This window comes from Astatotilapia calliptera, chromosome 12, assembly GCF_964374335.1.
Source record: "Astatotilapia calliptera chromosome 12, fAstCal68.1, whole genome shotgun sequence".
Classification (NCBI taxonomy): Eukaryota; Metazoa; Chordata; class Actinopteri; order Cichliformes; family Cichlidae; genus Astatotilapia; species Astatotilapia calliptera.
This window is the reverse complement of record NC_137433.1, coordinates 7,543,192-7,770,064: the sequence shown is the minus strand read 5'-3', so window position 1 is coordinate 7,770,064 and position 226,873 is coordinate 7,543,192. Positions and strand designations below refer to the sequence as shown.

At 40.3% G+C, this 226,873-nt stretch overlaps 6 protein-coding genes and 2 long non-coding RNA genes across 12 annotated transcripts; 6 read left to right on the top strand and 2 right to left on the bottom strand.

Moving 5' to 3' along the window:
- Positions 1-23,410: 23,410 nt before the first annotated feature.
- LOC113027354 (ATP-dependent RNA helicase DDX54-like) lies at positions 23,411-27,621 on the top strand. Its single transcript, XM_026176971.2, has 5 exons — positions 23,411-23,745; positions 23,836-23,949; positions 24,039-24,149; positions 24,265-24,356; positions 24,512-27,621. Exons 1-4 carry the CDS (start codon positions 23,552-23,554, stop codon positions 24,275-24,277), a joined length of 432 nt encoding a protein of 143 aa, XP_026032756.2. The 5' UTR covers positions 23,411-23,551; the 3' UTR covers positions 24,278-24,356; positions 24,512-27,621.
- Positions 25,495-28,271, bottom strand: LOC145432295 (uncharacterized). Its single transcript, XR_013912578.1, has 2 exons — positions 25,992-28,271; positions 25,495-25,833 (listed from the first exon to the last, which is right to left on the bottom strand). It is a non-coding gene; the product is annotated as an uncharacterized LOC145432295 (long non-coding RNA).
- A 25,095-nt stretch (positions 28,272-53,366) lies between these two features.
- Positions 53,367-55,065, top strand: LOC113033634 (ATP-dependent RNA helicase DDX54-like). Of its 2 annotated transcripts, XM_080309045.1 has the most exons (5): positions 53,371-53,696; positions 53,787-53,900; positions 53,990-54,100; positions 54,224-54,315; positions 54,471-55,065. In XM_080309045.1, the coding sequence occupies exons 1-4, from the start codon at positions 53,503-53,505 to the stop codon at positions 54,234-54,236; spliced, it is 432 nt and encodes a 143-aa protein (XP_080165171.1). In that variant the 5' UTR covers positions 53,371-53,502; the 3' UTR covers positions 54,237-54,315; positions 54,471-55,065. The 2 variants fall into 2 exon arrangements, with proteins under 2 accessions (XP_080165170.1, XP_080165171.1); XM_080309044.1 differs by having other exon boundaries at positions 53,367-53,696; positions 53,990-54,315.
- Positions 55,066-72,465: 17,400 nt separating this feature from the next.
- LOC145432359 (dynein axonemal heavy chain 5-like) lies at positions 72,466-77,744 on the top strand. The gene is made up of 10 exons (XM_080309141.1): positions 72,466-72,474; positions 72,777-73,015; positions 74,048-74,195; positions 74,315-74,407; positions 74,675-74,874; positions 75,020-75,173; positions 75,684-75,847; positions 76,071-76,227; positions 76,447-76,659; positions 77,718-77,744. Exons 1-10 carry the CDS (start codon positions 72,466-72,468, stop codon positions 77,742-77,744), a joined length of 1,404 nt encoding a protein of 467 aa, XP_080165267.1.
- A 568-nt stretch (positions 77,745-78,312) lies between these two features.
- Positions 78,313-86,125, top strand: LOC145432294 (dynein axonemal heavy chain 5-like). Of its 2 annotated transcripts, XM_080309043.1 has the most exons (12): positions 78,313-78,468; positions 79,298-79,485; positions 80,629-80,823; positions 81,101-81,235; positions 81,335-81,442; positions 82,022-82,175; positions 82,496-82,642; positions 83,665-83,906; positions 84,060-84,236; positions 84,535-84,739; positions 84,982-85,124; positions 86,043-86,125. In XM_080309043.1, exons 1-12 carry the CDS (start codon positions 78,384-78,386, stop codon positions 86,055-86,057), a joined length of 1,794 nt encoding a protein of 597 aa, XP_080165169.1. In that variant the 5' UTR covers positions 78,313-78,383; the 3' UTR covers positions 86,058-86,125. The 2 variants fall into 2 exon arrangements, with proteins under 2 accessions (XP_080165169.1, XP_080165168.1); XM_080309042.1 differs by lacking the exon at positions 86,043-86,125 and having other exon boundaries at positions 84,982-85,566.
- A 1,521-nt stretch (positions 86,126-87,646) lies between these two features.
- Positions 87,647-90,677, top strand: LOC113029680 (uncharacterized). 3 transcript variants are annotated; one of them, XR_013912684.1, is made up of 7 exons: positions 87,648-88,142; positions 88,241-88,393; positions 88,509-88,724; positions 89,198-89,357; positions 89,609-89,717; positions 89,823-89,944; positions 90,087-90,677. It is a non-coding gene; the product is annotated as an uncharacterized LOC113029680 (long non-coding RNA). The 3 variants fall into 3 exon arrangements; XR_013912685.1 differs by having other exon boundaries at positions 87,647-88,142; positions 88,241-88,724; positions 89,203-89,357; XR_013912683.1 differs by having other exon boundaries at positions 88,241-88,724.
- Positions 90,678-92,499: 1,822 nt separating this feature from the next.
- On the bottom strand, positions 92,500-224,701 carry LOC113021508 (dynein axonemal heavy chain 5-like). The gene is made up of 67 exons (XM_080309140.1): positions 224,495-224,701; positions 222,611-222,691; positions 221,558-221,648; positions 221,101-221,246; positions 220,707-220,884; positions 220,243-220,482; positions 219,931-220,127; positions 219,698-219,791; positions 219,084-219,226; positions 218,792-218,868; positions 218,586-218,710; positions 218,264-218,484; positions 217,858-218,109; positions 217,658-217,720; positions 217,117-217,355; positions 215,937-216,084; positions 215,725-215,817; positions 215,258-215,457; positions 214,959-215,112; positions 214,285-214,448; positions 213,905-214,061; positions 213,473-213,685; positions 211,687-211,911; positions 210,528-210,700; positions 209,233-209,303; positions 208,721-208,828; positions 207,703-207,890; positions 206,376-206,570; positions 205,982-206,098; positions 205,775-205,882; positions 205,042-205,195; positions 204,575-204,721; positions 203,311-203,552; positions 202,981-203,157; positions 202,478-202,682; positions 202,093-202,235; positions 199,848-199,982; positions 199,041-199,163; positions 198,719-198,932; positions 198,153-198,376; positions 197,508-197,706; positions 197,245-197,417; positions 196,777-196,907; positions 194,923-195,076; positions 185,520-185,787; positions 185,191-185,314; positions 183,264-183,371; positions 182,976-183,090; positions 182,169-182,345; positions 179,903-180,106; positions 179,246-179,425; positions 176,646-176,783; positions 174,839-174,974; positions 174,235-174,432; positions 172,640-172,754; positions 172,456-172,535; positions 169,758-169,918; positions 166,273-166,422; positions 164,897-165,142; positions 164,522-164,741; positions 163,313-163,518; positions 162,876-163,079; positions 96,452-96,532; positions 95,285-95,377; positions 94,402-94,559; positions 93,919-93,976; positions 92,500-92,988 (listed from the first exon to the last, which is right to left on the bottom strand). The coding sequence occupies exons 1-63, from the start codon at positions 224,699-224,701 to the stop codon at positions 96,518-96,520; spliced, it is 10,134 nt and encodes a 3,377-aa protein (XP_080165266.1). The 3' UTR covers positions 92,500-92,988; positions 93,919-93,976; positions 94,402-94,559; positions 95,285-95,377; positions 96,452-96,517.
- On the top strand, positions 98,688-140,510 carry LOC145432343 (dynein axonemal heavy chain 5-like). The gene is made up of 31 exons (XM_080309107.1): positions 98,688-98,765; positions 99,450-99,572; positions 99,681-99,894; positions 100,237-100,460; positions 100,907-101,105; positions 101,196-101,368; positions 101,706-101,836; positions 103,537-103,690; positions 112,826-113,093; positions 113,299-113,422; positions 115,242-115,349; positions 115,523-115,637; positions 116,268-116,444; positions 118,498-118,701; positions 119,180-119,359; positions 121,822-121,959; positions 123,631-123,766; positions 124,173-124,354; positions 125,563-125,697; positions 126,981-127,136; positions 128,618-128,800; positions 130,567-130,671; positions 130,918-131,056; positions 131,535-131,649; positions 131,970-132,160; positions 133,453-133,574; positions 136,916-137,065; positions 138,196-138,441; positions 138,597-138,816; positions 139,818-140,023; positions 140,257-140,510. The coding sequence occupies exons 1-31, from the start codon at positions 98,688-98,690 to the stop codon at positions 140,470-140,472; spliced, it is 5,112 nt and encodes a 1,703-aa protein (XP_080165233.1). The 3' UTR covers positions 140,473-140,510.
- Positions 224,702-226,873: the final 2,172 nt, after the last annotated feature.

The window sequence follows — 226,873 nt, the reverse complement described above, 5'->3', positions numbered from 1 at the left end:
CATAAATACAGGTCTGAGACGTAAGTGGTGCAATATTGATAGAGCTCACATGACTCCGTCCTGTTCGTATCCCAGAAATCCACCAGGATTTTAGTGCCTCATATACTGCACAGGTCATTGGCACACCTGAGATTCAGGACGACATGCTAAGCAGTGCTGTGTCACCATCAATAATACACCATATTAATGCAAGGTACAATTACAGCTGGGCTCCGCCACATTTTATTTTAACAGAGGAAATAAAATATGCAGCGCTAGCTGAGTTGGTTGAAATTCAGTTGCTACTTTAAGAGAATTTCATACAAGAATAATTGAAGATAAAATAGGTTATTAAAGCTGTCATCATTGCTTCAGTGCCATATTCTCTCTGCTGTAACTCCGATTTGAAGAGGGCTTGTTTAGGCAACAACTCAGAGCACTATACGATCACTGCCGATCACTTAGGTGATTTGTTATAAATGTGAAAACAGCTATGCAGGTTTAATGCAAGGAAGTCTTTACTCAGTGTTTGGCATGGGTCCTAAATGAAGGAGGGGTAGTCTGTCAGTCACTGCATTCCTCACCTGCATGGGAAACTTCCCAAACTGGAAGTTATCAGAAACATTGGAGACAATACTGAATCCACCAGAGACAGCTGGGACAGGTCCTAGTCATTACCATACAGAAAAGAACGGATTTATTTCAGTTCAGTTCAAATTAATAAGGTGAAGAAAAAACAGAGACTGCATCTTATGTGTTTTCTATTCTATTCTAGTAGTTTTAGAATCCAATAACTACACAAACAATCATGGCAGTGAGGTGTGGAGGGCCAGGAGTGACAAAATGAATGAATTAAATATGCCATTAATTATTGAATTAAATGTTTCATTATTTAATTAAATGCCCATTCACTTCACTAGTGTTTGTAGTTGTTGTTGAGAAATGCCCACTGAAAGAATGGCCACCAGGGCAAGTGCCTGTAATCGGATTACAGTAACTCGTTACTTGTAACGCATTACTGCCCATCTCTGTTGAGAACAAATAATGTAAATGAATAATAGTGTTCAAATTGTTCGTTAAAACTCTGCATATCTCAGAAAAACTAAAAAAAAATCAGCTTTCTTCACTCACTTCTTTACAATGCAGCCATTACAGTCTTCTTTGATTGGTCGCTGCAGGATTGCCATTCTTCTCATGTTTAGTTTTTTTTCCTATCAGTGCTTTAATTCTATGAAATAAATTTTTCAAAGTCACTTTTTGCTTTCACTAGCTTGTTTTTAGTGTCCCACTTTTGGATCTTCTGAACTCACTCTGATTAAAGTTGTCATTGTACTAATGTTATTCATGTGCAGCTGACTTCACAGCTGTGTGTGGGGTTTTTTTTTGCTTTTTTGCAACTTTTTGTGATATCTAAATGTTTAACCTGTTCAATAACATTATTACTATTCAGTGATTATTATATATGATTATCACTTGGCTACGTGAACATACATAAATCTGTTCAATCTCAGCGACACAAGCATGTCTTCATGCGCACACACAGTTTCTACTCCCATTCATTCAGGTTTATATTTACAACTTTTACAGGACGAATGGACAGCCATCACTTTAAGGAAAAACAAAGAGAGAGAGAGAGAGATTATAAGTTCAGGGCAGGTCAGTTTTTATAGAAATGCATAGATGTGTGTTGTACTTCCATCTGGCTTATTACTTTCTAATGCAGGGGAAAGACATTGGCAAAGAAACACCTACTACATAAATAGTTTGATTTGAAGTTGCTCTTTTGAGTCCTCTCTATTGACTCTGACATCCTGCTGTTAACAGTTTCATGGTATTGCTTTGTTTGCTTTAAACAAACCTCACAGGGTGGTAGAATATGTCTGCGGTGCAGAGGTCCTTGGATCGCCTCTCTGTTGTCTTTGTTGACAGCAATGAAGGTGGTGAAAGAACTGCTCACTCCTGATTGGACACTGAGCTGCACCACCTTCTCCTTCACTCCTCCATCTTGCTGTCCTCTGAGCTCTCTCTCCTTCATCTCCAGGGAACGAATCAGAGTGCAAGCACCCAACCTGTGGACTGTTAATCTGCAGACAAGGAAGAAAACATTTACAGTTCTAATGTTTCCTATTTTTGCTACATTAGTGCATCACTGACTTTTCTGTTTTTCTGTGCTGAGGGTGCATTCTTTTTATATTAGAATTAGTAGAGTTACAGAGGGTATATAGAGTGTGAACATAAAATAAGAGCTTGATTAGGCTGTAGAAACGGATGAAAATCCAGTAAAGTGAAGAGTGTGTGTGTGTGTGTGTGTGTGTGTGTGTGTGTGTGTCTGGCAGGAAGTGAAGCAGGAAGTCTGAATATAGCTTGTGAGCTTGTGAGAGACGTTTCAAAAGGAAAACAGAGGAATTAGAGAGTGAAAGTGCTAAGAAATAGTAATGAAAATGATATTAAATAAATGTCTTAGTGTGTTAATACAGGTGCCCATGGACTTGGCTCAACCTCAGATGAGTACAGCGGCAAAATGATAGATTAACATAATTGGAACGAAAAACAGGCCAGGCTTTGGCTGAAATTTTACAGCTTCACCTCTCATCCTGCCCTTATCCTGAGAAGAAGCTTAAAGGACAGTCAATCTCCTGATGAAGACAGAAAACAGACAGAACAACACCGTAGATTTGAAGAATTAACAGCAGGCAGAAGACAGTACAACTGACCTAAAACACTGAAGGGTCCAGCAGCATGTATGTTAATGGAACATGTGCTCTGAATTACAAGCTGGAAAGAGTACCAGTGACATGACTGTGTGAAAGCACTGCATTGGACTGTCTGAGTTCATATTTGCCATGCTGGGAGTTAACCGCCAAGAAAAGACTGAAAAGATGAAGAGAGAATGAACAGAGAAGAAGAAACGGCTGATTTGGGCCTGTGTTTGATTTGGGAGGCCACACAGGAAGCTGTGAGAAGAGGGGACGAGGACCGGTGAGAGGTGAAGGCTGGACGTGTTCAAGTGAAAGTATAGGAAAATTGGGTTGAAAATTGAGGCTGAACTTGTGGGGTTTAGAAATGTCCAGAGCATCGCAACAGAAAGGTGAATTTAAAAAAAGAGAGAGAGCGGGATGAAGAAATAAATAAACTAATAATACATAAATGAATAGAAAAATCTTTTGTATATGGCGCGGTGCTGTGGGCACCTAAGTCTTTGATAGTGTAGAATTTTCAAGTCAATACCATGGTTGCATCTACTGAAAATCTCTGTGAAGCTTAAATCTCAATGACCTTGACTTCAAGGTCAGAGGTCAACTTTTCTGAAAATCAGAGGAGTTTCACATTCATAACACAGGTATGTCTACTAGGAGGCTGAAGGGTAGCTCTATATATTTATAAATAATCAAAAACAACAATTATTACGCAATTTATTTCCAATTTGTATGGAATTTATTTCTGTAAAGGTGGTGTTTTAGGTCTGATTGAAGGACTGATGTGATGGTAAGGTGTCCACTGCTGCGCTTTGAAGATTGGTAGGCTTTTTTTTTAAAATTTTCACAAGAATTGCTACTTCCCCTAGAGTTTTGGCCACTCCAACAATCAGAAGATTTCCCTATGAGCAAGCATTTAGCGACAGTGGGAAGGAAAAACTCCCTTTAAAAAGGAAGAAACCTTCAACAGAGCCAGGCTCAGGAAGGGACAGCCCTCTGCCACGACTGGTTGGGGTGGGGGGAGTGAAAATTTAAAAAAAAGAAGCCAAAGTGATCATTTTTGGAGCAGCTTAATTAATTTTTGCATTGTAATTTGCTGTTAATGTCATTTTCCAACCCCAGTTTGTATTTTTATCACTTTTGTCCAGGGTGGAAGATGCCATGCTGGAGACTGATTCAGTATGGTCTTTCAATGTTGATACATGGGAACCTTTTAGAGAGGCCAGGGCTGAAAAAGGGATGCCGGAGAACCTGAGAGGGTGTTATCCGCTGGTGTGCATCCAAGGCCAACATCTGTTTAATTAGGCTGACAAATAAGCGTCGGCCCGCTTCTGGTCCTCGTCTAAACATCATTAGCTGTTCAAGGTCATCCAGACGTGTAAGTATTATGTATCTTGTCTCCAGGGATTCATGTCCTGTCCCTGGAACAGAGCCTTTATATTGTTCTTCCGTCTTAAATGTCCAGCGCTGTTGCTTGTATTTGTCTCCAATGAAATAGTTTTCAGTGTACACGCCAGAGTCTAGCACATGATCTGGTGGCTGACCCTGAGTCTCTATGATGAATTTCAGATAATCATAGTCATTCTCCGAAGGGTAGAGTGGCAGCCCTGTAGCAAGCTCCACAGCCACCAGCCCCAGAGACCACATGTCACTTGCTTCATTGTAAGGAAGGCCAAGCATAACCTCAGGTGCACAGTAACCAACCGTCCCCACAAAGTCACCAGGTATCACTGCAGACGCAGGACATGCGAGGCCAAAGTCTATAAGTTTGACTTTGATGGGAGACTCATGGCGGTTTACAACCATGATGTTTCCAGGTTTGAGGTCAGCGTGCACTATTCCCACAGAACTCAGGTGGGACAGAGCATTTGTGATTTGACCTAAAATTGGCCTGACTTCGCTTATGGGGAGACCCTGTTTATTGCGGTCCCCTATGTAGTCCCACAGGCATTGATCAAGGAGTTCAAATTTCAGGCAAACCCGCTGTCCGTCGTGGAAAAAGCCGTTCCATTGAACAATGTTGGCGGCATCTGGATCCAACCTTCGCAGCTGCTCCAAGATGAAAATTTCCACATGTGCCTGTTGCAGAATATCAGGGTCGCTCTTGTTGACTTTAATGGCAACAGCTTGGTTGGTTGTTGTGTCGCGACATTTGGCTACAATACCAAAGCCCCCTTCTCCGAGGAAAGCCTCTACCTTGTAGTGCTTTCCCAAAATGCTCCCTTTAACTAATTCAAGCTCATCTGAGCTGAATGATGGACTGGCTGATGTGTGGACGAATACTTGCTGAGAAAATTCAACCGAGTTTTGAAAACTGCAGTTGATTTTCTGTGATCTCTTGCTTTCCAAGTTTGAAGGGTGCTGAAAGACCACAGGGTTTTGTGATATTTCAGCACTCATGTCAATGCACAGGGAACTCTTAGGGCTGAAAAAGGGATGCCGGAGAACCTCCGAGGGTGTTATCCGCTGGTGTGCATCCAAGGCCAACATCTGTTTAATTAAGCTGACAAATAAGCGTTGGCCAGCTTCTGGTCCTCGTCTAAACATTATTATTTGTTCAAGGTCATCCAGACGCGTCAGTTTTATGCATCTTGTCTCCAGGGACTCATATCCTGTCTCATACTGAAATTGTAGGTCAGTCTTAAATGTCCAGCGCTGTTGCTTGTCTTTGTCTTCAATGAAATAGTCTTCAGTGTAGACGCCAGAGTCTAGAACATGATCTGGTGGCTGACCCTGAGTCTCTATGATGAATTTCAAAACATCATAGTCTTCATTTCCAGGGTAGAGTGGCAGTCCTGTAGCAAGCTCCACAGCTACCAGCCCCAGAGACCACATGTCAATTGCTTCATTGTAAGGAAGGCCAAGCATAACCTCAGGTGCACAATAACCAACCGTCCCCACACGGTCACCAGGCATCACTGCAGACGCAGGACATGCGAGGCCAAAGTCTATAAGTTTGACTTTGATGGGAGACTCATGGCGGTTTACAACCATGATGTTTCCAGGTTTGAGGTCAGCGTGCACCATTCCCACAGAACCCAGGTGGGACAGAGCATTTGTCAGTTGACCTAAAATTGGCCTGACTTCGCTTATGGGGAGACAGTGGTTTTTCCGGTCCCCTATGTAGTCCCTCAGGCATTGATCAAGGAGTTCAAATTTCAGGCAAACCCGCTCTCCGTCGTGAAAAAAGCCGTTCCATTGAACAATGTTGGCGGCATCTGAATCCAACCTTCGCAGCTGCTCCAGGATGAAAATTTCCAATTTCGCCTGTTGCAGAATATCAGGGCGGCTCTTGTTCACTTTAATAGCCACAGCTCGGTTAGTCATGGTATCACGACATTTGGCTACAATACCAAAGCCCCCTTCTCCGAGGAAAGCCTCTACCTTGTAGTGCTTTCCCAAAATGCTCCCTTTAACTAATCCAAGCTCATTTGAGCTGAAGGATGGGTGAGCTGACATGGTGAAATGTGTCGGCTTGGTCGGTGAATTGCTAAGTAAAATTCTCTCAAAACTCTCCAAAAAGGGTTTGCTTGCTGTCAGGTCAAGGTCCGTTGAGCATTAAAGTTTAACAGAGCAAAGCTCCTACTTAAGGGTTTTTTCTCTCAGCAAGATGATGACATAACAAAGGATCTATGTCATCATCTTGTGATGTCACAAGATGTCACCTTTTTTCACAAGATGCATTCCATTTGGATCAAAGGCATTCTATTTTTTCAGTTGAAACACTAAAAAAAAACAATGTTTCAACAGGCCAGGCTGCATTTTCTGCTGCGACATCTCAACAGGAGATAATAAGATAAAGACAAGGAAGACTGGTGATCTATCCATATCAGCAACATCGGCAGGTTTCTAGTGCAGGAAGTAATAAATTCAGCCCTCGTGTTTGCACTACAGGTTGCTTTCATGAGTATTTCTGTTTTTGTGGTGGGGGAATTTTTCCTCGTTCCAACGATGTAAACAAAAACATTAATTGTGCTTTCCGCAATGACTAGTAATCATTTTGTCCTACTGTTCATTTACAGAACAGGAAAGGTTTTGTTTGGTTATGATTGTTTTGCAAGAAATGCTTCAATCACAGTGGGGTAGTCTTGATTAAAATGTTATATGAGAACTGTGGCACCATGTGTGACCAGATATTGGCATGTAGTCGTCGCCAGACTGTCATCAAAAGTGTGAAGTTTGGGACAGACTGGACAAAATACATTTTTAGAGATGAAAATCTTATGTCCAGTGATAAATGATCAAAATTCCACCACAAACATGGCTTTGACGAAGATGTCCCTTTCTGAAGTAACCCCAAAAAGTTCCTGAAGTAACCAAATGGAATTTAACCAGTGACCTCTCACTTTGCAGGCGAATGTGTAAACCAGCGATGCCTGGAAAACACTAAAACTGTGCCAAAATGTCATTTTACATTCAAAATGGCGGACTTCCAGACTTCCTCTTTGGATTGGGTTCACTGAATCTGTGTGTAATAAATGTCATACACGTATTTCAAGCTGTAAATAAGTTGTTAGAAGTTCTTTAAAATTTCTTAAGTGGTGCTGTAGATCCATTTCCGCAGTGCCAGTCACTTTTTAAAAAAAAGTACATTTTGACCTGATGTGAAGAATGCAAAAAAATGTCATTAGTTTGGAAGCATGTTTGGTATATGATATACTTGCCTGACTAATAATAATTTATTATTACTATTACTACTGTTGTTGTTGTTGTACAATGGAGCCTTTCCCCTGTGAATGACCAGCTCCCAGCTAAAATGTGTATTTTGTGCCATTTATAAGGTCAGTGCTTTATCATACCTTAAACTGTGCAGGGTAAAAGCCTCAGTTGCTGGGAAAAGCACAGGTGTATTAGAGTTTTTCTGAATTGCTAAAACACTAAACCCCATTGTAAAAACTAAACTGTCAACTATGAAAACTCTTTCATCAAATCAGTCCCACTGTTGCCAAAATCTTAAACACTATTCAAAGCTCAGTCTCCCATTTAGCAAAACTCTAAACACAAAACACACTTAGCAGTGTGGTGCACCTGTTGTCGTGTGAAGGCTGTGTGCAGTAGTGATGTCTCCTGTGTGTCGAAGCTTTGAAGCGTGTGTCGGGTAATCTCGTGGTAGTTTTGTAAAGCGCGTATCGAGGCTTGCTTTGATTACGTATGCAGTGATGTTCGAGGCCTCGCGGGCAGTCCGTACCACGTGACTGATTCAGGAACTGGCTCGCCGGTTTGCACCAGATTCTAAATAAATTGGGCAGCAAAACACAGCTGATTCCCCGTCACATTGTGTTGTGGAATTGGATTACGTCCCAGTTACATACTTACTTGAACATTTCTCCTTCGATGGAACCAGCAAGGAAGAGAATATTTGTCTGACAACATTTAATCTCATCTCTCCTAATAAAGTATGCACACAGTAATAAATATCACAAATGATAAGTACCATAATATAAATCAACAACACCACAGATCTTATAATCTGATTTCTGTCTTTTAGTTTATTACAGTTTTTTCTGAATGCCTAAGCACATTTTTTGTAACTATTGGCTAATTTTGCAAAACTCTTCACACAAATAAGAAAACCTGTCACCCAATAATCAAAACATTGTAGTTCTCTTGCAAAAGCAAACACAGCTAGATTAACTCTTCACACCTTCGTAAAAATGGTGTTTCCGTGTCAAACAGTACACACAAGCCATCATCTACTAAGCACACAATGCGCCAACTGCACACTGATGGTATGAATACAAAACACATCTGGCTTTTGCTTTCTCTGTGCACAAGGTAGGCTATGTCAGTTTGAGCTCATACTTCTGTCATAGATCCATAAGCATAGAGGGATCCAAACTTCAAGTACTGGTGTACTTGAAACACATCAAAACAAACACAAGTGTTCATTTCCAAGTATAGGATTATTTGCAATCGCCATAATGACTATATGGGTTACTTGGTCTGCAGTGAACATGCTTCCTCTGCCCCCAGCATCTGGTCATCTAGCAATTCTGTAAAGTAACAATTTCAGTATTTTTACATCAATGGTATTGGTGTGTTTCTCATTGGCATATGGCAGTGCTACAAATCTTTGTGCGAAGTGACTGTACTAACCGATTCTCATTTCAAGATGTCCTTATGGTACTTGCTACAGTGTAGCGGCTCGAGTTAGGCTGGACCCGTTGGCCAGCTACCCTCAGGGTCATTCCACGGTTGATTACATGGTTGATTACATGGTCCACTATTGTCATCAGCAATTCTATTTCTTACTCTTCCTACCCTTCCTCTCCCCCCTCCTCATCTTCCTCTCCCCCCTCCTCGTCTTCCTCTTGCTCCTCCTTGTCCTTGTCATCCTCTTCATCCTACTTCTTCACCTCCACGTCCTCTTCCTCGGCCTCCTCTACTTCTCACTCTTTCTGCTCCCTCCATTGTACTCCCCACACACAGCTTACCTGTATTATAGTGCTTAGGCTGATTGCAAAGTGAACTAATTATCTAAAAAAGTTTTCACATGTGAAAGTGTGCCAGACAGTTGGCAAATTAGTGTTAATGATAGCCATACATGTGTATACTTTTGCTAGGAGTGTGTTGGAAATTTGGTAATTGAGTGTTGTGCAGTGAATTGTGCCTACCGTTTTGCAAAGTGTGTGTTACAAAATTGCAAACTGAGTGCAAAGCAGTTTATGTGCTTTTAGTTTTGCAAACTCAGTGAGTGGTTTTGCTATAAGTCTGAATAGTTTTAGAGATTGTGCTACAGGAATCACAGTTAGGGTTTAAGCATTCAGAAAAAACTGTAAGTTTAGAGGTTTACACATCACATCATTATAATCATTGAGCCTGTCTGACTTTAATCGTCCACTTGATGGCGCAGTAGAGCCAATGAATCGTCACAATGCTTCGAACCATGAGTCGACCAGTTGGATGGAAAGCTTCAGTTCATCACAAGGCTTCATCTCACCATCACTAATGAAAGCTCTTATAATTTGGCTGCTATTAGAGACCATTGATTTAGTCTCTCTTTGGTTACTACGTGGATCTTTTTTCAGACAAATTAATGAAAAAAAATATAATAAATGGAAAAACAGAGTACAAATGTGGACAGTTAACTGGATATTACAGCGCGATTTCAGTGCATAAATACATAAATACAGGTCTGAGACATAAGTGGTGCAATATTGATAGAGCTCACATGACTCCGTCCTGTTCGTATCCCAGAAATCCACCAGGATTTTAGTGCCTCATATACTGCACAGGTCATTGGCACACCTGAGATTCAGGACGACATGCTAAGCAGTGCTGTGTCACCATCAATAATACACCATATTAATGCAAGGTACAATTACAGCTGGGCTCCGCCACATTTTATTTTAACAGAGGAAATAAAATATGCAGAGCTAGCTGAGTTGGTTGAAATTCAGTTGCTACTTTAAGAGAATTTCATACAAGAATAATTGAAGATAAAATAGGTTATTAAAGCTGTCATCATTGCTTCAGTGCCATATTCTCTCTGCTGTAACTCCGATTTGAAGAGGGCTTGTTTAGGCAACAACTCAGAGCACTATACGATCACTGCCGGTCACTTAGGTGATTTGTTATAAATGTGAAAACAGCTATGCAGGTTTAATGCAAGGAAGTCTTTACTCAGTGTTTGGCATGGGTCCTAAATGAAGGAGGGGTAGTCTGTCAGTCACTGCATTCCTCACCTGCATGGGAAACTTCCCAAACTGGAAGTTATCAGAAACATTGGAGACAATACTGAATCCACCAGAGACAGCTGGGACAGGTCCTAGTCATTACCATACAGAAAAGAACGGATTTATTTCAGTTCAGTTCAAATTAATAAGGTGAAGAAAAAACAGAGACTGCATCTTATGTGTTTTCTATTCTATTCTAGTAGTTTTAGAATCCAATAACTACACAAACAATCATGGCAGTGAGGTGTGGAGGGCCAGGAGTGACAAAATGAATGAATTAAATATGCCATTAATTATTGAATTAAATGTTTCATTATTTAATTAAATGCCCATTCACTTCACTAGTGTTTGTAGTTGTTGTTGAGAAATGCCCACTGAAAGAATGGCCACCAGGGCAAGTGCCTGTAATCGGATTACAGTAACTCGTTACTTGTAACGCATTACTGCCCATCTCTGTTGAGAACAAACAATGTAAATGAATAATAGTGTTCAAATTGTTCGTTAAAACTCTGCATATCTCAGAAAAACTAAAAAAAAATCAGCTTTCTTCACTCACTTCTTTACAATGCAGCCATTACAGTCTTCTTTGATTGGTCGCTGCAGGATTGCCATTCTTCTCATGTTTAGTTTTTTTTCCTATCAGTGCTTTAATTCTATGAAATAAATTTTTCAAAGTCACTTTTTGCTTTCACTAGCTTGTTTTTAGTGTCCCACTTTTGGATCTTCTGAACTCACTCTGATTAAAGTTGTCATTGTACTAATGTTATTCATGTGCAGCTGACTTCACAGCTGTGTGTGGGGTTTTTTTTTGCTTTTTTGCAACTTTTTGTGATATCTAAATGTTTAACCTGTTCAATAACATTATTACTATTCAGTGATTATTATATATGATTATCACTTGGCTACGTGAACATACATAAATCTGTTCAATCTCAGCGACACAAGCATGTCTTCATGCGCACACACAGTTTCTACTCCCATTCATTCAGGTTTATATTTACAACTTTTACAGGACGAATGGACAGCCATCACTTTAAGGAAAAACAAAGAGAGAGAGAGAGAGATTATAAGTTCAGGGCAGGTCAGTTTTTATAGAAATGCATAGATGTGTGTTGTACTTCCATCTGGCTTATTACTTTCTAATGCAGGGGAAAGACATTGGCAAAGAAACACCTACTACATAAATAGTTTGATTTGAAGTTGCTCTTTTGAGTCCTCTCTATTGACTCTGACATCCTGCTGTTAACAGTTTCATGGTATTGCTTTGTTTGCTTTAAACAAACCTCACAGGGTGGTAGAATATGTCTGCGGTGCAGAGGTCCTTGGATCGCCTCTCTGTTGTCTTTGTTGACAGCAATGAAGGTGGTGAAAGAACTGCTCACTCCTGATTGGACACTGAGCTGCACCACCTTCTCCTTCACTCCTCCATCTTGCTGTCCTCTGAGCTCTCTCTCCTTCATCTCCAGGGAACGAATCAGAGTGCAAGCACCCAACCTGTGGACTGTTAATCTGCAGACAAGGAAGAAAACATTTACAGTTCTAATGTTTCCTATTTTTGCTACATTAGTACATCACTGACTTTTCTGTTTTTCTGTACTGAGGGTGCATTCTTTTTATATTAGAGTTAGTAGAGTTACAGAGGGTATATAGAGTGTGAACATAAAATAAGAGCTTGATTAGGCTGTAGAAACGGATGAAAATCCAGTAAAGTGAAGAGTGTGTGTGTGTGTGTGTGTGTCTGGCAGGAAGTGAAGCAGGAAGTCTGAATATAGCTTGTGAGCTTGTGAGAGACGTTTCAAAAGGAAAACAGAGGAATTAGAGAGTGAAAGTGCTAAGAAATAGTAATGAAAATGATATTAAATAAATGTCTTAGTGTGTTAATACAGGTGCCCATGGACTTGGCTCAACCTCAGATGAGTACAGCGGCAAAATGATAGATTAACATAATTGGAACGACAAACAGGCCAGGCTTTGGCTGAAATTTTACAGCTTCACCTCTCATCCTGCCCTTATCCTGAGAAGAAGCTTAAAGGACAGTCAATCTCCTGATGAAGACAGAAAACAGACAGAACAACACCGTAGATTTGAAGAATTAACAGCAGGCAGAAGACAGTACAACTGACCTAAAACACTGAAGGGTCCAGCAGCATGTATGTTAATGGAACATGTGCTCTGAATTACAAGCTGGAAAGAGTACCAGTGACATGACTGTGTGAAAGCACTGCATTGGACTGTCTGAGTTCATATTTGCCATGCTGGGAGTTAACCGCCAAGAAAAGACTGAAAAGATGAAGAGAGAATGAACAGAGAAGAAGAAACGGCTGATTTGGGCCTGTGTTTGATTTGGGAGGCCACACAGGAAGCTGTGAGAAGAGGGGACGAGGACCGGTGAGAGGTGAAGGCTGGACGTGTTCAAGTGAAAGTATAGGAAAATTGGGTTGAAAATTGAGGCTGAACTTGTGGGGTTTAGAAATGTCCAGAGCATCGCAACAGAAAGGTGAATTTAAAAAAAGAGAGAGAGCGGGATGAAGAAATAAATAAACTAATAATACATAAATGAATAGAAAAATCTTTTGTATATGGCGCGGTGCTGTGGGCACCTAAGTCTTTGATAGTGTAGAATTTTCAAGTCAATACCATGGTTGCATCTACTGAAAATCTCTGTGAAGCTTAAATCTCAATGACCTTGACTTCAAGGTCAGAGGTCAACTTTTCTGAAAATCAGAGGAGTTTCACATTCATAACACAGGTATGTCTACTAGGAGGCTGAAGGGTAGCTCTATATATTTATAAACAATCAAAAACAACAATTATTACGCAATTTATTTCCAATTTGTATGGAATTTATTTCTGTAAAGGTGGTGTTTTAGGTCTGATTGAAGGACTGATGTGATGGTAAGGTGTCCACTGCTGCGCTTTGAAGATTGGTAGGCTTTTTTTTTTAAATTTTCACAAGAATTGCTACTTCCCCTAGAGTTTTGGCCACTCCAACAATCAGAAGATTTCCCTATGAGCAAGCATTTAGCGACAGTGGGAAGGAAAAACTCCCTTTAAAAAGGAAGAAACCTTCAACAGAGCCAGGCTCAGGAAGGGACAGCCCTCTGCCACGACTGGTTGGGGTGGGGGGAGTGAAAATTTAAAAAAAAGAAGCCAAAGTGATCATTTTTGGAGCAGCTTAATTAATTTTTGCATTGTAATTTGCTGTTAATGTCATTTTCCAACCCCAGTTTGTATTTTTATCACTTTTGTCCAGGGTGGAAGATGCCATGCTGGAGACTGATTCAGTATGGTCTTTCAATGTTGATACATGGGAACCTTTTAGAGAGGCCAGGGCTGAAAAAGGGATGCCGGAGAACCTGAGAGGGTGTTATCCGCTGGTGTGCATCCAAGGCCAACATCTGTTTAATTAGGCTGACAAATAAGCGTTGGCCAGCTTCTGGTCCTCGTCTAAACATCATTAGCTGTTCAAGGTCATCCAGACGTGTAAGTATTATGTATCTTGTTTCCAGGGATTCATGTCCTGTCCCTGGAACAGAGTCTTTATATTGTTCTTCCGTCTTAAATGTCCAGCGCTGTTGCTTGTATTTGTCTCCAATGAAATAGTTTTCAGTGTACACGCCAGAGTCTAGCACATGATCTGGTGGCTGACCCTGAGTCTCTATGATGAATTTCAGATAATCATAGTCATTCTCCGAAGGGTAGAGTGGCACCCCTGTAGCAAGCTCCACAGCCACCAGCCCCAGAGACCACATGTCACTTGCTTCATTGTAAGGAAGGCCAAGCATAACCTCAGGTGCACAGTAACCAACCGTCCCCACAAAGTCACCAGGTATCACTGCAGACGCAGGACATGCGAGGCCAAAGTCTATAAGTTTGACTTTGATAGGAGACTCATGGCGGTTTACAACCATGATGTTTCCAGGTTTGAGGTCAGCGTGCACTATTCCCACAGAACTCAGGTGGGACAGAGCATTTGTGATTTGACCTAAAATTGGCCTGACTTCGCTTATGGGGAGACCCTGTTTATTCCGGTCCCCTATGTAGTCCCACAGGCATTGATCAAGGAGTTCAAATTTCAGGCAAACCCGCTGTCCGTCGTGGAAAAAGCCGTTCCATTGAACAATGTTGGCGGCATCTGGATCCAACCTTCGCAGCTGCTCCAAGATGAAAATTTCCACATGTGCCTGTTGCAGAATATCAGGGTCGCTCTTGTTGACTTTAATGGCAACAGCTTGGTTGGTTGTTGTGTCGCGACATTTGGCTACAATACCAAAGCCCCCTTCTCCGAGGAAAGCCTCTACCTTGTAGTGCTTTCCCAAAATGCTCCCTTTAACTAATTCAAGCTCATCTGAGCTGAATGATGGACTGGCTGATGTGTGGACGAATACTTGCTGAGAAAATTCAACCGAGTTTTGAAAACTGCAGTTGATTTTCTGTGATCTCTTGCTTTCCAAGTTTGAAGGGTGCTGAAAGACCACAGGGTTTTGTGATATTTCAGCACTCATGTCAATGCACAGGGAACTCTTAGGGCTGAAAAAGGGATGCCGGAGAACCTCCGAGGGTGTTATCCGCTGGTGTGCATCCAAGGCCAACATCTGTTTAATTAAGCTGACAAATAAGCGTTGGCCAGCTTCTGGTCCTCGTCTAAACATTATTATTTGTTCAAGGTCATCCAGACGCGTCAGTTTTATGCATCTTGTCTCCAGGGACTCATATCCTGTCTCATACTGAAATTGTAGGTCAGTCTTAAATGTCCAGCGCTGTTGCTTGTCTTTGTCTTCAATGAAATAGTCTTCAGTGTAGACGCCAGAGTCTAGAACATGATCTGGTGGCTGACCCTGAGTCTCTATGATGAATTTCAAAACATCATAGTCTTCATTTCCAGGGTAGAGTGGCAGTCCTGTAGCAAGCTCCACAGCTACCAGCCCCAGAGACCACATGTCAATTGCTTCATTGTAAGGAAGGCCAAGCATAACCTCAGGTGCACAATAACCAACCGTCCCCACACGGTCACCAGGCATCACTGCAGACGCAGGACATGCGAGGCCAAAGTCTATAAGTTTGACTTTGATGGGAGACTCATGGCGGTTTACAACCATGATGTTTCCAGGTTTGAGGTCAGCGTGCACCATTCCCACAGAACCCAGGTGGGACAGAGCATTTGTCAGTTGACCTAAAATTGGCCTGACTTCGCTTATGGGGAGACAGTGGTTTTTCCGGTCCCATATGTAGTCCCTCAGGCATTGATCAAGGAGTTCAAATTTCAGGCAAACCCGCTCTCCGTCGTGAAAAAAGCCGTTCCATTGAACAATGTTGGCGGCATCTGAATCCAACCTTCGCAGCTGCTCCAGGATGAAAATTTCCAATTTCGCCTGTTGCAGAATATCAGGGCGGCTCTTGTTCACTTTAATAGCCACAGCTCGGTTAGTCATGGTATCACGACATTTGGCTACAATACCAAAGCCCCCTTCTCCAAGGAAAGCCTCTACCTTGTAGTGCTTTCCCAAAATGCTCCCTTTAACTAATCCAAGCTCATTTGAGCTGAAGGATGGGTGAGTTGACATGGTGAAATGTGTCGGCTTGGTCGGTGAATTGCTAAGTAAAATTCTCTCAAAACTCTCCAAAAAGGGTTTGCTTGCTGTCAGGTCAAGGTCCGTTGAGCATTAAAGTTTAACAGAGCAAAGCTCCTACTTAAGGGTTTTTTCTCTCAGCAAGATGATGACATAACAAAGGATCTATGTCATCATCTTGTGATGTCACAAGATGTCACCTTTTTTCACAAGATGCATTCCATTTGGATCAAAGGCATTCTATTTTTTCAGTTGAAACACTAAAAAAAAACAATGTTTCAACAGGCCAGGCTGCATTTTCTGCTGCGACATCTCAACAGGAGATAATAAGATAAAGACAAGGAAGACTGGTGATCTATCCATATCAGCAACATCGGCAGGTTTCTAGTGCAGGAAGTAATAAATTCAGCCCTCGTGTTTGCACTACAGGTTGCTTTCATGAGTATTTCTGTTTTTGTGGTGGGGGGATTTTTCCTCGTTCCAACGATGTAAACAAAAACATTAATTGTGCTTTCCGCAATGACTAGTAATCATTTTGTCCTACTGTTCATTTACAGAACAGGAAAGGTTTTGTTTGGTTATGATTGTTTTGCAAGAAATGCTTCAATCACAGTGGGGTAGTCTTGATTAAAATGTTATATGAGAACTGTGGCACCATGTGTGACCAGATATTGGCATGTAGTCGTCGCCAGACTGTCATCAAAAGTGTGAAGTTTGGGACAGACTGGACAAAATACATTTTTAGAGATGAAAATCTTATGTCCAGTGATAAATGATCAAAATTCCACCACAAACATGGCTTTGACGAAGATGTCCCTTTCTGAAGTAACCCCAAAAAGTTCCTGAAGTAACCAAATGGAATTTAACCAGTGACCTCTCACTTTGCAGGCGAATGTGTAAACCAGCGATGCCTGGAAAACACTAAAACTGTGCCAAAATGTCATTTTACATTCAAAATGGCGGACTTCCAGACTTCCTCTTTGGATTGGGTTCACTGAATCTGTGTGTAATAAATGTCATACACGTATTTCAAGCTGTAAATAAGTTGTTAGAAGTTCTTTAAAATTTCTTAAGTGGTGCTGTAGATCCATTTCCGCAGTGCCAGTCACTTTTTAAAAAAAAGTACATTTTGACCTGATGTGAAGAATGCAAAAAAATGTCATTAGTTTGGAAGCATGTTTGGTATATGATATACTTGCCTGACTAATAATAATTTATTATTACTATTACTACTGTTGTTGTTGTTGTACAATGGAGCCTTTCCCCTGTGAATGACCAGCTCCCAGCTAAAATGTGTATTTTGTGCCATTTATAAGGTCAGTGCTTTATCATACCTTAAACTGTGCAGGGTAAAAGCCTCAGTTGCTGGGAAAAGCACAGGTGTATTAGAGTTTTTCTGAATTGCTAAAACACTAAACCCCATTGTAAAAACTAAACTGTCAACTATGAAAACTCTTTCATCAAATCAGTCCCACTGTTGCCAAAATCTTAAACACTATTCAAAGCTCAGTCTCCCATTTAGCAAAACTCTAAACACAAAACACACTTAGCAGTGTGGTGCACCTGTTGTCGTGTGAAGGCTGTGTGCAGTAGTGATGTCTCCTGTGTGTCGAAGCTTTGAAGCGTGTGTCGGGTAATCTCGTGGTAGTTTTGTAAAGCGCGTATCGAGGCTTGCTTTGATTACGTATGCAGTGATGTTCGAGGCCTCGCGGGCAGTCCGTACCACGTGACTGATTCAGGAACTGGCTCGCCGGTTTGCACCAGATTCTAAATAAATTGGGCAGCAAAACACAGCTGATTCCCCGTCACATTGTGTTGTGGAATTGGATTACGTCCCAGTTACATACTTACTTGAACATTTCTCCTTCGATGGAACCAGCAAGGAAGAGAATATTTGTCTGACAACATTTAATCTCATCTCTCCTAATAAAGTATGCACACAGTAATAAATATCACAAATGATAAGTACCATAATATAAATCAACAACACCACAGATCTTATAATCTGATTTCTGTCTTTTAGTTTATTACAGTTTTTTCTGAATGCCTAAGCACATTTTTTGTAACTATTGGCTAATTTTGCAAAACTCTTCACACAAATAAGAAAACCTGTCACCCAATTATCAAAACATTGTAGTTCTCTTGCAAAAGCAAACACAGCTAGATTAACTCTTCACACCTTCGTAAAAATGGTGTTTCCGTATCAAACAGTACACACAAGCCATCATCTACTAAGCACACAATGCGCCAACTGCACACTGATGGTATGAATACAAAACACATCTGGCTTTTGCTTTCTCTGTGCACAAGGTAGGCTATGTCAGTTTGAGCTCATACTTCTGTCATAGATCCATAAGCATAGAGGGATCCAAACTTCAAGTACTGGTGTACTTGAAACACATCAAAACAAACACAAGTGTTCATTTCCAAGTATAGGATTATTTGCAATCGCCATAATGACTATATGGGTTACTTGGTCTGCAGTGAACATGCTTCCTCTGCCCCCAGCATCTGGTCATCTAGCAATTCTGTAAAGTAACAATTTCAGTATTTTTACATCAATGGTATTGGTGTGTTTCTCATTGGCATATGGCAGTGCTACAAATCTTTGTGCGAAGTGACTGTACTAACCGATTCTCATTTCAAGATGTCCTTATGGTACTTGCTACAGTGTAGCGGCTCGAGTTAGGCTGGACCCGTTGGCCAGCTACCCTCAGGGTCATTCCACGGTTGATTACATGGTTGATTACATGGTCCACTATTGTCATCAGCAATTCTATTTCTTACTCTTCCTACCCTTCCTCTCCCCCCTCCTCATCTTCCTCTCCCCCCTCCTCGTCTTCCTCTTGCTCCTCCTTGTCCTTGTCGTCCTCTTCATCCTACTTCTTCACCTCCACGTCCTCTTCCTCGGCCTCCTCTACTTCTCACTCTTTCTGCTCCCTCCATTGTACTCCGCACACACAGCTTACCTGTATTATAGTGCTTAGGCTGATTGCAAAGTGAACTAATTATCTAAAAAAGTTTTCACATGTGAAAGTGTGCCAGACAGTTGGCAAATTAGTGTTAATGATAGCCATACATGTGTATACTTTTGCTAGGAGTGTGTTGGAAATTTGGTAATTGAGTGTTGTGCAGTGAATTGTGCCTACCGTTTTGCAAAGTGTGTGTTACAAAATTGCAAACTGCAAAGCAGTTTATGTGCTTTTAGTTTTGCAAACTCAGTGAGTGGTTTTGCTATAAGTCTGAATAGTTTTAGAGATTGTGCTACAGGAATCACAGTTAGGGTTTAAGCATTCAGAAAAAACTGTAGTTTTTGAACGCTCAAAATAAGCGTCACACTTGCGGAAGCCGATATACCCGCCGAAACGCCGTGCATTTATCGAGACTTTCAACCCCAGGTAGGCTAATTATCAATCTTCGGATCCACATTATGTCAGCAGCTCCATCGTGAACTATGTTAAAAACAAACACCGCTCACGCCTCACAGATGACAGCTTACAGTCCTGCGTAAAGATGAAAGTGACTTCATACAGCTCCGATTTGCAGACGCTGTGCGCAGAGATTCAGGAGCAGAAGTCCCATTGTAAACATATCACGGCAGACCCAACGATGTTTCCATGAACACGCTTTACAGCTTCTCTTTATTGACCACTTTTCACACACGGTTGCTGTATGCATACAGCCGGTGTTAAAGCTCACAGCCCGACACATACCAACACAACAGCATAGAGAGCACAGACGTTAAGGCGCCGAGGCGTGATCGCGGGTGCCGCTCAGGTGCGTCCGCCTCCCCTGCAGCGGCGCTGCAGACCACGCCCCGCCACACACATTAACCAGGTAAAATACATATTGTCAGGGTTCCTGGGTCGGTGACCCAGTGTTTTCAGTTTTGTTCATGTTCATATATATATATATAGCATATAGTAAACAATGAATCTGTAAACGACAGCTGTTGACATTTTTTAAAAATGAATGAAAAAGCATATTTAAATAATCAACATACATGATTTAAATATAAACACACACGTGACAAGAGACAGAACGTGTAGAAGATATATGCAGAAAGAGCTTTCAGTGGTCAGCTGATAACATGATATCTAAAAAATACATAGCTCATTTTCCTGTCTGTTAGTTGGACATGCTAACCTGTTAACAAGCTCCTATATTCACCCATACAGTTTGTAGATCATTTTGCTAAAATAGGTAAAATCTCCACTCTTTCAGGGCACTAATAGGCTAAAGGCATATTACAAAAGGTCATTCATGTATTCACAGATTCTCTGTAGTTATTCTGCTGCTCATTCACCTGTAAAAACCACACCAATCATTATTTCAACAGCCTTTTTATTTTGGAACAAAAGCATTTGACGATATGACTTACAGGACGTTACCAAATTCATGAAGCTATATTTGTGAGTTTATTTATCAATATCAGTTTAATGTAAACAGACTGATGTAGTAATAGACAGTAAAATGTTGGTGCGTGTGTAATATATGAGCGTTTATGTTTCTCTACATGGGTAAAAGTACTCCATGTCGCCCTCTGGTGGTAGCAACCAACTATGAAAAGAATGGATGTTGGATCTTAACTAAATGATAAAAAGTTTTATTACTTTGTATTACTTTCTTTAGTTTGGTAAAATTTACAGTTTTAATCCCGTAAGAAAATAAATCACTATCATAGAGAGGGATATTAGTAATTCGTTTGTTAATAACACTTTGTTTGTGTTTGCTAATGTTTCGACAGGAAAATGGTTTTCTACAAAGTTGTTTCATGTACAGAGTAACACACACACACACACACACACACACACACACACACACACACACACACACACACACGTATGACTTTGCCGGTTTCAGCTGAAACAATTTCAGTGTTTCAAACCATGTTCCAGGATTTTTCCTTCACCATTTATGAGGTTTCAAGAAGAAGATAAATGACAGATATGAATGTTTGAAAAAGTTATAGATGAAAAGATGAAAAATACTCAAAGGATAAATTCAATTGGTTTATTGTTTTATGAATAAGTTGAAAAAGAAAAAGTTAAACAAGTAAATAATGAAACAAGGTAAAATGAAGTAAGAACAAAACGTCAACAAGTAAATAATGAAACAAGGTAAAATGAAGTAAGAACAAAACGTCAACAAGTAAATAATGAAACAAGGTAAAATGAAGTAAGAACAAAACGTTAACAAGTAAATAATGAAACAAGGTAAAATGAAGTAAGAACAAAACGTTAAGTAAATAATGAAACAAGGTAAAATGAAGTAAGAACAAAACGTTAAGTAAATAATGAAACAAGGTAAAATGAAGTAAGAACAAAACGTTAAGTAAATAATGAAACAAGGTAGAGGAGAGAAAACCCCAACAATCCCCTCTGAGCACGCACTAGGCGACAGTGGGGAGGAAAAACTGCCTTTAAACGGGCAGAAACCTCCGGCAGAACCAGGCTCAGGAGGGGACAGTCAACTGCCGGGACTGGTTGGGGAGGTGAACAGAGGTGGAGCAAGACGAGGCTACACCTGCTGAGGAAGCAGTAGAGTTCCTCCTCCAGGGCCAGCGGAAGCGTTTGTTCTTCTTTTTCATGCAGTTTTCTACAAGAGCTTTTTTTTCCAGGATGAGGGTTCTCAACTCATCGATGGTTTCTTTGTTTTGTTTCTCAAGCTTCTTGCACGTTTTCTCCACCTCTTCCAACGTTGCTTGTTTTTCTTCAAGCTTTTCCCTGAGCTCTTTGGATGTTTCCTCCTGCATTATCTTGTCCTTGTGCATGTCTGCGTTTCTTTGTTGTACTTCTTTGTACATGTCTTGTAGCTCCTCATTTCTTTTGTGGATATCTTGGAGCGTACGCTGCAGGTCGTCATGTATGTTGTCTTGTTCTTGCTTTTGCGCCTGCATTTCAGTGTGTTTGCGCTTCAAGTTGTTGTATTCCAACAATATCCCCTTAGTGAGCTCGGAGTTGTTTCTCGCCATTTGCTCCATCCTTTTCTGCATGTGCGAGCATTGTTTGTCCAGTTTTTCTTTTTCCCCTTCTAGTTGCTTTTTCTCGTGAAGAAGGTCTTTATTTTGGCGCAGAGTATCATCCACCTTCTCTTTCAGCATTCTGTATTTTTCCTCCGTGACTTTGAGTTTGTGCTCCATGTCTCTTTGCTTTTTCTCCTGTTCTTCCTTCTGTTGGAGGATTTCTTCATTTTTTTTCACAGCTTCATCGAAGTTTGTTTGGAGCAGCCGATTCATTTGGTCCATATATTGGAGATCCCATTCTGTCTTCTCAACAGTAGCTTTGCTGTCTTTAAGCTGGTTGGACATCTCCTTTAGTTCCACGCTCTTTTGCTTGTTTTCCTTAATTAGGAAGACAACCTGCTCTCGGGCTTGTCCAAACTTGATTCCCCAACCCTCATTAATAATATTTATGTCGGGCTGGCGTTTTTGTCTTTCTTCCAGGTTCTTATTTTGCGCTTCCATCTGTCTACACTTCTCCTCCAGTTGAAGTTTCTCTTCTTCAATCTGTTGAATTTTATTCTGGAGATGGTAGTTTTCCTTCTTACTGTCATGTAATGCCCTTTGGACGGCTAAGAGGTCATTTGGGGAAATTGGCCGGCCACGACAGGAAGGAGAAGCGGCGTAATCTTTTTGCCTTGGTTGGTGTCTTGTTGGATACATGTTGAAGGTTGTACACGACAACTCTGAAAAGGTTTCCAAAAGTTTCTGTGGTGAACGTGTGAAGGCTGCAAACACAAATGCTGCGAAGACACGAACTAAAAAACTGCTGTGTGTCACCCCTGTTTAAGGAAAAACTTCAAAGGATCGTGTAGTGACATCATAACTCCGTGAGCCAATGAGATTGTCATGTGACATTTTGGAATGGGGATATTTTTTTTTAAACCGTTTTCAAATTTAACTTAATATTTGACTGTTTCTTAACTGACCTGTTTAGCTGATTAAGAAATGAATTGAAACGAGCATCACTAACGTTATATAACAGACAACAGAAAAAAAACAGTTTTTTTTCTAAGTAATAGAGGTATAATACATTTTTTAAATTTTTTTTTAAATTATCCTACTTTTTATAAGAGGGAACATTATTTAAAGAATATGTATTTAATTGGAAAACTCTCTATTCGTCTAAAGGCTATAACAAGAAAGGTGAGCTTCCTGCTCAAAAATGAAATGACCAAAATAAATGGAGCATTTCTCTGCAATTACAAACTCTGTGTAAACAATCTTGGTTTCAAAATAAGGCTAATGCTGGTGAGATGTCATCACAGGTGTAAATATTACTGCAGATGTTACTATGTCAAAGTTTCACAACTGTCTTATGTTTATTTATGTAGGCAAGACCTACTTTTCACTTTTTTGCTTTGCTATATGTTCTTGAGTGTATTAGTTTGCCAGCAGCACGAACATGTACTAGTGTCAATAATAATAGTACGGTGGATTAGAAAACCTGCTCACAAGTTGAATAAACATCCAGGATTGTTTCATCATTTTCATTCAAAACCAATATTTGAGTCAAAATGAGAAAGTTGTTTGTGCTGTCTGATGAAGAAGAAGCAAAATAAAGTGCAGTTTTGATGTAGATGATGTTGTATACAAACTAGAAGAGGAAGATAGTAGGATCTCTGTATCATGCTTTGTCACTTTGTACCATGTAATTCTTTCTATTTCCACCAGGGGGTGTTTTCAGAGGTGGTAGGTGGTAAAAGAAGAGGTCAGCAGGAAGATGGCGAAGAGCGACCAAAGACCAAGAAAAAGAGGCAGTCAGGCAAAGATGAAGAGTATTATATCCCTTACAGACCTAAAGACTTTGACTCTGAGAGAGGGTGAGGCATTAAACTGTTGCATCTGTTTCTTTAAAAAATGTGAATGGCTTTGTGTTTTATGCTGTTTTGTCCTGTGTTATGCGTCGACAGGTTGAGTCTCGGTGGAGAGGGCAGTGCTTTTGAACAGCAGGCCTCTTCAGCTGTCCTTGATCTCATGGGAGATGAAGGCGATCGCCTTAACCAGCAGAAGAAAATGATGAAATGGTACAAATTTCCCTATGTTTGACTCAGTATCCACCAAATGGTCATTTCAAACTATAATTTAAAGTCTTTTTTCCCCCTTCTTTTTTTAGGGACCGTAAGAGGAAGCGTTTTGTGAGAGAAACGGGAAAAGAAGACCAGAAGAAGAAGATCAAAACAGACAGCGGTCAGGTTATCAGTAACAAGAAGAACAGGAAGAACTTGTATCCTTCCAACAAAAAGCTTCTCTGTGTGCTGCTCTCAATGACCCTCTTCTCTACTCCTATGACAATATTAAGCTGTACTGTGAAGATGTTGTATCACTTGACAACATGTCAGTTATGAGGAGTGAAGGAAAAAATACAAGATTGATGATACAGGATCTGGATCAGATGGAGAAACAGGCGGAGGAGGCAGGAAGCCAGCAAGAGGTAGGAAGGCATCAAAATGAATAGCACAAACATGTTAAATATAGAACATCAGCCACCATGTTTTAACTCAACTCTAAAGGTAAATACTTCAAGTCCCTCTTCCAGCCTTGCGAGCTATAACCTCCAACCTCTTTGTTGTGTCGTGCCTCTCCCAGGTCGTGGCCGTGGCCGACGAGGTCCAAACGTACAGAGCTCCGGTGACCACAAAGCACGCTCGGAGCTGAAAACAAAGGATCAGATCATGAAGCAGCGCAAGAAAAAGCAGAAGCACCAGTTCCTGCAGGGCGGGGGGATGAGGAAGCTCCGCTCCAAGAACAAAAAGTTAAAAGTTAAAAAGTCAGGTTTTGGAAGGGGTGGCCATAAGAAAGGCAAGCTGAGGAAGAAACTGGGAGGAGGACAGAGGGTTGATGGTGTGGAGGACATCACGAGGAACTGGGTGATAAGCGTCAGAATCATCTGAGAACATCACCAAAGATTTTCCTGGCGCTTTGTGTGACTGTAGATTAAGGAGAAAATCATTTGTGAATCTTTACACTGCAGAAATGCACGTCACTTCTTCCTTGATGGCCTGCTGAACTCTGCGTTTGCCACAGAGTTATGTTTAATTATGATCCACTAACCTGGATTTACTACTTGTAAGCAAGGCTGGACTGGGACAAAAAATCGGCCCGGGCATTTTGACTAGAGACCGGCCCACCAGGATAAAGATTGAAAATGTGACGTCATTCAGGGATAACCGCAAAGGATTCTGGGAACTTGTGGCAAGAGGTACTAGCGCACGCAGGCTTTCAATTGAACTCACTTACACAGCGATAAAAAGAAACCCAAAAAATGGCAAGAAGCTGTTGTATTATTAACTTCAATAGCCGGTCGCATGACAGCCACGGGAAGCCGATGGGTAAAGAGATCGTTTTTTTTTTTTTATCGGATTACGTCGTTGAAGAGAAATTTTTTAAGCCATGTTTCCGAAGTAAGAGCCGACGGATGGTCTGGATATACCAAATATAACGTCTCAGAACACTCCAGCTCACATGTTAGTCTGCTCCAAGCATTCCCACAAAGGTCAGAGTTTTTTAGTAGTTAATACGTCATTTTTCTTAACATAATTGGTGATATAGGTTACAAGCAAGTCTGGCGCTGAACAGAAATTGTCGCGCTATGCTCCTTTATTTATTGTGCATAAATAGTAAATTGTCCTGACACAATATTGTGTTTCGCTTCTGTTATTACCATGGTACATTGACAAAAACATATACTTTTATTCACAGGATAAAACAGTTGTTTTGTATCACTTATTGTCCATTGCGATTACAACATACAATATTATTGTCACTGCTACATTTCTGTAATGCTACTGTAACCGGTTTCTGCTTCATCCCGCTGCAACAGTTCGGCCCAAACAGACTCCTCGACTCTGCGTTGTGTAGTGTTTTTAAAAAGACAAGGAGTCTCTGATCGATCGTTGCCACTTTATTTCCTGAATGGAAACAACGGTGTATTATCAGTGCACAAGCTCGCCATACACCACTCCGCACAGCACACTCTCGTATGGCTACGGCAGACTGGCAGCGATTACTGCAGCAATATTACAATTTCTAATATACAATAAAATAACAGCAACAACAAATTATGTACCTGAATGGAAACAACGGTGTATTATCAGTGCACAGGCTCGCCACACACCACTCCGCACAGCACACTACGGCAGAACATCTCATTAGCATTCCGCTTTAGCATACAGTTTCACACATTACAGTTTTTTACAGACGCTAGGACACATTTCTCAATACTTAGGTCACTTTTGCAAAACTCTTCACACAATTCTCCTAACTGACCCTCAGCTTGGCAAAGCAGTTCATTCCACATTCAAAATGCACTACAACTACCAAAACACTTCATTCAGGTCTCAAATAAAAACATTCCTCCAGAACACTAGCAAAGGTTGACAGCCGACAAACACACTTTGTCACCCACAAAACAATGACCTAAAAAACACTAACAACATGTAGCATTACACAGTGTTTTCCTGTGTAAAACAAGGACACATCTCTGTTTATAATTTCAATATATGTTACTGGAATGAATCAGACATCATGTATTTATGTTTATGTATTTTTATTTTTTTGCACTAAGTAATCCCAAAATACAAGAATTCGTATACACACCATCCACTGATACACATACAATAGTAATGCTAATCTACTCGGTCTTCTCCATTTGGCCATCTCATCCACATCACATCTTATGTCATCTTGGGCAACACACCTAGGCACCTATGGCTACGGCAGACTGGCAGCGATTACTGCAGCCAGCCTCACCTAACCAGCCACACTGAGAGCGGGGGGGCGCTGTTTCCCCATTACACTGATATTTGTGGCAAGTGGAATAATACCACAAACACTGTTACACTACCAGAAATTATTTCCACTACTAATTAATTACCGTTGAGCTCAAAGGTCCTATTAATAAACTGTTAATGAATGTGTATTTATGAAGACGATTTGTGAGACTGGTAAACTTATGATACGTACAATAGTCTTTCGTCCTACACGGTGCATTTCAAGGTCCTGCACCCATCCGTCGGTAAACTGTACCTGGGCTTGTTGCAGTGACCTGAAGTTACTAAACTTCATGAGTGTGTGCACTCACTCCAAGAACCGTGTAATTATAAATCTGAGCGTGGTGAAAATGGGCAGCACACTGACGTCTTTTGTCCACTCTGTGTGCTCGTAAGGGTCTGACCCTTTCACTCCTTTGATTTTTTCCTCGTATCTTTTCTTTGTCTTTTCGTCGAGTCTATCTTTGTACGAACCGGCATTGTTCTCCTTTTGTTTTGTACATTCCTTTTTTGTGCGGCAAAGAAAAAAAAAGAAGGTATTGGAACCGGAGAATGAACGTTTTGCGGTGCTGCAAATGCTTGCATTTGATGCGGTACTTGGATTGTTTTGCCACGAGTTCCCGGCATGCAATGCGCGAAAATCACGTGATTGCTAAACAAGGGGGAGGGTGCATCCAGCCTCTTCGGCTGTAATTGGTCCAGCCCAGAGTCGATCATGACCAATTGGCCAATCCAACACCTTTCATTATATATACCCTTCCTAAAAATTAAAAATTAAAAAAAATAAATAAAAAAATATCCATCGGCCCATAAAAACAAAAAATTGCCAGCGGCCCACCGGGCAAATGCCCGGTATGCCCGATGGCCAGTCCAGCTATGCTTGTAAGCATGTTGGCAGTCTAATAAAAGTGTTTTGGAGTACTGAAATATGTCTTATCAAAATGGTAAAATACAGATATTAAATATTGTGTGCTTAATTTGCAGTTAGTTTCAAAAATCGTCTCGCCCATCTTTTCTTAAAATAAGAGGTGCTCTATAAAAATGACATTAAATTCTGTAAACGTGCTCTATTTGCAATTATTTATCATTACTGTTGTCCAAGTGGTCTCATTTCAAAGTTGAAAGCGAGCATCGGAACGGGCAAGAAAGGCGACTTTTAATTGACTTTGAATGTGTTGTGGTTACTGATATCAGATGGGCTGGGTTGAGAAACTGGCTTAGAATTCCTCTTGCCTTCAGCATGGCCACGCCCCTCTGACTTCTGCAATCAACAAGGCATTTTTACCCAGGGAAATGTTTATTTCGCTTTTCAGTTTGGACTGTTCTCTGTAAATTCCTGAGAAAATTTGAGAAGATCAGGAGTGTCTGAAAAACGTAAAACAGCCCATCTGTCACCAACAGCAATGCTGCCTTCAAAGTCACTTAAATCACCCTTTTTTTTTTCTGGCATGTGATTGGCTGATTAGATATTTGCATTCACAAGCAGCTGAATAGGTTAGTGCAGGGGTCAGCAACCTGCGGCTCTTTAGTCCTTTTAGTGCGGCTCTGCGTGGTTTGGGAAAATAAATTATTTTTTTAAGTAATTAGCTGAAGTGTATTTTATTTATGTTAGTTCTTTTTTAACTTGTAGTTCTAAATTGGAAGATTACTGTGATATTGAAATATAAATATAAAATTATATTCTATTACAGTTTTTTCTGAATGCCTAAGCACATTTTTTGTAACTATTGGCTAATTTTGCAAAACTCTTCACACAAATAAGAAAACCTGTCACCCAATAATCAAAACATTGTAGTTCTCTTGCAAAAGCAAACACAGCTAGATTAACTCTTCACACCTTCGTAAAAATGGTGTTTCCGTATCAAACAGTACACACAAGCCATCATCTACTAAGCACACAATGCGCCAACTGCACACTGATGGTATGAATACAAAACACATCTGGCGTTTGCTTTCTCTGTGCACAAGGTAGGCTATGTCAGTTTGAGCTCATACTTCTGTCATAGATCCATAAGCATAGAGGGATCCAAACTTCAAGTACTGGTGTACTTGAAACACATCAAAACAAACACAAGTGTTCATTTCCAAGTATAGGATTATTTGCAATCGCCATAATGACTATATGGGTTACTTGGTCTGCAGTGAACATGCTTCCTCTGCCCCCAGCATCTGGTCATCTAGCAATTCTGTAAAGTAACAATTTCAGTATTTTTACATCAATGGTATTGGTGTGTTTCTCATTGGCATATGGCAGTGCTACAAATCTTTGTGCGAAGTGACTGTACTAACCGATTCTCATTTCAAGATGTCCTTATGGTACTTGCTACAGTGTAGCGGCTCGAGTTAGGCTGGACCCGTTGGCCAGCTACCCTCAGGGTCATTCCACGGTTGATTACATGGTTGATTACATGGTCCACTATTGTCATCAGCAATTCTATTTCTTACTCTTCCTACCCTTCCTCTCCCCCCTCCTCATCTTCCTCTCCCCCCTCCTCGTCTTCCTCTTGCTCCTCCTTGTCCTTGTCATCCTCTTCATCCTACTTCTTCACCTCCACGTCCTCTTCCTCGGCCTCCTCTACTTCTCACTCTTTCTGCTCCCTCCATCGTACTCCCCACACACAGCTTACCTGTATTATAGTGCTTAGGCTGATTGCAAAGTGAACTAATTATCTAAAAAAGTTTTCACATGTGAAAGTGTGCCAGACAGTTGGCAAATTAGTGTTAATGATAGCCATACATGTGTATACTTTTGCTAGGAGTGTGTTGGAAATTTGGTAATTGAGTGTTGTGCAGTGAATTGTGCCTACCGTTTTGCAAAGTGTGTGTTACAAAATTGCAAACTGAGTGCAAAGCAGTTTATGTGCTTTTAGTTTTGCAAACTCAGTGAGTGGTTTTGCTATAAGTCTGAATAGTTTTAGAGATTGTGCTACAGGAATCACAGTTAGGGTTTAAGCATTCAGAAAAAACTGTAAGTTTAGAGGTTTACACATCACATCATTATAATCATTGAGCCTGTCTGACTTTAATCGTCCACTTGATGGCGCAGTAGAGCCAATGAATCGTCACAATGCTTCGAACCATGAGTCGACCAGTTGGATGGAAAGCTTCAGTTCATCACAAGGCTTCATCTCACCATCACTAATGAAAGCTCTTATAATTTGGCTGCTATTAGAGACCATTGATTTAGTCTCTCTTTGGTTACTACGTGGATCTTTTTTCAGACAAATTAATGAAAAAAAATATAATAAATGGAAAAACAGAGTACAAATGTGGACAGTTAACTGGATATTACAGCGCGATTTCAGTGCATAAATACATAAATACAGGTCTGAGACGTAAGTGGTGCAATATTGATAGAGCTCACATGACTCCGTCCTGTTCGTATCCCAGAAATCCACCAGGATTTTAGTGCCTCATATACTGCACAGGTCATTGGCACACCTGAGATTCAGGACGACATGCTAAGCAGTGCTGTGTCACCATCAATAATACACCATATTAATGCAAGGTACAATTACAGCTGGGCTCCGCCACATTTTATTTTAACAGAGGAAATAAAATATGCAGCGCTAGCTGAGTTGGTTGAAATTCAGTTGCTACTTTAAGAGAATTTCATACAAGAATAATTGAAGATAAAATAGGTTATTAAAGCTGTCATCATTGCTTCAGTGCCATATTCTCTCTGCTGTAACTCCGATTTGAAGAGGGCTTGTTTAGGCAACAACTCAGAGCACTATACGATCACTGCCGGTCACTTAGGTGATTTGTTATAAATGTGAAAACAGCTATGCAGGTTTAATGCAAGGAAGTCTTTACTCAGTGTTTGGCATGGGTCCTAAATGAAGGAGGGGTAGTCTGTCAGTCACTGCATTCCTCACCTGCATGGGAAACTTCCCAAACTGGAAGTTATCAGAAACATTGGAGACAATACTGAATCCACCAGAGACAGCTGGGACAGATCCTAGTCATTACCATACAGAAAAGAACGGATTTATTTCAGTTCAGTTCAAATTAATAAGGTGAAGAAAAAACAGAGACTGCATCTTATGTGTTTTCTATTCTATTCTAGTAGTTTTAGAATCCAATAACTACACAAACAATCATGGCAGTGAGGTGTGGAGGGCCAGGAGTGACAAAATGAATGAATTAAATATGCCATTAATTATTGAATTAAATGTTTCATTATTTAATTAAATGCCCATTCACTTCACTAGTGTTTGTAGTTGTTGTTGAGAAATGCCCACTGAAAGAATGGCCACCAGGGCAAGTGCCTGTAATCGGATTACAGTAACTCGTTACTTGTAACGCATTACTGCCCATCTCTGTTGAGAACAAATAATGTAAATGAATAATAGTGTTCAAATTGTTCGTTAAAACTCTGCATATCTCAGAAAAACTAAAAAAAAAATCAGCTTTCTTCACTCACTTCTTTACAATGCAGCCATTACAGTCTTCTTTGATTGGTCGCTGCAGGATTGCCATTCTTCTCATGTTTAGTTTTTTTTCCTATCAGTGCTTTAATTCTATGAAATAAATTTTTCAAAGTCACTTTTTGCTTTCACTAGCTTGTTTTTAGTGTCCCACTTTTGGATCTTCTGAACTCACTCTGATTAAAGTTGTCATTGTACTAATGTTATTCATGTGCAGCTGACTTCACAGCTGTGTGTGGGTTTTTTTTTTTGCTTTTTTGCAACTTTTTGTGATATCTAAATGTTTAACCTGTTCAATAACATTATTACTATTCAGTGATTATTATATATGATTATCACTTGGCTACGTGAACATACATAAATCTGTTCAATCTCAGCGACACAAGCATGTCTTCATGCGCACACACAGTTTCTACTCCCATTCATTCAGGTTTATATTTACAACTTTTACAGGACGAATGGACAGCCATCACTTTAAGGAAAAACAAAGAGAGAGAGAGAGAGATTATAAGTTCAGGGCAGGTCAGTTTTTATAGAAATGCATAGATGTGTGTTGTACTTCCATCTGGCTTATTACTTTCTAATGCAGGGGAAAGACATTGGCAAAGAAACACCTACTACATAAATAGTTTGATTTGAAGTTGCTCTTTTGAGTCCTCTCTATTGACTCTGACATCCTGCTGTTAACAGTTTCATGGTATTGCTTTGTTTGCTTTAAACAAACCTCACAGGGTGGTAGAATATGTCTGCGGTGCAGAGGTCCTTGGATCGCCTCTCTGTTGTCTTTGTTGACAGCAATGAAGGTGGTGAAAGAACTGCTCACTCCTGATTGGACACTGAGCTGCACCACCTTCTCCTTCACTCCTCCATCTTGCTGTCCTCTGAGCTCTCTCTCCTTCATCTCCAGGGAACGAATCAGAGTGCAAGCACCCAACCTGTGGACTGTTAATCTGCAGACAAGGAAGAAAACATTTACAGTTCTAATGTTTCCTATTTTTGCTACATTAGTACATCACTGACTTTTCTGTTTTTCTGTACTGAGGGTGCATTCTTTTTATATTAGAATTAGTAGAGTTACAGAGGGTATATAGAGTGTGAACATAAAATAAGAGCTTGATTAGGCTGTAGAAACGGATGAAAATCCAGTAAAGTGAAGAGTGTGTGTGTGTGTGTGTGTGTGTGTGTCTGGCAGGAAGTGAAGCAGGAAGTCTGAATATAGCTTGTGAGCTTGTGAGAGACGTTTCAAAAGGAAAACAGAGGAATTAGAGAGTGAAAGTGCTAAGAAATAGTAATGAAAATGATATTAAATAAATGTCTTAGTGTGTTAATACAGGTGCCCATGGACTTGGCTCAACCTCAGATGAGTACAGCAGCAAAATGATAGATTAACATAATTGGAACGACAAACAGGCCAGGCTTTGGCTGAAATTTTACAGCTTCACCTCTCATCCTGCCCTTATCCTGAGAAGAAGCTTAAAGGACAGTCAATCTCCTGATGAAGACAGAAAACAGACAGAACAACACCGTAGATTTGAAGAATTAACAGCAGGCAGAAGACAGTACAACTGACCTAAAACACTGAAGGGTCCAGCAGCATGTATGTTAATGGAACATGTGCTCTGAATTACAAGCTGGAAAGAGTACCAGTGACATGACTGTGTGAAAGCACTGCATTGGACTGTCTGAGTTCATATTTGCCATGCTGGGAGTTAACCGCCAAGAAAAGACTGAAAAGATGAAGAGAGAATGAACAGAGAAGAAGAAACGGCTGATTTGGGCCTGTGTTTGATTTGGGAGGCCACACAGGAAGCTGTGAGAAGAGGGGACGAGGACCGGTGAGAGGTGAAGGCTGGACGTGTTCAAGTGAAAGTATAGGAAAATTGGGTTGAAAATTGAGGCTGAACTTGTGGGGTTTAGAAATGTCCAGAGCATCGCAACAGAAAAGTGAATTAAAAAAAAGAGAGAGAGCGGGATGAAGAAATAAATAAACTAATAATACATAAATGAATAGAAAAATCTTTTGTATATGGCGCGGTGCTGTGGGCACCTAAGTCTTTGATAGTGTAGAATTTTCAAGTCAATACCATGGTTGCATCTACTGAAAATCTCTGTGAAGCTTAAATCTCAATGACCTTGACTTCAAGGTCAGAGGTCAACTTTTCTGAAAATCAGAGGAGTTTCACATTCATAACACAGGTATGTCTACTAGGAGGCTGAAGGGTAGCTCTATATATTTATAAACAATCAAAAACAACAATTATTACGCAATTTATTTCCAATTTGTATGGAATTTATTTCTGTAAAGGTGGTGTTTTAGGTCTGATTGAAGGACTGATGTGATGGTAAGGTGTCCACTGCTGCGCTTTGAAGATTGGTAGGCTTTTTTTTTTAAATTTTCACAAGAATTGCTACTTCCCCTAGAGTTTTGGCCACTCCAACAATCAGAAGATTTCCCTATGAGCAAGCATTTAGCGACAGTGGGAAGGAAAAACTCCCTTTAAAAAGGAAGAAACCTTCAACAGAGCCAGGCTCAGGAAGGGACAGCCCTCTGCCACGACTGGTTGGGGTGGGGGGAGTGAAAATTTTAAAAAAAGAAGCCAAAGTGATCATTTTTGGAGCAGCTTAATTAATTTTTGCATTGTAATTTGCTGTTAATGTCATTTTCCAACCCCAGTTTGTATTTTTATCACTTTTGTCCAGGGTGGAAGATGCCATGCTGGAGACTGATTCAGTATGGTCTTTCAATGTTGATACATGGGAACCTTTTAGAGAGGCCAGGGCTGAAAAAGGGATGCCGGAGAACCTGAGAGGGTGTTATCCGCTGGTGTGCATCCAAGGCCAACATCTGTTTAATTAGGCTGACAAATAAGCGTTGGCCAGCTTCTGGTCCTCGTCTAAACATCATTAGCTGTTCAAGGTCATCCAGACGTGTAAGTATTATGTATCTTGTTTCCAGGGATTCATGTCCTGTCCCTGGAACAGAGTCTTTATATTGTTCTTCCGTCTTAAATGTCCAGCGCTGTTGCTTGTATTTGTCTCCAATGAAATAGTTTTCAGTGTACACGCCAGAGTCTAGCACATGATCTGGTGGCTGACCCTGAGTCTCTATGATGAATTTCAGATAATCATAGTCATTCTCCGAAGGGTAGAGTGGCACCCCTGTAGCAAGCTCCACAGCCACCAGCCCCAGAGACCACATGTCACTTGCTTCATTGTAAGGAAGGCCAAGCATAACCTCAGGTGCACAGTAACCAACCGTCCCCACAAAGTCACCAGGTATCACTGCAGACGCAGGACATGCGAGGCCAAAGTCTATAAGTTTGACTTTGATAGGAGACTCATGGCGGTTTACAACCATGATGTTTCCAGGTTTGAGGTCAGCGTGCACTATTCCCACAGAACTCAGGTGGGACAGAGCATTTGTGATTTGACCTAAAATTGGCCTGACTTCGCTTATGGGGAGACCCTGTTTATTCCGGTCCCCTATGTAGTCCCACAGGCATTGATCAAGGAGTTCAAATTTCAGGCAAACCCGCTGTCCGTCGTGGAAAAAGCCGTTCCATTGAACAATGTTGGCGGCATCTGGATCCAACCTTCGCAGCTGCTCCAAGATGAAAATTTCCACATGTGCCTGTTGCAGAATATCAGGGTCGCTCTTGTTGACTTTAATGGCAACAGCTTGGTTGGTTGTTGTGTCGCGACATTTGGCTACAATACCAAAGCCCCCTTCTCCGAGGAAAGCCTCTACCTTGTAGTGCTTTCCCAAAATGCTCCCTTTAACTAATTCAAGCTCATCTGAGCTGAATGATGGACTGGCTGATGTGTGGACGAATACTTGCTGAGAAAATTCAACCGAGTTTTGAAAACTGCAGTTGATTTTCTGTGATCTCTTGCTTTCCAAGTTTGAAGGGTGCTGAAAGACCACAGGGTTTTGTGATATTTCAGCACTCATGTCAATGCACAGGGAACTCTTAGGGCTGAAAAAGGGATGCCGGAGAACCTCCGAGGGTGTTATCCGCTGGTGTGCATCCAAGGCCAACATCTGTTTAATTAAGCCGACAAATAAGCGTTGGCCAGCTTCTGGTCCTCGTCTAAACATTATTATTTGTTCAAGGTCATCCAGACGCGTCAGTTTTATGCATCTTGTCTCCAGGGACTCATATCCTGTCTCATACTGAAATTGTTGGTCAGTCTTAAATGTCCAGCGCTGTTGCTTATCTTTGTCTTCAATGAAATAGTCTTCAGTGTAGACGCCAGAGTCTAGAACATGATCTGGTGGCTGACCCTGAGTCTCTATGATGAATTTCAAAACATCATAGTCTTCATTTCCAGGGTAGAGTGGCAGCCCTGTAGCAAGCTCCACAGCTACCAGCCCCAGAGACCACATGTCAATTGCTTCATTGTAAGGAAGGCCAAGCATAACCTCAGGTGCACAATAACCAACCGTCCCTACACGGTCACCAGGCATCACTGCAGACGCAGGACATGCGAGGCCAAAGTCTATAAGTTTGACTTTGATGGGAGACTCATGGCGGTTTACAACCATGATGTTTCCAGGTTTGAGGTCAGCGTGCACCATTCCCACAGAACTCAGGTGGGACAGAGCATTTGTGATTTGACCTAAAATTGGCCTGACTTCGCTTATGGGGAGACAGTGGTTTTTCCGGTCCCATATGTAGTCCCTCAGGCATTGATCAAGGAGTTCAAATTTCAGGCAAACCCGCTCTCCGTCGTGAAAAAAGCCGTCCCATTGAACAATGTTGGCGGCATCTGAATCCAACCTTCGCAGCTGCTCCAGGATGAAAATTTCCAATTTCGCCTGTTGCAGAATATCAGGGCGGCTCTTGTTCACTTTAATAGCCACAGCTCGGTTAGTCATGGTATCACGACATTTGGCTACAATACCAAAGCCCCCTTCTCCGAGGAAAGCCTCTACCTTGTAGTGCTTTCCCAAAATGCTCCCTTTAACTAATCCAAGCTCATTTGAGCTGAAGGATGGGTGAGCTGACATGGTGAAATGTGTCGGCTTGGTCGGTGAATTGCTAAGTAAAATTCTCTCAAAACTCTCCAAAAAGGGTTTGCTTGCTGTCAGGTCAAGGTCCGTTGAGCATTAAAGTTTAACAGAGCAAAGCTCCTACTTAAGGGTTTTTTCTCTCAGCAAGATGATGACATAACAAAGGATCTATGTCATCATCTTGTGATGTCACAAGATGTCACCTTTTTTCACAAGATGCATTCCATTTGGATCAAAGGCATTCTATTTTTTCAGTTGAAACACTAAAAAAAAACAATGTTTCAACAGGCCAGGCTGCATTTTCTGCTGCGACATCTCAACAGGAGATAATAAGATAAAGACAAGGAAGACTGGTGATCTATCCATATCAGCAACATCGGCAGGTTTCTAGTGCAGGAAGTAATAAATTCAGCCCTCGTGTTTGCACTACAGGTTGCTTTCATGAGTATTTCTGTTTTTGTGGTGGGGGAATTTTTCCTCGTTCCAACGATGTAAACAAAAACATTAATTGTGCTTTCCGCAATGACTAGTAATCATTTTGTCCTACTGTTCATTTACAGAACAGGAAAGGTTTTGTTTGGTTATGATTGTTTTGCAAGAAATGCTTCAATCACAGTGGGGTAGTCTTGATTAAAATGTTATGTGAGAACTGTGGCACCATGTGTGACCAGATATTGGCATGTAGTCGTCGCCAGACTGTCATCAAAAGTGTGAAGTTTGGGACAGACTGGACAAAATACATTTTTAGAGATGAAAATCTTATGTCCAGTGATAAATGATCAAAATTCCACCACAAACATGGCTTTGACAAAGATGTCCCTTTCTGAAGTAACCCCAAAAAGTTCCTGAAGTAACCAAATGGAATTTAACCAGTGACCTCTCACTTTGCAGGCGAATGTGTAAACCAGCGATGCCTGGAAAACACTAAAACTGTGCCAAAATGTCATTTTACATTCAAAATGGCGGACTTCCAGACTTCCTCTTTGGATTGGGTTCACTGAATCTGTGTGTAATAAATGTCATACACGTATTTCAAGCTGTAAATAAGTTGTTAGAAGTTCTTTAAAATTTCTTAAGTGGTGCTGTAGATCCATTTCCGCAGTGCCAGTCACTTTTTAAAAAAAAGTACATTTTGACCTGATGTGAAGAATGCAAAAAAATGTCATTAGTTTGGAAGCATGTTTGGTATATGATATACTTGCCTGACTAATAATAATTTATTATTACTATTACTACTGTTGTTGTTGTTGTACAATGGAGCCTTTCCCCTGTGAATGACCAGCTCCCAGCTAAAATGTGTATTTTGTGCCATTTATAAGGTCAGTGCTTTATCATACCTTAAACTGTGCAGGGTAAAAGCCTCAGTTGCTGGGAAAAGCACAGGTGTATTAGAGTTTTTCTGAATTGCTAAAACACTAAACCCCATTGTAAAAACTAAACTGTCAACTATGAAAACTCTTTCATCAAATCAGTCCCACTGTTGCCAAAATCTTAAACACTATTCAAAGCTCAGTCTCCCATTTAGCAAAACTCTAAACACAAAACACACTTAGCAGTGTGGTGCACCTGTTGTCGTGTGAAGGCTGTGTGCAGTAGTGATGTCTCCTGTGTGTCGAAGCTTTGAAGCGTGTGTCGGGTAATCTCGTGGTAGTTTTGTAAAGCGCGTATCGAGGCTTGCTTTGATTACGTATGCAGTGATGTTCGAGGCCTCGCGGGCAGTCCGTACCACGTGACTGATTCAGGAACTGGCTCGCCGGTTTGCACCAGATTCTAAATAAATTGGGCAGCAAAACACAGCTGATTCCCCGTCACATTGTGTTGTGGAATTGGATTACGTCCCAGTTACATACTTACTTGAACATTTCTCCTTCGATGGAACCAGCAAGGAAGAGAATATTTGTCTGACAACATTTAATCTCATCTCTCCTAATAAAGTATGCACACAGTAATAAATATCACAAATGATAAGTACCATAATATAAATCAACAACACCACAGATCTTATAATCTGATTTCTGTCTTTTAGTTTATTACAGTTTTTTCTGAATGCCTAAGCACATTTTTTGTAACTATTGGCTAATTTTGCAAAACTCTTCACACAAATAAGAAAACCTGTCACCCAATTATCAAAACATTGTAGTTCTCTTGCAAAAGCAAACACAGCTAGATTAACTCTTCACACCTTCGTAAAAATGGTGTTTCCGTATCAAACAGTACACACAAGCCATCATCTACTAAGCACACAATGCGCCAACTGCACACTGATGGTATGAATACAAAACACATCTGGCTTTTGCTTTCTCTGTGCACAAGGTAGGCTATGTCAGTTTGAGCTCATACTTCTGTCATAGATCCATAAGCATAGAGGGATCCAAACTTCAAGTACTGGTGTACTTGAAACACATCAAAACAAACACAAGTGTTCATTTCCAAGTATAGGATTATTTGCAATCGCCATAATGACTATATGGGTTACTTGGTCTGCAGTGAACATGCTTCCTCTGCCCCCAGCATCTGGTCATCTAGCAATTCTGTAAAGTAACAATTTCAGTATTTTTACATCAATGGTATTGGTGTGTTTCTCATTGGCATATGGCAGTGCTACAAATCTTTGTGCGAAGTGACTGTACTAACCGATTCTCATTTCAAGATGTCCTTATGGTACTTGCTACAGTGTAGCGGCTCGAGTTAGGCTGGACCCGTTGGCCAGCTACCCTCAGGGTCATTCCACGGTTGATTACATGGTTGATTACATGGTCCACTATTGTCATCAGCAATTCTATTTCTTACTCTTCCTACCCTTCCTCTCCCCCCTCCTCATCTTCCTCTCCCCCCTCCTCGTCTTCCTCTTGCTCCTCCTTGTCCTTGTCATCCTCTTCATCCTACTTCTTCACCTCCACGTCCTCTTCCTCGGCCTCCTCTACTTCTCACTCTTTCTGCTCCCTCCATTGTACTCCGCACACACAGCTTACCTGTATTATAGTGCTTAGGCTGATTGCAAAGTGAACTAATTATCTAAAAAAGTTTTCACATGTGAAAGTGTGCCAGACAGTTGGCAAATTAGTGTTAATGATAGCCATACATGTGTATACTTTTGCTAGGAGTGTGTTGGAAATTTGGTAATTGAGTGTTGTGCAGTGAATTGTGCCTACCGTTTTGCAAAGTGTGTGTTACAAAATTGCAAACTGAGTGCAAAGCAGTTTATGTGCTTTTAGTTTTGCAAACTCAGTGAGTGGTTTTGCTATAAGTCTGAATAGTTTTAGAGATTGTGCTACAGGAATCACAGTTAGGGTTTAAGCATTCAGAAAAAACTGTAAGTTTAGAGGTTTACACATCACATCATTATAATCATTGAGCCTGTCTGACTTTAATCGTCCACTTGATGGCGCAGTAGAGCCAATGAATCGTCACAATGCTTCGAACCATGAGTCGACCAGTTGGATGGAAAGCTTCAGTTCATCACAAGGCTTCATCTCACCATCACTAATGAAAGCTCTTATAATTTGGCTGCTATTAGAGACCATTGATTTAGTCTCTCTTTGGTTACTACGTGGATCTTTTTTCAGACAAATTAATGAAAAAAAATATAATAAATGGAAAAACAGAGTACAAATGTGGACAGTTAACTGGATATTACAGCGCGATTTCAGTGCATAAATACATAAATACAGGTCTGAGACGTAAGTGGTGCAATATTGATAGAGCTCACATGACTCCGTCCTGTTCGTATCCCAGAAATCCACCAGGATTTTAGTGCCTCATATACTGCACAGGTCATTGGCACACCTGAGATTCAGGACGACATGCTAAGCAGTGCTGTGTCACCATCAATAATACACCATATTAATGCAAGGTACAATTACAGCTGGGCTCCGCCACATTTTATTTTAACAGAGGAAATAAAATATGCAGAGCTAGCTGAGTTGGTTGAAATTCAGTTGCTACTTTAAGAGAATTTCATACAAGAATAATTGAAGATAAAATAGGTTATTAAAGCTGTCATCATTGCTTCAGTGCCATATTCTCTCTGCTGTAACTCCGATTTGAAGAGGGCTTGTTTAGGCAACAACTCAGAGCACTATACGATCACTGCCGGTCACTTAGGTGATTTGTTATAAATGTGAAAACAGCTATGCAGGTTTAATGCAAGGAAGTCTTTACTCAGTGTTTGGCATGGGTCCTAAATGAAGGAGGGGTAGTCTGTCAGTCACTGCATTCCTCACCTGCATGGGAAACTTCCCAAACTGGAAGTTATCAGAAACATTGGAGACAATACTGAATCCACCAGAGACAGCTGGGACAGGTCCTAGTCATTACCATACAGAAAAGAACGGATTTATTTCAGTTCAGTTCAAATTAATAAGGTGAAGAAAAAACAGAGACTGCATCTTATGTGTTTTCTATTCTATTCTAGTAGTTTTAGAATCCAATAACTACACAAACAATCATGGCAGTGAGGTGTGGAGGGCCAGGAGTGACAAAATGAATGAATTAAATATGCCATTAATTATTGAATTAAATGTTTCATTATTTAATTAAATGCCCATTCACTTCACTAGTGTTTGTAGTTGTTGTTGAGAAATGCCCACTGAAAGAATGGCCACCAGGGCAAGTGCCTGTAATCGGATTACAGTAACTCGTTACTTGTAACGCATTACTGCCCATCTCTGTTGAGAACAAATAATGTAAATGAATAATAGTGTTCAAATTGTTCGTTAAAACTCTGCATATCTCAGAAAAACTAAAAAAAAAATCAGCTTTCTTCACTCACTTCTTTACAATGCAGCCATTACAGTCTTCTTTGATTGGTCGCTGCAGGATTGCCATTCTTCTCATGTTTAGTTTTTTTTCCTATCAGTGCTTTAATTCTATGAAATAAATTTTTCAAAGTCACTTTTTGCTTTCACTAGCTTGTTTTTAGTGTCCCACTTTTGGATCTTCTGAACTCACTCTGATTAAAGTTGTCATTGTACTAATGTTATTCATGTGCAGCTGACTTCACAGCTGTGTGTGGGGTTTTTTTTTTGCTTTTTTGCAACTTTTTGTGATATCTAAATGTTTAACCTGTTCAATAACATTATTACTATTCAGTGATTATTATATATGATTATCACTTGGCTACGTGAACATACATAAATCTGTTCAATCTCAGCGACACAAGCATGTCTTCATGCGCACACACAGTTTCTACTCCCATTCATTCAGGTTTATATTTACAACTTTTACAGGACGAATGGACAGCCATCACTTTAAGGAAAAACAAAGAGAGAGAGAGAGAGATTATAAGTTCAGGGCAGGTCAGTTTTTATAGAAATGCATAGATGTGTGTTGTACTTCCATCTGGCTTATTACTTTCTAATGCAGGGGAAAGACATTGGCAAAGAAACACCTACTACATAAATAGTTTGATTTGAAGTTGCTCTTTTGAGTCCTCTCTATTGACTCTGACATCCTGCTGTTAACAGTTTCATGGTATTGCTTTGTTTGCTTTAAACAAACCTCACAGGGTGGTAGAATATGTCTGCGGTGCAGAGGTCCTTGGATCGCCTCTCTGTTGTCTTTGTTGACAGCAATGAAGGTGGTGAAAGAACTGCTCACTCCTGATTGGACACTGAGCTGCACCACCTTCTCCTTCACTCCTCCATCTTGCTGTCCTCTGAGCTCTCTCTCCTTCATCTCCAGGGAACGAATCAGAGTGCAAGTACCCAACCTGTGGACTGTTAATCTGCAGACAAGGAAGAAAACATTTACAGTTCTAATGTTTCCTATTTTTGCTACATTTGTGCATCACTGACTTTTCTGTTTTTCTGTACTGAGGGTGCATTCTTTTTATATTAGAATTAGTAGAGTTACAGAGGGTATATAGAGTGTGAACATAAAATAAGAGCTTGATTAGGCTGTAGAAACGGATGAAAATCCAGTAAAGTGAAGAGTGTGTGTGTGTGTGTGTGTGTGTGTGTGTGTGTCTGGCAGGAAGTGAAGCAGGAAGTCTGAATATAGCTTGTGAGCTTGTGAGAGACGTTTCAAAAGGAAAACAGAGGAATTAGAGAGTGAAAGTGCTAAGAAATAGTAATGAAAATGATATTAAATAAATGTCTTAGTGTGTTAATACAGGTGCCCATGGACTTGGCTCAACCTCAGATGAGTACAGCGGCAAAATGATAGATTAACATAATTGGAACGACAAACAGGCCAGGCTTTGGCTGAAATTTTACAGCTTCACCTCTCATCCTGCCCTTATCCTGAGAAGAAGCTTAAAGGACAGTCAATCTCCTGATGAAGACAGAAAACAGACAGAACAACACCGTAGATTTGAAGAATTAACAGCAGGCAGAAGACAGTACAACTGACCTAAAACACTGAAGGGTCCAGCAGCATGTATGTTAATGGAACATGTGCTCTGAATTACAAGCTGGAAAGAGTACCAGTGACATGACTGTGTGAAAGCACTGCATTGGACTGTCTGAGTTCATATTTGCCATGCTGGGAGTTAACCGCCAAGAAAAGACTGAAAAGATGAAGAGAGAATGAACAGAGAAGAAGAAACGGCTGATTTGGGCCTGTGTTTGATTTGGGAGGCCACACAGGAAGCTGTGAGAAGAGGGGACGAGGACCGGTGAGAGGTGAAGGCTGGACGTGTTCAAGTGAAAGTATAGGAAAATTGGGTTGAAAATTGAGGCTGAACTTGTGGGGTTTAGAAATGTCCAGAGCATCGCAACAGAAAAGTGAATTAAAAAAAAGAGAGAGAGCGGGATGAAGAAATAAATAAACTAATAATACATAAATGAATAGAAAAATCTTTTGTATATGGCGCGGTGCTGTGGGCACCTAAGTCTTTGATAGTGTAGAATTTTCAAGTCAATACCATGGTTGCATCTACTGAAAATCTCTGTGAAGCTTAAATCTCAATGACCTTGACTTCAAGGTCAGAGGTCAACTTTTCTGAAAATCAGAGGAGTTTCACATTCATAACACAGGTATGTCTACTAGGAGGCTGAAGGGTAGCTCTATATATTTATAAACAATCAAAAACAACAATTATTACGCAATTTATTTCCAATTTGTATGGAATTTATTTCTGTAAAGGTGGTGTTTTAGGTCTGATTGAAGGACTGATGTGATGGTAAGGTGTCCACTGCTGCGCTTTGAAGATTGGTAGGCTTTTTTTTTTAAATTTTCACAAGAATTGCTACTTCCCCTAGAGTTTTGGCCACTCCAACAATCAGAAGATTTCCCTATGAGCAAGCATTTAGCGACAGTGGGAAGGAAAAACTCCCTTTAAAAAGGAAGAAACCTTCAACAGAGCCAGGCTCAGGAAGGGACAGCCCTCTGCCACGACTGGTTGGGGTGGGGGGAGTGAAAATTTTAAAAAAAGAAGCCAAAGTGATCATTTTTGGAGCAGCTTAATTAATTTTTGCATTGTAATTTGCTGTTAATGTCATTTTCCAACCCCAGTTTGTATTTTTATCACTTTTGTCCAGGGTGGAAGATGCCATGCTGGAGACTGATTCAGTATGGTCTTTCAATGTTGATACATGGGAACCTTTTAGAGAGGCCAGGGCTGAAAAAGGGATGCCGGAGAACCTGAGAGGGTGTTATCCGCTGGTGTGCATCCAAGGCCAACATCTGTTTAATTAGGCTGACAAATAAGCGTTGGCCCGCTTCTGGTCCTCGTCTAAACATCATTAGCTGTTCAAGGTCATCCAGACGTGTAAGTATTATGTATCTTGTCTCCAGGGATTCATGTCCTGTCCCTGGAACAGAGCCTTTATATTGTTCTTCCGTCTTAAATGTCCAGCGCTGTTGCTTGTATTTGTCTCCAATGAAATAGTTTTCAGTGTACACGCCAGAGTCTAGCACATGATCTGGTGGCTGACCCTGAGTCTCTATGATGAATTTCAGATAATCATAGTCATTCTCCGAAGGGTAGAGTGGCACCCCTGTAGCAAGCTCCACAGCCACCAGCCCCAGAGACCACATGTCACTTGCTTCATTGTAAGGAAGGCCAAGCATAACCTCAGGTGCACAGTAACCAACCGTCCCCACAAAGTCACCAGGTATCACTGCAGACGCAGGACATGCGAGGCCAAAGTCTATAAGTTTGACTTTGATGGGAGACTCATGGCGGTTTACAACCATGATGTTTCCAGGTTTGAGGTCAGCGTGCACTATTCCCACAGAACTCAGGTGGGACAGAGCATTTGTGATTTGACCTAAAATTGGCCTGACTTCGCTTATGGGGAGACCCTGTTTATTCCGGTCCCCTATGTAGTCCCACAGGCATTGATCAAGGAGTTCAAATTTCAGGCAAACCCGCTGTCCGTCGTGGAAAAAGCCGTTCCATTGAACAATGTTGGCGGCATCTGGATCCAACCTTCGCAGCTGCTCCAAGATGAAAATTTCCACATGTGCCTGTTGCAGAATATCAGGGTCGCTCTTGTTGACTTTAATGGCAACAGCTTGGTTGGTTGTTGTGTCGCGACATTTGGCTACAATACCAAAGCCCCCTTCTCCGAGGAAAGCCTCTACCTTGTAGTGCTTTCCCAAAATGCTCCCTTTAACTAATTCAAGCTCATCTGAGCTGAATGATGGACTGGCTGATGTGTGGACGAATACTTGCTGAGAAAATTCAACCGAGTTTTGAAAACTGCAGTTGATTTTCTGTGATCTCTTGCTTTCCAAGTTTGAAGGGTGCTGAAAGACCACAGGGTTTTGTGATATTTCAGCACTCATGTCAATGCACAGGGAACTCTTAGGGCTGAAAAAGGGATGCCGGAGAACCTGAGAGGGTGTTATCCGCTGGTGTGCATCCAAGGCCAACATCTGTTTAATTAAGCTGACAAATAAGCGTTGGCCAGCTTCTGGTCCTCGTCTAAACATTATTATTTGTTCAAGGTCATCCAGACGCGTCAGTTTTATGCATCTTGTCTCCAGGGACTCATATCCTGTCTCATACTGAAATTGTTGGTCAGTCTTAAATGTCCAGCGCTGTTGCTTGTCTTTGTCTTCAATGAAATAGTCTTCAGTGTAGACGCCAGAGTCTAGAACATGATCTGGTGGCTGACCCTGAGTCTCTATGATGAATTTCAAAACATCATAGTCTTCATTTCCAGGGTAGAGTGGCAGCCCTGTAGCAAGCTCCACAGCTACCAGCCCCAGAGACCACATGTCAATTGCTTCATTGTAAGGAAGGCCAAGCATAACCTCAGGTGCACAATAACCAACCGTCCCTACACGGTCACCAGGCATCACTGCAGACGCAGGACATGCGAGGCCAAAGTCTATAAGTTTGACTTTGATGGGAGACTCATGGCGGTTTACAACCATGATGTTTCCAGGTTTGAGGTCAGCGTGCACCATTCCCACAGAACCCAGGTGGGACAGAGCATTTGTCAGTTGACCTAAAATTGGCCTGACTTCGCTTATGGGGAGACAGTGGTTTTTCCGGTCCCATATGTAGTCCCTCAGGCATTGATCAAGGAGTTCAAATTTCAGGCAAACCCGCTCTCCGTCGTGAAAAAAGCCGTCCCATTGAACAATGTTGGCGGCATCTGAATCCAACCTTCGCAGCTGCTCCAGGATGAAAATTTCCAATTTCGCCTGTTGCAGAATATCAGGGCGGCTCTTGTTCACTTTAATAGCCACAGCTCGGTTAGTCATGGTATCACGACATTTGGCTACAATACCAAAGCCCCCTTCTCCGAGGAAAGCCTCTACCTTGTAGTGCTTTCCCAAAATGCTCCCTTTAACTAATCCAAGCTCATTTGAGCTGAAGGATGGGTGAGCTGACATGGTGAAATGTGTCGGCTTGGTCGGTGAATTGCTAAGTAAAATTCTCTCAAAACTCTCCAAAAAGGGTTTGCTTGCTGTCAGGTCAAGGTCCGTTGAGCATTAAAGTTTAACAGAGCAAAGCTCCTACTTAAGGGTTTTTTCTCTCAGCAAGATGATGACATAACAAAGGATCTATGTCATCATCTTGTGATGTCACAAGATGTCACCTTTTTTCACAAGATGCATTCCATTTGGATCAAAGGCATTCTATTTTTTCAGTTGAAACACTAAAAAAAAACAATGTTTCAACAGGCCAGGCTGCATTTTCTGCTGCGACATCTCAACAGGAGATAATAAGATAAAGACAAGGAAGACTGGTGATCTATCCATATCAGCAACATCGGCAGGTTTCTAGTGCAGGAAGTAATAAATTCAGCCCTCGTGTTTGCACTACAGGTTGCTTTCATGAGTATTTCTGTTTTTGTGGTGGGGGAATTTTTCCTCGTTCCAACGATGTAAACAAAAACATTAATTGTGCTTTCCGCAATGACTAGTAATCATTTTGTCCTACTGTTCATTTACAGAACAGGAAAGGTTTTGTTTGGTTATGATTGTTTTGCAAGAAATGCTTCAATCACAGTGGGGTAGTCTTGATTAAAATGTTATATGAGAACTGTGGCACCATGTGTGACCAGATATTGGCATGTAGTCGTCGCCAGACTGTCATCAAAAGTGTGAAGTTTGGGACAGACTGGACAAAATACATTTTTAGAGATGAAAATCTTATGTCCAGTGATAAATGATCAAAATTCCACCACAAACATGGCTTTGACAAAGATGTCCCTTTCTGAAGTAACCCCAAAAAGTTCCTGAAGTAACCAAATGGAATTTAACCAGTGACCTCTCACTTTGCAGGCGAATGTGTAAACCAGCGATGCCTGGAAAACACTAAAACTGTGCCAAAATGTCATTTTACATTCAAAATGGCGGACTTCCAGACTTCCTCTTTGGATTGGGTTCACTGAATCTGTGTGTAATAAATGTCATACACGTATTTCAAGCTGTAAATAAGTTGTTAGAAGTTCTTTAAAATTTCTTAAGTGGTGCTGTAGATCCATTTCCGCAGTGCCAGTCACTTTTTAAAAAAAAGTACATTTTGACCTGATGTGAAGAATGCAAAAAAATGTCATTAGTTTGGAAGCATGTTTGGTATATGATATACTTGCCTGACTAATAATAATTTATTATTACTATTACTACTGTTGTTGTTGTTGTACAATGGAGCCTTTCCCCTGTGAATGACCAGCTCCCAGCTAAAATGTGTATTTTGTGCCATTTATAAGGTCAGTGCTTTATCATACCTTAAACTGTGCAGGGTAAAAGCCTCAGTTGCTGGGAAAAGCACAGGTGTATTAGAGTTTTTCTGAATTGCTAAAACACTAAACCCCATTGTAAAAACTAAACTGTCAACTATGAAAACTCTTTCATCAAATCAGTCCCACTGTTGCCAAAATCTTAAACACTATTCAAAGCTCAGTCTCCCATTTAGCAAAACTCTAAACACAAAACACACTTAGCAGTGTGGTGCACCTGTTGTCGTGTGAAGGCTGTGTGCAGTAGTGATGTCTCCTGTGTGTCGAAGCTTTGAAGCGTGTGTCGGGTAATCTCGTGGTAGTTTTGTAAAGCGCGTATCGAGGCTTGCTTTGATTACGTATGCAGTGATGTTCGAGGCCTCGCGGGCAGTCCGTACCACGTGACTGATTCAGGAACTGGCTCGCCGGTTTGCACCAGATTCTAAATAAATTGGGCAGCAAAACACAGCTGATTCCCCGTCACATTGTGTTGTGGAATTGGATTACGTCCCAGTTACATACTTACTTGAACATTTCTCCTTCGATGGAACCAGCAAGGAAGAGAATATTTGTCTGACAACATTTAATCTCATCTCTCCTAATAAAGTATGCACACAGTAATAAATATCACAAATGATAAGTACCATAATATAAATCAACAACACCACAGATCTTATAATCTGATTTCTGTCTTTTAGTTTATTACAGTTTTTTCTGAATGCCTAAGCACATTTTTTGTAACTATTGGCTAATTTTGCAAAACTCTTCACACAAATAAGAAAACCTGTCACCCAATAATCAAAACATTGTAGTTCTCTTGCAAAAGCAAACACAGCTAGATTAACTCTTCACACCTTCGTAAAAATGGTGTTTCCGTATCAAACAGTACACACAAGCCATCATCTACTAAGCACACAATGCGCCAACTGCACACCGATGGTATGAATACAAAACACATCTGGCTTTTGCTTTCTCTGTGCACAAGGTAGGCTATGTCAGTTTGAGCTCATACTTCTGTCATAGATCCATAAGCATAGAGGGATCCAAACTTCAAGTACTGGTGTACTTGAAACACATCAAAACAAACACAAGTGTTCATTTCCAAGTATAGGATTATTTGCAATCGCCATAATGACTATATGGGTTACTTGGTCTGCAGTGAACATGCTTCCTCTGCCCCCAGCATCTGGTCATCTAGCAATTCTGTAAAGTAACAATTTCAGTATTTTTACATCAATGGTATTGGTGTGTTTCTCATTGGCATATGGCAGTGCTACAAATCTTTGTGCGAAGTGACTGTACTAACCGATTCTCATTTCAAGATGTCCTTATGGTACTTGCTACAGTGTAGCGGCTCGAGTTAGGCTGGACCCGTTGGCCAGCTACCCTCAGGGTCATTCCACGGTTGATTACATGGTTGATTACATGGTCCACTATTGTCATCAGCAATTCTATTTCTTACTCTTCCTACCCTTCCTCTCCCCCCTCCTCATCTTCCTCTCCCCCCTCCTCGTCTTCCTCTTGCTCCTCCTTGTCCTTGTCGTCCTCTTCATCCTACTTCTTCACCTCCACGTCCTCTTCCTCGGCCTCCTCTACTTCTCACTCTTTCTGCTCCCTCCATTGTACTCCGCACACACAGCTTACCTGTATTATAGTGCTTAGGCTGATTGCAAAGTGAACTAATTATCTAAAAAAGTTTTCACATGTGAAAGTGTGCCAGACAGTTGGCAAATTAGTGTTAATGATAGCCATACATGTGTATACTTTTGCTAGGAGTGTGTTGGAAATTTGGTAATTGAGTGTTGTGCAGTGAATTGTGCCTACCGTTTTGCAAAGTGTGTGTTACAAAATTGCAAACTGAGTGCAAAGCAGTTTATGTGCTTTTAGTTTTGCAAACTCAGTGAGTGGTTTTGCTATAAGTCTGAATAGTTTTAGAGATTGTGCTACAGGAATCACAGTTAGGGTTTAAGCATTCAGAAAAAACTGTAGTTTTTGAACGCTCAAAATAAGCGTCACACTTGCGGAAGCCGATATACCCGCCGAAACGCCGTGCATTTATCGAGACTTTCAACCCCAGGTAGGCTAATTATCAATCTTCGGATCCACATTATGTCAGCAGCTCCATCGTGAACTATGTTAAAAACAAACACCGCTCACGCCTCACAGATGACAGCTTACAGTCCTGCGTAAAGATGAAAGTGACTTCATACAGCTCCGATTTGCAGACGCTGTGCGCAGAGATTCAGGAGCAGAAGTCCCATTGTAAACATATCACGGCAGACCCAACGATGTTTCCATGAACACGCTTTACAGCTTCTCTTTATTGACCACTTTTCACACACGGTTGCTGTATGCATACAGCCGGTGTTAAAGCTCACAGCCCGACACATACCAACACAACAGCATAGAGAGCACAGACGTTAAGGCGCCGAGGCGTGATCGCGGGTGCCGCTCAGGTGCGTCTGCCTCCCCTGCAGCGGCGCTGCAGACCACGCCCCGCCACACACATTAACCAGGTAAAATACATATTGTCAGGGTTCCTGGGTCGGTGACCCAGTGTTTTCAGTTTTGTTCATGTTCATATATATATATATAGCATATAGTAAACAATGAATCTGTAAACGACAGCTGTTGACATTTTTTAAAAATGAATGAAAAAGCATATTTAAATAATCAACATACATGATTTAAATATAAACACACACGTGACAAGAGACAGAACGTGTAGAAGATATATGCAGAAAGAGCTTTCAGTGGTCAGCTGATAACATGATATCTAAAAAATACATAGCTCATTTTCCTGTCTGTTAGTTGGACATGCTAACCTGTTAACAAGCTCCTATATTCACCCATACAGTTTGTAGATCATTTTGCTAAAATAGGTAAAATCTCCACTCTTTCAGGGCACTAATAGGCTAAAGGCATATTACAAAAGGTCATTCATGTATTCACAGATTCTCTGTAGTTATTCTGCTGCTCATTCACCTGTAAAAACCACACCAATCATTATTTCAACAGCCTTTTTATTTTGGAACAAAAGCATTTGACGATATGACTTACAGGACGTTACCAAATTCATGAAGCTATATTTGTGAGTTTATTTATCAATATCAGTTTAATGTAAACAGACTGATGTAGTAATAGACAGTAAAATGTTGGTGCGTGTGTAATATATGAGCGTTTATGTTTCTCTACATGGGTAAAAGTACTCCATGTCGCCCTCTGGTGGTAGCAACCAACTATGAAAAGAATGGATGTTGGATCTTAACTAAATGATAAAAAGTTTTATTACTTTGTATTACTTTCTTTAGTTTGGTAAAATTTACAGTTTTAATCCCGTAAGAAAATAAATCACTATCATAGAGAGGGATATTAGTAATTCGTTTGTTAATAACACTTTGTTTGTGTTTGCTAATGTTTCGACAGGAAAATGGTTTTCTACAAAGTTGTTTCATGTACAGAGTAACACACACACACACACACACACACACACACACACACACACACACACACACACACACACACACACACACACACACACACGTATGACTTTGCCGGTTTCAGCTGAAACAATTTCAGTGTTTCAAACCATGTTCCAGGATTTTTCCTTCACCATTTATGAGGTTTCAAGAAGAAGATAAATGACAGATATGAATGTTTGAAAAAGTTATAGATGAAAAGATGAAAAATACTCAAAGGATAAATTCAATTGGTTTATTGTTTTATGAATAAGTTGAAAAAGAAAAAGTTAAACAAGTAAATAATGAAACAAGGTAAAATGAAGTAAGAACAAAACGTCAACAAGTAAATAATGAAACAAGGTAAAATGAAGTAAGAACAAAACGTCAACAAGTAAATAATGAAACAAGGTAAAATGAAGTAAGAACAAAACGTTAACAAGTAAATAATGAAACAAGGTAAAATGAAGTAAGAACAAAACGTTAAGTAAATAATGAAACAAGGTAGAGGAGAGAAAACCCCAACAATCCCCTCTGAGCACGCACTAGGCGACAGTGGGGAGGAAAAACTGCCTTTAAACGGGCAGAAACCTCCGGCAGAACCAGGCTCAGGAGGGGACAGTCAACTGCCGGGACTGGTTGGGGAGGTGAACAGAGGTGGAGCAAGACGAGGCTACACCTGCTGAGGAAGCAGTAGAGTTCCTCCTCCAGGGCCAGCGGAAGCGTTTGTTCTTCTTTTTCATGCAGTTTTCTACAAGAGCTTTTTTTTCCAGGATGAGGGTTCTCAACTCATCGATGGTTTCTTTGTTTTGTTTCTCAAGCTTCTTGCACGTTTTCTCCACCTCTTCCAACGTTGCTTGTTTTTCTTCAAGCTTTTCCCTGAGCTCTTTGGATGTTTCCTCCTGCATTATCTTGTCCTTGTGCATGTCTGCGTTTCTTTGTTGTACTTCTTTGTACATGTCTTGTAGCTCCTCATTTCTTTTGTGGATATCTTGGAGCGTACGCTGCAGGTCGTCATGTATGTTGTCTTGTTCTTGCTTTTGCGCCTGCATTTCAGTGTGTTTGCGCTTCAAGTTGTTGTATTCCAACAATATCCCCTTAGTGAGCTCGGAGTTGTTTCTCGCCATTTGCTCCATCCTTTTCTGCATGTGCGAGCATTGTTTGTCCAGTTTTTCTTTTTCCCCTTCTAGTTGCTTTTTCTCGTGAAGAAGGTCTTTATTTTGGCGCAGAGTATCATCCACCTTCTCTTTCAGCATTCTGTATTTTTCCTCCGTGACTTTGAGTTTGTGCTCCATGTCTCTTTGCTTTTTCTCCTGTTCTTCCTTCTGTTGGAGGATTTCTTCATTTTTTTTCACAGCTTCATCGAAGTTTGTTTGGAGCAGCCGATTCATTTGGTCCATATATTGGAGATCCCATTCTGTCTTCTCAACAGTAGCTTTGCTGTCTTTAAGCTGGTTGGACATCTCCTTTAGTTCCACGCTCTTTTGCTTGTTTTCCTTAATTAGGAAGACAATCTGCTCTCGGGCTTGTCCAAACTTGATTCCCCAACCCTCATTAATAATATTTATGTCGGGCTGGCGTTTTTGTCTTTCTTCCAGGTTCTTATTTTGCGCTTCCATCTGTCTACACTTCTCCTCCAGTTGAAGTTTCTCTTCTTCAATCTGTTGAATTTTATTCTGGAGATGGTAGTTTTCCTTCTTACTGTCATGTAATGCCCTTTGGACGGCTAAGAGGTCATTTGGGGAAATTGGCCGGCCACGACAGGAAGGAGAAGCGGCGTAATCTTTTTGCCTTGGTTGGTGTCTTGTTGGATACATGTTGAAGGTTGTACACGACAACTCTGAAAAGGTTTCCAAAAGTTTCTGTGGTGAACGTGTGAAGGCTGCAAACACAAATGCTGCGAAGACACGAACTAAAAAACTGCTGTGTGTCACCCCTGTTTAAGGAAAAACTTCAAAGGATCGTGTAGTGACATCATAACTCCGTGAGCCAATGAGATTGTCATGTGACATTTTGGAATGGGGATATTTTTTTTTAAACCGTTTTCAAATTTAACTTAATATTTGACTGTTTCTTAACTGACCTGTTTAGCTGATTAAGAAATGAATTGAAACGAGCATCACTAACGTTATATAACAGACAACAGAAAAAAAACAGTTTTTTTTCTAAGTAATAGAGGTATAATACATTTTTTAAATTTTTTTTTAAATTATCCTACTTTTTATAAGAGGGAACATTATTTAAAGAATATGTATTTAATTGGAAAACTCTCTATTCGTCTAAAGGCTATAACAAGAAAGGTGAGCTTCCTGCTCAAAAATGAAATGACCAAAATAAATGGAGCATTTCTCTGCAATTACAAACTCTGTGTAAACAATCTTGGTTTCAAAATAAGGCTAATGCTGGTGAGATGTCATCACAGGTGTAAATATTACTGCAGATGTTACTATGTCAAAGTTTCACAACTGTCTTATGTTTATTTATGTAGGCAAGACCTACTTTTCACTTTTTTGCTTTGCTATATGTTCTTGAGTGTATTAGTTTGCCAGCAGCACGAACATGTACTAGTGTCAATAATAATAGTACGGTGGATTAGAAAACCTGCTCACAAGTTGAATAAACACCCAGGATTGTTTCATCATTTTCATTCAAAACCAATATTTGAGTCAAAATGAGAAAGTTGTTTGTGCTGTCTGATGAAGAAGAAGCAAAATAAAGTGCAGTTTTGATGTAGATGATGTTGTATACAAACTAGAAGAGGAAGATAGTAGGATCTCTGTATCATGCTTTGTCACTTTGTACCATGTAATTCTTTCTATTTCCACCAGGGGGTGTTTTCAGAGGTGGTAGGTGGTAAAAGAAGAGGTCAGCAGGAAGATGGCGAAGAGCGACCAAAGACCAAGAAAAAGAGGCAGTCAGGCAAAGATGAAGAGTATTATATCCCTTACAGACCTAAAGACTTTGACTCTGAGAGAGGGTGAGGCATTAAACTGTTGCATCTGTTTCTTTAAAAAATGTGAATGGCTTTGTGTTTTATGCTGTTTTGTCCTGTGTTATGCGTCGACAGGTTGAGTCTCGGTGGAGAGGGCAGTGCTTTTGAACAGCAGGCCTCTTCAGCTGTCCTTGATCTCATGGGAGATGAAGGCGATCGCCTTAACCAGCAGAAGAAAATGATGAAATGGTACAAATTTCCCTATGTTTGACTCAGTATCCACCAAATGGTCATTTCAAACTATAATTTAAAGTCTTTTTTCCCCCTTCTTTTTTTAGGGACCGTAAGAGGAAGCGTTTTGTGAGAGAAACGGGAAAAGAAGACCAGAAGAAGAAGATCAAAACAGACAGCGGTCAGGTTATCAGTAACAAGAAGAACAGGAAGAACTTGTATCCTTCCAACAAAAAGCTTCTCTGTGTGCTGCTCTCAATGACCCTCTTCTCTACTCCTATGACAATATTAAGCTGTACTGTGAAGATGTTGTATCACTTGACAACATGTCCACATGTCAGTTATGAGGAGTGAAGGAAAAAATACAAGATTGATGATACAGGATCTGGATCAGATGGAGAAACAGGCGGAGGAGGCAGAAAGCCAGCAAGAGGTAGGAAGGCATCAAAATGAATAGCACAAACATGTTAAATATAGAACATCAGCCACCATGTTTTAACTCAACTCTAAAGGTAAATACTTCAAGTCCCTCTTCCAGCCTTGCGAGCTATAACCTCCAACCTCTTTGTTGTGTCGTGCCTCTCCCAGGTCGTGGCCGTGGCCGACGAGGTCCAAACGTACAGAGCTCCGGTGACCACAAAGCACGCTCGGAGCTGAAAACAAAGGATCAGATCATGAAGCAGCGCAAGAAAAAGCAGAAGCACCAGTTCCTGCAGGGCGGGGGGATGAGGAAGCTCCGCTCCAAGAACAAAAAGTTAAAAGTTAAAAAGTCAGGTTTTGGAAGGGGTGGCCATAAGAAAGGCAAGCTGAGGAAGAAACTGGGAGGAGGACAGAGGGTTGATGGTGTGGAGGACATCACGAGGAACTGGGTGATAAGCGTCAGAATCATCTGAGAACATCACCAAAGATTTTCCTGGCGCTTTGTGTGACTGTAGATTAAGGAGAAAATCATTTGTGAATCTTTACACTGCAGAAATGCACGTCACTTCTTCCTTGATGGCCTGCTGAACTCTGCGTTTGCCACAGAGTTATGTTTAATTATGATCCACTAACCTGGATTTACTACTTGTAAGCATGTTGGCAGTCTAATAAAAGTGTTTTGGAGTACTGAAATATGTCTTATCAAAATGGTAAAATACAGATATTAAATATTGTGTGCTTAATTTGCAGTTAGTTTCAAAAATCGTCTCGCCCATCTTTTCTTAAAATAAGAGGTGCTCTATAAAAATGACATTAAATTCTGTAAACGTGCTCTATTTGCAATTATTTATCATTACTGTTGTCCAAGTGGTCTCATTTCAAAGTTGAAAGCGAGCATCGGAACGGGCAAGAAAGGCGACTTTTAATTGACTTTGAATGTGTTGTGGTTACTGATATCAGATGGGCTGGGTTGAGAAACTGGCTTAGAATTCCTCTTGCCTTCAGCATGGCCACGCCCCTCTGACTTCTGCAATCAACAAGGCATTTTTACCCAGGGAAATGTTTATTTCGCTTTTCAGTTTGGACTGTTCTCTGTAAATTCCTGAGAAAATTTGAGAAGATCAGGAGTGTCTGAAAAACGTAAAACAGCCCATCTGTCACCAACAGCAATGCTGCCTTCAAAGTCACTTAAATCACCCTTTTTTTTTTCTGGCATGTGATTGGCTGATTAGATATTTGCATTCACAAGCAGCTGAATAGGTTAGTGCAGGGGTCAGCAACCTGCGGCTCTTTAGTCCTTTTAGTGCGGCTCTGCGTGGTTTGGGAAAATAAATTATTTTTTTAAGTAATTAGCTGAAGTGTATTTTATTTATGTTAGTTCTTTTTTAACTTGTAGTTCTAAATTGGAAGATTACTGTGATATTGAAATATAAATATAAAATTATATTCTATTACAGTTTTTTCTGAATGCCTAAGCACATTTTTTGTAACTATTGGCTAATTTTGCAAAACTCTTCACACAAATAAGAAAACCTGTCACCCAATAATCAAAACATTGTAGTTCTCTTGCAAAAGCAAACACAGCTAGATTAACTCTTCACACCTTCGTAAAAATGGTGTTTCCGTATCAAACAGTACACACAAGCCATCATCTACTAAGCACACAATGCGCCAACTGCACACTGATGGTATGAATACAAAACACATCTGGCTTTTGCTTTCTCTGTGCACAAGGTAGGCTATGTCAGTTTGAGCTCATACTTCTGTCATAGATCCATAAGCATAGAGGGATCCAAACTTCAAGTACTGGTGTACTTGAAACACATCAAAACAAACACAAGTGTTCATTTCCAAGTATAGGATTATTTGCAATCGCCATAATGACTATATGGGTTACTTGGTCTGCAGTGAACATGCTTCCTCTGCCCCCAGCATCTGGTCATCTAGCAATTCTGTAAAGTAACAATTTCAGTATTTTTACATCAATGGTATTGGTGTGTTTCTCATTGGCATATGGCAGTGCTACAAATCTTTGTGCGAAGTGACTGTACTAACCGATTCTCATTTCAAGATGTCCTTATGGTACTTGCTACAGTGTAGCGGCTCGAGTTAGGCTGGACCCGTTGGCCAGCTACCCTCAGGGTCATTCCACGGTTGATTACATGGTTGATTACATGGTCCACTATTGTCATCAGCAATTCTATTTCTTACTCTTCCTACCCTTCCTCTCCCCCCTCCTCATCTTCCTCTCCCCCCTCCTCGTCTTCCTCTTGCTCCTCCTTGTCCTTGTCGTCCTCTTCATCCTACTTCTTCACCTCCACGTCCTCTTCCTCGGCCTCCTCTACTTCTCACTCTTTCTGCTCCCTCCATTGTACTCCGCACACACAGCTTACCTGTATTATAGTGCTTAGGCTGATTGCAAAGTGAACTAATTATCTAAAAAAGTTTTCACATGTGAAAGTGTGCCAGACAGTTGGCAAATTAGTGTTAATGATAGCCATACATGTGTATACTTTTGCTAGGAGTGTGTTGGAAATTTGGTAATTGAGTGTTGTGCAGTGAATTGTGCCTACCGTTTTGCAAAGTGTGTGTTACAAAATTGCAAACTGAGTGCAAAGCAGTTTATGTGCTTTTAGTTTTGCAAACTCAGTGAGTGGTTTTGCTATAAGTCTGAATAGTTTTAGAGATTGTGCTACAGGAATCACAGTTAGGGTTTAAGCATTCAGAAAAAACTGTAAGTTTAGAGGTTTACACATCACATCATTATAATCATTGAGCCTGTCTGACTTTAATCGCCCACTTGATGGCGCAGTAGAGCCAATGAATCGTCACAATGCTTCGAACCATGAGTCGACCAGTTGGATGGAAAGCTTCAGTTCATCACAAGGCTTCATCTCACCATCACTAATGAAAGCTCTTATAATTTGGCTGCTATTAGAGACCATTGATTTAGTCTCTCTTTGGTTACTACGTGGATCTTTTTTCAGACAAATTAATGAAAAAAAATATAATAAATGGAAAAACAGAGTACAAATGTGGACAGTTAACTGGATATTACAGCGCGATTTCAGTGCATAAATACATAAATACAGGTCTGAGACGTAAGTGGTGCAATATTGATAGAGCTCACATGACTCCGTCTTGTTCGTATCCCAGAAATCCACCAGGATTTTAGTGCCTCATATACTGCACAGGTCATTGGCACACCTGAGATTCAGGACGACATGCTAAGCAGTGCTGTGTCACCATCAATAATACACCATATTAATGCAAGGTACAATTACAGCTGGGCTCCGCCACATTTTATTTTAACAGAGGAAATAAAATATGCAGCGCTAGCTGAGTTGGTTGAAATTCAGTTGCTACTTTAAGAGAATTTCATACAAGAATAATTGAAGATAAAATAGGTTATTAAAGCTGTCATCATTGCTTCAGTGCCATATTCTCTCTGCTGTAACTCCGATTTGAAGAGGGCTTGTTTAGGCAACAACTCAGAGCACTATACGATCACTGCCGGTCACTTAGGTGATTTGTTATAAATGTGAAAACAGCTATGCAGGTTTAATGCAAGGAAGTCTTTACTCAGTGTTTGGCATGGGTCCTAAATGAAGGAGGGGTAGTCTGTCAGTCACTGCATTCCTCACCTGCATGGGAAACTTCCCAAACTGGAAGTTATCAGAAACATTGGAGACAATACTGAATCCACCAGAGACAGCTGGGACAGATCCTAGTCATTACCATACAGAAAAGAACGGATTTATTTCAGTTCAGTTCAAATTAATAAGGTGAAGAAAAAACAGAGACTGCATCTTATGTGTTTTCTATTCTATTCTAGTAGTTTTAGAATCCAATAACTACACAAACAATCATGGCAGTGAGGTGTGGAGGGCCAGGAGTGACAAAATGAATGAATTAAATATGCCATTAATTATTGAATTAAATGTTTCATTATTTAATTAAATGCCCATTCACTTCACTAGTGTTTGTAGTTGTTGTTGAGAAATGCCCACTGAAAGAATGGCCACCAGGGCAAGTGCCTGTAATCGGATTACAGTAACACGTTACTTGTAACGCATTACTGCCCATCTCTGTTGAGAACAAATAATGTAAATGAATAATAGTGTTCAAATTGTTCGTTAAAACTCTGCATATCTCAGAAAAACTAAAAAAAAAATCAGCTTTCTTCACTCACTTCTTTACAATGCAGCCATTACAGTCTTCTTTGATTGGTCGCTGCAGGATTGCCATTCTTCTCATGTTTAGTTTTTTTTCCTATCAGTGCTTTAATTCTATGAAATAAATTTTTCAAAGTCACTTTTTGCTTTCACTAGCTTGTTTTTAGTGTCCCACTTTTGGATCTTCTGAACTCACTCTGATTAAAGTTGTCATTGTACTAATGTTATTCATGTGCAGCTGACTTCACAGCTGTGTGTGGGGTTTTTTTTTGCTTTTTTGCAACTTTTTGTGATATCTAAATGTTTAACCTGTTCAATAACATTATTACTATTCAGTGATTATTATATATGATTATCACTTGGCTACGTGAACATACATAAATCTGTTCAATCTCAGCGACACAAGCATGTCTTCATGCGCACACACAGTTTCTACTCCCATTCATTCAGGTTTATATTTACAACTTTTACAGGACGAATGGACAGCCATCACTTTAAGGAAAAACAAAGAGAGAGAGAGAGAGATTATAAGTTCAGGGCAGGTCAGTTTTTATAGAAATGCATAGATGTGTGTTGTACTTCCATCTGGCTTATTACTTTCTAATGCAGGGGAAAGACATTGGCAAAGAAACACCTACTACATAAATAGTTTGATTTGAAGTTGCTCTTTTGAGTCCTCTCTATTGACTCTGACATCCTGCTGTTAACAGTTTCATGGTATTGCTTTGTTTGCTTTAAACAAACCTCACAGGGTGGTAGAATATGTCTGCGGTGCAGAGGTCCTTGGATCGCCTCTCTGTTGTCTTTGTTGACAGCAATGAAGGTGGTGAAAGAACTGCTCACTCCTGATTGGACACTGAGCTGCACCACCTTCTCCTTCACTCCTCCATCTTGCTGTCCTCTGAGCTCTCTCTCCTTCATCTCCAGGGAATGAATCAGAGTGCAAGCACCCAACCTGTGGACTGTTAATCTGCAGACAAGGAAGAAAACATTTACAGTTTTAATGTTTCCTATTTTTGCTACATTTGTACATCACTGACTTTTCTGTTTTTCTGTACTGAGGGTGCATTCTTTTTATATTAGAATTAGTAGAGTTACAGAGGGTATATAGAGTGTGAACATAAAATAAGAGCTTGATTAGGCTGTAGAAACGGATGAAAATCCAGTAAAGTGAAGAGTGTGTGTGTGTGTGTGTGTGTGTGTGTGTCTGGCAGGAAGTGAAGCAGGAAGTCTGAATATAGCTTGTGAGCTTGTGAGAGACGTTTCAAAAGGAAAACAGAGGAATTAGAGAGTGAAAGTGCTAAGAAATAGTAATGAAAATGATATTAAATAAATGTCTTAGTGTGTTAATACAGGTGCCCATGGACTTGGCTCAACCTCAGATGAGTACAGCGGCAAAATGATAGATTAACATAATTGGAACGACAAACAGGCCAGGCTTTGGCTGAAATTTTACAGCTTCACCTCTCATCCTGCCCTTATCCTGAGAAGAAGCTTAAAGGACAGTCAATCTCCTGATGAAGACAGAAAACAGACAGAACAACACCGTAGATTTGAAGAATTAACAGCAGGCAGAAGACAGTACAACTGACCTAAAACACTGAAGGGTCCAGCAGCATGTATGTTAATGGAACATGTGCTCTGAATTACAAGCTGGAAAGAGTACCAGTGACATGACTGTGTGAAAGCACTGCATTGGACTGTCTGAGTTCATATTTGCCATGCTGGGAGTTAACCGCCAAGAAAAGACTGAAAAGATGAAGAGAGAATGAACAGAGAAGAAGAAACGGCTGATTTGGGCCTGTGTTTGATTTGGGAGGCCACACAGGAAGCTGTGAGAAGAGGGGACGAGGACCGGTGAGAGGTGAAGGCTGGACGTGTTCAAGTGAAAGTATAGGAAAATTGGGTTGAAAATTGAGGCTGAACTTGTGGGGTTTAGAAATGTCCAGAGCATCGCAACAGAAAGGTGAATTTAAAAAAAAGAGAGAGAGCGGGATGAAGAAATAAATAAACTAATAATACATAAATGAATAGAAAAATCTTTTGTATATGGCGCGGTGCTGTGGGCACCTAAGTCTTTGATAGTGTAGAATTTTCAAGTCAATACCATGGTTGCATCTACTGAAAATCTCTGTGAAGCTTAAATCTCAATGACCTTGACTTCAAGGTCAGAGGTCAACTTTTCTGAAAATCAGAGGAGTTTCACATTCATAACACAGGTATGTCTACTAGGAGGCTGAAGGGTAGCTCTATATATTTATAAACAATCAAAAACAACAATTATTACGCAATTTATTTCCAATTTGTATGGAATTTATTTCTGTAAAGGTGGTGTTTTAGGTCTGATTGAAGGACTGATGTGATGGTAAGGTGTCCACTGCTGCGCTTTGAAGATTGGTAGGCTTTTTTTTTTAAATTTTCACAAGAATTGCTACTTCCCCTAGAGTTTTGGCCACTCCAACAATCAGAAGATTTCCCTATGAGCAAGCATTTAGCGACAGTGGGAAGGAAAAACTCCCTTTAAAAAGGAAGAAACCTTCAACAGAGCCAGGCTCAGGAAGGGACAGCCCTCTGCCACGACTGGTTGGGGTGGGGGGAGTGAAAATTTTAAAAAAAGAAGCCAAAGTGATCATTTTTGGAGCAGCTTAATTAATTTTTGCATTGTAATTTGCTGTTAATGTCATTTTCCAACCCCAGTTTGTATTTTTATCACTTTTGTCCAGGGTGGAAGATGCCATGCTGGAGACTGATTCAGTATGGTCTTTCAATGTTGATACATGGGAACCTTTTAGAGAGGCCAGGGCTGAAAAAGGGATGCCGGAGAACCTGAGAGGGTGTTATCCGCTGGTGTGCATCCAAGGCCAACATCTGTTTAATTAGGCTGACAAATAAGCGTTGGCCAGCTTCTGGTCCTCGTCTAAACATCATTAGCTGTTCAAGGTCATCCAGACGTGTAAGTATTATGTATCTTGTTTCCAGGGATTCATGTCCTGTCCCTGGAACAGAGTCTTTATATTGTTCTTCCGTCTTAAATGTCCAGCGCTGTTGCTTGTATTTGTCTCCAATGAAATAGTTTTCAGTGTACACGCCAGAGTCTAGCACATGATCTGGTGGCTGACCCTGAGTCTCTATGATGAATTTCAGATAATCATAGTCATTCTCCGAAGGGTAGAGTGGCACCCCTGTAGCAAGCTCCACAGCCACCAGCCCCAGAGACCACATGTCACTTGCTTCATTGTAAGGAAGGCCAAGCATAACCTCAGGTGCACAGTAACCAACCGTCCCCACAAAGTCACCAGGTATCACTGCAGACGCAGGACATGCGAGGCCAAAGTCTATAAGTTTGACTTTGATGGGAGACTCATGGCGGTTTACAACCATGATGTTTCCAGGTTTGAGGTCAGCGTGCACTATTCCCACAGAACTCAGGTGGGACAGAGCATTTGTGATTTGACCTAAAATTGGCCTGACTTCGCTTATGGGGAGACCCTGTTTATTCCGGTCCCCTATGTAGTCCCACAGGCATTGATCAAGGAGTTCAAATTTCAGGCAAACCCGCTGTCCGTCGTGGAAAAAGCCGTTCCATTGAACAATGTTGGCGGCATCTGGATCCAACCTTCGCAGCTGCTCCAAGATGAAAATTTCCACATGTGCCTGTTGCAGAATATCAGGGTCGCTCTTGTTGACTTTAATGGCAACAGCTTGGTTGGTTGTTGTGTCGCGACATTTGGCTACAATACCAAAGCCCCCTTCTCCGAGGAAAGCCTCTACCTTGTAGTGCTTTCCCAAAATGCTCCCTTTAACTAATTCAAGCTCATCTGAGCTGAATGATGGACTGGCTGATGTGTGGACGAATACTTGCTGAGAAAATTCAACCGAGTTTTGAAAACTGCAGTTGATTTTCTGTGATCTCTTGCTTTCCAAGTTTGAAGGGTGCTGAAAGACCACAGGGTTTTGTGATATTTCAGCACTCATGTCAATGCACAGGGAACTCTTAGGGCTGAAAAAGGGATGCCGGAGAACCTCCGAGGGTGTTATCCGCTGGTGTGCATCCAAGGCCAACATCTGTTTAATTAAGCCGACAAATAAGCGTTGGCCAGCTTCTGGTCCTCGTCTAAACATTATTATTTGTTCAAGGTCATCCAGACGCGTCAGTTTTATGCATCTTGTCTCCAGGGACTCATATCCTGTCTCATACTGAAATTGTTGGTCAGTCTTAAATGTCCAGCGCTGTTGCTTGTCTTTGTCTTCAATGAAATAGTCTTCAGTGTAGACGCCAGAGTCTAGAACATGATCTGGTGGCTGACCCTGAGTCTCTATGATGAATTTCAAAACATCATAGTCTTCATTTCCAGGGTAGAGTGGCAGCCCTGTAGCAAGCTCCACAGCTACCAGCCCCAGAGACCACATGTCAATTGCTTCATTGTAAGGAAGGCCAAGCATAACCTCAGGTGCACAATAACCAACCGTCCCTACACGGTCACCAGGCATCACTGCAGACGCAGGACATGCGAGGCCAAAGTCTATAAGTTTGACTTTGATGGGAGACTCATGGCGGTTTACAACCATGATGTTTCCAGGTTTGAGGTCAGCGTGCACCATTCCCACAGAACTCAGGTGGGACAGAGCATTTGTGATTTGACCTAAAATTGGCCTGACTTCGCTTATGGGGAGACAGTGGTTTTTCCGGTCCCATATGTAGTCCCTCAGGCATTGATCAAGGAGTTCAAATTTCAGGCAAACCCGCTCTCCGTCGTGAAAAAAGCCGTCCCATTGAACAATGTTGGCGGCATCTGAATCCAACCTTCGCAGCTGCTCCAGGATGAAAATTTCCAATTTCGCCTGTTGCAGAATATCAGGGCGGCTCTTGTTCACTTTAATAGCCACAGCTCGGTTAGTCATGGTATCACGACATTTGGCTACAATACCAAAGCCCCCTTCTCCGAGGAAAGCCTCTACCTTGTAGTGCTTTCCCAAAATGCTCCCTTTAACTAATCCAAGCTCATTTGAGCTGAAGGATGGGTGAGCTGACATGGTGAAATGTGTCGGCTTGGTCGGTGAATTGCTAAGTAAAATTCTCTCAAAACTCTCCAAAAAGGGTTTGCTTGCTGTCAGGTCAAGGTCCGTTGAGCATTAAAGTTTAACAGAGCAAAGCTCCTACTTAAGGGTTTTTTCTCTCAGCAAGATGATGACATAACAAAGGATCTATGTCATCATCTTGTGATGTCACAAGATGTCACCTTTTTTCACAAGATGCATTCCATTTGGATCAAAGGCATTCTATTTTTTCAGTTGAAACACTAAAAAAAAACAATGTTTCAACAGGCCAGGCTGCATTTTCTGCTGCGACATCTCAACAGGAGATAATAAGATAAAGACAAGGAAGACTGGTGATCTATCCATATCAGCAACATCGGCAGGTTTCTAGTGCAGGAAGTAATAAATTCAGCCCTCGTGTTTGCACTACAGGTTGCTTTCATGAGTATTTCTGTTTTTGTGGTGGGGGAATTTTTCCTCGTTCCAACGATGTAAACAAAAACATTAATTGTGCTTTCCGCAATGACTAGTAATCATTTTGTCCTACTGTTCATTTACAGAACAGGAAAGGTTTTGTTTGGTTATGATTGTTTTGCAAGAAATGCTTCAATCACAGTGGGGTAGTCTTGATTAAAATGTTATATGAGAACTGTGGCACCATGTGTGACCAGATATTGGCATGTAGTCGTCGCCAGACTGTCATCAAAAGTGTGAAGTTTGGGACAGACTGGACAAAATACATTTTTAGAGATGAAAATCTTATGTCCAGTGATAAATGATCAAAATTCCACCACAAACATGGCTTTGACGAAGATGTCCCTTTCTGAAGTAACCCCAAAAAGTTCCTGAAGTAACCAAATGGAATTTAACCAGTGACCTCTCACTTTGCAGGCGAATGTGTAAACCAGCGATGCCTGGAAAACACTAAAACTGTGCCAAAATGTCATTTTACATTCAAAATGGCGGACTTCCAGACTTCCTCTTTGGATTGGGTTCACTGAATCTGTGTGTAATAAATGTCATACACGTATTTCAAGCTGTAAATAAGTTGTTAGAAGTTCTTTAAAATTTCTTAAGTGGTGCTGTAGATCCATTTCCGCAGTGCCAGTCACTTTTTAAAAAAAAGTACATTTTGACCTGATGTGAAGAATGCAAAAAATGTCATTAGTTTGGAAGCATGTTTGGTATATGATATACTTGCCTGACTAACAATAATTTATTATTACTATTACTACTGTTGTTGTTGTTGTACAATGGAGCCTTTCCCCTGTGAATGACCAGCTCCCAGCTAAAATGTGTATTTTGTGCCATTTATAAGGTCAGTGCTTTATCATACCTTAAACTGTGCAGGGTAAAAGCCTCAGTTGCTGGGAAAAGCACAGGTGTATTAGAGTTTTTCTGAATTGCTAAAACACTAAACCCCATTGTAAAAACTAAACTGTCAACTATGAAAACTCTTTCATCAAATCAGTCCCACTGTTGCCAAACTCAGATCTGCCAAAAAACATCTTAATGCTCCCCGATATATTTTGTGGACTGATGAGAGTGACATCCAGCACAAAACTAATGCAGCATTTCATAAAAGCAATATCACACCAGCTCCTGAAGGACAATGTCTGGCCATCAGTTTGTGCCTTGAAGTGGCACAAACTGAAGTGTAATTGGGTTATGTAGCAGGACAACAGATGTGAAAAACACCAGGAAGTCCACCTATGAATGTCTCAACGTCTCAGGAGCTGCAGATGAAAACAAGCTAGCAGCTAAATCTGGTACAATGCATCCTTTCTCTACAGAGGTTCTGTTTTTGCTTGGTCACTGACAAATAAAGTGGAAATGACAAATAAATAAATAAACAAAATGAAGGGTTTGGAGTGGCCCGGTCAAAGTCTGGAGTTAAATCAGATTGAGGTGTTTTGCCATGACTTGTCCTTGAAAACCTTCTAGTGTGGCTGAATTAAAACAATTCTGTAAACAAGAAAGAGGCAAAGTTCTTCTACAGCGAGATAAAAGAATCATTGCAGTTCTTGCTGGAAAAAACTACATTTTGTCCATACTTGGGTTATCTTTGTCTAATATTAAAATTAGTTTGAGGATCTGAAACACAAACTGAATGAACATCTTTTCTCCCCTCTTATTCACACATTTTCCCTGCATCTCTTCACATAAACCTCACTAAACACCTCAACGCAGATGGAGGATGCCAAAGTTGGCCTGCAAGCCTCTCTTCTGGTCAGATCTCCAGAAACTGGCGAGTTATTTGTGAACTTTGACCCAGAGATTCTGACGCAGATCAGAGAGGTGAACTGCATGACAAAGATGAATTTGGCAATCCCTCCCTTTGCTCTTCTACTGCTGCAAAAACAGGACGTCTTTAAGAAACACTACAATAGAATACAGGTGAGCATAGCACACAGTTGTAGCTAAAATTTCAAAAATGCATACAGTGAACAACCAAATGATCAAAGCTGCATGTAACTACAGGGAGTGCAGAATTATTAGGCAAATGAGTATTTTGTCCACATCATCCTCTTCATGCATGTTGTCTTACTCCAAGCTGTATAGGCTCGAAAGCCTACTACCAATTAAGCATATTAGGTGATGTGCATCCCTGTAATGAGAAGGGGTGTGGTCTAATGACATCAACACCCTATATCAGGTGTGCATAATTATTAGGCAACGTCCTTTCCTTTGGCAAAATGGGTCAAAAGAAGGACTTGACAGGCACAGAAAAGTCAAAAATAGTGAGATATCTTGCAGAGGGATGCAGCAGTCTCAAAATTGCAAAGCTTCTGAAGCGTGATCATCGAACAATCGAGCGTTTCATTCAAAATAGTCAACAGGGTCGCAAGAAGCGTGTGGAAAAACCAAGGCGCAAAATAACTGCCCATGAACTGAGAAAAGTCAAGCATGCAGCTGCCAAGATGCCACTTGCCACCAGTTTGGCCATATTTCAGAGCTGCAACATCACTGGAGTGCCCAAAAGCACAAGGTGTGCAATACTCAGAGACATGGCCAAGGTAAGATAGGCTGAAAGAGGACCACCACTGAACAAGACACACAAGCTGAAACGTCAAGACTGGGCCAAGAAATATCTCAAGACTGATTTTTCTAAGGTTTTATGGACTGATGAAATGAAAGTGAGTCTTGATGGGCCAGATGGATGGGCCCGTGGCTGGATTGGTAAAGGGCAGAGAGCTCCAGTCCGACTCAGACGCCAGCAAGGTGGAGGTGGAGTACTGGTTTGGGCTGGTATCATCAAAGATGAGCTTGTGGGGCCTTTTCGGGTTGAGGATGGAGTCAAGCTCAACTCCCAGTCCTACTGCCAGTTTCTGGAAGACACCTTCTTCAAGCAGTGGTACAGGAAGAAGTCTGCATCCTTCAAGAAAAACATGATTTCCATGCAGGACAATGCTCCATCACACGCGTCCAAGTACTCCACAGCGTGGCTGGCAAGAAAGGGTATAAAAGAAGAAAAACTAATGACATGGCCACCTTGTTCACCTGATCTGAACCCCATTGAGAACCTGTGGTCCATCATCAAATGTGAGATTTACAAGGAGGGAAAACAGTACACCTCTCTGAACAGTGTCTGGGAGGCTGTGGTTGCTGCTGCACGCAATGTTGATGGTGAACAGATCAAAACACTGACAGAATCCATGGATGGCAGGCTTTTGAGTGTCCTTGCAAAGAAAGGTGGCTATATTGGTCGCTGATTTGTTTTTGTTTTGTTTTTGAATGTCAGAAATGTATATTTGTGAATGTGGAGATGTTATATTGGTTTCACTGGTAAAAATAAATAATTGAAATGGGTATATATTTGTTTTTTGTTAAGTTGCCTAATAATTATGCACAGTAATAGTCACCTGCACACACAGATATCCCCCTAAAATAGCTAAAACTAAAAACAAACTAAAAACTACTTCCAAAAACATTCAGCTTTGATATTAATGAGTTTTTTGGGTTCATTGAGAACATGGTTGTTGTTCAATAATAAAATTATTCCTCAAAAATACAACTTGCCTAATAATTCTGCACTCCCTGTAGGAGTATAAAACATCCTGGAATTGTGTTTAAATTCCACACAGATTTTTTAAAATGACTAAAATCGACAAAAACCCATTTTATTGTCAACTGAAAAATTCAGTTCATCCCTTTTGTGTGATTGCAAAAATGCTCCAACATGCATCTATCTCATTTCAGCTGATGTTGAGCGAGAACACTAGAGTGCGTGCCAAGATTCAGAGTGTCTTTGAACAGCTGGCCATGCCACATGTAGCTAAGGTAAGTGGACCGACCCTCGGCTACCAAAACTAGCAATTGGGACATGGAATGTCACCTCTCTCATGGAGAAGGAGCCTGAGTTAGTGTGTGAGTGTTGAGAGGTAGCGGCTAGATATGGTGGATGTGAATGGCTTGGGCTCTGGAACTAGTCTCCTGGAGACGCGCCCTTGGTGCGAGGTGGCCGGCTGGGATTGGGAATCCTAGAGTGATTGACCGAACAGTAAAGGACAGTCAGGCACAGGTTAAAGTCCAAAAAAGTGTTTTTTATTTAACCCAAAAAATGAACTTTGGTAAAAATAAAAAAAATCAACATCTTGGGCAAGAGATCAAAGCAACTGAGCTTGACTCAAAGTTAGTTTTTGTCCCTACCCTCACATGTGGTCATGAGCTTTGGGTAGTGGAGGAGGTGACTGGGGAGAGGGAGGTCTCAGCTTCTCTACTTAGGCTGCTGCCCCAAGACCCAGCCCCGGATAAGGGTAAGAAAATGGATGGATGGATGTGTCTGTGAAGGTTCTCAGTCATCGTAGTCTAAGGATGGATGGTTTCCCTCTGTTCTTTATCATGTCGATGTCAAATCCTTCATGTTGTGCGCGCTCCAGTTAGCTAAATTATGTTTGCCAGTGCTAGCTAATAAAGCTTTGTTTTGATTTTATATTTCTCTGCAAAGTCCTGCATTTCAGTCCAACCCAGCATCCCATGATCGAGCGTCATGTGATTACATAAAAGTTCAAAATAGGACTCATTTTATTTGATTTCATTTGATTTTATGTTTTTATTTTCAGTTGTCTCTAGTAAGTCAGAAGAACACACAAAAAAATGTTAGATCCTTTTTTATTGTTGCTTGGTTTCGTCATGAATCTTTTCTAAGCATTAAACTGGTGACAGGTATGAGACTGACTGTCACAGCAGGTTGCTTACAAAGTGCATCACCATCATCATACCATACATGACTTACTTGACAGGTGGATGAGGCTATACAACCGGGTTTGACCTCCCTCAACTGGACATCTCTGAATATTGACAAGTATCTCGACCGCATCGACAAAGTGTTGGGTAAGCAAAAAATGTTGTTTAGCTGATCTTGAGTTGCTGATGGACAGAGTGAATGACCTGGTGGAGTTTAGAATAGAAGCAGTACTGCAGGAGATGAGCATATCCAACCTGTGTGTCCTGCCAGAGGATGAGCCTGTGACCTGTGAGGAGTTTGTTCAAACCACCAGGGTAAACGAAGACAAATAAAATAAAAGTATCCGCTGGGTTATTGTTGCTCTACTAAGTCTGTGTAACTATGCAGACATCTGAAAGATGCTATCAATATTTATTAAGTGGTTTTGGTAATTCTCACACATTTAAAATACTTTTTTCTGTATTTAAACATTATTTCTTATTCTAAAGATTAATGACATTGAACTGAACTGTATATCTGCATGTGTCTAGGACCTTTGCATAAGACAAGCCCAGAAAGTGAACATGAAGAGCTCACTGGTGGAGGAGGCAGCTAATGAACTGATCAACATGCTGCTAGAGTTTGACCACAATCAGAGAGAGGAGGTGGAGAAGTTTGAGGAAGAAAGCTGCACAGAGAGCAAGACCATAGACCACAATGACAGTGAAGGTATGCTGACAGTTTCCTTTCACGATCAAACACAATACAGTGTGATAATTATGATTCAATGCTGTAAGAGACAAGTTAAAAAAGGCAGTTCAAAGGTTTTTAAAGGAAAGGGGATTACCTTTTTTAGGACCTTGTTGTTTTTACTTTTATTATAATGCTGATTTATTCAAGGTGAAGTGTTGCTGAAGGTGTTCGTATTGACTGTAAACGTGTCACCTTCTTAGGTGATGACGAGCGTCTCTTCTCCAGAAACACGCTGCTACGTTCTGCTAGTGTTGGTCCTTCTTCTCCGTTGGTGAGGAGGAAGAAGAAGAGGGACTTGATGGAAGTGATGGAGCAGGAAGCCCAGGAGCTGCTGTCCTACTTCAACCACCGTAATGTGGATGCCTTGCTCAAAGTGACACGCAACACCCTTGAGATGTTGCGCAAGCGCATACATACGTCCTCGCTCATACACTTCTCTGGTGCGTCTTGTTTAATTGTTTGCTATATTTCTGTAAAGGCCTAAAATATTTAAAATAAGCTCATAAAATGTCTATTCCAATACTTTATGTGTGTTACCCTTCTCTCCCTCTGAAGCTGCAAGTGACCCAACCAGCCATGGCAAAAGCAGCGATCACCATGCAATCTTCAGAGTAAACATGACCCTTTCCATCCCTAACATTGTCATGGTTCCAGCTTTGGAGGAGGTTCAACAGGCTCTAAACCGCGCTGTAGAGTGTGTAGTCAGTGTCAGCAAAGGAGTCAGCCAGTGGAGCAAAGAAAGGATATCTAAGGTGAATAAAGGAAAAATCAATTTGTGACATTTAGCTTGATAACTGTAATAAACTGTTAGAACTGCTCTTTTTAAACTAATATTGTCGTGGTCCAGCAGTGTACTAAATAAACCCGGAGGTTTTACATTCCCCTTTCCAGAGACAAATGAATGAAAGGCGAATGGCAGCACTGAAACAAGACAGCTCTGAGAGCGAAACAGAGGACGGAGCAACAACATACAGAAGCTTGGCTGGTAATAGAGAACATTATCACTTTCATAGCTTAACCTCAGACCTTCAACAGCTCCCAACTGTGTCAGCTCACTCATTTTTAAAATTTTAAGATTTGCTGTTTTCAGCATACAATTACAACTCGATTTTACAGCTCAGCAGAGCAAGCAAATATCTGACCAGGGGCAGAAACACATAATATTGCTTGGGGAGGAAAATATTCAAGAATTTCATATTTAATGCAAATTAAATACATATTTAATTAGAAAGCGGCAGGGATAATCAATTTCCACTATGAAAAGCACATTTTACTTTTAGAAATTATATATACAGAGAGAGAAAAACTAAATGGAAGTAATTCCATTATTAACATGTTCTCTTGTAAAAAGACCTGTAACATATAATTATTTTAAAAGCCCAGAAGTTAATATTTGGAAGAATAATGTCCATCATTTCTGCTCAATGTGTTTTCTGTGAAATTCTGTCATTTTCAGATGGCAGTACCTCAGACATGTCAGCTTCTATGATCCAGGCCATCCCGTTCCAAGCCAGAAATTACTACAAGAGTGTGTCTGAGAACAAGGAAATAGCCAAGCTAATCTCTGTACTTAGCACCTCTATCACCTCCAGTAAAAAGGTACATGGCACTTAATTAAGCTATTTTTTATATGAAACTAATCCAAACTTAGCTGTCTTTTATTAAATCATGCCATACACTTTTTATATTTCTTTATCCCACATTTACAACAGATATTTTCATCTATATTTCTGTATATTTAATGAATATAAATGTCTTTTATTTTTCTATAAGTGCACTTCATTTCATATTCTCCTGTTGATATTAATGTGCAGGAAGTGGTGACCGCTCTACATCACTTTAGCCGTTACCATCACATCTGGAGGAAAGACCGTGAAGAGACCATGAGGAAGTACGTTGAAATGTATGGTTTCTATATAAATCTGCTTATCTGACATCGCACTAGTGCTATTTTTGTTTGTGTTTTGAACAGATTTATCGAGGGGAGTCCCTTGTTATCGGAGTTTGAGAGCCAGATTCTTTTCTATCGAGATCTAGAGCTGGAAGTAAACTCTGAACCAGAGTATATTGCTGTAGGAGCCTTGGCGCTATTCACAGGTCTTATTAAGTTACAAATTTAAAACCGGCATGAATGAGATTTTTGAGATTTTCAGCAAGTTAAATGATGCTCTCTGCATGCTCATATTACTTCCTGCCAGCACCCTTAAAGATGTCCCTCTCTGCTGAAATCAAGAATTGGATGGTGGACTACGGACTTTACTGTAACAGGAAATGTCGCTCAGAGATGGAGCACATTTTTGCTTTTGTAGATGAAGCAGGAAAGAAACTGAATCGACAGATCAAAGACCTGGATGATATTCGTATTGCCATGGCCGCACTGAAGGAGATCAGAGAGCACCAGATATCTATTGATTTTCAAGTTGGGCCCATAGAGGTAAACCACAGCATCACATATTTATCGAAGCTCTTTTTATACACACAAATACACACAGTGGGAAAGAGACATTTTTAGCTGTTTGACTTTATGAGTCTGTACAAGAAGCTCAGAAAGAAATAATTACACATTTGCACATTCTAGTTTTTGTCAGGTGGAAGACTTAGTATCTTATTTTTCCTCACAGGAGTCCTATGCCATGCTCCATAAGTATGAACTGTCAGTGGCTAAAGAGGAGGCTGAAAAAGTGGATACTCTGCGCTACACTTGGGAAAAGCTCTTGTCCCGGAGCACAGAGGTGCAGAACGAGCTGGTCGCCTTGCAGCCAAACTTCAGAGAAGAACTGGTCAGCAATGTGGAGACCTTTCTGGAAGACTGCCAACACTTTTATCAAGATTATGAAAAGGTAAAGTATCTATGGCTGTTTGCTCTGTTTCAATTAAACTTTTTATTTTAATTCAACAAATAAATGCTCAGTTAATTACAGTTAAGGTTAGTTTTAATAATAGCTACTAAAATGACACTTTTCCCTCTCTGTTTAAGGATGGTCCCATGGTTGTGGGACTTGCACCCCAAGATGCCAGTGACCGGCTGATCATGTTCCAGGTTGGTTAGTGATTAATTATTTTGTCTCTCTGTCAGTTAGTAAATATTTAGATCCTGCATTGACCTGATGCCTCAGAAAAGTAGTTACTTGAAACTGATGTTAAAAGAGCTATTATATTTTTATTATTATTATTACTATTATTATACTGTTACAGTTTCTATTTCATGGTTAGCAAAAGACAGATTTTTTATTCTGTATAAATTATACTCAGATAATTGCAAATGTTTTACCTCAAATGTGTAATGTTTTAAAGTCCATCAGAGCGTAAGCTGTACCTAATCGTAGCTCTTCTCCTCTTCAGAATCGATTTGACAACCTGTTCAGGAAGTACATCACTTACACGGGAGGCGAAGAGCTCTTTGGACTTCCTGTTACCCAGCATCCTCAGCTATTGGAGATTAGGAAGCAACTGGCTCTGCTGCAGAAGTTGTACGGCCTTTACAACAATGTCATCGATACAGGTAATGGCTACTATGATATCCTCTGGGCTGACATCTGCATCGAGAAGATTAATAATGAGCTGCTCGACTTTCAGACGAGGTTTGGCAATTTATTTGTTTGTTTTTTATTCAAGCAACTGTTGAACTCTTTTAACTGTAGATGTAGTAACATGAGCTTAAAATATGTTAATGAAGAAGGAGACGTTTTCAGGAAAGAAGCTGAACTGGAAACAAACAAAACTGACTATGTGAGAAAATAACCTTCTCATACTGTGTAATCAAGCCCTCTCATTACTGCAGGAATTGGTGACATCACAAAGAGAAAAAAAAAAAAGCAGAATTAAATTAAATGATTTTCATTAGTCCATCCATAAACATCACTCTTATTTTCAGGCATTAAAGAAACTGCTTCCTCTCACTTGCTACAATATGGAAACTTGTTTCGAGATGTTATAATTTCGAAATACTAACCCAAAAGTTTTACATAACAACAAAAAAAGTTGTTTTTTTTTCCAGTGGCAGAAACAAAGCTTCCTGTTCTTCATCAACACTGCATTAATATTTCAGTCTCACAATGCAAAGCTAATCTTTGCCCTTTATGTGGTCACATTTGTCCAGCATGTGTCAAATAGACACTGAAGGGGAAAGAGGCTAATAGGCTACAGGCTAGTTTATTTTACCTAAAGAAATTAAGAACAAGTTTTAATATAGCTGGAAGGGATTACTTGACAATGAAAATCTAGATAAACATTAGAAGCAGTCAGAAGGAAAATATAGAGCTATAGTCAGAGCTGAAGAAGAGAGGATATTTGTTTCCTCTGGCAGAAATGTCAGCTATCTGTTGTGGAGGTGTTGATTTGGTTGAGTGAAGCTATGAACAGACACTGATGCATGAACTTTTGCTCTGTGCTAGTAAGGAAGGATACTCAACAAGTTGTCCAATCCAATGACTCTTGTAGCGTTAATACCAAACTTGAAGTGTGTTGTAATACTTTTCCTTTAACAAACAAAATGTCAACTATACATCTAATCTAGTTCATGTCAACTTTACTTGACTTCAGCAAAGCTAAAGTGTAGTTTAGAAAGAAGACAATAAATATGAGTTTGACTGTCACGTCCTGTGAACTACCAGGTGTCGAAAACTGCCTCGTGCTCTGAAAGAGTGGCAGGCCTTTCAGGATCTGAAGAAAACGATTGATGAATTCAGTGAGTGCTGCCCCCTGCTGGAACTCATGACTAACAAAGCAATGATGGCCCGGCACTGGAAGAGGATAACGGAGGTTAGTGAAACATGGCCACTGGTGTAGCACTGCAACTGAATGTTATTGACTGAAATCAAGTCATCACCAGAACCTAATGATAATGATAATAGCTGTAATTTGTCCTGTTTTGTATCCAGGTGACTGGCCATACCTTTGAGGTGGAAACTGATACATTCAAGCTGCGTAACATAATGGAGGCTCCTCTACTCAAGTATAAAGAAGAGATTGATGTACAAACGAATCATTAGCTGCTAATTCAATGTGTTTTCTTTTTTATTTGATATAATAAATTCCAAATAAAATACAAGTTTGGAAAATTGTTTGGAGGAAATGAAAACATTTAAAAAGTTTAAAGAGTAATATATTGAATTAACTGATAGGTGGTCCTGTTCAGTGCAAACACCAATCCTGTTTTTTCAGTGCATATGCATCTGTTTGCCATCAGCATTTTTATTGCTAACATTTAAAAACATTTGGGGGGCGGGATTCTTGTGCAGGATATCTGCATCAGTGCTGTGAAAGAGCGTGATATTGAACAAAAGCTGAAGCAAGTGATCGCTGAGTGGGACAACAAGACTTTTACATTTGCCAGTTTTAAGACCCGTGGGGAGTTGCTGCTGAGAGGAGACAGCACATCAGAGATCATTGCCAGCATGGAGGATAGCCTAATGATCTTGGGATCCCTTATGAGCAACCGGTACGGCAGTGTTGAGTGTCATTATCATTAGTGTCGGTAGTGATGATCTTCTTCCACAGCTGTGGGAAATCTAGACATTAGACGAGCCACACACAGGTGTGCGTCCCTAAGTAAGGCGAACGTGAAGATTTACCTTCTTTTTCAGGTACAACACCCCATTTAAAGCCCAGATTCAGAAGTGGGTTCAGAATCTCTCCAACACCACTGATATTATCGAGCACTGGATGACTGTCCAGAACCTGTGGATCTATCTGGAGGCTGTGTTTGTGGGTGGAGATATCGCCAAACAGTTGCCTAAGGTGAACAACATTTCAGGATGTGATTCATATTGGTTATCAGGCTTAAACATGGACTCCAAATGCAGTTTAAAAGGCAATTTCAGTTTAAAAGGCAAACAAGTGAACTGAACTGAAATTACTCATTTGCAGTTACACAATTTACATAAAAAAATTCTATCTTTACATCATTATCAGATTTCTGGACAATATTCTGGGTGTTTAGGTGCAGTAGTGCATTAATGTGCCAGGCGTTGAGTTTCTTTTATTTTCATTTTCAAAAATTATATTTCAGTCTCTTGAGCAAAATAAATCACTGGTCCAGGCAATGTTTTCAGGCCACAGTGTTTTGACATTTAAAAGAAGAAGAAATAATAGTGAAATGTTGCCTTTGTAAGATTGTTTTACGAGCTTAATTCTAAAATCAGCGCCAAACAGCGTCCAAGCATTTAAAAGAAATAACCAAATACAAAATAAAATAATAAAACAGTCAAACAGTGATCATGAGATAATTGACTAACTCAATCTTTTTAGGAAGCAAAGCGTTTCTCTAACATTGATAAGTCATGGGTGAAGATCATGATGCGAGCCCATGAAATGCCCAATGTGGTACAGTCATGCGTGGGGGATGAGACCATGGGACAGCTGCTTCCACATCTCCTCGAACAGCTGGAGATCTGTCAGAAGTCTCTAACAGGGTGAGTAGAAAAAACTTAAAACACCACCATGGCCCTTATTTTTAGGTTCTAATGAACTTAACCACCAAAAGAAAGGTAGAAGATTTTAAACGATAATCAGTAGTGAGGGTAAGTGAAGTGACTGATTTCCTTTTTTATGCTGTACAGTTAACTATCTGGTTTATTGTATTGTCTGTCAGATGATACTTTGTATTGATTTTTTTAAAATTATGTGGTCAAACAGTTATCTGGAGAAGAAGCGTCTGCTGTTTCCTCGTTTCTTCTTTGTCTCTGATCCTGCCCTGCTGGAGATCCTGGGCCAGGCCTCTGACTCCCACACCATCCAGGCCCACCTTCTCAATGTCTTTGACAATATCAAGTGTGTCCAGTTTCATGAAAAGGTGGATTATGTTCTTTTTTTGTTGTTTATCTTAAACACTTAACCTTCTGAAAAATATGTGATTGTAACATGAAAGTAATAAAATATAATAGCTGCTTTAATGTCAAATTGAATGAACTAATCAGAGTAATGTAGAATTTGAAAAATATACTTTTTATAAGAAAAATAACTTCATCATTGTAGTTATAATAATCGATCTAATCAGTGTTGCCTTTCACAGATATATGACCGCATTCTGGCCGTGTCATCACGCGAGGGAGAGACTGTGGAGCTGGATCGTCCCGTCACAGCTGAAGGGAACGTGGAGGTGTGGCTCAATGCTCTGCTGAAAGAATCCCAGAGGTCTTTGCACCTTGTGATCAGACAAGCTGCTCTGGCTATCCAGGACTCTGGCTTCCAGCTAATTGACTTCCTCAACTCCTTCCCATCTCAAGTAAGTCATTGTCCAAATCCAGGAACTAATCCGCAAACGTTTTAAAACATTGATTCGACCACAACTGGCTATCCTTGTGGAGCAAGGACGGCGCTGCTCAAAAACAGAAACCTGTGTAGCCTAAAGAGGCAATCTACTATGAACATTGTAATAAACTCCAAAATAAATTCTAAAGAAAGTTGGGATGCTCCAAAATGTAAGTTAAAATAGGATGCAATGATTCGCAAGTCTTATAAACCCATATAATAAATCTAGCAAATGTTTAAAACTGAGAAAACTATTTTGAGATAAAATATTGGCTCATTTTGAATTTAATGACTACAACGACAGCCAACAAGAGCAAAGAAAAAAAGACAACTCGGGGACTGTGAGGATGAGAAATTAGAAAGCAGGATGAAGCAGGATGAAGCAGTCTTACACAGCGATCATCACATCTGTAACTAACAGGCGATATGAATGACAGAAAGAAAAGGAAAGAGGATCAGACAGAGTGAGGGAGACAGCAGTCCAACAACAAGAAGTGTCTTAGTAACAGACACAGAGGGTAAAATATGAGAAGAGACAAGGAGGGAAAAAAAGATGAGGAGAGACAAGGAGGAGATGTGAGAGGACAGCACTAGGGAGGGAGTTACCATCTAACATCAGACAGCAGCTCTCCAAAAAAGTGGCATGCTGGCCTTATGGCTAGAGGCGCCAAGACAGCTCTGCTTTTCCATCATTTTCTCATGCTGTCTTTCTTCTTTGTTTTGCTTGCTATCATTGTCCTACCTCCTCGCTGCCACCACATCACGTTAAAAAAGGGAAAGGTGCAAGTGGTCCTAAATTGTGGCAAAAAAGATGTTGGGATGAAAAAAGTAAATCTGGTTACGGAGTGGTCAGAATTAATCTGTATCTGCTGAAGGAGAGAAAATATGTCAGTATCCCAGCTTTACCATGATTTTTACCCCGAGGTCAGTCATTGTAATGAAGATGGAGACCAGTGACCAGAGGGCTAGGTCCTGTTGTCAGTCATCCTGATTGCTGATGTGTCCTTGAGCAAATCGCTGAATCCCCATCAGCTTCAGGGGCAGGGTTCTAAAGCTTAATCCTTGAACCTTGTGGAGAATGAGATCACGTTCATTTGTGGTCATTTTGAGTATGGATATTATTAGCTTATGAATTTATGAAATGATTCATGATTTATGAAATTAGATTGTTATTATGTTTGTGTGTCTACAATTGGACAGGTGTTACATCACTTTAGCCCAAGCTCTTGGTATGAGTATGGGTGGAGCACCTGCTGGTCCAGCTGGAACAGGTATGAAAATTAGTCACACAGTATCTATCTATTTTTTGGAAATTACATTGAATCAAAAAGAAAATGCAACATTTTATAGGAATGAAAACCTAGAACTGGTATGCAAAACTTGTGATTTCGGAATGGGACAGACATGTTAAAAAGCTGTTCCAAGGTTTGCCAAGTGTTAAAGTAATTGAATTTAACCATTTTAAATATAGATAATTTACCCTTCTAGACTCTATACAACTCAGGTCATTTAAATGAAGAATCAAACAACACAGCTATCTCAGTCGGGAACGGCTTCATTACAGAGTTAGCTTTGATAGTTTCTATTATGAGATCATTTGTTGTCAGGTTTTCTATCAGCATACAAATGGTTGCATTTCAGTTTAGGCTGTGAAAATGTTGCCTTTTGTTATCAGGAAAGACCGAGACCATAAAAGACATGGGTCGCTGTTTGGGAAAGTACGTTGTGGTCTTCAACTGCTCTGACCAGATGGACTTCAGAGGCTTGGGGAGAATATTTAAAGGTGAGAATCACTAAGTAAAGTCATGCTATAAGTGTCATGATAGACTGTGTGGCAAGCAGGAAGTACGTACCAATTGCAGAACTCATGAGACAGAATCAACTTAAAGAGGCAGCGTTTATTGCTGGGAGGCTTTACATAAAGATTAAACTTCACAAAAAACAAACCAAAACCCCAAACTAGAAAACTCGAAACTAAACTGGACACTTGAGTCTAAAAACTAAGAAGCACAAACTAGGAAAACAAACCAGGACTGGGAACTAGAATTTCCTCAGGAATTCGGAGGGGAAAAAACAGACAGCATGGTGAGGGTACGACATGACACAGAGCAAGGAAAACACAGGACTGGAGCAATCAAGGAACGGGAGACAGGAGGGAAACACAGCTCGGGGAGAAATCAGAGCTAACGAGACAAGGTGAAGCAAAACCAGACACACTGGAAGCACAACAGGCACAGAGACACAGACTTGACACTGAACATAGGGACACGGGAACAAGAACTAGAAATCACAGAGCAACAAACTAGAGAGCTAGAAATACTGAGACAGAAACCAAAACACTAACAGTGATAACCATGATGAACTCAAAGATCAAAAACACAACAAAACTCAAAACACTGGGTCACCGACCCAGGACCGTGACAATAAATATATACCCAGAAAGAAGTTTAAGGGTTTGAGTTATCAGGTTATAGGCCTGTGGGGTTTTTTTTTTGCTAATAAATCATAACAATACAGATAAAAAAAAACAACAATCACACAATATGTAATGTCAGATATCTTATTTGTTTGCAGCGGACGGACCATAGCTCTGTGTTTATGTGATTTACCAGGTCTGGCTCAGTCTGGTTCGTGGGGCTGTTTTGACGAGTTCAACCGCATCGACCTCCCAGTTCTTTCTGTGGCAGCCCAGCAGATCGCGATAGTTCTCACCTGCAAGAAGGAACGTCGCAAAAATTTTGTCTTCACAGATGGAGACAATGTGGACATGAACCCAGAGTTTGGCATCTTCCTTACCATGGTTAGTGATGGAAGTAGAACAAGACTGCTAATATCTATTTGACTGGTCAGAGGAAATATCTAAAGGAGGCAGTTCTTAACATCAGTAAATGACACCTTAGTTAACAGAATGAATATTGAAGTGTATGAACTGTATCTGTTTCAGATGGTGCCTGGACATGCTGTGCATGCATGGACATCAATATTTACTCTTGGCTGTTAGATTTATCGCATAATGATTCCTTTTTTTTTAAAGCAAAATTTTTAATCTTGAAAACTGAAATGAATCACAAATAACACTAAAATGGAATTGAACTCTAACATGTAATATTTTATAAGTCAGTTTTTGAATTAAACTTTGGGCTCTGCCTGCTATTTCATGTGATTTATTTCTTAGAGTAATAGTTAAATCGCTTTATCTCCTTGCCTCATTTGCTGTCCTGAGGCAAGTCATTAAACATAACAGTGGAATAATTCCTCCCTGTGGCGAGAGGGGTCAGAGATCATTTTCCTCTTTTTTATTCTGTGTGTGTGTGTGTGTGTGTGTGTGTGTGTGTGTGTGTGTGTGTGTGTGTACATTAGTATAGACAAGCTTTGTGAAACAGGCTGTGTCTGTAGGCTGTGTCTGCTGAAGTTGAAGGATAGCGTTTGTGATGAAGATGAACTACATTCCAGTATAAACTTCATCCATTTAGTTTCATTGTTGTTGCATTCTAGTCTGTCATCTAAATCAGCGGTCTCCAACCTTTTTTGCGCCACGGACCGGTTTATGCCCAACAATATTTTCACGGACCGGCCTTTAAGGTGTCGCGGAAAAATACAACAAAATAAAACTAGTACCGCTACTGAAAAATAGAAGAGTTATTCATAACACACGTGAAAAGACCCAGGAAAACTGAGTTAACGATAAAAACGATAACAAAATAACGCAGAAAACCGATAAAAACCCTGAAAACCATACATTTCACACCTGAGCCTCAACTCTCGCGGCCCGGTACCAAACGACTCATGGACCGGTACCGGTCCGAGGCCCGGGGACCACTGATCTAAATTTCTAATGCAGTAGAATGGGCAATGTAGCATTTACTCCTAATTATCATTAAATGTTTTATTTCTGTTTTACTCCATTAATATCTTTTTTTTTTGTTATTCTCCATGTAATCAGAATCCAGGTTATGCAGGTCGTCAGGAGCTTCCTGAAAACCTGAAGATCAACTTCCGCTCCGTGGCCATGATGGTTCCAGACCGTCAAATCATTATTAGGGTAAAACTGGCCAGTTGTGGGTTTATCGACAACATGGAGCTTGCACGCAAATTCTTCACGCTTTACAAGCTGTGCGAGGAGCAACTGTCCAAGCAGGTATAAAAATTGAAGATCTTCCTTTTAACCTTGCAGTAACAAGTGGAAAGTGGTAGAACTTGCACTGAGTGTGGGAGCATAAACAAGCTGCAGCTAAAAATGCATAAAAAGTCTTACTGACACACAGGCTGCTGAAAATAGAGTGTGATGCTTGTAGGAATGGGGTCAGAAAAGGAGTTAGTTTGGAGGAGGTATCATTGTCACATGACTTAACAACAAGGTTGCACGGGTTTCCATTAATGTAAATGAAACTAAAATGATATTTATGAATGTTCAGGTTCACTATGATTTTGGCCTGCGCAACATTCTGTCAGTTCTGCGAACTCTGGGAGCAGCCAAGCGAGCCAACCCCAGTGATACAGAGTCTACCATTGTCATGAGGGTTCTAAGGGACATGAACCTTTCAAAACTGGTAAGTCTACAATGTACACAATAGGGCATCAAAAAGATAACCATGCTGATATTTCATGTTTTCACTGGGTTTTGCAAATTTGTGTGCACATGCGTTTAGATCGATGAGGATGAGCCACTTTTTCTGAGCTTGATTGAAGACCTCTTCCCGGGCATCCAACTTGACAAAGCGGGCTACCCTGAACTAGAAGCTGCCATTGACAAACAGGTAGGAGAGTTTGGAGAATGGATTTATCTGTTATTGACGAGGAGAGTGAAAATCCACAGTAACACCAAGTTTGCAAGATGGGGGGAACAGGAAGGGGAAACAATGGAAAGAGGCAGAAAGAGAAATGCGAAGGCTGAGTAAGACGGTCCAAAAGCCTAATGGAGAGTGAGGCCGCCGTATTTGTCATGTCAGACCTCAGGACAGGACATCGAGAAGGATACAAATAGTGGCATTTATTATTTGTAAAGGACCTAACCCGAGGACTTGTGAAAAACAGTGCAGGAAGGGAGAGATGCAATTAAAAGTTGGAACTTTTAGATTTTATGCTGTTTTGTTGCTGATCAGTTAAGCAAGTGCATTTGATAGTATTAGTTTAGTTTTTCATATATTGCTTCTGCATTTTGGCTTCATTTTTTTAATTTAAAAAAAAAAGATGTTTTGATGTGTGAAACCTTAAAATTGACTGAAGGTGTGCTTTCTTTTTACCACGACTGTATACTAAGTTATTATACTTGTAAATACAGTAAAAGCATTATTGTTACAAAAATAGCTGGAATTGTAACTACTTTGTTTCTTCAGGTGGAGGATGCAGGCCTAATCAACCATCCTCCTTGGAAGCTAAAGGTCATCCAGCTGTACGAGACTCAAAGAGTCCGACATGGCATGATGGCCCTGGGGCCCAGTGGGGCTGGAAAGACAACTTGTATACACACGCTTATGAAAGCTATGACAGGTAGGATTTAGTGTATTTTGTCGCATGTGAGCTTAAAGAAAAAGACACCAACTTGTGGTAAGCTTGTTTTGAATCTATTGTACTGTAGACACGAATATGTGAACAGAATAACCGAAGAAATATACTCATACTGGGACAAGATATCTATTTAATTTATGGGGTATCTTATTAAATCTACATATTTTTAGGGTAATATTGTTACTTTTGTGACCTTGTCATGTGTTTAATATAATTATTGCTCCATTAAAGTATTATATTATCCATTATATTAACTTTAGGAAAACAGAACATGTTTCTGCTAATATCTAATTTTCTTCCAGAATGTGGTCATTCTCACAGAGAGATGCGCATGAACCCCAAAGCCATTACTGCACCTCAGATGTTTGGCAGACTAGATGTGGCCACAAATGACTGGACTGATGGCATCTTCTCTACACTGTGGAGGAAAACACTGAGAGCAAAGAAAGGTCCAAAAAGTTTCTTATTGTGCACATATGTCACACTTGGGTATTAATAAAGCAAAAAATCATTGGTAAACATTGTTTTCCATGAGAACTTTGACAAACCAGTTCAAGTAGGTTATTGCAATTAAGTATTAATACGTTGGGACAACGTTGGAAGGTTCAAAGGAAACAAAGCTCTGTTTAATCTTCCTATTTAGTTCTAAGCTTACACGGATAATTAAAAATGTCTGCGGGCAATTGCGTATGCATTCCATGTTTGCTTTTATGCGTCTAAGTACACATCTCATCTATTAATTACTTGTTCTGATGGTGTTTTGCATATCTATGAGTGGGGTGTTCTCTGCGTATTTGCATTATTTTCCTGCTGCTACTTCCTGTTCATTTGCAGAGCTTGCTACTTTGGACAGAGTGAATTCCAGTGTAGAAAAGTAGATGTGGCAATGTGACAGGGCAGCAGCTCCTGGGTCAAGTAGATATTCCTCAAAGAAAAGAAGTACTTTGTGAAAACAGCTGTGTGCTGTCCACGCTCATTGTGTTTTAACTGATGCAGAAACAGCCTTGTGTGTATCATCTGGTAACTTCTGTGTAAAACACGTGCTCATGTAGTAGTCATATTCAAAGGAACTGATTTCTCAGCATTTAGAGTGTAAACCACATTCAAACAGCAGCTTTATCGTGCGATATTGCCTGAACGTCAGACAACGTCAGCCTTTTGCTTGTTTCAGACGCAATTTGTCTTTTGTGTTTCTGTTTTTGGATGTTTTCCAACTGGGAGGAGAGCGAGGAGAAACGGATTTCTTTGTTCATATTTAAAATTCCACAAAATAAATGACTCAGTTGTTGTTTTTCTTGCAAACTGATAGCTCATGATTGCTGGTTAGCCAAGAAAACATTTTGAACTCTTTTGTCTGCACTAAATTCATATTCAGAAATGTAGTTCATTTTTGCTTGAGGGTGACAGCACAAGGTCTTCATACCACCTCATTTTCGTAATCATGTAAACAAACACTTTGTTTCCCTCACAGGAGAGCACATCTGGATAGTGCTGGATGGGCCAGTTGACGCCATCTGGATTGAAAACCTAAATTCAGTTTTGGATGACAACAGAACTCTTACACTCGCAAATGGAGACCGAATACCAATGGCTCCCAACTGCAAGGTGGTATTTGAGCCGCATAACATCGACAATGCCTCTCCAGCCACCGTCTCACGCAATGGCATGGTGTTCATGAGCTCCTCTGTGCTCACCTGGATCCCCATACTAGAGGTGAAAAACCGGTTGTAATTATTTTTGTTTCATTTCGTAAAAGTTTGAAATCAAGGTATATTAAGGCAATATTTACTTGTGAATCATATAATTTAAAACCTGTGCACTGCATGTAGTTTTGACTAAATAGAGTCATGCTGTTGCTGCTTCTAGGGCTGGTTGAAGAAACGGTCCCCACATGAGGCAGAGATACTGAGAAAGCTCTTCTCTTCGTCTTTCTCCGAGCTCTACCGCTTCTGCGTGCAGTCACTAGAGTTCAAAATGGACATGCTAGAGGCCTTTGTAATCATGCAATGCATAAACATGCTACAGGGACTCATACCACCTAAGGTGAGGTATTCCCATCCACTGGACATGCACACGAACAGCAGCTAATGAATATTTCATTGATAAGTGACTCTTGAAGTAGAAGTGGAAATTTATAGTGAGACCAACTTGTATTTATGTTTTCAAAACCTTTTTAAGCACATTTATACCCATTATACAGACTGGGACTCATAGTTTTGTCCATATATTTTGTATGTTCAGTTTCATAGACTTGGCCTAACTTATGAAGTGCTCATCTCCTTTTTGGGTTCTTTTAATGATCCCTGAATTTCCTCATCTTAAAATGGATATCAATTTACAGGAGCAGTGTGGCGATTTATCCAGAGAGTTCTTGGAGCGGCTTTATGTCTTTGCACTAATGTGGAGCGCTGGGGCCGTACTTGAACTGGATGATCGGAGGAAGATGGAAATCTGGCTTAGAGGAAACAAGAGTATTCATCTAAACTTGCCAGACATTCCTCCTGACAGTGAGGACACCATGTTTGACTACTATGTCACAGCAGATGGTAAGCATGGCTTCATTAACTTTCAGTCAGATGGCGTTGTTTAGTTACTGGGTAGGCAGAGACATTATGTCTCATGTTGTACTTATGGAAAGTACATATGTGTATATAAAATTATTTTTAGTGATAAACTAAATTAATATCCTTGGATTAATATTATTTTGAATTTTTTTTTTTTTTCATATTTTGTGTTGATCTCTACAACAAGCTTTATCTTATTAAAATTAAATTAAATATTTTTCCAGGTCATTGGGTCCATTGGAACACCAGAGTGGAGGAATACATTTATCCATCTGAATTCACACCAGAGTACAGCTCAATTTTGGTCCCCAATGTGGACAACGTTAGAACAGACTTCCTAACCCAGACTATTGCAAAGCAAGGCAAGGTATGGTTACCAGTTAGAGTAATTTCCATCATCAGCAAACACTAGTGACCCGCTTCCAGTGACAGCCTACACGCGCATGCTTTAACGCGTAGTGTTAAACTGCCTTCTCCATGTTTGATAGACAATGTGATGATGTTCCACATACTTTTCTTTTCCCATCATTCTGGCACAAGCAATCTTAGTTTTAGTTTTTGGATAATTGTGCAAGGCTCTTTTTAGCTGTTTTCTGTTTTCAAAGTCTAATCTGACCTTCCTGTTCTTGAGTGTTTTGTGTCTTTTCTAAATCCTCTATAGTATTTATTTATTGTCATTGTCAAGAACAATGAAATTGCGTTTGGGGCTTCCATACAACCCAAAAAAAAGAAGAAAGAAGAAAATAATAAATACCCCTTAAAACCCAAGTGTACATATTTAACCCAGTGTGACTCCAATGCAATAAGACAATCCTTAGCAATAATGTTCGTAGAAATTCCAACACGTTCTCACTCCCAACTCGTCAAACGTGTGACGCATGGTCAGGCTCCCTCTGCTGCACTTATGGACGCGCAGGGTACCCCCCTCGCGTCGGGAATTGACGTGAAGGGTCCTCCGATTGAAGAGATTGCCGCGGAAGAGCCTGTTGTCCGTATATTTATATATTTCCGAAATCACTTTGTAGTGACGTATACTGAACACAATAAATTATATAATGTAAACAACTACCTGAAAAACAGGTAGAACAATACTTTTGTATCGTTTATTGCATTTACGGAGGGAGTGATGTATGCTGGGTAATGGCACAGCTAGCTACTGGGTGACTTTATTCACCCGCTTCGGCTGTTATCAGTCCATACAATGGGCGTTATTAGCACAGATCAGTCCCATAGATATGGGCCATCTCCTGCTAGATTGTTCAGAAGGTTGTTCTCATCCATCCAGATGGAGGATCACTAACAGGAGCGTGGGAAGACTCCAGAATCCACTCTGGCTGGAATCCGGTGGATACAGCACTGTGTACAGGTAAGACCATTTAAACGGACAGCATTTATAGAATGACTATTAAAAGTCAGCGAGTGTCAGTAATTTTAATGTGGTTATGTTAGTAATACACCGAGTGCTAATATAACAGCTTTAAGATGCATTTGTAGACATTATTACGTGTTTTACCGTCTTTATGGTGCTAGCTTAAAGTTACGGTGTAAACGTTAGCTTATATTGGAGTAAAGCTGTTACTGGTTAAACGATGTTAGCACAGAAATATTAGCTTCTGTCATGACAGATGTCATTACTAGTTAATAAAGTTTCCAGTAAAGTGTTTAATCGCAGCCACAGACTGACAGCAAATATCTCGATTAGCTTCAGTGCATCTGTAATAAATATGTGCAAGTTTCAGTGCTTCGTTTAAACTGTATGATACTTATACTGACCCAGGGTCAGTGTAAAATACAATCCTAGCTGTGTGAACAAAGCCTGGCTCCTTTAATCCTGCATGACAAACCTCAGGATGCAGGCTATTATTACTCTTTCCTGCTGGCACACCTGTCACACCTGAGAGTCAGCTAGAAACTTACAGTGACGTGGACATCATGCAAAGACTGCCAGACTCTGTAATACTGCAAATGATCAGTGACTCAAGTTAACACTAAACTTTAAACGGCACCTCTGTGTCTCTGTGTGCTGAACATTTAGGATTGAGTCAGGCTGCATCAGCTGAAGCTGTTATTTGTATATATCAGTATTTTTTTATTCAGGTGTGGGGAAAATACGTAAGACTGCAGTGAAGCGATGCACCAGATGAATCCCTGGCCAAAGGTATCGTACTTGAATCAGACTACTGATCCAGCCACATCAGCCTTTTGTGAGGTCTGTTTAAAGTTGACTAAAAGTCAACTGCAGGTTCCTGAGAGGTGGACTGTGAGCACAGAAACATATGTTCATACATACAGCTGCAGCAAACTTACATTAATTTTAAATAGATTTGTTACTCTGATGTCTGTCTCTGTGTTAGTCCTCTGACAGACTGGTGACCTGTCCAGGTGTGCTCTACCTATGACTACTGGGACAGGCTCTAGCCTCTGTAATAGAAATTTTCTGTTATTCTCATTTAAAGTATTTAAGTGCTTATGCATATGCTTAGTTGTGACACTGTTACTGTTCAGGGAAAGTTTCTAAAACTAGATGAACTTACTTCAGCGTCAGCAGTTTGAGAAAACAACTCCCTTTACAGGTGCTGATAAGGCCACAAAACAGCACAACCATTGATCCGTTAGGTTTCATAGTGAGGCGCGTGAAGTGTGGTGTGATCAGTTTAACATCCTCTTCCTTGGAATGCATAAAGGAGGAGGAGCAAGACCTCTGTGGCAGCGCTGACATGACTGAACTGTGATGTTTGATGTGTGTTGGCGCAGTAATAAATAGCTTGATCACAGCTCTTTCTGTGTTGCAGACTTTATTTAAAAAATTCCACGACACCCCCCCCCCCCCCCCCCCCCCCCCCCCACTGTGAACCTGAATTGAATATTCAGAAGACATTTGTTTAAGTAGTTCTACAAATCTGAGCTGTTGGTGTGTCCTTGGATTGTGTGGTAATAATATTAGAGCCTGCAATCTTTCTTACTGAATCTCTACTATGAGTCATGTTACCTGAGATTAATTCTATGTTTACCTGTCAGCCTGGACGAATGTGCTGTGTGAAGGAAATTAAATTAAATCAGATCTGAACTGCGTACATTTGAGGAACCTGTTCATATTTAATTGAAATATGAACCAGTGATTTTTTTTGATTGCTGATTCCAAGAGAGTCTTTGTGGAAATCCTGTTTGGCTTTTTGTTATTTTAATTCTCTTCTCTGTTTTCCAGAACAGTTCTCCACAGTCGCTGTCCACATGGGTCAGTGGGACCAAGAAGCACTCTGCTAATGTGGAACTCTGACCAGCAACATCCAGCAGGACCCAGACAGCGTTTTCTATCTCCCAGCTGGAGTTTTTATTTGTCTGTGACTTGAGAGTCAGATTTTTGTTGAGCTTCACACTCGCAGAGGTAAGTCAGTTTGCAGAGATCCCTCCCACCCTGGCTTTTATGTGCTGGATTTCTTATCTGAAACAGTAATATTTCAGTGACTGCTGCTTATACCACAGGTTAATACACTCTACTGATCCCTGATGGGAGAATCATCAATTTTGGCAACAAAGAAGCCTGGTGGATGTTTGTTTGCAGTCTGATGATGGGACATCATGCTCTGCATCGTCAAAGTTTGCCTCCTCATTATTATTCATACCCAGTAATGTGAAGTATGCTCATATCTACTATAACTGAACCAACCTGGTGCTCTTCATTTATGGAGGCTGTTGAGTCTGAATGTTGGATGTTGTGTATCTCGTGTTCTCTGGGCTTTGTTGTCCTCAGTCTTTTCGCAGGATCAGAAAACAAAACCAGGAGGCGCGTAAATGTTTCTTCTCCATGATGTTTCTTCAAATGTTTCTTCTGGATGATGATAAGACTGACACGGGATGCCACCTTTGGTCTTGTGATGAAGCAAAGCTCAGGAAGAAGTGGGATTAAATGGTACCCACATGTTGAGAAGGATGTACAGGGGCACCTGCAGCCAAATCCAAGCTTCAGGTTAGTTGTAGTTGCAGAACACTACAGGACTGAGACAGCTGAGGCATCAAATGTTTGATTAAACAGATGAAAAAGAGAAGTTTCTTCCCTATAATTATCACTTCTTAAAATCTGTAGCAACTTCAAGTCTGTCAGCATGCTGAGCATGCTCAGAATGTGACAATATATTTTTGTTCAACATTTAATTTCTTTCAGTTGCAATTGTTAAATGAAAAAAACATATATTCTTATAATTTAGCAAACTAATTTATCAAAAAAATATACATATATCTGTATTAGTTTTAATAAATTAATTTGACACCTGTATTGAAAATACCATATTGTATTCATACAGAATCAGTTTGGTATCATTGTTTGTCTGATTGTTGAAACTAAGAGCTGCTTTGATCTGTTTGGATCTAAAGTATCCAAAGTTGAGCTCTGATGTTTCTTCACCCCTGTGTGTGTGATATGTGATTCCTACATGCTGGCAGAGCAGAGCAGCAGTTTGTGCTCACAGATGGTGACGGTGTGGAGAGACGGTGGTGTTTCCTCAGAAGAACCAGCAGAGTCACAACAGACACCAGTCCATCACCACCTTGACTTGCTGACTGATGCTCGTCTGCACTGCACAGAGGAAATCAGCTGACCGAGGTTTGTCCAGTGACGTGTTATGAATGTATATTTGTTTTATGCTTACAGATATGTTTTTCTTGACAGAGGCTCTGCAGAGGTTAGACAAAGCAGAGAAAACATGTGCTTTACATTTTACTGTGATTTATTGAGATATTTGTTGCCTGAAGTTCAGCAGGAATGGAGAAATAGAATCAAAGGGAGATGTTTTTCCTGTTTTTGTAATGATGTAAGTAAATCTTCAATATTATTTATTTGCTTGGTTATATTAGGAGTGTTTCTGAGTGAGGGGGAGAGGAGTCATCATCCAGGTAAAGTGACGTGGATCAGTGGATACACTTGTCTCCCCTTTAAAGGAGACGATCCAAGTCATCCTTAAATGTTAGTGCTTTCAAATACACAAACATTTTTAAAGGACAAAAATGAACATCCAACTTTGACTGTAACACAAAATAAATCTTTGCATGTGTGTTTTCAAACTCTCAGATGGGCAGCATATCAGTCTTGGACTGTCTAACCTGCCGGAGCAGCACTGAATGACCACCACACATGAGCATGTTCCTGCAACATTCAGCATCTGATCCTTCATCTGTGTGCTTCTGCTTTTGGTAAGTAGAGTTACCCAACTCCAGTAACTCTAAACACATGCCATCCATTTCTAACGACCTGGTTACTTCCTGTCAGTTACTTTAGAAACCATGTGGTCACCTGACCTAACACTGTTTCTTCTTCTTCCCCTTAATGTTCAAGTGTCACATGTCAAACAGCTGGAGAGGAAACTACACCAGTGTACTGGGATGTTTCAGCAACACGTGCCAGATGCTGTTCCTTCATGGTGACATCACCAGAGACAGCCACGCCCACCTCAGGACCTCGCCATTGATCATGATGATTATAATGATGACAGCGAGCGGAACTAAGACTGTAAAAATCCACGACCAGAATGTTTCTTTCTAATTATTAATGAATACTGAGAGCCTCTTTCTGTGTTTTGTCTGTTTTGTTTTTTACCTCATTTGTTACTAACAAAGTTCACAAACTCACACAGTTTACATTCTGTATGTTTCCATCTTTACCTGCCACACTCTTAACTGCATTTAAGAAAATAATCCTTAGAAATCGTCGTTTTTCTCTTTTGTAATTGATGATAATTCAGTGAATATACTGCGCTGCTTCCTTTTATTGTGTCACACATTGCTTTGTTTTTCAGTGTCCAGTTATTTTTTACTGCTGTTTGAATTCTCTGTATGTTTGACCCTGTAGACTGTTTGATGGACTGCTTGTCTTCCTGTTTGTAACCGCCGCCTGTTTTTGACTAAAGATTTGGATTTCTGACTTCAACACAGCCTCTGCGTGTCCTCCCTTTGTGTCCTCTTCCTCTGTGAACGTGTTGCATGTGTCACAGATTCATTTTATTAACAGCTTTCCCACAGTGAGTTGCATCAGCATTCATTCACAGCACATTTCAGAAGGATTCAGATTAATACAGCAATCTTACAGTCAGAATGATCCTGACAGAATGCCACTGTAAATGATCTTTCATCAGGTAAATTTTAAAGTTCAGGGGCAGGAGTTATGAAGACTCATACTGGCATTAGGACTAATAATATGTACTTACAAAGTCAAAGTTTTTTAATTATGCTAGAATATTGGAAGACAATCAACTTTTAGTGTTTTCCGCATATTAATTATTCTGAAATAGAGACGGTGACCCTAACTGTACAGAAGCACTAAACAACTGACAATCTAACAGACATCATCGGCCTGAGCCGTCATGCACAGTGAGTCTGATCCTTTGCTGTGAGAGTCTGACAAGCATGTTTCTGGTCAGTTTGGAAGAAATAATATCACAATGTTGATCTTTTTTCCAATGTTCCTTCTCTTTTACAACATAAACTGTGATCAAAGGTACTTATGTTCACAGCATGTAATAATACTGACAGTCCAGGGCATTGTGGTCTGTTGAGTTAGGGTTAGGGTTAGCAATTCAGACATATGTAATCAATATTAAACGATCGGACGTGGGCCACTGTCCGCAGTGTTGGGAAATCCATACCAGGCTGGAACGAGTCAAGGTAGGTGAGCATCCACGAGAAGACACAGCAGATGCATCCTACTAATACTGACAGGACCAGGAGACTCCAGAAACCGAGCATCTTCTCTTCAGTGCCATCCTCGCCTGTCACCCTCTCTGCCCGCAGCTCTTTGAGTATGGGTTAGATAAGGGCGCAGAGAAACCCTTATTACTAATTCGTATTATAATTCAATTTTCATGAAATATTCAGTATCGGTCCTTTTATATTATAACCACGTATCCACCCAGGCTCATGGTGGGGCAGGGCTCTGTCCTGGGATGCTTGAGTACAAGGTAATGTACACCCTGACAGTCTAACTGTAAGCAACAGTCTAAATGTAAAGTGCATTCTAAAGTCCTCTTCAATAAATCATATGCAAAGAGTCATTCAGGACTGTAAAACGTGAACTACAGAACCCAGAGTCTTCATCATTAAATCTCTGGTTGCTTCATTTTTCTATCCTATATCAGATACTTTAAGGTTAGGTTAGGTAAACTTGCATTCTCATGGTGAGGCAAAGTGCTTTATGTGTGTGTGTGCGTGTCATGAACGGCTATAAAAGGCCTATAATTAAAGAACAAAGCGGGGTTTGAGTTCGAGTTGCGGCAGACTGTCACTACTTGTAAATGGAACGCAGCCTTCCTACGGCGGACAGCTAATAACAGGAATCGGACGCGGTCCAGCCAAGTCCACAGCAACCACCATAGCAACCGCCTAGCATGACCATAAAAACATTTTCTGTCTTCATAACTATCAAAAACGTGAAATGATTTGCAAATTGTTTAAGTGTTACAGCTGCAGAGAGCTATGGCGGCATCTTTGGAAGCTGTTTACATAGCTAATAATATACGATGTAACCATGGAGACAGTCAGTCACGTGAGCTAGCGGTGCATGTTTACTACAGTGAATAAGGTGATTGTGTGCACAGCGTCCACACGCGTAAAGACATTACTTCAATATTGTTTTATATTTGCCTTCTGTTGACCATCACCTCAGGTTCACCATTACAGTTTCAGCAGACAGATGCACACTGCTAAATATGAACACATTCAAAAACTCATGTCTCAGAAATAAGCACAGCTGTTCATGTTTGTCATTAGAGTTTTATTTGTAAGAAAATTATGAACTTCATATTGTGCATCAAATAAAAGAACATTTCACAACTCTGAGTCAACAGAAATGTCTCTAATGTAGACGTGTACAGTGTAGTGTAAGCATTAAAAGATCATAAAAGGAAACACTAACATTCATGTGAAACTAATTGTAATAAAAAATGAGCAGGTGGTTTATAGATGTAAAAGAAAGAATCTGACAACAACACTTTTTTGGTCTAAGTGATCAAAGTAGAAAACAGAACTGATGTTCAAGAACAAACCGTAGCTGCACTAATATTACACATCTCCATTGTTGTGGTGAACAGACATGTTGCTTTTAAAACCACATGCAGTGTGTGACCGTGACTGTTCACTGAGACCATGAACGCCACTTTGCTGAAGCCTTCGCCTTCTTCTTCTTCTTCTTCTTCTTCTTCTTCTTCTAAATTGGAAGCAGAAGGAGCACGAGCTGCTTTGATCTACTGAAAGGAAAAAGCAGAACATCTGAGCTGAAACCATTAAGACAGGAACAAATTCAATGCAGTGTCTCAGGTGGCTTAGCCTGTTACAACTGTTGATACAAGCTAAATACGGTTAACACACAGTGTCAGGGAGCTCCAGTGTGGGAACTAGTGGCTTTAGGTTTGTAGTCATTTAACTTTCATCCATTCATTCATTTAATTCAGGAGGAAGAAATGTCAGGTTGGTGCAGGCTGGTTACATGCATTTGGTCCCATGCTGTCTTTAACTAAATGACTTGGTTCACTTTATGGCTGGGCTGTATGTGGGGTTATATCATGTTATTTGGGCAGGACTACCTGTCCCCTGTTAGGCTTAGAAAGTTTCTCCATAAGTAGAGTTTCTAACTCTTCTAGCACATCTGTGGCTGACAGCTTTTTGGTGGCTCTTTTTACCCCACACTGGTTGTGAGTGTGTAAATAGCCCCACTAGTTATTTTGGGTTGCAGTTAACTTGGGAGGAAGGGGTAGGTCTGCCATGACTAGATGAATAACAATTATCTGGGATACATAAATTTCATAATGCATGCATATATCTCTATAAACCTGCCTGAGGGCTGCCATTTTTACATTCAGTTATTTCTCTGCTGGATCTAAATAATGAATGTGTTACAGTTAAACTGACACTGGTCAGTGTAAATGGCTCATTGGGACACAGAAACCTTTAAATTAAACCCTATCACCTGATATCGAGTGTCAAACAATATCAGAGCTGTAAAAGCTGTTTACAGTCAGAATTTATAAAACTATGATTGTAAATAAATTCAAACAAGTGAGCTTTTCTCTTTGTGCTGAACATCAACACTGTGATTTCTTAGACTGTAAGCTTTACTTTAGCACAACCACTTGTAGAAGCCGTCACTCCAAATGTCTTTGATAACAAGAAAAAAATACCTTTTCAGTACACGGCCTGAAGTTCTTCTCTGACATCTTCTGCCATCAGCTTTGTCTGCTGGTTTGAAGACAATAAACCACAAAAAGATGATTTAGTCACTTTGTCTGCGTCATGCAGCTCGAATGTGTCGTGTAACGATGTTGAATAGCCGTCGTTATCCCTCTGCTGTGTCAGTAGGATTGTACTGTACAGCATCTCATTGATATGTGAGGAATGCTAATGTAACACGATAACAGACTTACATCATTAAAACATAAAGGACAGGAGATATTTAGATATTTTTATATTTATATTACATTTTATAGCTGACGGATATTACTAAATAGATAGAATTTACTAAATAGCTGGATGAACATGAAAAATATGTCTATAATAACAAATGACCATGAGAGCCAGTAGAATTAATTCAGCTGGACACTCAAAAGACGTCCTTAAATGCTCTTTAAGTGGCAGAACAGATGAACAAACAGTTAATTGCTTACTTGAGATGAAATCTGCTCAGCTACTTTGAAAACAGCTTCTAACTGGTTCCTCCTTTAACAGGATGACTGCTCAGGGGTAAGGCCATCATGCAATCCAGCAACCTTTATGGTTCTGCTTTGATTCACCAGGAACTATTAGGGAAACCTTCCAGCGCCTCCTGTGAAAGACACAGGCATAAACACACAAACATTTATTAACATGTTCCACAGTGTTCCAGTTTGATTTTCTCATTCTGTGGACAACAACGTACATGGATGCAGGTTTATTGTTAACTTTTGTAAGGTTTATTTAGTGAACATATCCAGCTGCAGCTCCACTGTGATCCTGAGCTGGATAAGCACTTAAGAAAATGTGTCAATAAATGGACAAACATCAACTTACTATATTTATCCAAACAGACGGGACCAATAATGCTTCACTGAGTCAGAGACTTTAACGTCTCTTCTATGTAAGAATGTCTCGTGCTGATATACCTGCACACTTGACAACAAAGGTTTTTCAGACTGCATGTAGCTGTCCTCTATGTCAGCTAACACATTTACATTTATGTCACACTTATTTCTGCTTTCCCATTTTATAATTATTACTTACATTTTGATTAGATACCTTGAGTTTGTAAATGATCAGATTACATAATTGGAATACAATGTATCCAATTCAGGGTTGCGGGAGGATGAAGCCTATCCCAGCTGATACAGGACAAAGACAGGCTGCCAGTTTATCGCAGGGCTAACACAATATGTGTAACAGAAAATCCACTTAAATGTTTGATATTTCTTATAATAATCATAATTATGACTATTATTTAAAGGTTTCTTTATAAATACATTTTGATTTTTAATAACCTCTAAAATATAAACCTGAGCCGTTTCAGATTCTGACCTCTGACCTCACTGCAGCTCCCTCTTTGGAAGTATGTCTGCTTCTTGTCTACCCCCAGTGTTGACCGCCTGCCCTTGATATCACGTACTGTACCTGAGGAACAAAAAAGGACAAACACTTGCCTTCATTTAAGAAGTACATTCATACAGAGGTAATCTATGGAAACACACTAGTTCAACCTTTGGGAGGAATCAGTTCCTGTGAAACATTTCTGTAAATGAACATCATGTGGAGAATGAATGAAATGAGTTCTTCGGGTGACTCAGCAGTCCCACACTGACAAATGAAATCTAGTTAAACTATTAAGCATATTTGCTCTTCTGAAATCTGTGTTAAACAACAACAAACATAAATTAGTAACAAAAATACAGCTGAGTAGAGGCTTTACAAACCACCAGCAGCCATAATGCTAAGTTTTAATCTTCAAATGTTTCTGAGCCGTCTTCAACCTGCTTTTAACACATTAAAGTCCCACAGTCAATGCAGCCTGACTCAATCCTAGATGTTCAGCACACAGAGACACAGAGGTGCCGTTTAAAGTTTAGTGTTAACCTGAGTCACTGATCATTTGCAGTATTACAGAGTCTGGCAGTCTTTGCATGATGTCCACGTCACTGTAAGTTTCTAGCTGACTCTCAGGTGTGACAGGTGTGCCAGCAGGAAATAATAATAATAACCTGCATCCTGAGGTTTGTCATGCAGGATTAAAGGAGCCAGGCTTTGTTCACACAGCTAGGATTGTATTTTACACTGACCCTGGGTCAGTATAAGTATCATACAGTTTAAACGAAGCACTGAAACTTGCACATATTTATTACAGATGCACTGAAGCTAATCGAGATATTTGCTGTCAGTCTGTGGCTGCGATTAAACACTTTACTGGAAACTTTATTAACTAGTAACTTCATCTGTCATGACAGAAGCTAATATTTCTGTGCTAACATCGTTTAAACAGTAACAGCTTTACTCCAATATAAGCTAACGTTTACACCGTAACTTTAAGCTAGCACCATAAAGACGGTAAAACACGTAATAATGTCTACAAATGCATCTTAAAGCTGTTATATTAGCACTCGGTGTATTACTAACATAACCACATTAACATTACTGACACTCGCTGACTTTTAATAGTCATTCTATAAATGCTGTCCGTTTAAATGGTCTTACCTGTAAACACTGCTGTATCCACCGGATTCCAGCCAGAGTGGATTCTGGAGTCTTCCCACGCTCCTGTTAGTGATCCTCCATCTGGATGGATGAGAACAACCTTCTGAACAATCTAGCAGGAGATGGCCCATATCTATGGGACTGATCTGTGCTAATAACGCCCATTGTATGGACTGATAACAGCCGAAGCGGGTGAATAAAGTCACCCAGTAGCTAGCTGTGCCATTACCCAGCATACATCACTCCCTCCGTAAATGCAATAAACGATACAAAAGTATTGTTCTACCTGTTTTTCAGGTAGTTGTTTACATTATATAATTTATTGTGTTCAGTATACGTCACTACAAAGTGATTTCGGAAATATATAAATATACGGACAACAGGCTCTTCCGCGGCAATCTCTTCAATCGGAGGACCCTTCACGTCAATTCCCGACGCGAGGGGGGTACCCTGCGCGTCCATAAGTGCAGCAGAAGGAGCCTGACCATGCGTCACACGTTTGACGAGTTGGGAGTGAGAACGTGTTGGAAATTCAGACAAAGACCTGAGAAACATGACAAAATACAACAGTGCAACCCATTCAATATTATTGTACTGTGAGATATGATATCAGATATGATAGTTATCTGTTTAAGAAAGAGGGGGGGGGGCAGGAGGGGGAAGAGAATAAAGATATGATGCACCAATGCAGACCAGTTCATTGCTATTAAGAAGTTAGATATGGTTATTGTCCGTGAGAGGGGGGCAGAGAGTTCAGGAGCCTCACAGCCTGTGGATACAGGCTGTTGGCCAGTCTGGATGTTCTGGCCTGTATAGACCTGTACCTTCTCCCTGAGGGCAGCAGATGGAAAAGGTGGCGCGCAGGGTGATGTTGGTCCCGCAGGATACTGTGCACCCTCCTCAGACAGCGAGTGGGGAAGATATTACTGATCTCTGGCAGACTTGTTCCAATAATTCTGCCAGCTTCTTTCACCACCCGCTGGAGTGCTTGCTGATCGGCCTTGGTGCAGCTGGGGAACCACACTAGAAATCCATACGTCAGAACGCTGCTGATGGCACAGTTGTAGAAGTTCAACATCAGAGATCTGGGAATGTGTGCGCTCCGCAGTCTCCTCAGGTAGTAGAGGTGCTGTTGGGCCTTCCGTACAACTGAGGTGATATGGTTGCCCCAGGACAGGTCCTCGGTCACAGTTACCCCCAAGAATTTAAAACTGCTCACCCTCTCCACCGCCTCACTGCCAATGAAGAGAGGCAGATGGTTGTTATGACCCCTCTTCCGGAAATCTACAATGATCTCCTTGGTCTTTTTGGTGTTTAAGACCAAGTTATTGTCGTGGCACCATGACTCTAGTTGTTGCACCTCTGTCCTATAGTTTGTCTCATCATTGTTGGATATAAGTCCGAGCACTGTAGTGTCATCTGCAAACTTAACAATGAGATTGGACGCGCAGGAGGAAATACAGTCATGGGTGAAGAGAGTGTATAGCAGAGGGCTCAGAACACACCCCTGAGGGGCACCGGTGTTGACCACAAGGGTGGAAGAGGTGTTCTTACCCACTCTGACACTCTGTCTACGGTTAGTGAGGAAGTCCACAATCCAGTTGCACAGAGAGGAGTTAAGTCCCAGTTGGTGGAGTTTGGGACGGAGTTTGTATGGCCGGATGGTATTAAAAGCCGAGCTGTAGTCTACAAAGAGGAGCCGTGCATAGGTGTTCCTGTGTTCCAAGTGCTTCAGTAATGTGTGCAGCACTGTGGCGATCGCATCCTCGGTTGACCGGTTCTCCCTGTATGCAAACTGGTGCGAGTCCAGGGATGGTGGAAAAGCAGCTCTGATGTGTTATATTTACATTTATGAAGGTCTCATCTGTTTTTAGACTTTGACAATGAGTCATGTACTTTCTCCAGAGAGACAACCTGAAGTAAACTTTGGATAAACATTTAAATGTAACTACAAAACCAGCATCATGTGTTTATGCTCAGCAGACGCAGAGGATATGCTCTTACTTTCCCTTTGATCTTTCCTCATAGAATATGCCGTAGACGTGCCTCTCTTGCATTGGAGGACACAGTTAACTGTTCGCGGTCTTGTTCTACTGTCGTCCTTCTCATGTTATCCTATAACGTGGAAGTTAGTTGGGATAATTTGGACTGATGGCAAATCTAAATATGTTTGTTATAGGCTGTTTTGCTAATTGGAGAGCAAGGAACAGCCAAGACTGTTATCATCAAGAGCTACATGTCAAAGTATGACCCTGAGACCCACATAGGCAAGAGTCTCAACTTCTCTTCTGCTACTACACCACTAATGTTCCAGGTAAAGCAGCAGGTCACCTGCCTACGTTTCTCTTAATTTAGAAGAAACAGAAGTGTGTCACTCTGTGAATTTTTAACTTAAAAGGAGCGTTCAGTTAAAGAGGGGAGAACACCACAGGCAGGTAAACAAGAATAAAGAGGAAACTTTAAAAATGAAAGCTGATGCAACAGAACGTAACACCAAGAGATCAAACACAGGAATTAGCTGAAGGCTTATACAAATAGTAGTAAAACCAAAAACAAAAGATATGAAGGATGGATGCAAAGTACAGTGAAACCAAAATAGACACAAACTAGGAAAGAGGGCGGAATACAGCTGAGTAACAAGGCATATTATAGGCTCCTTACTGCGCACACTCAGGGACCGATCGAGTGATGAGATACAGCTGAAGTAGTAAGAGTAGACAGCAGTCACACAGCCAAAGACAGGAAGAAAGTAATCGTTTCAATGCAAGGCAGGGGGCAGTTGTATAAGGCATTGCCAACCTGGCAATGCCTTATGCACAGAGCAGGTCTATAATGAAAACCAACACCATGACTGTGTTCATTTGCCATTAAAGAATATGAACATGTGTGATATTGATGATCTGTGATGAATTACATTTCAGTTGAAATTAAAAGATCTCTTTCTTTATCTCGCTGTACTTTTTCTTGCCTCATCCCTCCCTTTTTTCCTTTTTTTTAGAGGTCAGTTGAGAGCTATGTTGATAAGAGGATGGGGACCACTTATGGACCGCCTGCTGGGAAGAAAATGTCAATTTTTATAGATGACATCAACATGCCTGTCATCAATGAGTGGGGAGACCAGGTCATTATAACATTTCTACTGGTGTTTTTTCATTCATAATACTGGTTAATGATAAATAAATGAAAAACAAAACTTTTCTTGATTTAAGCTTCTTGCTTTCAATCACAGGTGACTAATGAGATTGTCAGGCAGCTGATGGAACAGAATGGTTTCTTCAATCTGGAAAAACCTGGAGAGTTCACAAATATTGTGGATGTTCAGTTCCTGGCAGCAATGATTCATCCTGGAGGGGGCCGTAATGACATACCACAGAGACTGAAAAGGCAGTTCTCAATCTTTAACTGCACGCTGCCCTCCAATGCTTCGATAGACAAGATATTTGGTGGGTAAAACACTGCAAGAAGTCATTTTTCTGCAGTCATTTATATTTTGGGGATTACTTCGCATTACATGTTCATACATGACAAGGTCTAAGGCATAATGTATAATGTATGTCCTGAGAGACATACATTATTTTATTTGTTCTTATTTTACCATTTCCAGACAGTTGTGTAGGTGTTGTGTGCTTGTAATATAGTTGCCAATCATATATATATCACAGCAAGTTAGAGGGATGAACTAAGTACTAATAAATGCCACCATACAGTGATTTCACGAAACACACTGTATCCTTTACTTTGGAAAAAAATATATAACTTTTCTAAACATCGACTTTATGACACAGGCGTGATCGGTGAGGGCCACTTTTACACAGGACGTGGTTTTAGCGAGGAGGTCCAGAGCACTGTACCTCGTTTGGTTTCCCTCACGCGTCGTCTCTGGCAGCTGACTAAGGTCAAGATGCTTCCGACTCCTGCAAAGTTCCACTACATCTTTAACCTGAGGGATCTCTCCAGGATCTGGCAAGGCATGCTCAGCACCAATGCTGAAGTTGTCACCTCTGTCCAGGTGAGATGTATTTTGCATGCTTAATTACCTCATTTCTAACATGACAAGTAGTTAAGAAAAACTTGAGAACATGTTGAGATTTCCACTGGAGAAACATTTTTTTTGGTCACACATGCAGGATTTTTCCAAGGACAAATATGCATGACTGAGTAAGTGACAAACAGGGGAAGTGGCAGCAGTATGAAACTGAGTGGCAAGAGCTGTCACAGGAGGCTTGCTGAGGTCAAAAATAACTAGGTTAAAAATATCGGCTGACAGTCTGACTTCACATTAAAAATCCTAAGTCAAATAATACACTAGTAATACAGTTTTGCAGTAACTAAGCTACCCCAGTGCTTTTACCTATTACCAGTCATTACTTTGTTATTACTTATTATTATTACTTTATTCCATGTAGCTAATTACCTTCTGTCTAACAGAAAAATAACGTAACATATATTTTCCAGACGTTGATGGCACTTTGGAAACATGAGTGCAAGCGTGTGATAGCGGATCGATTCACGATGCCTGATGATGTGGAGTGGTTTGACCAGGCTCTGGCAAAGCTGGTGGAAGAACATCTTGGTGAAGAGCACAAGAATATGGTGGACTATGTAGCAGAAAGATATTTTGTTGACTTCTTGCGAGATGCCCCTGAGGCCACAGGTACTACTGAGTCTGACTATATTGAAATATATATATATATTTAAGAGATTTTCTCAGTTTTGTGACCTGCTTTCATTTTTTTCCTCACAGGGGAAGAACCAGAAGACTCAGACTTTGATTTGCCCAAAGTGTACGAGCCTATTGAATCATTTGAGACTTTAAAGGACCGTCTGAACATGTTCCTAAGCCATTACAATGAAAGTATTAGGGGTACTGGCATGGATATGGTCTTCTTTCAGGATGCTGTGATACATTTGGTCAAGGTACTCTAAAGAGTTTTTTGTCGTGTTTGTGCCAACCAAAATAATCTACACTTCCTAACGTTTTCATCAGTCAGGGTTTTTACATTTCAAAGTCCTCCATTAATGTTTTCAGACCACCTTAAAGCCCAAGGAATATCCTAACAGTTTTACTTCAAGGAGTATAAATTGTGGAGCGTTCACAAACAGTTGCTCACTCCCAGACATTTGCACTCAGACACAGATTCCTACTTTATCTTTTTAATGTATTCCTACTTTGCTTGCTATTTTCTTTTGTTGCCTACAACTTACTGCAAATCTAAACATGCTTATTTGACTCTAGCTCTGTGTGTATTTGTAGGTGTCGAGGATAATCCGAACACCGGGAGGTAATGCCCTGCTGGTGGGGGTTGGGGGTTCTGGCAAACAGAGCCTGACCAGATTGGCCTCGTTCATAGCTGGATACAAGATCTTCCAGATCACGCTCACACGGTAGTGTGCTGGCAAAAATTAATATTAATATTATTAATGATGTAGGTAGGGTGGTGTAAGTTGTAAACCTCCTAAGGATTGGATTGTGGAGTGGTAGTAACACCTTTCATTGTCAGATTTCCTTTTCTGAGTAATTTCTTCACAAAACATGTCAAACTAAAGTTGTTTTATAATCGTTAGATTTAGTTATAATCTAATCATTAATCATATAATCATCTATAATCAAACCATTAAACTCAGAACCTTTGTCACTGATGAGAAACATTCTGCATTATCAGCTCTCAGGCCCAGCAGCTAGTATATTCTCATTAGAGGTACAGATATCATACTAATTATATGATATCTCAGAAGCTCTGGCTTCACTAACATACTAACTCACCATCACTAACTCGTGCTTCCAAACCTGTCAAGTAGTTTCCTCCTTCAGTCCCTACATTCATTTATTGTCACACTTTCCACCGGTTTGTTCGCCAAACAGATTTTAATGTTTCCTATTAATATTAATGAACCACATGTTTGTCCTCTTAGCTTCACAGCTATCCCTGGTGAAAACGGATACCTCTATTGTGTGTCCCCTTCCTTCTTTTTCATCTGCTCTCTCTGATACACACATAAAACTGATTTTCAGATGCACATCCAGTACAGATAGTTCTCTTATTTCATGCAAACCCAATTTACTCTCTTTCTCTCCCTCTGTCTGTACAGTAACTTAGACTTTCTTGTTGCTTTAATGTACACAATTTCTTTTAAACTTTGTTATCCTAACACTATTATTCCTACTAGAGATTTTTTAAAAGCATTTATTTTGGTATATATGCTGCAGTGGATTCTTAGAAGCACACTAGACTGCATATAAAGAAGCATTTCTATCATCACAGCAGCCCTGAGTGGCTAGTAGTCATGCTGTCTGTGTCCGGGCTCTTTATCCTTATGGCTGACACAATGTTACTTTTCACTTAAGCAGCTTTTCTCCCTTGAGTGGAGAGGTTACTCTTTACCTGTATCTTGCTTAACTAGCTTCATTGTTCTCAAACTGCCATTATTTTGTCCTCAAATATTATTTCTTCTTTTACAAACTGGTCAACTCATCACTTTTGCTGGGTTGAGTTGGGAACAGGTGTGTTTATTTTTAATAACCAGCAATGCGTATCTAGTCTGGCAGTCACAGCGTAACTCCCAGCCACTTAGGGCTGTTGTTATAATTTCTTATTAACTACAGGATGGAGTATCTCATCTCACTGATAATCATTAAAGAACCAGATGAAAGTAATCTGTGGTTTCTCTCTCATGTTGTTTATGCAGTTAATATCTCCAATTTGCAGCTTCTTCCATTTTCCCTCTAACTTATTTTTCATCTGCCTCTTTATAATTCAATAAATTTGACATTCACACACTAAAGCAGGTGAACTTTCAAGCTAAGATGTGCTTCACTTTCATCGTCCAAGCCTCAAACTGGGGCGCCGACACTTTTTTTTTTTAAACCGCTCTCACCAATAAATGTAGTTTGAGCTTCAATCTCATGAGAAATTTCATGCAAATTGGCACATAAATAGATGAATTAAAGTTTTTATGCGATCTAGTTTTCTGCTGCTGCACTTTTTGATTGCATTTAACTACGTATGGATGATTTTTAGAAGCTGTAAAATTAGTTATTAGTGAAGAAAGGGTGTGCATATTTATTTTATGCTTTTCTTTTCCAGCTCATACAATACATCCAACCTGATGGATGACCTGAAGAGTTTGTACAGAACAGCTGGCCAGCATGGAAAAGGCATCAGCTTCATCTTTACTGACAACGAAATAAAAGACGAGTCCTTCTTGGAGTACATGAATAATGTGCTGTCATCTGGAGAGGTCAGCAGCACACACAAGGAGAAAAGATTCCAAATAATCCGTATTCATAGTAATGTAATCCTCTACTTAATGTGGGTCACAGTTAAGGCTGTGAGACCAGAACAACAAGAGAATATGCAGTGTGCAGTGTTTGAAAGTTGTATAGTTTTAAATTAAATAATCAATGAGAGGTTAAGGTATCTTTAAAAAGGCATCTGGTTGTTTCTACTTCTTTTATATCATTAATAGACAGTAGTGATCCAGTGCTGTGCATGTGCATGGACTGCATTGGCTCTGTTGTTGTTTTTCAGGTGATATTACAGTATATCCTATGGTTTGTAATCAGGAGTTATAGCTTGGGGAAACAGTTACTTAGATATAAGTTGCATTCTAACTTGTTTTGAGCCACTAGTAGAGTCTTATTTGATAAGCTGCCATGTGATGTTGCTACCATGATATCCATTTCTCTTTGTGGATTTAGCTAAGTGAAGTCAACAAGATATAAGCACATGTTTCACAAGCTATATGGCCGATTTCTAACCCCAAGATATTTTAAAGGTAGTATAAAAGATGGAATTTGGGGAGATGAATCTAATCTTCATCATCTTCTTAAATAGAAATTCATGTATGCTACACTTGACGCAGCCTAATATTGACCATGAACACTACAGCTTGCTCCGTACCAGTCCAACTTAGTGTGTCACTATTAACTTCAACACAGTGTTTGAAAGTAACTGGCATAGCCTGCACTAAACTGTACCAAACTGCCTAGTGCAGTATTTATATGGAACTTTTGAATAATATAAAGGAGAATACTTCAGTTTGTTTTGCAAGATGTTTCACCAAAAACACAAGTCAGCAACTCATCATGTCTGATTTAAAAACTCTAAAATGAATTTTGGGGCAAAATGCGCAGACATAGTTTGTGTGTTTTCTGATATTTGTTGAATTATGTGAAAAGTTACTCGAAATTACCCACCTTTATTTAAAAAAAAAAAAAAAGACAAAACAAAACGAGTTACTCTATTTATTCAAACTCCTGTTCTGTAGCACAACAGGCTAAAGTACAGCCTCTAGCTAGCGCTAGTAACTTTAATAATATCAGCACCATAAAGCCATCACAGGGTCAAGAATGAAATATGGAATGTGCTGAGAGCTTAAGCAGAAAATGTAATTATTCTTATTATGTACTGAGCCGTATCATGCCGTCACTGGAAGCGACACCAATGCGCATTCTGTTAAATTTTATTGCTCATTAGCTGAAGGTGCTGAAATGGCCTTTTAGATTATTCTGGGCCACTTCAGTCTCTGTTCATAAGGCATTCAAAATGTTATCCATACCTTTTATTTCCTGTCTTTATTATACAGGTTTACCATAGTTATATATTCTCTAAAATGTTTTTTTCCAAAGCTACTCTTGCTTTTCTAGATGGGTTTGGACAAAGACTGACTGACTTTTCATTGACTTTTCTGCTAAATGGCTAAAATTCCTCAACACTTAATGCAAGTTTTGTGTTCATCCCCTAAAATTATATCATAAAGTCTGAAATGTAAGCCTGCCATAAAACCTTAACTGTTTATAAAACTGTTTACAGAGCTCAGTTAGTGTTGGTGTTGAAAAATATATGGTTCCAAGTTTAAGTAAGAGGTTGGAGTCTCATTGTCTGATAGTCCATCTGAATGACTCATACTGATATTTTATATTAGATAATGTTACTGTAATTGGTCTGTAAGGCACTACAGTACAGAAAGCTACTTGGTGCTTCCTTAAGCAAGTTTTCAATCCATTGGTGTCTTTGTTCTGCAGCTTTTCTTTGCATGCTTTACAAACTTAATGTTTTATATTGCATGCATTTTATATTTATATTTTTGTAATTTGCCTTTGAATTGCTTTATAGTTACTGGAGAGGTGGACTTAGAGGTGGTGTTTATTAGAAAATTGTACAATTTATGAATTCTTTGGCACAACTATAATTGTCTGATTCACATATTATCTTTTTATGAAAGCACTGGCACCAGCTATTTAACAGTCACACATAGTTTTGGAAAACCTACAAACTGTTGTACTCGCTCAGATAGCTGTGTATATTCACTTCAAGTCAGCTTAATTTAGTTTTGTTTAAAAATCATCAGTTTACAACACAAGTCTACTCAAAGTGCTTCAAATTGTGAGGTCAAACCCTTAAAATATTAAAGAGAATCCCAATAGTCCTCAACAAGCAATTACTTGGTGACATTTGGGAGAAAGGACTCTATTTTAACATGAAAAACCTTTGAGGCCTGTGTGAGAAGATAAGGAAAAGAGCAGGATAAAGAAGCATGTTAGAAGACAACATTTTGTTTTAGCACTGCATTCCGCTTTGAGTGCAGTAAACATTTCATCAATCAATCAATCAATCTTTATTTATAAAGCACTTTTCATACAGAGAAAATGTAGCACAAAGTGCTTTACATAGTTAAAAGCAGCCCACCCCACCCTCCAACTCACTCCCCACACTCTCAATACACATATATCCCCCCACCCACACACACATACACACACGCGCACACTTAAAGAGTAAAAATTGGGCTGGGCTCGCATGAGCCAAGTGAGGAAACACTATAACAGGGAGCCGTCTGCACCGGGAGCCGGTCACAGACCGCAGCCTCCAGGCTGGGCACACAGCAGGAGGGAGGCAAAGGAGCCCCCCAGCCAGTCTGAGAGGACCCCAGAGACCCAGCAGCCACGGTCAATAACAGCCCCGGTGCAGAGAGCGCCCTCCGAGGAAACACCGGAGATATGACGCAATACAATATATATAGGGTAAAATGATAAAATAAATAAGAACAGGATACAATATAAATATAAATAGAATAAGAAGATTAAAAAACGAATAAGAATAAAATCAAACAAATATTAGGTAAATCCTAAATTAATAATAGAATAACAGGATAGAATAAATAAGCATAAAATAAATAAACGCTAAGTAAAAGCTAAATTAAAAAGGTGGGTCTTGAGCCTGTTCTTAAAAACATGTACGTTCTCTGCGGCCCTGAGCTCCTCCGGCAGGCTGTTCCACAGACGAGGACCATACCACTGAAAAGCTGCCTCTCCGTGAGTATGTGTCCTGACTTTAGGGACAATCAAAAGGCCAGTACCAGAGGACCTCAGGGTCCGCGAGGGTTCGTATGGTAAAAGCAGATCTGAGAGATAAGAAGGCCCAAGACCATTAAGACATTTAAAAACCAATAAAAGAACTTTAAAATCGATCCTGAAACACACGGGGAGCCAGTGCAGCGATTCTAAAACCGGTGTAATGTGGGCCCGCCCTCTGGTCTTCGTCAGCACATGAGCTGCCGAGTTTTGCAAGAGTTGTAAAGTTGAAATATTCTTCTTAGGAAGACCAGAGAGCAGGGCATTACAGTAATCAATGCGACTGGTAATAAAAGCATGCATCAGCATCTCCGTGTTGGCCCGAGAGAGAATAGGGCGGACTCTGGCTATATTTTTTAGATGATAAAATCCAATTTTAGTTACATGTTTAATATGTGGGATAAAACCAAGCTCAGAGTCAAAAATAACACCCAGGTTTTTCACTTGTAGCGAAGGACATAGTGAAAATGCCTCTAATTTAGGCAAGAGTTTCTCTCTCTGAGCCTCAGGACCGACAATTAAAACTTCAGTCTTGTCCTGGTTAAGTTGTAAAAAGTTTTCTGCCATCCAAGATCTTATATCCAAGATACAGTTAAAAAGGGCATCCATTTGTCTGGTGTCATCAGGAGACACGGAGATGTACAGCTGCGTGTCATCAGCGTAACTGTGGAAGTTCACTCCATGCCTCCTGATGACACCGCCGAGAGGGAGCATATACAAATTAAAAAGTACAGGGCCTAGAACCGACCCTTGAGGCACACCACATGTCATTTTATGGATCTTAGAGGAGCATGTATCCATACTCACCATAAAAGTTCTGTCAGAGAGATAGGAAGTGAACCAGCTGTGTACAGCACCAGAGAGGCCCACCATGTGTTTCAGTCTGTTTAAAAGAATAGCGTGGTCTACTGTATCAAAGGCTGCGCTTAGATCCAGTAGCACCAGGACTGAGAGCTTTTGGGAGTCCCAGTTACATCTAAGATCATTTAAAACCTTTAGGAGAGCCGTCTCTGTGCTGTGGTTCACCCTAAATCCAGACTGGAATATCTCCAGGATCTGTCTATCATTGAGAAAATCAGTAATCTGAGTAAAAACAAGTTTCTCTAAGACTTTACTTAAAAATGGTAAGTTGGATACAGGTCTGTAGTTATTAAAATCATTACAATCCAAATTGCTCTTCTTCAGAAGGGGCCTCACCACCGCCGTTTTAAAGGCAGCAGGGAAGACACCCAACTGAAGAGAGCAATTCATCATGCATAAAAGCTCAGCCTCAAAAAATCCATAAAGTGTTTTAAAGAGTGAAGAAGGAATTGGATCTAAAAGACATGTGGTGGGTCTCACTGTGGAGAAAACCTTCTGAAAGTTCTCAGCATTAACCAGGACAAAGCTGTCCAGTGTCTCCTCAGGTACAATCGAGCCCTCAGATGTGTTTACAATCATATCGCGATTAGATAAAATATCAGATCTGATGGCGCTGATCTTTCCCCTGAAGTGGTCTGCAAACTGCTCACAGAGCGAGTCTGTGGGGGTTCTTTGGGAGCTGTTAAAATCAGGGTTAAATAAATGATCTATGGTGGAAAAGAGGACCTTGGGATTATTTTTGTTAATACTGATTATTTTGGCGAAGTATGAATTTCTTGACTTCCTTAATGTATTATTGTACACTTTAAGTTGCTCGCAAAATATTTGATGGTTGATAGTATTTTTATTTTTCCTCCATCTCCTTTCTGCTGCCCTGCAATTTCTTTTGAGTTTTTTGACTTCTTCGTTTCTCCAGGGTGATGCATGTTTTACGTTAATCTTTTTGGTGGTGAGTGGAGCAACGGAGTCAAGGCTTTTCTTCAGTTTGCTGTTGAAGTAACTAAAAATCAAATCGCAGGATGCAGGTAAAATCACAGGGGGGCATTCGTCTAAAACCCTGGTAAAATTTGCAGCCACTTCAGAGGTTAGATAGCGCCTCCTCACAGTTCGCACCGAGGTCTCCCGCTGAATAAAACCGGTGATGTTAAAAAACACACAGTAGTGGTCAGAGACAGCCAAGTCAACAACAGAGGACACGCTGGTGGACAGCCCATGGGTGATGACCAGGTCCAGAGTGTGTCCTCTGTTGTGAGTCGGCTGCGTGACATGCTGGGTAAAATCCAAACAGTGAAGGATGTTTAAGAATTCTTTTGTTGCAGGGTCAGAAGGATTATCTATGTGCAGGTTAAAATCACCGGTTAAAATTATCATGTTATATTTTGAATGTATGTTTGTTAAAAATTCTGAGAATTCCTTGATAAAAGCAGCGCTGTCTTTAGGTGGTCTATAAACTGTGACAGATAAAACTGGAGGGCTGCTGAAAACAATAGCATGGAATTCAAAAGTGGTAAAATGATCAAATAAAATTTGTTTGGTGGTGAGTGTGTTGTTGGCTAAAGATGCAGTCCCACCACCTCTCTTACCACTTCTAATAGAAAAAGAGAAATTAAAATTTGGTGGGGAGGCCTCAGTGAGAACAACTGGTGCATCCGAACCCAGCCATGTTTCAGTTAAAAATAAACAGTCAAGTTTATTATCTATAATTAAATCATTAATAATAAAAGACTTGTTCGACAGAGAGCGTACATTTAAAAGTGCCATACTGATTGAGACTGGTGGATTTTTGACAATAGAGTTGGATGGATGTTGATATTTTTGAAGAGGCCGGAGGTTATTAATATTTTTGGAGTTACTGGATTTATGATAATTCTGTTGCTCTCTGTTTGTGATTATGACGGGTATTGTGTTGACTGTGGGAGAGAAAGGTCCTAGTCCAGAGTTTTGTGTATTACTGTTAAAAGTGGAACAAATATAGGAGCTGGGACCAGGGGAACATCAGTCAGTGGCAGACGGATCAGCAGGTAATGTCAGTTTGGGGTAGTGACAGGGCGATGTGCGGGAGTGCTGTACGCCAAATGCCAAATTGGCGGACAGCAAACGGCGTCCCCATGCGTTGAGGTGGAGCCCGTCTGCCCCAAAAAGATGCCTCCTCTCCCAGAAGGCATCAAAGTTGTTAATAAAACCCACGCCGTGGGAGACACAGGCGGAGGAAAGCCAGGTGTTAAGGCTGAGCAGCCGGCTGAAGCGGCCTATCCCTCTGCCACAGGTGGGGGTGGGCCCAGAGATAAAAGCACTCACCTGCAGCTGACCAAGGAGGCTGAAGAGTTCGAGGAAGTCCAACTTCAGCAGCTCAGATTGCTGTTTGGGGATGTCATTGGTGCCGATGTGGATGATGAGCCGGTTAACCTGTGGGTGGGATGCCAGAATGTTGGGAATTCTGTCCACTATGTCAACAACAGTGGCTCCCGGGAACGACAGCGTGAGCGCCCCCCTCATCCGCACGTTCCTGACGATGGAATCCCCGAGGACCAGCGTGGAGAGAGGAGGTGCCACTGGGGGCTGTTGGCCATCTGAGATGCCCGCGCCGCGACGCCGGGGGTGTTCAGATGGAGATGCGCCAGCCGGACTGCGTGAGTGACTCCCAGGTAGCCGCGCCGTGGGTCCTCTTCTCCGAGGAGCCGGGGTAAAGCACAGCTCTCCGCGGTGAGTTTGCACCACAGCGTCGGGTTGCCCGCCGCGGCTCCGGGGGCGTAGTGGTGGAGATGGCGCAGACCTCTGCGACACAGCGGGATGGCGAGGGCTAGCAGTCAGAGGAGGAAAGTCCACAGGATCCAGGACATTGAATTTATTCTCCAATACTACCTCACCAGAGGGGTGAGGGTGCGAGAGACGGATCCTCCTGCAGCCACCACGCGTCTCAACCATGGTCCATGGCGCTGGTTGGAGTGGAGTGGAGCTGACCAGAGCCTTGGGTCTGGCCCCTAGCTGAAACCAGGAGTTCTCGTCCTTGGCAGAAGCAGCAGCGACGCAAGTTGAGAGCCTGTGTTGACTGTTGGCGGGATCTTGGGACACAGCAGCTGGATGGTGCACTGTGTCGGCTAGCTCAGCGCTAGTAGCGGTGGTTTGAGCTTTGCCAAGGAGGATCGTGTCAAGTTCGCATTCAGCCCCCTGGATTTGGTATAGCGTGGATATCCTTTGTTCCAGCTCGATCACTTTTTGGCTCAGGTTGATGCAGCTTTCACAGCTGGATGTTGAGGTAAGTGGTGCCATTCCGGAATCTCGTACCGGCGACAGCGTCAAAAACAAAAACAGACACTGCCACTTTAGCTTACGTTAGCTAAACTCTTTTGCTAGCTTGTTCCCAGTACTGAGGTTTGTGATGGTCTTCCAATTCTCCGTAAAATCTCCAGTTAAAACACAGCCTTAACGAATTTTAGTGGCAGCAGGCTTGGCGGAGAAGCCGACAGGAATGATCACCTGAAGCAGGTTGAACCGGTCATGAATGCAATCTTAAGAGAGCACGAGTCGTATCAGTTCAGTGCAATTTTAAAAGTGTATTTTCCTCACCATTATGACCGAGTTGCAGTTATTTTCTCTTTGATATTTGTAATGAAATGAAACTATAATGGACAATCACATACAAGTACACCTCTGTGTACTACAGCATTCTTCATTACATCTGCTGAAAGACTCTTTCTCCACTCCCAGAATTTTGTTTTCATCTTTGTCCTGCCCTTTGATTTTTTTCCCCGCTAGTTCTTATGCACATTTCTTACTGTCTTCTCTCTACTCGATGGTTATATTTTCTCTTCCCTTTCCTTCTCATCTTTTCTCCTCCTCTCCATGTTTGTTTACACAGTTGGGAGGGGTTGTATGAATTTTTGCCACCACAGGATATTTAGACAACTTTCAAAGCCCTTATTTTGAACTCTGTATATTTACATTTTGTTATTCGGGAAGTCACTTAATAAAAGAGGTCAGAAGTCAGATCAATTCATGTGACAAGTATTAAGCTTCCAGTGAGGTTTACCAGCACTCACCAAGCTGAAGCTCTTACACTGTTCGAAGTCAGTGGATATCATTGGATTTGACATTTAACACTATGGGAACACCATGATAAGAGCCATGCAGTTGCTTTTTCCCTGTTAGTTTCCCACTTGTTTTCCCTTCTTTCAATTATTTATTTTCCCATCTTTTTGTCTTCTTTTCTTTACTGTGTGAGAGAAAGTGACAGAGATGAGAAACAAAAAGGAAAAGCAAGCTGTTATCGTGATATTGTTTTTTTGTGAGAGTAACAGATGGTTAGGGACACTTACCACAACACCACATAGTCCCCCATGACACTGTTTCACTTTCTTAAATCTGAGTTACATGTTCTCTCTAATGGAAACTGGGGATTTGGAGAAATGACTCAGCTTAAAACATTTAAACAGTGAATCTCGTACCTTCATCCACTTGGTTAAACTTGTACCCACCCAGCAAGCTGTTTTAAAACTCACCATTTCAAGATTTTTTGCCAGCAGTCACATACATTTAGTTCATCAGCCAACCAATATACACTTCTACTGAAATTGCTAAGGAAAGAGGTTGAGGTAAGAAGAAGTGACAACTATTGTGAAGTGTGAGGAAGAAGAAGATCCAATTAAAATAATGTTAAAAAATGGTCAATAAAACACAGTATTGTGTAGGGAAATACATGAATGTTTCTAACATTCATGTCTTTGGACTGTGGGAGGAAGCCATTGTATTTGAAGAGAACGTCCAAGGTTTGCACCCACAGCCTTCCTGTGAGGTGACAGTGCTAATCACTGCATTTAAAAGCTGCAACTGCTAGATCTCTGTATGGGAAATCTTTGATCAGATCAGATTGAAAAATTACTCTGTAAAAGATTTGGTTGGCACTATTATCGGAGTAGAAATGTTTGAGCTTTAAAATACACAGCAGTACAGGTACATGGATTGTGGCGGGGTGTGGCTTGGGAATGGCTGCAGGGGAGGATGAGACACATCGGAGCTCCATCAGCTCATCAGCTAAAAAACGCTGCGGCCATGAGTTGTAAGAGACGACAGCCGAAATTAAGAAAAGTGTTAAACGAGCGAACTATGGTTAGGTCCGTCAGTATTGTGATATCAGAGACACAACTGCATGTTTCTGCCTTCAGGTGTCCAACTTGTTTGCCCGTGACGAAATAGATGATATCCTCAATGATCTCATCCCTGTCATGAAGCGAGAGTTTCCCCGGCGACCTCCAACCAACGGAAACCTGTACGATTACTTCATGTCACGAGTTCGACATAATCTCCACGTCATTCTGTGCTTTTCCCCTGTTGGGGAGAAGTTCCGGAACCGAGCGTTGAAGTTTCCGGCGCTGATCTCTGGTTGCACCATGGACTGGTTCAGCCGCTGGCCCAAAGATGCACTGGTTGCAGGTATTTTTAACACACAGTTTTATTTTCACAAATGTGACCTGTCTGGTGCTCGCATTTCTTTTCAAAAATGTATGCGGTACATGTTATACTCTGTTTATTTCAAAGTGGATGCTGTTATATGAATACAAGATATCGACTTTCTTTGCGCTCTCTGAGGTTTTTCTTCAGTTAATAATGTCCTGTCTCGTTTCTTCCTGTCCTTCAGTTTCAGAGCACTTCCTGTCTGTTTATGACATAGACTGCTCAGCCCAGGTTAAATGTGAGGTAGTTCAGTGCATGGGCTCCTTCCAGGATGGTGTAGCGGAGAAATGTGTGGACTACTTCCAGAGGTACAGTACATATTAGGGGTGCAACGATACACAAAATTCACGGTTCGGTTCGATACTTTGGTGTCACGGTTTGATATTTTTTCGATACAAAAAAATGTTCATGCCTTTTTAATTTGTCATTTATTAAAATTATAAATATATATTTTAACTCAAAAGTACAGTTTTTAAATTTAACCCTAACCCTTGTGCGTGTTTTTTATTTTGACAGCGAATGCGCACCTGCGGACCACTTATGTGCAGCCCTGGTTATTTAGCTCGTCATATTGCAGCCACAGAAATTCTTTTGTCCATGAAACCATAAAGCTGCACTTTCTTTTTGCCTTATAGTCTGATTTGTCATAACTTCTCCGTTTTGTGGTAAGCTTTTCTTTGGCTGTCACTTCTTCACCCTGACCTGTCTTATTTGGCTCAGCAGAACTGAAATGCTTTTACACACACACTCACATAAGCTCAGCGATTCTCTGCGCGATCAACCTCTCACATGTTTAAGCTTGCTGCGGGAGATTTCACTTGTCATGTTTGCATAGTAAGCTAACGATTAATAAGACGATGTCAGAGGAATTGGTGCACAAATTATCATCACTCACAGATCAGTGCTGTCGCTCTCTATACACAGTTCGCAAGATTGCAAAGTGAAAGCAAAAAAACAAGCGCAAATTCAAACGCGATTTCAATATGTCACATATTGACAGTGGCTCACCGATGCCAATGACATAATTACCCAGCTACATTTCTGAAAGAATGCAAAAGCATTGACATATATTTTTCCTTCCTACAATAGCCCGACGGGCAGGGTAGCCCGTCTGAAAAAAATCGCTAGCCCCAGGACGTCGGGCTAGCGATATTGCGAGCCCTGTATCTGATTGAGGAATCACTCATCTTTGGAAAAGAGAGTTTATTACAGAGAAATGCCTCTTTCCAAAATAAAAGCTATGCTATCCGCTTCTTCTGGGCTATATTCTCAGCAGCATAAGGAGAATCATGTGCTAACAGCTGTCTAAATAACTCGGCTAAAGTTAGTAGCATGCTTGTTGTTTTTGTCTTTGCACTAGGATGATGTCGGCGTAAATGTGCAGTCATATTCGTTGTGTTCCCACTAGTGCTTTCAGGTTAATCTCGTTAAAATGACCTTAACGCCACAACACAGCAAATCTCCGTTAACGAGCTACCCCTGATAGCCCCGTGCATGGGGCTAGACGGCCAACACGTTAACGAACTAACTGCGCTAACACACTAGCTCCCACCCATGTAATTGAGCATTGCGTGGCACATCCAACATACTGTTTTACTTTAGTCCATGACGTGCTTACCTTCAGGGTCATACGTCACATGAAAACCAAAATAATTCCAAACGCCAGATCTGAATGAGGGTGGGGGAGGTTCAATTTGCCATGTTGCAAGGAGAGCTTAACTTCTGTCTCGCTAGCTTGCCCTGCGCTCTTCCTTCTGACAATGCTGTCTGTGTGGAGCGCTCAGTGGATCTGCGCTCGACAGTGCAGCCTAGGCGGAGTAGTCGAACGCAGATTCACTGAGCGCTCCACACAGACAGCATCGTCAGAAGGAAAGTTGATAAAATAAATTACAAATGTTGTATTGTTCGATACATATGCGTACCGAACCGAAAGCACTGTATCGAACGGTTCAATATCGATACGAATATCGTTGCACCCCTAATATATATGTATATATATATATATGTGTGTTTGAAGATTATATGCATATATGTGAAGATTGTTTTATGTGTGTCTGCAACGCATGATGATTGTCATAATATTTAGCATGTTGCAGTATTAATGTAACCCAATTTGTTTGAATTTAGATACCGACGCTCCACCCATGTCACACCCAAGTCTTATTTATCCTTCATTCAAGGCTACAAAACCATCTATAAAGAAAAGAGGTCTGAAGTTCAGACTTTGGCCAACAGGTAAATTGTTCAAAATGAGTTCAACAATGTTGTGCAAATGATAACATATGCAAGTTGTGTTGCCATTTAAGCAAACAGAAACCCAGATAGTAGACAGACAGTACACAGAAGCAACAAGTTTGCTGTAATCATATTTGACTTGATCAACTGTATTCAAAATTTCTCCTCTTCAGGATGAATACTGGTCTCCAAAAGCTGAAGGAGGCATCGGTGTCAGTGGCAGCTCTCAGCAAAGAACTGGAGGTGAAAGAGAAGGAGCTACAGATTGCCAATGACAAGGCTGATATGGTACGTTTGTAGGCAGGGAGGGGATTTTTATTTGTATGTGTGTGGGTTTAAGGTTCAACAAGCATACAGAATGCTTCAGCTGGTTTTTTAGTTGCATTTTTATTAAAACAGCAACACGGTCTATGAACTAATCAACAGAATTGAATGGATACATGCTAGTTTGTATTAGACACTAATATAAAGTTTCATGCATTAATAAGAAAGTGAACACAGAATGAAGAGATGAAGTGTTTATTGTGTCCGTTGCTGGGAATCAGGCTTTCCAGTGATTGTTTGGGGAATATTGTATTGTTGCGTAAAATTACCCTCTTGCAGTGAGAGAAATAAGACAAATAGATGTTTAATGGGACGAATGTGTATTTTTTACAGTCATGCTTCAGCATAAGTGAAGCAGTTTAAGCCGTCTCTTTTTTTCCCTCCATTCGTGAACACTCACTCTTGTTATACAGAGACCTCTATATCAGGTAGAGCCTCTTCAGTGTTACAAATGCTCAGATCTGCCGTCTCCCATTGGATTGAGCATTCTGTTTTCTACTTAACCACACTTACGATCTTTTCTCAGCTGAGAAAGTCTCCCAGCTTCAAATCATTTCTCTGTCACTTATAATGTGTGTTTGTTTTCTTGTGCAGGTGTTGAAGGAGGTGACAGTAAAAGCCCAGGCAGCAGAGCGAGTGAAGGTAGAGGTACAAAAGGTGAAGGACAAGGCGCAGGCCATTGTGGACAGCATTTCAGCTGACAAGGCCATCGCTGAGGAGAAACTCGAAGCTGCCCGGCCAGCTCTCGAGGAGGCAGAGGCTGCGCTGCAGGTATGGGATGTTGAAACAGCAATGTTGAATACATGCCTCCAAGGCTTCCCTCCAGACTTAAATTTCTCAGGTAGACATATCTACGTTCAGACGTCTTTTTTGTTTGTTTGTTTGTTTTCTTTTAAATCACTCAGAGCCTATAGCCATGCTAGAGATTCACAACATGCTATACGAACCATTTCAGTTTAAATGTTAAACCTGAGTATTTTTTTTTGAGTACCACATTGGCGGTGAGTGTGAGTGTGTGTGTGTGCGTGTGTGTGTTGGACCGGGGGGTGTATTATAGGGTAATTAGTTTTGCAGGTAGTTGATCATAAATCACTTAACGAGACAAATTAAAATGATCTGAAGATTACAAAATGTGCTGGAAAAATGATTGCAATTAATCATTCAACAGCAACGTGACATCGTTGTCTGAACTGGCTTTCATGAGCCAAATGTCACCCTAATGTTAGTGCCAGTGAAAAAAGGCGGGAGATCACCAGAGTCATCAAAGTTCATCTTGTAGACACCACGAGTCTTGTAGCTATTAGATTATTTCACTCATAAGCAGAGTTTTTCCTGTGTCACAGCTTTAGGGGGGTGAATGTAAGCATGTTTGATCCAGTAAAGCAAAGCATATTTGCTTTTGCCTTCATGATCTAACCCTACAATATAACTTGAATATTTAAAAAAGTGAGGGCAGTCTTTTTGTGCTTTAATGTGTGACTTACATTTACCCAATTTAGATTTCTCCTGCTCTTTTACTATGTATTGCTTCAGGGTGCCACTTAAAGCCCTCTGTGACTTAATGTGTGAAGCTGTATGAATGTTTCTGCCTGCAGCTTTACTGTCCTGGTGTGTCTAAACTTAGTATGGTCGTCTGGTGCCTCTAGCTGCATTGTAATTAAAGCTGTCCTCCTGGGTAGATGGTTGCATGCAGAGCTCCTGTGGCAATTCCCTCATTAAAAAAATGTTATCGTGCAACTGCATATAGAAACCTCGGATTTCTAAACAGACAACCCAAGACTCTTCCTAATGTTGCTGGTGTTCTGCAGTATAGCGAGATTAAAGTAAAAGATATTTTCTAACTTATTCAAGAACATCAGTTTTAGTGGCAGAGGAGTTGAAGGAATTCATGTTTCCTTTCTTCAGGCTTTTCATACCACACTGTCACATTAAAATATTCACCGACCGGTTCTGTTTCCTGATTAATTTGGATATTCACCCAGCCTTTAAAAGGACCGAGTTTGTGTGTGTGCAATATCAAGGTAACGGTACCATTCTATAACATTTCCTTGTCATACAAAAGGAGCTGATTTGCTAATAGTTACAGTGGATTAATGATGACAGTAAAGCATAAAATGGTTTAGTTTTTGTAGTTCTTGCTGAACTGGAGTGATGATTTTATTTTGTAACAATGGGCTTAGTGAGAGATTTTCATAAGAAGCTGTAGGAGAATAGAGGATATAGGCTAGTGAAAGTAGAAGTACATGATAACCCAGACTGTCTGGTGGCTGACACTCTAGTGGGAAATTCAGGCTTGCACTGAGTGGAAATGGAGCAAGGAAGAGAGAACAGAAATGGGAAGTGCAAAACAAGAAAAGATAAGAAGAGAGTAAAGCAGCCGAACAGTTCTCACAGGAACATTTTCTTTACTGGTCTGCTGTCTCTTGTTTTAATCAGTCCCTGGAGGAAATCCTGTGTCACCCTCTCCTGAACTCCTCTCATTCTGCCACAGTTTATACTTACAGTCGTCGTGTTGTTTCCCTCTGCACACCTCCTCTGCTTTTATATTCTGAAACTGGAGAATTAGGTATAATCCTCATTAATGTATCTGTCTCTTCTTTGAACACGGTAATGAGAAACAAATGATTTATCCTTTGTTCTCGTCATAGTAACGCGCTGCTCTAATCGTCTCCTAACATGCTCTGCGTTTGTCCAGTTTGCTGGCGTCAAATCCTTACTCGACTTACTTGTCACATGTTTCCAGCTCTCCCATCGGGGTCATGCCATACAGTAAATGACTGTTCTAAATTCTCCCGTTCTCCGTTTGTCCTCTTTGCCCACATAGACAATTAAACCGTCGGATATTGCCACAGTACGGACACTCGGTCGCCCCCCTCACCTCATCATGCGGATCATGGACTGCGTGCTGCTGCTCTTCCAGAGGAAGGTCAACCCTGTGAAAGTTGACCCAGAGAAGAACTGCAACACTCCTTCATGGCAGGAGTCATTAAAACTCATGACTGCTGGAAACTTCCTGGGCAGTCTGCAGGTGCAGTAACATTTATTTAATTTGTATATAGTTAAGACTGAAGTGCTCATATTATCTCAACACATGATTCAGGATTTATGCTTTGTGTTATTTGCCATGTTTAACATGAATGAAAGCTACATTCTACATAATAGAAAGGGCTAAACTTAGACTCTTAAGAGTTTAGTCTCTGCACTTCCATAAAAGTGGTTCATGTCTTATTAAAATATTTATTTGTAAACACCTTTTATTTTAAACATAACCCATTGATGCCCTGATTTAAATAGTTTTTTTTTTCATCCTGATGCAATTTTGGTCTCAATTGAGTACATGCTCTATTTTCTGTCTTTGTCCCTTTCAGTATGTATTTTTTCATTTTCTCTGGTTTTGTATAGCTTTGCATTTTCAGCATTTGTCTAAATGCACAGGCTGAAATAAGTCCCAGATTAAACCGCCGCATACTCATTCTGTTTTTTCTGCCTCTTTTCCCCTCCTGAAGCAATTCCCCAAGGACAGCATTAATAGGGAAACTGTGGAGCTCCTGCAGCCTTATTTCGAAATGCCTGACTACAACATCGAAACAGCCAAGAGGGTGTGTGGCAATGTAGCTGGCATAGCATCCTGGACCAAAGCCATGGCTTCCTTCTTTTCCATCAACAAGGAGGTCTTGCCCTTGAAGGTAACAAACATTATTGCAGATCTAGTAGAGTGCTTCCTCAGAAAAGCAGAAAGTGAACTGAATAATCTACTATTCCACTGACTACCAATTGGCATCTGTAAGTTAAACTCACCCTTACAAATATGTATTATGAAACACCTCCTAAAATGTGTAACATTAGGGACACACACACACTTTTTGGACTATTCTCCCAATCTGATGAATATGAAACATTTCATTCTGTAGAAAAACCACAAGCCACAAAAGCACAAAAAGGCACATTTCCACACTGCAGCAGCAATAATTTGCTGATGGTAGAAGTTTGAAGTGCAGCAAAATTCAGAAGTATTTATCCACTGATTATAAACATTGGGTGCATCTCAGATTTTCAAGGCTTACGTTTTTAATCTTGTGATACAAGCCTGAAAATGGATTTCCTCAGACTCCTTGTGCTCAAAGACTGCTTATTTATGCAGCAGGCTGCACTATTTATTCGCTTTATGTCACTGGAATCCCTGTGAATTATTCAATTATTAATTATGAATTATTAAATCCACACACCCAGATCTGATATCTGCAGAAAATATGTGCAAAGTCTTGATTATTACTGCACAGCATCACAAGTTGTGTAAGCTAAAAGCTTACCAGCTGAGCCTTCTCTCACCTTCATGCTTACCCCAGAGATAAAATACAAACATACTAAATCTTTATTTTTGTCATTTTTTTGTGTGTGCCATTTTTGACAACTAAATGGATCAGCAAAATCAGCCACTAAAGGCAAAGTAAAGTGTTTAACAAAAAGAAAAACGGTGTATTGCATCCATGATTGACCTTTAAATCAAACATTTTCTTGATCTGTGGCTGTTTTTGGGGAAAAAGGACTTATGACTTAGTAGAGAATACAGAGCTAACATTTTCAATGTTAGAACGTTTCTAAAGTGTTAATATTCAGCCTTACCTTATTCAGCAGTTAATTCTTCCAAAACAGAAAATTATTTGGTCAAAAAAATATAGAAATTTAGAAAATATGTTTAGAGATAATGTAGTCTAAGCACAATGGAAAAGTGGATATAAAGATGCCAGACAGTGCCAATGACCGCTTTCTAACCAGAAGCAACTGAACTTTACTTCAACTAATCTCTCTTTTACTTATCATTTTTTAAAGGGACAAACTTACTTAACTAGTCACCCTCTAAACTGAGTGTCTCTAGTTGGATGAGTGTGCCGAGCTTGGTCAACGGAAGAGGTTACAGAATCATGAGAAGCACTACACAGAGTTGCTTGCAGAAGCTTGTTAGCTACAAACAATACAAAACTAGCTAACAAGCAACCTTTAGTTCATGCCAATCAGGAAACACAGCATGGCACGTTGTTCACGCTGTCCTGAATAGCAAAGTGGCAGCTCTTTTAAAGCGGCTGCTGTGATTAGTGCTGTATTCCAGTTGAACCACTGCACCGGGGCAACTGTCCAGTCATTCGTGAGAGAACGCAGAGCAGGCCAGGAGGCAGGATGAGAGACAAGTCCAGGCACCAATCATTAACAGGGGCTTGCACATGCTAATAAGCATACAAAACAGACAGGGCTAATCACGCCAGATGAAAGAGCGAGGTGACCCATGGCTGTAACATGTGCTTTCACCAACACAAAAGGCAAAATTCTTCTGAAGAATCACCCACTCGGTTAACTACAAGTAAATACAAGCTGCTGTGAATGTCTGATGGGTCATAGTCATTTAAAGGCATTTACAGTGTACATTTATGCTTTTGGAAATGTTGCCTGATGATGACATCTGTTGCTGTCACCCTTGTTAGTTCTCATTCAACACCTCTCTCTTTTCTTAACTGCATTCTATTCTTTTTGCTCTAGCCACCAATTTCTTTTTCCTCCTTTCCACTTTGTTTCCCTAATCCCCCTCCAAACACACTCACACACAGCTACATATATACACATCCCTCGGCACTGTTGTTTTATTTTGACCTTTTGTGGAGCACAGCCTACAAAACAGATTTTCTGGTTTCGAGCCCAGTGGTGTTTTCCCTTTAAGCTGGATACAGAGATACAGTCGAATGGACAGACATGCAGAAAGATGAGACGGGATTTTCTTTTCTTTCTCTACAACCCTAGCTCTATACACAAACTATCTTTTTGCTTACTTCTGTCATCTTCAAACTCTTTCTTTCAGTGTTTATGTCCATTCTTCTAAAATATCTTACTAACCATTTTCAGACATTTCTGCCTCTATTAGATAGCACACTGGTAACTGAGGCCATGGGTTAGAGTTGAACGCTGGCTGCTGCATTTAATCTTTGTGGGTTGCGCATGCTGTGAGATAAACTGGCATCCCACTAACCATTTAACTATTTAATGACTTTTTCTCTGTTTTTTACCTGAAGCTTTTAATGTGCAAAAAACAAAGCAAACAAACAAACCATCACAGCTCTCCCCTCCACACTCTTTCATTGTTTTTCTCTGTTTTTTCTAGGCTAACTTGGCCGTGCAGGAGAATCGTCTGACCATAGCTAATGCGGACCTTCAGAAAGCTCAGGCTGAGCTAGACGCCAAGCAGGCAGAGCTTGATGTGGTACAGGGGGAATATGAGAAAGCAATGATGGAGAAACAGGTCAGCAACTTCATCAAAACACAACTGTAATTTAGTTCAGTACACAAAACCTGTGTGTTGCTCCTGATATAGGAATTTAATACCTTTTATCTTTTATTTGAAAGTGCAACAATTACTATAGGGGATAAACTGTGTTTATTATTTGTTACATGATATTTTTTCCCACGTTCTTCAAGAAAGCAAAATGTTTTTTGAGAATATCAATGTGCCACTGATGTAATAACAATATTATTATAAACTGCAGTATGTACAGTATGACAAATGTACCATAAGATCTGTGACAGCCTGGCTAAAAGGAAAAAAAGGACTGAACCTTAGTTACTGAAGTGACTGAGTAACACCGGTTAATCCTCTGTGGAGGTCTGTGAGAGCATCTGGTCTGTGTTTTCCCATGTTCAGTACACTTTGTGATGTGAAATGTAACATCTTAATGGAACAGCAAGTGAATCAAGACTCCCTGATTAAGAGACCAGGACGGGAACAGGTTATAATGTCATGATTAAGATGCAGAGACTGTTCATCTTCCAGGGCTAAAAGTGAGACTGAAAGGCTCGTTGCAAAGGCATTTGGTGTTGATGATGGACAGGAGTGGCTCCAAGTGAAGACCAAAGTCTCGATGTAAAACAGAAAGCAAGCTTTATTAGGAATGCAGTCGAAGTCCATAACTAAACAATAAAAGGCAAAAAACAGAAAAAGAACTGGAAATCTAGATGGCTCTCTGGATGAAGACTGGGAACACTAGGCTCATGGGAAGGAAACAGACATGCTTAAAAATATCATAGCTCAGTCATTAAGATACTGATGATCTAAACAGAATCTGATGGACTGTAATCAAGTGTTTAATTCAATTATGTTTAAAAGGCAAGTTAGATTTGCAGCATAATTTACCATGGTGATATAACTCGGTAAGCAGTAAACCACCTTCATAATACAAAAAACTCAGGGTTAGCCCTGAAAGTACCAGGATAAGATGAAATTCTGCTTCATAGCACAGGCCACATGCCTTTTTCAATATTTCCCCTTTATAAAGTGGTAAAATATATTTTTTTAAAAATGAGTCCTGGAAAGCAAAAGAAGACAGATAAAGTGAAGATAACATTAACAACAATAGCTTGGGGCAATACAAGCTTCCCAGGACGTGTTAATCTGTCTGCATTTGTATGCTTTGTTTGTAATCACAGATTTAACACCCAGCATTTTCTTTATTTTGCCCAAGTCACTGTGTTCCTGACACATCACACTACTTCTTCTCTCCTGTGACCTGTTGGAACAGCACCACCTCTCCTTTATAGTCCTCTTGATTTACAGAAGAAGCCCTCGGTTTTTCTCTCCTGCTTAACAAAGCACACACTTCAGCAGTGTGGAAGGGCACTGTGTCCCTCTCTGTCAAGCAAAAAAACCTAAAGTGTGGCTTGCGCATGCAGTGAGGGGCAGTTCGCTGGTGAGCAGCTGAGGGAAGAGGCAAATATTCTTAGATTCATGCGTACTAAGTTAGATAATGATGATGGGTATGTAATTCTGATGAACAGAGATGAGCTTTTAGGGGTTTAATCCACGAATGTGCAGATGGTGGAATAAGACTTGGATAGAGGCAGACACACTTGGACAGACACACAAGGCTAAATAGACACATCAACCTACTGACCTGTTTGCGGGCCCCTTTCCCATCAGACGCTGCTGGAGGATGCTGAGCGCTGCAGACACAAGATGCAGACAGCGTCCAGTCTCATCAGCGGTCTCGCTGGCGAGAAGGAGAGATGGACGGAACAGAGCAAAGAGTTTGCTGTCCAAACCAAACGGCTCGTGGGTGGGTTTCACAGCAGGTTTCAAAAACATAGAGTTAGCCTCTGCAACATAATAACAAATATCTATCATAATAATATGAAGTTCTTTGTGTGATATGGGAAATGTTCTGTGGATAAATAATGTGCAGTGAAGTGAAAAATCTCTGTCTGATGATGCAGTTATACTTGGAGTTATAACCTTAATCTGTCATGTCGTTATTGTATGCTAATGTTTTTAATTTATCAGCGGGATGGTCGTGATGCTACTGTTTGACATGGAATTTCTTGCACTTTTAAAATTACCCCACTAATATTTAGGCATGTTCTCATTTCAGTGCATAGGCAGTGCCACATCTGATTAATATGTAACTGATACACTGATGTGTACTGATAAGTATGTACACGTAACAACGCTTGTTCCTGTTCCAGGTGATGTTCTTCTGGCCACAGCCTTTCTTTCTTACTCAGGACCTTTCAATCAGGAGTTTCGTAACCTTCTGCTGAACGACTGGCAGCGAGAGCTGAAGCAACGTTACATCCCGTTTGGTAACAACCTCAATCTGACTGAACTGCTCATTGATGCGCCCACAGTTAGTGAATGGAACCTTCAGGTCAGTGATCTATTTTGCTAATTAAAGATGTTTTTACATATTAATGCCACATGTAATGTAGCACAGCATTATATACCAGCTAGCCCAACCCAATATACCAGCTAGCCCAACCCAGTAACCCTACAAGCATCACTGCTGTTTAGTTTTCTGTCTTCATTTATGCTGGAAGCCATAGCAGAGCTGTATGTTTTAATTTTTTTCAGAAATCTCTCAGTCATAACATGGTATATCATGTTTAGACGGAAACTAGCGAGCTAACTTCCTGCTAACCTATAACTCTAATCTAACCTATAACTATAATCTTATAAATTCTGTTTTCATGGATGCCTGTATGTTAAACGTAATCGTTACACCTGGTAAATCAGCAACGCTGATCATTTTATTAAATGTGAAAGAATTTAGACAGTTAACTCTCTGTGATGTCGCACTGTTTGTTCGACTTTGGGACCTGTCCTGAAACTGACGGAGTTTTGGACCCAGATTGTTCCGCAAGGCTCTTGACTACGGTTGTCATAACGCTCTGACAATCAATTCTTCGTAGCTTACCAAAACATAGTTGTACTAAAACATGTTTTGACAGATTTTTGAGTGCTGTGTACCACATAAAATCGGCACAACCAGAATTCATACATAAGGCTCACTGTCGATTTTTGAGAAAATTAAAGGATTTTATGTGCACCTTAAAATCCTGCGGAAAATAAGGTAATTAGGTTAATTAAAAATTAACTGATAGCGTCTTTATTATTATTATTGTTGGTTGTAGTAACAGTAATGTAGTAGTTAGTAGTTGAAATAAGTTTTGTGAATATATGGGAATCTAACTAGAATTGCTAACATTTTTGTTAGCTTAAGTTGTTTTAACGTTTGTGTAAATGTTAGTTTATGTTAACAGTCATATTTTTTTTTACCCCTCAGCAGTAAAAAGCTGATATGGTGTTGTTGTCAGTCTGCTGGGTCGCCAACCGGGTGGTGTGGACGCCCAGTTTGTAAATCAGATAACTTGAAAACCAGACAATTTAGGATTTTTAAACTGATACCATAGGTGCTACTAAAACGCTGATGGGTAGCACTGGTAGCTGCTAATATCTTTTATTTATCTTTAAACGAGGATCCCAGGAAACATTGATTGCTGGACCATTTATCATTGGTGGAGATACTGTTAAGCATCAAGATTGACCCTCACCATTTATTCATGTTGTGTCTTACAGGGTTTGCCAAATGATGACCTGTCCATTCACAATGGCATTATTGTAACCAAAGCTGCCCGCTTCCCCCTCCTTATTGACCCACAGACACAGGGAAAAATCTGGATCAAGAACAAAGAAGCCAAGAATGAGCTACAGGTTTGCAAAACTATCTTCTACAATTTCGTTTCAATGTCTGAAGCATATAAAAGTTAAATGAATGCATCCATTCATCCATCCGTCATGCAGACTTTTGCATTATACCTAGTCTTCTTCACCAGTCCAAATGTCCTGTGCCCATTTTGATTTTTAGTGGCCTCTAATATCAGAATCAGAATCCTAGAGGAAATTGTGTGTTCACAGTTCCAAGTAAGAACAGTTACTACCAAGTTAAAGTACCAATGAAATAATACTAATTTAAAAATAGAACAAAACAGCTCTAATAAACGAAAATAGCTCCAATTATAAATATCCCAATATATTAGACAACACTGAATATAGACAAAGCTGAAATTGCAGTGCCCTTATATTCCTGTATAGGATGTGCAGATCATAAGTGTGTGCAACTACTGCAGTGTGTACTGGTGGTTTAGATTCATGAATTTTACAGAGAGAGAGCCACCGGCAGGAATTATTTCCTGTGTCATTCAGTGGTGCATTTGGGTAATCTCAGTCTCTCACTGAACGTGCTCCTGTGACTGGGTGGGAGGTATTGTCCAGCATTGTCCTTATCTTGGAAAACATCCTTCTCTCTGACACCACATTTAGAGAGTGCAGCTCCATCCCCACAATGTTACTGGCCTTGTGGATCATCATTGCTTGTTAGTAACTGTGGTCCTAAATTCTTTAATGCCCTTGGTCCTTCCTGCTATCCAGTATACAGAGCACAATGTCAAAACCCCCCACAAAAAAACTACCACCAATTCTGCAGACATAATAAGCTAAGCAAAAGTCGCTGACCCTGTTAGGGGCAATCTCTAAGCCGAGTGAATGCATTCTGAAATCCCATTATGAGCATCCTGGAGACACATTTCCTCCAGCGGTAGGTTTCAACCCTTTCTTCAGGTCACATCATTAGAAAAAGTTTATTTATTTTTTTCTAAAAATGGCTCACTTGAAAAGCAATTCTTTGTTAGCTTGAACAGTCAGAATCCGCACATAGAGGCTGACCTTTGTAGCTTTGAAGGAAAAGTGAGGAAACCACACATGTGTCTCCTACTCCTGTTGGAGACAAATATTATTGCTGCTGTGGTCACATAGGAAGGTTATTGTATCGTACAGTAAAATCAGTATTTTTGTCTGTTTTGTAAAATCTTCTCACATTTAGCCCATTTATTTCATATCCTCAGGACAATATCAGGCTCTGTGGTGGTGGTCATCCAAACTGCACATTGAAATCAGACAATTACCATTTTAAAATGTGTTTTCTTGTCTGATCTCAGATCACCTCACTGAATCACAAGTACTTCAAGAACCACCTAGAGGACAGTTTGTCTCTTGGTCGACCCCTTTTGATTGAGGATGTGGGGGAGGAGTTGGACCCTGCGCTTGACAACATACTTGAGAAAAACTTCATCAAAACCGGCTCCACTTACAAGGTAACAACACAGAACGAAATAATCCTACTTAGATCCATGTGTTAGATTTTACTTTTAGTTAGAAGGGTATGAAATTGGCAGGCATGTTCAAAGACTAGTGGTCAGTATGATGAGACTTTGCCAGCTTCTCCTTGGCACGCCAGCTGTCACACCTGGACTGATAGAGCTTGATTAGCTCAGACAGAGAAAAACAAGCTCTCTCGCTGACACTGCACAGGTAGTGTCGACTAGAAGAGAGTTTTAAGTATGAGTATCATTGGCAGCCAGACCACATTTCCTAGATCATATTAATTCTTTTGAGACAGATTAAAATGTACTTGGTAAGTCTGGGAAAAGGGTTTACACTGTGCAGTGTACATTGTACTATTTCCTCCTTTATTTTGCTGTTTTTTATAGAAGGTCGGCATCATTAGATCTTGTCAAAAAGGCACAGTTGGTTCTCTTGACTCTGCTTTGGGTGTTCAGACAGTTTTGAAAGCTACATTAACAAAAAATACAATAAAATATAAAATTTTAAGACATACTCAGGGAAACAAACATTCAATATGTCACCACTTAGAACAAGGGCAAGTGTCGATACTTTAACAGACTTCTGTTGCATAATGAAACTTCCTTTTCTTTTTTATTTCCATCATTTTTGTTGATGCCAAACAAGTTAAATTCACCACATAAATCGAACTCAATCAGTTGTTAAAGTAACATCAAATTAAATACAGTACACAAAGTGCATTCGGTATCCTGTATTAGCTCACATTCTAATGCAAAGGAGTTCAGGCTGTGGAGCATTGAGCCAGTGCAGATGGGATGTTGGTTGATTTGAATGAATATTATTTTTTGGGGGGCGAAATAAACAAACTGGAGCTACCTGATGCTGTTGCGTGAGTTGTGGGTGTTTGGGGGCATGTTAGTAAAAAAACAAAAATAAAAAAATCAAATGATTTTACAGGATGAAGGCTGAAATTGCAGCATACTTTTGCAGAGTGCTTCCTGTTCCTGAGATGCGAAATGCACCGATTTTGACTCTATTGCAGCTTCAGTTTTATGTAATGTTGAAGATAATTGTAGTTGGGAAAATTGCAGATCACAGTTTGAGTGGTTTTGGTTTCATTAGCCTAAATGACGACCCCAAATTAAGCTTTGGAAGTAGACTCTGGGTACAACAGGACATTCATATGTTTTTAATGGAAAAAATGGTTTGCGCTTTTGGAGAAAAAACATTTATATTGTGCGCAAATGTCTTTTCTGTGTTGCTAATAAAGATTTGAACAATTCCAATTTCCTGAAAACACAAATGAGAACACTCTAAATTAATTCTGCACTTTTGGATGCTAAAAATATGAACTTTTAGCATCCAAATACACCCACATTAATTTCCAATGGAAAACCAGAACTCCAACCAGTAATTCCAACTCTGAGCTCTTTATTATGTTATTTGTAAGACTTAATATTCTAAACAATAACACACATACACCCTCTTGCAGGTGAAGCTTGGTGACAAAGAAGTGGATGTGATGAAGGGCTTCAGGTTGTATATGACCACCAAGCTGCCTAACCCGGCTTACACTCCTGAAATAAGTGCTCGCACCTCCATCATTGACTTCACTGTCACCATGAGAGGACTGGAGGACCAGCTGCTGGGCAGAGTCATCCTCACTGAAAAGCAGGTATACAAGTACTCAAAATGGTAGCCACTAAAGCCAGACGATACATAATTAAGGAACATATTTAAATTAGGTTAGCATAATGTACTATTAGACTGTACCCCTGCATTAATACTGCTTATGTGCATCCTTGTAGAACCTGAAATAAATCTTGAACAACATTTAAATGCAGACTCTCTACATCTTTCCCAATCTCATTTTCTCTGTACTGTGACATCAGAACGCCATTTGAATACAAACAATTGCAACCGCCCTGCTTTGGTCAAACACAGTGTGAGTGGGGAATAAAAGTAACCCAGAAATAGTGCTCACGTGTATCGGTACCAAGCATACGCACAAAGACACAGACAAGTGACGTCAGTCTCACTGGGGAATAGATTAGTGAATTATAAATGCACCAAATGCAGGACTCATTGATTGTCACTCTGAAAAGGCTGGTCCTGTTACAGAAAAACAATTTTCCTTTTGCTGATAGCTGGTCATGAAATGAAAGATTTATTCCAGATGGGAAGAGGCTTGTTACTGTATCTGTGTACTAAATTTGGATTTAATCAAATAAGAGCTAAAACTACTACCTCAGCTGTAAGCCCTGCTTCTTGTCTTTACAATTTGTGCAGTTTTCACAAACCCAACATCACTGTTGAATCGTTTCTTTTTACTTTCAGTCAAACTTCAATTCTACGCACAGCTTTCAGCTCCAGTATGACTTACATCTGTCTTTGTAAGCTATTGAAATCATTCATATGCAGTAATAGAAAGGGTATGAATACTAATTCTGTCCTCTCAGACCCACTGGTTTCAAACCAGCCTGCTGTCTTGACCATAATAATTCTCATAGTAAAAGTAAAATTATAGGAAATGTAAAAAAAAAAAGCATTTTCATAAATATTTGTGTATTCATATTATATTATATTATATTACATTATATGTAAAGAGCATTTATCATTGATAACAACCTGCTGTGATAGTGTCCAACACAGCAGTTCTTAGGAAAATATGCTTGTAATCTACAATCAAAATAGCAATCTAATTGATTTAAAACACACCTGCCACTTAGAAGTGGTGACTGTTTTTTTTATACCCGCTTAAAGGCAGTCAGTTTAATGGGATGTGGATAGTCGGCCTACTTATGAGCCACCATTAAATTTGACTTAGATAACAAGACAAATTTTGTTTTAGTTTAATCTCTCGCACTCTCAAAACAAAATATCACAATTATTGTCTCTCATACTCTAAAAGGGATTTAGCATGCTGGTCAAATTTATGCTCCCAGCAGGCAAGACTGTGGTGTAAATTTTGATAAGACCTGCTTTCCCCAGTGCAGAAATAACACTTTTGGACACTTAGAAGAGGTAAGCTGGAGTCATTTGCTGGGGCTTACTTAGGACTACGGAGAAAAGGGCGACAACATAGCTTTACAGGTCTTATCATCACCCTGAGGCTATCTCTCCTCTAGGGGCGTTTTTATTCTTCATAAGGATTCTGCTCATCTATTCATTTAGATAAGGTATTTATTAATTTTTTTTGCCAAAATCTCAGCTTCTTGACCTTCACGCGGCTGCAGATATTAGTAAGAATAATATAGACAGCTACCAGAGGCCACCATGATAGACAGGCACCGGAGAAGAGTCTAAAGCCACAGACAGAATCAACTCATCAGAGCAATGCAGAATCAAAGACCTTTGATTTTAATGACAGGCTTTCTCTAGCACCATCCTGCAGCTATATCTGCTCATGTGGTTGTGTTTTCTTTGCTTTTATGACACCAGGAATTGGAGAAGGAGAGGACAGACCTCTTGGAAGATGTGACATCTAACAAGAGAAAGATGAAGGAACTAGAAGACAGTCTTCTCTACCGACTGACGAGCACACAGGCAAGAAACCGCAATGTGTCAGAAATGTTCTTTTTAGAAATGGTTAACTACATTGCCACCAGTGAGAAAATGTTTTATTCATTTGCATGGGTGAGGTTGGGGCCAAGTTTTGTGCATTCTCGTTTTTTAATTAAAACTAGAAATAGTTTGCAGCCTTCTTTTTCTTTTTCTCTTTTGCTTTATAAGATATAAATTGTGAAAAATAATCGTTTTTAAAAAAAAAAAAATTGTTTGTGTGTTTTTTAGGGTTCCTTGGTTGATGATGAGAGTCTGATTCTTGTCCTTAGCAACACGAAGTGTACGGCTGAAGAAGTCACTCAGAAGTTACAGATTGCCGCAGAGACTGAGATCCAGATCAACGCAGCCAGAGAGGAGTACCGGCCAGGTAAGTGAAAATGAAAATGATTTAAAAACAAAGTTCCCTCTTTTTTTGTGTGTTTTTCTAAGTAAGCCTGCAAAGTGTCAGTCAGCCTTCAGTTACACAAATGTGAGACATATTGGTTTTAATTTAAAAAATACAGGCTACAGTTAGTGGGGATAGGTTAATTGGTTAATCCATATTGCCCATAGGTATGAATGTGCGAGTGAATGTGAGTGCGAATGGTTGTCTGTCTCTGTGTGTTGGCCCTGCGACAGACTGGCGACCTGTCCAGGGTGTACCCCGCCTTTCGCCCTATGACAGCTGGGATAGGCTCCAGCGCCCCCCGCGACCCTGAACAGGATAAGCGGACGCGAATGGATGGATGGATGGAGGCTACAGTTAACAGAACATTCTTTCAAAAACCTGTTTAAAAATGTCCTCATGAACGATATTACTTGTTTTGTTGGAGTTTGTGCTTTTGTGTTTCCCTGTGTGATTCCAGTGGCCACCAGGGGCAGCATCCTGTACTTCCTGATTACAGAGATGAGTATGGTGAATGTCATGTATCAGACGTCTCTTAGACAGTTCCTGGGACTTTTTGACCTTTCTCTGGCCAGGTGAGGATACGCTGATATTTACCATTTCCTGCTTAATGAATTGGTTTGCCCATAGTAATTTGTTGTGTGTTTATATGTATATTGGAAAGTCTTTGCAAACTTCAAATCAAGGAACTATTGTGCATTTAAACCACCATACCTTTCTAATGTAAAAACCTGCAAGTTATTACTTCATGAAGTTGTGCAATCATTACTAGTAGTTTATATTTGATTTTAGAGAAGTTCTCACTCTTACTACTGGCAAGTATAATTTTATGACATAGCAACAGAATCTTCAAGTTGCTATGTTATTTAGAAGACCTGTTTATTTCCCTGAAAAGGTCTTCTAAAAGCCCTATCACAAGTAAACGGATCGCCAACATCATAGAGTTCATGACCTTTGAAGTTTATAAGTACGCAGCACGGGGCCTGTATGAGGACCACAAGTTTCTTTTCACTTTGCTGATGACGCTGAAGATAGACATGCAGAGCAACAAGGTCAAACACGAGGAGTTCCTCACACTCATCAAAGGTAAGAGGCAGATGCAAACACTGAAGGTTTTGTTTGTACGGGTAAATTGTTGTTTTTGTGAGCACATGCAACCATGGGTTAGTTTGAATATTTGGAACGTTTCAGTGGGGTCATAACTCATGTTGATTACTGGCATTTAGATGTGCATAAGTATTCTTTATTTATTAGGTATTTAACTGCATATTACAAATATAAAGAATAGAATTTTCGTTACATGAAATAACATCAAACAATGCAACAATATTTCTATGATCTACTAAAATACGCCAAATGAAATCTATTCAGTAACGCAGGAAAACAAATAAAAGATAAAAATGCTAAGACCCAAAATTCTGAGTTTCAACACATCTGCTCTGAGCTATGAAAAAACATGGCTTGTATTGACAAAGATTCTTAGTACTAAGAATTTAACAACATCCCACCGTTGCAACAAGTGAGTTTGGGAAATTTCTTCACTCCTAGATATTCCACCATCAGCTAAACTACAAAGTGTTAGACCATGTAAAGTTACAGGGCGGGATCACTGAATACTGAGACACATAGTGCATGAAGGCTGCCAGTGCTGTGCTGACTCACAAATTGTCCAGAACCAAAGATTCTACAGCTAACGAATAGATCATTTAGCTAACAACACTCTACTTCCTGTTTGATCGATCACATGGTTGTAAACATGATTATGATATTTCTTACGGCTTGTTAGAATGAACAGACAGATTTTCTGAAACATATTCATCTGGACAAAAACTGTTTTTCCCTACTTTTTCTTAAGATTTATTTTAAAACACCATTTTGAAATAAAAATGAAAATACAAGGGTTTCTGTAAAGCTATCATTCACATCAAAACAGCCTGAAGGTTTGTTAAAATTGCCATCTGTTTCTGCTGTTTGTTATTCTTTTCTTTAACCATATTTATTGTTTATTTCAAGGAGTAGACAGGTTTTAAACCTCATGACAGAAACTATGCAGAATTTGAACATATTGACACTGTAGCAGTTCACTGAATATGATATGGAGTGCTCCTCACTGTGGGGATAAAACCCAGCAATGGCAACTGGCAGAACCAGAACAGCCACAGTCTGGTGCACGCACGCAGCTTCACCATCTGTCAGCTCCGGCCTGATAAACAACAAATTACAATTCTGATGACTTTTTCTGTGTTTTTGAAGATTGGGTTTACATTTTTACATTTGTTATGTATTTTGGGAGTTTAAAATTGAATTTTTTGCATTGGATCCTCCAGTTATACTTGCAGGTGTCTATATCTGTAATTGTTCATGTTCATATTATTCAGGAGGTGCATCCTTGGATCTGAAGGCTTGCCCCCAGAAACCAGCTAAATGGATCCTTGACATGACCTGGCTAAATCTTGTAGAGCTCAGCAAACTTTGGCAGTTCGCTGATATACTGGATCAGGTACAACATACACTTGATCAATTTAGACATGCCTTGACAGCTGTATGATAGTGTCCTTTAGCCTACAGAAAATCTACCCACTTGGACTTTTATCTTTTAAGTCTTCAGATAGCAGTTCTAATCTATCACATACACACCTGCACACTCACACACTCACATACACAGCAGTTGTCTCAAGGTGCTTATTAAATACTTTTCACAGCTCTTCTTTGCTCTAGTAAGCATGTCAATATCAGTCTCATCATGGCTCACTTCATTTCCCTCTTGTACATAGACACACACTCATCATGATGGACTGTCACTCACACTTAAATACACACACCCTTGTGGATGAATGACAGCACTGTGGTCCCCGTGGAGTCAAAACTCAGTGCTCTGTGAAATGAGCTTAGTTGGAGAAACTTCCAGTCAAATACTTTTGGCTGAGCGTGTGTGTGCGTGTGCGTGTGCGTGTGTGTGTGTGTGTGTGTGTGTGTGTGTGTGTTAAGTAGCAGCAGGTAGCTTTTTGACTGCAGTAAGTAGTCGTTAAAGGGCATACTCTTTTTCAAGATTACACACATGCCTAAATATGAGCAATATTTTAAAGGTACATTTTTATTGAGATTTAGAAGCAGGGCTTGCTTTATCCCTTTGAAGTGACTTGATTTCTTAAAGAAACTAGTTGTTAAGATGTTGTTAATACAGCTTTATTAGGAAACCTGCCTAATTTTTTCTAATTTTGTTCGATTACACACAGTTATCCATGGCATTGCTGTTGTTACAAAAGATAAAAACATGCGTGTTTAAGGTGATTTATGATTCTGACTTGACCACCATATGTGTCGGTGCCTGAAGTTTTTGCAATGGTGATAGTTTGTAATTTGGGCCTAAATAAGCAGTTTTCCAAGAACAACATCCACCCACAGGTGGGGAACGTTTTTGCTAGATGTTATTGGATTAGCCCTGGACTGAAGCTGGACTGGTTGAGGTCCCCCTGGATGTTGTAGCTGTGTAGCAAATTAAAGTGAAACGCTCTGGATTAGAGAGGTGGTGAAAAAAAAAAAGACAAGGAGGAGGTGGTGGACTTTCTAACTGTTCTGCTTTTAGCAAAGTGACATTGAAGTTGGCTTTGTGTATTTCTTCATAAGATACACACCAATGGTATAAGCGAATGGGCTAGTTTTCTTGCAGTATTATTGTGACGACAGGTCTGACTTTCGATGTTATTCAGAAGTTTAAGTTATTCAACAGAAGTTTTGAGGTTTAGTCAAGCATTTAGTGATGATGTTTGAAAATGTTCAGTTATCTTCTTCTACGTCTTGACTTTGTACACACTTTCTTTTCATCGCTGTAGCCAGGGTGATACTACAATTTTAATTATAATTTATTTGTCACTATTAACAGGATACATAACACAGGCTTTTAAGGTTTCTGTCATTAAATTACTTCTTAAATTCCTTGCTTGATCTAAGTGTCTCATCTAATTATAGACCATATTGCAACCATCTTATTTCAAAAAATTATCCACTTCCTCTGTTTTAAGATAAATAAAACGTTCCTTTTTTATAAAGCCTATAGTTAGCAATAAAAATAAACCTTAATTAAAATCAAATTGAATTGGATTAAACTGAATTTTTGCTTCCTTGTATGTTTTTGTTCCAAGAAAAAAAATGGAAAACTGCCTATTTCACCTGTTATGTAAAAGTGAGCCTTTAGAAGAGTAACACTTGCCCTCAGTCTCAAATTATCGAATCTCCGATAAATTTGGAGCAAAAACAGTCTTTACTTGTTAATGTGTTAAGTGAATTTCAGTCTGGCATTAGAACGGGGCACAGTACAATTACTACTGCTTCAGAAATGATCTTGTGGATTGAACTGTAGACAGTAATTTGGGCTGCCAAAAAGGGCATCTAAGAACTAAGTCATGTTTTGCTTGGGGATCAAATACTTATTTCTCACAATGATAGGTGAATCAATTTGTAACTTTTATGTAATGTGTTTCTTCTGGATTTTTGGTTGATGTTCTGTCTTTCTAAATTGAAATGAAACAACCATTAAAAATAGAGACTGTTTTTCATTTCATTGGAAGTGAAACTTACAAATTGGCAACTTACAAATTCAGCAGGGGATCAAATAATTGGTCCCTCCACTATGTATGTGTTACCTTATGACTGACTGCTAAACTGTCTTGGGTATATCCTCAATTTTTTTTTTCTAAATTTGATCCTAAAGTATGTGAGAGTTTAAAGCTATATTGATGAGCTGTATCCACTGTTATACAGTTAAAAGGTTATTGCCGTGCCATTGCCAGACTTGTTTAATTTCCCCCAGGGATCAATAAAGTATTCTGATTCTGATTCTGATTGCCATGCCACTTCTGCTGGTCTAGTTTCCTTTGTGCTTCGTTGTGATAAACATAACAATATTAGCACAATCTGTTGGCATATTTTGTGCTATCACACATGCAGATCGCATCTTGGAAGCACATGGTGTTTACAGCAGTGTCAATTCATGGCCTCCTGTTATTGCATAATCATCTAGTTAGGTCACGCATTACATGTTGTGTCTGTCTGTGCTCGTTATAAAATGAAGTGCCATAAATAAGACTTCTTCCATGCATGAGACCTCAGCTATATTGTCATGAATTGCTGTGTGAAGCAGGCAGGATAGGACAGAAATGCAGACTCACACTCAGAACAGCTTTATTGCTGGACGCCAGGAATACAAAACTTATTAAACTGGGAATACACATGAACTACACAGGCAGGCAGAGCACACAGCGGGGAAATGAGGGAGATCACGACACAGGACAGAGGGAGACGCAGACATAAATACACACCAGGGCAAACGAGGGAACAAACTACTGGAGGGGACCCAGCCGAACGTGATCTAACTAACGAGACACGGGGACACAAAACTGAACATGATGCACACCAGACAGAAGACTATCAAAGTAAACCAGGAATCACTAAGACAGAGACCAAGTCACACAACTTGACACGGGAGCTGGGAGGAAAGAAAATTCAGGGAGATGAGACGGACCAGGGAGATAACGGGAGGAGACAACGAGGGGGACACGGAAACAGTTAAGGGAGACGAGACACAGAGAGAGAGCGAGGGAGTGCACATAGTCAAACAGGGTACATTTCATCCTTCTTTTGTCTTTTTTTGTTGTTACTTATTAGCTTTCTTTTGTTGGCCACTTTGAAGATCACTTTGTGTCTAAATATGTTTGAAGTGTTCACAGTATTCTTTTATCTTTTCTGCAGATTTTGATGTGCTGTAATGCAGTTAAAGTTTTGCCCTGTTTTATATTTGTTTCCCACGTCAGAGCTTTTTGTCACAGATAAGTCTTCTTACAGATAAGTCCTAACGAGAAACAGTGGAAGGCTTGGTTTGACAAGGAGGCCCCAGAGGAGGAAGTAGTCCCAAACTCCTATGACCAGTCTCTTGACTGTTTTAGACGGCTGCTCCTCATACGCTGCTGGTGTCCTGACAGGACCATCGCACAAGTAAGGAGAGACATGTTTATGCATGGCTATAGAGGACAGATACAATGATTAAATTCAGTTTTCTTTATATAATGCCAATTCAAAACAAAAAGTTCCTTGGAACATTAATATTGTAATAACTGTTATAAGTTCCCCTGTGAACAAGCCTTTGGTGACGGTGCTCCAGAATTAATGATCGGGTCCTTGGCAGAAGCTGGTTTAGGTTCAGAAAGGGAGGCCATCTACTGCGACTGGTGAGGGGTAAAGAGGAGAGAGAAAAGGAGAACATAGAGAGACCAAGGACAAAACATAAACTACAGGAGTGAGAAGGGAAATATTAACAGTATGAATATCGCAGTGTAAACTTTAAAAGCATCAGAAGAGTCTAACCAGCCTATAGCAGCATAGGATGGCTAAGGGTCACCCAATCCATTTTCTTTAATTAGAAAGCCAAACATTGGTTGTCTGGTCTGTTTTTTGGTCATGCTTTTGCCTACTTTATAATATACAACACAACAAGTAGAACAGGCAATGTAAATCTACTTTTCTCATTTCTATCATAGTGCATTTTCAATAGTATACTGTAGACTGCAATTAAAATTAATAATTACCACTAAAGAAAGAGAAAAGGCTTAAAGTTGCTAATCTGAGAGTTAATGGCTTAAAGCTTGGGAAGCGATACCTCCTGACTTAAAAATACAGCTACATAAATGAGACACGGACCACAAAACAAGAATGTATAATCTCTTAATCTTCACTGAAAGCTGCTTGGTCAAAGCTCTTCTTGAGATAAGAAGCAGCTTGTGTAACTTGTTGTTATACAGCTTTCACCCTCCAGCCTGCTGTGCCTGAATATTTACAGTGGCTAAAAGATATTCAGTTTTACTGATGGATAACTTTCTGGCCCACTGAAGACAAGCCTGGAGTCCAATTTATTTAGTTAAACTCACAGTCCAGTCCACAGTTGCCCTAGCCTTAAGGGTAAAAAGAGTTAGCCAGTAAAGAAAATGCTTTGAAGAATTATCTCAGTTCTCAGCTTTCTAGAAAGTAAATTTATTCCAATATATACTATTGGACTACTTTGCTCAACTCTTTGCATTACAAAGCATTTAAAAAATTACATCTGCTTTGCATCATATTCTTTCCTTTAGGCCCGTAAATACATAATGGACGCAGTAGGGGAGAAATACACTGAAGGGGTGATTCTTGATTTAGAGAAGATGTGGGAGGAGTCGGACCCACGAACACCTCTCATCTGCTTCCTTTCAATGGGCTCAGATCCAACTGACTCCATTATAGCACTCGGGAAGAAGCTGAAAATCGAGACCCGTTATGTATCCATGGGTCAAGGACAAGAGGTCCACGCACGCAAGCTTCTGCAGCAAACTATGGCTAATGTGAGTGGTGAGATATTACTGCTGTTTTAGCAATACAGATGTTCTGTCTCTAAAAATGTGGTTTGGAATTTATAGAAATTATTTAGGGTTTTCTTGAACTCCTCATTTATAGTCTTCGTCATGGATGATAGGCATACTACTGTGTTTGTCCCCAGGGTGGCTGGGCCTTACTCCAGAATTGCCACCTGGGTTTGGACTTCATGGATGAGCTCATGGACACTGTGACAGAGACAGACTTTGTCAACAACAGCTTCCGCCTTTGGATGACCACTGAGGTCCACAGACACTTTCCCATCACACTTCTCCAGATGTCCATCAAGTTCACCAATGAACCACCACAGGGCCTCAAGGCAGGGCTTAAGAGGACATATGGCGGTAGGTTTGGCTCACTTAAGCTCACATTAAAGAAGTCCAGAAATACTAGCCAGTTTAATAGATCCAATTTATCTATGTGATAAAGAAAGAGGACCTAAGAGAATGAAATATATTCCAATATTGATGTGTACATTTGGAGATGCAGATATACAAAACACCTCTACTTCGTGATATCCATGATAGGAATAAGTAAGTGAATAAAAAGATGGAAATGTGGGAGAAACACCTGTTTGATGCTATATTTATTGTATTCCGGATTTTGTTTTTTACCCATGTTACCCAAGGTTAGTAAAATTTTAAACAAGTCTGAGTTATCTAGTCTGTGTTTTGGTCCAAAACAAGGGTGAAGAAAGAAAAGAATCTTTAAAATGTAGAAACCAGCTGTCTTTTCCTGGCTCAGATGACATGGTTCCTGGAGGGGAATTGAGATCGTATCTACAGCTTGAATTTTTTTTTTTTTTTTTATAGAAAACAAGCAGAAAAAAAAAACAAAGCAACATACTAAACACAACACCATCGCATTAATCTAGCTAAGTGTAAACAGCAGTAAATACTAAATATTCAATGTTGTTGTGCAGCACGCAGGACAGATGTGCGTCGAAGTAGCAGCCAAGAAAGGTGTAATTTGGGTCTACGAGCAGTGAACACCCGTGTGCATACCTGTGTGGATCCGCGCGCTTGCATTCCAAAGGTTTCTCCATGTAATGATCTGCTAGGGAATTCTGATTTCGATTAGTAATTGCAGTTTGGTATTATATCAGAAAGAAGGTATTATTTTGACTGACATATTCAGTTCACTATCTTTTCTCCCACATTTACACAACAAATCCTAACTGTTCGCTAAAAAGGAAATCTGTGTGTGCATGTTTGTGCAATGCTTGGTTTTAGAAGTAACTGACTTTATTCAGTTATGGATTATTTCAATACATTTCTGTAGATGTTACACTTAGCCTCCTTTTGGGCATGCAGTACATCTTTTTGACCTGCATGTCCCTGACCAGGTATAAACCAGGACCTTTTGGATGTCAGTAACATGGCGCAGTGGAGGCCGATGCTGTATGCAGTAGCCTTTCTTCACAGCACAGTTCAGGAGAGAAGGAAATATGGCCCCCTGGGATGGAATATTCCCTATGAGTTCAACCAGGCTGATTTTAATGCCACTGTCCAGTTTGTTCAAAACCATCTTGATGACATGGATATTAAGAAGGTAGGTAGAGTAATGCTTATTATTCTGTGTGATTAGGACTCTTGACCATAAAAAAATGTTAAAAGGGTTGAGATTTAAAGAAAGGATATTGTAAATACTTATCAACAACAGCCATCTGCTGGGAGTTTTAGAGCTTTCTGACTGTGTATGTATTCAGTCTGCTCACAAATTATATTGCACATTCATGAACAATTTTTTTGTCATCCTTTATCACTGTTTTATCATCTCCTTAGGGTGTGTCCTGGAACACAGTTCGATACATGATTGGAGAGATTCAATACGGTGGTCGTGTGACCGACGACTATGACAAGCGCCTCCTCAACACCTTTGCCAAGGTGTGGTTCAGTGAGGAAATGTTTGGACCTGCATTTAGCTTCTACAAGGGCTACAGCATCCCAAAGTGCTCCAGTGTTGACCAGTATCTAACATACATTCAGGTCAGTCTCTAAAAATAAGACATTTCTTAGTGCAACGTGTCTGCCAGAACTCCCACTGTGTCAGTGACTGAAAATTCATCTGTTTCCAGACTATTTCTCTTTTTTTCTCACTCAAAGTTAAGTTCTGTGATATACAGTGTTGGGTAAGTTACTTTAAATGAGTAACTTAGTTACATTACTAGTTACTTCTATCAAAAGTAACTCAGTTACTTCAAGTTACTCGTTACTTTCAGAGTAACTAGTTACTAGGGAAAGTAACTTTGGTTTTACTCAGAATTCTCTTGTTAATGTGTTGCTTCCGTAACTGGATACCCAGCAAGATTCTTCTTCTAGCTTGCTTACTTACCACAAGTGCACTGTGCCACCTACCAATAGAAAGGAAAAAATAATGTGCACATTTCCACGAGAGAAATCCCACGCCTGATTCTATCCTAGCCTGCTTTTTACATCCAACACAAAAACTGCAGTCGTGGTGCTTTCGATTGTACTCAGAACTCGGAAATTCTGCCTTCTGAATAGGAAGATGTAGGTAACACCAGACTGCAGATGAGCTGCATACAGGGCTGGACTGGGACAAAAAAATCGTCCCGGGCATTTTGACTAGAGACCGGCCCACCATTATAGGAAAAATCATAAAGCCTTTGAATGAAAATAAATACTGTTGTGACAGTGATGTACACTGTTCTGATGGTATATATGCATCAATCTATCAATTGTTTGTTGTAAGACTCAGATAATTATTTTTTTAAAAGTGAGACATTTTAAATGAGAATAAGAAAGTATTTCCTTGTGCCCCCCTTTCCCTTTTAATTCCCTACATGGACCCCTGGCAACACTTTGCTAGACCCGCCCCTGCACAGTTACCAGCTGTCAGCTGCTTAGAAAAGGATCCTGGTGTTATTTATCTCTCAGAAACAGTTCATAACTTCCCTTCAACTCATTCATGTTAACTAAAAGGTAAACCTGTTTCTCCATCACAGCTCTGATGATTCAGTAAGGACATCTCCTGGTTTCATCTTCATGTTTCCCACTCACCACATATCCAAACCGACATCATGACCAGCAGCTTTACAGCTGTGGCTCCAGCAAACATCAGCTGATACTAGAAATTAATATTAAATAAATTCTAACAACAGCTGATCAAGCTTAAAAGTGCTGCTGTTGTTTAGCGCAACATCCGCTGGTTTCCTCTTTCTGCCGCAAAGTGGGCGATAAATAAACAAGAGAGAAAAGCCGATCAGCTGATCATTGATCAGTTTCATGATTGAAGTAGAAACAGGAGAGGGAGGGTGAGAGGATGAGAGAAGAAGAGGCAGCTGTGCAGCGTAAACACAGAATAACTCCAGCTTTGTGTCTTTTTCATTGTAGCTGAAGTCCGGGACAAACTGTTCCTTTTCACCTCAATAAGAAACGCGTAATATTTTCTCTGAATACCAGACGATTCTGTTTTTTACGGGACGGTTGGCAACTCTAATAATTAACCTTATGAACAAAATAAAGTTCAACATCAGTAACATAGCACCCACCCAGCTGTATAGAAACTCCGTCATGCTAGCTAGCACGCAGTACAAAAAAGTCAGCATAACGAAAATAAACTCCACCTAAACTTGGTTCATATCTGACCCAGATGGACTGCAGGTTATAACTTCTTACCTGAAGTTCAGTTCACCTGACACTGGGACCGGCGGCCGCTTCGGGTCTCTCCTCTTGCCTCCCTTTCTCTCATCCACCTGCTGGCTTCCACCACTTGCTAATGTTATTGAATCTGTGGAAGCTCCGCGATAGCCACCACACGAAGTAACGAATAACGAGCCTATCTAAATCCCAGTAACGAGTAACGCGTTCCTGGTTTTGGCATAATAACTAGTTACCGTGCTCGTTACCACAATAATAACGTAGTTACTGTAATGCGTTACTTAATAACGCGTTAGTCCCAACACTGGTGATATATTTATTGTTTAGCGGGGTGTCATTTATTTATTTATTTATTTGTTGTTGCTTTCTTGTGATGTGCTCTTGTTACATCCAAAATGCACTCTATGTGAGATTTCACAGATTATATATATGAGTTATTAGTGTGCTTAACTTGTAGGTGTGTGTGTGTCTAGGGGCAGTTCCTGAGCTTGTTTCATTAAAGGTAGTTTCATTATGACGGATGCTTATGGCTGTCAGGCTCAGCAGGCCCATTGTATTTGTGCTGCTTCTTAAACTGAGAATGACAACACAGCCTTAGAAAACTCATGCACAAACCTATACATATGCATTCAACGGCATGCACATATAGCACATTAAATCTGTAAATGTTGGGCAATTTCAATTTTTTTTACATATTTTACTTCTGTATGCTGCCAAGACTTGATGTTAAATGAAAGTTTCCACTCGTAGCTTTTATTAAAGATGTTAAACAGAAGTCTTGCATCATCTGTTCATGAATTGAAGCCCTTTTAGTACCCAGTTATGAATTGGACAAAGTTGCATAAGGATTGTTTTTAGTATTTGGATGAAAATTATTTACATGAAGTCCAGAACCCATAGTCATCATCAAATGCCTTGCTGAAGAATTAAAAGAACACAGCAAGGGATGCAGGCCATTCTGTCTAGTATAAGCTATCTCTGTTTTTCTGTCACCATCCATTTTTCTTTCCGTATTAGCCACCATCCTGATGTTTTACCCTGTCTGAAAACAGAATCCATCACGACTGAAGAAAGTATGATACATCAATAACCACTTGCTGAAGTTGCTGAACAAGCAAAAAACAAACTTGCAGAAATGTGGTTATCTACTGGTACTGTCACACATTTTGAAGTGTTCTAGTTCAGCAGATAAAAGAATTGAGGTGAAACCTGTGAAATTGAAACATTCTCTGTTTAGAAGGGCAAATGTATATCTGCTAAATCATGCTGTAAACTGGGTTAAGAACTGTCCCAAATATAAAACAAAGCAAGACAAAACATTTGTCATCAGCTGGTTTTGTCTAACTGATCATATTTAAGTATTATACAGTACTTAAAAACAACACAACGCTGTCACGCTGATGGTAAAAACACAGGCCTTTAACACAGTGCCGCTGTGCCACTTTATTTTTTAACAAAACACTACGCTTTATGTATAAAGAACTGCCTATTCTACTACTTATTGAAGAAAAAGAATCCACAAAAGATTATTTTTACTTTCTTTTATTTGTTCCAGATAAATTATAAATTATTTTTTAAAAAGCAATGAAATGCATCAGATGTCTCCCATGCTTTCTTTTCTGCTGTAATTTTTTTTTTTTGAACATAAATTGGTCTATTGAAAATAAAATGTAGTAAGAACCACTACATTTTTTCAATAGGCCAATTTATGTTTAAGAAAACCCCAACAATCAAATGATCTCATCTGAGCAAGCACTGGGCGACGGTGGGAAGGAAAAACTCCTTTGTCTTAAAAAGAAGAAACCTTCGACAGAACCAGGCTCAGATGGTGCGGCTTCTGTCAAGACCGGTTGGGGGTTAGGTAGTTAAAAAACTACTCTAACGGTACAGCACTACAGCTTTTTGGTGGAAATGGGTGGAAGGATGGGTGTTACACCTCGTTTCATTGGAGGTCTTACAGGTGGTCGGGGTGTAGATTCAGCTTTTTTACAAATAGGTGGCAGAGGGACAGGACTAGGTCGTGGAATTATAACTAGTTGGGTGGGAATAGGTTGTCTGTGAAGGTTCTCAGTCATGGGAATAGGTTGCTTTCCACTTCTGGATATAGGTGGAACACACATCCTACGAAAAGGTGGTAGGTTGTCGGTCGAGAAAGTTTCCTTTTTCGTTGGTTGTGTGACTTGAGGAGCGGGTGTCAACTTTGTCTTTTTCGGTCTAATGGGTGGCAGTGGAGTCCGCTGTAACTGTTGTTCGTCAGATGCATCTTCCCTGCCTACGTAAATGTATTTATGTTCCTCAAAAAGGGCAATGTCTTTTTCAACTTGACTCATTGCCTCTTCGAGAAACATTTTGTAATTGTATTTTTTGTGCTGTGAAGGGGAGATAGTAAAAGGGAGGGATTGATATTCAAAGTTTAGCTCATTAAACCTCCTCTTTAGGCCCTGGAGAATGTTTTGTTTCTCCTGTTCGGCCAGTGGTTTAACTGTTTCCTGTTGTTTTGTTAACCAGGCATCATTGTCCTGCTTAGCCTTTTCTTTCTCTGCCTTTCTTCTACGCAGGTAGCCTGGAACGATTCTGTAATCGTTTTTCTGTAAATAAAAGGGGACAAGTCCAGATTTCTCAAGGAGCTGCTTGTCCCCTTTGCGTGTATCCACACAAGCAGGTTGAGCCATGACTTTCTTCATGCCTGTGTGTTCTGGTTTTTTCCTGAATGTGTGTTCAGGTTTTTCGCCTTCTGGCCTCTGTGGGCACATTTCGCGATGAGATGGGGCCTTAACTGTTCTTGGCACCATGGTCCTGTGTTCATTTTTATATTTATTTTCTAATACAATTGCTTCCCTGTATTTAGAAATATACATTTTAGGTTTGGGTGGAGGAAGAGTACTCTACTTTGGGAGAAGGTTATAAGCGCTTTCATCTGAAAACACAATTCAATCGCTAGCTTAAATTCACCTGCAAGGGAATTCTACAACTGTGTGTCGAGGCACCCCTATTTATAGATTTTTATGGCCTGGCATGTGACATCATGGTGGCCTGGCTTGTGACATCATGGTGGCCTGGCATGTGACATCATGGTAGCCTGTCTTTGTTCTGTCATTTAAGCCCCACCCCCCTGGTTACTGTTGCTATTGTAACTATTATATTATGAATGCTGGTAGCTAGCATTCCACACACACACATACACTTTTTGCCAAGGTTCCAGCTGCAGTCACCAAGACATGTAAATGTATTTAGTAACCCTCTGGGGTCCAGAGTATAATTGGCCGTTTTTGACTACTTTAGATTTTACCTCTATATTTCACCTTTAAAAAAATCTTCTTCTTTTTTTTTTTGGCACAACCTCAAATATCTGAAATTTGAGTTAATTTTTCATTTATACTATATTTGCACAATAGATCTAAATTCAGACAAAAAAAATTCAAAATCCGAGTAGAAAATACTTGTCATTTTTACTGTAAAAGCCACAAACATGTTTAAGGAATTGTTTTCATAACTTGAAATGCGAATAGAAGTTGTACATTTGTAAAAATTATGCACAAGTTTTGCAAACAACTTTATGTTCAGTATAATATATGCAGGTTTTCTTCCTGAATACTATCGTTGTTTATATTTACTGCGGGAAGAAACGGTTTTTATAAGGAAAAACACTAGAAAGCACTCAGTCCCCCTCCCAACTCCCCCAGCCTTTCCTATTGGTGAAAAAATATACCATGTGGACCAATCAAAAAATGATAGGGCAACATAGCATTTAGTTGTTTACGAAGGCGGGCAGGTGTATACATATAGTTTGAGTCTGACGGCTCTTTGTTTGCTTCTCATCTGTAAACTCTGCATACTCTCTCATGTGATTCAGTTTGTTTTGAAAAGTCTCAACAGGATCTTGAGCTTTATTGTGAAAGGTTTACGTGGAAAACAAACAAGCGTACAGCGGAACCACGCGATGGTTTTACCGTCATTGTTGCTAACGAAAACACGTAAAAACAGGCACTTGCCCGCCCATAGTGTGGTTATATTAAATATAAGAGAAAGAGAGAACTTTAAGAAATTAATATAGCCACTAAGGTGACCGTCAAAACGATGAAAAATACTGCTGTAAACAGTTTATTTTACGACATCACGAAACAAACGATAGCGTAATAGGAAACGATAGACATTTTTATATCGTCATTTGATATATATCGTTATATCGAACAGCCCTAACATACACTCTTATATTTGTACATATATTTATTCTTATAATTCTCAGATTTACCCATTCGTATATTTTGCTTGTTCTTATGTTATTGTATTTTGCACACCTCTGTTGCACACACTTAAGAATTTCGCTCACATGTGCTGTACCAGTGTACCTGCACATGTTATGTGATACGGGAAATCTCCAATTTTTTTTTATTTTGTTTTTTTTGAGATTAAATAATATACCATTGTAAAGACGACACAAGAGTTCCAGAGGCTCTTCTGGGAGCCAGAGTCGACCAGAAAACGTTTCCCCAAGCTTGAGTCCTCTATGAAGAGCAGCCTTTCCTTATCGGCAGCGGTCACAGCCGCTACAGAGCGCTGGCAGGCTTGTTTCCCTGGGCCTTAAAACTGCAAAGGCGGCACGGTGCTGTCACGCTGATGGTAAAAACACAGGCCTTTAACACAGTGCCGCTGTGCCACTTTATTTTTTAACAAAACACTACGCTTTATGTATAAAGAACTGCCTATTCTACTACTTATTGAAGAAAAAGAATCCACAAAAGATTATTTTTACTTTCTTTTATTTGTTCCAGATAAATTATAAATTATTTTTTAAAAAGCAATGAAATGCATCAGATGTCTCCCATGCTTTCTTTTCTGCTGTAATTTTTTTTTTTTGAACATAAATTGGTCTATTGAAAATAAAATGTAGTAAGAACCACTACATTTTTTCAATAGGCCAATTTATGTTTAAGAAAACCCCAACAATCAAATGATCTCATCTGAGCAAGCACTGGGCGACGGTGGGAAGGAAAAACTCCTTTGTCTTAAAAAGAAGAAACCTTCGACAGAACCAGGCTCAGATGGTGCGGCTTCTGTCAAGACCGGTTGGGGGTTAGGTAGTTAAAAAACTACTCTAACGGTACAGCACTACAGCTTTTTGGTGGAAATGGGTGGAAGGATGGGTGTTACACCTCGTTTCATTGGAGGTCTTACAGGTGGTCGGGGTGTAGATTCAGCTTTTTTACAAATAGGTGGCAGAGGGACAGGACTAGGTCGTGGAATTATAACTAGTTGGGTGGGAATAGGTTGTCTGTGAAGGTTCTCAGTCATGGGAATAGGTTGCTTTCCACTTCTGGATATAGGTGGAACACACATCCTACGAAAAGGTGGTAGGTTGTCGGTCGAGAAAGTTTCCTTTTTCGTTGGTTGTGTGACTTGAGGAGCGGGTGTCAACTTTGTCTTTTTCGGTCTAATGGGTGGCAGTGGAGTCCGCTGTAACTGTTGTTCGTCAGATGCATCTTCCCTGCCTACGTAAATGTATTTATGTTCCTCAAAAAGGGCAATGTCTTTTTCAACTTGACTCATTGCCTCTTCGAGAAACATTTTGTAATTGTATTTTTTGTGCTGTGAAGGGGAGATAGTAAAAGGGAGGGATTGATATTCAAAGTTTAGCTCATTAAACCTCCTCTTTAGGCCCTGGAGAATGTTTTGTTTCTCCTGTTCGGCCAGTGGTTTAACTGTTTCCTGTTGTTTTGTTAACCAGGCATCATTGTCCTGCTTAGCCTTTTCTTTCTCTGCCTTTCTTCTACGCAGGTAGCCTGGAACGATTCTGTAATCGTTTTTCTGTAAATAAAAGGGGACAAGTCCAGATTTCTCAAGGAGCTGCTTGTCCCCTTTGCGTGTATCCACACAAGCAGGTTGAGCCATGACTTTCTTCATGCCTGTGTGTTCTGGTTTTTTCCTGAATGTGTGTTCAGGTTTTTCGCCTTCTGGCCTCTGTGGGCACATTTCGCGATGAGATGGGGCCTTAACTGTTCTTGGCACCATGGTCCTGTGTTCATTTTTATATTTATTTTCTAATACAATTGCTTCCCTGTATTTAGAAATATACATTTTAGGTTTGGGTGGAGGAAGAGTACTCTACTTTGGGAGAAGGTTATAAGCGCTTTCATCTGAAAACACAATTCAATCGCTAGCTTAAATTCACCTGCAAGGGAATTCTACAACTGTGTGTCGAGGCACCCCTATTTATAGATTTTTATGGCCTGGCATGTGACATCATGGTGGCCTGGCTTGTGACATCATGGTGGCCTGGCATGTGACATCATGGTAGCCTGTCTTTGTTCTGTCATTTAAGCCCCACCCCCCTGGTTACTGTTGCTATTGTAACTATTATATTATGAATGCTGGTAGCTAGCATTCCACACACACACATACACTTTTTGCCAAGGTTCCAGCTGCAGTCACCAAGACATGTAAATGTATTTAGTAACCCTCTGGGGTCCAGAGTATAATTGGCCGTTTTTGACTACTTTAGATTTTACCTCTATATTTCACCTTTAAAAAAATCTTCTTCTTTTTTTTTTTGGCACAACCTCAAATATCTGAAATTTGAGTTAATTTTTCATTTATACTATATTTGCACAATAGATCTAAATTCAGACAAAAAAAATTCAAAATCCGAGTAGAAAATACTTGTCATTTTTACTGTAAAAGCCACAAACATGTTTAAGGAATTGTTTTCATAACTTGAAATGCGAATAGAAGTTGTACATTTGTAAAAATTATGCACAAGTTTTGCAAACAACTTTATGTTCAGTATAATATATGCAGGTTTTCTTCCTGAATACTATCGTTGTTTATATTTACTGCGGGAAGAAACGGTTTTTATAAGGAAAAACACTAGAAAGCACTCAGTCCCCCTCCCAACTCCCCCAGCCTTTCCTATTGGTGAAAAAATATACCATGTGGACCAATCAAAAAATGATAGGGCAACATAGCATTTAGTTGTTTACGAAGGCGGGCAGGTGTATACATATAGTTTGAGTCTGACGGCTCTTTGTTTGCTTCTCATCTGTAAACTCTGCATACTCTCTCATGTGATTCAGTTTGTTTTGAAAAGTCTCAACAGGATCTTGAGCTTTATTGTGAAAGGTTTACGTGGAAAACAAACAAGCGTACAGCGGAACCACGCGATGGTTTTACCGTCATTGTTGCTAACGAAAACACGTAAAAACAGGCACTTGCCCGCCCATAGTGTGGTTATATTAAATATAAGAGAAAGAGAGAACTTTAAGAAATTAATATAGCCACTAAGGTGACCGTCAAAACGATGAAAAATACTGCTGTAAACAGTTTATTTTACGACATCACGAAACAAACGATAGCGTAATAGGAAACGATAGACATTTTTATATCGTCATTTGATATATATCGTTATATCGAACAGCCCTAACATACACTCTTATATTTGTACATATATTTATTCTTATAATTCTCAGATTTACCCATTCGTATATTTTGCTTGTTCTTATGTTATTGTATTTTGCACACCTCTGTTGCACACACTTAAGAATTTCGCTCACATGTGCTGTACCAGTGTACCTGCACATGTTATGTGATACGGGAAATCTCCAATTTTTTTTTATTTTGTTTTTTTTGAGATTAAATAATATACCATTGTAAAGACGACACAAGAGTTCCAGAGGCTCTTCTGGGAGCCAGAGTCGACCAGAAAACGTTTCCCCAAGCTTGAGTCCTCTATGAAGAGCAGCCTTTCCTTATCGGCAGCGGTCACAGCCGCTACAGAGCGCTGGCAGGCTTGTTTCCCTGGGCCTTAAAACTGCAAAGGCGGCACGGTGCTGTCACGCTGATGGTAAAAACACAGGCCTTTAACACAGTGCCGCTGTGCCACTTTATTTTTTAACAAAACACTACGCTTTATGTATAAAGAACTGCCTATTCTACTACTTATTGAAGAAAAAGAATCCACAAAAGATTATTTTTACTTTCTTTTATTTGTTCCAGATAAATTATAAATTATTTTTTAAAAAGCAATGAAATGCATCAGATGTCTCCCATGCTTTCTTTTCTGCTGTAATTTTTTTTTTTTGAACATAAATTGGTCTATTGAAAATAAAATGTAGTAAGAACCACTACATTTTTTCAATAGGCCAATTTATGTTTAAGAAAACCCCAACAATCAAATGATCTCATCTGAGCAAGCACTGGGCGACGGTGGGAAGGAAAAACTCCTTTGTCTTAAAAAGAAGAAACCTTCGACAGAACCAGGCTCAGATGGTGCGGCTTCTGTCAAGACCGGTTGGGGGTTAGGTAGTTAAAAAACTACTCTAACGGTACAGCACTACAGCTTTTTGGTGGAAATGGGTGGAAGGATGGGTGTTACACCTCGTTTCATTGGAGGTCTTACAGGTGGTCGGGGTGTAGATTCAGCTTTTTTACAAATAGGTGGCAGAGGGACAGGACTAGGTCGTGGAATTATAACTAGTTGGGTGGGAATAGGTTGTCTGTGAAGGTTCTCAGTCATGGGAATAGGTTGCTTTCCACTTCTGGATATAGGTGGAACACACATCCTACGAAAAGGTGGTAGGTTGTCGGTCGAGAAAGTTTCCTTTTTCGTTGGTTGTGTGACTTGAGGAGCGGGTGTCAACTTTGTCTTTTTCGGTCTAATGGGTGGCAGTGGAGTCCGCTGTAACTGTTGTTCGTCAGATGCATCTTCCCTGCCTACGTAAATGTATTTATGTTCCTCAAAAAGGGCAATGTCTTTTTCAACTTGACTCATTGCCTCTTCGAGAAACATTTTGTAATTGTATTTTTTGTGCTGTGAAGGGGAGATAGTAAAAGGGAGGGATTGATATTCAAAGTTTAGCTCATTAAACCTCCTCTTTAGGCCCTGGAGAATGTTTTGTTTCTCCTGTTCGGCCAGTGGTTTAACTGTTTCCTGTTGTTTTGTTAACCAGGCATCATTGTCCTGCTTAGCCTTTTCTTTCTCTGCCTTTCTTCTACGCAGGTAGCCTGGAACGATTCTGTAATCGTTTTTCTGTAAATAAAAGGGGACAAGTCCAGATTTCTCAAGGAGCTGCTTGTCCCCTTTGCGTGTATCCACACAAGCAGGTTGAGCCATGACTTTCTTCATGCCTGTGTGTTCTGGTTTTTTCCTGAATGTGTGTTCAGGTTTTTCGCCTTCTGGCCTCTGTGGGCACATTTCGCGATGAGATGGCGCCTTAACTGTTCTTGGCACCATGGTCCTGTGTTCATTTTTATATTTATTTTCTAATACAATTGCTTCCCTGTATTTAGAAATATACATTTTAGGTTTGGGTGGAGGAAGAGTACTCTACTTTGGGAGAAGGTTATAAGCGCTTTCATCTGAAAACACAATTCAATCGCTAGCTTAAATTCACCTGCAAGGGAATTCTACAACTGTGTGTCGAGGCACCCCTATTTATAGATTTTTATGGCCTGGCATGTGACATCATGGTGGCCTGGCATGTGACATCATAGTAGCCTGTCTTTGTTCTGTCATTTAAGCCCCACCCCCCTGGTTACTGTTGCTATTGTAACTATTATATTATGAATGTGTGGAATGCTAGCTACCAGCATTCATAATATAATAGTTACAATAGCAACAGTAACCAGGGGGGTGGGGCTTAAATGACAGAACAAAGACAGGCTACTATGATGTCACATGCCAGGCCACCATGATGTCACATGCCAGGCCATAAAAATCTATAAATAGGGGTGCCTCGACACACAGTTGTAGAATTCCCTTGCAGGTGATTTTAAGCTAGCGATTGAATTGTGTTTTCAGATGAAAGCGCTTATAACCTTCTCCCAAAGTAGAGTACTCTTCCTCCACCCAAACCTAAAATGTATATTTCTAAATACAGGGAAGCAATTGTATTAGAAAATAAATATAAAAATGAACACAGGACCATGGTGCCAAGAACAGTTAAGGCGCCATCTCATCGCGAAATGTGCCCACAGAGGCCAGAAGGCGAAAAACCTGAACACACATTCAGGAAAAAACCAGAACACACAGGCATGAAGAAAGTCATGGCTCAACCTGCTTGTGTGGATACACGCAAAGGGGACAAGCAGCTCCTTGAGAAATCTGGACTTGTCCCCTTTTATTTACAGAAAAACGATTACAGAATCGTTCCAGGCTACCTGCGTAGAAGAAAGGCAGAGAAAGAAAAGGCTAAGCAGGACAATGATGCCTGGTTAACAAAACAACAGGAAACAGTTAAACCACTGGCCGAACAGGAGAAACAAAACATTCTCCAGGGCCTAAAGAGGAGGTTTAATGAGCTAAACTTTGAATATCAATCCCTCCCTTTTACTATCTCCCCTTCACAGCACAAAAAATACAATTACAAAATGTTTCTCGAAGAGGCAATGAGTCAAGTTGAAAAAGACATTGCCCTTTTTGAGGAACATAAATACATTTACGTAGGCAGGGAAGATGCATCTGACGAACAACAGTTACAGCGGACTCCACTGCCACCCATTAGACCGAAAAAGACAAAGTTGACACCCGCTCCTCAAGTCACACAACCAACGAAAAAGGAAACTTTCTCGACCGACAACCTACCACCTTTTCGTAGGATGTGTGTTCCACCTATATCCAGAAGTGGAAAGCAACCTATTCCCATGACTGAGAACCTTCACAGACAACCTATTCCCACCCAACTAGTTATAATTCCACGACCTAGTCCTGTCCCTCTGCCACCTATTTGTAAAAAAGCTGAATCTACACCCCGACCACCTGTAAGACCTCCAATGAAACGAGGTGTAACACCCATCCTTCCACCCATTTCCACCAAAAAGCTGTAGTGCTGTACCGTTAGAGTAGTTTTTTAACTACCTAACCCCCAACCGGTCTTGACAGAAGCCGCACCATCTGAGCCTGGTTCTGTCGAAGGTTTCTTCTTTTTAAGACAAAGGAGTTTTTCCTTCCCACCGTCGCCCAGTGCTTGCTCAGATGGGATCATTTGATTGTTGGGGTTTTCTTAAACATAAATTGGCCTATTGAAAAAATGTAGTGGTTCTTACTACATTTTATTTTCAATAGACCAATTTATGTTCAAAAAAAAAAAATTACAGCAGAAAAGAAAGCATGGGAGACATCTGATGCATTTCATTGCTTTTTAAAAAATAATTTATAATTTATCTGGAACAAATAAAAGAAAGTAAAAATAATCTTTTGTGGATTCTTTTTCTTCAATAAGTAGTAGAATAGGCAGTTCTTTATACATAAAGCGTAGTGTTTTGTTAAAAAATAAAGTGGCACAGCGGCACTGTGTTAAAGGCCTGTGTTTTTACCATCAGCGTGACAGCACCGTGCCGCCTTTGCAGTTTTAAGGCCCAGGGAAACAAGCCTGCCAGCGCTCTGTAGCGGCTGTGACCGCTGCCGATAAGGAAAGGCTGCTCTTCATAGAGGACTCAAGCTCGGGGAAACGTTTTCTGGTCGACTCTGGCTCCCAGAAGAGCCTCTGGAACTCTTGTGTCGTCTTTACAATGGTATATTATTTAATCTCAAAAAAAACAAAATAAAAAAAAATTGGAGATTTCCCGTATCACATAACATGTGCAGGTACACTGGTACAGCACATGTGAGCGAAATTCTTATGTGTGTGCAACAGAGGTGTGCAAAATACAATAACATAAGAACAAGCAAAATATACGAATGGGTAAATCTGAGAATTATAAGAATAAATATATGTACAAATATAAGAGTGTATGTTAGGGCTGTTCGATATAACGATATATATCAAATGACGATATAAAAATGTCTATCGTTTCCTATTACGCTATCGTTTGTTTCGTGATGTCGTAAAATAAACTATTTACAGCAGTATTTTTCATCGTTTTGACGGTCACCTTAGTGGCTATATTAATTTCTTAAAGTTCTCTCTTTCTCTTATATTTAATATAACCACACTATGGGCGGGCAAGTGCCTGTTTTTACGTGTTTTCGTTAGCAACAATGACGGTAAAACCATCGCGTGGTTCCGCTGTACGCTTGTTTGTTTTCCACGTAAACCTTTCACAATAAAGCTCAAGATCCTGTTGAGACTTTTCAAAACAAACTGAATCACATGAGAGAGTATGCAGAGTTTACAGATGAGAAGCAAACAAAGAGCCGTCAGACTCAAACTATATGTATACACCTGCCCGCCTTCGTAAACAACTAAATGCTATGTTGCCCTATCATTTTTTGATTGGTCCACATGGTATATTTTTTCACCAATAGGAAAGGCTGGGGGAGTTGGGAGGGGGACTGAGTGCTTTCTAGTGTTTTTCCTTATAAAAACCGTTTCTTCCCGCAGTAAATATAAACAACGATAGTATTCAGGAAGAAAACCTGCATATATTATACTGAACATAAAGTTGTTTGCAAAACTTGTGCATAATTTTTACAAATGTACAACTTCTATTCGCATTTCAAGTTATGAAAACAATTCCTTAAACATGTTTGTGGCTTTTACAATAAAAATGACAAGTATTTTCTACTCGGATTTTGAATTTTTTTTGTCTGAATTTAGATCTATTGTGCAAATATAGTATAAATGAAAAATTAACTCAAATTTCAGATATTTGAGGTTGTGCCAAAAAAAAAAAGAAGAAGATTTTTTTAAAGGTGAAATATAGAGGTAAAATCTAAAGTAGTCAAAAACGGCCAATTATACTCTGGACCCCAGAGGGTTACTAAATACATTTACATGTCTTGGTGACTGCAGCTGGAACCTTGGCAAAAAGTGTATGTGTGTGTGTGGAATGCTAGCTACCAGCATTCATAATATAATAGTTACAATAGCAACAGTAACCAGGGGGGTGGGGCTTAAATGACAGAACAAAGACAGGCTACCATGATGTCACATGCCAGGCCACTATGATGTCACATGCCAGGCCACCATGATGTCACATGCCAGGCCATAAAAATCTATAAATAGGGGTGCCTCGACACACAGTTGTAGAATTCCCTTGCAGGTGATTTTAAGCTAGCGATTGAATTGTGTTTTCAGATGAAAGCGCTTATAACCTTCTCCCAAAGTAGAGTACTCTTCCTCCACCCAAACCTAAAATGTATATTTCTAAATACAGGGAAGCAATTGTATTAGAAAATAAATATAAAAATGAACACAGGACCATGGTGCCAAGAACAGTTAAGGCGCCATCTCATCGCGAAATGTGCCCACAGAGGCCAGAAGGCGAAAAACCTGAACACACATTCAGGAAAAAACCAGAACACACAGGCATGAAGAAAGTCATGGCTCAACCTGCTTGTGTGGATACACGCAAAGGGGACAAGCAGCTCCTTGAGAAATCTGGACTTGTCCCCTTTTATTTACAGAAAAACGATTACAGAATCGTTCCAGGCTACCTGCGTAGAAGAAAGGCAGAGAAAGAAAAGGCTAAGCAGGACAATGATGCCTGGTTAACAAAACAACAGGAAACAGTTAAACCACTGGCCGAACAGGAGAAACAAAACATTCTCCAGGGCCTAAAGAGGAGGTTTAATGAGCTAAACTTTGAATATCAATCCCTCCCTTTTACTATCTCCCCTTCACAGCACAAAAAATACAATTACAAAATGTTTCTCGAAGAGGCAATGAGTCAAGTTGAAAAAGACATTGCCCTTTTTGAGGAACATAAATACATTTACGTAGGCAGGGAAGATGCATCTGACGAACAACAGTTACAGCGGACTCCACTGCCACCCATTAGACCGAAAAAGACAAAGTTGACACCCGCTCCTCAAGTCACACAACCAACGAAAAAGGAAACTTTCTCGACCGACAACCTACCACCTTTTCGTAGGATGTGTGTTCCACCTATATCCAGAAGTGGAAAGCAACCTATTCCCATGACTGAGAACCTTCACAGACAACCTATTCCCACCCAACTAGTTATAATTCCACGACCTAGTCCTGTCCCTCTGCCACCTATTTGTAAAAAAGCTGAATCTACACCCCGACCACCTGTAAGACCTCCAATGAAACGAGGTGTAACACCCATCCTTCCACCCATTTCCACCAAAAAGCTGTAGTGCTGTACCGTTAGAGTAGTTTTTTAACTACCTAACCCCCAACCGGTCTTGACAGAAGCCGCACCATCTGAGCCTGGTTCTGTCGAAGGTTTCTTCTTTTTAAGACAAAGGAGTTTTTCCTTCCCACCGTCGCCCAGTGCTTGCTCAGATGAGATCATTTGATTGTTGGGGTTTTCTTAAACATAAATTGGCCTATTGAAAAAATGTAGTGGTTCTTACTACATTTTATTTTCAATAGACCAATTTATGTTCAAAAAAAAAAAATTACAGCAGAAAAGAAAGCATGGGAGACATCTGATGCATTTCATTGCTTTTTAAAAAATAATTTATAATTTATCTGGAACAAATAAAAGAAAGTAAAAATAATCTTTTGTGGATTCTTTTTCTTCAATAAGTAGTAGAATAGGCAGTTCTTTATACATAAAGCGTAGTGTTTTGTTAAAAAATAAAGTGGCACAGCGGCACTGTGTTAAAGGCCTGTGTTTTTACCATCAGCGTGACAGCACCGTGCCGCCTTTGCAGTTTTAAGGCCCAGGGAAACAAGCCTGCCAGCGCTCTGTAGCGGCTGTGACCGCTGCCGATAAGGAAAGGCTGCTCTTCATAGAGGACTCAAGCTCGGGGAAACGTTTTCTGGTCGACTCTGGCTCCCAGAAGAGCCTCTGGAACTCTTGTGTCGTCTTTACAATGGTATATTATTTAATCTCAAAAAAAACAAAATAAAAAAAAATTGGAGATTTCCCGTATCACATAACATGTGCAGGTACACTGGTACAGCACATGTGAGCGAAATTCTTATGTGTGTGCAACAGAGGTGTGCAAAATACAATAACATAAGAACAAGCAAAATATACGAATGGGTAAATCTGAGAATTATAAGAATAAATATATGTACAAATATAAGAGTGTATGTTAGGGCTGTTCGATATAACGATATATATCAAATGACGATATAAAAATGTCTATCGTTTCCTATTACGCTATCGTTTGTTTCGTGATGTCGTAAAATAAACTGTTTACAGCAGTATTTTTCATCGTTTTCACGGTCACCTTAGTGGCTATATTAATTTCTTAAAGTTCTCTCTTTCTCTTATATTTAATATAACCACACTATGGGCGGGCAAGTGCCTGTTTTTACGTGTTTTCGTTAGCAACAATGACGGTAAAACCATCGCGTGGTTCCGCTGTACGCTTGTTTGTTTTCCACGTAAACCTTTCACAATAAAGCTCAAGATCCTGTTGAGACTTTTCAAAACAAACTGAATCACATGAGAGAGTATGCAGAGTTTACAGATGAGAAGCAAACAAAGAGCCGTCAGACTCAAACTATATGTATACACCTGCCCGCCTTCGTAAACAACTAAATGCTATGTTGCCCTATCATTTTTTGATTGGTCCACATGGTATATTTTTTCACCAATAGGAAAGGCTGGGGGAGTTGGGAGGGGGACTGAGTGCTTTCTAGTGTTTTTCCTTATAAAAACCGTTTCTTCCCGCAGTAAATATAAACAACGATAGTATTCAGGAAGAAAACCTGCATATATTATACTGAACATAAAGTTGTTTGCAAAACTTGTGCATAATTTTTACAAATGTACAACTTCTATTCGCATTTCAAGTTATGAAAACAATTCCTTAAACATGTTTGTGGCTTTTACAATAAAAATGACAAGTATTTTCTACTCGGATTTTGAATTTTTTTTGTCTGAATTTAGATCTATTGTGCAAATATAGTATAAATGAAAAATTAACTCAAATTTCAGATATTTGAGGTTGTGCCAAAAAAAAAAAAGAAGAAGATTTTTTTAAAGGTGAAATATAGAGGTAAAATCTAAAGTAGTCAAAAACGGCCAATTATACTCTGGACCCCAGAGGGTTACTAAATACATTTACATGTCTTGGTGACTGCAGCTGGAACCTTGGCAAAAAGTGTATGTGTGTGTGTGGAATGCTAGCTACCAGCATTCATAATATAATAGTTACAATAGCAACAGTAACCAGGGGGGTGGGGCTTAAATGACAGAACAAAGACAGGCTACCATGATGTCACATGCCAGGCCACTATGATGTCACATGCCAGGCCACCATGATGTCACATGCCAGGCCATAAAAATCTATAAATAGGGGTGCCTCGACACACAGTTGTAGAATTCCCTTGCAGGTGATTTTAAGCTAGCGATTGAATTGTGTTTTCAGATGAAAGCGCTTATAACCTTCTCCCAAAGTAGAGTACTCTTCCTCCACCCAAACCTAAAATGTATATTTCTAAATACAGGGAAGCAATTGTATTAGAAAATAAATATAAAAATGAACACAGGACCATGGTGCCAAGAACAGTTAAGGCGCCATCTCATCGCGAAATGTGCCCACAGAGGCCAGAAGGCGAAAAACCTGAACACACATTCAGGAAAAAACCAGAACACACAGGCATGAAGAAAGTCATGGCTCAACCTGCTTGTGTGGATACACGCAAAGGGGACAAGCAGCTCCTTGAGAAATCTGGACTTGTCCCCTTTTATTTACAGAAAAACGATTACAGAATCGTTCCAGGCTACCTGCGTAGAAGAAAGGCAGAGAAAGAAAAGGCTAAGCAGGACAATGATGCCTGGTTAACAAAACAACAGGAAACAGTTAAACCACTGGCCGAACAGGAGAAACAAAACATTCTCCAGGGCCTAAAGAGGAGGTTTAATGAGCTAAACTTTGAATATCAATCCCTCCCTTTTACTATCTCCCCTTCACAGCACAAAAAATACAATTACAAAATGTTTCTCGAAGAGGCAATGAGTCAAGTTGAAAAAGACATTGCCCTTTTTGAGGAACATAAATACATTTACGTAGGCAGGGAAGATGCATCTGACGAACAACAGTTACAGCGGACTCCACTGCCACCCATTAGACCGAAAAAGACAAAGTTGACACCCGCTCCTCAAGTCACACAACCAACAAAAAAGGAAACTTTCTCGACCGACAACCTACCACCTTTTCGTAGGATGTGTGTTCCACCTATATCCAGAAGTGGAAAGCAACCTATTCCCATGACTGAGAACCTTCACAGACAACCTATTCCCACCCAACTAGTTATAATTCCACGACCTAGTCCTGTCCCTCTGCCACCTATTTGTAAAAAAGCTGAATCTACACCCCGACCACCTGTAAGACCTCCAATGAAACGAGGTGTAACACCCATCCTTCCACCCATTTCCACCAAAAAGCTGTAGTGCTGTACCGTTAGAGTAGTTTTTTAACTACCTAACCCCCAACCGGTCTTGACAGAAGCCGCACCATCTGAGCCTGGTTCTGTCGAAGGTTTCTTCTTTTTAAGACAAAGGAGTTTTTCCTTCCCACCGTCGCCCAGTGCTTGCTCAGATGAGATCATTTGATTGTTGGGGTTTTCTTAAACATAAATTGGCCTATTGAAAAAATGTAGTGGTTCTTACTACATTTTATTTTCAATAGACCAATTTATGTTCAAAAAAAAAAAATTACAGCAGAAAAGAAAGCATGGGAGACATCTGATGCATTTCATTGCTTTTTAAAAAATAATTTATAATTTATCTGGAACAAATAAAAGAAAGTAAAAATAATCTTTTGTGGATTCTTTTTCTTCAATAAGTAGTAGAATAGGCAGTTCTTTATACATAAAACGTAGTGTTTTGTTAAAAAATAAAGTGGCACAGCGGCACTGTGTTAAAGGCCTGTGTTTTTACCATCAGCGTGACAGCGTTGTGTTGTTTTTAAGTACTGTATAATACTTAAATATGATCAGTTAGACAAAACCAGCTGATGACAAATGTTTTGTCTTGCTTTGTTTTATATTTGGGACAGTTCTTAACCCAGTTTACAGCATGATTTAGCAGATATACATTTGCCCTTCTAAACAGAGAATGTTTCAATTTCACAGGTTTCACCTCAATTCTTTTATCTGCTGAACTAGAACACTTCAAAATGTGTGACAGTACCAGTAGATAACCACATTTCTGCAAGTTTGTTTTTTGCTTGTTCAGCAACTTCAGCAAGTGGTTATTGATGTATCATACTTTCTTCAGTCGTGATGGATTCTGTTTTCAGACAGGGTAAAACATCAGGATGGTGGCTAATACGGAAAGAAAAATGGATGGTGACAGAAAAACAGAGATAGCTTATACTAGACAGAATGGCCTGCATCCCTTGCTGTGTTCTTTTAATTCTTCAGCAAGGCATTTGATGATGACTATGGGTTCTGGACTTCATGTAAATAATTTTCATCCAAATACTAAAAACAATCCTTATGCAACTTTGTCCAATTCATAACTGGGTACTAAAAGGGCTTCAATTCATGAACAGATGATGCAAGACTTCTGTTTAACATCTTTAATAAAAGCTACGAGTGGAAACTTTCATTTAACATCAAGTCTTGGCAGCATACAGAAGTAAAATATGTAAAAAAAATTGAAATTGCCCAACATTTACAGATTTAATGTGCTATATGTGCATGCCGTTGAATGCATATGTATAGGTTTGTGCATGAGTTTTCTAAGGCTGTGTTGTCATTCTCAGTTTAAGAAGCAGCACAAATACAATGGGCCTGCTGAGCCTGACAGCCATAAGCATCCGTCATAATGAAACTACCTTTAATGAAACAAGCTCAGGAACTGCCCCTAGACACACACACACCTACAAGTTAAGCACACTAATAACTCATATATATAATCTGTGAAATCTCACATAGAGTGCATTTTGGATGTAACAAGAGCACATCACAAGAAAGCAACAACAAATAAATAAATAAATAAATGACACCCCGCTAAACAATAAATATATCACCAGTGTTGGGACTAACGCGTTATTAAGTAACGCATTACAGTAACTACGTTATTATTGTGGTAACGAGCACGGTAACTAGTTATTATGCCAAAACCAGGAACGCGTTACTCGTTACTGGGATTTAGATAGGCTCGTTATTCGTTACTTCGTGTGGTGGCTATCGCGGAGCTTCCACAGATTCAATAACATTAGCAAGTGGTGGAAGCCAGCAGGTGGATGAGAGAAAGGGAGGCAAGAGGAGAGACCCGAAGCGGCCGCCGGTCCCAGTGTCAGGTGAACTGAACTTCAGGTAAGAAGTTATAACCTGCAGTCCATCTGGGTCAGATATGAACCAAGTTTAGGTGGAGTTTATTTTCGTTATGCTGACTTTTTTGTACTGCGTGCTAGCTAGCATGACGGAGTTTCTATACAGCTGGGTGGGTGCTATGTTACTGATGTTGAACTTTATTTTGTTCATAAGGTTAATTATTAGAGTTGCCAACCGTCCCGTAAAAAACAGAATCGTCTGGTATTCAGAGAAAATATTACGCGTTTCTTATTGAGGTGAAAAGGAACAGTTTGTCCCGGACTTCAGCTACAATGAAAAAGACACAAAGCTGGAGTTATTCTGTGTTTACGCTGCACAGCTGCCTCTTCTTCTCTCATCCTCTCACCCTCCCTCTCCTGTTTCTACTTCAATCATGAAACTGATCAATGATCAGCTGATCGGCTTTTCTCTCTTGTTTATTTATCGCCCACTTTGCGGCAGAAAGAGGAAACCAGCGGATGTTGCGCTAAACAACAGCAGCACTTTTAAGCTTGATCAGCTGTTGTTAGAATTTATTTAATATTAATTTCTAGTATCAGCTGATGTTTGCTGGAGCCACAGCTGTAAAGCTGCTGGTCATGATGTCGGTTTGGATATGTGGTGAGTGGGAAACATGAAGATGAAACCAGGAGATGTCCTTACTGAATCATCAGAGCTGTGATGGAGAAACAGGTTTACCTTTTAGTTAACATGAATGAGTTGAAGGGAAGTTATGAACTGTTTCTGAGAGATAAATAACACCAGGATCCTTTTCTAAGCAGCTGACAGCTGGTAACTGTGCAGGGGCGGGTCTAGCAAAGTGTTGCCAGGGGTCCATGTAGGGAATTAAAAGGGAAAGGGGGGCACAAGGAAATACTTTCTTATTCTCATTTAAAATGTCTCACTTTTAAAAAAATAATTATCTGAGTCTTACAACAAACAATTGATAGATTGATGCATATATACCATCAGAACAGTGTACATCACTGTCACAACAGTATTTATTTTCATTCAAAGGCTTTATGATTTTTCCTATAATGGTGGGCCGGTCTCTAGTCAAAATGCCCGGGACGATTTTTTTGTCCCAGTCCAGCCCTGTATGCAGCTCATCTGCAGTCTGGTGTTACCTACATCTTCCTATTCAGAAGGCAGAATTTCCGAGTTCTGAGTACAATCGAAAGCACCACGACTGCAGTTTTTGTGTTGGATGTAAAAAGCAGGCTAGGATAGAATCAGGCGTGGGATTTCTCTCGTGGAAATGTGCACATTATTTTTTCCTTTCTATTGGTAGGTGGCACAGTGCACTTGTGGTAAGTAAGCAAGCTAGAAGAAGAATCTTGCTGGGTATCCAGTTACGGAAGCAACACATTAACAAGAGAATTCTGAGTAAAACCAAAGTTACTTTCCCTAGTAACTAGTTACTCTGAAAGTAACGAGTAACTTGAAGTAACTGAGTTACTTTTGATAGAAGTAACTAGTAATGTAACTAAGTTACTCATTTAAAGTAACTTACCCAACACTGTATATCACAGAACTTAACTTTGAGTGAGAAAAAAAGAGAAATAGTCTGGAAACAGATGAATTTTCAGTCACTGACACAGTGGGAGTTCTGGCAGACACGTTGCACTAAGAAATGTCTTATTTTTAGAGACTGACCTGAATGTATGTTAGATACTGGTCAACACTGGAGCACTTTGGGATGCTGTAGCCCTTGTAGAAGCTAAATGCAGGTCCAAACATTTCCTCACTGAACCACACCTTGGCAAAGGTGTTGAGGAGGCGCTTGTCATAGTCGTCGGTCACACGACCACCGTATTGAATCTCTCCAATCATGTATCGAACTGTGTTCCAGGACACACCCTAAGGAGATGATAAAACAGTGATAAAGGATGACAAAAAAATTGTTCATGAATGTGCAATATAATTTGTGAGCAGACTGAATACATACACAGTCAGAAAGCTCTAAAACTCCCAGCAGATGGCTGTTGTTGATAAGTATTTACAATATCCTTTCTTTAAATCTCAACCCTTTTAACATTTTTTTATGGTCAAGAGTCCTAATCACACAGAATAATAAGCATTACTCTACCTACCTTCTTAATATCCATGTCATCAAGATGGTTTTGAACAAACTGGACAGTGGCATTAAAATCAGCCTGGTTGAACTCATAGGGAATATTCCATCCCAGGGGGCCATATTTCCTTCTCTCCTGAACTGTGCTGTGAAGAAAGGCTACTGCATACAGCATCGGCCTCCACTGCGCCATGTTACTGACATCCAAAAGGTCCTGGTTTATACCTGGTCAGGGACATGCAGGTCAAAAAGATGTACTGCATGCCCAAAAGGAGGCTAAGTGTAACATCTACAGAAATGTAATGAAATAATCCATAACTGAATAAAGTCAGTTACTTCTAAAACCAAGCATTGCACAAACATGCACACACAGATTTCCTTTTTAGCGAACAGTTAGGATTTGTTGCGTAAATGTGGGAGAAAAGATAGTGAACTGAATATGTCAGTCAAAATAATACCTTCTTTCTGATATAATACCAAACTGCAATTACTAATCGAAATCAGAATTCCCTAGCAGATCATTACATGGAGAAACCTTTGGAATGCAAGCGCGCGGATCCACACAGGTATGCACACGGGTGTTCACTGCTCGTAGACCCAAATTACACCTTTCTTGGCTGCTACTTCGACGCACATCTGTCCTGCGTGCTGCACAACAACATTGAATATTTAGTATTTACTGCTGTTTACACTTAGCTAGATTAATGCGATGGTGTTGTGTTTAGTATGTTGCTTTGTTTTTTTTTTTCTGCTTGTTTTCTATAAAAAAAATTAAAAAAAATTCAAGCTGTAGATACGATCTCAATTCCCCTCCAGGAACCATGTCATCTGAGCCAGGAAAAGACAGCTGGTTTCTACATTTTAAAGATTCTTTTCTTTCTTCACCCTTGTTTTGGACCAAAACACAGACTAGATAACTCAGACTTGTTTAAAATTTTACTAACCTTGGGTAACATGGGTAAAAAACAAAATCCGGAATACAATAAATATAGCATCAAACAGGTGTTTCTCCCACATTTCCATCTTTTTATTCACTTACTTATTCCTATCATGGATATCACGAAGTAGAGGTGTTTTGTATATCTGCATCTCCAAATGTACACATCAATATTGGAATATATTTCATTCTCTTAGGTCCTCTTTCTTTATCACATAGATAAATTGGATCTATTAAACTGGCTAGTATTTCTGGACTTCTTTAATGTGAGCTTAAGTGAGCCAAACCTACCGCCATATGTCCTCTTAAGCCCTGCCTTGAGGCCCTGTGGTGGTTCATTGGTGAACTTGATGGACATCTGGAGAAGTGTGATGGGAAAGTGTCTGTGGACCTCAGTGGTCATCCAAAGGCGGAAGCTGTTGTTGACAAAGTCTGTCTCTGTCACAGTGTCCATGAGCTCATCCATGAAGTCCAAACCCAGGTGGCAATTCTGGAGTAAGGCCCAGCCACCCTGGGGACAAACACAGTAGTATGCCTATCATCCATGACGAAGACTATAAATGAGGAGTTCAAGAAAACCCTAAATAATTTCTATAAATTCCAAACCACATTTTTAGAGACAGAACATCTGTATTGCTAAAACAGCAGTAATATCTCACCACTCACATTAGCCATAGTTTGCTGCAGAAGCTTGCGTGCGTGGACCTCTTGTCCTTGACCCATGGATACATAACGGGTCTCGATTTTCAGCTTCTTCCCGAGTGCTATAATGGAGTCAGTTGGATCTGAGCCCATTGAAAGGAAGCAGATGAGAGGTGTTCGTGGGTCCGACTCCTCCCACATCTTCTCTAAATCAAGAATCACCCCTTCAGTGTATTTCTCCCCTACTGCGTCCATTATGTATTTACGGGCCTAAAGGAAAGAATATGATGCAAAGCAGATGTAATTTTTTAAATGCTTTGTAATGCAAAGAGTTGAGCAAAGTAGTCCAATAGTATATATTGGAATAAATTTACTTTCTAGAAAGCTGAGAACTGAGATAATTCTTCAAAGCATTTTCTTTACTGGCTAACTCTTTTTACCCTTAAGGCTAGGGCAACTGTGGACTGGACTGTGAGTTTAACTAAATAAATTGGACTCCAGGCTTGTCTTCAGTGGGCCAGAAAGTTATCCATCAGTAAAACTGAATATCTTTTAGCCACTGTAAATATTCAGGCACAGCAGGCTGGAGGGTGAAAGCTGTATAACAACAAGTTACACAAGCTGCTTCTTATCTCAAGAAGAGCTTTGACCAAGCAGCTTTCAGTGAAGATTAAGAGATTATACATTCTTGTTTTGTGGTCCGTGTCTCATTTATGTAGCTGTATTTTTAAGTCAGGAGGTATCGCTTCCCAAGCTTTAAGCCATTAACTCTCAGATTAGCAACTTTAAGCCTTTTCTCTTTCTTTAGTGGTAATTATTAATTTTAATTGCAGTCTACAGTATACTATTGAAAATGCACTATGATAGAAATGAGAAAAGTAGATTTACATTGCCTGTTCTACTTGTTGTGTTGTATATTATAAAGTAGGCAAAAGCATGACCAAAAAACAGACCAGACAACCAATGTTTGGCTTTCTAATTAAAGAAAATGGATTGGGTGACCCTTAGCCATCCTATGCTGCTATAGGCTGGTTAGACTCTTCTGATGCTTTTAAAGTTTACACTGCGATATTCATACTGTTAATATTTCCCTTCTCACTCCTGTAGTTTATGTTTTGTCCTTGGTCTCTCTATGTTCTCCTTTTCTCTCTCCTCTTTACCCCTCACCAGTCGCAGTAGATGGCCTCCCTTTCTGAACCTAAACCAGCTTCTGCCAAGGACCCGATCATTAATTCTGGAGCACCGTCACCAAAGGCTTGTTCACAGGGGAACTTATAACAGTTATTACAATATTAATGTTCCAAGGAACTTTTTGTTTTGAATTGGCATTATATAAAGAAAACTGAATTTAATCATTGTATCTGTCCTCTATAGCCATGCATAAACATGTCTCTCCTTACTTGTGCGATGGTCCTGTCAGGACACCAGCAGCGTATGAGGAGCAGCCGTCTAAAACAGTCAAGAGACTGGTCATAGGAGTTTGGGACTACTTCCTCCTCTGGGGCCTCCTTGTCAAACCAAGCCTTCCACTGTTTCTCGTTAGGACTTATCTGTAAGAAGACTTATCTGTGACAAAAAGCTCTGACGTGGGAAACAAATATAAAACAGGGCAAAACTTTAACTGCATTACAGCACATCAAAATCTGCAGAAAAGATAAAAGAATACTGTGAACACTTCAAACATATTTAGACACAAAGTGATCTTCAAAGTGGCCAACAAAAGAAAGCTAATAAGTAACAACAAAAAAAGACAAAAGAAGGATGAAATGTACCCTGTTTGACTATGTGCACTCCCTCGCTCTCTCTCTGTGTCTCGTCTCCCTTAACTGTTTCCGTGTCCCCCTCGTTGTCTCCTCCCGTTATCTCCCTGGTCCGTCTCATCTCCCTGAATTTTCTTTCCTCCCAGCTCCCGTGTCAAGTTGTGTGACTTGGTCTCTGTCTTAGTGATTCCTGGTTTACTTTGATAGTCTTCTGTCTGGTGTGCATCATGTTCAGTTTTGTGTCCCCGTGTCTCGTTAGTTAGATCACGTTCGGCTGGGTCCCCTCCAGTAGTTTGTTCCCTCGTTTGCCCTGGTGTGTATTTATGTCTGCGTCTCCCTCTGTCCTGTGTCGTGATCTCCCTCATTTCCCCGCTGTGTGCTCTGCCTGCCTGTGTAGTTCATGTGTATTCCCAGTTTAATAAGTTTTGTATTCCTGGCGTCCAGCAATAAAGCTGTTCTGAGTGTGAGTCTGCATTTCTGTCCTATCCTGCCTGCTTCACACAGCAATTCATGACAATATAGCTGAGGTCTCATGCATGGAAGAAGTCTTATTTATGGCACTTCATTTTATAACGAGCACAGACAGACACAACATGTAATGCGTGACCTAACTAGATGATTATGCAATAACAGGAGGCCATGAATTGACACTGCTGTAAACACCATGTGCTTCCAAGATGCGATCTGCATGTGTGATAGCACAAAATATGCCAACAGATTGTGCTAATATTGTTATGTTTATCACAACGAAGCACAAAGGAAACTAGACCAGCAGAAGTGGCATGGCAATCAGAATCAGAATCAGAATACTTTATTGATCCCTGGGGGAAATTAAACAAGTCTGGCAATGGCACGGCAATAACCTTTTAACTGTATAACAGTGGATACAGCTCATCAATATAGCTTTAAACTCTCACATACTTTAGGATCAAATTTAGAAAAAAAAAATTGAGGATATACCCAAGACAGTTTAGCAGTCAGTCATAAGGTAACACATACATAGTGGAGGGACCAATTATTTGATCCCCTGCTGAATTTGTAAGTTGCCAATTTGTAAGTTTCACTTCCAATGAAATGAAAAACAGTCTCTATTTTTAATGGTTGTTTCATTTCAATTTAGAAAGACAGAACATCAACCAAAAATCCAGAAGAAACACATTACATAAAAGTTACAAATTGATTCACCTATCATTGTGAGAAATAAGTATTTGATCCCCAAGCAAAACATGACTTAGTTCTTAGATGCCCTTTTTGGCAGCCCAAATTACTGTCTACAGTTCAATCCACAAGATCATTTCTGAAGCAGTAGTAATTGTACTGTGCCCCGTTCTAATGCCAGACTGAAGTTCACTTAACACATTAACAAGTAAAGACTGTTTTTGCTCCAAATTTATCGGAGATTCGATAATTTGAGACTGAGGGCAAGTGTTACTCTTCTAAAGGCTCACTTTTACATAACAGGTGAAATAGGCAGTTTTCCATTTTTTTTCTTGGAACAAAAACATACAAGGAAGCAAAAATTCAGTTTAATCCAATTCAATTTGATTTTAATTAAGGTTTATTTTTATTGCTAACTATAGGCTTTATAAAAAAGGAACGTTTTATTTATCTTAAAACAGAGGAAGTGGATAATTTTTTGAAATAAGATGGTTGCAATATGGTCTATAATTAGATGAGACACTTAGATCAAGCAAGGAATTTAAGAAGTAATTTAATGACAGAAACCTTAAAAGCCTGTGTTATGTATCCTGTTAATAGTGACAAATAAGTTATAATTAAAATTGTAGTATCACCCTGGCTACAGCGATGAAAAGAAAGTGTGTACAAAGTCAAGACGTAGAAGAAGATAACTGAACATTTTCAAACATCATCACTAAATGCTTGACTAAACCTCAAAACTTCTGTTGAATAACTTAAACTTCTGAATAACATCGAAAGTCAGACCTGTCGTCACAATAATACTGCAAGAAAACTAGCCCATTCGCTTATACCATTGGTGTGTATCTTATGAAGAAATACACAAAGCCAACTTCAATGTCACTTTGCTAAAAGCAGAACAGTTAGAAAGTCCACCACCTCCTCCTTGTCTTTTTTTTTTTCACCACCTCTCTAATCCAGAGCGTTTCACTTTAATTTGCTACACAGCTACAACATCCAGGGGGACCTCAACCAGTCCAGCTTCAGTCCAGGGCTAATCCAATAACATCTAGCAAAAACGTTCCCCACCTGTGGGTGGATGTTGTTCTTGGAAAACTGCTTATTTAGGCCCAAATTACAAACTATCACCATTGCAAAAACTTCAGGCACCGACACATATGGTGGTCAAGTCAGAATCATAAATCACCTTAAACACGCATGTTTTTATCTTTTGTAACAACAGCAATGCCATGGATAACTGTGTGTAATCGAACAAAATTAGAAAAAATTAGGCAGGTTTCCTAATAAAGCTGTATTAACAACATCTTAACAACTAGTTTCTTTAAGAAATCAAGTCACTTCAAAGGGATAAAGCAAGCCCTGCTTCTAAATCTCAATAAAAATGTACCTTTAAAATATTGCTCATATTTAGGCATGTGTGTAATCTTGAAAAAGAGTATGCCCTTTAACGACTACTTACTGCAGTCAAAAAGCTACCTGCTGCTACTTAACACACACACACACACACACACACACACGCACACGCACACGCACACACACGCTCAGCCAAAAGTATTTGACTGGAAGTTTCTCCAACTAAGCTCATTTCACAGAGCACTGAGTTTTGACTCCACGGGGACCACAGTGCTGTCATTCATCCACAAGGGTGTGTGTATTTAAGTGTGAGTGACAGTCCATCATGATGAGTGTGTGTCTATGTACAAGAGGGAAATGAAGTGAGCCATGATGAGACTGATATTGACATGCTTACTAGAGCAAAGAAGAGCTGTGAAAAGTATTTAATAAGCACCTTGAGACAACTGCTGTGTATGTGAGTGTGTGAGTGTGCAGGTGTGTATGTGATAGATTAGAACTGCTATCTGAAGACTTAAAAGATAAAAGTCCAAGTGGGTAGATTTTCTGTAGGCTAAAGGACACTATCATACAGCTGTCAAGGCATGTCTAAATTGATCAAGTGTATGTTGTACCTGATCCAGTATATCAGCGAACTGCCAAAGTTTGCTGAGCTCTACAAGATTTAGCCAGGTCATGTCAAGGATCCATTTAGCTGGTTTCTGGGGGCAAGCCTTCAGATCCAAGGATGCACCTCCTGAATAATATGAACATGAACAATTACAGATATAGACACCTGCAAGTATAACTGGAGGATCCAATGCAAAAAATTCAATTTTAAACTCCCAAAATACATAACAAATGTAAAAATGTAAACCCAATCTTCAAAAACACAGAAAAAGTCATCAGAATTGTAATTTGTTGTTTATCAGGCCGGAGCTGACAGATGGTGAAGCTGCGTGCGTGCACCAGACTGTGGCTGTTCTGGTTCTGCCAGTTGCCATTGCTGGGTTTTATCCCCACAGTGAGGAGCACTCCATATCATATTCAGTGAACTGCTACAGTGTCAATATGTTCAAATTCTGCATAGTTTCTGTCATGAGGTTTAAAACCTGTCTACTCCTTGAAATAAACAATAAATATGGTTAAAGAAAAGAATAACAAACAGCAGAAACAGATGGCAATTTTAACAAACCTTCAGGCTGTTTTGATGTGAATGATAGCTTTACAGAAACCCTTGTATTTTCATTTTTATTTCAAAATGGTGTTTTAAAATAAATCTTAAGAAAAAGTAGGGAAAAACAGTTTTTGTCCAGATGAATATGTTTCAGAAAATCTGTCTGTTCATTCTAACAAGCCGTAAGAAATATCATAATCATGTTTACAACCATGTGATCGATCAAACAGGAAGTAGAGTGGATTAGGCGCTGTCCTGTCTCAGAAGCAGGGGGGAAGGAATAAAGTCATAGCTTATGCTAGTAGGAGGCTCAGAGGGGCTGAGAAGAATGATCAAAACTTTAGCAGCATGAAGCTCGAACTCCTAGCGTTAAAGTGGGCAGTCACCGAAAAATTTAGGAGTTATCTGCTGGGGTCCAAGTTCACAATCATAACGGATAACAATCCCTTGTGCCACCTGCCCACTGCTAATTTAGGAGCCATTCAACAGAGGTGGGTAGCTCAGCTGTCTGTGTTTGACTTCGATGTTAAGTATCGCCCTGGCCGCTGCAACACTGCCGCTGATGCCCTCTCTCGGCAACCAACAGTTGACACGGCAGAACCTGACAGTGAGGATGCAGAATATGATGGCTCTATAGCCATATGTAATGTGCTAAGGGCAGGTACAAGTCTAGGCTCAGATCTTGTCATGGCTGGAGTTGAGGCTTGTAGGATCAAACTGCTGCAGGCCTCCGAACCAGATGGGGAAGCAGTCAGTGAGGCTGTGCTGGGCAACACCCCAACGATGCCTGGTTATTCCAATGCAGAACTCTATCGCTTCCAAGTGTCAGACCCAACAATTGGTGTCTTGAGAGAGTTTTGGAGCAGACAGAAGAGACCCACCTACAGAGAGAGAGGGGGTCTGTCTAAACCGGTACGTTCTCTACTGAAGCAGTGGCCTCGGATCAGAGAAAAGGATGGACTGCTATACCGTGTAATTGAAGATGCTCACCTTGGACAGTGCCATCAGCTGCTACTACCTGCCTGTCTTAAAGAAAAAGTGCTCAGGAGTGTGCATGATCACATGGGACACCAGGGAATCGAACGCACACTGGGATTGTTGAAACAAAGATGTTTCTGGGGAGGCATGTTTGAAGATGTTGAGCACTGGGTGAAGAAATGTCAGAGGTGTGTGTTAACAAAGATGCCTCAACCCAAAGTTCAGGCACCCCACGCTCCATTTTTGGCTACCCGCCCACTTGAAGTTGTTGCTGTTGATTATACCACCCTTGAGCGGGCTACAGATGGTCGTGAAAACGTTCTTGTAATGACTGACGTGTTCACCAAGTTCAGTCAGGCATTTGCCACACGAGATCAAAAAGCAGATACCACAGCTAAGGTTATCCTGAAAGAGTGGTTCCTGAAGTATGGGGTACCGGAGCGCCTGCACTCAGACCAGGGCAGGAATTTTGAAAGCGCAGTGATTGCTGAGCTATGCAAACTGTATGGAGTGAAGAAAACGCGTACAACACCCCACCACCCTCAGGGTAACCCACATTGTGAGAGGTTCAACAGGACTTTACACAACCTCTTGCGTACGCTTCCCCCTGAGAAGAAGCGGCGCTGGCCCGAGCATCTGTCAGAGCTGGTGTATGCTTACAATGTCACGCCGCACTCAACAACAGGGTATTCTCCCCATTACCTGCTGTTTGGGGTCCACCCACATCTACCCGTTGATGCATTGTTGGGCCGGGAGGAAGTGAAGGATGACAAACTAGACTGGTTAGCAGTGCACCAGGAGCGTCTCCAGGATGCACATGCCAGAGCCAGAGAATTTGCCGAACGGAAGGCTGCAGAGAGAGTGGTTCAGCAGCAAGGAAAGGTGTTCTGTCCACCTGTTGACATCGGACAGTTTGTGTATCTCCGTTACCGACCACCAGGAAGGAATAAAATTCAAGATGCCTGGGCAGCCCCTGTGTACAAAGTGGTTGATATCCAAGGGACAACATACACAGTAGTGCCACTGGAAGGAGGGCCGGTGAAAAGAGTCCACAGATCTAACTTGAGGCCATGCGTGGGGTCTATACCTGCACCCAACCCAAGGCTACGTGACCAGGAAGTCAGTTCTGCAGATGAGCACCAAGTGTCTGATACGGAGCTTGAGCATCCAGAGTTTGCCTTGATGGAGGAGGTCCAGTACCCAATGGAGCTGCCAGTGGCTCAGGGACCTGGGAACTTGGTTCCGACGGTCAACGAGCCTGGAAACCAATTGGAGAATGGAACTGAAAATATGGGTGAGGATCTGCTAGGGCAAGAGAGCAGCGACAACCCTGATGACCTCGAGGTGGAGCCAGCAGCTTACCTTCCACCTGGGCCAGGAAGCATTGGATTCTCCAGTGAAGAACCGGTGGCAAAACCTGTTCCAGCTCCTAGGAAAGGAAAGAAAGAGAAAGCGGAGGCCGGTCCACCCACACCTGCTACACGCAGGAGTAGGAGAGAAACTGCAGGGGTCCACACAAACCCATTTAATCTACCTAGGTCAGCATGCAATGCAGTATCCTTCAGTCCAGATGTACTCTCCCAGGTGTTAGCCGGTATGGTTCTCTACACCACCAAACTCAGGGGAATGGTGGATGAGCAGGGGGTCACCGAGGACGTTGACTCGTAGCAGGGGAGAATGTAGCCAAGTGAACTAATACTACGCATGGAAAGGGTTTAAAAAGAGGGAATTGTGTTTTTGACTGGTTGCCTGTCTACCGGAGGTCTGTTGTAGGGTTGTCATGGTGATGACTAGACCTCGCGTTTTGGGGGTATACTGTCCCTTTAAGAGCCGCCGTAAGCCAGAGCACGCATGCACTCAAGTTTGTGTCACACTGAGCGCTGTGAGCGGGAGCACTGGAGAGTTAGAGACTGCAAAAGATTCTGTGGCTAGCTACACACGAGGTAAATGTGCTAAAAAGTGTAGCATACTGCAAAATATTGTCACCAGTGTTGTAGTAGACTGTAATTAGCTAAGTTTCTTTAGCAATGACTCCATGTTTGTGACCATTTCTGTACAGTTCTTAACGCGCGACGGGTGCATGTTTAATGGTCACGTGCCGTGAAAAGGGACTGAAGAGCGGGTTGGCGTGAGTAGTTACAGTGTCCTAACAGATTTCAAAGTTGTTAAGTTTGTACTTTTACTCACTTTGCATAACTCTGTATGTTTCTGTTTGATTCAGAGGGGAGATTACTTGCTGTGTGATTCCTGCGTGTGTACTTGTCCTAGCACAGTAGCTGTGTGGAGAAACCGAAGGGAGTTCATGATGTTCTCCCATAGAAATGTATGTTTAAAAGAGAGTTTACAGTGCACTTTATTGCCAGTTGACCTGCGAAGTTGTGGGATGTAAACAATGTGTTTATTTGTTTTGTTTTCTCTTTTTTTGTTGTATTTGTTTCTTGACAGGTCACTACTGTTGTCTATACTGTTTGGATTTAACATGTACATATGATAGTTACTGTTGTCTCAGACCCTGAAAGGCAGTTTAGGCTGAGCCAGTGGAATAGTTAAATTTTGCCGTTTCACTCAAAACTACAGAATTAAAACTGTGCTCCTCCGAGTACAGTCGGAGAATAAAAAAGCCCACAAAAGAGTATTTCCTGTGTCCTGTCTCATTCCCCATGACCGGGCCACATATAGTTATAGGTTAGATTAGAGTTATAGGTTAGCAGGAAGTTAGCTCGCTAGTTTCTGTCTAAACATGATATACCATGTTATGACTGAGAGATTTCTGAAAAAAATTAAAACATACAGCTCTGCTATGGCTTCCAGCATAAATGAAGACAGAAAACTAAACAGCAGTGATGCTTGTAGGGTTACTGGGTTGGGCTAGCTGGTATATTGGGTTGGGCTAGCTGGTATATAATGCTGTGCTACATTACATGTGGCATTAATATGTAAAAACATCTTTAATTAGCAAAATAGATCACTGACCTGAAGGTTCCATTCACTAACTGTGGGCGCATCAATGAGCAGTTCAGTCAGATTGAGGTTGTTACCAAACGGGATGTAACGTTGCTTCAGCTCTCGCTGCCAGTCGTTCAGCAGAAGGTTACGAAACTCCTGATTGAAAGGTCCTGAGTAAGAAAGAAAGGCTGTGGCCAGAAGAACATCACCTGGAACAGGAACAAGCGTTGTTACGTGTACATACTTATCAGTACACATCAGTGTATCAGTTACATATTAATCAGATGTGGCACTGCCTATGCACTGAAATGAGAACATGCCTAAATATTAGTGGGGTAATTTTAAAAGTGCAAGAAATTCCATGTCAAACAGTAGCATCACGACCATCCCGCTGATAAATTAAAAACATTAGCATACAATAACGACATGACAGATTAAGGTTATAACTCCAAGTATAACTGCATCATCAGACAGAGATTTTTCACTTCACTGCACATTATTTATCCACAGAACATTTCCCATATCACACAAAGAACTTCATATTATTATGATAGATATTTGTTATTATGTTGCAGAGGCTAACTCTATGTTTTTGAAACCTGCTGTGAAACCCACCCACGAGCCGTTTGGTTTGGACAGCAAACTCTTTGCTCTGTTCCGTCCATCTCTCCTTCTCGCCAGCGAGACCGCTGATGAGACTGGACGCTGTCTGCATCTTGTGTCTGCAGCGCTCAGCATCCTCCAGCAGCGTCTGATGGGAAAGGGGCCCGCAAACAGGTCAGTAGGTTGATGTGTCTATTTAGCCTTGTGTGTCTGTCCAAGTGTGTCTGCCTCTATCCAAGTCTTATTCCACCATCTGCACATTCGTGGATTAAACCCCTAAAAGCTCATCTCTGTTCATCAGAATTACATACCCATCATCATTATCTAACTTAGTACGCATGAATCTAAGAATATTTGCCTCTTCCCTCAGCTGCTCACCAGCGAACTGCCCCTCACTGCATGCGCAAGCCACACTTTAGGTTTTTTTGCTTGACAGAGAGGGACACAGTGCCCTTCCACACTGCTGAAGTGTGTGCTTTGTTAAGCAGGAGAGAAAAACCGAGGGCTTCTTCTGTAAATCAAGAGGACTATAAAGGAGAGGTGGTGCTGTTCCAACAGGTCACAGGAGAGAAGAAGTAGTGTGATGTGTCAGGAACACAGTGACTTGGGCAAAATAAAGAAAATGCTGGGTGTTAAATCTGTGATTACAAACAAAGCATACAAATGCAGACAGATTAACACGTCCTGGGAAGCTTGTATTGCCCCAAGCTATTGTTGTTAATGTTATCTTCACTTTATCTGTCTTCTTTTGCTTTCCAGGACTCATTTTTAAAAAAATATATTTTACCACTTTATAAAGGGGAAATATTGAAAAAGGCATGTGGCCTGTGCTATGAAGCAGAATTTCATCTTATCCTGGTACTTTCAGGGCTAACCCTGAGTTTTTTGTATTATGAAGGTGGTTTACTTCTTACCGAGTTATATCACCATGGTAAATTATGCTGCAAATCTAACTTGCCTTTTAAACATAATTGAATTAAACACTTGATTACAGTCCATCAGATTCTGTTTAGATCATCAGTATCTTAATGACTGAGCTATGATATTTTTAAGCATGTCTGTTTCCTTCCCATGAGCCTAGTGTTCCCAGTCTTCATCCAGAGAGCCATCTAGATTTCCAGTTCTTTTTCTGTTTTTTGCCTTTTATTGTTTAGTTATGGACTTCGACTGCATTCCTAATAAAGCTTGCTTTCTGTTTTACATCGAGACTTTGGTCTTCACTTGGAGCCACTCCTGTCCATCATCAACACCAAATGCCTTTGCAACGAGCCTTTCAGTCTCACTTTTAGCCCTGGAAGATGAACAGTCTCTGCATCTTAATCATGACATTATAACCTGTTCCCGTCCTGGTCTCTTAATCAGGGAGTCTTGATTCACTTGCTGTTCCATTAAGATGTTACATTTCACATCACAAAGTGTACTGAACATGGGAAAACACAGACCAGATGCTCTCACAGACCTCCACAGAGGATTAACCGGTGTTACTCAGTCACTTCAGTAACTAAGGTTCAGTCCTTTTTTTCCTTTTAGCCAGGCTGTCACAGATCTTATGGTACATTTGTCATACTGTACATACTGCAGTTTATAATAATATTGTTATTACATCAGTGGCACATTGATATTCTCAAAAAACATTTTGCTTTCTTGAAGAACGTGGGAAAAAATATCATGTAACAAATAATAAACACAGTTTATCCCCTATAGTAATTGTTGCACTTTCAAATAAAAGATAAAAGGTATTAAATTCCTATATCAGGAGCAACACACAGGTTTTGTGTACTGAACTAAATTACAGTTGTGTTTTGATGAAGTTGCTGACCTGTTTCTCCATCATTGCTTTCTCATATTCCCCCTGTACCACATCAAGCTCTGCCTGCTTGGCGTCTAGTTCAGCCTGAGCTTTCTGAAGGTCCGCATTAGCTATGGTCAGACGATTCTCCTGCACGGCCAAGTTAGCCTAGAAAAAACAGAGAAAAACAATGAAAGAGTGTGGAGGGGAGAGCTGTGATGGTTTGTTTGTTTGCTTTGTTTTTTGCACATTAAAAGCTTCAGGTAAAAAACAGAGAAAAAGTCATTAAATAGTTAAATGGTTAGTGGGATGCCAGTTTATCTCACAGCATGCGCAACCCACAAAGATTAAATGCAGCAGCCAGCGTTCAACTCTAACCCATGGCCTCAGTTACCAGTGTGCTATCTAATAGAGGCAGAAATGTCTGAAAATGGTTAGTAAGATATTTTAGAAGAATGGACATAAACACTGAAAGAAAGAGTTTGAAGATGACAGAAGTAAGCAAAAAGATAGTTTGTGTATAGAGCTAGGGTTGTAGAGAAAGAAAAGAAAATCCCGTCTCATCTTTCTGCATGTCTGTCCATTCGACTGTATCTCTGTATCCAGCTTAAAGGGAAAACACCACTGGGCTCGAAACCAGAAAATCTGTTTTGTAGGCTGTGCTCCACAAAAGGTCAAAATAAAACAACAGTGCCGAGGGATGTGTATATATGTAGCTGTGTGTGAGTGTGTTTGGAGGGGGATTAGGGAAACAAAGTGGAAAGGAGGAAAAAGAAATTGGTGGCTAGAGCAAAAAGAATAGAATGCAGTTAAGAAAAGAGAGAGGTGTTGAATGAGAACTAACAACGGTGACAGCAACAGATGTCATCATCAGGCAACATTTCCAAAAGCATAAATGTACACTGTAAATGCCTTTAAATGACTATGACCCATCAGACATTCACAGCAGCTTGTATTTACTTGTAGTTAACCGAGTGGGTGATTCTTCAGAAGAATTTTGCCTTTTGTGTTGGTGAAAGCACATGTTACAGCCATGGGTCACCTCGCTCTTTCATCTGGCGTGATTAGCCCTGTCTGTTTTGTATGCTTATTAGCATGTGCAAGCCCCTGTTAATGATTGGTGCCTGGACTTGTCTCTCATCCTGCCTCCTGGCCTGCTCTGCGTTCTCTCACGAATGACTGGACAGTTGCCCCGGTGCAGTGGTTCAACTGGAATACAGCACTAATCACAGCAGCCGCTTTAAAAGAGCTGCCACTTTGCTATTCAGGACAGTGTGAACAACGTGCCATGCTGTGTTTCCTGATTGGCATGAACTAAAGGTTGCTTGTTAGCTAGTTTTGTATTGTTTGTAGCTAACAAGCTTCTGCAAGCAACTCTGTGTAGTGCTTCTCATGATTCTGTAACCTCTTCCGTTGACCAAGCTCGGCACACTCATCCAACTAGAGACACTCAGTTTAGAGGGTGACTAGTTAAGTAAGTTTGTCCCTTTAAAAAATGATAAGTAAAAGAGAGATTAGTTGAAGTAAAGTTCAGTTGCTTCTGGTTAGAAAGCGGTCATTGGCACTGTCTGGCATCTTTATATCCACTTTTCCATTGTGCTTAGACTACATTATCTCTAAACATATTTTCTAAATTTCTATATTTTTTTGACCAAATAATTTTCTGTTTTGGAAGAATTAACTGCTGAATAAGGTAAGGCTGAATATTAACACTTTAGAAACGTTCTAACATTGAAAATGTTAGCTCTGTATTCTCTACTAAGTCATAAGTCCTTTTTCCCCAAAAACAGCCACAGATCAAGAAAATGTTTGATTTAAAGGTCAATCATGGATGCAATACACCGTTTTTCTTTTTGTTAAACACTTTACTTTGCCTTTAGTGGCTGATTTTGCTGATCCATTTAGTTGTCAAAAATGGCACACACAAAAAAATGACAAAAATAAAGATTTAGTATGTTTGTATTTTATCTCTGGGGTAAGCATGAAGGTGAGAGAAGGCTCAGCTGGTAAGCTTTTAGCTTACACAACTTGTGATGCTGTGCAGTAATAATCAAGACTTTGCACATATTTTCTGCAGATATCAGATCTGGGTGTGTGGATTTAATAATTCATAATTAATAATTGAATAATTCACAGGGATTCCAGTGACATAAAGCGAATAAATAGTGCAGCCTGCTGCATAAATAAGCAGTCTTTGAGCACAAGGAGTCTGAGGAAATCCATTTTCAGGCTTGTATCACAAGATTAAAAACGTAAGCCTTGAAAATCTGAGATGCACCCAATGTTTATAATCAGTGGATAAATACTTCTGAATTTTGCTGCACTTCAAACTTCTACCATCAGCAAATTATTGCTGCTGCAGTGTGGAAATGTGCCTTTTTGTGCTTTTGTGGCTTGTGGTTTTTCTACAGAATGAAATGTTTCATATTCATCAGATTGGGAGAATAGTCCAAAAAGTGTGTGTGTGTCCCTAATGTTACACATTTTAGGAGGTGTTTCATAATACATATTTGTAAGGGTGAGTTTAACTTACAGATGCCAATTGGTAGTCAGTGGAATAGTAGATTATTCAGTTCACTTTCTGCTTTTCTGAGGAAGCACTCTACTAGATCTGCAATAATGTTTGTTACCTTCAAGGGCAAGACCTCCTTGTTGATGGAAAAGAAGGAAGCCATGGCTTTGGTCCAGGATGCTATGCCAGCTACATTGCCACACACCCTCTTGGCTGTTTCGATGTTGTAGTCAGGCATTTCGAAATAAGGCTGCAGGAGCTCCACAGTTTCCCTATTAATGCTGTCCTTGGGGAATTGCTTCAGGAGGGGAAAAGAGGCAGAAAAAACAGAATGAGTATGCGGCGGTTTAATCTGGGACTTATTTCAGCCTGTGCATTTAGACAAATGCTGAAAATGCAAAGCTATACAAAACCAGAGAAAATGAAAAAATACATACTGAAAGGGACAAAGACAGAAAATAGAGCATGTACTCAATTGAGACCAAAATTGCATCAGGATGAAAAAAAAACTATTTAAATCAGGGCATCAATGGGTTATGTTTAAAATAAAAGGTGTTTACAAATAAATATTTTAATAAGACATGAACCACTTTTATGGAAGTGCAGAGACTAAACTCTTAAGAGTCTAAGTTTAGCCCTTTCTATTATGTAGAATGTAGCTTTCATTCATGTTAAACATGGCAAATAACACAAAGCATAAATCCTGAATCATGTGTTGAGATAATATGAGCACTTCAGTCTTAACTATATACAAATTAAATAAATGTTACTGCACCTGCAGACTGCCCAGGAAGTTTCCAGCAGTCATGAGTTTTAATGACTCCTGCCATGAAGGAGTGTTGCAGTTCTTCTCTGGGTCAACTTTCACAGGGTTGACCTTCCTCTGGAAGAGCAGCAGCACGCAGTCCATGATCCGCATGATGAGGTGAGGGGGGCGACCGAGTGTCCGTACTGTGGCAATATCCGACGGTTTAATTGTCTATGTGGGCAAAGAGGACAAACGGAGAGCGGGAGAATTTAGAACAGTCATTTACTGTATGGCATGACCCCGATGGGAGAGCTGGAAACATGTGACAAGTAAGTCGAGTAAGGATTTGACGCCAGCAAACTGGACAAACGCAGAGCATGTTAGGAGACGATTAGAGCAGCGCGTTACTATGACGAGAACAAAGGATAAATCATTTGTTTCTCATTACCGTGTTCAAAGAAGAGACAGATACATTAATGAGGATTATACCTAATTCTCCAGTTTCAGAATATAAAAGCAGAGGAGGTGTGCAGAGGGAAACAACACGACGACTGTAAGTATAAACTGTGGCAGAATGAGAGGAGTTCAGGAGAGGGTGACACAGGATTTCCTCCAGGGACTGATTAAAACAAGAGACAGCAGACCAGTAAAGAAAATGTTCCTGTGAGAACTGTTCGGCTGCTTTACTCTCTTCTTATCTTTTCTTGTTTTGCACTTCCCATTTCTGTTCTCTCTTCCTTGCTCCATTTCCACTCAGTGCAAGCCTGAATTTCCCACTAGAGTGTCAGCCACCAGACAGTCTGGGTTATCATGTACTTCTACTTTCACTAGCCTATATCCTCTATTCTCCTACAGCTTCTTATGAAAATCTCTCACTAAGCCCATTGTTACAAAATAAAATCATCACTCCAGTTCAGCAAGAACTACAAAAACTAAACCATTTTATGCTTTACTGTCATCATTAATCCACTGTAACTATTAGCAAATCAGCTCCTTTTGTATGACAAGGAAATGTTATAGAATGGTACCGTTACCTTGAGTTTGCACACACACAAACTCGGTCCTTTTAAAGGCTGGGTGAATATCCAAATTAATCAGGAAACAGAACCGGTCGGTGAATATTTTAATGTGACAGTGTGGTATGAAAAGCCTGAAGAAAGGAAACATGAATTCCTTCAACTCCTCTGCCACTAAAACTGATGTTCTTGAATAAGTTAGAAAATATCTTTTACTTTAATCTCGCTATACTGCAGAACACCAGCAACATTAGGAAGAGTCTTGGGTTGTCTGTTTAGAAATCCGAGGTTTCTATATGCAGTTGCACGATAACATTTTTTTAATGAGGGAATTGCCACAGGAGCTCTGCATGCAACCATCTACCCAGGAGGACAGCTTTAATTACAATGCAGCTAGAGGCACCAGACGACCATACTAAGTTTAGACACACCAGGACAGTAAAGCTGCAGGCAGAAACATTCATACAGCTTCACACATTAAGTCACAGAGGGCTTTAAGTGGCACCCTGAAGCAATACATAGTAAAAGAGCAGGAGAAATCTAAATTGGGTAAATGTAAGTCACACATTAAAGCACAAAAAGACTGCCCTCACTTTTTTAAATATTCAAGTTATATTGTAGGGTTAGATCATGAAGGCAAAAGCAAATATGCTTTGCTTTACTGGATCAAACATGCTTACATTCACCCCCCTAAAGCTGTGACACAGGAAAAACTCTGCTTATGAGTGAAATAATCTAATAGCTACAAGACTCGTGGTGTCTACAAGATGAACTTTGATGACTCTGGTGATCTCCCGCCTTTTTTCACTGGCACTAACATTAGGGTGACATTTGGCTCATGAAAGCCAGTTCAGACAACGATGTCACGTTGCTGTTGAATGATTAATTGCAATCATTTTTCCAGCACATTTTGTAATCTTCAGATCATTTTAATTTGTCTCGTTAAGTGATTTATGATCAACTACCTGCAAAACTAATTATCCTATAATACACCCCCCGGTCCAACACACACACGCACACACACACACTCACACTCACCGCCAATGTGGTACTCAAAAAAAAAATACTCAGGTTTAACATTTAAACTGAAATGGTTCGTATAGCATGTTGTGAATCTCTAGCATGGCTATAGGCTCTGAGTGATTTAAAAGAAAACAAACAAACAAACAAACAAACAAAAAAGACGTCTGAACGTAGATATGTCTACCTGAGAAATTTAAGTCTGGAGGGAAGCCTTGGAGGCATGTATTCAACATTGCTGTTTCAACATCCCATACCTGCAGCGCAGCCTCTGCCTCCTCGAGAGCTGGCCGGGCAGCTTCGAGTTTCTCCTCAGCGATGGCCTTGTCAGCTGAAATGCTGTCCACAATGGCCTGCGCCTTGTCCTTCACCTTTTGTACCTCTACCTTCACTCGCTCTGCTGCCTGGGCTTTTACTGTCACCTCCTTCAACACCTGCACAAGAAAACAAACACACATTATAAGTGACAGAGAAATGATTTGAAGCTGGGAGACTTTCTCAGCTGAGAAAAGATCGTAAGTGTGGTTAAGTAGAAAACAGAATGCTCAATCCAATGGGAGATGGCAGATCTGAGCATTTGTAACACTGAAGAGGCTCTACCTGATATAGAGGTCTCTGTATAACAAGAGTGAGTGTTCACGAATGGAGGGAAAAAAAGAGACGGCTTAAACTGCTTCACTTATGCTGAAGCATGACTGTAAAAAATACACATTCGTCCCATTAAACATCTATTTGTCTTATTTCTCTCACTGCAAGAGGGTAATTTTACGCAACAATACAATATTCCCCAAACAATCACTGGAAAGCCTGATTCCCAGCAACGGACACAATAAACACTTCATCTCTTCATTCTGTGTTCACTTTCTTATTAATGCATGAAACTTTATATTAGTGTCTAATACAAACTAGCATGTATCCATTCAATTCTGTTGATTAGTTCATAGACCGTGTTGCTGTTTTAATAAAAATGCAACTAAAAAGCCAGCTGAAGCATTCTGTATGCTTGTTGAACCTTAAACCCACACACATACAAATAAAAATCCCCTCCCTGCCTACAAACGTACCATATCAGCCTTGTCATTGGCAATCTGTAGCTCCTTCTCTTTCACCTCCAGTTCTTTGCTGAGAGCTGCCACTGACACCGATGCCTCCTTCAGCTTTTGGAGACCAGTATTCATCCTGAAGAGGAGAAATTTTGAATACAGTTGATCAAGTCAAATATGATTACAGCAAACTTGTTGCTTCTGTGTACTGTCTGTCTACTATCTGGGTTTCTGTTTGCTTAAATGGCAACACAACTTGCATATGTTATCATTTGCACAACATTGTTGAACTCATTTTGAACAATTTACCTGTTGGCCAAAGTCTGAACTTCAGACCTCTTTTCTTTATAGATGGTTTTGTAGCCTTGAATGAAGGATAAATAAGACTTGGGTGTGACATGGGTGGAGCGTCGGTATCTAAATTCAAACAAATTGGGTTACATTAATACTGCAACATGCTAAATATTATGACAATCATCATGCGTTGCAGACACACATAAAACAATCTTCACATATATGCATATAATCTTCAAACACACATATATATATATATACATATATATTAGGGGTGCAACGATATTCGTATCGATATTGAACCGTTCGATACAGTGCTTTCGGTTCGGTACGCATATGTATCGAACAATACAACATTTGTAATTTATTTTATCAACTTTCCTTCTGACGATGCTGTCTGTGTGGAGCGCTCAGTGAATCTGCGTTCGACTACTCCGCCTAGGCTGCACTGTCGAGCGCAGATCCACTGAGCGCTCCACACAGACAGCATTGTCAGAAGGAAGAGCGCAGGGCAAGCTAGCGAGACAGAAGTTAAGCTCTCCTTGCAACATGGCAAATTGAACCTCCCCCACCCTCATTCAGATCTGGCGTTTGGAATTATTTTGGTTTTCATGTGACGTATGACCCTGAAGGTAAGCACGTCATGGACTAAAGTAAAACAGTATGTTGGATGTGCCACGCAATGCTCAATTACATGGGTGGGAGCTAGTGTGTTAGCGCAGTTAGTTCGTTAACGTGTTGGCCGTCTAGCCCCATGCACGGGGCTATCAGGGGTAGCTCGTTAACGGAGATTTGCTGTGTTGTGGCGTTAAGGTCATTTTAACGAGATTAACCTGAAAGCACTAGTGGGAACACAACGAATATGACTGCACATTTACGCCGACATCATCCTAGTGCAAAGACAAAAACAACAAGCATGCTACTAACTTTAGCCGAGTTATTTAGACAGCTGTTAGCACATGATTCTCCTTATGCTGCTGAGAATATAGCCCAGAAGAAGCGGATAGCATAGCTTTTATTTTGGAAAGAGGCATTTCTCTGTAATAAACTCTCTTTTCCAAAGATGAGTGATTCCTCAATCAGATACAGGGCTCGCAATATCGCTAGCCCGACGTCCTGGGGCTAGCGATTTTTTTCAGACGGGCTACCCTGCCCGTCGGGCTATTGTAGGAAGGAAAAATATATGTCAATGCTTTTGCATTCTTTCAGAAATGTAGCTGGGTAATTATGTCATTGGCATCGGTGAGCCACTGTCAATATGTGACATATTGAAATCGCGTTTGAATTTGCGCTTGTTTTTTTGCTTTCACTTTGCAATCTTGCGAACTGTGTATAGAGAGCGACAGCACTGATCTGTGAGTGATGATAATTTGTGCACCAATTCCTCTGACATCGTCTTATTAATCGTTAGCTTACTATGCAAACATGACAAGTGAAATGTCCCGCAGCAAGCTTAAACATGTGAGAGGTTGATCGCGCAGAGAATCGCTGAGCTTATGTGAGTGTGTGTGTAAAAGCATTTCAGTTCTGCTGAGCCAAATAAGACAGGTCAGGGTGAAGAAGTGACAGCCAAAGAAAAGCTTACCACAAAACGGAGAAGTTATGACAAATGAGACTATAAGGCAAAAAGAAAGTGCAGCTTTATGGTTTCATGGACAAAAGAATTTCTGTGGCTGCAATATGACGAGCTAAATAACCAGGGCTGCACATAAGTGGTCCGCAGGTGTGCATTTGCTGTCAAAATAAAAAACACGCACAAGGGTTAGGGTTAAATTTAAAAACTGTACTTTTGAGTTAAAATATATATTTATAATTTTAATAAATGACAAATTAAAAAGGCATGAACATTTTTTTGTATCGAAAAAATATCAAACCGTGACACCAAAGTATCGAACCGAACCGTGAATTTTGTGTATCGTTGCACCCCTAATATGTACTGTACCTCTGGAAGTAGTCCACACATTTCTCCGCTACACCATCCTGGAAGGAGCCCATGCACTGAACTACCTCACATTTAACCTGGGCTGAGCAGTCTATGTCATAAACAGACAGGAAGTGCTCTGAAACTGAAGGACAGGAAGAAACGAGACAGGACATTATTAACTGAAGAAAAACCTCAGAGAGCGCAAAGAAAGTCGATATCTTGTATTCATATAACAGCATCCACTTTGAAATAAACAGAGTATAACATGTACCGCATACATTTTTGAAAAGAAATGCGAGCACCAGACAGGTCACATTTGTGAAAATAAAACTGTGTGTTAAAAATACCTGCAACCAGTGCATCTTTGGGCCAGCGGCTGAACCAGTCCATGGTGCAACCAGAGATCAGCGCCGGAAACTTCAACGCTCGGTTCCGGAACTTCTCCCCAACAGGGGAAAAGCACAGAATGACGTGGAGATTATGTCGAACTCGTGACATGAAGTAATCGTACAGGTTTCCGTTGGTTGGAGGTCGCCGGGGAAACTCTCGCTTCATGACAGGGATGAGATCATTGAGGATATCATCTATTTCGTCACGGGCAAACAAGTTGGACACCTGAAGGCAGAAACATGCAGTTGTGTCTCTGATATCACAATACTGACGGACCTAACCATAGTTCGCTCGTTTAACACTTTTCTTAATTTCGGCTGTCGTCTCTTACAACTCATGGCCGCAGCGTTTTTTAGCTGATGAGCTGATGGAGCTCCGATGTGTCTCATCCTCCCCTGCAGCCATTCCCAAGCCACACCCCGCCACAATCCATGTACCTGTACTGCTGTGTATTTTAAAGCTCAAACATTTCTACTCCGATAATAGTGCCAACCAAATCTTTTACAGAGTAATTTTTCAATCTGATCTGATCAAAGATTTCCCATACAGAGATCTAGCAGTTGCAGCTTTTAAATGCAGTGATTAGCACTGTCACCTCACAGGAAGGCTGTGGGTGCAAACCTTGGACGTTCTCTTCAAATACAATGGCTTCCTCCCACAGTCCAAAGACATGAATGTTAGAAACATTCATGTATTTCCCTACACAATACTGTGTTTTATTGACCATTTTTTAACATTATTTTAATTGGATCTTCTTCTTCCTCACACTTCACAATAGTTGTCACTTCTTCTTACCTCAACCTCTTTCCTTAGCAATTTCAGTAGAAGTGTATATTGGTTGGCTGATGAACTAAATGTATGTGACTGCTGGCAAAAAATCTTGAAATGGTGAGTTTTAAAACAGCTTGCTGGGTGGGTACAAGTTTAACCAAGTGGATGAAGGTACGAGATTCACTGTTTAAATGTTTTAAGCTGAGTCATTTCTCCAAATCCCCAGTTTCCATTAGAGAGAACATGTAACTCAGATTTAAGAAAGTGAAACAGTGTCATGGGGGACTATGTGGTGTTGTGGTAAGTGTCCCTAACCATCTGTTACTCTCACAAAAAAACAATATCACGATAACAGCTTGCTTTTCCTTTTTGTTTCTCATCTCTGTCACTTTCTCTCACACAGTAAAGAAAAGAAGACAAAAAGATGGGAAAATAAATAATTGAAAGAAGGGAAAACAAGTGGGAAACTAACAGGGAAAAAGCAACTGCATGGCTCTTATCATGGTGTTCCCATAGTGTTAAATGTCAAATCCAATGATATCCACTGACTTCGAACAGTGTAAGAGCTTCAGCTTGGTGAGTGCTGGTAAACCTCACTGGAAGCTTAATACTTGTCACATGAATTGATCTGACTTCTGACCTCTTTTATTAAGTGACTTCCCGAATAACAAAATGTAAATATACGGAGTTCAAAATAAGGGCTTTGAAAGTTGTCTAAATATCCTGTGGTGGCAAAAATTCATACAACCCCTCCCAACTGTGTAAACAAACATGGAGAGGAGGAGAAAAGATGAGAAGGAAAGGGAAGAGAAAATATAACCATCGAGTAGAGAGAAGACAGTAAGAAATGTGCATAAGAACTAGCGGGGAAAAAAATCAAAGGGCAGGACAAAGATGAAAACAAAATTCTGGGAGTGGAGAAAGAGTCTTTCAGCAGATGTAATGAAGAATGCTGTAGTACACAGAGGTGTACTTGTATGTGATTGTCCATTATAGTTTAATTTCATTACAAATATCAAAGAGAAAATAACTGCAACTCGGTCATAATGGTGAGGAAAATACACTTTTAAAATTGCACTGAACTGATACGACTCGTGCTCTCTTAAGATTGCATTCATGACCGGTTCAACCTGCTTCAGGTGATCATTCCTGTCGGCTTCTCCGCCAAGCCTGCTGCCACTAAAATTCGTTAAGGCTGTGTTTTAACTGGAGATTTTACGGAGAATTGGAAGACCATCACAAACCTCAGTACTGGGAACAAGCTAGCAAAAGAGTTTAGCTAACGTAAGCTAAAGTGGCAGTGTCTGTTTTTGTTTTTGACGCTGTCGCCGGTACGAGATTCCGGAATGGCACCACTTACCTCAACATCCAGCTGTGAAAGCTGCATCAACCTGAGCCAAAAAGTGATCGAGCTGGAACAAAGGATATCCACGCTATACCAAATCCAGGGGGCTGAATGCGAACTTGACACGATCCTCCTTGGCAAAGCTCAAACCACCGCTACTAGCGCTGAGCTAGCCGACACAGTGCACCATCCAGCTGCTGTGTCCCAAGATCCCGCCAACAGTCAACACAGGCTCTCAACTTGCGTCGCTGCTGCTTCTGCCAAGGACGAGAACTCCTGGTTTCAGCTAGGGGCCAGACCCAAGGCTCTGGTCAGCTCCACTCCACTCCAACCAGCGCCATGGACCATGGTTGAGACGCGTGGTGGCTGCAGGAGGATCCGTCTCTCGCACCCTCACCCCTCTGGTGAGGTAGTATTGGAGAATAAATTCAATGTCCTGGATCCTGTGGACTTTCCTCCTCTGACTGCTAGCCCTCGCCATCCCGCTGTGTCGCAGAGGTCTGCGCCATCTCCACCACTACGCCCCCGGAGCCGCGGCGGGCAACCCGACGCTGTGGTGCAAACTCACCGCGGAGAGCTGTGCTTTACCCCGGCTCCTCGGAGAAGAGGACCCACGGCGCGGCTACCTGGGAGTCACTCACGCAGTCCGGCTGGCGCATCTCCATCTGAACACCCCCGGCGTCGCGGCGCGGGCATCTCAGATGGCCAACAGCCCCCAGTGGCACCTCCTCTCTCCACGCTGGTCCTCGGGGATTCCATCGTCAGGAACGTGCGGATGAGGGGGGCGCTCACGCTGTCGTTCCCGGGAGCCACTGTTGTTGACATAGTGGACAGAATTCCCAACATTCTGGCATCCCACCCACAGGTTAACCGGCTCATCATCCACATCGGCACCAATGACATCCCCAAACAGCAATCTGAGCTGCTGAAGTTGGACTTCCTCGAACTCTTCAGCCTCCTTGGTCAGCTGCAGGTGAGTGCTTTTATCTCTGGGCCCACCCCCACCTGTGGCAGAGGGATAGGCCGCTTCAGCCGGCTGCTCAGCCTTAACACCTGGCTTTCCTCCGCCTGTGTCTCCCACGGCGTGGGTTTTATTAACAACTTTGATGCCTTCTGGGAGAGGAGGCATCTTTTTGGGGCAGACGGGCTCCACCTCAACGCATGGGGACGCCGTTTGCTGTCCGCCAATTTGGCATTTGGCGTACAGCACTCCCGCACATCGCCCTGTCACTACCCCAAACTGACATTACCTGCTGATCCGTCTGCCACTGACTGATGTTCCCCTGGTCCCAGCTCCTATATTTGTTCCACTTTTAACAGTAATACACAAAACTCTGGACTAGGACCTTTCTCTCCCACAGTCAACACAATACCCGTCATAATCACAAACAGAGAGCAACAGAATTATCATAAATCCAGTAACTCCAAAAATATTAATAACCTCCGGCCTCTTCAAAAATATCAACATCCATCCAACTCTATTGTCAAAAATCCACCAGTCTCAATCAGTATGGCACTTTTAAATGTACGCTCTCTGTCGAACAAGTCTTTTATTATTAATGATTTAATTATAGATAATAAACTTGACTGTTTATTTTTAACTGAAACATGGCTGGGTTCGGATGCACCAGTTGTTCTCACTGAGGCCTCCCCACCAAATTTTAATTTCTCTTTTTCTATTAGAAGTGGTAAGAGAGGTGGTGGGACTGCATCTTTAGCCAACAACACACTCACCACCAAACAAATTTTATTTGATCATTTTACCACTTTTGAATTCCATGCTATTGTTTTCAGCAGCCCTCCAGTTTTATCTGTCACAGTTTATAGACCACCTAAAGACAGCGCTGCTTTTATCAAGGAATTCTCAGAATTTTTAACAAACATACATTCAAAATATAACATGATAATTTTAACCGGTGATTTTAACCTGCACATAGATAATCCTTCTGACCCTGCAACAAAAGAATTCTTAAACATCCTTCACTGTTTGGATTTTACCCAGCATGTCACGCAGCCGACTCACAACAGAGGACACACTCTGGACCTGGTCATCACCCATGGGCTGTCCACCAGCGTGTCCTCTGTTGTTGACTTGGCTGTCTCTGACCACTACTGTGTGTTTTTTAACATCACCGGTTTTATTCAGCGGGAGACCTCGGTGCGAACTGTGAGGAGGCGCTATCTAACCTCTGAAGTGGCTGCAAATTTTACCAGGGTTTTAGACGAATGCCCCCCTGTGATTTTACCTGCATCCTGCGATTTGATTTTTAGTTACTTCAACAGCAAACTGAAGAAAAGCCTTGACTCCGTTGCTCCACTCACCACCAAAAAGATTAACGTAAAACATGCATCACCCTGGAGAAACGAAGAAGTCAAAAAACTCAAAAGAAATTGCAGGGCAGCAGAAAGGAGATGGAGGAAAAATAAAAATACTATCAACCATCAAATATTTTGCGAGCAACTTAAAGTGTACAATAATACATTAAGGAAGTCAAGAAATTCATACTTCGCCAAAATAATCAGTATTAACAAAAATAATCCCAAGGTCCTCTTTTCCACCATAGATCATTTATTTAACCCTGATTTTAACAGCTCCCAAAGAACCCCCACAGACTCGCTCTGTGAGCAGTTTGCAGACCACTTCAGGGGAAAGATCAGCGCCATCAGATCTGATATTTTATCTAATCGCGATATGATTGTAAACACATCTGAGGGCTCGATTGTACCTGAGGAGACACTGGACAGCTTTGTCCTGGTTAATGCTGAGAACTTTCAGAAGGTTTTCTCCACAGTGAGACCCACCACATGTCTTTTAGATCCAATTCCTTCTTCACTCTTTAAAACACTTTATGGATTTTTTGAGGCTGAGCTTTTATGCATGATGAATTGCTCTCTTCAGTTGGGTGTCTTCCCTGCTGCCTTTAAAACGGCGGTGGTGAGGCCCCTTCTGAAGAAGAGCAATTTGGATTGTAATGATTTTAATAACTACAGACCTGTATCCAACTTACCATTTTTAAGTAAAGTCTTAGAGAAACTTGTTTTTACTCAGATTACTGATTTTCTCAATGATAGACAGATCCTGGAGATATTCCAGTCTGGATTTAGGGTGAACCACAGCACAGAGACGGCTCTCCTAAAGGTTTTAAATGATCTTAGATGTAACTGGGACTCCCAAAAGCTCTCAGTCCTGGTGCTACTGGATCTAAGCGCAGCCTTTGATACAGTAGACCACGCTATTCTTTTAAACAGACTGAAACACATGGTGGGCCTCTCTGGTGCTGTACACAGCTGGTTCACTTCCTATCTCTCTGACAGAACTTTTATGGTGAGTATGGATACATGCTCCTCTAAGATCCATAAAATGACATGTGGTGTGCCTCAAGGGTCGGTTCTAGGCCCTGTACTTTTTAATTTGTATATGCTCCCTCTCGGCGGTGTCATCAGGAGGCATGGAGTGAACTTCCACAGTTACGCTGATGACACGCAGCTGTACATCTCCGTGTCTCCTGATGACACCAGACAAATGGATGCCCTTTTTAACTGTATCTTGGATATAAGATCTTGGATGGCAGAAAACTTTTTACAACTTAACCAGGACAAAACTGAAGTTTTAATTGTCGGTCCTGAGGCTCAGAGAGAGAAACTCTTGCCTAAATTAGAGGCATTTTCACTATGTCCTTCGCTACAAGTGAAAAACCTGGGTGTTATTTTTGACTCTGAGCTTGGTTTTATCCCACATATTAAACATGTAACTAAAATTGGATTTTATCATCTAAAAAATATAGCCAGAGTCCGCCCTATTCTCTCTCGGGCCAACACGGAGATGCTGATGCATGCTTTTATTACCAGTCGCATTGATTACTGTAATGCCCTGCTCTCTGGTCTTCCTAAGAAGAATATTTCAACTTTACAACTCTTGCAAAACTCGGCAGCTCGTGTGCTGACGAAGACCAGAGGGCGGGCCCACATTACACCGGTTTTAGAATCGCTGCACTGGCTCCCCGTGTGTTTCAGGATCGATTTTAAAGTTCTTTTATTGGTTTTTAAATGTCTTAATGGTCTTGGGCCTTCTTATCTCTCAGATCTGCTTTTACCATACGAACCCTCGCGGACCCTGAGGTCCTCTGGTACTGGCCTTTTGATTGTCCCTAAAGTCAGGACACATACTCACGGAGAGGCAGCTTTTCAGTGGTATGGTCCTCGTCTGTGGAACAGCCTGCCGGAGGAGCTCAGGGCCGCAGAGAACGTACATGTTTTTAAGAACAGGCTCAAGACCCACCTTTTTAATTTAGCTTTTACTTAGCGTTTATTTATTTTATGCTTATTTATTCTATCCTGTTATTCTATTATTAATTTAGGATTTACCTAATATTTGTTTGATTTTATTCTTATTCGTTTTTTAATCTTCTTATTCTATTTATATTTATATTGTATCCTGTTCTTATTTATTTTATCATTTTACCCTATATATATTGTATTGCGTCATATCTCCGGTGTTTCCTCGGAGGGCGCTCTCTGCACCGGGGCTGTTATTGACCGTGGCTGCTGGGTCTCTGGGGTCCTCTCAGACTGGCTGGGGGGCTCCTTTGCCTCCCTCCTGCTGTGTGCCCAGCCTGGAGGCTGCGGTCTGTGACCGGCTCCCGGTGCAGACGGCTCCCTGTTATAGTGTTTCCTCACTTGGCTCATGCGAGCCCAGCCCAATTTTTACTCTTTAAGTGTGCGCGTGTGTGTATGTGTGTGTGGGTGGGGGGATATATGTGTATTGAGAGTGTGGGGAGTGAGTTGGAGGGTGGGGTGGGCTGCTTTTAACTATGTAAAGCACTTTGTGCTACATTTTCTCTGTATGAAAAGTGCTTTATAAATAAAGATTGATTGATTGATTGATGAAATGTTTACTGCACTCAAAGCGGAATGCAGTGCTAAAACAAAATGTTGTCTTCTAACATGCTTCTTTATCCTGCTCTTTTCCTTATCTTCTCACACAGGCCTCAAAGGTTTTTCATGTTAAAATAGAGTCCTTTCTCCCAAATGTCACCAAGTAATTGCTTGTTGAGGACTATTGGGATTCTCTTTAATATTTTAAGGGTTTGACCTCACAATTTGAAGCACTTTGAGTAGACTTGTGTTGTAAACTGATGATTTTTAAACAAAACTAAATTAAGCTGACTTGAAGTGAATATACACAGCTATCTGAGCGAGTACAACAGTTTGTAGGTTTTCCAAAACTATGTGTGACTGTTAAATAGCTGGTGCCAGTGCTTTCATAAAAAGATAATATGTGAATCAGACAATTATAGTTGTGCCAAAGAATTCATAAATTGTACAATTTTCTAATAAACACCACCTCTAAGTCCACCTCTCCAGTAACTATAAAGCAATTCAAAGGCAAATTACAAAAATATAAATATAAAATGCATGCAATATAAAACATTAAGTTTGTAAAGCATGCAAAGAAAAGCTGCAGAACAAAGACACCAATGGATTGAAAACTTGCTTAAGGAAGCACCAAGTAGCTTTCTGTACTGTAGTGCCTTACAGACCAATTACAGTAACATTATCTAATATAAAATATCAGTATGAGTCATTCAGATGGACTATCAGACAATGAGACTCCAACCTCTTACTTAAACTTGGAACCATATATTTTTCAACACCAACACTAACTGAGCTCTGTAAACAGTTTTATAAACAGTTAAGGTTTTATGGCAGGCTTACATTTCAGACTTTATGATATAATTTTAGGGGATGAACACAAAACTTGCATTAAGTGTTGAGGAATTTTAGCCATTTAGCAGAAAAGTCAATGAAAAGTCAGTCAGTCTTTGTCCAAACCCATCTAGAAAAGCAAGAGTAGCTTTGGAAAAAAACATTTTAGAGAATATATAACTATGGTAAACCTGTATAATAAAGACAGGAAATAAAAGGTATGGATAACATTTTGAATGCCTTATGAACAGAGACTGAAGTGGCCCAGAATAATCTAAAAGGCCATTTCAGCACCTTCAGCTAATGAGCAATAAAATTTAACAGAATGCGCATTGGTGTCGCTTCCAGTGACGGCATGATACGGCTCAGTACATAATAAGAATAATTACATTTTCTGCTTAAGCTCTCAGCACATTCCATATTTCATTCTTGACCCTGTGATGGCTTTATGGTGCTGATATTATTAAAGTTACTAGCGCTAGCTAGAGGCTGTACTTTAGCCTGTTGTGCTACAGAACAGGAGTTTGAATAAATAGAGTAACTCGTTTTGTTTTGTCTTTTTTTTTTTTTTTAAATAAAGGTGGGTAATTTCGAGTAACTTTTCACATAATTCAACAAATATCAGAAAACACACAAACTATGTCTGCGCATTTTGCCCCAAAATTCATTTTAGAGTTTTTAAATCAGACATGATGAGTTGCTGACTTGTGTTTTTGGTGAAACATCTTGCAAAACAAACTGAAGTATTCTCCTTTATATTATTCAAAAGTTCCATATAAATACTGCACTAGGCAGTTTGGTACAGTTTAGTGCAGGCTATGCCAGTTACTTTCAAACACTGTGTTGAAGTTAATAGTGACACACTAAGTTGGACTGGTACGGAGCAAGCTGTAGTGTTCATGGTCAATATTAGGCTGCGTCAAGTGTAGCATACATGAATTTCTATTTAAGAAGATGATGAAGATTAGATTCATCTCCCCAAATTCCATCTTTTATACTACCTTTAAAATATCTTGGGGTTAGAAATCGGCCATATAGCTTGTGAAACATGTGCTTATATCTTGTTGACTTCACTTAGCTAAATCCACAAAGAGAAATGGATATCATGGTAGCAACATCACATGGCAGCTTATCAAATAAGACTCTACTAGTGGCTCAAAACAAGTTAGAATGCAACTTATATCTAAGTAACTGTTTCCCCAAGCTATAACTCCTGATTACAAACCATAGGATATACTGTAATATCACCTGAAAAACAACAACAGAGCCAATGCAGTCCATGCACATGCACAGCACTGGATCACTACTGTCTATTAATGATATAAAAGAAGTAGAAACAACCAGATGCCTTTTTAAAGATACCTTAACCTCTCATTGATTATTTAATTTAAAACTATACAACTTTCAAACACTGCACACTGCATATTCTCTTGTTGTTCTGGTCTCACAGCCTTAACTGTGACCCACATTAAGTAGAGGATTACATTACTATGAATACGGATTATTTGGAATCTTTTCTCCTTGTGTGTGCTGCTGACCTCTCCAGATGACAGCACATTATTCATGTACTCCAAGAAGGACTCGTCTTTTATTTCGTTGTCAGTAAAGATGAAGCTGATGCCTTTTCCATGCTGGCCAGCTGTTCTGTACAAACTCTTCAGGTCATCCATCAGGTTGGATGTATTGTATGAGCTGGAAAAGAAAAGCATAAAATAAATATGCACACCCTTTCTTCACTAATAACTAATTTTACAGCTTCTAAAAATCATCCATACGTAGTTAAATGCAATCAAAAAGTGCAGCAGCAGAAAACTAGATCGCATAAAAACTTTAATTCATCTATTTATGTGCCAATTTGCATGAAATTTCTCATGAGATTGAAGCTCAAACTACATTTATTGGTGAGAGCGGTTTAAAAAAAAAAAGTGTCGGCGCCCCAGTTTGAGGCTTGGACGATGAAAGTGAAGCACATCTTAGCTTGAAAGTTCACCTGCTTTAGTGTGTGAATGTCAAATTTATTGAATTATAAAGAGGCAGATGAAAAATAAGTTAGAGGGAAAATGGAAGAAGCTGCAAATTGGAGATATTAACTGCATAAACAACATGAGAGAGAAACCACAGATTACTTTCATCTGGTTCTTTAATGATTATCAGTGAGATGAGATACTCCATCCTGTAGTTAATAAGAAATTATAACAACAGCCCTAAGTGGCTGGGAGTTACGCTGTGACTGCCAGACTAGATACGCATTGCTGGTTATTAAAAATAAACACACCTGTTCCCAACTCAACCCAGCAAAAGTGATGAGTTGACCAGTTTGTAAAAGAAGAAATAATATTTGAGGACAAAATAATGGCAGTTTGAGAACAATGAAGCTAGTTAAGCAAGATACAGGTAAAGAGTAACCTCTCCACTCAAGGGAGAAAAGCTGCTTAAGTGAAAAGTAACATTGTGTCAGCCATAAGGATAAAGAGCCCGGACACAGACAGCATGACTACTAGCCACTCAGGGCTGCTGTGATGATAGAAATGCTTCTTTATATGCAGTCTAGTGTGCTTCTAAGAATCCACTGCAGCATATATACCAAAATAAATGCTTTTAAAAAATCTCTAGTAGGAATAATAGTGTTAGGATAACAAAGTTTAAAAGAAATTGTGTACATTAAAGCAACAAGAAAGTCTAAGTTACTGTACAGACAGAGGGAGAGAAAGAGAGTAAATTGGGTTTGCATGAAATAAGAGAACTATCTGTACTGGATGTGCATCTGAAAATCAGTTTTATGTGTGTATCAGAGAGAGCAGATGAAAAAGAAGGAAGGGGACACACAATAGAGGTATCCGTTTTCACCAGGGATAGCTGTGAAGCTAAGAGGACAAACATGTGGTTCATTAATATTAATAGGAAACATTAAAATCTGTTTGGCGAACAAACCGGTGGAAAGTGTGACAATAAATGAATGTAGGGACTGAAGGAGGAAACTACTTGACAGGTTTGGAAGCACGAGTTAGTGATGGTGAGTTAGTATGTTAGTGAAGCCAGAGCTTCTGAGATATCATATAATTAGTATGATATCTGTACCTCTAATGAGAATATACTAGCTGCTGGGCCTGAGAGCTGATAATGCAGAATGTTTCTCATCAGTGACAAAGGTTCTGAGTTTAATGGTTTGATTATAGATGATTATATGATTAATGATTAGATTATAACTAAATCTAACGATTATAAAACAACTTTAGTTTGACATGTTTTGTGAAGAAATTACTCAGAAAAGGAAATCTGACAATGAAAGGTGTTACTACCACTCCACAATCCAATCCTTAGGAGGTTTACAACTTACACCACCCTACCTACATCATTAATAATATTAATATTAATTTTTGCCAGCACACTACCGTGTGAGCGTGATCTGGAAGATCTTGTATCCAGCTATGAACGAGGCCAATCTGGTCAGGCTCTGTTTGCCAGAACCCCCAACCCCCACCAGCAGGGCATTACCTCCCGGTGTTCGGATTATCCTCGACACCTACAAATACACACAGAGCTAGAGTCAAATAAGCATGTTTAGATTTGCAGTAAGTTGTAGGCAACAAAAGAAAATAGCAAGCAAAGTAGGAATACATTAAAAAGATAAAGTAGGAATCTGTGTCTGAGTGCAAATGTCTGGGAGTGAGCAACTGTTTGTGAACGCTCCACAATTTATACTCCTTGAAGTAAAACTGTTAGGATATTCCTTGGGCTTTAAGGTGGTCTGAAAACATTAATGGAGGACTTTGAAATGTAAAAACCCTGACTGATGAAAACGTTAGGAAGTGTAGATTATTTTGGTTGGCACAAACACGACAAAAAACTCTTTAGAGTACCTTGACCAAATGTATCATAGCATCCTGAAAGAAGACCATATCCATGCCAGTACCCCTAATACTTTCATTGTAATGGCTTAGGAACATGTTCAGACGGTCCTTTAAAGTCTCAAATGATTCAATAGGCTCGTACACTTTGGGCAAATCAAAGTCTGAGTCTTCTGGTTCTTCCCCTGTGAGGAAAAAAATGAAAGCAGGTCACAAAACTGAGAAAATCTCTTAAATATATATATATATTTCAATATAGTCAGACTCAGTAGTACCTGTGGCCTCAGGGGCATCTCGCAAGAAGTCAACAAAATATCTTTCTGCTACATAGTCCACCATATTCTTGTGCTCTTCACCAAGATGTTCTTCCACCAGCTTTGCCAGAGCCTGGTCAAACCACTCCACATCATCAGGCATCGTGAATCGATCCGCTATCACACGCTTGCACTCATGTTTCCAAAGTGCCATCAACGTCTGGAAAATATATGTTACGTTATTTTTCTGTTAGACAGAAGGTAATTAGCTACATGGAATAAAGTAATAATAATAAGTAATAACAAAGTAATGACTGGTAATAGGTAAAAGCACTGGGGTAGCTTAGTTACTGCAAAACTGTATTACTAGTGTATTATTTGACTTAGGATTTTTAATGTGAAGTCAGACTGTCAGCCGATATTTTTAACCTAGTTATTTTTGACCTCAGCAAGCCTCCTGTGACAGCTCTTGCCACTCAGTTTCATACTGCTGCCACTTCCCCTGTTTGTCACTTACTCAGTCATGCATATTTGTCCTTGGAAAAATCCTGCATGTGTGACCAAAAAAAATGTTTCTCCAGTGGAAATCTCAACATGTTCTCAAGTTTTTCTTAACTACTTGTCATGTTAGAAATGAGGTAATTAAGCATGCAAAATACATCTCACCTGGACAGAGGTGACAACTTCAGCATTGGTGCTGAGCATGCCTTGCCAGATCCTGGAGAGATCCCTCAGGTTAAAGATGTAGTGGAACTTTGCAGGAGTCGGAAGCATCTTGACCTTAGTCAGCTGCCAGAGACGACGCGTGAGGGAAACCAAACGAGGTACAGTGCTCTGGACCTCCTCGCTAAAACCACGTCCTGTGTAAAAGTGGCCCTCACCGATCACGCCTGTGTCATAAAGTCGATGTTTAGAAAAGTTATATATTTTTTTCCAAAGTAAAGGATACAGTGTGTTTCGTGAAATCACTGTATGGTGGCATTTATTAGTACTTAGTTCATCCCTCTAACTTGCTGTGATATATATATGATTGGCAACTATATTACAAGCACACAACACCTACACAACTGTCTGGAAATGGTAAAATAAGAACAAATAAAATAATGTATGTCTCTCAGGACATACATTATACATTATGCCTTAGACCTTGTCATGTATGAACATGTAATGCGAAGTAATCCCCAAAATATAAATGACTGCAGAAAAATGACTTCTTGCAGTGTTTTACCCACCAAATATCTTGTCTATCGAAGCATTGGAGGGCAGCGTGCAGTTAAAGATTGAGAACTGCCTTTTCAGTCTCTGTGGTATGTCATTACGGCCCCCTCCAGGATGAATCATTGCTGCCAGGAACTGAACATCCACAATATTTGTGAACTCTCCAGGTTTTTCCAGATTGAAGAAACCATTCTGTTCCATCAGCTGCCTGACAATCTCATTAGTCACCTGTGATTGAAAGCAAGAAGCTTAAATCAAGAAAAGTTTTGTTTTTCATTTATTTATCATTAACCAGTATTATGAATGAAAAAACACCAGTAGAAATGTTATAATGACCTGGTCTCCCCACTCATTGATGACAGGCATGTTGATGTCATCTATAAAAATTGACATTTTCTTCCCAGCAGGCGGTCCATAAGTGGTCCCCATCCTCTTATCAACATAGCTCTCAACTGACCTCTAAAAAAAAGGAAAAAAGGGAGGGATGAGGCAAGAAAAAGTACAGCGAGATAAAGAAAGAGATCTTTTAATTTCAACTGAAATGTAATTCATCACAGATCATCAATATCACACATGTTCATATTCTTTAATGGCAAATGAACACAGTCATGGTGTTGGTTTTCATTATAGACCTGCTCTGTGCATAAAGCATTGCCAGGTTGGCAATGCCTTATACAACTGCCCCCTGCCTTGCATTGAAACGATTACTTTCTTCCTGTCTTTGGCTGTGTGACTGCTGTCTACTCTTACTACTTCAGCTGTATCTCATCACTCGATCGGTCCCTGAGTGTGCGCAGTAAGGAGCCTATAATATGCCTTGTTACTCAGCTGTATTCCGCCCTCTTTCCTAGTTTGTGTCTATTTTGGTTTCACTGTACTTTGCATCCATCCTTCATATCTTTTGTTTTTGGTTTTACTACTATTTGTATAAGCCTTCAGCTAATTCCTGTGTTTGATCTCTTGGTGTTACGTTCTGTTGCATCAGCTTTCATTTTTAAAGTTTGCTCTTTATTCTTGTTTACCTGCCTGTGGTGTTCTCCCCTCTTTAACTGAACGCTCCTTTTAAGTTAAAAATTCACAGAGTGACACACTTCTGTTTCTTCTAAATTAAGAGAAACGTAGGCAGGTGACCTGCTGCTTTACCTGGAACATTAGTGGTGTAGTAGCAGAAGAGAAGTTGAGACTCTTGCCTATGTGGGTCTCAGGGTCATACTTTGACATGTAGCTCTTGATGATAACAGTCTTGGCTGTTCCTTGCTCTCCAATTAGCAAAACAGCCTATAACAAACATATTTAGATTTGCCATCAGTCCAAATTATCCCAACTAACTTCCACGTTATAGGATAACATGAGAAGGACGACAGTAGAACAAGACCGCGAACAGTTAACTGTGTCCTCCAATGCAAGAGAGGCACGTCTACGGCATATTCTATGAGGAAAGATCAAAGGGAAAGTAAGAGCATATCCTCTGCGTCTGCTGAGCATAAACACATGATGCTGGTTTTGTAGTTACATTTAAATGTTTATCCAAAGTTTACTTCAGGTTGTCTCTCTGGAGAAAGTACATGACTCATTGTCAAAGTCTAAAAACAGATGAGACCTTCATAAATGTAAATATAACACATCAGAGCTGCTTTTCCACCATCCCTGGACTCGCACCAGTTTGCATACAGGGAGAACCGGTCAACCGAGGATGCGATCGCCACAGTGCTGCACACATTACTGAAGCACTTGGAACACAGGAACACCTATGCACGGCTCCTCTTTGTAGACTACAGCTCGGCTTTTAATACCATCCGGCCATACAAACTCCGTCCCAAACTCCACCAACTGGGACTTAACTCCTCTCTGTGCAACTGGATTGTGGACTTCCTCACTAACCGTAGACAGAGTGTCAGAGTGGGTAAGAACACCTCTTCCACCCTTGTGGTCAACACCGGTGCCCCTCAGGGGTGTGTTCTGAGCCCTCTGCTATACACTCTCTTCACCCATGACTGTATTTCCTCCTGCGCGTCCAATCTCATTGTTAAGTTTGCAGATGACACTACAGTGCTCGGACTTATATCCAACAATGATGAGACAAACTATAGGACAGAGGTGCAACAACTAGAGTCATGGTGCCACGACAATAACTTGGTCTTAAACACCAAAAAGACCAAGGAGATCATTGTAGATTTCCGGAAGAGGGGTCATAACAACCATCTGCCTCTCTTCATTGGCAGTGAGGCGGTGGAGAGGGTGAGCAGTTTTAAATTCTTGGGGGTAACTGTGACCGAGGACCTGTCCTGGGGCAACCATATCACCTCAGTTGTACGGAAGGCCCAACAGCACCTCTACTACCTGAGGAGACTGCGGAGCGCACACATTCCCAGATCTCTGATGTTGAACTTCCACAACTGTGCCATCAGCAGCGTTCTGACGTATGGATTTCTAGTGTGGTTCCCCAGCTGCACCAAGGCCGATCAGCAAGCACTCCAGCGGGTGGTGAAAGAAGCTGGCAGAGTTATTGGAACAAGTCTGCCAGAGATCAGTAATATCTTCCCCACTCGCTGTCTGAGGAGGGTGCACAGTATCCTGCGGGACCAACATCACCCTGCGCGCCACCTTTTCCATCTGCTGCCCTCAGGGAGAAGGTACAGGTCTATACAGGCCAGAACATCCAGACTGGCCAACAGCCTGTATCCACAGGCTGTGAGGCTCCTGAACTCTCTGCCCCCCTCTCACGGACAATAACCATATCCAACTTCTTAATAGCAATGAACTGGTCTGCATTGGTGCATCATATCTTTATTCTCTTCCCCCTCCTGCCCCCCCCCTTCTTTCTTAAACAGATAACTATCATATCTGATATCATATCTCACAGTACAATAATATTGAATGGGTTGCACTGTTGTATTTTGTCATGTTTCTCAGGTCTTTGTCTGAATTTCTACGAACATTATTGCTAAGGATTGTCTTATTGCATTGGAGTCACACTGGGTTAAATATGTACACTTGGGTTTTAAGGGGTATTTATTATTTTCTTCTTTTTTTTGGGTTGTATGGAAGCCCCAAACGCAATTTCATTGTTCTTGACAATGACAATAAATAAATACTATAGAGGATTTAGAAAAGACACAAAACACTCAAGAACAGGAAGGTCAGATTAGACTTTGAAAACAGAAAACAGCTAAAAAGAGCCTTGCACAATTATCCAAAAACTAAAACTAAGATTGCTTGTGCCAGAATGATGGGAAAAGAAAAGTATGTGGAACATCATCACATTGTCTATCAAACATGGAGAAGGCAGTTTAACACTACGCGTTAAAGCATGCGCGTGTAGGCTGTCACTGGAAGCGGGTCACTAGTGTTTGCTGATGATGGAAATTACTCTAACTGGTAACCATACCTTGCCTTGCTTTGCAATAGTCTGGGTTAGGAAGTCTGTTCTAACGTTGTCCACATTGGGGACCAAAATTGAGCTGTACTCTGGTGTGAATTCAGATGGATAAATGTATTCCTCCACTCTGGTGTTCCAATGGACCCAATGACCTGGAAAAATATTTAATTAAATTTTAATAAGATAAAGCTTGTTGTAGAGATCAACACAAAATATGAAAAAAAAAAAAAATTCAAAATAATATTAATCCAAGGATATTAATTTAGTTTATCACTAAAAATAATTTTATATACACATATGTACTTTCCATAAGTACAACATGAGACATAATGTCTCTGCCTACCCAGTAACTAAACAACGCCATCTGACTGAAAGTTAATGAAGCCATGCTTACCATCTGCTGTGACATAGTAGTCAAACATGGTGTCCTCACTGTCAGGAGGAATGTCTGGCAAGTTTAGATGAATACTCTTGTTTCCTCTAAGCCAGATTTCCATCTTCCTCCGATCATCCAGTTCAAGTACGGCCCCAGCGCTCCACATTAGTGCAAAGACATAAAGCCGCTCCAAGAACTCTCTGGATAAATCGCCACACTGCTCCTGTAAATTGATATCCATTTTAAGATGAGGAAATTCAGGGATCATTAAAAGAACCCAAAAAGGAGATGAGCACTTCATAAGTTAGGCCAAGTCTATGAAACTGAACATACAAAATATATGGACAAAACTATGAGTCCCAGTCTGTATAATGGGTATAAATGTGCTTAAAAAGGTTTTGAAAACATAAATACAAGTTGGTCTCACTATAAATTTCCACTTCTACTTCAAGAGTCACTTATCAATGAAATATTCATTAGCTGCTGTTCGTGTGCATGTCCAGTGGATGGGAATACCTCACCTTAGGTGGTATGAGTCCCTGTAGCATGTTTATGCATTGCATGATTACAAAGGCCTCTAGCATGTCCATTTTGAACTCTAGTGACTGCACGCAGAAGCGGTAGAGCTCGGAGAAAGACGAAGAGAAGAGCTTTCTCAGTATCTCTGCCTCATGTGGGGACCGTTTCTTCAACCAGCCCTAGAAGCAGCAACAGCATGACTCTATTTAGTCAAAACTACATGCAGTGCACAGGTTTTAAATTATATGATTCACAAGTAAATATTGCCTTAATATACCTTGATTTCAAACTTTTACGAAATGAAACAAAAATAATTACAACCGGTTTTTCACCTCTAGTATGGGGATCCAGGTGAGCACAGAGGAGCTCATGAACACCATGCCATTGCGTGAGACGGTGGCTGGAGAGGCATTGTCGATGTTATGCGGCTCAAATACCACCTTGCAGTTGGGAGCCATTGGTATTCGGTCTCCATTTGCGAGTGTAAGAGTTCTGTTGTCATCCAAAACTGAATTTAGGTTTTCAATCCAGATGGCGTCAACTGGCCCATCCAGCACTATCCAGATGTGCTCTCCTGTGAGGGAAACAAAGTGTTTGTTTACATGATTACGAAAATGAGGTGGTATGAAGACCTTGTGCTGTCACCCTCAAGCAAAAATGAGCTACATTTCTGAATATGAATTTAGTGCAGACAAAAGAGTTCAAAATGTTTTCTTGGCTAACCAGCAATCATGAGCTATCAGTTTGCAAGAAAAACAACAACTGAGTCATTTATTTTGTGGAATTTTAAATATGAACAAAGAAATCCGTTTCTCCTCGCTCTCCTCCCAGTTGGAAAACATCCAAAAACAGAAACACAAAAGACAAATTGCGTCTGAAACAAGCAAAAGGCTGACGTTGTCTGACGTTCAGGCAATATCGCACGATAAAGCTGCTGTTTGAATGTGGTTTACACTCTAAATGCTGAGAAATCAGTTCCTTTGAATATGACTACTACATGAGCACGTGTTTTACACAGAAGTTACCAGATGATACACACAAGGCTGTTTCTGCATCAGTTAAAACACAATGAGCGTGGACAGCACACAGCTGTTTTCACAAAGTACTTCTTTTCTTTGAGGAATATCTACTTGACCCAGGAGCTGCTGCCCTGTCACATTGCCACATCTACTTTTCTACACTGGAATTCACTCTGTCCAAAGTAGCAAGCTCTGCAAATGAACAGGAAGTAGCAGCAGGAAAATAATGCAAATACGCAGAGAACACCCCACTCATAGATATGCAAAACACCATCAGAACAAGTAATTAATAGATGAGATGTGTACTTAGACGCATAAAAGCAAACATGGAATGCATACGCAATTGCCCGCAGACATTTTTAATTATCCGTGTAAGCTTAGAACTAAATAGGAAGATTAAACAGAGCTTTGTTTCCTTTGAACCTTCCAACGTTGTCCCAACGTATTAATACTTAATTGCAATAACCTACTTGAACTGGTTTGTCAAAGTTCTCATGGAAAACAATGTTTACCAATGATTTTTTGCTTTATTAATACCCAAGTGTGACATATGTGCACAATAAGAAACTTTTTGGACCTTTCTTTGCTCTCAGTGTTTTCCTCCACAGTGTAGAGAAGATGCCATCAGTCCAGTCATTTGTGGCCACATCTAGTCTGCCAAACATCTGAGGTGCAGTAACGGCTTTGGGGTTCATGCGCATCTCTCTGTGAGAATGACCACATTCTGGAAGAAAATTAGATATTAGCAGAAACATGTTCTGTTTTCCTAAAGTTAATATAATGGATAATATAATACTTTAATGGAGCAATAATTATATTAAACACATGACAAGGTCACAAAAGTAACAATATTACCCTAAAAATATGTAGATTTAATAAGATACCCCATAAATTAAATAGATATCTCGTCCCAGTATGAGTATATTTCTTCGGTTATTCTGTTCACATATTCGTGTCTACAGTACAATAGATTCAAAACAAGCTTACCACAAGTTGGTGTCTTTTTCTTTAAGCTCACATGCGACAAAATACACTAAATCCTACCTGTCATAGCTTTCATAAGCGTGTGTATACAAGTTGTCTTTCCAGCCCCACTGGGCCCCAGGGCCATCATGCCATGTCGGACTCTTTGAGTCTCGTACAGCTGGATGACCTTTAGCTTCCAAGGAGGATGGTTGATTAGGCCTGCATCCTCCACCTGAAGAAACAAAGTAGTTACAATTCCAGCTATTTTTGTAACAATAATGCTTTTACTGTATTTACAAGTATAATAACTTAGTATACAGTCGTGGTAAAAAGAAAGCACACCTTCAGTCAATTTTAAGGTTTCACACATCAAAACATCTTTTTTTTTTTAATTAAAAAAATGAAGCCAAAATGCAGAAGCAATATATGAAAAACTAAACTAATACTATCAAATGCACTTGCTTAACTGATCAGCAACAAAACAGCATAAAATCTAAAAGTTCCAACTTTTAATTGCATCTCTCCCTTCCTGCACTGTTTTTCACAAGTCCTCGGGTTAGGTCCTTTACAAATAATAAATGCCACTATTTGTATCCTTCTCGATGTCCTGTCCTGAGGTCTGACATGACAAATACGGCGGCCTCACTCTCCATTAGGCTTTTGGACCGTCTTACTCAGCCTTCGCATTTCTCTTTCTGCCTCTTTCCATTGTTTCCCCTTCCTGTTCCCCCCATCTTGCAAACTTGGTGTTACTGTGGATTTTCACTCTCCTCGTCAATAACAGATAAATCCATTCTCCAAACTCTCCTACCTGTTTGTCAATGGCAGCTTCTAGTTCAGGGTAGCCCGCTTTGTCAAGTTGGATGCCCGGGAAGAGGTCTTCAATCAAGCTCAGAAAAAGTGGCTCATCCTCATCGATCTAAACGCATGTGCACACAAATTTGCAAAACCCAGTGAAAACATGAAATATCAGCATGGTTATCTTTTTGATGCCCTATTGTGTACATTGTAGACTTACCAGTTTTGAAAGGTTCATGTCCCTTAGAACCCTCATGACAATGGTAGACTCTGTATCACTGGGGTTGGCTCGCTTGGCTGCTCCCAGAATGTTGCGCAGGCCAAAATCATAGTGAACCTGAACATTCATAAATATCATTTTAGTTTCATTTACATTAATGGAAACCCGTGCAACCTTGTTGTTAAGTCATGTGACAATGATACCTCCTCCAAACTAACTCCTTTTCTGACCCCATTCCTACAAGCATCACACTCTATTTTCAGCAGCCTGTGTGTCAGTAAGACTTTTTATGCATTTTTAGCTGCAGCTTGTTTATGCTCCCACACTCAGTGCAAGTTCTACCACTTTCCACTTGTTACTGCAAGGTTAAAAGGAAGATCTTCAATTTTTATACCTGCTTGGACAGTTGCTCCTCGCACAGCTTGTAAAGCGTGAAGAATTTGCGTGCAAGCTCCATGTTGTCGATAAACCCACAACTGGCCAGTTTTACCCTAATAATGATTTGACGGTCTGGAACCATCATGGCCACGGAGCGGAAGTTGATCTTCAGGTTTTCAGGAAGCTCCTGACGACCTGCATAACCTGGATTCTGATTACATGGAGAATAACAAAAAAAAAGATATTAATGGAGTAAAACAGAAATAAAACATTTAATGATAATTAGGAGTAAATGCTACATTGCCCATTCTACTGCATTAGAAATTTAGATCAGTGGTCCCCGGGCCTCGGACCGGTACCGGTCCATGAGTCGTTTGGTACCGGGCCGCGAGAGTTGAGGCTCAGGTGTGAAATGTATGGTTTTCAGGGTTTTTATCGGTTTTCTGCGTTATTTTGTTATCGTTTTTATCGTTAACTCAGTTTTCCTGGGTCTTTTCACGTGTGTTATGAGTAACTCTTCTATTTTTCAGTAGCGGTACTAGTTTTATTTTGTTGTATTTTTCCGCGACACCTTAAAGGCCGGTCCGTGAAAATATTGTTGGGCATAAACCGGTCCGTGGCGCAAAAAAGGTTGGAGACCGCTGATTTAGATGACAGACTAGAATGCAACAACAATGAAACTAAATGGATGAAGTTTATACTGGAATGTAATTCATCTTCATCACAAACGCTATCCTTCAACTTCAGCAGACACAGCCTACAGACACAGCCTGTTTCACAAAGCTTGTCTATACTAATGTACACACACACACACACACACACACACACACACACACACAGAATAAAAAAGAGGAAAATGATCTCTGACCCCTCTCGCCACAGGGAGGAATTATTCCACTGTTATGTTTAATGACTTGCCTCAGGACAGCAAATGAGGCAAGGAGATAAAGCGATTTAACTATTACTCTAAGAAATAAATCACATGAAATAGCAGGCAGAGCCCAAAGTTTAATTCAAAAACTGACTTATAAAATATTACATGTTAGAGTTCAATTCCATTTTAGTGTTATTTGTGATTCATTTCAGTTTTCAAGATTAAAAATTTTGCTTTAAAAAAAAAAAGGAATCATTATGCGATAAATCTAACAGCCAAGAGTAAATATTGATGTCCATGCATGCACAGCATGTCCAGGCACCATCTGAAACAGATACAGTTCATACACTTCAATATTCATTCTGTTAACTAAGGTGTCATTTACTGATGTTAAGAACTGCCTCCTTTAGATATTTCCTCTGACCAGTCAAATAGATATTAGCAGTCTTGTTCTACTTCCATCACTAACCATGGTAAGGAAGATGCCAAACTCTGGGTTCATGTCCACATTGTCTCCATCTGTGAAGACAAAATTTTTGCGACGTTCCTTCTTGCAGGTGAGAACTATCGCGATCTGCTGGGCTGCCACAGAAAGAACTGGGAGGTCGATGCGGTTGAACTCGTCAAAACAGCCCCACGAACCAGACTGAGCCAGACCTGGTAAATCACATAAACACAGAGCTATGGTCCGTCCGCTGCAAACAAATAAGATATCTGACATTACATATTGTGTGATTGTTGTTTTTTTTTTATCTGTATTGTTATGATTTATTAGCAAAAAAAAAACCCCACAGGCCTATAACCTGATAACTCAAACCCTTAAACTTCTTTCTGGGTATATATTTATTGTCACGGTCCTGGGTCGGTGACCCAGTGTTTTGAGTTTTGTTGTGTTTTTGATCTTTGAGTTCATCATGGTTATCACTGTTAGTGTTTTGGTTTCTGTCTCAGTATTTCTAGCTCTCTAGTTTGTTGCTCTGTGATTTCTAGTTCTTGTTCCCGTGTCCCTATGTTCAGTGTCAAGTCTGTGTCTCTGTGCCTGTTGTGCTTCCAGTGTGTCTGGTTTTGCTTCACCTTGTCTCGTTAGCTCTGATTTCTCCCCGAGCTGTGTTTCCCTCCTGTCTCCCGTTCCTTGATTGCTCCAGTCCTATGTTTTCCTTGCTCTGTGTCATGTCGTACCCTCACCATGCTGTCTGTTTTTTCCCCTCCGAATTCCTGAGGAAATTCTAGTTCCCAGTCCTGGTTTGTTTTCCTAGTTTGTGCTTCTTAGTTTTTAGACTCAAGTGTCCAGTTTAGTTTCGAGTTTTCTAGTTTGGGGTTTTGGTTTGTTTTTTGTGAAGTTTAATCTTTATGTAAAGCCTCCCAGCAATAAACGCTGCCTCTTTAAGTTGATTCTGTCTCATGAGTTCTGCAATTGGTACGTACTTCCTGCTTGCCACACAGTCTATCATGACACTTATAGCATGACTTTACTTAGTGATTCTCACCTTTAAATATTCTCCCCAAGCCTCTGAAGTCCATCTGGTCAGAGCAGTTGAAGACCACAACGTACTTTCCCAAACAGCGACCCATGTCTTTTATGGTCTCGGTCTTTCCTGATAACAAAAGGCAACATTTTCACAGCCTAAACTGAAATGCAACCATTTGTATGCTGATAGAAAACCTGACAACAAATGATCTCATAATAGAAACTATCAAAGCTAACTCTGTAATGAAGCCGTTCCCGACTGAGATAGCTGTGTTGTTTGATTCTTCATTTAAATGACCTGAGTTGTATAGAGTCTAGAAGGGTAAATTATCTATATTTAAAATGGTTAAATTCAATTACTTTAACACTTGGCAAACCTTGGAACAGCTTTTTAACATGTCTGTCCCATTCCGAAATCATAAGTTTTGCATACCAGTTCTAGGTTTTCATTCCTATAAAATGTTGCATTTTCTTTTTGATTCAATGTAATTTCCAAAAAATAGATAGATACTGTGTGACTAATTTTCATACCTGTTCCAGCTGGACCAGCAGGTGCTCCACCCATACTCATACCAAGAGCTTGGGCTAAAGTGATGTAACACCTGTCCAATTGTAGACACACAAACATAATAACAATCTAATTTCATAAATCATGAATCATTTCATAAATTCATAAGCTAATAATATCCATACTCAAAATGACCACAAATGAACGTGATCTCATTCTCCACAAGGTTCAAGGATTAAGCTTTAGAACCCTGCCCCTGAAGCTGATGGGGATTCAGCGATTTGCTCAAGGACACATCAGCAATCAGGATGACTGACAACAGGACCTAGCCCTCTGGTCACTGGTCTCCATCTTCATTACAATGACTGACCTCGGGGTAAAAATCATGGTAAAGCTGGGATACTGACATATTTTCTCTCCTTCAGCAGATACAGATTAATTCTGACCACTCCGTAACCAGATTTACTTTTTTCATCCCAACATCTTTTTTGCCACAATTTAGGACCACTTGCACCTTTCCCTTTTTTAACGTGATGTGGTGGCAGCGAGGAGGTAGGACAATGATAGCAAGCAAAACAAAGAAGAAAGACAGCATGAGAAAATGATGGAAAAGCAGAGCTGTCTTGGCGCCTCTAGCCATAAGGCCAGCATGCCACTTTTTTGGAGAGCTGCTGTCTGATGTTAGATGGTAACTCCCTCCCTAGTGCTGTCCTCTCACATCTCCTCCTTGTCTCTCCTCATCTTTTTTTCCCTCCTTGTCTCTTCTCATATTTTACCCTCTGTGTCTGTTACTAAGACACTTCTTGTTGTTGGACTGCTGTCTCCCTCACTCTGTCTGATCCTCTTTCCTTTTCTTTCTGTCATTCATATCGCCTGTTAGTTACAGATGTGATGATCGCTGTGTAAGACTGCTTCATCCTGCTTCATCCTGCTTCATCCTGCTTTCTAATTTCTCATCCTCACAGTCCCCGAGTTGTCTTTTTTTCTTTGCTTTACAAATCCAGTCATTAGTCAACCACAGAAAGTTTAATCCATTTCATGAAACTTGACATTACAACGAACAATCACGGTCAAGTTTTCAGCATAAATCTAGAGTGGGTTCCTAAAATAACTGATGCATGATGCAGCATGCATTTCTGACTTAGTTACAAAGGCAGGGTCACGTTTTCTGTACAGTCACTCCAAGGTTACACTGTCTTTGTTTAAACTGCAAAAAAGAAAAGTTATACTGCTGTTTTTTTCCTTTATTTTCTTATTAGTGTGTGTGCATATGACTTTTGCCATTATGATACATTTTACTGACGTATGTCTGCTTTACCTGTCCGTCAAAGGTGTAATGACAAGCCTTTCGGTACACCCCAAGAATTCATTCTGGTAGACAAAGCCCACATCTGTAATGTTGATGATCATCTTGTCTGAGTCCTCATTGAAGTAGAAACGGCACTGCTTCAGCCATTCAAAGTCACTGGAGCTTTTGACATGCAACCGGCACTAGGTGGAGAAAGGGTAGCGATAAGAGACAGGGAAAGAGGGAAAGAGAGGGCAGAAGGAGACAAGGGGATGGAAACAGAAGTGAAGGGAGAAGGGAGATGGCATGTGAAGAATAAGAAATTGAAGGGCACCACTCAGAAGATTATTTGAAAAGAGAGATGAAAGCCAGATAAAAGAGGGGAAGAAAGGTGGAAGGGCGGGATGTGTGAGGAGGGATTTCGGTGACAGGAGGGTAACATTAAAAGGGTGGAAAGAGAAGAGAAGCAAGAAAGTGGAGGATGAACGAAGAGGTCATGAAGTGAAATGGGAAGAAAGGAAGGTAAAGGATAGGGGAGAGTGAAAAGGAGGGAAGAGAAAAGTCCAGCAAGTTAAAATGATGCAAATGGGAAAAAGTACAAAATGAATTAGAATAGTAATGAATAGAAGAGATAAAAAGCAGAATATGTGTGAGAAAAAATACAGTGGGGGTAGAAAAGTAGCAGTGTGATATATTATTGGAGAGGAAATAAGGTGAGGCAAAAATGTGTTTAGAAACAAACAGGACAAAGGAACATGAGCAGGACAAATTAATGGTATGAGCTAAATAAATACAAATGATTTTAGAAAGAACTGAAAAAACACATCCAAATAAAGTTTCTTCAAACTGCTTCTATTAACCTTGGGGTTCAGCAACATGCTTATTCTGCCTTAAGTGGAGATTCAAACACAGTCGTGACTTTAAATATTACTTGACTGCCATTAAAACCCCTCTGACTACTTTCGACAGAATTTACTCGCTGCAGTAAACAACATTTTGTATTCTGACATGGCAGCCCTTGGGAGTCTGAATATCAAACACAGTTTACAGAGTGGTTGCTATTTTGAGCCGGAGATTCTAATCTTGAACAGAAATTGCAAAGCGTTCATGTGCACAGTTCAGCGTCAGTCTAACTGATCCCAGCTCGGATGTCTCTGGCCTCTTTTCACCGAATGATCAACATACTCACCAGTTCATCAAATATGTCCCTCTGGTGGACATGAATAGTGATGAGGGTCTCATACTTGGTCCTCTCCACAGCCTCCAAGTCTCTTGTGGTCATGTCAATCAGGGTGTTAAGGAGATCCAGGAAGAACTGGTTGGTTTTGGACATGATGCGACGATCGTATCGGGCATTGGTCAGAGCTTCTTCTGAGTCCCTTGTCCAAATCATCTGAATACCCAGTAACCCCACCTACATTAATGTGCAAAAAACAAAACACATCAAAATGGTCAAATGTACCGATGACCTTAGAAATCTAACTATTGTTTTGATGAAGGAATACTATAGCAGTTTAGTACCACACCCCAAGATTTACAGAGAAAATAACAGCCCCAATTCCCAAAAGTTGGGATGCTGAGTACAATATAAATAAAAACAGAACGCAATGATTTGCAAATCTCAATAACCCATATTTTAGTCACAACAGAACATAGAAACAATAACAAATACTTATAGAAAACACACCCTTTTAAGAAAAAAAAAAAAACTTGTTCACTTTTAACAACAGTCAGTAAACATCTGGGAACTGGGGAGACCAGCAACTGTACGTGGGTAAGGAATATTGCCCAGTTCTATTCTGACACAGGATGTTTCCAGGTGGTGAACAGTCTGGACTGATGTAAGGCAGTTAAAAACCCAGAGTATCCTTCTACAAAGTATGCGATTTAGCTGAAATATGCAGGTTGTTCCCTGAAAAAGACAGGGACATGACTGGATTGGAGCATATTTTGCTCTAAAACATTTAGATACTTTTCAGCAATGGTGGTATCTATCCAGATGTGGAAGCTGCCAGTTTCATAGGCACTAATGCACCCCCATACCATGAGAGAGAGCAGAAAAAGACAGATTGCGTGAGGATGTGGTCTCCATGTTGTATAAAAAGTTTTCCACATTGGCTCAGTCAGTGTTAAATGACCTCTGGTCCAGAGAATATAACGGTGATTCTGGATCATGTTCACACATGGCTTTTTCTTTGCAGCATAGAGCTTTAGCCTGTACAGCAAACTGTGCTCCCACACATTGATTTTCTGGAGGTGTTCCTGAGCCCATGCAGTGATTTCCATGACAGAATCAGGTCTGTTTGTAATGCAGTGCTGCCTGAGGGTCTGAAGCTCGCAGGCATCCAATATTGATTTTCAGCCTTGCACACAGAGATTTCTCCAGATACTTGAAATCTTTTGATATCACGTAACGTAGATGACGGGAAATTCATATTTGCAATTTTACACTAAAGAACATCATTCTGTAATTGTTCTACAATTTTAGTTTTTTGCAGATTAGTGAAACTCAGCCCAATTCTTTCATCTAACATGCTCTATTTATATCCACTCATATTACTGAGCTGTTGCCAGATATCCTAATTAGTTGCAAAATGTTCCAGCTGTTTTTTTTACTACCACTAATTTATCCAGACTCTTGTTGGCTGTCGTTGTAGTCATTAAATTCAAAATGAGCCAATATTTTATCTCAAAATAGTTTTCTCAGTTTTAAACATTTGCTAGATTTATTATATGGGTTTATAAGACTTGCGAATCATTGCATCCTATTTTAACTTACATTTTGGAGCATCCCAACTTTCTTTAGAATTTATTTTGGAGTTTATTACAATGTTCATAGTAGATTGCCTCTTTAGGCTACACAGGTTTCTGTTTTTGAGCAGCGCCGTCCTTGCTCCACAAGGATAGCCAGTTGTGGTCGAATCAATGTTTTAAAACGTTTGCGGATTAGTTCCTGGATTTGGACAATGACTTACTTGAGATGGGAAGGAGTTGAGGAAGTCAATTAGCTGGAAGCCAGAGTCCTGGATAGCCAGAGCAGCTTGTCTGATCACAAGGTGCAAAGACCTCTGGGATTCTTTCAGCAGAGCATTGAGCCACACCTCCACGTTCCCTTCAGCTGTGACGGGACGATCCAGCTCCACAGTCTCTCCCTGCCGTGATGACACGGCCAGAATGCGGTCATATATCTGTGAAAGGCAACACTGATTAGATCGATTATTATAACTACAATGATGAAGTTATTTTTCTTATAAAAAGTATATTTTTCAAATTCTACATTACTCTGATTAGTTCATTCAATTTGACATTAAAGCAGCTATTATATTTTATTACTTTCATGTTACAATCACATATTTTTCAGAAGGTTAAGTGTTTAAGATAAACAACAAAAAAAGAACATAATCCACCTTTTCATGAAACTGGACACACTTGATATTGTCAAAGACATTGAGAAGGTGGGCCTGGATGGTGTGGGAGTCAGAGGCCTGGCCCAGGATCTCCAGCAGGGCAGGATCAGAGACAAAGAAGAAACGAGGAAACAGCAGACGCTTCTTCTCCAGATAACTGTTTGACCACATAATTTTAAAAAAATCAATACAAAGTATCATCTGACAGACAATACAATAAACCAGATAGTTAACTGTACAGCATAAAAAAGGAAATCAGTCACTTCACTTACCCTCACTACTGATTATCGTTTAAAATCTTCTACCTTTCTTTTGGTGGTTAAGTTCATTAGAACCTAAAAATAAGGGCCATGGTGGTGTTTTAAGTTTTTTCTACTCACCCTGTTAGAGACTTCTGACAGATCTCCAGCTGTTCGAGGAGATGTGGAAGCAGCTGTCCCATGGTCTCATCCCCCACGCATGACTGTACCACATTGGGCATTTCATGGGCTCGCATCATGATCTTCACCCATGACTTATCAATGTTAGAGAAACGCTTTGCTTCCTAAAAAGATTGAGTTAGTCAATTATCTCATGATCACTGTTTGACTGTTTTATTATTTTATTTTGTATTTGGTTATTTCTTTTAAATGCTTGGACGCTGTTTGGCGCTGATTTTAGAATTAAGCTCGTAAAACAATCTTACAAAGGCAACATTTCACTATTATTTCTTCTTCTTTTAAATGTCAAAACACTGTGGCCTGAAAACATTGCCTGGACCAGTGATTTATTTTGCTCAAGAGACTGAAATATAATTTTTGAAAATGAAAATAAAAGAAACTCAACGCCTGGCACATTAATGCACTACTGCACCTAAACACCCAGAATATTGTCCAGAAATCTGATAATGATGTAAAGATAGAATTTTTTTATGTAAATTGTGTAACTGCAAATGAGTAATTTCAGTTCAGTTCACTTGTTTGCCTTTTAAACTGAAATTGCCTTTTAAACTGCATTTGGAGTCCATGTTTAAGCCTGATAACCAATATGAATCACATCCTGAAATGTTGTTCACCTTAGGCAACTGTTTGGCGATATCTCCACCCACAAACACAGCCTCCAGATAGATCCACAGGTTCTGGACAGTCATCCAGTGCTCGATAATATCAGTGGTGTTGGAGAGATTCTGAACCCACTTCTGAATCTGGGCTTTAAATGGGGTGTTGTACCTGAAAAAGAAGGTAAATCTTCACGTTCGCCTTACTTAGGGACGCACACCTGTGTGTGGCTCGTCTAATGTCTAGATTTCCCACAGCTGTGGAAGAAGATCATCACTACCGACACTAATGATAATGACACTCAACACTGCCGTACCGGTTGCTCATAAGGGATCCCAAGATCATTAGGCTATCCTCCATGCTGGCAATGATCTCTGATGTGCTGTCTCCTCTCAGCAGCAACTCCCCACGGGTCTTAAAACTGGCAAATGTAAAAGTCTTGTTGTCCCACTCAGCGATCACTTGCTTCAGCTTTTGTTCAATATCACGCTCTTTCACAGCACTGATGCAGATATCCTGCACAAGAATCCCGCCCCCCAAATGTTTTTAAATGTTAGCAATAAAAATGCTGATGGCAAACAGATGCATATGCACTGAAAAAACAGGATTGGTGTTTGCACTGAACAGGACCACCTATCAGTTAATTCAATATATTACTCTTTAAACTTTTTAAATGTTTTCATTTCCTCCAAACAATTTTCCAAACTTGTATTTTATTTGGAATTTATTATATCAAATAAAAAAGAAAACACATTGAATTAGCAGCTAATGATTCGTTTGTACCTCAATCTCTTCTTTATACTTGAGTAGAGGAGCCTCCATTATGTTACGCAGCTTGAATGTATCAGTTTCCACCTCAAAGGTATGGCCAGTCACCTGGATACAAAACAGGACAAATTACAGCTATTATCATTATCATTAGGTTCTGGTGATGACTTGATTTCAGTCAATAACATTCAGTTGCAGTGCTACACCAGTGGCCATGTTTCACTAACCTCCGTTATCCTCTTCCAGTGCCGGGCCATCATTGCTTTGTTAGTCATGAGTTCCAGCAGGGGGCAGCACTCACTGAATTCATCAATCGTTTTCTTCAGATCCTGAAAGGCCTGCCACTCTTTCAGAGCACGAGGCAGTTTTCGACACCTGGTAGTTCACAGGACGTGACAGTCAAACTCATATTTATTGTCTTCTTTCTAAACTACACTTTAGCTTTGCTGAAGTCAAGTAAAGTTGACATGAACTAGATTAGATGTATAGTTGACATTTTGTTTGTTAAAGGAAAAGTATTACAACACACTTCAAGTTTGGTATTAACGCTACAAGAGTCATTGGATTGGACAACTTGTTGAGTATCCTTCCTTACTAGCACAGAGCAAAAGTTCATGCATCAGTGTCTGTTCATAGCTTCACTCAACCAAATCAACACCTCCACAACAGATAGCTGACATTTCTGCCAGAGGAAACAAATATCCTCTCTTCTTCAGCTCTGACTATAGCTCTATATTTTCCTTCTGACTGCTTCTAATGTTTATCTAGATTTTCATTGTCAAGTAATCCCTTCCAGCTATATTAAAACTTGTTCTTAATTTCTTTAGGTAAAATAAACTAGCCTGTAGCCTATTAGCCTCTTTCCCCTTCAGTGTCCATTTGACACATGCTGGACAAATGTGACCACATAAAGGGCAAAGATTAGCTTTGCATTGTGAGACTGAAATATTAATGCAGTGTTGATGAAGAACAGGAAGCTTTGTTTCTGCCACTGGAAAAAAAAACAACTTTTTTTGTTGTTATGTAAAACTTTTGGGTTAGTATTTCGAAATTATAACATCTCGAAACAAGTTTCCATATTGTAGCAAGTGAGAGGAAGCAGTTTCTTTAATGCCTGAAAATAAGAGTGATGTTTATGGATGGACTAATGAAAATCATTTAATTTAATTCTGCTTTTTTTTTTTTCTCTTTGTGATGTCACCAATTCCTGCAGTAATGAGAGGGCTTGATTACACAGTATGAGAAGGTTATTTTCTCACATAGTCAGTTTTGTTTGTTTCCAGTTCAGCTTCTTTCCTGAAAACGTCTCCTTCTTCATTAACATATTTTAAGCTCATGTTACTACATCTACAGTTAAAAGAGTTCAACAGTTGCTTGAATAAAAAACAAACAAATAAATTGCCAAACCTCGTCTGAAAGTCGAGCAGCTCATTATTAATCTTCTCGATGCAGATGTCAGCCCAGAGGATATCATAGTAGCCATTAACTGTATCGATGACATTGTTGTAAAGGCCGTACAACTTCTGCAGCAGAGCCAGTTGCTTCCTAATCTCCAATAGCTGAGGATGCTGGGTAACAGGAAGTCCAAAGAGCTCTTCGCCTCCCGTGTAAGTGATGTACTTCCTGAACAGGTTGTCAAATCGATTCTGAAGAGGAGAAGAGCTACGATTAGGTACAGCTTACGCTCTGATGGACTTTAAAACATTACACATTTGAGGTAAAACATTTGCAATTATCTTAGTATAATTTATACAGAATAAAAAATCTGTCTTTTGCTAACCATGAAATAGAAACTGTAACAGTATAATAATAGTAATAATAATAATAAAAATATAATAGCTCTTTTAACATCAGTTTCAAGTAACTACTTTTCTGAAGCATCAGGTCAATGCAGGATCTAAATATTTACTAACTGACAGAGAGACAAAATAATTAATCACTAACCAACCTGGAACATGATCAGCCGGTCACTGGCATCTTGGGGTGCAAGTCCCACAACCATGGGACCATCCTTAAACAGAGAGGGAAAAGTGTCATTTTAGTAGCTATTATTAAAACTAACCTTAACTGTAATTAACTGAGCATTTATTTGTTGAATTAAAATAAAAAGTTTAATTGAAACAGAGCAAACAGCCATAGATACTTTACCTTTTCATAATCTTGATAAAAGTGTTGGCAGTCTTCCAGAAAGGTCTCCACATTGCTGACCAGTTCTTCTCTGAAGTTTGGCTGCAAGGCGACCAGCTCGTTCTGCACCTCTGTGCTCCGGGACAAGAGCTTTTCCCAAGTGTAGCGCAGAGTATCCACTTTTTCAGCCTCCTCTTTAGCCACTGACAGTTCATACTTATGGAGCATGGCATAGGACTCCTGTGAGGAAAAATAAGATACTAAGTCTTCCACCTGACAAAAACTAGAATGTGCAAATGTGTAATTATTTCTTTCTGAGCTTCTTGTACAGACTCATAAAGTCAAACAGCTAAAAATGTCTCTTTCCCACTGTGTGTATTTGTGTGTATAAAAAGAGCTTCGATAAATATGTGATGCTGTGGTTTACCTCTATGGGCCCAACTTGAAAATCAATAGATATCTGGTGCTCTCTGATCTCCTTCAGTGCGGCCATGGCAATACGAATATCATCCAGGTCTTTGATCTGTCGATTCAGTTTCTTTCCTGCTTCATCTACAAAAGCAAAAATGTGCTCCATCTCTGAGCGACATTTCCTGTTGTCCACCATCCAATTCTTGATTTCAGCAGAGAGGGACATCTTTAAGGGTGCTGGCAGGAAGTAATATGAGCATGCAGAGAGCATCATTTAACTTGCTGAAAATCTCAAAAATCTCATTCATGCCGGTTTTAAATTTGTAACTTAATAAGACCTGTGAATAGCGCCAAGGCTCCTACAGCAATATACTCTGGTTCAGAGTTTACTTCCAGCTCTAGATCTCGATAGAAAAGAATCTGGCTCTCAAACTCCGATAACAAGGGACTCCCCTCGATAAATCTGTTCAAAACACAAACAAAAATAGCACTAGTGCGATGTCAGATAAGCAGATTTATATAGAAACCATACATTTCAACGTACTTCCTCATGGTCTCTTCACGGTCTTTCCTCCAGATGTGATGGTAACGGCTAAAGTGATGTAGAGCGGTCACCACTTCCTGCACATTAATATCAACAGGAGAATATGAAATGAAGTGCACTTATAGAAAAATAAAAGACATTTATATTCATTAAATATACAGAAATATAGATGAAAATATCTGTTGTAAATGTGGGATAAAGAAATATAAAAAGTGTATGGCATGATTTAATAAAAGACAGCTAAGTTTGGATTAGTTTCATATAAAAAATAGCTTAATTAAGTGCCATGTACCTTTTTACTGGAGGTGATAGAGGTGCTAAGTACAGAGATTAGCTTGGCTATTTCCTTGTTCTCAGACACACTCTTGTAGTAATTTCTGGCTTGGAACGGGATGGCCTGGATCATAGAAGCTGACATGTCTGAGGTACTGCCATCTGAAAATGACAGAATTTCACAGAAAACACATTGAGCAGAAATGATGGACATTATTCTTCCAAATATTAACTTCTGGGCTTTTAAAATAATTATATGTTACAGGTCTTTTTACAAGAGAACATGTTAATAATGGAATTACTTCCATTTAGTTTTTCTCTCTCTGTATATATAATTTCTAAAAGTAAAATGTGCTTTTCATAGTGGAAATTGATTATCCCTGCCGCTTTCTAATTAAATATGTATTTAATTTGCATTAAATATGAAATTCTTGAATATTTTCCTCCCCAAGCAATATTATGTGTTTCTGCCCCTGGTCAGATATTTGCTTGCTCTGCTGAGCTGTAAAATCGAGTTGTAATTGTATGCTGAAAACAGCAAATCTTAAAATTTTAAAAATGAGTGAGCTGACACAGTTGGGAGCTGTTGAAGGTCTGAGGTTAAGCTATGAAAGTGATAATGTTCTCTATTACCAGCCAAGCTTCTGTATGTTGTTGCTCCGTCCTCTGTTTCGCTCTCAGAGCTGTCTTGTTTCAGTGCTGCCATTCGCCTTTCATTCATTTGTCTCTGGAAAGGGGAATGTAAAACCTCCGGGTTTATTTAGTACACTGCTGGACCACGACAATATTAGTTTAAAAAGAGCAGTTCTAACAGTTTATTACAGTTATCAAGCTAAATGTCACAAATTGATTTTTCCTTTATTCACCTTAGATATCCTTTCTTTGCTCCACTGGCTGACTCCTTTGCTGACACTGACTACACACTCTACAGCGCGGTTTAGAGCCTGTTGAACCTCCTCCAAAGCTGGAACCATGACAATGTTAGGGATGGAAAGGGTCATGTTTACTCTGAAGATTGCATGGTGATCGCTGCTTTTGCCATGGCTGGTTGGGTCACTTGCAGCTTCAGAGGGAGAGAAGGGTAACACACATAAAGTATTGGAATAGACATTTTATGAGCTTATTTTAAATATTTTAGGCCTTTACAGAAATATAGCAAACAATTAAACAAGACGCACCAGAGAAGTGTATGAGCGAGGACGTATGTATGCGCTTGCGCAACATCTCAAGGGTGTTGCGTGTCACTTTGAGCAAGGCATCCACATTACGGTGGTTGAAGTAGGACAGCAGCTCCTGGGCTTCCTGCTCCATCACTTCCATCAAGTCCCTCTTCTTCTTCCTCCTCACCAACGGAGAAGAAGGACCAACACTAGCAGAACGTAGCAGCGTGTTTCTGGAGAAGAGACGCTCGTCATCACCTAAGAAGGTGACACGTTTACAGTCAATACGAACACCTTCAGCAACACTTCACCTTGAATAAATCAGCATTATAATAAAAGTAAAAACAACAAGGTCCTAAAAAAGGTAATCCCCTTTCCTTTAAAAACCTTTGAACTGCCTTTTTTAACTTGTCTCTTACAGCATTGAATCATAATTATCACACTGTATTGTGTTTGATCGTGAAAGGAAACTGTCAGCATACCTTCACTGTCATTGTGGTCTATGGTCTTGCTCTCTGTGCAGCTTTCTTCCTCAAACTTCTCCACCTCCTCTCTCTGATTGTGGTCAAACTCTAGCAGCATGTTGATCAGTTCATTAGCTGCCTCCTCCACCAGTGAGCTCTTCATGTTCACTTTCTGGGCTTGTCTTATGCAAAGGTCCTAGACACATGCAGATATACAGTTCAGTTCAATGTAATTAATCTTTAGAATAAGAAATAATGTTTAAATACAGAAAAAAGTATTTTAAATGTGTGAGAATTACCAAAACCACTTAATAAATATTGATAGCATCTTTCAGATGTCTGCATAGTTACACAGACTTAGTAGAGAAACAATAACCCAGCGGATACTTTTATTTTATTTGTCTTCGTTTACCCTGGTGGTTTGAACAAACTCCTCACAGGTCACAGGCTCATCCTCTGGCAGGACACACAGGTTGGATATGCTCATCTCCTGCAGTACTGCTTCTATTCTAAACTCCACCAGGTCATTCACTCTGTCCATCAGCAACTCAAGATCAGCTAAACAGACAAAAAAAACCACACAAAAGAGAAAGGGAGGGACACAAACCCACCAAAAATAAGGGAAAGAGGGAAAAATCAAGGGGAACTTGTTATGCGTTTGAACAAAGGAGAGAACAGTGATAAACAGACAATTCAGTATAAAAAAAGACAATGTGTAGAGAGAGAAAGAATCTATTGAATATATGAGTGTTACTTGTGAGAAAGCCACCTATGCAATAAATCCATTAATCACACGCAGCCAGTGCTGAGTTGCAGGAATGTCTCGTGTCAGCGTGTACAGGATCGATCTCGTTACATTTTTTGCTTACCCAACACTTTGTCGATGCGGTCGAGATACTTGTCAATATTCAGAGATGTCCAGTTGAGGGAGGTCAAACCCGGTTGTATAGCCTCATCCACCTGTCAAGTAAGTCATGTATGGTATGATGATGGTGATGCACTTTGTAAGCAACCTGCTGTGACAGTCAGTCTCATACCTGTCACCAGTTTAATGCTTAGAAAAGATTCATGACGAAACCAAGCAACAATAAAAAAGGATCTAACATTTTTTTGTGTGTTCTTCTGACTTACTAGAGACAACTGAAAATAAAAACATAAAATCAAATGAAATCAAATAAAATGAGTCCTATTTTGAACTTTTATGTAATCACATGACGCTCGATCATGGGATGCTGGGTTGGACTGAAATGCAGGACTTTGCAGAGAAATATAAAATCAAAACAAAGCTTTATTAGCTAGCACTGGCAAACATAATTTAGCTAACTGGAGCGCGCACAACATGAAGGATTTGACATCGACATGATAAAGAACAGAGGGAAACCATCCATCCTTAGACTACGATGACTGAGAACCTTCACAGACACATCCATCCATCCATTTTCTTACCCTTATCCGGGGCTGGGTCTTGGGGCAGCAGCCTAAGTAGAGAAGCTGAGACCTCCCTCTCCCCAGTCACCTCCTCCACTACCCAAAGCTCATGACCACAGGTGAGGGTAGGGACAAAAACTAACTTTGAGTCAAGCTCAGTTGCTTTGATCTCTTGCCCAAGATGTTGATTTTTTTTATTTTTACCAAAGTTCATTTTTTGGGTTAAATAAAAAACACTTTTTTGGACTTTAACCTGTGCCTGACTGTCCTTTACTGTTCGGTCAATCACTCTAGGATTCCCAATCCCAGCCGGCCACCTCGCACCAAGGGCGCGTCTCCAGGAGACTAGTTCCAGAGCCCAAGCCATTCACATCCACCATATCTAGCCGCTACCTCTCAACACTCACACACTAACTCAGGCTCCTTCTCCATGAGAGAGGTGACATTCCATGTCCCAATTGCTAGTTTTGGTAGCCGAGGGTCGGTCCACTTACCTTAGCTACATGTGGCATGGCCAGCTGTTCAAAGACACTCTGAATCTTGGCACGCACTCTAGTGTTCTCGCTCAACATCAGCTGAAATGAGATAGATGCATGTTGGAGCATTTTTGCAATCACACAAAAGGGATGAACTGAATTTTTCAGTTGACAATAAAATGGGTTTTTGTCGATTTTAGTCATTTTTAAAAATCTGTGTGGAATTTAAACACAATTCCAGGATGTTTTATACTCCTACAGGGAGTGCAGAATTATTAGGCAAGTTGTATTTTTGAGGAATAATTTTATTATTGAACAACAACCATGTTCTCAATGAACCCAAAAAACTCATTAATATCAAAGCTGAATGTTTTTGGAAGTAGTTTTTAGTTTGTTTTTAGTTTTAGCTATTTTAGGGGGATATCTGTGTGTGCAGGTGACTATTACTGTGCATAATTATTAGGCAACTTAACAAAAAACAAATATATACCCATTTCAATTATTTATTTTTACCAGTGAAACCAATATAACATCTCCACATTCACAAATATACATTTCTGACATTCAAAAACAAAACAAAAACAAATCAGTGACCAATATAGCCACCTTTCTTTGCAAGGACACTCAAAAGCCTGCCATCCATGGATTCTGTCAGTGTTTTGATCTGTTCACCATCAACATTGCGTGCAGCAGCAACCACAGCCTCCCAGACACTGTTCAGAGAGGTGTACTGTTTTCCCTCCTTGTAAATCTCACATTTGATGATGGACCACAGGTTCTCAATGGGGTTCAGATCACGTGAACAAGGTGGCCATGTCATTAGTTTTTCTTCTTTTATACCCTTTCTTGCCAGCCACGCTGTGGAGTACTTGGACGCGTGTGATGGAGCATTGTCCTGCATGGAAATCATGTTTTTCTTGAAGGATGCAGACTTCTTCCTGTACCACTGCTTGAAGAAGGTGTCTTCCAGAAACTGGCAGTAGGACTGGGAGTTGAGCTTGACTCCATCCTCAACCCGAAAAGGCCCCACAAGCTCATCTTTGATGATACCAGCCCAAACCAGTACTCCACCTCCACCTTGCTGGCGTCTGAGTCGGACTGGAGCTCTCTGCCCTTTACCAATCCAGCCACGGGCCCATCCATCTGGCCCATCAAGACTCACTTTCATTTCATCAGTCCATAAAACCTTAGAAAAATCAGTCTTGAGATATTTCTTGGCCCAGTCTTGACGTTTCAGCTTGTGTGTCTTGTTCAGTGGTGGTCGTCTTTCAGCCTTTCTTACCTTGGCCATGTCTCTGAGTATTGCACACCTTGTGCTTTTGGGCACTCCAGTGATGTTGCAGCTCTGAAATATGGCCAAACTGGTGGCAAGTGGCATCTTGGCAGCTGCACGCTTGACTTTTCTCAGTTCATGGGCAGTTATTTTGCGCCTTGGTTTTTCCACACGCTTCTTGCGACCCTGTTGACTATTTTGAATGAAACGCTCGATTGTTCGATGATCACGCTTCAGAAGCTTTGCAATTTTGAGACTGCTGCATCCCTCTGCAAGATATCTCACTATTTTTGACTTTTCTGTGCCTGTCAAGTCCTTCTTTTGACCCATTTTGCCAAAGGAAAGGACGTTGCCTAATAATTATGCACACCTGATATAGGGTGTTGATGTCATTAGACCACACCCCTTCTCATTACAGGGATGCACATCACCTAATATGCTTAATTGGTAGTAGGCTTTCGAGCCTATACAGCTTGGAGTAAGACAACATGCATGAAGAGGATGATGTGGACAAAATACTCATTTGCCTAATAATTCTGCACTCCCTGTAGTTACATGCAGCTTTGATCATTTGGTTGTTCACTGTATGCATTTTTGAAATTTTAGCTACAACTGTGTGCTATGCTCACCTGTATTCTATTGTAGTGTTTCTTAAAGACGTCCTGTTTTTGCAGCAGTAGAAGAGCAAAGGGAGGGATTGCCAAATTCATCTTTGTCATGCAGTTCACCTCTCTGATCTGCGTCAGAATCTCTGGGTCAAAGTTCACAAATAACTCGCCAGTTTCTGGAGATCTGACCAGAAGAGAGGCTTGCAGGCCAACTTTGGCATCCTCCATCTGCGTTGAGGTGTTTAGTGAGGTTTATGTGAAGAGATGCAGGGAAAATGTGTGAATAAGAGGGGAGAAAAGATGTTCATTCAGTTTGTGTTTCAGATCCTCAAACTAATTTTAATGTTAGACAAAGATAACCCAAGTATGGACAAAATGTAGTTTTTTCCAGCAAGAACTGCAATGATTCTTTTATCTCGCTGTAGAAGAACTTTGCCTCTTTCTTGTTTACAGAATTGTTTTAATTCAGCCACACTAGAAGGTTTTCAAGGACAAGTCATGGCAAAACACCTCAATCTGATTTAACTCCAGACTTTGACCGGGCCACTCCAAACCCTTCATTTTGTTTATTTATTTATTTGTCATTTCCACTTTATTTGTCAGTGACCAAGCAAAAACAGAACCTCTGTAGAGAAAGGATGCATTGTACCAGATTTAGCTGCTAGCTTGTTTTCATCTGCAGCTCCTGAGACGTTGAGACATTCATAGGTGGACTTCCTGGTGTTTTTCACATCTGTTGTCCTGCTACATAACCCAATTACACTTCAGTTTGTGCCACTTCAAGGCACAAACTGATGGCCAGACATTGTCCTTCAGGAGCTGGTGTGATATTGCTTTTATGAAATGCTGCATTAGTTTTGTGCTGGATGTCACTCTCATCAGTCCACAAAATATATCGGGGAGCATTAAGATGTTTTTTGGCAGATCTGAGTTTGGCAACAGTGGGACTGATTTGATGAAAGAGTTTTCATAGTTGACAGTTTAGTTTTTACAATGGGGTTTAGTGTTTTAGCAATTCAGAAAAACTCTAATACACCTGTGCTTTTCCCAGCAACTGAGGCTTTTACCCTGCACAGTTTAAGGTATGATAAAGCACTGACCTTATAAATGGCACAAAATACACATTTTAGCTGGGAGCTGGTCATTCACAGGGGAAAGGCTCCATTGTACAACAACAACAACAGTAGTAATAGTAATAATAAATTATTATTAGTCAGGCAAGTATATCATATACCAAACATGCTTCCAAACTAATGACATTTTTTTGCATTCTTCACATCAGGTCAAAATGTACTTTTTTTTAAAAAGTGACTGGCACTGCGGAAATGGATCTACAGCACCACTTAAGAAATTTTAAAGAACTTCTAACAACTTATTTACAGCTTGAAATACGTGTATGACATTTATTACACACAGATTCAGTGAACCCAATCCAAAGAGGAAGTCTGGAAGTCCGCCATTTTGAATGTAAAATGACATTTTGGCACAGTTTTAGTGTTTTCCAGGCATCGCTGGTTTACACATTCGCCTGCAAAGTGAGAGGTCACTGGTTAAATTCCATTTGGTTACTTCAGGAACTTTTTGGGGTTACTTCAGAAAGGGACATCTTCGTCAAAGCCATGTTTGTGGTGGAATTTTGATCATTTATCACTGGACATAAGATTTTCATCTCTAAAAATGTATTTTGTCCAGTCTGTCCCAAACTTCACACTTTTGATGACAGTCTGGCGACGACTACATGCCAATATCTGGTCACACATGGTGCCACAGTTCTCATATAACATTTTAATCAAGACTACCCCACTGTGATTGAAGCATTTCTTGCAAAACAATCATAACCAAACAAAACCTTTCCTGTTCTGTAAATGAACAGTAGGACAAAATGATTACTAGTCATTGCGGAAAGCACAATTAATGTTTTTGTTTACATCGTTGGAACGAGGAAAAATTCCCCCACCACAAAAACAGAAATACTCATGAAAGCAACCTGTAGTGCAAACACGAGGGCTGAATTTATTACTTCCTGCACTAGAAACCTGCCGATGTTGCTGATATGGATAGATCACCAGTCTTCCTTGTCTTTATCTTATTATCTCCTGTTGAGATGTTGCAGCAGAAAATGCAGCCTGGCCTGTTGAAACATTGTTTTTTTTTAGTGTTTCAACTGAAAAAATAGAATGCCTTTGATCCAAATGGAATGCATCTTGTGAAAAAAGGTGACATCTTGTGACATCACAAGATGATGACATAGATCCTTTGTTATGTCATCATCTTGCTGAGAGAAAAAACCCTTAAGTAGGAGCTTTGCTCTGTTAAACTTTAATGCTCAACGGACCTTGACCTGACAGCAAGCAAACCCTTTTTGGAGAGTTTTGAGAGAATTTTACTTAGCAATTCACC

What these genes read in the sequence shown, in the direction of transcription:
- LOC113027354 (XM_026176971.2), top strand. Translation starts at nt 23,552, where the DNA reads ATGCTTTGTCACTTTGTACCATGTAATTCTTTCTATTTCCACCAGGGG. An exon ending in GACTTTGACTCTGAGAGAGG is followed by an intron (nt 23,746 to 23,835) that starts GTGAGGCATTAA and finishes ATGCGTCGACAG; the next exon opens with GTTGAGTCTCGGTGGAGAGG. An exon ending in CAGAAGAAAATGATGAAATG is followed by an intron (nt 23,950 to 24,038) that starts GTACAAATTTCC and finishes TTCTTTTTTTAG; the next exon opens with GGACCGTAAGAGGAAGCGTT.
- LOC113033634 (XM_080309044.1), top strand. Translation starts at nt 53,503, where the DNA reads ATGCTTTGTCACTTTGTACCATGTAATTCTTTCTATTTCCACCAGGGG. An exon ending in GACTTTGACTCTGAGAGAGG is followed by an intron (nt 53,697 to 53,786) that starts GTGAGGCATTAA and finishes ATGCGTCGACAG; the next exon opens with GTTGAGTCTCGGTGGAGAGG. An exon ending in CAGAAGAAAATGATGAAATG is followed by an intron (nt 53,901 to 53,989) that starts GTACAAATTTCC and finishes TTCTTTTTTTAG; the next exon opens with GGACCGTAAGAGGAAGCGTT.
- LOC145432359 (XM_080309141.1), top strand. An exon ending in AGTATAAAGAAGAGATTGAT is followed by an intron (nt 74,408 to 74,674) that starts GTACAAACGAAT and finishes ATTCTTGTGCAG; the next exon opens with GATATCTGCATCAGTGCTGT. An exon ending in TGTCAGAAGTCTCTAACAGG is followed by an intron (nt 75,848 to 76,070) that starts GTGAGTAGAAAA and finishes GTGGTCAAACAG; the next exon opens with TTATCTGGAGAAGAAGCGTC.
- LOC145432294 (XM_080309042.1), top strand. Translation starts at nt 78,384, where the DNA reads ATGGGTCGCTGTTTGGGAAAGTACGTTGTGGTCTTCAACTGCTCTGAC. An exon ending in CTTGGGGAGAATATTTAAAG is followed by an intron (nt 78,469 to 79,297) that starts GTGAGAATCACT and finishes GTGATTTACCAG; the next exon opens with GTCTGGCTCAGTCTGGTTCG. An exon ending in AGGGACTCATACCACCTAAG is followed by an intron (nt 84,237 to 84,534) that starts GTGAGGTATTCC and finishes ATCAATTTACAG; the next exon opens with GAGCAGTGTGGCGATTTATC.
- LOC145432343 (XM_080309107.1), top strand. Translation starts at nt 98,688, where the DNA reads ATGTCAAAGTATGACCCTGAGACCCACATAGGCAAGAGTCTCAACTTC. An exon ending in AAGTTGTCACCTCTGTCCAG is followed by an intron (nt 100,461 to 100,906) that starts GTGAGATGTATT and finishes TATATTTTCCAG; the next exon opens with ACGTTGATGGCACTTTGGAA. An exon ending in CAGAGAGGAGTACCGGCCAG is followed by an intron (nt 131,057 to 131,534) that starts GTAAGTGAAAAT and finishes GTGTGATTCCAG; the next exon opens with TGGCCACCAGGGGCAGCATC.
- LOC113021508 (XM_080309140.1), bottom strand. Translation starts at nt 224,701, where the DNA reads ATGGAGGATGCCAAAGTTGGCCTGCAAGCCTCTCTTCTGGTCAGATCT. An exon ending in CTACTATGTCACAGCAGATG is followed by an intron (nt 202,236 to 202,477) that starts GTAAGCATGGCT and finishes ATATTTTTCCAG; the next exon opens with GTCATTGGGTCCATTGGAAC. An exon ending in TCGCTGATATACTGGATCAG is followed by an intron (nt 166,423 to 169,757) that starts GTACAACATACA and finishes GTCTTCTTACAG; the next exon opens with ATAAGTCCTAACGAGAAACA.